The sequence below is a fragment of the Callorhinchus milii genome, unplaced genomic scaffold (genome assembly GCF_018977255.1).
Source record: "Callorhinchus milii isolate IMCB2004 unplaced genomic scaffold, IMCB_Cmil_1.0 Scaffold11, whole genome shotgun sequence".
Taxonomy (NCBI): domain Eukaryota; kingdom Metazoa; phylum Chordata; class Chondrichthyes; order Chimaeriformes; family Callorhinchidae; genus Callorhinchus; species Callorhinchus milii.
Window position 1 is genome coordinate 16,464,379 of NW_024704752.1, and position 266,183 is coordinate 16,730,561.

Here is a 266,183-nt window from a genome sequence, read left to right on the forward strand (position 1 = left end):
GCATGGCAGGTAGGCCAATCCATCTGGTCCTAAATTGGACCATCCAAAAATTGCCTTCGGAAAACAATGCCATTTGATTTCTTTTTTAAAACCTCCAAATAAAATGTCAAACAATTGGGGGAGGAATTGCACCTGTGTCTAAATCAATTCCATTTACATCGAAAGTTTGACAAACTGCTGAACTCAGTCTCAACTGTGACGCCATTATTTTAGAGTTTTTAACGGAACTTAAAGAAAACAGGCTTCAAAGTTAATGTTGTGATTTAAAAATGCTTCATAAATAAACTAATGGTAGACAAAGTGGAATTCCTCCACAATTGTTTCATACATTTTATGAATGCTCTGCCACAAAGGGTGCTATATAATGCAAGTTATCGTTGTATATTTTCCAAGTTTTATTTTACAGTCAGAACTGCATAGTTTAGTTATGTAATATAAAATGTGTGCAATTTGAAACTTAGAAATCTGAGATGGTGTTTTCTTTAATAAATATATTGGCCAGTAACGCAGAGATATAGAAACAATCTGTCATACATTTTAAAGTTTATTTCATCGGTAGCTCTTTATTGCACACTTAAAAGTAAAATCAGATGCCAGCCTAGTGAAAAAGCGGAAATAGATTTCGCAGCTCACAACCCACATCTGGCAGCGTAATTCTCTGCACCACTTTTGTATGGTGAGAAAAATCAGCAGATAAATATTGTGACTGCTCTAACTGCATTCTGATTAGATCAACAACAACAAGTACAACTTGCATTATATTACACCCTGAACAAAAGACATTCTCCTGGATTTTGACTGTTTAACATATTATACATTGTTGTGTCTGTAACCAAATCTTCTGGGGATGAAACTTAAGTTCAGGACTAGATACGTAATAGGAGCACAATTGAAGCATTACTAAATCTTACTTTAATCGTTTCACTCACCTGATACAGTGTGAAATATACTGGGCCAGTACTGACCACTATCTCGTTTTAGCCACACCCGTATTGTTCTGTAAAGAGAAATGAGTGAGACAATAAATGGGAGATTCTTGACTTTCTACACATTCCCATTGGAAAGGTTTTACAGGAGGACAATGTAAGGATAATCCAAGATGACACTTTAGTGTGGTAAGGGTGGAGGGGAACTGCATTGTCAGAGGTGCCACCCTTCAGATGAAACATTAAAACGGGGTCCCATCTACCTGTACAGGTACACAACATTAAAGATCCCTTAGCACTATAGAGTAGCAAGTTACTCCTGCCGTCCTAACCAGCTATTGGTTATTCAGAAGGCATTTTTGTGCACAAACCGACTAATGTTTGGATGCAAGTGCACAGTCACTTCGGTTAACAGTAATTATCTATGGAGCACTTTCCAAGCTTCAACATTTCTGGGCAATGAATCGAATTCAAATATTGTGATAAATGAAACACTTCTCCACAAAATCTCGCTTTATTTACTTCAATGATTGCATTTTTCTTTCTTTCTATCTAAGAAACTTCAAAGAAATTACAAGCAAGTTGTTTGAGGAAGGAAAGTAGGGTCAGACAGTGAGATGAGATATTCACACTCACAATTTACAGGGGAAGTTATTCAAACAGTATTGTGGAAGGAATAAAGGCCGCAATTTCTGCAGTAATTTTCAACCATACCAAATGCGTTCAATTTGATCCCACAAAAGCTTTCCTTAATGCAACACTAAAACACGAAATATACAGCAGCACAGAGCCAGCTGACCTGCCTAATTCATCCTAACAAGTATGTGTGGTAAACACGAAGGCTGAAATGAAATAACCAAATCCAGCGTCAAGGAAATTGCTGGCAATATCCAGATACAATATAAAGGTCATGTTTATAATTATTCCTAAACTGCTTTGCTCCTTTTTTAAAAAAAAAGTCCAATTGAAAAAAATCAAACACTACCGAACCAACTGTCCTATTAAATCACAGCAGTCCTCATTTCGATGAACCCCAGGCCAATTTTTTGTACCTCCATCATCCCCAAAACAGTCAATATCTGTAGAATTGACTCGAAGTAACTACACAGCATGTNAAAAACCTCTGGTTCTTGTTGATTAAAGAAAACTTTTGACAAAATTTGGTTCGCACACATACTTCCTCAACACCCACACTCAGAGTTTAAATGATCACCCAATGACAAAATAATTGACGACTTTACCAAAGAGTAATTTTAGATGGAAACTATTTTCACAACCCTATAATCCTATTACACAGTAGCATGAAATCCTACATTAATAACATTTTTCAAAGCACTTTGGGCAAATCTACAGATGTGATAAACACTTTACTTGTTTTTCACAAACCTTTGATTCCAATACAGTGAGACTTTTTCAGAAACCTTATTTGAAAAGGTGCACCCAAGTTATTTAAAAAAACTACAAATACAGTCAACTCCTGATCACTCAATCTTGGCTTAACCTATCATTACCACTTAAGTCATCATTCTGACAATATCCTGGACACATTTATTTATGTATTTATACACTGAGCCCTTGCAGACAAGTGACGAGTTATCAATTTACCGGATTACATTTAAAAATATTATTTCAACACGCTTCAAGACATATCCTTTAAAACAATTACTTGTTTATATTTAAAAACTCACTTTGCTTTTTCTAGGACTGCTTTTTGTTTTTAATGAATATTTTTCACTTAAAGGGATATTTTCCTCATGTAAAAGTGTGGGCAGATTGCTTGCGAAACAAGTCGCAATAAGACAAATATATCACTGCATCACTCACAATGGAAATGTAGCTCAATTTATTTGAAAAAAGATTGTTCATGTAGTCAATATCACTTTAAATAAAACACACCCAAGAATCGCAACGTATTAGAGGAGAAAGTATTATTGATATACACTGTCTAGTTTCATGAACAATAATAATAATAATCATTACAATATACACAAATACAGGCACCTAAATCCAAGTTGACATTGCACCCAACAAACCTGCCTATGTGGTGATTTGTTTTTTTTAAAAACGTACATAATGTATCTATATATATTTTTTAAAAAACTGTAAATTAAAGATTTTCAGCCATTGCAATGCGGACCTGACCCATGTAAACAGTCACAGGAACTCACTGAGCTCTAAGATCTAATCCCAGCAACAAAGCCAAAAGATGCTCGTTTACAAAGAAACCTGCAGATATACATATTTAGAGAGGGGGAGACATCCTCGCGACGTGAAGGGCCCTATACAAATGTAATTCTGTTGTCGTCGTTGTAGATATATATAAAAAAACAAGCAAAGTGGGAAGTGTGGGTGAGTGTGTTACACGGTTATCGCTTGCAGGCTGGATCACTGCTTCCCTGGTTGTTCTTAACATTATGAGACAGGCAGCTGTTCGTGTCAGTGATGGCTCACCTGTCCTCGCTGATCGTGACCACCCCGTCCTCCCTGAGGATGATCACTGCGGCGTTCACTGTGTCCTGATGGCCCTCGATCTTGTTCAAGAGGATGGGGCGGCTTGACTGAGGCCTGGAATGGATTTCTGCCGCCATCTTCCTGTCCTTTGGAAACCGATCAGCTGACAGTGGCTCATTTAAACTTTCTGCTACCGTATTGTCTCCAATAGAAGAGGCTGCCTATTGTCTGGGATTTGGGGAAAAAAAGGTTGGCAATTGGGATGGGCCAGTGGCCTTTCAAAGTGATTGGCAGCTGTTTTTTTTTCTCCACCCAGCAACTTAGTGGCTCTCTAAATATTCTGACACTTTGTTCACCCACAAGCTGTGCGCAGTCACTACACTTTGCAGTTTTCGAGACCTCGCTCCCGCTTTGCCCAAGGCCTTCTGTCGAATTTGCCAGGAATGTTTTATTTTATTTATTTTTTGTCTTCATAAAAAGAGCGATAGCCGTGTTTTCAAGTGGACACTTCAACGATCGCGCAGTACCATTCGAAGAGAAAAGGGAGTTTCTCCCATTGTCCTGGACTTCAATCCTCCAGATAAAATGGTTCCTTTGCTTCACATCTGTTGTGTGAAAATTGGTTGTCACGTTTGCCTACAGACCACAGTCACTACGTTTCATAGCAATTTTCTGTGAAGTACTCAGAGGCCTTTTTTGGCACTATAGTTGCTGTCTCAAATGCAAGGATCATTTATATTCTGCGAACACATTTTCCTATCCATTATTTAATACCCATTATACATTTTGTTTTCCTCTACATACAATTGATTCACCCTAGCCTAATATCACTTGAACTTTGAAACATTGATTTTGTTTCAAATTAATGCACCATGTATAATTTGATAGCCTCATTACAGTACAGTATACCCAAATGTGTATAATACAAATGTTATATCACACAGTGTGATAGCAAAAACAGTCTTTTTAAGTAAAAAGAAACCCAAAGGGACAGACAGCTGACAAAGAAGTACATTTTATGGTAAGTTCAATTGTCATCTTAGAACAAAATTAAAAAACGGAATTATAGGTTGGAAATTGAGATTTGAATGTTGAAGTTGCACCATGCAAACTACAGTATATAATTCTTTCATAAGAAAAACTTTGAAAAGGAGTGACGCAAACCCAAGTAACAGTCAATACAGTGCAAAATGAATAGACTGATAGAAACTTTATCAAGGATATATATTAAGCGAATATTGGAATGAACAGGCAATAACCATCTCACGGGTCCCAAAATGAGTAACATCCATCCATACATTGCTCTTGCTCTCAATCGATTTATTTGCCAAATGATGAACTAATTCCCTCTTGCATTTGCTGACATAATCTGCCTCCACTGTCTCCCTGGGTGATCCATTCCACATACAGTATTCTTCCATCTGTGTTTAATGCAGTGGATTTAAGCGTGGAGTTATCCAATCATTTGCAGTACTGTATTACACAGAAATTACACAGAAAGCCTCTTACATGGTTGATTAGAAAATTGTGAGGCAACTGCAGACAGTTGTCTCACAATGTCTTCAAAAGAAATCTTTTTCTGTGCTTGGAATCTTCCTTTGTTTGTGCAATAATATTGTGAATACTGCAGTCTGTTATAATATATATCAATCTATATCGGATTTTCTTTAGATGTATCATCCATACTAAAAGTTTATCCTAATTTGAGCTGGTAAGTTAGTTAGCTCGGCAATCAATTTGATAGCAATACAACTTCAAAACTGATGAAGCACGATCACTTTCCATGAGCTTAAAGTGTACCAAGCAAGCTTACATTAGCTGAGTGGATAAATGCAATAGCTGATGTGATATTATTGCCAGTTGACCGACCGGTCACCTAAAAATGGGCAAATTAACAGCTATACTTCCCTTGTAGCCATTGTTGCAGTTGTAGACAGATTTGCATTGCAATTTGGAAGCAAAATTCGAACAAGTCCTCTTCCAAATGAGCCATTCATGTAGGTTTTGGCAACTGAACAATCCGACAAACGTCCACTCGGTATTATATACTAAATCCACATTTTTTATTAAAACAAGTACAAATGACCGGTTGAAATTTCACTTGACTTTGATAAGTAAAAATTAAACAAAAATTACCTACACCTTATACAAAGACTATTGTTAGGAATCAAGTCACTTTTCTTTCTACAATTTAATCCTAGCATTTAGTTGTTTAAGTAGTAAATTATAGCACAGTACCTTTTGGTAATTTAAGCCATTTTAATTCAGGAAATATTGATTCATGAGAACTGTATTTTATTAGGACTTAATGGAACATTATATTGGTTTAGTATAAAGCAGTATTTCACCTCAGAAGGTTACAAAATCTTCACATTTTAGATATTTTAGCGAACAATATTAAATTCTCTATTGAACTTCAAAACACTGCAGAGAATACGAAACATCCCTTACAGCAGTTCGCTTCTGGAAATGGAATGGATTTGTTTTAAGTTAGATATTCTTGTTACTGGAAATAATATTTCTACATGTGAAAGTTGTAATCCAATTTACAGTAGCAAGGTACTTTTATTCTCTATTATAATATCTCATTCTTTTTGTTATTGCTAATTTGAGTCAAATGTTATTTAGTTCTCAGGATACTTTGATAAATTTCGAACCACCCATAATAAGGGCATGTATTTGGATTGTGGATATTTTGAAATTCCATCTTCTCCTCGACTTAGGATGGTTATTTTCAATGTCAAGCATTCTACTTAAAACAAAATTGAAGCATGAATGGGTATTTCAGTGACACTTATAGTACTTTGTCAATTCCACTCGAATGCCGGGCACAATTCAATCAACACATTTGTATATCAATTGCTAGTAGGTGTTGCAGTTAGTGAACATTTGTGTAGAAGCCAGAAAAGTAAAGTAAATATCGTAAGCAATATTGGGTTTTCATCCACGAGTTTGCATGCATTGACACTGCTCTTTCTTGGCCAGCTATTTTGACAATTTGTTACTGGATTTTCAGGCGTTGGCAGCTTCAGGGTTTGCAACTCGTCCAGCGAAAAGGATTGCACCTGTATGATCAAAGAGAGCAACACATCAATTATAAATAAAGTACACATAAGTTACAATTTAAGTATGGATCTTAAATACAATTGAGGAGTTTCATGCAAACTCAGAAACCCAATAGAATAGCTTCCCAACTTTTTGTGAAACTCCTGCCTACCTAGCTTTCAAGACTTATTCTAGTATTTAGTGATTGACTATTGATGCATCTCAATTTCACAATCAAGTACAATGAATACTGACATCATTGAGAAAATATTGTTCATAAAATCTATTATACGATATCCATGGCAAGCTGAATAAGACAGTATCCAATAAACTTATTCAAGTTTTTCTTATCTATGTTCTTGATTACAAAACCAAATTAGTCATTCCTTTTCTGTTATTCCAATCAAAATTAATTTAAAATCGATCAAGTTTGTGCAATAAGCATTTCATGCCACTAGATGTCCTTGTGTTCTTTCTGGTGCAATACAAGTACATGTATCTTCGGTGGATTGACAGTACAGCAACATTTGGGGAAATAATAAAAGTTGGTTTGGTGACTAACTTCATATTTGAATAAATCCATCAATTCGGGTTGTAAAATAGATTGCTATCAGTCAGATACTCCAAATAGAAATCAATTCTTTTGGGAAGTGCGAAGTATAAGTCAGATGGGTTTTCAATGGGTATTAAAACAAAATATCAATGAATACAACCACAAAATGACATTTGTATAGCGCCTTTCACTACACAATATAATCAAGGTAAAATATTTGAAGGTTAGTTGCTTACTTATCCAATTTAAGAACACTTCGATAGTTCGATAGTGTACAGAGACTCAATTTCTCAACCTACGCAGAGCAGATACAATTAAGACCATCATGACTGGACAATTTATTCCCATATCAAGGTCTGGAGATTCTTCAGGTTTAGCCAATGAATAGCGTTACAATAAAGACATTGTATAAAATAGAGAATATTATACAAAATGTGATTTACCTGTAGGATTGTGCCGTATAAAATAGAGGAACGGTCGGTTTAGAATGAATGGGGTAGTTATCCCTATTGACTTCAGCATTATGATAGAAACTGTAACGAGAGGGAAGTCATTAGCAGGAAATGAAAGAACTTTTCCGAAGTTAAGAGAAAAATGTTTCATACAGAATTGTCTTCCAACCACATTACTACAGATAAAAAGTTCTACAAATGTCTTTTAAGGGTCTGGGGGAGTTTAATGAGAAAAATTTAAAAAAATCTGTTTGAATGAAAGACATCTTCATTAGTTCTGTAAGGCTTCTCAACGACCAGTTTATAACTGTTCAGAAGATGGTCACATTTGCATTATGCTGACCTCAACAATAAATTACACTTGTATAGCGCCTTTCACGTCGGAAAGATGTCCCAGGGCGCTGGACAATCAGGGATTTTGGACCCGAGCTGGGGTCAGGAGGGGTGGAGGTCAGGCGGGTGGGGGTCGGAGGGTTGACCGAAGGCACGGTCAAAGAGGAAGATCTTTAAACAGGACTTGAAGGAGGCAAGAGAGGGGGTGAAGCGGAGGGATTGCAGCATAGAGTTCCAGGTATGGGGTGGGGCAGAGATGTTGAATGCCCATTGACTTCGATTAAGCTCTGGAGCCTTTTCATATGAAGCACTGAACAGCGTCAAGACTTGCCTGTTGCTGCAGCGGCTTTAGTTCCTTCTTCATTCACTTCAATTTTAGCCTTTTGAAACATCTTTGAAACGTAGATGGGAGCACTCGCTGCAAACAGAACAAAGGCAATGGAATTGTGTACCTCAAAGAGCTATCGAAAAAGTTTTCCAAACAAATATTTTAACAAACTTGCCAGAAATCCTTGGAAAATTTGCTCTGGCTGAATTAAACATGTCAGTAATTCCAAGAGCAGAAAGAGGTTCTTTCAAGTCAGTCTCCAACTCAGCAGTGAACCTATAACAGAAAAGGGAATTTTCAAAGGACTAAGCAAACACAGCTACTAGTAAATAAACCAGCCAACGCATTTACAAAAACTATGCAGAATAGAAATAAATTAATAGGAATTTGGCTCAGTTGGTAGCAGCCTTGCCACCAATTTAGAAGATTGTGAATCTGTGCCCCAGGTTAGGACTCAAGGTCATAATCTCCCCATACATGTACGTTGAGTGGATGCTCCACTGTTGTTGCTGCTTAACTTCAGATCAACATTAAAACAATGCTCTTTTCTCACCCCACTTTTGTTTCAGATGAACACCAAAGAACCACTCCACCATTTTTGAAGAGCAGGAAATTCTGTGTTCTAAGTGCCAATCCTTCCACATCCAAGTACCCAAAAAGTAGACCAATTGATCATTATCCTCATTAGTGTTTGTGGGATGTTCATGTTGGAGACTAGCTCTCACATTTGGCTACACAATACTTCTATTTCAAACTGAACTTCGGGAGGAATCTAATATTGTAGAATTAACTCTAAAACAAAGCTACATAAATTCAAGAATCTATGAAAATCTATACAGCAGAAAGAAAATGCTCCAGACATACTTTGGCATGATAAGGTTAAGTTCTCTCTGACGTAGTGTGTTTTGCCAGTTTTGGATGGTTTGTACATTGATGTGAGTCATTATTTTCCAAAGTTCGGTGTCAGATTCTACTGGAAGAGCAATAAACATGCTGATCGGCCCTTGATACGGCAGTTCAAGGACATAATATCTCACATCATTTGGTGTTACAGATAAACCTGTGAAATCAAAGCAGAATTTCAGACGAGGTACATATATACTTACACACACAGTTAAATTCTTGACTGTGGTTTATTCAGATTCTATCTTCTGCTAGCAACCCAAACAGCAGTTTATTATCCAAGTATATTGCCATTCACAGTGAATAGACATTCAATAAAGTTGAAGTGATAACAATACAATTATTTGTAACATGCCATGTGAAGCTCTTGACCAGTATCAATTTATCGCCGATGAGCAAAATCTCACTTTAGTCCTTGTGCAGAATACACGTTCACTCTGAATTTTATTCACTGTGTACATCGTTTTTAAATTAGCTTTGATGTAATGAATAGCAAGCAAATCTAGGAATTGCTCGGCAACTACTCATGCAGTCACGTTAAAAACCTTCTACAACCAGATTCCAAACTGAAACCAGAAGTTTAACATAATGGGTAGAGGAGTAACAGAACCTGTCTCCCATCACTCTATTGTACATCCCCACCATCACCTGGAGGATATTTCTCAGTCATTTGCACACTCCAAATAAGGGGTAATACAATTAAAAGTAACTCTAGTCTAGGCTAACAGAGAGAAGCCACTTTATTGAGTTTTAGACTTACCAAACTTGAAATGTGATCTTTGAGCCATCATGGGCACTTGATAAACATTCCCATCCGCTGTGTAGAAATCCTCATCGTGGGTATTTTCTGGTACAAATTTGGTTTTCCATAAACCTTTGAAAAATATGGCATTGACCACTACAAGCGCGGTCAATTCACTGAGATCATCAGAGGAAACCAGATTTTCAATCATACCTGAAGCAGAAACCAAATCTGAATATTTAAGTGAACTTGGAATCAAACATTAAATCTGCTCTTTGGGAGGTTAAAAGCAGTCTGAAAACCAGAGATCAATACCAAACATTAAACACACATGTGCACACAGAGGAGGGGGGAAGAAGTAAAGTTCACATGCACCAGAGTGCAAAACACTAAGGTGTTTGTATTTAAAAGTGGTTTACATCAAAAAAAGTTCCAAAATTAGTGGTTTAACTGAAACAAATAATTCAGCTAGATACGTCAATGAATGTTAAGTAGATGGTCTGTGGACAAACAAACATACAAACATAAGATTAATCTTATTCTTGGCTACTTGAAGATTTATGGAATGTGTACCTCCAGTTTGTTTCATAGCCCACTTGTTGATTAAGGAAGCAGCTTGATCAGAGGAGCCATAATCTACACTCGTCACTTCAGCTTGGAATATGTTTTTATTCTTGGTAACAAATGGTCGTTCCAAGCTAAACTTTTTGTGTGGAAAGAGACCATTGGCAATAGTAACTGTATCTCTGTTCTTCTTCTCAGTTAGAGACTCCCGCATAATTTTCAAGCTTTGGTGAACACCTATTAAAGAATGAATAAGTACAGAAAATGTATCGCATCCTTAAATACCAGAAAACAGCAGTTGCATACAACTCATTTTATCGTTTGGAACTTATGATTCATATTTATAGCGCGTCACAGAGGGTAAGTAATAATAATAATCCTTGCATTTGATAGAGCGCCTTATCACGTTTTCGAGACATCTCAATGCGCTTCTAAGGATATACGGTAAAGTGGTTTGACTGTTTATTTTGCAGCAGGACATCATTAGTCCCACTAAAATAGAAAAGTATCAGTGCATTTTACAACAATAATTTAAAAAGTCAAACAAACCATTTGAGTTGTACTTCAGAGCTTTAATCAACTGACTCTTTGTTTTCCTACTTGCTCCTAGTTGGAGCATCCCAAGTACGGTTGCAATCCCATGTGGGGAGATGATAATGTTTTTGATTTCGCTGGAGTTAGCAATGTATTTGAATACACTCAATCCCAGGTCCGACCCCAGTTCTGCTACTTGTTCGGTCATTAAGCAGTGGTCAGACTGCAAAACCACACCAATGATGATGAGGATACTAAATCTTCCCATTTTTCCCATCTTGGACAGATTCAGCCTAAAAGATAAAATCAAATATGTAGACTATGTAACCTAGAAAAGTTAAAATAATATCAAACACAAACAAGCAGGAAATTAACTAAGCTTTTGTTGGCGAGGAATGGTACTATTACATAAATCATAACACACCTCTGCCAATTCCTTTACACCGTACCTGTACGATCAATCGTTACTGGTTACTAAAATTCACCAATCAATGTACCAAAAGGCTTTGATTGAAAGCAAGTTCTTTTCCAGGAAGCAAGTGAATGGTGCTCTTCGGAAACTGGGCAGAAGCTTTCTACGTTAAAATAAATCCAGTACTTTGGAATGTAAGCAAACGACCTTGAAACTGGGATAATACTCTTTGGAGAGCCACCCTTGAATATCAATGACTAACCATGGTAACAGAGAAAAGCAAACAGCATTTACATACATTTGCATTTTCAGCACAAAAACATGCATGAATGGCTGTTAACATTTCAAGGGCAACAATACATGGATAAAATGTTACATCTTCCACATTTAGCAATTTAACTGACTCTTATTGAACTAATTCCTTAATCAACAGCTGAATAAAAGTTGTTTCAACCACTGAAATATTGCCTCAAAGTCCCATCACTCTTGGTCAAGATGCTGGAAATGAACATGTAAGTATTTTTTATGAAAAAAACGATACCACTCGATTATTGCATATTAATAGAAGGGGCACTTAATATTGTTTAGCAAAGTAGATTTTTTTCCAAGTGTAAATTGCTAGATTATCAGGTATTTTGCTTTCAAGAGAGAAAGCTTGTTTTCTAATTAATTGCACCAACATGAATGATCACTGTCACATTAAATACCGATGTCATTAACACCGCCAGAACTGCAATAGCATCTTTTCACAACATTAACGATAAGTTTTCAATTACAATTCAAAGCAACCGCAGTCAGGAAGCAACCAGCTTTCTAAATTATTTATACCACACAAGGATTACCTAACAAGAATTCTCTCCCCCAAAAATTAATAGTAGTAAAAATTGCAAAGAAAGCAATACTATTGCTGATGCACATTTAACTCGCTTTAAGTCGAAGTGAACTGTCATATAAAATGTCTGTCTAGCACAAGCATGCCCTTAACCAGTCAAAAGTCCACTGAGAGCAAACAGATCGCCGTCTGTACCACAATCCTCCCTTGACGCAAGAAACTAAAGGAAAGACAAAACTTGTTCCGTTGTGGTTAGTCACTGAACGCTGCAAATGTTTCGCTTCCAACCCAATCTTCTTGAGAACTTGTTTTCGTACAAACTCTACCTTACACTGTGACACTGTACTCACCTTACCAACTCTACCTTACACCCCCTTCCCTGCGCAAATGTACCTTTCAAGTGTCGCTTCAGCTCCACTTTTATACACTGGCTGTTTGACTGCTCCTCCTCTCCTGGGGGAGGCGATTTCACCAAAACCTAAACGTCAGTCGACTGTCTTGTCCTGAATCCCGGAACCTTGTTCAAACCCACCACTCCCCCCCACCCCCCCCCCAACTCCAGTCCACGTTTTGCTCTTTGTACAAAACAGACCCGAACGTGGTAACAGTACGAAGTAGCTGTTTGGCTGTTGGCTTGAACGGCAGCAAGTTATTTAAAGGGACAATCCAACCACACACAGCCAGTGCAATAATAATAATCCTTGCATTTGATATAACGCCTTACCAAGGCTGTTGAGACATCTCAAAGCGAGAATGCACTGGGCGGGGGGGGGGGGGGGGGGGGTGTCTGAGCACAAGGAAACCATTATAGGGAGCATCCAAACCAAGGGGGAAATGTCTCTAGAATGACAACATTGCTGGAATGATTGTTCATCTTGTGATTCATGAATTCTGAGTCTAACTCCCTTGTGGTTACTCACATAAAATACATTTTTGTAGGGTATCACCAGCCAAATAAAGTGATTTCATCAGGCCCTTTCCTTCGTGAAACATATCTGTATCAAACTGCAACCAAATGCGTCCAGATCTATGGATTCCCAAAACGTAGCTCTCTTGTGGAGGGATCTCCTTGGAGCTGAGTTGGTGCCAAGTTAACATGCTTGGTAACAAAATACTGGAATCATGTCGACCCATGATGGTCTCAGTAGTCCAGTTCAGAGCCAGGCAGATCCACAATACTACAACAAAAACAACAACAACAAGATTTCATTTATAGAGCGCCTTTCACGTCGGGAGGACGTCCCAAAGGCGCTGGACAGTTGGGTCAGGACCCGAGCATTGGGGGGAAATGGTCAGGGTGAGGGGAGGGAAGGAGCGAGGAGGGGTAGAGAGTCGAGAGGGGAGCTGAAGGCACGGTCAAAGAGAAAGGTCTTGAGACCGGCCTTGAAGGAGGAAAGGGAGGAAGCGGCGAAGGCACTGGGGGATGGAGTTCCAGAGCCTAGGGCATTGCTGATGACAGTCTAGAAAGTCTGGCCCTTTGGTACATTCTGAATAGGCGGATCAGTCACTGGGAGCAAGAGTTCTCCTCACTTATTCCTGCAAACTAAATGATGGGATAGTCCTTGTTGGATAAGCAGTAGGAAGCTTCCTCTCAGTGGCAAGCTAAAGTGTTTTTAGCTGGTTAAACTTTAGATCAGCAATAGCCCAACGCAAAAAACTATGGGACCGAAGTCGTGTTGCTTTTTGACAACCGATGCCGAATACTCTCCAGAGTTAGGTAAGCAGGGAGCATCTCGAACAAGGAGAGAGAGCGAGTGCGCATTCTGTTTCGGGACACAAGGAAATTTCTGTGTAAGTGGCCTACCTTGTGGAACTCTCAATGTGGAGATGCAGTTCCATATGGCGGACACCTGGCTGACCCCAAAATTTCAGCATCATTGCAGATCACCTGGAGAACGACACATTAGTTTCTAATTTTGCTGGTTGAAGTAGCAGAACATTTTGTTTTTTTTAAATAAAAATAGAATAGTATCGGACACTCAGTACTTTCATAAAATGCATTGGCCTGCCTGAAAATTTATATCTATAATAAACTGCCCTGTACTGTTTTGGGCTGTGTATTAAAAGTCTAGTTTTTTTCTCAAAATGTTATGTCCTCCCAACATGAAAGGTGCCACACAATTGTAATTTGTTGTTGTTGTGATATTGCTGAGTCAACGACTTAACAGTGTTGGCTATTCTGCCCATGCAGTTTATCAGGTTTAACACTAAGAGGGGTTTAGTTTTAAACTGGTATTGTGCTATGAAACTGTATAACTGACAATGCTGATAGTGGAGTGGATGGAGCAGCAGTTTATCGACCAGCAACTTCTTAGATCGAATCGCGGTCCATGCTATTTGCTGGTCTCAGTCTGGGCTGTAAGGTAAGGTTACATTGGCTTTGGCCTTCTCGGGGTTAGGCAGAGAAAAAATATCCAAAGGGTCCATGAACCTGACCCCTCTACAGACTCAAACCACTTATCCTCAGCCCTTCTGCTGCCGAAACCCTTGTACATCACCTCTGGATTTTATTTCTCAAATGTCCTCCTTGCTGATCCCTCTGCAACCCATAACGTCTCCTGCATAAGGCTCCATAAGACCATCGCCCATATTTAGTCTCCGACTGGTTCAAGTTAATATTCTTCAAACTGACCTCCGTACCTCAACCATCTCCTCTAGCCCTCCCCTTCTCTACTTACTCCTTTTGCTACAAACAGTTCTAATGGCTGTCCCTCTTCCACCTCCCCCAACCCATTGCCAGCTGTATTGCAATACAACACAATAGTTAATATTGGTCTCAGACTAAATTGCAAGAATAATTTCAAGAATGTAATGGGTTAACTGTAAAATTGAACATTTTTGAATATTTGCAATTTTCATGTTGATTTAATAGCCACCCCCTGGGGTCCTGCTGGGAATTAGTGTTGGCTGTCTCACATTCACATTCTTTGCCATTTTAAACATTGAAATAGTGTAACTGACCATGTAAGAGGAAGGAAAATAACCACAAGGAGTTAGCACAACTCTTGGGGGAAATTATAGAAAGCTCTGACTATATAAACTGAAGTGAAAGCTGTAACAGCCTGAATGTGAACAGACATATACATAGAAAGAGAGAGAGAGAAAGAAAGAGGTAGCTATACGCACATATATATAGAAATGTGCAATTTCAAAGGAACTGAGAAAACAGAGAGCAGGCAAGCTGAGAGTGAAAGGAAAGAGTGGAGGAGGCAGCTTCTGATCAGTAGCCAGTAGCTACAATGACAACGCTCTCTTGGTATTTAGCAGTGGGCTGGGAGGACAGTGCAATCTGAAAATAAACCAAACTGCATTTGCAATGGTTTCACTTTTCAATTAATGCAAGTGCGTGGACAAGAAGGCCTTCCTGTCTCCTTCTCTCAGAACGAGCAAAGCTACCGAACAGGCATTTAGGCTTCGCCAGTGGCTGAATCCTGCCCAGTTTGATTTCAGGCTGCCAGGTTATCTGCAATTGGACTTGTCTCTTTATTTTTCATGTTGTTGTTGTTGTGCAATTCTGGTTCTATTTTGTTTTTGCATGTTTCGCTTCTAAATGCTTTGTGTTTTTGTAATTTACTTGTGGCGTCTTTATCTCTGTGTATTGGTCCATCTCTCCCTCTCTCTGTCTCCGGTTCTCAATCCATATAAATAATAATCGCTACATTTGATATAGTGCCTTTCATTTTGGGAGGACTTCTCAAAGCTTGTCTCGTTATATATCTCCTTAGCTTGCCAATTAGATTACAAAAACAATTAGATAAACAAAAACAATAATAAATTGGTCATTTTCAATCCACGACTGTTTGTGAGACACTGCTGTGCACAATTGGCTGCCGCGTTCACCCACAAATATAGAGTCAATTCACTTTACAGTATATTCTGTGAAGCGCTTTGGGACGCCTAGAAGACGTGAAAAGCGCTATATCAAATGTAAGGATTATTATTATTACAAATAAACAATGTATAACAACAGGTAAACCCATTTTACTCCTACACAGTTTAAACATTTTTCTTTTAACTTTGTGGATGAGTTCTCACCACCATGACTTTCTTCCTCAACAAAACCACAATCTATATTTATATATATTATTGGCTAGGACATATATATAGAACATGGGACATATATAATAATTCTTGCATTTGATATAATGTCTTATTATGTCTTCGAGACATGTCAAAGTGCTTCACAAAATATAATGTAAAGTGAATTGACTGTATATTTTGTGGGCGAGATATAAATATATAATATATATATATCCTATGTTTTATATATATATGTAAATATATATGTCCTAGCCAATAATCCCGAAGATAAAATTGGTCAATCACTTCATGACTATTTGTGGGACTTGCTTGTGGGCAAATCTGACTTATGAGCAGATCAAATGGTTTTGACATATTGCAAAAAAAAAGGTGGATTGGGTATTCTACCTGAATGAGCAGGAACGTAAAAGAACCTGAGCTCTAGGGTCCGGAAATTGCCCAAACCAATTTGCCAACGCACTTCCTAAAATCACACTGTTACGATGCGTCTTTTACTAACCAGCATCATTGGATTCCTGGTTGTGGAAAGTGCATTAATAGGCACACTGTGTGAGTGTATGTTTGTGACCAAGTTCTACTGACCACACACAAACTCATAGCATCACTGTGCACATACAGAAACATACACAGCACACTGCAACGTATGGGGTATATCAATGGAGCCTCACAGGAGGTAGAACATCCTGTACACGTGGTCAGTATTATATTGCTATGGCGATTGTGATGGCATTATTTAATTGCCTCAATATTCACCGATATTATTATTATTATCCTCTAGAAAACATTGTTTTAGCTTCTATCAGCTTATCACGACTCAGAACTGTCCTGTTGTGTCTAGACTGTAAATCAGATAAAATCCTCATGGAAAACAAACGTAATTTCATCGTAAAGTGCAGGAATCAGGTTGTTTAGTGTATGCTGCATGCCATCTGTGGGAATCTGATGCTTTGTAACGGTATTAAGATTCTGTCCACAAATTCCACGGCACGTTCAAAACTTGAAAATCTCATATCATTTAACTAAATATGGGTTAAAGCATGAAGCTCAATGGGTCGCGTGATCTTTTTTTGCCATCATTAATGATCGTTACGTTATCTTACCAGCCTCCTTCGCCCCCCCATTTCAAAATAACCAAAGGCAGTTTCGAAATTGTCACACAATTGAGCTCGGAAGGCAGAGTGTAACCTTGTTCCATAATACCTTTGCATTCGGCGTCTTTCCTAAAAATATAACTTGGCAAGTTACCGTGTAAGTGGGAGCGTTTCAGGATTCTGGTGGTATTTTGATTGGGAAGTGGGTGGCAGAGAAAGTGTCTAAATATATACATTTAGGATGTGGTGGAGTCAAGTGGTGGGTGTTAGCATTCAGTACTCACTGCTGTACTGATGGGAGTTTATTTGACTTACCTAGAGTGATTTTCAAAGTTGAAATGGTTGCTGTGATTTATAAAGATATCAATTATTATCAGAAACGTCAATGAGGTTAAGCAGTAGATGCTGACACAAGTGGATGTTGGGCACATAAGAAAGTTATGATCTGCTTAATTATCTCCTCAAAATCTTTCACTGCTCTTGATGCAAAATAAGAACCCATGAACCACCAGTGCACATTGTAGTTTATACCAGCTATGCCCTAAATTAGTATTTTTAATATCCAACTGGAATTTCAGAGACTCAGTAAATCCACCATTGGGCAGAAAGAAAAGGGAGTGAGGGGATTACAGTCAATGCAAATTCCCTTAAAATACATTGTGTCCTCACCTGCTTTCATTTCAGATCTGCCCTGACAAGAAAATGAATGATTCCCCAACCCGGAATGTGCCTTTGGCATGATTCGAACATTTCTTTATTAACAAGAAGAAACCAAAACAGTCCCACCTCCTGATAACTTTGAAAATAATTAAAGGTGAGATAAAATAGGAATAGCAGGAAATTGCTTCACACAACACAAGATAGAAAATAACTAATCCTTCTCTTCATTGCATCTCAATCGTCTGAGGGGTATAGAAGGGTATAGGTGAGGGTAATGGAGGGTTGTAGGTTTGTGTGGAGGAAACACTGTCATGGACAAGTTTGGGCTGTGTGGCCTGTTGTCGTGCTGTATCATTCTATGTAATTCAACCTTTTCACTCCCTTCTACCCACACCCACATGTACAGCAGGATAAACGCCCAAAGAAACAAACAGGTCAATTTCTTAAAGTTGGAAGGAAGACAAAAGATGTTCGCTCCCTCTGTCCACATAGTGCCATATCTATCTAGCAAAACATCCTTGTCAATTGAAATCCAGGTTCCAGAGATGCATCTCCGCATACTCACCCATTGATCCAAGCAGCCCCTCAATACACTCAGATCGAATTATATGATCCTAAGATGGGCTTGAAATTCTTAACTGCTTCTTGTAAAATTTCTGCTGATTAAATCACCATTCCATATTGTTCGATCAAATGCAGTGAAAATTTTTAACTGGTTACACCGTTACTACAGAGTATACATACATTTATTTATTGCACAAGAACTTTGATCAGGAAAAGAGGAAGAGGAAAAACGACAACAAAATTCTGAAGTTGGTTTGTTTTTTTTAAAAAAATACAATCTTTTGCTGATTTAAATGAACCGACTATTTAAGCCAGTTTTGAAGCAGCTGCAAAATCTCTTCTCTTGCCCTTGTAAGCTGTGGTAGGTCCTCTGATCGTGCTGGATACATGTTAGCACAATGCGCTGTACCTGTTAAGGTAAGGAATACATGTAAAATATATCCCTGAGCATGTCGTCTAAGAACCTGTATTTCCACAATATTAACCTCTACATTAACATATCGACGGGATTGTAAAACATTCTCAATTCATTCTCCCCAGATTCTCTGCAGATGTACAAGCAAGATTAACCAAGTCACCCATTGCCAAGTTCCCACATAGAACATTATTATTATTTATTACATGATCATTATTATAGAACATCAATCCATCCAATAGACCCCACCCCACACACCCGTTCTGACCCAACCAGTCAAAGAATGCTGACGGGTTGCCTATAAGTATTAACACCCAATGGTTTCAAAGTAAGCACTGTTCCTCTGTATACTGCGTACGCACGTCAACAACAAGACCTGAAAAGGTCTAGAATGTTTGTAAAGTTCAAGTTTTAATAGTTAAAAGTCTTTTAGAAAAAATACAAGCAGAACCTGCACACAGATCCGGATACACTTCTTGACTCTCTGGTGACATTTTGTCAAATAACTCTGCCAAAGAATACACGTAAGGCTCACTTCTAATGAAATCTTTTTGCTCTGGTACATTTATTTACATATCAGCACCTGTGTGTGATGACGCTTATCATGGTGAGGAAAGTCAGTTGGGGGAATGGAATACTTTTCTATACCTGACACCTTATCACTATGTGTTAAGCATTACTACTCATTAAAAATAGAGCTAGATAATGTGGCAATGATTAGTAGGAACTGTGCGTTAAGCCATCAACATTAGTCCTCATAAAAAAAGGAAACACAAGCAAATTTATATATGTACTAAAATAAATCCTCAGTCCGCCCTTTTCTTGTTCTGATTATGTTTGTTGGGAATATTGTGTCTTTATTCTGCCAATGCTTGGATGTACATTGTTGAATTCAAGGTTGAAGCTTGAATCTCCTTTCTGATTATTATTTTTCATGGAGGTTGGATGGGGAAGGATGGGAGTATTGGAATCTGAATAAGTCACTATAACAATCATATAAGTAACATTACACTTAGCAGGGTATCAATCTTACTGTATTACTGAACTAACATTTGTACTGAGCACATGTCTGGCTCATGAGCAATAGTTTCAGCCACACCAGTCGAAAAATCTCTCTCACATGAGAGTTCACAACTGATGAACCTTTGACGTGCATGAAAGCAACACAACGGCCAATAACATAAAATAATCCCTTGTCTGCAGTTGTGTGTTCTTTGGAACACAAAATCTTTCAAACTGATCAGGTAGAAGAACAATTAAAAAGGTAATTCAATGCTTTCTTTTCAAACACACTATTTGAGCTGCAAAACTATAATATACCATTTTACACTTGATGGAAATGAACAGGGAGGCACACACATATCCTAACACTTAAATGAAGCAGGATGTGCCAGTGGCCACTGAACAAAATCTATTGCAGTAAACTGGACCAGAATACTTTCATACCAATCAATCACCAGTGTGGTTCAAGCATTTAAAACTTTCTGGTGCTCAATAGAAACAAAACTAATGTTGAGTAATGTCGGTTGCATCTGTGATTGATTTATTCTTAAGGAATAGATAGCCTCTGGCGACAGGTGAAACGTTAAAACCATCAGCTGGTTATGAATGTTGTTACTGTTCAGTACTTGCTGTCTATATTTGCCTTACTTGATAATTATGCAGAATCAGTCATCAATGAAATGATTATGATTCCATTTAGGAAAGAATAAGAACAATTTATGTCACAAAGTCTAGGATTTAATGGTAATGTGAAGAATCAGTGGCTTATAAATACTTTCAATAATTTAACATGGGCTAAATTTTTAATGAAAGGCTAAATAAATAATAGAGTAATGGAGGGGTGCCAATTACAATTCTTAATACTTGCTTAACTTTATTAAAATAAACATCTAATGCAATAGCATTGATGTGGATTTTTAATGTATGCTCTATAATTACTCTCTACAAAAAAAAAAGAACCACAAATGCAACTCCAAATGTATGATGTAATATTTGGATTAGAGAAACCAATTAGTTGCGGTCTTCCAGATACTATACTTTTAGTTTTGTGCTAAATATACCACTTCTAACAGCTTGGCCTTTCATTCAGACTTGGTCTTACAGTTGACTGGAGTAACCACAGGCCATTGCTCACTTGGAGCAACTGAAATATCATCAGTGACTACTTTACAGAGCTTTGAGATATCTCGAAGACGCGATAAGGCCTTATATCAAATGCTAGGATTGTTATTTATTATTATCCACACTACTGCATACAGTGCAACATTTCCGGGATCAAGATTGAAACAGGTATTGCCCAAATTCCTAGGATTTTGGTTGTCACCAGAGTGCTCGTGTCGTGCAGAGTCTTTCACCTACCAAAAACACTCCTGATTTTGTATACTCTCCAAGTTACTTTATAGAGGCTATCACGGACAGTTGTATTACCTTGAATGTAAATAGCTGGAACATCCACACTAAGATTCTTTGTGATGCTTAATATATGCCAAGGATCCATTGAGCCCGTGGGGAAGACAATCCGACTGCTTTTAATGTTAAGGCCTCCATAGCATTCGTTGGTCTGCTGTATCGCATTGGCAACTGCACTCGCATTAAACTTTGGACCAAATATATCCACACACTGCTGAAGTTTGTAACTACAACGTAAGAAATGGGAAAAAAGATTAAATCTAACGTCTGCTAAAGCATTTGTCTTGCGTATCCAGTGAACCATTGCTACTATTTATCCAGAGTGTTACTGTCCTGTATACAATAGTGACTGTTATATATTTGTAAAGATACAAATAGCTGCTAGCTGGAAATTTCCCACCTAAGACAAATCTACACTGTGTCTATTTTATGTGGTTTTTTTTAAAGAAAGCTTGATACAATTTGCTCTACTCTCAGTTAGTTCCCATTGTTGCTCATTGCCTTCATTAACGTTCGCTGTTTTAACACTTTCGTAAACATGTGGGGGTTTTTCTTTCTTTTGTTGCCGTCTAATACCTTTCAACTGATCATAAATGACCTCTGCATGACAAGTTCTTGGAAAGGTTCTTAAACTGGCTGATCAAGGATACAACACATTTCGGAAACGTAACGCATTATTATAAGCTGAGAGCAGCCTCGTGATAATTAGAAAAGGGAAGAAATGTACAGCATTTCATGCAGGCTCTGGCCCAAATTTCAAGTGCTGTGTTGCGTGCCAATCTGCAGTAAATTACACCCGATGCCCACCGCATGAGTTCCAGTTGCCCAAGAACATTGCGCAACAATGTGGTCCTGCTATTTCTCAGAATCATCCAGAACCCAACTCACCGGCGAGAAAAGCCAGAGAAAGGCTGAAGTATTGAATCCGCTGACTGAAAAAAGCCAAATTCAGCACACGACTGATACTCCCACTGTCTATCTGTGGGGAGGAATAATAAAAGAAGGGAAAATATCTGTTTGCTAGGTGTTTTCAAAATATGCTGCTTCATTTAGTATGATCGATTGCCTTGGCTGGTTTTCACAAAATCTACTTCCACATATTTACACTAGAAATGTCAACATCTACCACTTTTTAACATGGTGACCCGTTGCTCACATGTTCCTGAGCACATGTGATTCTCCAATAGGCTGGAAAATATGTTGCAACAACAGTGTATGGAAAACGTGAAGTATGTGAACCCATTGCACTATCCTTTCATTCCTGGCACTTGAGCTTTAATCCGGCCGAAGTGGAAGAAATGAAAATCTCCTCTTTTTGCTTGCTGTAGGCACTCAAAATGAAACGGTTGCTCAATTCAGTTTCCTTTGGGGAAGACCAAAGGGATACCTTGTGTCAGAATGAACCAACCTCAATAAATCCACATTGCTGTTGGTTCAGTGATACATTTGACATTTATCTCATTGAATGTTTTCTGGGGCGTACCTTAAGATCTCTCACAATGATAACACTCGTAAAGCCTCATCAATGGCACTGGACTTCTAGCATTAGATCGTAGAGTTCAACCGACATTTAGTGGGATTGCAGCGTTTTGATCGAAGGTATTTTGCTATCCCAGTAGTCCAGTAGTTCAGTGCCATGATCCATGAAATGCAATGGACCCAGCTTCATGAATGTCGTAATTGAGAACAGAATGGGGTGGGGTTGGGGATTAACACCTCCAGCACGTCTATTAAGTGCTCAATCTGATAATTTGTGTATAGCTCTAAATTGACCACAATCCTGCAGTTAAAATGAACTTTTTTGAGTCTGGGATTAAGGTGTACATTTGGGATAAAGCAGAGGCATTTTTACGCTGCACCTTGTAAAACTGTGTGCAACCGAATTGTTCCTTTCCTCAGGTTATTCATCTCTTGATGAGGCCATTTGCTAAATAGAAAAATAACCCTCAGAGAAGCTCCTCGCCTGGAACTGGCAGTTGGATGCCACAAAGCAGAAGTCAAACAAGTAATCTTGCAGCTTCACTTAGGCACAGATAAGTGTTGTCGAGGGAGGAGGATGTGCTTCTAAGCCACATTTGGACATTTACAAATTTAAACTGCGCATTTCTTAGTATGCAATTCTTCTCAGTTTTGGCTGGGACTTTAACCCTTCTTAGCAATTGATCCGATGTCATCAGCCACAGCTGAGTATTTAATGCAGCAGATTTTTGCTGGTTGACAATTGCTTTTCAGAGCAATTTTCAGAATGTCGTCTTTTCGGAGACTTTCTGGAGAAAGGAGCTTGAGACATAAAGCATAAAGCAGGCTTTGTGAGAACATGTCTCAACTGCAGTCCATCATTGCCCGCACAATGCAGCAATTCTAACACAACAACATGAGTCACATCACCTCATGTAAATACTCGCACAGTTGGCATTTTCAGCCTCCGACACTCCCACTGAACACAGACTTAAAGTGATTTTAGAAGGCAATACTCTTGAGGCGTAAAATACTTGACTCAGGATTGTGGGTACTTTGAAAGTAGAACATAAAATTCATTATGAAAATCTGTTGAATAACGGTGGCATTTCTCAGAGCTTCATTACTTAAAGGGATTCTAGTTGTGCGGAAGGAAGCCAAATGAAGACATCTTAACTGGACTATAAACACGAGAAAAGACTGATCTGCAGACCTCAACGTGTTTAAGAGCCCCCCCCCCCAATATCACCATATTACATACAACTTCATTCTTGGCTCGAAGTGGGAAACTTTAAAGCTGTTTCCTCCCTCAAAGCACAAACAAAATTGTTCCAGCTGCATATAAATATTCCACAACAATGACATGTTATTTCAGAGTCAATCTGAAATAATATGTTTCTCTCACTTTTACCCACCAGCTTCTTTCTCTTGATCACAAATCTTTATTGCTACCAATTCTATTGATTCTCATCGGAATAACTCCCCAAACAAATTTGCCACTACATCAACCTAGTAAACATAAGATAAAAGTGCTCATTACAAATGATGTTGCTTGTGCGTTAGGAAGTGTGCAAAAACATTTTAATCCCTTTACTTGTTTTTGAGCACTGATCCTCAATAAGATACAATCTAAACTAATATGCATGTTAAAATAAAAGTTTGATTTCCTACTTCCATCTGCTGCTAATCCTGTCCAAGTGATATTAGACATATCCTGTAAAAACTTGCTGTAACTAGTATCCAGACATTTCTCGTCATATATTTGCAACATCATTTGTACAATTGCAGCATATCTCTTGTAGGGTACACCCAACGATGAATTTGCCATGATATCACAGAGTACCTGAATAGTGATGTTGGTACCTTTTGGATCCTATTCACAAAATATGAAGGTAAATTATGAAATATTAGTGCAAAAATGCAAGAAAATGTATTTCTTTTTCTTAATTAAAATTTCACTCTTGCTACCAATGCTGTTCTTTATTTGACCCTTAAGAAGTGCGATACTACAGCTGAAAATGTACCTTTCCAGACACTTTTTTCAGAGATACTCCAGCACTTTGTTTAAACATTTTTAATTATTACAAGTTTTGATCTTGGTCCTTTGAACTCAAACAGAAACATGACACAAAAAAAGAGAAATCTATATCATCCTGAACACTGTTGATTACATTTGGATTCAGGATAGAATTTGATTTTAAACAAATTGTCATAGACATTTACATTTTTTTTCTTGACGAATGAGCATTTTGAAAACACGCACAGCAGCGAGAGAGAAGGGATGAAGTATTTTACGCATTGAAAAGATTTTGTAAATTTGGAAGAAGTTTTGTAAAGACGGAAAGAAAAAAGCACCAAGGCCTATGAAATTCCAGTTGTTTCTCCACATACTATAATCATCCCACAATAAATATTTAGAAATGTGCAAAGAAGTAATTCAATACATTGTTGCTTAATCATGTCATATTGACCTCTACAATATTAAATTACATTCTAGACATAACAGAGGGAATGTTGAAGTGACATAATACAGTGTTCTCTGAATAGTAAGTCAGCCGCAGGGAGTTTGCGCAATTATTGGATGGTTTTAATGAAATCACGAAGGTTTGTATTTGAATAAAAATCAAAAACTGCTTGACGCAAACGTCAAAGATGCAATTTTTTATACAGTTTGCCTGTTTATTTTAGTAATGGCAATGGTTGATAATGTGCTAGAGAGAGAATTCTGTAAGACAAAGCTGATTCTTCAAGCTATCACTGTATAGATTCAAATACCTGCTGCACTTACCTCAAAAATTCGATTGTCCTCATTATACTGGACCACATCCATGAAATTACCAGCCAACGCCTCCAAGAAATAAGAAGAATCCATGTAGGACCTTATTTTAAGTCTTTCACACAACCTGCGAGTGATACAAAAAAGTACTTCACGATTCTTAGATGGAATGGGCACAGACAAACATTCATTATAAACCGTTTAAGATCAGTGTCATATCTTGTCCATTTGCTAATTAAAATAACATAACTCCTTAACCAATTGCATTTTGCTTTTTTCTAATGTTAAAAGCATTAAACTTCCCCACACACCAGGACCACCACCCCACCTCCTTCGTTTCCCTTTTACGGATTAGTACAAAGACACCAAGTCAAAATATACCTTCAATACATTGTGTGTGTATTGTTGTATATGCAAAGCTGGGTTTAGGACAATTTCAATGCCAAATAAATAGAAGAATAGCAAAACGATTTCACAGTGACCTTGTATAATAAGGTAACCTCGCAATAAATGTGCAGCACATCAGGATTAGTAATCAATTACAACACACAACACGGATGAATGAAAGAACATTGTACGATGGACTTGTGATGCACATAGATATTATCCTTTAAACTAACCTAGCAATATGAGTCCAGTTTCATAGGTGACACACCTGAAAGTATACGGTCTGCCTGACAGATTCAATATCTATATATCGAGCCCAATTGCTAGATGACCTTTTACAGAAACAAAACACTGAACAAACTTTACTTTTGCAGATAATTGGTTAATATAAAAAAAGGAGAAACCACAATGAAGTAACAGTTTGCATTGTGTATGTAGAGCCAGTTAAAGTCCAGCTTGTGACTCACAAAATAAAGTGGAAAAAGTTATCCGGCATCTTTTGCAGCTTTGTAACCACATTCCCGTAAAACAAGCATGCTATAAATTATAATGCATTGGTTTGGTGGGAGAGAATCTCAGCAAAATGGAAAATAATTTATCTCCCACCCTGTTAATCGTACAGGCGTGGATAAACGTTCTCTACCCACAGCCTGCAATGTACTTTCCATGTGCAGGAAACGGAGGTGGTGCTGAAGTATATCTGTGACATTGCGAATGCATAATTGCACGGAATTACATTCCTGCTTTGGTTAGCCACACTCCGCATTTTATTTTCCTGCTGACATACTAAGACTGGATGTTGAGAACCTGGGGCTGCAGGTACACTGTAAACAGCAGATTTGAAACAAATTTAAGCTAAGCTGTTGTTGCCATTATCCTTCAGATCATTCAAATGTAAGTTGAAAGGACTGTGGGACTTGTGGGGGGGAAAAGCTTCTAGTTATTCTTACCAAGCAACATGAGACTGCTTGAAGCCCATCTCAACTGGATGGGCTTCACACCACTTCATGTTGCTTGGTAAAAGTCTTTGGCCCAAATCAAACTGCTTTCTTCTCCATCCTGGAGAAGGCTGTGCTTTCTCAAGTTTTGCTTGGAAACAAGCCAAACAACTCGCTTCTGCTACATGGGAGGCATATTGCAGTGTCGTTCTCCTACCGATGGATTATTTTCCTCTTTTCCTTCTTTGACCACAGGTCCTCTTAATAGTGAAATGAGGTCAGCTAAACATCTTGAAAGTTATGAGCAGTGGGAAATCAAAGACACAAACAATGATGATCAGCTGGCGGAAACTGTTACAACAGACCACGGGGAAGGAGGCAAGGAAGTAAGGTAGAACTGGAACAGTGTTTTATAAAAAATTCTTAAATATAATACTTTGGAAAAAGCAACAAAAATAGCTGATAGCCAGAACGGACAGAAATGCTAAGGAAAAAAGCGAGACCATCTTTTCCTACTGCGGAAGAGAGAAGAGCTGGCAACACTGACAAATAGAGGGTTGATTTGTAACCATGTCACTTACACCGTGCAGAGAAAGGTTATGTGGTTCTTGAAAGGCAAACTCACATTTGGACAATGAATGTTAAGCGAAAAAAAGTACCTGGCGGAATGAAGAATATCCTGATACCCGAGTGATGTGATCACAATTGCATAAATTGTGCCATTCAGTAAAAGACGTTCCTGTAATTGTTGTTTTCGAAACAGGTTCATTTAGTTGTTTGAGTTCTCATTTATCTGTAAGGATGGCTGGCTTTACCATCCCATTTGCACGCCCCAAATCCTGTTACGTTCTATTCTCAGTATGCATAAAATTCTATTCCCACTGGACATATACTGTCTATAAAATAACTATTTGATCTCGTAGTCTGGACTGGGGGAACTCTGCATTGTCAGAGGTGACTTCCTTTGGATGAGACTTTAAGGAATTAGACTGGTAACAGATTACTCTTACTGCACACTTGCGTTCCTTGCCTTTGTAAGTTATGGCAGAATTGTTTTTGATAAACCATGCTTTAAGGATATTACAGCTTTGTGACATTGTACTTACTTGAAATCTTTCGATATCTTTTTGATGGAGGAATGTTTTTTCAACATCTTTACCAGAGAATCCGAGGCATTCTTCACCAGTAAAGGGCACTGGGGACTATAGGCTGCCAAAGCATTCGAAACCACCTCGAGATACTCTGAAAAATAATGGAACAGAAACCCTGACATTGCTTTCGAGGACATTTCTGTACCTTACAGTGAACTACAAATCCTCATTTTGGGGAAACCAAAGATTAACTTCAATTGAATCTATCAGAAAGATATGTGGAGAACATAGATAGATAGATTATATCTACATAGATTATTTGAAAACGGAGAACATAGATAGAGATAGATTGAAATCAAATATACAAATGAACCACTTGTTAGAAAGCCACATACTTTCATTATCTACCTTCGTTTAGACAGTGTGTTACATGGATTCAATTAGTAACAAATGAGTTTCAGAATTAATCTCACAACATAGAACCATAGAAATTTTTAGCACAGAGGCTATTTGGCCCATTGCTCTTTCAAAGAGCAATCACTTGAGTCCCATTTCCCTGCTTTTTCTCCATATCCTTGTAATTTCTTCCTTTTAGATATCCATCTCATTCCATTTTGTAAGCCAGTATGGCCCAAAATATCCTTCATAATGAACCCTACGTATACAGTGAAGAACAGATCCATTACAACAGCAAATTGAAATGTTTGGACAGTAAAATATACTTTGCCCCATAAACCATATATTCAGGTTGCAATCCATCAGGCATACGACCAACATAGAGCAGTTTGAAATCAATTCCATTTCTTGCGCAGGTAGCCTCAACCTAATATAATTGGCAGTTCAGTACCAAATTATGGGTAGTTTTGTGTGGATTCATGAAAAAACAAAAAATGCCAATGCTCCTCTCTCAGGGGCTCTAAAAGCCAACAGAGGAGAACTTGATTTCCATCTTTGATGTAAAAAAAATCCCGCCAGTACTATCCCGCTACATTTAATAATGACTTAGATAATATGAGCTAAATCGTTCCCATTATTGTGTTCACCTGTAAAGTTGATCACTGCGCGCATGGGAGCACTGGTTGCAACTGCACCGTAGACCAGGTGAGGGTACTTCAGTCTGAACCAGGCTGCAAGGGTCCCTGGATAAGAACCTCCAAAAGCAATCCATTTATTTAGTGTCAGGTTCATTTTGACTCCCATCATATTTCGAAAGTGGGCGAGATCAGCCAGAGCCTGGCTGCTGCGAAGGTAATGGAGGTTTGCTGTGCTCAAGTCCCTTAAAACAAAAAGACGCCGTGTTAAGAGAGCAGAGGTTCCATTTGAGACGAAATTCAATCAAAACACAGAAATCTAAAAGAAAAATACATTAAAAAGTATTTGAAAACATATTAGGTCACCAGACATCCCTTGTGCTGAGAATGTTGTGATTGTCGGAATATGAATTTCTAGCACATATTTCTAAACGTAGTTTCCCAAAAGTCCTGATGCGTGGCTTGAGCCCACAGGCTTCTGACACTGAAGTGAGCGAGAGTGCTACCAAACTGAGACAATTTTGGCCTTATTGCGCCCATGGGTTACTCAAATATCTTGTTTTATTAACCACAGATATTAATCCCCAAATTGTGCAGGTACATTACAAAAAAGGATCATATTTATATCTTGCTAAGAAACAAATTTACAATAAAAAAAAAGCTGGCGGGATTTATTCTTTCATTTTGACAGACGTATAGAAAGAAGAAAGGACAAAAAGAAATCCAGTTTTAAAAGAAACTGGAAGATTTTAAACTTACTGTGTTGGCCAACTTTTTCCATAAAACCGATGTTCCAGAAATATGCAAAGGGCATTCAACTTTTTAGCATATGTTAGCCAAGTACCATGCTCCATCCATGTTGGGTTTAAAGCCCCCTCTCCTCCGATCATCAGAAAGACAGGACTCCCAGGTTTATAATACGTGTCGTTGATATAAAATCTCTGGGGGAAAAATGCATATTTAATAAAAGAAAAACAAACAAATGACTGGTTTTGTTGCTCCAAGTACGCGTAACATTAACATTTTCCTCCCAGTTTTATGCACCCATTGATTGTCAATATTTATTAACAAAAATCTCAAAACACACATAAAAAGAGCAACAAATGATATCCTCCAAAATGATCGCAAACATCTAACTTGTGACAGTGTTTCATTTAGAATCACAGCAAGTGTGATGATGTTCCTGTCTTTGCTCTGGCACCTCCGAGCTGCAAAAGGACCTTGTGAATTAGGATGATAATGGATGTAAAGAACATTCCCTTTCCAGGGAGACTGATCACTGCGGTTTGTCTTCTTCCTTCAACAGTGCAAAGATGGTCATTTATGTACATACCCCTCTTTGGCCAGCAGTTTATAACAATAACTCTCATGGGGGGCGGGGGTGGGGGGGTCTGATTATTTTTTTTAAATAAACGATTACGATTTACGCCACTCGATGTGTTTGCAAACAAAGTTGGTGCCTATTTTTCCCGCATTGGAAACGCACCTGGTTCCACACTCGGCCATCAGCTACATTGAAATGATTCACTTTCTGGACGAACCAGTGCTCAATTGGCTCATGGAAACTCTCCAGTCGAAAGCGTCTCACATACCTGGAATGGTAAAACCCTGAAACGTACCATTCAGAAGAAATCAACAGGACAATTGAAAATACCACTAGAGCCATTCTCACTGTCAGCACAAACCCAATCTATACTAAAGGCTCCGGCCATATTGTGAAGTGTATCGTGTGCTGAAATGTGACGGAAAGCGATCAGCGACTTTCAAAACAGCGACGCCTAGCAACTGCATTGTGTACGTTCATTTCCTGGCGGTTACTCGCAGCTAATTCTATTCCTAAAGCTCCTGTTGGACGGAGAAATCGCCTCGAGAATAACAATCACTCTTGGACTGACCGGACATCACAATGACAGGGTGACATCACAAAGCTCTTCGAAGAAAATGCAGCGATAAGTAATGAAGATGTTAAGGACTTTACCGCCCAGATATGCACTGTGTCAGTTACAACTCCCTCCAAACAAGTGTTTGTGTTAAAACAGTTGCATCGTTAACGCCTCCTCGGAAGACTCGTGTTTGGCATCCATTTGTTCAACCAGACAGTGAAAATGACCCTTGAAGTCCATATGTACTTCTTTGTCGTGGTTTCCTTTTAGATTTATTGTTAACTTCCTCTCTCATTCTCTCTTCTTAACATTCACTTAATGTATGTCCTATGTTTCACCCACCTACCTTCCCTTCCGTTCACTGATTGAATTACAAAAATGTTTTCAATTCGGTTGAAAAACACGTAACAGATGTTACAATTAGAATACATTGTGCCCACTAGTACCATGGTAAATAATTCTATATGGTTAATGATAATCCATTCAGGATTAATCCAAAATGTGGAATATTGTAAAAAGTAGTGGATGTTTGTTTCTTTAAGAAACTGTACACTACTAATAACCATACTTAAAGAAAACAAACATCCACTACTTTTTACAATATTCCACTTTTGGATTAATCCTGAATGGATTATCATTAACCATACAGAGATTAATAATGATGGTCAGTTGGTTTAGATTTAAGTCTAGTTGTCTGAAAGGATAGAACAGGCATACAAACCTAGGTCACGTAAACCTAGGTGTTAATGTAGTTAAAATCAGTGTGATCAAAAGGCTGCAGAGTCTGGCTAGGTCAGCGAAATGGGAAGATGGACAGGCTGGCACCAGTTGCTTGAAATACATTAGCGTGGGTAGACAATAAAGAGAAGACACACTCAGTTAAATACATCAACTGAGACATTTCTTGACTCCTCAAGTTCCAATGGGTCACGAGACAGAAGGGAGATCAGGGCTGAATGGAGGAGGTGTTTTACATCAGATGCTTTAAGAAAGAATGGGATGTTTGAGAACCACTATTTTAGTTGAGAAAAGGAAAACAATGACACCCGAAAGGGTATTGTTTAGAATACATAGATTAACTAGAGTAGGAATACTGAGCAAAAAAAAGGTTTCACACAGATAGCAGGATCAAGAGGGGAATATCTGGTCAATGTCCAAAGGTGGTAAAGGGGTATAAAGATAGGGGAAAAAGATTGGCTCGACACAACAGTTTGGGAGGATCTCTCGTGGTGGAAATCGCTGTTGTCCAGACTACAAAAATGGGTAGTATGTTTTCGGTTGTTCTGTTTTACAGGCTGGGAAGTGTTGGTTACAAAAATGAGCAATCCACAAACAGTCGTGGATTGAAGTGACCAAATTATGATTGTTTTTAGGATCAGCTGTCAAAGGATTCAGTTGCGCTCGGTTCCAAAACTGTGGTGTCGGTCCACTGTGACCGACTGGGAGGTGAGACTGTTGATATTGTGTTGTGGCACCAGGTCAAGGTGCTGGACGTCGGGGTGTGAGTTCAGAATTAATCGTGCATACGTTGAATGTATTAGTGTTAAAAGGCTTGCAGTAACATTAAGAATAAACAATCCAGTAAAATATCCGTACTCTCCTTATTGTCTGGCAACTTTGTTTACAGTATGGAAAATATTAAAAAGGAAAACGATTTCGTTGATATGGTTATAATTGTTACACAACACCAGGTCTTGTAGAGCCCCTGTATCATCACAATCACATTACAGTGGTCAGTGGAGTGTAAATGTGAGCTATGCAGTTGCTGTAAAGTTGCCTGAGGCCTGTATAATAAATCTGGAACCAATACGCAATAAGGTAGAGGAACTTCATTTGCTCTCAGTATTATCTTGAGACATCAGGAATAGGGTATTGCTATAGCTTTGACTGAGCAAATGCCTTGAAAAATTAGTTTCTCTCTCTTTTCCAGAAATTATATTAGACGTATATATAATTTATATATACTGGATATGCAAAATATAATTCAAATACGACATCAATGTAATGCAGTACACAGTACTAATTTTCAAAAGAACCTTAATTATACAATTTGCTGTTTATTCTTTATGTATCTCATGCACTCCACACAGTCCGTTTAAATCACTGCAGATTATTTTGGGTAATGATTACATTGGCACAAGCTTGATCAGGACAGGTAAGTCTGCAGCACCGTTGTGTACAGCATCATTTCTTCACCTGTTATGAAGTGATTATGGACCATTATGTGTTTGGCAAAGTACTGATTTCGTTCAACTTTGGATGCAGTGGTAAAATCCTGGGGAAGTCAGGCAACACGATGCAATAGTTCAACAGACTGACACTCTCAGCAAATAACCACAAGTTCACATTCCACTGATGCATATACATCACTCAAACCAACCTACTATGGCTGACAGTTCTAGGTCCCAGACAGCCATATGAACAACATTGTATGACAAACTGCTCTATCATGAAGGAGACAAAAATGAGATCTTATCAATGATCCAAATCCCTGACTGTCCAGCACCTTGGGACATCGCCCTGACACGAAACGCGTTCAACAAATGTAATTTTGTATTTTATACCAATCCACCTTATGTAAGCCAACCACAAAGAAGCCATGACTATCTATGTAGAGAATTCCACATTCTGCATTGTATTAGCTTCCGAGAAGACACAGATCAAATTTATGGGGGTGGGGGGAAGAGATTTAAAAGAAAGGTTTTTGTAAGTTATATTATTTTCTGATATCCAATAGATTCAGCCAGTATCAGTTTGTCTTTCTTCTGTCTAAATTCTTCAGACAAACTTGGAAAATTCCGACTTAGTTGCATTAATCTTCTAAAGAGTTCTTGCTGCTTCTGCGGATGGTAACTTTAACTCCTTTCAGTGAAGCAGAGTCTTCTGTGTCCGGATCACATTGCTCTGTGCCGCCCACAGTCACAATCTGTAAAACAAATACCAACATCGGTAAATCCTGCTCCAAAGTATCATTGCCTTTACTATAAAGGCAATGCCCTTGTGTCTAAATAAGAAAATGTCATCACAATTATGACAAAACAAACAAAAACAGTTTAAATACTTAAATAATAATAATTGCATGGCGTGCGCAGGAATTGGATAAAACTTATAGTAGCTGAACAGAAAATGGACAGGTTTGGTGAGAAGGTCTTTTACTAACTTTGTTAGCCCCACCCCGCCCAACACACCAAAATAAAGGTTAGCCCTAGGACTTTGTAAACGTAATGTACCTTATAAGGTTGACTCCACTCTCCTTTTCCAGCTGCATTCACCGCACGAACCCGAAACAAATACTCTGAGTTGGAGTTCAGATTGGTGGCTGTGAAGTTATTGTGTCTGATTCCTGAGAAAACTCCAGCTTGATCTTGGGGTATAGCCATCTCTCTGTCAATCGAAACGATCTCTTGGAACTGTAGCTCAAAAAAGTTTACACTTTGTTCTTCCATGGGAAATGTCCATCTTACCTATTTTAAACAAGCGGAAGTTTTAATGCTTAAAATTGGGTTTATAGAAAAACATGTCAATGAACAAGTTGCAATGATGGGGGTGGATAATAATAATATTAGTGCTTGCATTTGATACAGCTATCTCAAATACACTGTATATCAAATATACTTAATATGTTCTAAAATGAATTGACTGTATATTTTGTGGGCAAAACATGATGAAAGGTGGACACAATAATAGTGGAAACAATAATGGTAACCATGAGCATAAGTATTATAATGGTGAACACTGGTGAGTATCTTTCACCTACAATCATAGTCCATAGATTCTACAAAACCTGTGCAGTACTTTGAAAGATTTCAACAAGGTCATAAGGCATGAGTGTTTGTATAAGTTTAAACACTGTAATATTGTCAACAGCTACTTGGATGAAGCAGATCCTACCTTTGCAGAGGTTCCATCCACAGTGTGCTTGAATATGAAAGGAGCTTCAGGTAGTTCATGCTCAAAAGTACTTGTAGATTCAGTAGATATTGTTTGTGAGGATATCTGTGCTGGATCAATGTCTTCATCAAAGTGTATGTGACTATCAAACAGCTGAAGTTTTCCAATACTGCAGGTCAACTTAAGGTTGCGTAATTCAGATAGCGAAGGAAAGCTTCTCGAACCTCGGTTCTTTTTTGATGTGAACACACTGGGTTTGTGACCAGCACGAATTCGAATCCCACTGCGTGGCTTCAAACTAGATATTTTGTGGCCAGTCCTAAAAGGCCATTTTTGGGGGAAAACAATATTGTCAAAGCGAGTGGAAGAATTGCTTTTTACGCTGTCGGAAGAGGGAGTCTTGGTCAACTGATAATTTTTATTTTTAATGGAGTCTGAGCTTGATGTATCCGAATTGACTTTTGATTGATCGACGGGCTGCACTTGAGGTGGATTCGAATGGGCAAACTTTGGCATAAAAGCAGTCGGAGGTTTAGGGTTACATTGATGTTTACTTTTAGGGAACAGCCTGGGCTTTCGCAAGCAAGATCCCTCCATAGTTTTATGTTTTGCATTTGTGTCACAAAAGCCATCAGGTGCATTTCTCAAGGACCAGGGCTTGGCGTTCCCAGCACTGTCGAAATACGCAAAAGAAGCATCAGTAGCGGTGGAAAAGGTTTTCTTGGGCAAGCAACTGGTTTCTTTCTTATTGGGATCTATGCAGGGTTCGTCTGAGCTACATTTTTGGTGACACTGGCCACTGACTGCAGTGTTTCCACAACAGTCCCTTTCAGGCAGCAAACTAGGACTCTCACAACAAGGGTTATTAGCAGCAGTACAGTGTGGCCTCAGGTTAGTGCTGCTTGCATTATTGGATGTTGGATTGTTGAGGAAATTAGCAGTGTGAAAACAGCTGGAAGAAATATTTTTAACAGTGTTTAGGCAAGTCAAATTGGAAAATTGACATGGTTTATCTTTAACAGAGTCTATATGACATGCCCCTGAGTTACTAGAAGCACACTGTGGATGATCACCATGCTGGTAACAACATGGGTCATGTAGACCACAGGGAATACTGTGCTTATTGTTGCTTTGTATGGAATCTGGGCAGTGTAGCGGATATGGTCCTGGAATGCGTTCACCGTATTCTCCTACAGATGCCAAGCTGGAACTCTTGCTGTCAAGGATAATTCCAGTGTCACTATCCTGCCTCGTATGAGAAAGAGTGCAAGCCTTGTTCGTGAATAGGTCAACAGTGTCATGACATTCAGAAGCACATTTTTCAGTCTTAGAAGAAGGTATATTACTTGAAGACTGTGGTCTTTTTGGACTGAAATCCACACCTGATGCACCTGAGCTGGTATTACCCTTGGAGTGACATTGACTGTGATACTGAGAAGTAGGTACAAGTTGTGGAATTCCAGGAACCTGCCTAGATTTAGTTGCTTTACTTGTGCCTCGACAGGCATTTGATTCTTGGACATTACCATTACAGCCACATTCAGATGGTGTACTCGGAGCTTGGTGGCAAGGCACAGTTTCAGATGCAGTCCGTAACTTTGTATTCCAATTATGTGAGTTCTTCGGTTTATGGGTCTGGAAACATATACATTCAGAGCAGTTCAAAGAAATGTGTTTCTCAGGTTTAGAAGAACACATTTTAGGAATATTGCATTTTTGATATGGGTGGGAGTGCTTTTTACAGTCACTTGAGACTGTTTGAATCTCAAAGTTATAATGTGGGTTGCACAGTTTAGAATTAAGTGCAGATCCACAAGAGCTCATGTAGGGTGTATTTGAAGCAGCATCCATCTTCGATGTACATTGCCCTATATACTGGTTAGAGTTTATCACAGATCCCAAAGTGTTTACATTTGATGTATTCGAAGCAGGTTCAACCTTAGATATACACAGTAGGTTGTACTGGCTAGATTGTGAAACACACAAGCATGAGTCCAAGTTGGATGTATTTGAAGCAGCATTTATCTTAGATAAACTTGCTGGTGGGTTATCCTGGTCAGAATTTATCACAGATCCAAACGTGTTCACATTGGTTGTGTTTGACGCAACATCAACCAACATACACTGTGGGCTGTATTGGCTGGAGCGTGTAACGTAAGTATACGGGTAAACATTAGATGGATCTGAAGCTACATCAACCTCAGTTACACATGGTGGGTTATATTGGCTGGAACGTGTCATGTGAGAACAGCCTCCCACATCAACATTCGCTGTAGATACACGCAATGGACTACATTGCCGTTCATGTGTGATATATTCACTTGGCTCTCCGTTGGATGAATCTCTAGTCACATTCTTATATGCAGATTGAGGGCTAGACCAGGCAGCAGGTGTAATATAAACACAAGAATCCATATTGAATGTCTTTGAATTCAATTTATAATGTGGCTTGCACTGGCAAGAATGATCCACATATGAACATATATTCATATTGGGTAAGTTGATGGTGGCCTTAGCTTTAGAGGTGGCAGAGAGTGGGCAGCCTTCACCATAAAATAGCTCTTCCCGATCATTAGAAGTTTTCATTTGGGGAATCTTGTGTACACTGTTCAACGGTTGAACTTTTTGGAAATCTCCATGACATAACGGGTTGGACTCTCTCGCACACATTTGGAGTGGAAGGGCATTGATTGCATCTTTTAGCGAATCCACATTCAATTCGAAGTCTTTGAAAGGAATGGCGGGAAATGATTCATTGGGAGTCACACAGAGCATAGCTTCACTCAGACGAGTGTTTAACTGTGCAGAGGTTTGGAGGAGTGCAGTCGGGTTGGTTTCTTTGAAAGCTTCGGTGGTGTACAAGATGAGACCCTCCAGCTTCAACATTAACTGCGACGCAGATTCGACGCAATCGTCCACTTCATTTTGTTTCTTCAGCTTCTCGCTTCTTATCATATGTTTGATTGCCTCCTCTTGTGCATGAAGTGCTTCTTGTAATAGAACAAACTCGTCGGTCACGTCTGCATTTAGTTGCAGCTCGTTTAGCTCCGTCTCTGATTTCACTGCAGTCAGTCGCTGGATGCATTTTTCATAATTCTCTTTGACTAAAAAGAAGAAAACATTTAAATTGGGGAATAAAAATGCTCATTCCAACTCACAATGTAATAATAGAATCTTATCACGTGTGCTTCCAATATAGTCCTCCATTTACAGCTAGTTTTTGACAATATAATCCATATATTTATAATATCAGGATATTTTGACAAAACATGTTTACATTCCCCTGATCTTATCCAAGACTGTATTTTCATACTAAATATATATATCTTTTGCAATACTACAGTTATTGTTTGAACTATTAAAAATCAGATCCAGACTACTATATTGATAAGCATTAATCTATTTTGAAAGGGGTTAAAACATACAAATCTTGACGGATTAATTTTGATCAATGGCAAACACACACAACTAATCAATACAATTAGGTAGGTGCCAGTCAGGGAAGTGGGTGATGAAGATAGGTGTGTACTGTAAAAATACCTTGCTTGAACTCGGACACTTTGTTTCGTAGCTCTTCTGTTTCATACTGGAAAGCTCGTTCGAGTGAATATAAGGGATGATCTTTGTGGGTACTCAGCATGCATTCCTCGCAGATTGGCACCCTATCCTGTATGCAGTAATGCTTCAGGTTCATAAAAGGGTGGAAGAAACATTTTATTTGGTCCTTGCTGAAACCCAATGGGTCGATCAAAATATGTGACTGAAACGCCTTATTTTTGTGGATTTTCCGAAGGCATTTTTCACAGAAATTCAGATTGCAGTTAACACACTTTTTGACAGCCGCACGGTTCTCCTTTTGGTCGCAGAGCTGGCAGAGGACTTGAACTTGCTGGGTTTCTGCCTTTCCTTTTACTTTTCCCTTCTTTTTCTTCAACATTTCTGGCGTTGCATTTTGTGTTTCTTGCCTGTGCCTTAATACGGTGTTGTTCAGTAAATAGTTCTCTGGGAACTTAATTTCATCTTCGCGGCTAAAGCTGAACTTTTCGTTGCACACAGGGCAGTTAATACTTATTAGACCATTTGTCTCACTTTTTATTTCTTTGCTGAGGCAGCTTTTGCACAAGCTATGTTCACATGGCAGAAGGCACGGACTGGTGTAAAGTTTCCCACAATCTGGGCAAGTGAGTTCTTGATACAAAGTACCTGCAAAGTCTTTCTTCTTTTTCGTTTTTGAGTCTTGATTTCTTTGCATATCAGTGACTGAATTTGATCTAGAAGGACAAAAGCTAGATTAAAACCGTCCAAATTACAACATTGCCCACCAAAGCACATGAGAAACATTAAACTACTGATGACATAGCATTTTGGGGAATTTTTACCACTGACGTAAAATATTTTATATCATAAAAATATTTACCACTGACTGAACATTGTCATGAGAGGATAATCACGCCTCGTCCTTTTCTCTCTCCACTTGTGCTAATGAACACCCTTTAATTTTTTAATGTCTCCTGTTCCAATATGGATTATCTTACATTTATGCCCATTACGCAACCCATTTGCTCGTCAGAACTGCTAAATTGGTCCACATTCTCTCGAGTGCTACTTTTCTTCCTTGTATCAGTCACCTGCTTAAATTGCTTGGTATCATCGGCAAATTTTATAACATTATTCTGTTTTGGTTTAAAAATGGAAAGTTTAAACAGTACTGAATAATGTTAGAAAACGTGAAGTGTACTTACAATGATTTGTATAGACATCCAGTGATACTCAGTCCATTCATAGTTGAACGTGTGTTGAATATTTAGGATTAGAGATACGAAAGAGATGCAAGAGTTTCACATCTTTTGTCCCTGTGACATTATTGATGCAGGACAGTAATTTTTCGGTGGAAGAATATTCAAATTTTAATAGTCACATTCTTTTTAAGAATAGTTACATAATGCATATTCATTAATAAACAGGTAACAGCCAAGTTACTTTCTTTACAGAAGCAGAGATGAGCTTTTTATCTAGACACTGAACAATCATGAGTAAGTCTGATTATCTGTAACTGAATGAAGCCAATTGTTACCTCTGCTCTTCATTTAATTGTGCCACAAAATTTCCTTTAAATGCTATTCTGTGCATTCAACGTTGCTCTTATATTTTTCTTTTTAAAAAAAGCCTTTATTATTTAATTTCCTATTTTTAATATTTATAGTTCACCCTTTCTTTCTTTGGCAACTCAATACTATACATTTACATTGATCTGCTCATCTTCATTATAAACACCCATGTTTATAAATTAAAAAGTGAGTAAATAACATCAGCTTAATAAATTCTGAGCTGTCGTAAAACACAATCCATTGCATAATTACCTGTAATGTAACTTGTCAAAAATCTGTAGAGATTTTGATTTCATGACCTTTCTTTGGTGGATGCTAATAGCAGAGAAGGTTCTTCTCACTGTTTTCATAAAGCACTCCTCTACAGCTCTAGCCTGGGGGCCAATATGGTACAATTTAACTTTGAATATCTGAAACCCAAGAAATAAACACAATTTTTGACATGTCCATTGATAGAGGAACCTGCGCCATGTACACGCTCACTCTAGTTATTCAAAGTAATGAACACATTTTTCGTCTCGATGGGAACTTACTGACTGCATTTGTCGACACAGACTTGCAAGGATTATTGTTGATTACACATTTCATAGATTATATAATTCTCTCCAAGGTATTCGAGGTATCCATTAATTACAACTCGGTGAAAACAATGAGGTACCGCTGTCAGCAATTGATGCATGATAATGGTCAGTAAGAAGCATAAATATATGTGCATTAAATGAATGTTGTGGCTTGTTTGGTTAACGTTGCCTTCTATCTATCCATAGTACTTGTGCTTTGTATTCTGATGCTTGGCAACTTTGGTGACAGGTTGCCCTGCAGTGCCCTCCAGCGGTTCAGAACAGCAACATCTTGTGAACCAGGTTTCTGCATAATTGCATGGAAATCTCAGCTCGTCTTGGATGCTCTTAAGGATGGTGATGGGCTTCAGCACGTGTGAGACACACGGCTGACCCCCCCGACCGACCCCAAAAAAATTAGCACTGGCAAGTCAAGACTGCAAATTATTTCCTTTTACAATTTTAATATTATTCGTAGTTGCTATTTTCTGCTCTTTGGTAAGGCTTCACATTTACAGGCCGCTGTTACAAACACAGGCAGAACCTTAGTGCAATGCAATAGTCCCAATGGAATTCTAATTCAGTAACCATATCTCACGGGAAGCAAATTTACGAAAAAAAATAATTCTGGCCCATTGATAAATTTATCTAAAAATACACAGTTCAATTATACTTCAGAATTACATTGACCTTCTGCATTTCACAGATATGGTTTAGTTACAGTAAAGCATAAAATCTGTTTGTACATATTTGCAGTGATATATAAGCACTTTTCTATCCAGAATGATGTAGACATTCTACAATATTTATTTTCCTTACAATGCTGCAGTCACTTCACTTTTCGCCTCTATATTTTGATGGAGCACAGCAGGAGAATTGACAATGGTACATCCATCTTTCAAGCTTGAGCAAGCCTTTAATGTTCCTTCATATCATTCCCTCCAGTCTTCCACTGACACATCAAAAGCCACCTCAACTTGAACCCTTCATTCTGACAGTTCTTTCTGCACTGACTTTAACGTTTAAATGTTATATAATAGCAAGAATTAAAATCATTTTTTTACCTTCACCAAACTCCCCTCCAACGTGTATCTGAGACATTTTTGCAATGTACTATTATATCATCGGTGGGTTAAATGGCATATTACACTGAAAAGTCAGGAGGGGGGGAGGGAATAACATTCGTGGCAAAACAATTTTTAAACAAATTGTAAATTGTAGGGCTGTTGAAACTGAAATAGAATGCAGAGCTGCTTCTCAATTACGAAAGCAAACAGGACTATTGTTTTGTGGGTTTGATATGTTGACGTTTGCAAACTAACGTTTCCTGGGATACCCCTTTTTGGAAAAAGTAATTGAATGGTCCTGTCTGACAGCATGCTCATTGCTTACCTCATGAGCTCAGGTGTGAGGTAATCAGCACATGTAGCTCTGCTGGAGCTGGTTGCAGATAATGGCCAGCAGCAAACGTGTACACGGTTTAAAAAGGTTCAAAAGTCACTACTACATAAAGGGTTAATCATCAGCAGATGGACCCCTTCAACACTATTGCGATGTCCGCCCACAACAACAGTACCGTGTTACACAGTCCGGGGATGCTTCTGCGGGGAGAAAAAAAAATGCAAAAAAACATACCAAAAAAATTGTTGGAATCTTTCAGATGTGATGTAAAAATTGAAGTTCTGTCCAACTTCTTCAGAACATTCTGTGATGTCAGACGGAAGGGAACTGTTTCTTTTTGATGTCCCTGTAAATAAACGAACGTCATGCGGTTTCCCTGAACAAAACTCCAAAACTTTGGTCAATATTTGCTTCAGTACTGGTTACGTGAAAGGGCAGTGGGAATAGTTCTGGGAGAATAGCTTGGTCTGGCTAATGATTTTCTCCATCTGTGACACAACGTCTGTTCTCCTCGGTGAACGATCGATTACTGAACATTGTATACATGAACTATCCGTGTCCTCTGTGTGGCAGAGCATGAAAAACACTCCCAACAACTCAACTCTTAAAGGAAGAGAGATGGCAATAGATTTTAACTGTTAAGGGCTAAAATTCCCCCATTTCTAAAAGAACTTTTCTCCCCTTTCAATACGAGTTACTTTCAAGCCTTCACTAGAAACGATCAATAAGTCACAAGAGACCTGCCTGGAGGACTTCTCTCTCCTTTCAACAATATCTTGCATTTATATAGCGTTCTTCGCACAGGATAGCAACTTGGGAGCGCTTTCCTTCAGGGCATGAGCTGGATTACCTGACCAACCGCCCACAAAGTACACAATCACTCCACTTTACAGTATATTCTATGCAGCACTTTGAGGCGCCTCAAAGACTATAAGGGTTATTATTAATCGTACCGCTGATCTGTCAAGAAAAAGTTCTTCAATGTTAATTTTCTTCCTTTTTTTCTTACAAAGAAATAACATCTTTCAGTTTTGATTCCTAATTCTGAAACTGGCAATTTAGGAATAGAACCATCGCCAGCTTTACTTTGATTTATTTGAACGTCATATTAAAGTATCTGAATAATTACAGTAATCATATGTGGAGTTCCAGTAATAAAGGGCTGGCAAAGTAGTGTCGATATAAATATAACTCAGTTATTATACAGTACTCCAAGGACACTTATTTTAATTGGTTATACTTCCCACATTGGTCCAATAGAACTTTTAAATTAAATTTAACAATTAAAGAATTTCAAGTTTGCCTCAGCTGATTTTAAAGTGTCCTTATGACCGGGAAATGGAATAATTTAATTTTTACTTATCACTTTGGGAATTTGAATCTAGATCCATAAAGTGGTTGTAAAGAGAATAGAGTTGGTGCGATTTCTTCTGGGGTCTTTTGTGTGTGAAATTTACAATTTACGGAAAAAATAATTCTGGCCCATTAGATAAATTTACCTAAAAATACACAGTTCAACTATAATTGTAAAGGGGCATTATTTTTATTTTCGGTTGTATTTGATTCAGCGTTTGACCCATAAAAAGGGAGCGAGGGCAGGAACAAAGGGAATGGATGCCAACTTGGTAGGTTCTCATTCTCGATCGCGTTCTGGTGAATCATTCCACCCTTTGTGTTCTCATATACTCAGATGAAGTCTCAAGAAATTGGTTTCCATTTTCGGATAATCAGAATTTTTTATTTGTGATGTACAGATCAAATGAGGTTCAAGATTTCATTCATCATACAACAGTTTTCACTTTGCCACAGTGTAAATGCCTGTATATTGAGGACACTGGCCTGTTGGATTCAATGCTTGTGATGCCTTTGAAAGACATTGAAAAAGTAGATTGAACCATTCAGTCCTCTCCACTTGTACAGTATCATTCAATAATTTCACATACATTGGTCTTATACATTGTGTACGTGGTGTGATGGAATTAAATACATGTCTAAAACTTACCTGTTCACAAAATCATGAGAGGGACTCAGACGCAGAAGGCCTTTTGGCTCATTTGATCTGTTGAAACATGGTTTGATAGCATAGTCATTAGCAGTGCAGCGTAGTGGGCAGTTATACCCCAGATTGCTTAATGCACTTGTCAGTGGTGATGATATAATCAGTTGGCATTTAGTTGAAGAGGATCTGCATGTAATAATAATCCTTACATTTGATATAGCGCCTTATCACATCTTCGAGACGACTCACAGAGCTTCGCAGAATATACTGTGAGCGAAACATGGCAGCCAGTTGCACACAGCAGTGTCCCACAAAACAGTCGTGGATTGAGTGATCAAATTATTACGATGCACTTAGAATATGCCTTGTGGGAAAATTTTATTTAGGTACTATTTTTATGCTTGTTTTGGGACCTTTATGCTCTGAGGCAATTGTTGCCATGATGTTGCTATGGTTTGTAGACAGTGTTTCATGACGGTAACAGTTAGCACACAGAAGGTCCATTGATACAACTGTGCATCACATGTTGTTCTGGATTATAGATCAATCTATTAAATAGAATACAATCAATAAATGAAGAAGTTGCTTCCATATGTATTCTCAATTGTAAAAAGATTTCTGGTGTACCACTTGGTAACTAATTTGTTGATATAGCAATGGAATTAGAAATGTAAAAAAACAAAGCATTTACAAATTGTGCAACTCCAGGATAGGACACATTGAACATAAACAACCCAATAAAATCTATATTACCCAACTTGTAGGACTAATTTATAATTTTAAATACAGTACTTCAAGAATCCTACATATCAACAAGCCACCAGACTACCTATTTCTTCAGGAAAGCCCTTTCAGTCAGTGCAAGTGAAAAACTATCGCAAAAGCAATTGATATTGCATGAGTCAGATCAACTTCCTTCGTAACAGCTGCATTTTGTTAAAAGTGTTCCAAAATATCCAAATATTGCAAAACAAAAAATAGTCTATTCTTTCCAGATCCGATCTAGGCGTTACTAGATGAAAAACTCTTCCTCCTCTTCTTCTACTATGCTGCCACTTTCATAGACGTGTTGAGCATTACGTGACTTCTGACAAGAATCTATATCCTTTGCCCCAACAGTGGCAGTCTGATGCACTCTGCCCGAAATAATACTATTCTCAGAAGACTTTGCACATTTCAGTCCAGTACTTATGATTGGTTTCAAAGCCCGGTTGTTTTCCCTTAAATTAGGAAGGCTGTTCTTTAATTCTGGTGAAAATGTACCCAAACAGCAACTACTGTGGCAGGTAATCGAGTCCGGCTTTGAAATGACAAACCCTGTGTCAACATCGGTCTCTGCGATTTCTATTCCAGGGGTGGTGTCTTGATCCGAGTCTCGGAGTTTAGCAGACGCGGTGAAATTGTGAGCTGGATCACAACGAGGCAAAGTTGCCGGACTGCTGCGCTGTGAGGAGTAACAGGAGCTGCTTCTGGGCGTACTGCATAAACTCTCTGAGGTACTGCTTTCATTTTTATCCCCCATTCCCGGCAAATCAATCCTCCTCTTATTTCCTTTCACCTGCCTCCTCTCCCGCTTGTCTCCTGCCAAAGTGGGGAGCGTTTTATTCTTGTCGTGTGGCAATTGACACTTATCCGACAATGAGTTTTGATTGCACGGCACTGAACTACACAAGCGATCCCTCGAGCTAGCGGGCTGTGCACTTGAGAAGCGGAGTAATTCCTGTGCAAGTATCTCAAGTTCTCTCTGACCTGTTGACGGAAGATTGGAGTCAATAAAGTCAAATACAAGGATTATCATCAATTAATATTCCATGACAATAGATTATCGTGCAGGTCACTCCATCAATTCTCAGGCTCTTTCGAGCCGTTACCATGGGCAGGGCAAAAAGAGGTGGCCATTTACTAATCTGGAACAATGCAAAATACGCCCCAAAAAGGAAGGAAAAGAATATTTTTCTATTCATATCTAAAATATCTGAATAAATTTTGAAACACTCAGATCCAATCTTTTGTGCCTTTGTTATCTTTCTTACAGCAGGGAAAATCAGTATGAATTAGAGGGTATTTTCAATCAAAAGTTTTGACCCTTTCATCTCACACATGAACGGTTTGAGAAATCATGATGCACAGCTTGTGGAGATTCATCATAAGATACAGCAATTTAATGTACAGTACTGATTAAGTCCTAAGCTATGCAATGGCAGCCTAACATTGCCTTAGAATGAAATGAATAACAAATTAAGTATTTGCTTCTGCAAGCTAAATACGAACCAATCCCTGAACCTAACAAATGGGATCAATTGTGGGACAGTTTCTAACAGAATTTCTTAAAAAAAACAACTCACACAGACACTGTAGAAATCTGCTCCGATGTCCTGGGAATGTTGTAATTAAATGACATTCCATAGACTCAGAGTGCACGTTCTTTTTTCATTAGTTAAAGAAAATTGGAAGTTATTTTTAGATCGCCTTAAGTGTGATCTTTTCTATCCCACTTGTATTTGTAGGCATTAAAACAATTCTATTAGAGAATGTAGGCCACAGCTGCTATGGCAGGTTTAGACCAACATTTCACTCTAAAATCAAACTGCAAATATAAGCAGAACTTTAAAAGATTATTTACTGAGTGGTATGATAATTGTGGATGTTTCAGCCTTTTGGCTACATTACTTATATTCCTGCCACTAACATAGATTAAAACCATAGATTTGGTCCTGGAATTAGAACATCAACACAACCAGCAGTATTACTTATCAGGACTATTTTATTAGCAACATTGGGTTACGGACTTTAACTCCTTCTGACCTTGTAAATTCCTCACTGAGTATACGAGCAAAGAAACACATATTAGTTTGTACAGTGGTCATCTACTGGTGTGGAGATGTACATCAACTCAAGGTCATGTTCATTCCCATTGCTTTCCCTACAAAATTATAATATTATAGCTGCCAACATTTATTTCACCATCACCAAATAATACTGTCCAGCTTCAGTAAGGAGGCCTTTGTAGCTAATTGTCTATACAACAGCAACAATGACCTTTGTGGAAAATCCATCACCCGACAAAATGGTTGAGCCACACTTAATACGCAATACCTACTTGGAAAAGGATCTTGTTTCCATCATAGTCTTCAGTTTGCCACCTTGTATTGCTGATGGGGACACACGGATTAGGTAGAAGTGGCACCAGTTCCCCAATTGCCTGCACCCTGAACTGCAGAACAGCAGATTCTTTGAGATTAACAGAGACTCCAAGTGGCAGCTGCTTCAAGGAAAGCTGGATACAGAAACTCTGGTTTGAGTACACTGTGAAACAGCAGAAGTCACTTTTCTGCACGGTGGCTTTGCTTTGTAAAATTAATTCGTAGAGTTTGACTGCATCTTCGAAGTTCTCGTAGCTGCAGCACAGAGTGACGCGCAGGATCTCACTGCCATAGTGCACTTGTCTCACGGCCCAGATGGGCATGTTGGCGTCTAAAGAATAGAAGTCCTGACAACAGATCATGTAAGGAAGGATTTTGCCCCCAACGCTTTCGCTGTGATGGTAACGCCACGGTGGGCCTTGGAAGAAGTCATGGACTTGTAATATCCGCTCTTCGCCAAAGTCCTCGTGGAAAAATAGAATGACGGAGAGAGACGGGTAGCTGGGCCTTTTTGACGGGGACATGGGACATTTCACGGGAGCTGCCCGCTCAGAGACGTGGAACAGTTGGATGTCGGGGCTTAACCACTGCAACAAGCAGTCCAGGATCTGCTGCAATGGTTGGGATTCTCCGGGATTGGCGAGAAGATGCACAGTCATCTGAAAAGGGTCCTGACTTTCTTCCGGCAAAAAATCACCTTTTTAAAAAAAAAGAAATGACATTACTGCCATTAACATAGATCGCGTGCATTTGATCACAGAAACGTTTGACATATTGACTCAACTGAATGTGCAGTGTTATTCATATAGAAACAGCTATTTAAAAACCTCAACATATGTATGCATTTACAAGAGCTATGATCTAAAACTAGCACAAGTAAAGTATCTGAAGTCTACAGGAGCTCACTGAAAACACATTTAATTTCAAAGAAGTCTTGCATACATCACAGCATAGCCAAAGTTGCTTCAAAAACACAGCACGGTTTAGGTTAATATGATCATGCCAAACCTCTTGTTTCTCTTGCGGTTTATGCCATCAGCTGAAAACTTTAACTCTTACAGTCAACCCTCTCTAATATATATAGCCAACCCTTCTCTCTCACACACTCACGCATACATATCAACACATACAGATCCAACATGTCAATTTGCTAGTGATAGGTAGCATTTGGTTAAAACCTACGGAAACACTTTATCTAGCCATCCACCTCTAAATATTTTATAAATGTGTTTATTATTGGCAATCCATTGGCAGTCACTGTGCCAGCTATCCTAATGTGTTTATACATACAAATTGAAGACTTACAAATTATTTTTATTGATGCATCCTCATTAATAAAACTGTAGCATAAATAATCAAAGTGGGAGGGAGAGGAAAGACAGAAAAGGTGAGACTTTTAAGGTTTATTTAACTTAACGTTCAACAGGAGGCTATCATTTCTAACTGTGCTCAGAAGGTGATTATCTTCATTTTAGACATTCCTACCTGATGCAGGCAGAGCAGAGAAATAATTCGGTACATGACTAACCTGGAGCCAATTATATTTTAGAACTAAATGGGACATTGTTCATGAAGCAAGCCTACTTTAAATTTATCAGCCAGCAGTAATTAGATATTAAACTTAATCCTTTTGACAGATGATTATTGTGCATGTACAATGGATTTCAGGAACCTAGTTTCCTTGAATACAATACAGATGAATGACTGACCAAACCAAGTCTATCGTAATGAAATCAGATTGAGAATAAGACTTTGGCACACGGTTGCATGCGGGCAGGGCGTAAGAGGGAGAAAAAATAGCTCTTACAAAGTTGCTTTTCGCCACCATCTCCCTCTATATAAAAAGATTCCACTGTTCCTTTTGAATTTAGCACATTTTTTCTGACATCCCACTGTTCATTTCATTGACTTCAGCCTGGTAACACACATGAGAGGTTCTGTGAGGGTGCCAAGGCAAACGTTAGAACTATAGTGATAAATGATCCATACAACAGCATTTTAATTTATTGCACAGATTCAACCACTAGAGCTGCTAACAATGGGCGACTGATTGAGAATGGGGTTGTGTCTATTTTATTTCCAAGTGGAAGATTTTTTAGATACATGCAGCAAATATATCATTTTCATAACCCATGCATGTGGCACAATGGAAAAATGGATTGTGGTTTGTGAGCTCTGCAAATCATAGGGAAAACTCCATTTTTACAGGGAAGAAATTAAGGGATAAGTAAGTCCTTTGAGACGTCTCAAAGACGCTATATCAAATGCAAGGATTATTATTATTATGGCTGTGCTGCCCAGTTGGCCTCAGTACAGGTAACACAAAGACTGTATACCACAGTCATGAGATTTTGTAGTAAAATAAACGCATTTTTAAAAATTACATGCGGGCATGTTTTTTCAGATGAATGAGGAAGGACAATGAATTGACGTTAAATGCAGCCCTATCCGGGAATTTTTCCATTGACAGAAGTTGTATGGAAATTTACCCACACCCTCAAATGAAACGTCCACAAGTTGTGAAAATTTTTTACAGCAAAATCTGCAATTCCTTAACAATTCTCTCCAAGGGCATGGCATTATGTGAAGTTAATCATTTGTGAAGTTGGACCAATGCCTCCTCTACTGCTACAAGCTGATAAGAAGTTTGGAAACGGCAACAGTATTACAGCAGAACCAACCAGGAAATCCTGGTTGATTGTGAGCTGCTGAAATAATTCAATAAGGGTCTGTTTTTGAGGGGGGGAAAAAAATCCTACTTTATTGAAACTCAAAAGCAGGGGCAACAAGAGCAATTTGCTCCTTTTTTGTTTGAACTTGTCAATTTAGATTGTAGAATTGCACTTAAGGCTATTAATTAGATATTTTGCAAATATTATCAACATGTAAACTGATATTCCAACTGGCAATCTGACTAATTAGCATGAATACAAACCTTTTAAAAATTGACAATGTAAATCTAGCAAATGGATTACAAAAAAATATTCAACATATGTAGAAATGTTTCTATGGTATTGCTGTCGTTTAGGCTTGCCTATTTGTAAGACATTAATTTATTCATAAAGTTTGGTGAAAACCTTGACCACTCTAACCAAACTTGATAAAAATCTCTCCCCTCCTGTACTAAACAATCACTCAAACGTACCTGATGGAGAGGTAGATTGGAGATCAGATAAGTTTGCTTATTTGGGGGATATAAAGTAACTTTTTGTTAAAATACACAACAAGCTACTGAATCTTAAAATCTCTGCTTTATTAAAGGAATGAGGAGTTTTGCTTTTCCAGTCATCTAATTTGCAACACAGAGAGAACAGCCTTTTCCTTGATTACAAAACAAAAACTTCTTGTTCCATAATTACGTTATTTAGCCAGATGGAGCGACAAGGATTATAACTTGATGCATGATGGAAAGGATATTATGCATCAACCATCTGTGAAGGTCTTTGTGTCGCCGCATATAAATTGTATGCTATTGGTTCAAAGTGTTTACACAAATACGTTACGTGGTTTTGAAAGATTTCTGGGATTTCTGCCAGTCTATTTTTTCAGTCTGATGTTCCCAATATTACTTTGTCTCTGCCTGGTGTAGATGATTTTGTTTTCCTAAATTGTTTTTTTTAGTGGTTTTAGATTGTGTAAAGGAAGGGAGATAAAGTCAGACATGAGAAGTGAAATGAGGCATTGGTATTTTGGCAACCAGGCTATTCTGCCAACACCACCTCTGATTGAGAGGTTCAAACATCTTAGCATTTCGTAACCTGAAGTCCTGGAAGATAAATACAAGGATGTTGACAAATGTGTTCAGAGGGCTCAGGTATACTTGTCCCATCTAGTGTGTGGTGGATGAGCAAATGGTGATTAACTTGATGGCTGCTTCAATTCATTTTCCAGCTGTGAAAAACACTTCTGGGCATCGCTATTACAAGAGGCAAGGATTGGTTTCACTGCAGAACATTTTCTTGTTTTGTTAAGGGAAAGTTAAGTTCAGTTAAGAAGAAGGTTTTAACTGAAATATACTGTACAACAATAACTTGCATTTATATAGTGCCCTTCATGCATGTTAGTGTCTCCGAGCACTTGACAATGGTGGAGCTGAGTAGAAAGGGGAGGTGACCTTAGGAACGGTTGAAGAGGGAATCCTTTTGAAGACAGGGAAACAGGGGGCAAGGTGGAGAGAGTGAGACAGGAAAGCTTTGTTTTCAACAGGAATTGCTTGACATTGTAGTGGGCATTTTTGTTGATTCTTGTAAATTCATACAGATTCCCAGAGGAATGTGCCCAAAACATACATCTTACTCACTGCTAACTGTGTAGCCACAACTTCTGATAAAAGAACTGCACATCCCACATGTTCATGCTGATCATAGGAATGGTGGTTGACCTACAAGGACCCAAGAGCAGCATGTGATTCAGGAGTCTCCCAGATATGAACAACTTCTACGTTCATAGAGCCCTTCACATAAGAAAAAACATCTCAAAGACAGTGTAATCACCATCACAATGTAAGCTTGATTAACTTTAATCACAAAGTCTCAGAAGTTTTGTTTTTATCTCTAGATTTGAGATTTTGGGGATGCTAATGTTTTGTACAAAGTCCAAGATGTTGTGTCTTTGAATCCAATCCAAGATTAATAGAGGGATCCAGAATAACACATCAAGCAGGTTTTGGTATGTAAGCAAGATACTACAAGGATGCACATGCAAAAACAGGTTCTCCTGTTTGTTGCATCCAGTGGCTATAGATGTCCATCAAACCCGATTTGACTCCTCCCATTCCCTCCCCATTCCTCCGAACCCCCCCACACCCCACCTCTCACCCTTCACTAATTGGCAGCCCAACTCCAACCCTTGCGAAGGCCTGGAGTCTGCTACCAATCAATCGCAATTTGATTCCACCCTCCTCCATCCTGGAGCCACTCAAGACACAGAAGACATCTGTGTGAGTAGAGTACATTCAGCAGTGACCATCGCGCCATTTTGTCCGGATTAACTGGATCGTTGTCCGAATTAACCGGCATGTTTAAAAACAGGCAAGAATACAAAGGAATGGGGGCTTTATTCAATTTACCCGATGTCCAGGGTTAACCGGCGTCCGTTTAAAACAAATTCCACTGTATCACTGGTAATTTCATTGGTAAGGAAGGTCCACACAGCCATCGTCAGCAAATCATCCTGTTGCCTCTACAGAGGTAGCTGTGAGTTCATCAGTTGTTCAGCTACCGATGCTGGGTTTTCTGAGTGGCTTTGATGTCATGCCACACTGCATTTGGATTGATATCTGGAGATCGCTGCTGTAAAAGTGCTTAGTTGTTTGAAAATTACTTTGCTTCCATGAGATGTGGATAATTCAATCCACATCTAACAGCAGCAAAGCCGGTGTATTCACATTTGAAATTTGACACTCTTGGCAGCAATGGCAAACTCCTGGTGTGAATAATGTTTAAAGATACAGGGAATAATTTGCACGTATCATGTGTGACAAAACCTACAACTCACATCAAGCAGTTCGCCTTCAGTTTCCTTCATAGGCACCTGACAGTTCTGTATTAGCATAACAAAGCTCACATCAGCTACTGTCAGAGAACCATCTGGTTATTGAAATAAAGAAAGACTGCTTCGTACCTGGAGACGACTCAAAAAGGTGGAATGGAACAAAGCTAATAATGCAAAAGCAGTCCTTACTGGGATGGCTAGAATTCTTAAGCAGCTTTAGGCAAGTTTCCTTACTCCACATACCTGTATTCACCTAGCAGTAAATAGGAACCAGGTTATTAGGCAATTGGCAGATCACTTTCCGGGGGTAATAATCTCACCAAAAATATATATATATAAGAATAATAATAATAAATTGCTCACTCAATCCCAAACTGTTTGTGGAACACTGCTGTGCACAATTGGCTGCTGCGTTTCACCAACAAAATACACAGTCATTCACTTTACAGTATAATTTGTGAAGCGCTTTGAGGCGTCTCAATGCTGTGACAAGGCGCTATATCAAATGCAAGTATTATTATTAATTCAACTCCAGGTTATATTGAATTCAAATTAACTGCTTGGCCAACCCAGTATGTTGAGTGCCTATTTAATTAGATTATTTTTCTTCTTTTGAGAACTGGAATCGATTTGAACTGAGTTGAAATCCAGCTCCAAAAAGTCAACATTCTTCTAATACATGTATAATTCTTCTATTGGATAAAGCACCAAAAACATCAAAACATCTCAATCAAAAAGTAATCGTTAAATGTAGATTTTAGGCAAATATTGTAGTTAATATGCACAGAAGGTCCCACAAAGAGTCACAAAATGAAGGACCAATTACTCTGGAGAATTGTTGACTAGGACACTGGGAGAAATTCCCTTCTCACAAATAGGATCACAGAAACTTTAATGTCCACGTGAATAATTTAGATGGGATTTCTCCTCATAACAATGGCATGTCTAACAATGTAGCATCCATTGGAGGATCAGCATGGACCAGGAGCTCAAATCTTAAAGTGGGGTTCGAACCCACAGATTTCCAACGCAAAGACAAAGGTTTTAACAACCAAGAGAAGTTGACATTTTAGTGCAATACCTGAACTGACACTAGACAAATGGAGCTAAGAAAACATGAGTGTTTTGCTCTATAATTGGACGCAATGATATCATTTGACTGCACAGCGTTTTGAATAAGCCACAACATTGTTTTAATTAAAAGAAACATTGGGAGGGGTGGTGGGGGATGTAATGTAACTTGCCTTGAAGGGCATACAGTGCTTCTGGAATGACTGGAACTATTTGAATTTCCAGACACCAGAATCACTGAAATAGAATAACATAATTCTGAGCAAAACAGCAAACTGCAGTGGTCGACAGTACTTTGCAACTAAAGCTTACTTTACAAAAGTATTAAGAGATTTATTTCTCTTGCTTTGTGCTTTTGGTTTTGTAAAAAAAAATGTAATTTCAGTGTTCTAGATTTCAAGGCATTTACTGGGTGCAACACAAGCTACGGATGCTCTGTGTGGATTAGGCCTGGAACGTTTCAAACCATTTACAACCAAATAGAACCACCATAGAGAACTGTCTGGCAGAGGAGCCGTGTTCTACACATTATGTCAATGCCATTTACACTCTTGGACAGTCAGTACTGTTTGCTGTCTGACCTGTAGCATTTGGGATTCTGGATCTAAAACTTCTACACTTATTACTGACCACCTTCCTATCCTCCCTCTTGACATTGCACATCTTCTCTCTTTGGCTCCTTCCCAGGGTTATGGACAGATTGTAGGCATTGCTATAAACTATTTGCCTGGATAAATTACAGTTTCTACCACTGAAATGGTATGTTCAATTTGCTCGAAATAACCCAATTTTCTGAAAAATCGTGTCTCAAACATAGGTTCCTTATTATGTCTCCAATACTCTTTCCAATAACAGGAAGAGCATCACTCCATCCCACAGGATCTTTGCTCCAACCTGATCACATTCCCATAGATTGTCATGATATACTTCCAGAAGCAATCCCAATTTGCAATGCAAAATGGGTGTAAAGCAAACACGTTATCCATGGAGCTCTAAAACCTGCCCATTTTTGGTGAATACATGCTTTGTGCTAATGTCCTCATTCAATGATTTTTTTGGTTAAGTCCTTACACAGTATTAATTATTCTCAAATGGATCCATGCTGGTTGATTTATTTTCAATAGGCGGTGCAGTATTCCCTTGCTTGCTCATTAAGAGTACAGGTTCTGATATTGGTGTGCAGTTTCACACACAAACTTAACAATGCTGCTTTTGAGCTCTTTCAGCAAAGATATTTCAGTATATCATACTCTCCAACCTCCTCCCAATTGTCTCAGCTGAAATTTCAGAGCGTTATTAACGCTTAAACAAGCTCAGGAAGAAGGAGAATCAAATGAAACCACTGTGTTCTCAGCATTTCTATGAATATGTATTTTTTCTCTCACTATATTTTGATGGGAGAGCAGTTTTACTTCACTTATTAAAGCAAGATTGAAGATGAACAACTACAGCATTACCCTTTCCCTTTCATTTTTAATGCCCCAACATTCACAAATGTAGTTAGTACTTACTGCTTGCTGAAGACATCCTGCTGCAGTCAGACCTGTAAAGACATGATGATAATGGTACAAATTAAGTATCGTCTCTTGATGTAAGAACACAACAGAAATCACATAACAGTGAAAAATAAACCAATCCAATAAATAAATCCAAGATTCTGGGTTTCAAAGCATTTTGCCACATCTAATGCCGAATCCCCAAATCACTGAACACCATTGAGTGGTCTGTGGGGAGTCCGAGGAATGTGGCTTGAAAGAGCTCTAGCTGTTGATGTGGAATAGTTGCTGGTGTTTTTTTTTACTCTTTCATGTACCACATTATGATTTGGATTGATAGTTGCAGTGAAATTGGTAAACTGACTCAACTGTAAAAATAACAGTGGCTGAATTTACCATACGCAAGTGATAATTGTTTGGATTTCCTCTTGTTATTGATATGCAGACATCGTGAGTAAACACTTTGAAATTCAAAGGCGGATAAGGTTTCCCTTTTAGACTTGTGGGTAAAGTCACCATACTGTAAACAACTAGGCTACAGACACAGTATGTGCTGAAACATACAATCACAGCTGGGCAGCAGTTATTGGGATGCCACAATCCAACTTATACCCCAGATAAGAGAAGGGGGGAAATCAGGCAGGGTTCTTATTCCCGTCTTAACTCTACACAGTAATGTATGTATAAAAATGTTTGACATGGATGATGCCATTAAAAAAAACTTTTGCTTTGTCGCGAATAAGGATAACCTCACAAATTTGTTTGGTAAATTTTCTACAAACTGAGCATTCACAGCTAAATTCAGTTTGTCAAAAAGTACCCAAACTAGGCCATGAGAACGGACAAGCTTTCCACATGCCTAGCTTCACTCGACTGAGGCTTTGGTTCGCTCAGTTATAGACATGTCTACACTCCAACTTTCATTGATGAACCAGATTGTCTTATTAACCATCAAATCAAACCCAAAACAATAATAAATTGGTCATTTTCAATCTACGACTGTTTGTGGGACATTGCTGTGCGCAATTGGCTGCCGCGTTCGCCTACAAATATACAGTCAATTCACTTTACAGTGTGTTCTGTGAAGTGCTTTGGGACATCCTCCCGACGTGAAAAGCGCTATATTAAAAATGCAAGGATTATTATTATTATTATTATTATATAAATTGTCTTATTGACTTAGATGCCTCCTTTGCTGATTTCAACCTCTGCTTACTATGGCACCTCCATACACATCTATGAGTGAATAATTATTTTACCGAAAGGACAATTGGTTTTATTGAACCCATCAGGACTCGACCCAACACTTTCTAGTTGTCTTAAATCCGCTGATTTATTTGGTTGCTATACTATACCCAATCACAGAGAATATTGTTTGTTTGGAACAATGTTGTTTGTTTGGAGAATACTGTTTGGTGAATATTATTTGTTTGACACCTTGTTTGTTTGGAAAGCGAGTCAACCTTTCGGGTCCACGACCCTTCATTAGAACGATCGTGGACCCGAAATGTTGACTCGCTTTCCTTTCTCCATAGATGCTGCCTGACCCGCTGAGTGTTCCCGGCGACTTCTGTTTTTGTTTCAGATTTCCAGCATCTGCGGTATTTTGCTTTTTGCTTATACCTTTGTTTGTTTGTTTGTTTTTAAAAAAAGCATCTTTAAATATTTTCGGGTCCGATTCGATTCATGGGGCTAAAATTTTCCTGCGCGGAGATGGGTATTGTTGGAAAATGGGCATAAAGGAAGCCGTTTCGGTGGGGTGAGTGGTGGTGGGGGGGATGTTATCCCTTGAGAGGCAGAGAGAAGCAAGACAGTCAAGTCAGCCCATTGAAACAATCTGTGTGTGTGTGTCGCATGTTTACAACCCAGGGGTTCACATGATTGTACACTTATATCCTGGCATCAAACAATAAAACCCATTGAAGAAATATAACTGCTCATTGTTTGGCTGCAAAGTGAAACATTGTGTGTTTTTTCCTTCCCCCCCAAACACACACACACACACACACACACACGTTTGAGATTACTGTACACACAGCACAAAGGAAGTTCATCTCGTTTTCCCCTCCAGGTTCCTGCAAACGGGAAGGAGTTGGTTGAATGCTTGAGGTTACCAGAGCAACACTTGTTTACTCCCTTACACAGAGAGGCTTTTGCAGATTCTCTCCAAGCTCCAGCAATCACCACCCAAACAAACACAACCATATATATATATATACATACATACATATCTTTGGGTTTGCAAGGCATGACCTTAAAACTCACTCAAGAGATATTAATCTGTTTAACCTGTGAACCCACTGCGATCAAAGATGTTCAGAACATTAAAAACAAAAAATCCTTTTGTAACTTGTCCAATATAATTTTTTTTTTTGGGGGGGGAGGTGGGTTGGTTGGTTGGTTGGATGGTTGGTTGGAGGAGGAAAAAAAAACCCCCACAAGAATCATTTGTTTTGCATTAGAAAACTTGACCTCTCCCAATGTGATCGCAATGTGGTTTAAATGCCCTCTCGATAAGGAATTATCCTCTCGTTCATTTGCATTGTGGCTCAGACCTTCTCTCTCTCTCTAACCACAGGGAGAGAGAGAGAGAGAGAGCTGAGGTTGGGGTGAAATAATGTGGACCCTGAACACAAAAACAAGGAGGTGGTGGGGTGGGAATCATGCAGGTCTGCAAACAGAATAAAAAATATAAGTCCAGGTAGAAGTTTTATTAATTTTCTTGTCGGATATCCGTTTCCTCCCAACACTGCTTCAGGAAAGCTCTCTCTCTCTCTCTCTGTCTGTCTCCAGAGAGCAGCCCCAACACTCACTGGAACTCACTCCACACACACACACACACACACACACTGTGTTACAGGTTTCTCTGTAAACTCGAAACGTTTTTAAAACAAGGAACTCGTTTTGCAATTCTGTCTCATCCGAAGGGAAAAAAAGGGAGATTTCCCTTCGTAAGAGTAGATCAATGGATTTAACTATATATAAGTATACACACACACACACACACACACAAAGGGTGAGCAAAAAGTCATGATAACTACCTTATTATCTTAAAAAAACACAAATATAATTCCTGGAAGACTTTATTAGACATTGTAATGGTACCACAATGTATATATATATACACACACACAGTATATATATATATATATAGATAGTCTCAGGCTTTAAGATGTATATTCCTGAATCCTGTCCACCCATTGATGGTGATGGCTCTCCATTTGTTGGAAACATCTTTATTTATTTCTCGATGGGGTTAAAGTCGCAGCAGCAGAATTAGGTTTCCACTGTCATTCCCCCCACCACCAGCACTACACACAAAGGAGATTCACCAACAAATACACCCTTTTCCTCCCCAATATTGCAGACTGTTTTGAAAAAAAGAGAGTGCCTTTACTGTGTGTCTCTCTCTGAGTCTCTCTCTCTCTCTCCCCCTTTCCCTCTGGGCTGAGCCTCGCCTGGAAACCAAGAGAAACAAAACAACACACACACACACACATTCCTCAGTTAAAACTTTTTAAACCAATATTTTTTTATTGGTGGTGGGGGGGAATAAAAAAAAAGCACAAAGGCACTTACCCTGCGGTTTCTGCTCCAGAATCCCCACACTCTTCCACCACAGCTCTGCATCCACCTCTCATCATCATCATCATCATCATGTCCTTCCTTCCAGCAGCATTGAGGAGGGAGGGGGAGAGGAGGGGGAGAGGAGGCTCCACAGCTTTGTTAGTAACAGAGAGACACAGAGCTCAGCTCAGATGGTTTCCCTACTTGTTAGCAACACTTAACACCACCTTCTCCATCACGTCACTCGCCCCTGACAGGCTGGAGCCTCGACTTTCATATGCAATCCTAATTAAATCCAGATGCTAACACAGAGAGAGAGAGAGAGAGTGTGTGTGTGTGTGTGTGTGTTTAACCTGATATTTAACCTACAATCCCTCGACTCTTTTTTTTTGTTTTCAAAAAAAACCCTCTCCCCACCAAATAATAGGTACATTTCGGGTTAAAATTAAATTCAGCAGTTGTAACTCGATATACTGTATTCCCCAAAGAAGGGGGTAAAATGGTCTCAGCCACAAGGGAGACCACAAATAGGAGTGCCACAGAATTAAATTGGCATCAGTGTGTGTGTGTGTGTGTGTGTAGTGAGAGGGGGAAGGGAGAGAAGATAACTCGTGAGGGTGTGCATTTCACACTCCACACTGTAGTTTATGTGCTTTGAGATGTCCTCCTGACCTGAAAGGCGCTATACAAATGTAAAGTGCATTGGACTGTACGATACGGTAATCCGAACTGCACCCAAACTCTTACAGACTAATCAACCCGCCCTCGATAACGGGGAAGCTAATGGAAACAATCATTGGAAGTAAAATACAACATCGACTGGAGAAGACAACTGTAAGCTTCAGAAAGGGGTTGAAGTTCTTTTCTCATCATATTGCATATTCAAGGGCTCAGGGTCGCTACCCTGGGTGAGGGGCGCTATACAAATGCAAGTTGTTGTGATCAAACTCAAGTCTTTTTGAAGTGGCTAATATGACATTTGACAGTGGGAAGTCGTGTGATTGTAGAGTAACTGTACTTCCAAAAGGGCGCAAAGAATCACGCAAGACTCCTTCACCAACAGATGCTACTGGTATAGATGCACGGATGGATGTGCATTACTAACTGGTCATGGGCAGATAAGAGAGAGTAGCTGTTGAGAACTAACCCGACATGGGAAGGGATGGTTGGGTGGGAGAGAAAGGAAAATATTGAGTGGAGTGACTCAGGGCTTTATGATGAGGATACCAAGCTAATGGAAACTTGAAATTTCCATTTGAAGGTGGCAGTGCATATGTGGAGTTTTGTTTGATTTGGATACTCATGATGACAGGTCCCCGCATGTTACACCCCTGGCTGACCCAAGTAACTGATGGAATCAGCCAAGATCTGACAAAAAAAAGTCAACAAATATGCACCCAGTAGGATATTAAGTTCAACAGATTAATGTATCTAGGAAGTAAAAATAGGAGGCACATGTACTCCATGGGCAGGTTACAACCTTCCAAGGAGAGATGGTGAAAGATCTAGGCGCTGGCCGACTCCTCATTCGCCGTGACAAAATAATGTGAGGCAGCAATGAAAATAGGATGTTGTGCTATATTGCCACATTAACTTAATTCAGATCCCAGCAGTCACGCTGAAGCCACACACCTAGTCAGGCCATTTCAAGAAAACTGCAGTTCTGGTTGCTGGGACAAAATAGCAAACAGTAGGATAAGGCAACTCTAGGTTGGCTTTTTTTTACACTAAATAATAAACAAGCTCAAGTAGGGTGTTGGGAGTGCAGGACATAACTCATTCAAGAATTAGCTTTATGTTGGAAGGAGATCAAATGAGTCAATTATTCTTCTGTTCTCCTGTGAATCTTCCTGCAAGAGATCAGTGAGGGTAGGTTTAATAAACTACTGTCCATCACATTTTTTTCCCCAGGCAGAAGATGGTGACCAACCAAGATTTAGGGCAAAAGAATAACTGGTGTCAGAAACTTTCCCCCTTGAATTTAGGAGATTGTAAAAATCGACTGTTACATTTGATATGTGGCAAGTGCCATAACTATTTTTGTACAAGAGTTTACATGATACCTAACAGACATTCTATGCACATGATAAATAATATATTTAATCTTTATTAAGGAAAAGTCAGCAATAGGAAGTACAAAATATGAAGTCTTAGTTTGAACTGTTTTCACTTCATTTGTATAGAAATAATAGTCTACTGCAGACATTTAATGATAGAATCCTGAGAAGAAATAGCAGTCATTAAGTCATTGGAAAAAAGTAAATGAACTTTGAGCAGGAATATAATTAAGTATAGGAGTGAGTCAAATTGCAAGTCAAGTTTAAGTGAGTCTCACTAATTCATCTTAAGGGGTATTAAAAAAGTCAATACAAAATTGTTTGTAGAAAACTTTACTCAGTCCAAACTTTTTTTTACCCACAGGATGCAGAGGGTGAAAGGAATTAATTTAAAATAAATTGGAGTTTCTGATGCATCAAGTATTTTTCCATAATTTTATGCAAGGGGAATTTTTTTTTAAAAAATGAAATGCAAAAAAAGCTTGGGTTCCAATTACAGAAAACATTTTTTTCTCTAACAATATATAAAAATTAAGTGACAAAGTCAGGTCTCCAATTTTTTGCTTGGTCTGCTGTTATTTTACAATCTACAGTACCCAACAGAACAAAAACTTTCACAATCAGCTTTTTGTCTCCAGTAATACAACAAATCATTTTTAGGCAGCACACCAACTTCAGTCTATTCTACTGGCTTCATGAGAAGTTCGAGGTCACACATATCTTTTGTGTTCTAGCTGTCAGTAATACAAAGATTACAGCAGTTCCCCAGGCTACTTGCCACAAAAGCAAGAGTGGTTTTATGCACAAGCTTTTTATTGATCACCAAATTAAATGTATTTTCATGAGCAATGCTTCGGAGATAATACAGGAAGTTTATTCTCCATGGATATGCAAACCCTAGTCGTGTTTGTCTAATCATTTGCAGTTCATCACACCTAAGCACTGGGTGGACCAGAAGTGAAAAATAATTATTTGCCAATGCATTGTCCGTTTGTGAACACTGACGTCAGAATCCAGAGCGACAGTGAAAACAACTGCAGAACATTAGTTAACATACTGGTAAACAGGATATCATAGATTTCTGAGGGCTGTTACACATTAAAAAGCAAGTTACATTAGGAAGCACAGTATATGGATTCTTTTATGCTGTTCATAACCTAAACTCCAGAGATGAATTATAAATATTAAATTACAGTGGAGTTACGTTGTTACCAGGGACGAGTGGTTACAGCGATCAAAGAAATATTAGATGCTGAGTTTTTCTCCCTGGAGTTGAAACACAGGGAAATGTTCATGTGCAGGTGAAGTCACAGAACCCTGTCTGGTTTGGATACTTTTAAGCATGGTCAGACATTGAGCTATCCAAAACAAAAAATTGAGATGAAGGAATGATAGAGATGTTTAAGACTATTAAAAGGATTCAATAATGTACATGTTAATGCCCTGTTTTCATTTGTTGGCGAATGAGAGAGCATCAGTATAAAATAGCAAGTAGTAGATCAGAAAGGGAGTTTCGGAGGAATTTGACCCAAACGGTGGTGAGATTTGGAAATCACTGGCAGAAGCTGTGGTTGAAGCAAAAAGCATCAATGTATTTAAGGGAAAACTTGAAGCATACATGATGGAGAAGGGAATAGAGAGGTATAGGTAAATGGAATAAGAGGAATGGGATTCATGTGGAGTAAACACTAGCAAGGACCAGTTGGGTTGACTGGCCTGATTGCATGCTGCATTATTCTATGTAACAGATAATATGGCTTGAAAACTTACGACAGCTTTGGAGAAAACACAGTGTACCTCAAACTACAAAATCCAGCAATTTTCTTTCTGATGCTGACATTTAATATGAAACTAATTCAAATGGGCTTGTGGCTATATTATCAACAGTAACATCTCGATATTTACTTACCTGGCCTTATGTTCATAAGAAAGTCCCCCTAAATCTTTGCTTTGGCTAGATGACAGTTAGTGTACATATTAATTCTTTTTGGTAACCTTAGTTAACGTTTTAAAAATAACACACAAGTTCTTGCACATTAAGATAAGATACATAGCACATAGCAAAAAAAAAATCTATATAAGCTCCAGCATGGTTATCACAAAGCAAATATAAACTCCTTTACAAACGTGCAACATTTTTCTCCTTGGTGCTTTTAAAATATTTGTTTTAAAAGCTACACACACAGAAAGGCTACACAGAAAGTACAGCCAGAACGCCTGGCAGCCAAAAACGTCAGTTTGAAACTTTAGCCAAGTTTTTCTATAATTTACACCAAAAGTACTGAGATATAGAATACAGACTTTTGAGTCCAAATTGAATGTACTGTTTTTCACCCATTATTCTGCATATTTAAACCATGTGTGAATTCTTCAAGGGCTTTAGCATTCCCTTCAATAACATGGGATTGAATTAGAACTCTCAGCATGAAGGAAGCAATGCCAGCATACTACTTTTTCCTCAAAAGATAATTTAGCAGGCGAATTCAACAGTTTATTTGTAAGAATCTGCACACAATTTTTGAATTCTTTAAAATGAACCAGGTACGAAAAGACAAAACATGGTTATTTAGACTTCATTAGAATTATTCTAAATGGGAACTGCATTGTTAATTTCTGTAATGAAGGAGAACTTCACTTTTAACTGTGAAACCTTTGAAAAAATTATAAATTATTTTAAACAGATAGCAAGCTGATATCTAAGGATGTGAAGTTTGTACAAACAATTTCTTCCTGTCAAAGGCTTATTTTAATGGACTTAATTTCCTTTTTTTATATTTTTCTTAAAGTTACATCAAAACATTCAACTTCATACTTTGTGTAGAACCTTTAATGTGTATTCCATTGGGTGTCACCATAACAAAGACCTTGGCTGAACTGGATTTATCGTAATATGCCCTTAAAATGTAGTACAGCAAACAATGACATTTATCTATAATAACAAACCTCATAACTTAAAAATCAATAGCCTACTGAAGATTAACCTTTTAAACATAAATTACTGTAGGTATACATATATTAAGTGTTCCCAAAATTTTACTAAACGTTGTTTTATTAAACTTTCAATCCCACTTGTACCCATGCTCACTCCACATACAGCACTGGATGGGGCTTNAAAAAAAGCCGACTCCAATATAATTGTGGATATGCTCAAAAGTCACTTGAAGCGCCATTTTTGAAATGTGGTACAATAGAGCCCTTGGTACAGCATGAAGAACTAGGATGGCTCTCTCAAGACTTTTGGCCATAACACACACAGAATTCACTTTGAAAGAGCATTAAAATCGATGTGATTACAACTATCATGTGGGAATGGTTCAACATTCATTATGAAATTCAGGAAGAATACGTTACACACCACAAGTTTCTACCAATTTAGGAAGTGAACACATTTCCCGGGTAAAGCTATAAAAATACAGTTTGCATAAGTTGGCAGCCTAAGTGTTTGATTAGGGTGCATGGCTAATAGCCTCAATAGAATGGAGTGAAAACTCCTCAACCTTAAACTTCTTAATGCTGATATTAGTGGTAAGCCAGATGAGAAATACCTCCCCATTTCTTATGGCTAATGAGCAAACAACTTTGCTTAGTTTGACATAAATATACCCCCCCCAAAAAAAAAAAACTGCAAGTGAACCTTCAATTTATCCACAATTCTCTAACTAGACAGGAGTAATTTTTTTTTAAAAAAAGGTCCCATCATAAAAAATGGATCTATGCCATGCATTTGTCTCAACTATTTTAATGATCTGTTCTAGCTAATCATCCCAAAAGATATTACGATTGTATACATCTTGTGTACAATGTCGGTTTTCACTAGTTTTACTCATTTTTATTTCGAATTCCTGTGGCTACAAGTAATGTAATGAAAACAGTGCGCTGTGCAAGCTACTATCAGCAGTGAGTACAACAGCNAAAAAATTATACATTTTATACACACTAAAAATAAAACAAGTTTATTCACTTCATAAGTAACTGGGAACGGACTGCAAATGCCAATGAAAAAAAGTGTTAATGGTGTAATGCCTTGTTTTTCAGGGCCCCACCCAAAGATTTCTGCTGACTTAACACATACAGTTACTTTGTCCAACGGTAAAATAAAGTGTGCTTTAAAAAATAGCATATTCCTGCCGTTTGCAGCAGTAGATTTTGTTTGGTTCAAATATAGGTTTCTGATTACTGGAACGTCTCAAAAGTAGGCAATACAAATGAGGCAGTTGCAGTTCATTTAACCAGCTGAATATATTTTTATATATAATATATTATATATATATATAAATAATATACCCAATCCTTACAAGATGCCAAACATTTAGGAAAAAAACACCTTTACATCAATGTTGAGAAGCAGGGAAAAATAAATTCAAACAATTATTTTTATTTGTATTGATGGTATTTCACGTTTTCTAGATTTTATTTCCTTTTTTTACAGTACTGAAAACGAAATGGAAACAACATTCACATTTTCCCGAGGAACTGTTAAAGATGATCTCTACATGGGTAAAACGGTGAGCAACCAGAAGTTGGGTCCATTCGTGTTCAAAATTATCACAGGGAATGAGGGCTTGATCTGAATAATCTAGTACACTTACTGCAATTTATTTGGAGAAGGTCTTCTTAATATTTTTAAAACGAACCTCCCAGTTCATGCGATTATACAGTCCAGAACAGATCAACCTGCCGAATGCACCTTATGCTACATAAGTGTATACTTTGCGATCCTCAGGTGTTCGTGCCAAATATTCTCTCTCAATAAGTCCCTCGATTCTCTTTTTAATAACCACTGGGCTTGGTAAGAAACGAGCCTTCAGCTGCTGAGTCACCTAGAGATGGAAGAAGGGAGAGACAATTTACAGAAATTCATGCGTATGGTTTTTTTTTAAAAAATCTGTCTAAACAAGAACAAGAAACTGGAGTGGACATTTTTAAGTAGCACATGAGAATTCAACGAAAGTAGAAAACAAGCTAAATGATTATTTACCAACAAGGGGAAAGCAACCTGACATCTGTAGGCACAGCTGTTTATAAAGCCAGGAAAGGGTCAGGAGGAAAATGGCATTACATTTGCACTCTCAAATCAAATGTCCAAAAAGGAGATCTATGAATTCACCCCCTTCCTCCCTGTGATTCCCTGTTCCCCTATCTCAGTAGAAACACTTTGTTCTAGGCCCGCTCTTGCTCCATGGAAGATATCAATAAATACAAATATTGATGTAAAACTTACAGTAACTGTACACTGAACATACATTTAAATGAAATCATCTCACCTCTGCTACCAGAACATTGTGTTGCATCTTCTTCCTTGATTTCATGATGCGGACAATGGCAGCTTCAATTTCATGCTTTCGGTCATCGTCAACTTTCTGCCGGGTTTCTTTTCGTTCTGGGTCTGACTCTCCTTGTTTGGCAGCAACTGCCAAAGTAGAATAATGGATAAAGTCATCAAATGCTAAATTATGTTGACTTGACAATTCTTATATGTCTATTAAAAAAACTGCATTGAGTGCTACTTTAATGCTTCATAAAGCTAAAGTTCCAGAAATAAGACCATCACAAATAAGACACCCTCGAGGTAGAACTTCAGTTCTACTAAATAAAAGAAAACCAGGTGAGTTATTGAGATAATTCTCACAATTATATAGTTTTCTCCCTCATCCCCCAACTGAAAATGTTGAATGTGATTGGCATTAAAATGGTAATAAGATATTTGTCCTGGGATTTTCTGGTGATGCCACAATGACCATAGTGTTTTGAAATGAAACTTGATGCTTTAGTTTGCTATTGAAGTATTTATTGGCCACGGATGACCAGAGTTTTAGGTTGATGACGCAAAATAGTTTAGACTTATCAGCCTGTCCAATCAACTTAGAAAAAAAAGTTTAAGAGTTGAGGTTGAACTTGTGCCTGGAGACACTTTGAAAGCTCAACTTCCACAAATGACGAGGATAATTTCCCTTAAGACGAAGGAGGTCAACAATTTTTTTTAAGAAATCTGCACAATTGCACTGCCAGTTTGGTCAGGTGAACTCCTCAGTTTGTTGAAAGATCTCTTTGTCAAATGCACCCATAAGCACTTTGACCAGGGGAACCAATACTGAGCAAAGTTACACCAAACAAAGTTTNAAAAGTACAAAGTAAGAAAAAGAGGGGGCAAGTAGGCATCTTAGTATGTGGAAGTTAAACATAAAGAATGAGAACAATCATGCATTAGGGAAAGTTAACTAACAGCATTTTGTTCAATCACTACGTGGGCATGAGCATACTAGTAATGCTGCAACTGGCAGTGACAACCTAAATATCTGTGTGTTAATAAAACATAAGAATTTTTTTTATATTGAAAACACCATTTGACAGCCTAAAATGATTGACAACCGTTGCCATATTTGAACAAAGTTCCATTGTTAAACAAATTTTGAATTTAAGCCATAAGTCTACCTCCCAATAGCTATTAAAGGGCCAAACTCAAACAAGTCTGGGCAGTTTTAATGACTTACCCATTATCAACGTCACTAACCTATCCTTGTTTTTTTTTATATGCTGTGATTGTGCAACAAGCTTCAACTATAGTTTCAAATCAGTTATTTAAATCTCTTTTTAACAAACCTGTTTGAATCTTGACTCTGTGTAACTTTGATGTAAACTGATCATTCACTACAAAAACATGACCAGGCTCAATTTCCTTTGACTTGGGCTCTTTGCTCAGGACCCGTTGTGTTGGCTTGCCACACGCCAATGACTGAAGAGCTCGGATCAGCTCTCGTTCAGGAATATCTGTCTCTTGCTGAATTTCCTGAAATTAAAATTAGAATCATTTAAAACTAAGATCCACTCAACCCATGGCTGTTTGTGGGACTCTGCTTTGTGCAGTTGGCTGCTGCGCTTCACCCACAAAACATAGTCTCTACACTTTACAGTATATTCTACAAAGTGATGAGGCGCTATAGCAAATGCAAGGATTATTATTAGTATTAACTTTTCTTTACAACTGTGCTTTCGGTGACTTGTAAGTGCAAACATTTTGCTGAAACATTTTTTAGCATCTTTCGGCTGCATAAATCTGTTGTTGCCAGGCATAAATATGGGAACCACATTTGCTTGTTCCCAATCTGTCAGACCTTTCCCAGTGTTGACTGGTCAATTTCAGGTTGTGTCAGTGCATTACAAATCTCCTTCCTTGTTTCTTCAGCACTTAGGGTACAGTTAATCTTTTATAGGGATTTATTGATCATATTCCACTTATGAATCATGTTTGCACCAAATCAATCTCACCTCAAATGTATATTTTTCTCTGTTGTTAAACAGCATTAATATAGTCATCTGGAAAGTAGACACTTGTAATATGTGCTTTCTGGTATTAGAACCAGTTACTTGAGCTCCACCTACGCCAACCTCAGATCCGTCTTCCTATTAAGCAAAATGTAAAAGATACATCAGAGCTGATACAACAAACATAGCATTGGAACAGATCATACAACAAATGTTAGTACACATCTTAGAACGGGAGAATGAGAGAAATAATGCATTTTGGGATTAGTATAAAGGGCTTTTATACTCCAACATACAAAATATCCAACTGATTTGAAAATTTACATTGGGATCAAAGCTAACAATTCTCATTTCCATTTTCCATCAAGGCATCATGTATAACAAATGTAGTTAAAAAGATAGTTTGGAGATTAGTTGCCTTTTTTTTAAAAAACAAAAAAGTTAAGTTAAACCGACATTCAAAATCACAGTTAACTATACAGCATCTCAACAGTTGAGAAAAGGCTATTAAACAGTTGTATCACTGAATACATTTACTACATATCAGCTTTCATTGAGGTGAAATACAGAGGTGAACATTACCATCAACAGGACAACATCTCCCTTCTCCATCTATATTTAACAATGAACTCCTTCCCTCTCCTACAAAGATCAGTCGGTAACCGGACGATAAATAGGCGGTGAATGTTTCCTTATCAATAACTATTTCTTTACCTTTTTCACTGGGCCATAGAAAGTGGCATTTAGATCTGCTGAACCCATGTGGTGTTGGAGTGTGAGCTGTCGTCCACTGTGCTTTGCCAAGTAGAATCTACAGAGAAAGTGAACGGTTGCCAAAAGTCATTTCAATAGAATAAAGAAGTTATTTAAACAGCGAGATGAATATAACAGCATTTAAATGGCTTTGGGTTTGTTGCAGCCCACTTAAATACAAAGCTATCATGATGAGGAATTCAGCATGCTCTCGTCTTGGTCAGTCCACTCAGGTAACCCCACCCCCACCAGTACAGCATATCCTGCGTTTATCTTTTTACGTTAAAATGTATTGAAGGGATCCACAATATATAATAGACTAGGATTAAAGTGAATGTTAAAAATGGAGAAATCAAGAGAAATCAAAGTTTCAATACTCAAGCCTTGTTATTTCCATTATAGAATTACAAGCACACAAAAAACTTCACATTAAATCATAATCAGCTTATATAATTTAAGTATTAAAATGTTAAATTTTTCAAGGAGGAAGGATCCTTTAAAAAACACATTATTTATTATTTTACCTTCTAAAGACTTCAAAGGCATGTCGTGGTGCTGGAGGGATGTTACATTTTGGTGTGGCTGATTGAGTAGGCCAATAACCCGTGGTTAAGACTCTTACTGTCAAATCAACACCTCCTAGAGAAACCTGAAGAAGAAAAAAGCCATTTTGATTTGATACACAGCAACAAACAAATCTATAATTTAAAATACTTCACTTTGTATCATAGAATGTTAAATTGAGATTAAAATTAGTAGTTTAAATACATTTGTTTTAAAACGTCAACAATAACTTGCAATTATATAGCACTTAAAAATGGCAGCCAGAATGAATCATATTAAAATTCTGCAATGTAAAGCACTAGGATAAATTAAGGCATTCTATATTTAACACCATTAAATTATTCTCAAAAATATTTTAGTTGGGTCAATTTAGCTAAACATGATATGTCCCCTATGTTAGGAAAATGCCCTTAATCCAGGTACTAGAATTAATGCAGCTGCATTGGGAATTGTGATTGAATGTGTTCTCACCCCTGTAGATTGTAAGTGCTGTCGGAACTCATCCATCGTTGTGTTTGAGATACTCATGTCCCTGAACATTCCCTCCAGTTTGGATGTAAACTGGCAGCCGCATTCAGTCTTGAGGGAAGAAAAGAAACATTTCAACTAATTTTGGAAACAGTTGAAACATTAAGTACAATCTTGATAGATACAAGCATTTCTAAAGAAATGTTTTAATATTTAGAGGAGTAATAATGCCAGCCCAGTTGTATAGTTTTGTTCCATTGTAACCTGATGAAAGTAAGAGGATTCCGTCAGGCTAAATTGACAAACTTATGAAAACATATTGGCTCAGTATTCTACCATGATGGGCTGAAGTCCTTTTGCCCAAGAAGATGCAAAAAGGAAGGCGACTATTCAAAATAAAACTGCATCAAAGAAGAAACCTGGGACATTTAAATGGTTTTAAGATGAAAATCTTAGATATTATCTGAGAGAATAAGTGCAATTTAAAAGGCTTTGCCCACTGTGCCACTAAGTCACACAGACCCAAATGCCACAGGTATGATTTAATTATGCACTTAGTGTATTGTATCTAAGTCTTGCAGCACTAATGAATAAATTTCCATTTAAAGTTAAGAGTAGTGCTTTTGATGCAGAACTATAATGGAAAATCCTCAAGTGATGTTATAGGCCATGGAGGCATTTAAAGGCAAAGATCTTAAAATCAACCCTTAATAGTTAGGGAGCCAGTTGAACTGGACGAGGATGGGAGCCTATTGTGGGAGAGGATGAGGCTTTAGAGTTCTGGAAAGTGGTGAGTGGAGCTGGGGAAGTGGGCAGCAGAACATTGGAGAAGTTTGGGTGACAATGGCATGGATTAGGGTTTCAACTGCACTAGGTGAGTTAGTAGCAGAGGTGAGCCATGTCGGGGTATTGTAGGAAAATTAGATTTGGTCAGAGCCAGGATGAAAAGTTTAAAGGAGGACTGAGGATCGAACAAAATACTGAGGTTTTGTGCATGCTTTGTGAGTTGGAACAAGCGACAGAGAGGTCAGCGCCTGAGGTCAGGAACACTGGCAGGATAATTTTAGTTTTGTTGACATTGTTGGGAGATAGTTAAGGCTCATCCAAGACATGATGGCAATCTGACAGAACAGTAATAATCCTGAAGTCAAGGGTGGAGTCAGAGAGGTAGACATAGAGACCCCAACACCTGCATATGCATCAGCAAAGGGAGCATGTAGATCAAGAATAGGGCAGTGCTGAGGAACACTACACGTGACCATACAGAGATAACCTGCTGTTTACTTGGGGCTTCTGCCAAATTGCCCTAAATAGATCACATACCATTTTCACAAGTAGAACATATACTTCATCAGAATGATTCTCACATTGTATCCTATATTCATATCACTGAAAGATTATTGCACATAAATAAGTAGGATAAATTTGTTCCAAGGATTCTGTATTGGAAAAATTGGTTAGCACAAATTCAAATAATATGATCTTATTAAACAAAGTTGCATTTTCACCTTAAGTTTTGAAATCATATTTTTCTCGGAGTCATCAGACACACTTTTGTTGGTGAGAAGTCTTCTGGCCAAATGTTGCTTGTAATATCGCTCAAACACATCCTTCTCCTGCATAAACCGGAAAAGAACCATGGCCTTGTCTAAGATGGTCTCCACTTCTTGTTCTGTCAGCTTTAAAAAAAAATTGTGATCTGTTGCCTTTGCACTTAGCCACATTTTTCACATTTCATCATCATTAAAAGCAGCGAGTTTCAAAGATTTAGTTCAACCAAAAGATGTGATACCAACACTTATTAAATTACTATAGTCTACATTTGGAAAAATCCTGACCTTAGCTCAGCAGATGCCTTCACAAAAGAAATACATCCTCCCTAAATCTTAGCATAGCTTATTTCTGCAGAAATTGTGTAGATGGAATTTCTTCCTGGAAATGACATTAATCCCTGGAATATGAGGTGGTTGCTGTTCTCTGGAAAGAAACATGTTAAGCAGCCTTCTGATATTCTATTTGGAGGAGCGAGTTGGGTAAATGCAACCGAGTGCAGTCATTTATATTTAAAACTACCACTGGGACTCTTCCGGAACATCGTCATTCAACAACAACGACTACCTGGATTTATATAGCGCCCTCCACGCCGGATGGCATCTCAGAGCGCTTTACAGTAACGGATCCCGGGACCGAGCCAGGGGGAGGGGGAGGAAGGTGACCAAAGGCGCGGTTGAAAAGAAAGGTCTTCAGCAGAGCCCAGAAAATGGGAAGGGAGGGAGCGAGGGGAAGAATGTTTTATTAATTAAAATTAAATTAAAAAATTAGATTCAGAAATATTTTTAACCTCATTGGGAGCTGGTGATCAATTTGCTTTGATATGAAGTTTTAGGGGGTTACTTTTTAAAACTTAATGTTTTAATATTTCAGTGTACATTTAGGAGTATTACTTTACAGAAGGCTAGCTATTGTTCTAGCAGAAAGCAATCTGTATTTCCCTTTAGAAAAGAGGGGCTTTGATAAGAATGACTCCCCTCTCCTTTGTTGCGTGTGCAACAAAACAAATCTAGGTACAGGTAACGAGGACTGGATTACACTCTACAAACTCACCCCAGTCTCCATAGTACTAATGGACAGAAAGAAAACTATACTCCAGTTAAAAAGTTAAACTACTTACTCCTTTCACTCCCTTCTTCAGCTTGTCATCAATAAATAGTGACAAATACTCAGGAGATCTTGAGTTGAGATTGAGGAAGTATTCAAAGTCACCAGCAATGGTTTGTTTGAAGAGACGGTCATTGTTGAACGAATCCTGAAGGAAACGATCAAACCTGCCCTTCAGATCCAGAAGGCCCTGTTCAAACAGAAATTTGTGCATTTAGACATCAGATACATTGTACATATTAGCATTTACATGAAACAAATCTGAAACATGAAACCTGTGCAGTCTCCTCCATATTTATAACTGAAATTTGCTCCAAAATGTTAGTATATTTATTCAGTTAACCGAAACAACTTTTAGCCTCGACTGAGTCTTAAACTTACATCAAAACATTTCAAATGCTTTAATTTATTTTGTACATTAACACAAGCTAATGTTATTCACATTATGCATGACAGAATGTTGCTTATTAATGCATTTGAATTTCTAAAATTCTGTCGTATGCCTACAGATTATACCACTTCACGATACATCTTGTGAAACACTGAGATGTCTCAACAACGTGATGAGGCGCTATATTAAATATAAGCATTATTAGATAACATTTATTAAACATTGAATACATCAATAAAAGGTAGATTTTAAGATCCTTTTAACTTTTATTGACCATCACCTTTTCTGTTCTTTAAACGTATCAGCAATAGCAACAGTGCAAAAGTGTTTCATACTGACCTGAATGTAGTCAACTGGGTTCTTGCCTTCTCCTTCCTCAGATACCAGAGCTTTACCCTGCTCTCTCAAGTAGGAACTCATGCATTCACACATCGTTTTCAGACCGTTTGGTACACGGCTGAACAGTTTGTACATACAAGCTAGATCTGAAACAAGAATTTTTTTTGCTCATGTTACATTGATTTTTCCCTTTGTCACATTGTCCCCATTGCATTAAAAAAAGATACACCTTCATATTTTTCTTTCAGCAAAATAGCAATGTTAAATATTGCTGTTGAACATCGCCTGCCCTTTTGGCCTTGCTGAAAAGTACAATGAACAAAGAAATGAAAGCAGCAGTTATGCAGATTCAAATACCAGCTAGGTATGTATGTCATTAAACCAAATTCTTGGCAGCAGAGTGTTACTGTTGGAATATTTTCAGTCAAGCTGCACAAGTTAAAATCGTAAAATAAAAACCGTTTGCCCCAGGGAGCAAAGAATTCCCTAGAATGGCTGGTAGTCTAAGAGTTAACACACAAATTAGTATTTTTTTGTTGAGATCACAAGAGTTTGTTTTCCCAGTACTAACGTTTGTGCCCACTGAGTTTTTTTTCTCATGCAGTTCCACATAGAATCACGTAGATTATTCCTTTATAATTTCAAGCCCATGTCCTTGTCCATCTGTCTACTTCTCTCTTGAAACCCACATCATCCAAAGGAAGAGTTATTTCAACAATAGTTAAATATTTATGATCTTACCAAAATGCATATACTTTGATAGAAAAATGTGTAATTTTCTTTGAGTGTTCGTAGAATGAAAATCAATTTATGAAAGTCCATAAGTAACAATTTTTTTAAAAAATTCTTTACCACCTCTTTGAATTTACCTTCTGTCTTTCCATTTTTTAGCATATGGACTAGGCCTGAGTTTTCCATTTCTACTATAGTCTTCATATGTTTGGAGATGAGTTCTCTCTCCACCACCTTAACAATTGGCTCTTCTGTAGACTTATCAAGGCAGTGCATCACTCGCTCAATTTCTTCATTAATCCTCGCCTCCACCTTCTTTATGTACACAGATGCACTGTTCTCTGCCAAAAACTTCTGGCTTTCCATCTGTGCAAAAGGACACATTACCATTTTTTAGGACAGGATCCATAAAGACAGAAGAAGTTTCAAAATTCCTTCAATTTAATTTGTGTTAAAAATGTAAAATTATCTTGTGCGACAAAAGCATAATCAAAGAAGATTAAAGGGCAACCTTAAACATTTTCATTTACCACTTCACTTATCTTCCCTTAACCAGCAAACAGTAAAATTACAAATACCTGAAAGAATTCAGCAGACATCTCTAAAAATGGAGCCTCAAAATCTTCCTCATAAACTGATCGTCCTTCTAGACCTAAAATCATTAGCATCTGGCATGCGTTTCGAATTGCACCTCTAGGAATGAAAAAATGTAAAATGCATTAGATAATTATCTACTCAACTTCAGTTTTGTGTTTCATGATCATAATTATGAGATAATTCTTCATCTGATCTTTAAATCACAAAAAGTTAAGTTAATGCAATAAAAAAAAGTATAATAACTTTACAAACAACTAGTGCCAGCGATTTATAAAGGAATATTTTGACTGGCATACACACCTATCCACCACCTCTCCCTTCCTCTCCCGAGCAATCATATCCAGAAGTGTTTGCCGTAGGTGGTCTCGAATACAACCGTAGCGTACAACCTGATCTCTGAAAATGATCAACCCCAGGTTGTAAACATTCTCTACATTATTCTGTTGTACATACACACGATCCTGAAAATGAAAAAGAAAAATATTAATACTGATTTGGCTGATATTTTTTCCACTATTTACATCAAAACTGTAGTATATGGAGCCTTTCAACAACAACAAATTACATTTGTATAGCACTTTTTATATCAGTAGGATGTCCTAAGGTGCTGGACACTCAAGGGTTTGGACCCAAGCTAGGGGTTGGGAACAGGAGGGGTGGAGGGCAGGGAGGGTATGAGTAGGAGGGTCTTGAGATGGACCCTCGAGGGAGGCAATTATTTTTCTTTCAGTTGCAATCTGTTGACAAAATAACTATGAATACAATCTCTGTCCTGTCACTAGCAATAATGAACCAACCACCACAAAGCAACTATAGCTTGCTGCTGTGAAGAGAAATAAGTGATGGAAACATTTTCACTGGGTGCTCACAATTCAATTAATTTTTCATTGCTATTGGTAACTGAATTAAAGAAGGCCCTTCAGAAGGGTGAGGGCTATAAAGTGAGCCAAGCCAGGCTGACACAACCAGCAGAAACCTTGCAGCAAAGAGCAGCATCAGTAATACATAACCTGCAGCTTTCTGAAGTGGAGCCAAAAAAACAGGTACCTCCAAGTACATAGCCTTCCTTAGCTCCTAACCAAGTTAAACAAAAACTCTGAAATTGCAGAACATTTTAACATTTTAATTGGCAGCCTGCAATAAGAAATTATAGCAACATGAGCATTTGTATAATGTTCAAAAGTTAATCATTTATTTTGGCTGGAAGCATTTGTTTCAACCAAACAGAACACAAACTGAATCTCGTTTAGGAGTATATAAGCAGTATGGTGCAGACACATTGCTCTAAACTTGAGATATAATGGAGTCCAATGGCAATGCAGTATTTAGAAAACAGAGAAATGGGAAAACAGGTAAGATTAGTTTCGGATATGGTTTAGATTTTGATGCTCCGTAAGCCTCTAGATTGTTTATTTAAAAAAATGAAATGATTAATTTTCCTGTTGTTGCCCAGGCCTTAAATACAAAACAGTTTTGTCTATTTTCGGAGGGGGTGGGGGGGGGGTGGGGGGGGCAGAAAAAGGGTAGAAGATGAAAGAGAAAAAAAAATCCATTCATATTAAGGGGCAAAGGTGCCCAATTGAGCTGATTTATGATGTTATCCAATTCTCCCAGCCAAAATAAATATTAACTTTAAAAAGTGTACGTAAAATCAGGTCCATAATACACCAGAAAAAGAGCAGTTTAACATAATAGTAATAATCCTTGCACTTGATATAGCGCCTTTCACATGAAGTGAATTGACTGTATATTTTGTGGACAAAAAAGCTACAGAATTGTAAAACTAAGATGGCCAACTTGCATCTGGCCCATGTGACTATTTACACATATGTAATGCGGCCTACAGGCTGCAAGTTAGCCTTCCTTTACTACCTAACCTTGTGTGGCAAATGAGAAAACCCAATCGGATACTATTTACATTCAACGACACATCAAGTTAAACCCTAAACAGATTTAAAAAAACATTCTCCCATCTCTGCTCACACATTAAAAAGGAAAGAATGTGAACAACAACTTGCATTTATTTAGTGCCCCTCACACAGGATAGTTTCTCAAAACAGTAACAGCAAAATTACCATTTTAACTTGAACCTCATGCAAATAAACCAGTGAATGACCTTCATGGAAATAACGATCACTTATGGACCCGTACTCTGATAGCAACTTTACTTGTGAATCAAAGTGCCCAACAAAGTTTAAAATAAATCACCATTTTCTTAATTTGTATTCTACTACCACTCATCAATCCTCTTAAAGATTTCCTTTCACAACCAAAGTTCTTGCTCCACTCTATTAGGATAGGCCATCTCAGTGGTGCTATTCACAGCTCAATGACAAGAGTGTCAATGACCCTCTGTATCTTAGAAGAGATGTGGTTTTGTTTTGATGCAAGTTTGGTGTGGTCAGTTTTTCTTCATGAGAAGTGGACTAACCACAAAGTACAACAACAACTTGCACTTACATAGTGCCCTCCACGCAGGGTAGGGTCTCAGAATGCTTAACAGTGGCAAAGACTGGCTCTGAGCCGGGGTGGGGGGGGCAGGTGGCCATAAGCATGGTCAAAGAGGAAGGTTTTCAGGCGAGTCTTGGAAAAGAGGAGGGGGCAAGGTGGAGGGATTGAGGGAGAGTGTTCCAGAGTTTCAGGGTGTAGTGGCTGAAAGCATGTCCCGCAGTTGTGGGGCAGAGGGTGTGAGAGACAGGCAGGAGGCCTGTGCCAGTCGAACGGAGGTGCCGGGTGGTGGATTGGGGAGTGAGGAGGTCGGAGAGGTACCAGAGAATGAAGGGATTTGAACACAAGTGTGAGGATCTTGAAGTCGATCCGTTCAGTGATGGGGAGCCAGTGGAGCCTGGTCAAAACTGTTGAGATGTGGGTACGGAGTTTGGTCCAAGTCAGTATGCGGGCGGCAAAGTTCTAAATGAGATGAATCTTTTGAATAGTGGAGACAAGGAGACCAGCAAGGAGTATGTTTGATTAATCCAAGCAGGAGGTGACAAACAAGGGTTTCAGCTGCATTTGGGGTAAGGTATCGTTGGAGATGGGCAATGTGGCGCAGGTGGAGGAGGAAGGACAGCCAGGGGGTCGAACTGGACGCCTAGATTACACACTGGCTTGGTGAGTCTGAGGAAGAGCCCTGGGAGATTGAGGAGTTCAGATCCGCAGGAGTGTAGATGTTGACGGGAGCCAAGGAGTAAGTGCTCCAAATAGCCAACATGACAAAGAAATGCAAATTGATACTAATACTATAATCAGACAGTTAAGTACAGTGGAAGGTAGTTAATACAAAGATAAACTACTAGCTCACCATGTACATGAGGATGTCTCTGATCATCACCATTGCGGTTTGGTGGTCATTCCAGGCTTGATTTAAAGTTTGGAGGAAGTTGTTATTCAATGAATTTAGCACATCTTCCCGTACCTATAAAATCAACATATAGTTTTGTAATCATCCATTTTATATCAATATTTAAAAATATCTGTTTTTAAAGCTGCAAAAATCACCATGCACATAAATTCAAATGAATAATTTTTGTAGACAAATTGAGGCAATACCATTTTTTTAAAAAATTCAATGTTTAAGTGAAATAAGAGAATACTGAACTACATGAATTCACAACACTCCAAAGTTTGCTTTAGATTGAACAGTTTTGTACAATAAAAAAGTATAATAAAATATGCACAAGAATGTTAGTAGACATCCATTGTGGAAAACATGATTATTACATTTTATTTTTTTTCAATACTATATATTTTATTGTGAATAAGTGAATCTCAACCCTCTTCCAAATACCCACTCAATTACTTTCCATTAGAAACAGCAGATACACCTACCTTATTGATCAGATGCTCAGTAACCACTTCTCTCAATCCAGTATATAGTTTCTCACCATGCTTATGTAATACCATTGTGTAAGCATTTCGGTAGAGCTCCTCAAAGCTGAGTCCACTATTATTTTTGCGCTGAATCTCTTGGATTGCATTCTTCAATAGATCCCAGATGCTATTTACATACTTTTCATCCATTGTCATCTGAAAAACCAAATGTAACAATCATCAAATTACTGCTCGTCCGGAATTTATCACAAAACAAACTAGACATCTTCCATCATGGAATAACTTATAAATGTGCAATAAATCATTTTGAAAGACCAAATTGCTGCAGTTCTTTAAAAAAGACACATTAACAGTTTCCATTTACTTCCATTTCCAAGTTCTGAATTCTATCTGAAGATAAGTAGGTGTCCAAATAATTCTTAGAAAGTAGTTTATAATTAGATGGTTGAACTTGCCAAAATAATTATTTAATTAATATTTGAGGACAGTATTGATCAACTATACAGTACAGCTGAAAACAAATCTCTAATATTTTATAAACGGTTCTTGTGAAATCTCATACTCAAATTAAGCTGAAAGGAGATCAGTACTACTTCCTTCTAATTTAGTTTCAACATTAAACACTCCAAAAATAATGCTAACACAAAAAACCCCTCTGCTCCACAATAAGACACATTTACAATCCCACTGCATTTTTTGTGTAATTTATTTCTATCCCGTCCCCCCTCCCCTCCACTATTTTTCAGATAAACCATCCTTTTGACTTTACCTCACTGCCAATTTATGGGGAGCTTTGGGCTGTGGTCCAAGTTGAGTCTCCCAAACTCATTTTATATGGTACCCGTACAACCAACAAAGAAGCAAATCTTTCATTCCAAATTTAAAGTCAGGTTTCAGAAGCACAAGGCCAAATGTTTGGCCTCATCCCATCATCAGCCACTATTTAAAATGTTTGAGATATCAGGTAGTTAACAATGCCTTGACATTATGTGAAGCGTCAAGAGACACCCAATAAAGAACAACATGCCATAACTATCCTTGGTTCAAAGAACAGTTTAAATCAAAAATTAAAGTAGAAAAACAGTAGAAAATTGTTCACGTGTATTAGAATGATCTCTCAAAATTCCAAATTTAAAAAAAAATAATGGAACCGACATCAAACTAGGAATCATGACACTGTAAAACAGCTGACATTTTGGCTAACATGTTTAGGTTTTACACCTACACAATCAAAACAATTTTGTCCACCGTTGGCAGAAAACATCTGAAACATACTCTTATTTGAAAGTCACTCAGGTACGAAGAGAGAATTCTGATTTTTTAAAGAGCAATTGATTTTTATTCGCATTGCCAAAAACAGGGTATGAAATCTGAGATCAATGTAGAAGCAGTCTACGTTGCTTTTATTAAATTTGCACATTCAGCATTTTTTTAAAAATATGCAACTGCCTTGAATTTTTACTGTTGCAGCAACAATTGTGACACCTTAAAATCTGCTGCTGCCACTACTACAACAGGAATATTTTACAGAAGTGTTAAATATCACGAATTATGCCCACAAAATATATAGTTAACTTTGCAGTATATTCTGTGAAGCCTTTGAGATACCTCAACAATGTGATATGATGCTATATCAAATGCAAGAATTATTATTATTATAATACAACAAGATTACATTTGTATAGCATTTAATAATAACATTTGTATTATTGTAAATATTGTAAATAATAACATTTACATTATTATTGTAATAATACACAACTTAACAAGGATAATCAAACACCCTGCTACAAAAGAATCATTCAGTGCTAAAGTGGTGATGCACGAGGTCAATCTTCAATATTGCCAAGTGTTTGATCTCAGCTACAATCGTATATAGGTAGGTATAAAGCAGAGACCAGGCATCTCCAATCAGAGTATTTAATCCTTACATTTCCTTATACTTGAGCACAGATAATACTTGGAAGTAAATAAGTCAGCCCCATCCTTCTGGGACATGAGAGGAAAAGGTGGAAGAAAATTAGGAGGTGATATGCATTTTGCAGAAACAAAAGAATCATTTCAAAATACATACATTTGATCCAAAAGTTTAAAAGATCCACGAGAAATCTATAAGCCTGTAAAATCTTATTCCAAGAGCACATGTTGTTGACTGGTATGATCTAAACATTAAAATGTGGTTAATTGTAGAATTTGAACATTAACAAACAAAACTACTCTATTTGGCACAGGCTTGCCGGGTCCTGAAGCTCCATTGCATAGCAGTGGCATATTCCATTTTGGGAAAAACTTTGGCAGGACACAGAAGGACATCACCAGTCAGCTGACCATGGAACATCATCTGTGCAAATATCCATGGCCCAGATTCACTTTCCTACCTGGAGAAAATCCAGAAGCAGGATTGAAATAAGATCTATAAACTAACAGCATCTGTTATGATTAAATTTCCCTTAATTTCTCTGGCAAAGAATAAATGTTAAAGGGGAATGTATGCAGCGGAACTGCAAATGATCAAATATTACAACAGGAGATACCTGTATACGAAACAGGCAGCAGTGCTCCTGATCTTATTCCCGTATTTTATGCTATTGTTTACTTTAACACACAAATCAGAGTTACTCGATTTCAGATAAAACAAAACAATTAGAATGTTATATTCTTTTACAAATTCATTATTGCTATAATTTTTCAATATTGAACTTTGTAAATAAGTGTTAAGTATGTTTGCCTACATAAAGTCACTATACTTGACAGTACTTAATACCACAGTAAAGGTATCCCTTTTTTATAGTTTAGTATGTATTCTAAAGCCTAACTCTAAATAATCTAGAAAGTTTCAATAATGCCTCTACAAATTAATTTCCTTTGAGGTCCTAATGAATAGAAATTGTCATCATATTCAAAGGTCCAAGCTGCATAAACATTAGGTGAGCAACTACAACTTGAATATCAACCTAGGCTCCCAATCGATGACATGGAAGAGTCCTAAAGGAATCGAACCGTGGTTCAAGACATTACTCCTCTAGGCTTGTTCCTGTGATGCTGTTTTAAAAGGTGGTGACCAGAAACCGTGCTTCCTGCCGTCCCGAAAATAAAAAACTTCCTGCACACGCTTGGGGAAGTACCTATGAGACGACATATCCACATTTCAACATTAACTTCCTCAGATATCTGATAGTGAATTAACTCGACTGAAACTTATACTCTGCACCCCTTTAGCTTGCAAAACAGAACCAAATGAAGGCTTCTAAATGTAAACTGAACCTCCCAAAAATCTGTTTATAATAGAAGCCAAAATCATCATAGTTAGAACAACTTGTTTACCAGAAATAATCCAATGAAACACTAAGGACTCCACAAGTCCCCAAAGCGTCCCTCAGAAGGGATAGATAATAAATGCCATAGATCATCAAGAGAATGACTCATGTTGCAGAGAGCCATTTCATCCATAAAGCCAAAAGGCTGCGTCTAATCTTCCAAAGGACCACAGGAGATGAAAACTTCAACAACCTGTATAAATAACTACAATGTCATACTGCCAACAAAATAGAAGCATGAATTAGGTAGAAGTGGTAGGGATGTTGATCCTTATATGTGGTAATCATCAAATCAACCTGTATTTGCTGAAACCATGAATTGAACTTATTTTACCTTCAATGAAATATGTCAGTAGACCCTCTGGATCATTTACATTCTGAGAAGCTGCGTATCAGACTAAATATGTTCAATGAAATACTTGCTGCAGTTTTGCTTTATAGCTTTAACTGGGGAGGGAATGGAAAAAATTAACAAACTAAACTGGAGATAATCAGCACCCCCTTATAACTAACAGACACAAAGATGTTTGCTAGATAATGTACCCAATTGGTAGTTATATATTTTCAGAGTCATACATTTGCGTTGTTGCAGTCTAACAGATAAGAGTTTAATCTTTTGATGAGAATTCCCTTTGGTTAACTTTGAAAGTTAAAGATAGTATCAATTCTCTAAAATATAATTTTACCAAATTTTAAACAGTTCCTACACAAATACCAGCCATCAATAAAAAACAGATGATACTCCTAATTGTTCGGTCTAATTCCAGGAATCCTAGAAAAGTCCTTTAAATCAGTTTAAGCCATACATATCAATCTCCTAGGTAACATTAATTTAATCAAAAAAGTAAATGAAGATTTAACCATGTGGAATTACTGTAATACAGTACGACCCCAGAAATCGTTGCATGGTAAACTGCCATGTACTTGGGATTATACCTAGAAGACAAATGTTTGCAGAATACACTTAAAATTGAATTAACGCTTCATAAATGTACTAGTTAGCATCATTTCTTTGTTTATGCTTGGTCCCAGTCTCTAAGACAAGAAAAAAAAATTGGCTTGGTTCAGAAGAATATAAATTACCAAACGGAAGAGCCTTCACTCCGAGGAATGATCCTCAAAAAGTTTGCCTATGGGCGTTCAACCAATGATTGGCCAATCTTTCTTCAAAACATCTAACATATATTGACAAACTAAGTTTTAATTTCCTTGTCCAACCACATAAACTTCACCAACAGTTTCTTAAAGAACCACCTCAATTGTAAAGCAGGAAACCAAACAAATTTCTCCAGTCCCTTAGCCACTTATGCTGAGAATAGTTATAGTGCCCATGTTTACGGAAGCCATACCCTTTGGCTCTCGTCAATGTCTAAAATCTCACGGCTCTCACCTCCCCCACCTACCCGACCTCCCCCTAAAACTCTCCGAACCCGTACGCAACCTCGGCGTCAGGTTAGACCCCCAATTATCCTTCCTCCCCACATCCGGTCCCTCACCAGCACTGCTTTCTTCCACCTCCAACACATCGCCCGTCTCTGCCAATATCTCTCCCCAAAAGCCGCTGAAACCCTGGTCCATGCCTTTTTCACTTCTCGGCTGGACTACTCTAACGCGCTCCTCCCCGTTCTCCCCTCCACTACCATCCATAAAATCCAAATCATTCAAAACTCTGCCGCTCGCATTCTTACCCGCACCAAACTCCGCTCCCCGATCACCCCAGTCCTGGCCAGACTGCCTATCCCAGAGAGGATCGATTTCAAGATTCTCATCCTTGTATACAAGTCCCTGCACTCCTCTGCACCCCCCGACCTCTCTGACCTCCTCTCTCCTCAAAACAGTACCTGTTGCCTTCTTTCCTCCGTGTCTGGCCTCCTCCTCCGCTCTACCCTTGGCAGCCGTGCCTTCAGCCACTATGTCCCGAGGTTCTGGAACTCCCTTCCTCACTCCCTTCCCCTCGCCCCCTCTCTTCCTATTTTCAGGTCTCTGCTGAAGACCTTTCTTTTCAACCGTGCCTTTGGTCACCTTCGTCCCCCTCCTCCTGGCTCGGCTCCGGGATCCATTATTGTAAAGCGCTCTGAGACGCCGTCCGGCGTGGAGGGTGCTATATAAATACAAGTTGTTGTTGTTTCTCCTCTTTTCATTTGTGACATATCCTTGACTGAAACAGCTTGCCAAAGTTAAACACCCTTTTCTCTCATGAAACACAATAACTAAATTCTACCTTTGCAGATCTTGCTGGATGCAGGGAGGACTCTGTCTAGATTATGCTTTATTTATTCGTCTTTGGGGATAGACATTTATAAAATTGTTGAAATATTTCGCAAGGAACATATTCAATTTACAATCTGAAGATATATGCATGTTATATAACCGCATATGATCTGTGAATAATCGGAAATAAAAGGTTAACTCTAGTAAACATCTATCTCTATTTCCCTATGCAAATCTTTGTTCTCTCTAAAAGAAAAATCTGAATACCGCCCCAGCAATAGTGTATACGCTGCAATTCAACAGGAAACCAAAATGGTTCGCAAGTAAATAAGAACATCAGCAGAGTAGAAGAGAGGACATGTACTTTCAGCTCCCCATTTCAACAAAAAAGTAAAGAGATTGTAGGAGGTAGTCCATTTTCTTTGTGGTGAGCAGATAGAGATTCACCAATCGCATATAGGTCATAGCTATTTCAGGAAACAGCTCCTGAAAATCAATGCTTCAGACTGCTTAGTTACAATCCGAAGGCATCAGAATCTTATAATAGTTAGCCTTGGTAACTTTTGAAATCAGTTTGAAATATTTGTAACCTGTATCAGTGAAGCAACCTCATAAATCATCCTTGATAAGAGGCAAACACAAAATAACCTGCTTCACAAAACTGTATATACTTATTTCTCTTTTTTTAAGAGTTCCACTCTTCTGGATCCTGCGAGTTTCTGGAATAATTGTCAACTTTAGATCATGGTCTGAAATTCCTGCTTTAAGATACAAAAGTGCCAAGATTGACAGTCACTTTCTGATACAGCCCTTCGATCATCCATCTTTTCACTTTTATTATCCGTAACTCAGGCTGTAAGGCAACAAAAACTTACGTTTACACAGCCCCCCTTACGCAGGGGAGCGTTCAGAACGCTTGACCGGGGCAGAGCACGCCAAGCCGGGGGGAGTTGATCGTAGGCACGATCGAATAGGAAGGTCTTCAGATGCGATCTGAAGTTGGGGAAGGAAGGGGCAAGACGGAGGGATAGAGGAAGGGTGTTCCAGAGATTCGGGGCATTGTGGCTAAAAGCGCAGCCACCAAAGTAATCCAAAAGGATAATCCTAAACCTCAATATCAATGCATCTGTAAAACATTCATTTGAACTTCTTGCTAATCTGGGATTGTTAGCACAGGGTACTCCTAAATTTCACTTTGGCCACCTGAAACTAACAAATATGTCTCAAGGGCACACTTGCATCTGCCAATGCCCAATGGTAAACCTACTGTGCAATGAGCTCAGAGTTGACAGCTGTAGCAATCTGCAACCCCTTTATTCAGCAATAGACAATAGATTACAATTTTCTCGTGCTAGAAATAATTCATAACCTCAAGATTCATTAGGAAAGAGAGGCGATAACCTGATCAATTGCTTCAACGGAAGAATAACAAATGGACAAGATAATGAACAATGTAAATAAATTGCACAGACCAAAGAAAAATAAATCCCAAAAAGATTGAATGAATAGGACAATTAGAACATAAACAAGGAATGAGAAGTAAAAAATCCTACACATTCATAGTTGGACTCCTCCTCAACTGTTGCAGACAATATAATTTATTAGTTTGTATAATTTGACTGCAACTTCAGTAAAATTATCATATTACAGTTACCTATAAAACAGTATCCTCAATTTGCCAGCTCAAAAGCATCCTCTAAAGTAAACTTTAAAGAGACATAAATTTAAACAGTACATCTTAATATCCAAAATGAGATTTTTCACATTAATGAAATTGTAATTCCTCTCAACAGGACCAGAAATTTGTGACAACCTGGGTTTGTTAATATTCAAGCACAGGTTCTAATATCACAGGGAAGAGAGTTACGGTTGGCCTCTGGGCTCAAAGTTGAACAGAAAATTAAGTAAGGTTCACACTCCTGATCTCCACTCAGTTACCCAAGCTGAAGATGTATGTGGATGGCAGATTGCACAGGACTACAATTCCTCCCCCACCCACACCATGGTTGACTAGCCAGCCTGCTGACGCTCACAGAGATGGTTCACGCAAGAATAATGAACAGTCGAACAAGCTGCTGAAGGGCACTCAGAAAGTTGTGAAAAAAAACATACACCAGAAGAACAAGGAGTCCAAATACCTTCAACAGAGAGAGAAAATTGCTGAGAATTTTTATATTTATAGCATTTATAAATTATAGTAAAATTTGAAAATTCAACCCTTTACACCTACAGAGTACAAATAAAGTAAAAGTTACATGTTTTTATCCACTGAATTCCAATTTCACCAAGCCAATTTTACTGCTGGTTATACAAGACAGCAGTATGTTTAGTACATTTCTAGAACACTGAAGTACAAAGATGAACACACACTCCCAGCTGTCAAATGTTTTTGGAAGAGGCCCAGAATATGAGAATTCAGCAGTTGACTCCTGCTCTCTGCATGCACACACTCATCTTAAAGAGGCAATGTTCTTTTGCTCACAATCTAGGTTCAATTTCAATTCACTTTTACAGGGTCAAAAAAAATCTCTCACGAACAAGTAATTTCCACCTCTACATGCTGTGGAATTGAAATGAATGACCTGGAAGCAAAAGTGGGTGCTCCCTATGGCCACCATTGTAAACATTTCTATTCTAAACGGATGAAATGTCAGGAAGCAAAGAGAGAGGAGAATCGAGTATTTGTTCACAGCTTTCTCACAAAGCAGATGTTTTATAGATTCCCATAAAGCATTTTAACAACACTACTGAGCTCTTGGCAGTCGTGGAATGCTTTAGAAGAAAAAATATTTATTCCACAGTATATAAAGAATTTTTGGGTGTTTTTTTTAAAAAAATGGTTATAGTGAAGGGTGCACTAATTCACCATGAAAATTACTGTTTGTAACTAAATTGGAAAAATATTGCCAAGTAGTCCTAAACTAAACATGAAACATGGGGCCTTCTGCAAATCCAAAATGATTTTGACTTGTTGTGAAATTTCACCTTGTCTACTGATCAAAAATGTAATACCCTCATAGATTAAAATAATACAAATGCATTAGAATAATGCAATGATAAGACTTTTTAACAAGATGCTTCCCATGTGTACACCTTATAAAATAATATTGGTTCTTTTATTGTGTTAGTGAACAATCTCAGGAGGATTCAACAATTCTCACAGACAATTTACACATCCAAAACAAGAAAATACTTTGATAAGAGTTATAGCAGAAAATGCTTTATATGTCTGTGAAAAATGTACAACATGAAAATATTCACCAAAGCAAATGGGCACTATTTCTTTTAAAAAATCTAAATCTGCAGCACAGACATTGAACAGTTGGTCCTCCCGGGTTCCATGTCATGGAGTGTTAGTATTTGGGTTCACAGATATGATTTCACACTTGGTGAGTTCCCAATCTCTGCCATATTGTCACAGAAAGATATCAAACCGAGATCAGATATTTCTTAAACGAAGGAAATAATAAATAAGGGGACATGTCTCATGTCACCACTGTGAACCTTCAAGTTCCTATCTCAAGAGCAAAGTCATTGGATGAGAGGGGATGGAAGAGAAATTCAGGTTGTGAATTTGAGCACCACAGAAATCATTATCCAGGCCAACAATTAAGCGTTGTATTGGAGTAGGATCACATTGTTAGAAATGCGGACATGTTAAATCAAGGTCCCATTTTCCTGTTCGAGGCTCAGGTGGAAGTATTAAGATCCAATGGCATTATTTTGAAAAGCAGAGTTCATCCAGCGTCTTGGTCATTTGTCTTCCCTCATCTAAATTCACTATAAAGTTATTTTTATTGCATGACTGAGATTCTGTGGGTAAAATTAGCCTGCATAATAACAATCATTACAGCCAGCGTTAACTTTAGAAAATTATACAAAAGTGTGCAAATTTATAAGTGGAAAGTTATACTAGAAGTTTGACACTTGTTCGGAGAAAATAAAACTCAAAAAGTCCCAATATTAAGCATATTTGCACAAGTCAAAGACAAGTTTTGCCCACTGTCAATTCATTTTACAATTCATATTCTGTGAAGCGCTTTGAAATGTCTTGAAGATGTGATAGCACTATATCAAATGCAAGGATTATTATAACTCACTTTTGTCTGTGTACTTTAGCTCTGCTATTGACCACTTAAAGTTAGTCTCAAAATCCTCTGCATTTCCTTTGCAACAGCAGAGTTGATTTGAACAGTTCACTTTAACCTATCTTCATAGATAGATGAAGGTAACAATGGCAAGTAAACACAAAAAGCAATTTCAAGGGAAAGTCAGAAAATTAAGTCATCAATAATCCAGAATCTAAAATAGTGAATTTGCAGCAAGTTTCACTCTGGAATATGTCAGACGTATACATGACAACAGCTGATAGTTTTTTTTAAGCAAAAAGAGGTGGTGTTTTCTGCACTCAAACTTATAATTAAAATAAGCATGGTGCAGAACACAAAATATCAAGAAAGACAATGGGTTGATTTTCTTTACACATTAACCACAATTGGTTCTTTCAAAGAAGCTCCCAATTTAGGTTATTGCCATTTCAAATAAAATTTACCAATCCTCCCAAAGTCAACACAGTCCTAAATAGAGTAAATTAACATATATAGTAATTTTGAAAATAAATACAGTAAAGATCCGAAACTTGACTTACCAAGCCCCATTTAGGACTAGATTTCAATCCTTGCTCATATCACTTTAAAAATACACTTGCCAATCTCGAACTAGTGATGTTTTTGATTGCGTAAAGAACTAGTCTGCAGACCTTAAGTAGCTTGCTATCACTCACACCAGTTATTTTGACATTAATAAAATGATCGCAACACTACAAATAGGAAATAAAATTTCTTCTGATGGACTATTTTAAATTTTCCACCATTTTATAAAGAGTAAGCGATGATCATACTGTAAAAAAATCAATCTTTTTACTGTGTTAACTCAGGTTACAGAATATCAAGTAGCTGAACCTTCTGCAATTTCAACTTTTTGATATCTGTTTAAAAGCAAAATTTACTGAGTATACTCAACAAAGTATTCATCGGAGTCAGATAGCATTTCTAAAGTGAACAAAAGTGCAACCAAAGGAAGTTGTGTCTTTACTTTGCATATTAAAGCATATGTTGTACAGTGGACAGGAATGAACAAATATTGCACACAGCACAACATTTTTGTGTTATTGGGCCAAAGTAAGAGTGGAAAGGGCTTAGGGAATATGAACAATTTCATCCCAGGAGGCAAAATGCATGAAAGGATTTTTAAGAGAAGAACAGATCTGATGTGCCAAATAATCTTTTCCCATTCCGTGCCTTTATGTAGGGTCAAATGAAAATTCACAAATTGGTCAACAACTTTCATAGCAATATAAAAGCATTTAAAAAAATTAAAACAGTTCATAACTTCTTTAATTCCACTTACCTAGATATTGTAATATGTGAAGGTTTTGGTTATTATTTTAATGCAATATTTAGCCAAGATCAAGATAAGTCTATGCTGTGAAATTTCTAATTCCTAAATCAAGAAGATTAAATGCTCTTTAAAGGTAACCACAACTGCATGGAATCACATTTTTAATGTAATTAAGTATTTTGTCAATACGAGAGAAGCTGCACAATATTCAACTCCTAACAAAAAAAAGTTAAATCTCATAGGAAAACTTCTTCAGTTCATGTAACTTCTATGCAATTCGGATGCAACTTTCCTATTTTTCCAGATACAACCTTCCTATATAAAAAGGTGCAACTCCCACCCCTATGAATTGCATTTGGAGATAACACACACTTGGAGATCATGGGGAAACATAAGGGAAGCTCTACAAAATTCAACTGTTAGCAAAGAGACTTCTTGAAAATTCCTTCCAGTGTCAGCAGAACTCACATTCACCAAATGTCATTTGGGGCCTCCCAAAAATGCTTTATAAGTACATTACTGTATTCCACAGAAGTATTTTCTTGGAAACAAAGTACATTAGCATGTTCCAGTGAAAATACTTCAAGATAATCCTCCATTCAACAATAAAAATGATTAAAGTAACTGTAAAATTCTACACAATTTAAGATACAGTATTCCCTGGCATCATTTTTGCTGGCTTAAATAAAATCTTGAGTACATGATATGAATATTTGATTGCTGAGATTTATTTCTAATCACCCAATTCCTTTAAAATAAGAATAACAAAATCTTCACTGAGCATACAATCCACTACCTCAAATACAACCATCGTGTCACATTAACTCTAAGGGTAATGTAAACAGCACTAACTCGCCCAATTTAAAAACATCTTGTGGCAACAAATTGTATGTTTCCATATAACAATTTAAATAGTGAGTTTTATTTGGTACAAATGAGAGAAAACATAAAGCTTATTTTCATTTAAAGCTCATTTAAAAATCTAAATAAAACGTTTTTCCTACTTAAATGTTGACTTCAGTACACATGAAACTACCAGTTTCAGCTTGGAACAGAATATCAACAGACATACTCAATCACAGTTCATCTTTAAAAAGTTAAAAAGCTACCCATTACTGTGGGCCATTTTGCCAAACCTAAAATATTTTCAATTAGTGCCATACCAGCACATGACAAAACTATTTTGCCTCCTAAGTATAACACATTTTTGCTTGTTAGAGTAAGGTCAATGCTCACTCAATATTCAAGCACAACCACAAATAAGGTTTCCGGTGTATTGTCAAGTCTTATAGGAAGCGCCTGTCATTTCCTTCAAAGGTGAATGAAAAATATTTGTTTTAAATAAATGTTATTCTAGCATCTTTCAACTCGCTTACAGCGCAGTCTGGAGCGAAAACAAAGTATTCATCGACAGAAAGCGTTTCCGGTCAGTGTCAAAGAGAATATTACTAAGATATTCTTAAGAATAGCCCCAACATTATAAATACAGCAAAGTGGATTACAGAGGAATTCAGCAGTCAGGCTATCCATAATAATATAATCGCCAGCTATTCATTATGTTGGCATTTCGATCAATGTGGGGGGGGGGGGGGGGGGAATGGGATGAATTGGGACAGCACTTCCCTCTACTTCCTGTGCCTCAACCCGACAGATCAATTCTAACGCGTCCATTTCAAAGAAAACAACCCAGAGAGAGAGAGAGAGGAGAGAGGAGAGATGTAAAATAAAAGAAGTTTTTTTTTGACGACAAAATAATAATAATAAAATAAATATTACAACCTTCTCTTTATTGACTTGCTCCCTTGCGCTTGGGGTGTGTGTGTGGGGGGGGGGGGTGTGTGTAGTGGGGGTGTGTGTGTGTGGGGTGTGTGTGTATGGGGTGGGGGGTGTGTGTGTGTGAGGTGTGTGTGGGTGTAGTGGGGGGGGGTGTGTGGGGGGTGGGGGTGTGTGTGGGGTGGGGTAGTGGGGTGTGCGTGTGTGTGTGGGGGGGTGTGTGTGTGGGGTGTGTGTGTATGGGGTGGGGGGTGTGTGTGTGAGGTGTGTGTGGGTGTGGGGGGGGGGTGTGGGGGGGGGGGTGTGTGTGGGGGGGGTAGTGGGGTGTGCGTGTGTGTGTGGGGGGGGTGTGTGTGTGGGTTGTGTGTGGGGTGGGGTGTGTGGGGGGTGGTGTGTGGGGGGTGGGGGTGTGTGTGTGTGTGTCCTGTCACAGCGGGGAAGAGCTCCCATTGTCCCAGGAAACTGTCACGATCAAGGCCGAAAGGATCTTTTTTTTGAAAAAAACAGGACCGAAACAGTTTGGCGATTAAAAAAAACGCACAGCACACAAAAAAAAATGGGGTGAAATATGAAACATCAACCCCTGTTTTTTCGAAAAAAAAGCAGGCAAGGCGAATAAATAATGCAGAGCGCAATCCCTGAGAGTTTATATTGTGTATATTACATATATATATATATATATATATAGATAAATATGTGTGTATATATAAGTATGTGTGGTGTGTGGGTGTCCACACATATATGTGTGCGTGTGTATATATATATATATGTATATATATATATGTGTATGTGCGTGTGTGTGTATATATATCTATACGTATGTGTGTGTGTATACATGTGTGTGTGTATACATGTGTGTGTGTGTGTATACATGTGTGTGTGTGTATACATGTGTGTGTGTGTGTATATATATATCTATGTGTGTGTGTGAGAGAGATTGGAGACCGACACAAGGCCCGGAGTTGTTTTTTCTCTCCCCCTCCCTCCTGGTCTCATGGTTTGTACGGAACCCGATGAATATTAATCAAAGCGGTGGAGGGAGGGAGGGAGGGAGAGGCCTGGTCCCGGGTTGACATCCGCAGAAGCCTGGGCCCTCGATTTGAACCGATGCCTCTCTCTCTCCTATTGTGTTGTTGGCGTTGGGTGTCGCGGCGGTGGTTTTGCTGACGGCCCGGGGTTTGTGAGAGGGGGGGGGAGAGAGTGTGGGGGGGGAGAGAGAGGGGAGAGAGGGGGGGAGGGGGAGAGAGAGAGGGGGAGAGAGAGAGGGGAGAGAGGGGGGGAGGAGAGGGGGGAGGGTAAAGGAGTGGGGGGGAGAGAGGGGGGAGGGGGAGAGAGGGGGGGAGGGGAGAGGGGGGGAGGGGGAGAGAGAGGAGGGGGGAGAGGGAGGGAGAGAGGAGGGGAGAGTGGGGGGGAGAGAGAGGAGGGGGCGAGAGGGAGAGAGAGAGGAGGGGAGAGAGGGGGAGGGGAGGGGAGAGGGGGAGAGAGGAGGAGGGAGAGGGGGGGGGGAGAGGAAGAGGGGAGAGAGTGAGGGGGAGAGAGAGAGGGGAGGGGGAGAGAGAGAGGCCTTGTACTCACGGGAAAGGCTCGTATCCTCATCTTGGTGTCTTTCTTGGTCCCGGCCTTGCCCAGGTTTGACATGGTTCGTGTCTTGGACCGTCTCCCAACCCCCTCACATTAGATAGACAGAGAGGAGTCACTTTTTTTAACGGAGAGATGGTTGGGGGGGGGGAGGAAGGAAGGAAGGAGAAGAGAGGAGAGAGAGAGGGGGGGGGGAAGAAGGAAGGAAAGAGAGAGAGAGAGAGAGAGAAAAGTGGAGGGGGGGGGGGGAGTAAATGAGAGAGAAAAAAAGTAATTAAAAAAAAGCGCGGTGGGGAAGGGGGGACAGAGAGGGAGAGGGGGGGAGGGAGGGAGGAGGAGGAGGGGGAAAAGGTTCTGGTTAAAGATAAAGAGATATATATCTATATATATATATATATTTTTTTAAAAATCTACAATTGGTTTTAATTAAGAGACACACACACACTCCCCCCACCCCACACACACACACCCCCACACACACACGAGCCCGAGCCCCCTACCCCACACGGCCGACGGTTCAGGTCGACCCCCCCCCACCCGACCCCCGACCCTCCTCCTCCCCCACTCACCAACCAACCAACCAACCAATTCCCCCCCCGCCAACCCCTCTCTTTTTCAGCACAAACCCCGCAGCGACTCCTCCTCCTCCACCATCAAACTGCGGGTTAATATATATATATATATATCTCGTGAGAGAGAGAGAGTGAGAGAGAGTGAGTGAGAGAGGTGTGTGTGTGTGTGTATTTACAAAAAAAAATCTGTTGTTGAGGAGGAGGAGGAGGGAAGGAGGAGGAAGGGAAGGAGAGAGAGAGGGAAGGAGACGCAGAGAGAGGGGGAGAAAAAACAACCCCAGAGAGGGAGGGAGAGAGGGAGAGAGGGAGCGCGACAGGAAAGTGAGAGGAGTGAGAGAGAGAGAGAGAGGGAGAGAGGCGCTGTTCGGCTTCAATGGCGGCCGAGGCCCTCTCAGTGCGCAGCCGACACTCTCGCGATAACTCGGCTCGACTCGACCCCCCCCCCCCACCCCCTCCTCCTCCCGACTCCGCCCCCTTCCCCTCCTCCCCCCTCTCACTCACTCCCACCCCTCTCTCTCACTCACTCACTCCCACCCCTCTCACTCACTCACTCCCACCCACTCACTCACTCCCACTCACTCACTCCCACCCCTCTCACTCACTCACTCCCACTCACTCACTCCCACCCCTCTCACTCACTCACTCCCACTCACTCACTCCCACCCCTCTCACTCACTCACTCACTCCCACTCACTCACTCCCACTCACTCACTCCCACCCCTCTCACTCACTCACTCCCACTCACTCCCACCCCTCTCACTCACTCACTCCCACTCACTCACTCCCACTCACTCACTCCCACCCCACTCACTCACTCCCACTCACTCACTCCCTCTCACTCACTCACTCACTCCCACTCACTCACTCCCACCCCTCTCACTCACTCACTCACTCTCACTCACTCACTCCCACTCACTCACTCACACCCCTCTCACTCACTCACTCCCACTCACTCCCACCCCTCTCACTCACTCACTCCCACTCACTCACTCCCACTCACTCACTCACACCCCTCTCACTCACTCACTCCCACTCACTCACTCCCACCCCTCTCACTCACTCACTCCCACTCACTCACTCCCACTCACTCACTCACTCACTCACTCCCACCCCTCTCACTCACTCCCACTCACTCACTCCCACTCACTCACTCCCACCCCTCTCACTCACTCACTCACTCCCACCCCTCTCACTCACTCACTCCCACTCACTCACTCACTCCCACTCACTCACTCACTCCCACCCCTCTCACTCACTCACTCCCACTCACTCACTCCCACCCCTCTCACTCACTCACTCTCACTCACTCACTCACTCACTCACTCCCACTCACTCACTCACTCCCACCCCTCTCACTCACTCACTCCCACTCACTCCCACCCCTCTCACTCACTCACTCCCACTCACTCACTCCCACTCACTCACTCACACCCCTCTCACTCACTCACTCACTCCCACTCACTCACTCCCACCCCTCTCACTCGCTCACTCATTCCCCGCCTCACTCCTTCCTCCTCCCCTCACTCACTCACTCCTCCCCTCCCACTCACTCACTCCCACTCACTCACTCCCCCCCACTCACTCACTCACTCACTCACTCCCACCCCTCTCACTCACCCACTCCCACTCACTCACTCCCACCCCTCTCACTCACTCACTCCCACTCACTCCCACCCCTCTCACTCACTCCCACTCACTCACTCCCACCCCTCTCACTCGCTCACTCATTCCCCGCCTTCCTCCTCCCCTCACTCACTCACTCACTCCTCCCCTCCCACTCACTCACTACCACTCACTCACTCACTCCCCCCCCACTCACTCTCACTCACTCACTCCTCCCCTCCCACTCACTCACTCACTCACTCCCACTCACTCACTCCCACTCACTCACTCCTCCCCTCCCACTCACTCCCCCCCCCACTCACTCACTCCTCCGCTCCCACTCACTCACTCACTCCCACTCACTCACTCCCACTCACTCACTCCTCCCCTCCCACTCACTCACTCCCCCCCCACTCACTCACTCCTCCCCTCCCACTCACTCTCTCACTCCCACTCACTCTCACTCATTCCCCCCCACTCACTCACTCACTCCCCACTCACTCACTCACCCCCCCCACCCCAACTCACTCACTCCCTCCTCAACGCCCCCCTCAACAACCACAACACACACATCCACACAGTCGATTCACTTTACAGTGTATTCCTGCGAAGGCGTCTCGCAGACGGCCGTAAGACGCTGTGTTATTATTATTTGTTACAACTAATATTAATATTTATTATCAACAACAATAACCACAACAACCGACCGACTTGCATTTACACAGCGCCTTTCACGTCGGAAGGACGTCCCAAAAAACGCCAGACAATTAGTAGCCTTTACCCAGAAAGGGGATGGGTGGGGGAGAAGGATTTTCCCGGAGCGCTTGACAGTAGCGGAGTCCGACCCCGAGCTAGGGAGGGAGGGAGGGGATCATAAATAATAATAGTAATGATAATCCTTGCATTTGATAAAGCGTTTATCACGTCTTCACATAAAAGACAATGAGGTTTTTTATTTGCATGACTTTGTTGAACAAAGTCTTTGGTTCACTATTTGTGTTTTGTTCAAATGCACAAAAAAAAACGTTTCAACTATTTGGAAGTGGCTTAAAAAATATGGAGGATTACTGTATTGCCGTATCTTTTTGCACTGTTTAACGAGGTACTTATAAATCAAAAGTATTAATTTGTTTATTGACAGAAAATGCTCCTCATGCTTTGACGCAGTATGAAACTTACGATTTCTCACCTTGTCATCAGGTGCGTGTCTTTAAAATAAAATGACCGACAAGACAGAAGAACAGAGAAAAGAAGGGTGTGGGAAAGATGATTCAGAGGGGTGAAGGTTTCTGTGTATCATAAACACCTGCATGGACAAGTCAGGTCGATCAACCTGTTTCCATGCAGTAACATCCTTTTGAAATAATCCTTGCTTTTGGTATCGTGCCGTTCACATTGGGAGCTTGTCCCAAAGTGTATCACAGGAAAGTGTAGTGACTGTGTATTTTGTGGGTAAACACGGCAGCCATTTTACATACAGTAATAAATTAAGAATCCTTGCGATTGACATAGGCCTTATCCCGTCTTCGAGACGTTTCAGAGCGTTTCACAGAAAATACTGTGAAGTGAATCGACTGTATATTTTGTGGGCAAAACGTAATGTCCCAAAAATAGCCATGAAGCACCCAATTGGCCAAGACACGGGGAAAGTATTCCTTCACAGGAAAATAGCAAAACGTCTAAAGCAAAACCAGAGAAATATTAACTGAAGAAATAAAATCTTTAAAATATAGGCCATTAAATCCTTTGAGGCTCTTTGTCATAAATCGCATCAACTATGTGCTTCTATGTCACACATCAAAGAAATCAACTGATGCAATATCCTTACTGTTGAAAAAGACTGACTGCCAAAGAAGACCGAACATATTTTTGAGGAACTACACAAAGAAACATTACCACTGAAAACTGTAACTGACAGTGTATGAATTGGAGTTGATCTTCAAAAGAATATTTTATGTGAAGCAATAAATAATGCAATTATAAGAAGGAAACTCGGAGAAACAGAAAATAGGGAAACAATTTTGTTAAAATTCATTGATTAGTACATATTGCAATTAATACTAGATAGTACATGTGATTGAGAACGTTCAATACTCAAATTTAAATATCTATAATTCAAAATACATGCACAACAGTCCTGAAGGGAAGAGCATTTTTATTGCTGTACAGTACTTCAACATTCCTGTGCTCTACAGATTGGTATTCATATTTAAGTTGATTATTTTCGAGTGCTTGAACAATTCATCTGAGTAAAAGCACATTTAAAAATAGTACAAACAGTGGTTAAGCATTTCACGTGCATGATCCTATCAAACCTGTCTATGAGCTAATATTTGCTGCTAAATTTAAATGTTTTGGAATGCTATCTTGCCTTTGACCCTCCTTTCAGAAAACAGGACAATCAAAAGTCTGAGGTACATTCATGTTTGAATTTGCAACCCTACCAAAACCTTTACAATTTTCTCTCTTTCACCAAAGGGTGAAAGGAGGCCATTTGTCACCTCTGTTTCTACCCCCGGCTGAAGTCAGCGCACAACTGATTGTTGATGCTGAGGCTTTCTGCTTTGTTTGGTTTAGTGTACCATCAGGTGATGCCTTCCCTCATTAAGCCATTGGGGATAATTATTCTGTTAAGGGTGAATACATTAAAGCGTGAGTCACGTGGGAGGAGAAAGACTCAGAGTCAGAAGGTAAACAGATACTGCGAGAAACCTATGGTATAATTAGAAAGACGCATACAGAGATTTGAAATAATTGTTAATTTATTTCTGTTGCATAGGTACATGTGAAGTTAACCGGACATCTGTAATTAAAATAATGTGTTTAATTTTTTCTTTTGTCTGTCTGACTATTAGATTTCGAAGCAACAACAATAAGATTACATTTGTATAGCGCCTTTCACGTCGGGAGGATGTCCCAAGGCGCTGGAAACCTGAAACCCTGCAAGCCAAACCTCTAACGGGTATCATGGTCCAAGCTGGACAAGCGTACCAGATAGTGCTTTGAACGCAAAGCCATGTTGTTTTAGCTGTTTAGACTTAGAAAGCACATACTAGGTTTCCCAAGCGTTGGCTCTTGCCAACCTGTGCCTATTACTCTCCGGATTCAGAGTACTGGCAGAATGATTCCCTCCAAGAGAGTACACCTCCTTTTCAATAAATATCTTGGGGAATTTCCATATATAGGTGGGATGCAATGAACTCTCAGTTTGGTTTGGACTCCCGTAAGCATAGTGATGGTTTTCTGCATGTTTTCAGACACTGATGGAAACGTCACCTGTTCTGAAAATATTTATCCTAAGGAGAACAGTAAACCTGTCTAGGTGCTTTCTGGCAAAAAAATAAACAAAGCAATATTTAAGTTTCTTTTAGGTTTACACTTAGCTCGTCGCAGTCACAAATGACATCCTCTCTATCTGGGACCAGGGCACCTTCTGCCTCCTCGTCCTCCTGGAACTCTCTGCCACGTTTGACACAATCAACCATGCCATCCTCCTCCACCGCCTCGCCTTCCTCATCCACCTTCGTGGGACCGCACCCGCATGGTTCAACTCCTACTTAGCCAACCACCTCCGTTTCATTTCGGCAAATGGTTTCTCCTCCCTCCCCCATCCAGTCACCTGCAGGGTACCACAGGATACACCCTTGGCCCTCTTCTTTTTCTTATCTATATGCTCCCACTGGGCTATGTCATCCGGGGGTAAACTTTCACATGTATGCGGATGACACACAAATCTACTTTGCCTCCTCCAGTACCGCTTGAGGTCCACTGATTTTCTAACAGCTTGTCTGGCAGACATCAGGGCTTGGATGAGTGTAAACTTCCTGCAGTTTAATGTGGACAAGACGGAAGCCATACTCCTTGGTTCCCATCAACGTCTTCACTCCTGCGGATCTGAACTCCTCAACCTCTCACGGCTCTCCCTCAGACGCACTGAACCAATGCACAAACTAGGCATCCGGGCCTAGGACCCAGCTGTCCTTCCTCCTCCATATCTGGTCCCTGACCAGGACCGCCTTCTTCCACCTCTGCTACATTGCCAGCCTCCGACTGTACCTTACCCCAAATGCAGTCGAAACCCTCGTACATGTATTTGTCACCTCCTGCCGGCACTCCTCGCCAATCTCCCCACCGCCACTATTCAAAAGATCCAACTCATTCAGAAACCTCCCGCCCTCCTACTTGCCTGGACCAAACTCTGAACCCACATCTCACCAGTTCTGGCCCTGCTCCACTGGCTCCCCATCACCGAACGGATCGACTTTAAGATCCTCACACTCGTGTTCAAATCCCTTCACTCCCTGGCACCTCCCTCCGTCCCCAACCTCCTCACTCCCCAATCCATCACCTGGCGCCACTGCTCGACTGGCACCGGCCTCCTGCTTGTCCCTCGCACCCTCCACCTCACCATCGAAGGACGCCCTTCCAGCCACTATGCCCCAAAACTCTGGAACACTCTTCCTCAATCCTTCCACCTTGCCACCTCTCTCCTCCTTTTCAAGTTCCGCCTGAAAACCTTTCTCTTCGACCGTGCTTACAGCCACCTGCACCCCGCACCCCCTCCACTCTTGGCTCAGAGTCAGGCTCCGCTACTGTGAAGCGCTCTGAGACGCTACCGTGGGTGGAGGGCGCTATACAAGTACAAGTTGTTGTTGTTGTTGTACGCTTCCCATCATTATAGGAATAATATTCTTTCCATTTTATATCGCACCTTTCACATCGGGAGGACATCTCAAGGCACTTCACGTGATTTATTATAAAGTGTAGTGATTGTTTATTTATTTTAAAATGGTGCCTGCTGAACTACATGTTTGAGCACCAGCAAGAATTGCACAATAAGGCTTTTGGCCCACAATCCTTACATTGCTGAGTTCTCAATCTCACCTCCCACAACAAAACATTACACCTACATGACTGAAGGACGTGTTGATCAGAGGTCACGTGCTTCCCCATGGGTGGGTAGGTCGAGAAGGGGGCATCAAATCAGCGATGGCCATCAGTGAACTATGCTTCTCAGAATACATCACTCATCCTTTCACGTTCGCCCACAAATATACAGTCAATTCACTTTACAGTCTATTCTGTGAAGCGCTTTGGGACGTCCTCCCGACGTGAAAAGCGCTATATCAAATGCAAGGATTATTATTATTATTATTATTATTATTATCCACACCTGTTCCGCTGTCCCAAACAGAAAGAAAATGAAGCAAAATAGATTTGTACTCAGAAAATAAATTAAGCAAAGCAATGTTCTTTCATAAAATGTACGCACTTTGTTTTACAAATTAGTAGAACTGTTGTACCTTGAATGTACTGTTATATACTGTTTAGTTTCCAATAGAACCAACGAGAATATATGAAAAATGTATAAGTTGTCAAAACTTGCAATTATTATAAGGCTCTCATTTATAATATAATCTTGGATAATTCCAAACCTTATCATCTTGGCTCAATTTGCACGTCTGTACTCCGTGTCAGAATATTGTGAGTTCAAACTTTGAAGTGGCACTCCAGTGCTGTACTGGGGGAGTGCTGCATTGTCAGATGTAGTTAAAGGTACCATGACACTAGTTGAAAAGTGAATGGAGTTTCTCTCAGTTATCAAGCCTGGCTTCAACCCTCCAGATTAGTTGGTCATTCACTTCATGGCACTTTGTAGAAACTTACTGTATGCCAATTCGCCACCACATTTGCCTACAGGGCGTATTATAATTGCCAGGAGTTGTGCATAAAGTGCTTTCATACATTTTGAATTTCTAGAAGCTGTAGCAAATGCGTGATTATAACTTTACATTTAATACTAAATAATAAATATAATCCGCACTGATTATACAGTACATGCAAAATAATTTGTTTTGCAGATGATGTTCTGATGAAGTTCTATTTATTTTTTAAATGATAAACATTTTAGTTAATTTGTCACTGTTTTCTAAACATTTTTTATGTTCATATATAGCACATATATATGAAGCACATACAAGATAATATGGCATGTTACAGGAAAGTAATGGTTTGATGGGTGAAGTGACCATAAAATAGGAGTGCAAAATGAAGGGTTTATTACTGTGATTCTAATCATGAAATCCATTACTGGAATTACAACAGTAAAATGAAGAAAGAAATTATTTGCTTTAAGGACTGTTAATGCTCCCACGAGGTGGCAGCATAAACGTTTACAAAGAGTTCAGTAAAACACCTTCATACTTTTATCAGAGAGCAATGGGAAAACTGACATTCCCAAACCGGACCACAAGGAGTCTTCTTTGAACAAGAAACGGATCCGGGCGTTATGCTATTACATGATAAGGCGCTGTATCAAATGCAAGGATTATTACGCAAAAAGGAATCGTATATAAAATATGTGGCATTGAACTGATCAGCCTGTCATGTCTTGATCAGATTAGAAATTCAACCACAACAATTTGCATTTATATAGAACCTTTCACTCTGTGTGCTGCTCTCTGGGTGTGGAGGGGGGGATAATAAGACTAATTTAGAGATTGTTATGGCGAACGTTTAAAGTATTGCAATTGAACTGTCTTTACTCAACGCAGGAAATTGTGAAAACATATCTGAAATTCCTAAAAGTTTGTTATTGGCTGGAGCACTAGCAAAATACCAGCAAAAGTAAAATATCTGTGGAGTTCCTTAAAACAAATGCAGAAGACAGGCTTTCACATCAAGGATATATTTAAGAATTTGCCAAATGCTGCCATACACTGAAATGTTACGTTGATGGAGTAAATACATTGCACCCCTTTATGCATTGCTAAATCCTTTATGCATATGAACGAAAGCTCAGAATAAACCATGTGGAGGTTATTGATCATTCCTGGAGGAGGCAATCTCTCAGAGTTCAGCGTTTGCACTAATTGCCTTGGAATTTCTTCTGGTGCATTGTAATATGAACACTTCTAACCTTTACTGAAGAGCCTACGCATGTGATATGGTCATCCCTGAAAGTGAGCACCTTATGTGTGGCATTTAGGAGGCGGTGAGCAAAGTTCTGACCACACTTTCAAGTGTCAGCTCAGTTCAGGGATGTTCGATCACACCAGGTTTGCACAGGCAGCGCAGGGTTCGGGTTGACGCTCGAACAGTTTGTTCCCCCCTCGCATTCTTTAAGGCGCTATTTGAACTGTTCCTGTACACAGCGCAGTGGGGAAATCATTCCATTGTACATCGCAGTGATGTGCAGAGTGTGGGTTGACTTGTTCTTCGCTTTAGAAATAACTGCAAACTCCCGTTTTAACAGAGGAAAGTGGCTTTACAATGAAGTGAAATGGACATACATTCAATTGGAACAAGCTGTGTGTGTGTGTGTGTGTATGTATGTGTGTATGTATATGTAAGCATGTGTGTGTATATGTATGTATGCATGTGTATGTATGTGTGTATATATGTATGTGTGTATGTGTGTATGTATGTATGTATGCATGCATGTATGTGTGTGTATATGTAAGCATGTGTGTGTATGTGTGTTGTGTGTGTAAGCATGTGTGTATATGTATGTATGTGTGTGTGTGTATGCATGTGTATGTATGTATGTGTGTATATATGTATGTATGTGTGTGTATGTGTGTATGTATGTATGTATGTATGTGTGTGTGTGTGTGTGTATGCCAATGTGCTGGAAACTTGCCGACTATCATAAGGTTTGCCCACCCACCCACCCACCTCCCTCCCTCCCTCCCTCCCTCCCTCCCTGTGTGTGTGTGTGTGTGTGTGTGGACAGCGACTGCAACAAGTGGACCTAATTCGTTTTGCAGGAGAACCATCGTCACTAACACCTTCCAGCACCAGACAGACAGACAGACAGACAGACACATCTCCCCTGTGTTTGCCAACCCAACCCAACCAAACCCTCAGCAGCCACCCGGGAGGCTTGTGATGGACGGTGTGTGATGTGATGCCTTGGGACGTGTGGTCCGGGTGTGTGTGGGGAGCAATCGGAGCATCTTCCTGAACGCTTTGAGTCGTGGAAGCAGCGCAGCATCACCACCATCGCCGGAGCCTCTCTGCGTTGTGTCCCCTGTCTCTCCCACCAGGAAAAATTCATCCAAGAGGAAGGACACAGCATGTTGCCTCTTTGCAATCGTTGGGTCAACTGCCTCCCAATGGAAAGCTGCGGGAAACTGCTGTGTGTTTTAACCCAAATTGCAGGTGGGGTGTGACTGTCAGAGGTACCCACCGACCTCCCCCTCCTCCTGGTCCTGGTCCTGCTCTCTCCTCCCCACGGGCTGACACCTCAGCGACTGACTGAGGATGGTAAGTGTTCCTGCTCAGAGGCAAGTCGATGTCGTGCAATTTTCAGGACCACGTTCTCGTCTCGTTTTCAGGGGATGTCAAAAAAAAAAAAAAATTCGGATCTATCTCAAAAAAAAATATGACTCTTTGCACCCCGTTGTTGTAGCAGATTGTGGCAACTCAGAGGTTCGTTATATATTATATATATATATCTATATATTCTATATTATATGTTATATATACATATATATCTCTTGGTTGGGATTGCAAACGTGGATTGCTTGCAAATGTCCCACTGTGACCTTGATGAGACAAGCAGGGGGTGGAAGAGGCAATAGTTATTACCCCCTCTCCCCCCCCCCCCCCCTCCCACCAAAAAAAAAGCTTTGCAAACATGTGGTGTATTACCCATTACCTGCTGGGTGGGTTCATTTACTTGATCTGTCATTTTAGAGGACATTTGCAGTGTTCAGTGGCAGGATTTGTGCAGAGCCACTGCAGTTGCACGAGATGAGATGAAATGACTGCGAATGATTCGCTCTGGGGATTGTGTTGTGTGCCCCTGAAACACAAGCAAACAAAACTGCAAGGACAATGCTATTATTATTATTATATTATTATTATAATGCTATCTGAATCGCAGTGAAATGGCACCCAGGACAGTAATTAAGAGGAATATTGTAAGATAGCATTGAAGTTGAAGCTCGCCTTGTGCTTGAATCCTATCTTGCAATAGAATTCTAACACAGCGACAGATTTGAATGCCTAAATCTGCTTACAATGCTGCTCTCGGGTCCCAAGAGACCTGCACGATTGTACCTGAAGGAGATGGAGATGGGATGCTTTGTGTAAAAAGTCTGTGGTTGCAAATTTGCATCCTCCACAAGCCTTAGGCAGCCAGTTCGAAAAGAGAAGAGAGTTCTTCCCGGTGTCCTGGCCAGCTATTCCCCAAATAAAATGGGTCAGTCACTTCATGGATGTTTGCGGGACATGGGTGTGTGTCACCTACAAAGCCCACAATCACTGCGCTTTGCAACGTACCCGGTGACACGCTTTGAGATGTGCTCCAGCCGTGAAAGGCATTGCATCAAATGTAAGGATTCTCGTTCATCATTATTAGTTCCTGTGGGGGAGCTGGCAACAACACGTCCAAAATAATAGAAAAGGCTTTCTACGATTGATGATCGATAAGTGCTGCGGGACGCTACCCCACGTGAAGGGCACTATGTAAATGCAAGTGGTTGTTGTTGTGGTTGATGATGATGATGGGCTAGAATGTTGGCTAATAAAATAATACTTTTCTATGGAAGAAGGATAATAGACACGAGTAAAACAAATTGAAGCCACCTCAAGAAATATATTCCTTTGGATAAGACTGTTAATTAAGTGTTACCACCAGCAGCACAGTGAACCATTTTAAAATAACCTAACCTGACCTGCATTTCCTTTTTGTAGTATGGCTTTATTAACACATGCTTGAAGTCTATGGTCATAGAACATTTTGGAGAAGAAGCATGGGAGAATCTGAGGTAATTTTCCACATACTGTACTTTTTACTGAATAACTAGTGATACAAGTGGCTCTGGTAAGAATAATGCAAAAGCTGCATTTCTGAACCACGTGAAGAGCAACGTAAAGCAACAACTGTTCAGGTCTCTCGGCAGATACCTGCAAGGATTATTATTATACCTGATAACATTATCTATTCCAAGGCCAGGCCAAATATTGTGGCAGTTTACATCCACAAATCCCCAGCAGGCGGCGCTATTAAGTGACATTGTAGATGAGTGTTTCAGATTGAGATGCAATTCACATCGCTGCAGACCAATTCCACAATGACAAAACTATGGGATAACTACACTTACTGCTTGTCAAAAGAAAGTCAGTTGTTATCAGGTTTAAAGGGAGACACGGTGGCATTAAATCGTCACGGTTATAATTCAAAGCGTTCAATTTATCTTTGAACAGAACAGAAGTTGGAGCCCCAGACAATTTTATGACATTTGGAGTGTATTCAGATGACATTACAATGCAACTGGTAGAGGCAGCTTGCAAATTGTTAGGTAGGTTGTATGCTAGTCTGATAACAATTCATGATACATGTATGATTAATTAAATGCCTTGTATATAAAGTAACAGTCAAATTGTGCTGTGAAAAAACAAACTATTAAATTATTGTTCATTTGAATCGAATGTATAAGTAACTACATTGCACAAAATGTAATGTAGTAAATATTTTGCAAATGTCTCTTGAAATGAAGAATAATTTAAGAAAGTGAACTTCTTAACAAAATATATATTAGTATACTCTGTGAATAATATACAGGATGAGGCTGCTTTTCTTGTGATATTGGGTTTATCCCTAAAAATATTTTCAATATAATTGCATTGTTAGATGCATATTAAATCTGCTCAGTACAATACTTTAATGTGCCCTCCAGATGTGGCGTCAGATGTTTTGTTGAAGCAGTTTGGAGAGTACTTCTTTGAGTTTTGCAAGGTATCCGGATATGATCACATGCTCCGTACTCTGGGAGGTAACCTGATGGAGTTCATTGGGAATATTGATGCTTTGCACAGTTTTCTTTCATTGTCTTACGAGGTATGTTTGAACTTTAGAAATTAATTCTCTTAAATGTCATCAAAACATATTTTATGATTTAGTCTGCCATTTCAGAATGCAGTCCAGGGTACCAGAACTGCAAGTAACGGCTCAGTTGTAAACTGAGGCAGATTATTTTAACATTAATTAACATTTGCAAATTCTATTTGTGCATTAATATTTATGAATTGTGTAGAAATATAGCATACAAAGGACATCTGATGGCTCTGTGAATTACAGTACTCTGTACTGTGTTGTTTGATGTCCAAAGAGCCAAGCTTCCATGAATAATATTTCTTGCCATTGGCAAAGTACTCATTTGAGAAACCAGACCCAAACTGGACAAGTACAATGCTATGACGAATTGTATTTATGTCTTGTGGGTATCAGATAGTCTTTGCACCAATGCCACATCGTTGAGTATAGAATTGTCAGTGTCATTTATGTTATGTAAAAAGAACATGCTCACCTTTTGCAGGAGATGAATGCACCGTCTTTCAGACTAGAAAAAAGACAAGATGGCTCAATGCTATTGCACTATTACTCTGACAGGATAGGACTATGTCACATTGTTCCGGGTAAGAATGGCCAGATAAGATTACCCTCATAATTGTATCCTGCATTATTATGAAGCACAAGGTCACAGTCTGTGAAAGAGATGTAACAATCTAATTCATATCAGTTTCCCTTTCTATCTATCTACTGCCACAGAAATACAACAGAAATACAATGATCACCATGTTCACATTTGAGTAACAAGGTGAATAATCTGGTTGTTGACGTTTCAGAGAAGATAACTTATTTAATTTAATTGAATTCCCATTTCCATGATAAATCACCTGGGTCTTGTAAATAAAACTTCAAATCGACAGAAAAACAAAAAGCCCAAGATAATTTCACTTTAAAAAGTTGCTTCAAAGCATGAGCTTGATAGAGGGTAACTGAACTGAATAGTTATGTGTGTGTACCTAGCTTTCACATACGTCTTTAGACCATAAGTACTTATTTATTATGATTAAGGAGGATTTTGTCTCAACAGAGTGATACGTGTTGTATTCATGCAATTAAATTTAATTTAACATAATACCCATAATGTTTATTTTAATTTCCTGTCGAGCCATGAGTTCTAATGTATTGGTTTGTTTCGCCAAGGCGTGTTGATTCAGAAATGTATCCGTTTTCTTTTTCAATGCATTACCTAGGGCAGAATTCAAGATTTCCTTAATTTAGAGATTTGCTGCTATTAATGAAGCTGAGAATACTGATATTAAATATGACTTGGTTTCTCTTCGACAGGCATAATTGGAGCAGCAGCTTTCGATTTTTTTAATATTGACATCACGATGGAGATTTTAACCTGTATGGAAAACGAAAAAGAAACAGGGAAAAGGGAGCACGTCACTTTTTTGGTAACTCAGAAAGAAGCATATTCACATGAACAATGTACGTCACCAGATCTGTTCGATAATCAGACGCGTGACAAAGAACAGTTAGCTAAACAGGTATGCTGCATTGTTTGTGTTTGGTCACTCAGCTTCTTATACACGTAGAAATCCATCCCCATGCTTCTAAGATTTCATGTCAAATTACTTGAGAGTTCCACATATATATGTTCTCTGTTTCTCTGTTGTGGAGTGCTCACTCTTTTCGCCTCAGAGGGATGCACGCTACTCATCTAATCCATGGAGAGTTTAGGTACAGTTAGGCAAAAAGTAAGGGGTCACCAAAGGATGCATCAGGGTATTTTTGGTACTTAAGCAGCGCAAACCTCGCAGCCTATTATTACAGAGGACTGGTAAGCTTCTCGGTCCTGTCCAGCTCGGTGCACCTTGCCTGTTAGAGCTTTGGATTGTGAGGTTAACAGGGGTTGAGTAGAACGACTGGTCTCGCTTATGAGCCAGGCTGGCAAGACTGTTACTAACACTGCGCAACTGCCTAGCTCGGATATTGGACTGAACAGATAGACCATCACATTAGGATTGACTTGATTCTATTTTCCATTGCCAGACAACTTGTCATTTTGCCGTCAACTCAACTGTAATCATTATATTTGCATGTTAGTGCAGGAACTATCAAAGTAACCACCAAAATACTCATCAATATTAATAATTTACCATTTATTTTGTAAACACAGATGCATGTATTTGTGTATTATACGTCTCATGTGCATAAACAGATTGAAAACACAACTAAACTGAACAATGCATATATAATAAATTCCTGTGTTTGAGGATGTGGACAAAGCAATGAACAACGGAGAACAGAGCGTCATGAAAACCCACGGGGAAACAGTTTGCGAGAGTATAGGACAAGGTAATTTATGAACCACTTGCAAAATCAATACAGATATTTAGAATATCAAAATAACTCCAAGTTTAACACCACTAGACTTACCTTCATTAGTTTTGATTTCATTTCTCTAAAATATATTAATAATATAATAATAATTCTTGCATTTGATATAGTGTCTTTTCACATCTTAGATACGTCTGAAAGTGCTTCATAGAATATACTGTAGAGTGAATTGACTGCATATTTTGTGGGTGAAATGCAGGGTAAAAAATTATTGTTGCAAAATAGCACATAGAATCAATAGCCTTTTCTTTATGAGGGGAATATCCATCAATACCATGTTCACAAAGTAACATCAAGCGATCTACACACACAGTTGCAAGTTAAAACAAGATTCAAGCAGAATTTCTTAATATGTTTCACATCAGGATAAAGCTATGGAATAAAAACATGATATTTTGAATTGTCTTCACAGTCACTGCATCAATGGAGTTTGAACCTGTGTACCCTGACACATTGTGGATAGATGCAAAATCATTTTGTGATGCATTTCCTTTTCATATTGTGTTTGACAAAGAGGCAAGTCTTAATATATTTTTCTTTGCATTTTGTGATATACTAGAACATAATTAAGGTCAGGTCATATAAGACTAATCTCCTTATCCTATTCTCCTTATCCTGTGTCTTTCTCTGGGTATGAATCAATTGGAAATATTGCTATCATTACAATTCTCTGGGAATGTATAAAGACGTCAACCAAATCTGTACTAAATTCTCTGGAGTGAAATGCATTTATTGCATCAGAGTTGTTCTTTAAATGAGTCCAATGTCCCGGTTTGAAGCACCATTCCGGATAATGTATTTCAGGTGTTGATTACCCTGAATGTGTAGAAATACTTTGTGGTGTCTACTGAAATTGCTCTTCACAACTTTGAACCTGTTCCCTCTTGTCCTGCTGTCTTACCATATCTAATTCCATGTTCCCGAGCATCCAGATATACTGTAACATTTTGCATTGTAAACTGTTGATTAATATTATTTGAGTGCATTTAAGTATTAATGATTTAAATGTTTTGCATTGTGTCTTGGCATTTTAAGCTTAGGGTGAAACAAGCAGGAACAAACATACAGAAAATTGTCCCAGGTCTTCAGATAAAGGACATTGAACTTGATAAATGCTTCACCATCATTCGACCAAAAATACCATTCAAAATATCAACTGTCCTGAAATTCATCAATAGCCAATTTGTCTTCAGAACAAATAGGGAAATGATGCCAGACATGTGGAGTGATCGCCCATCTTTGGAATTAAGAGGCGAGTTGGAGTTGAAAACAGTTTCTGCCAAAACAGTACACGTTGCTACAATAATTGTATTTGCTAACATTGGCCTTCCATTCCATCATCTTATAACAATGTCTTTCTCTGGGTATGAATCACAATTCAGTGGGGCTATGTAACAAAATCTATCAAACTTGTACTGGATCTCTACATGAAATGTATTTATTATGCGCCCAATGCAATGTTTCCATCAGTGCTGCTGTTTTACACATTACGTTTTCATCTTCAGCACTTTTACAACAGAGAACTGAAATTCTCATGTTTAAAGTACACTGTAAATATGTAAGATAAGTATGCTCTTTAGTATCATCGAGGTCAACTATTCCTCATTTTCACACTTATTAGTATCACATATGCCACACTCCTCAATCCTTTTTTTTGGTCTTATCTTTCTAGACATTTACATTAAATTCCACAACCACATTTTTTGTGGGGGGTGTGGGGAAGAAGGAACTTATGTTAATAAACATGTGTAGAAAAGGGTATATTATTCAAGAATATCTTTGTGATCATCCATTTTTTCCATATATTCCAATGTACAAGGGGAATCTAGGAAATGCTTCTCATACTCTGCTTATTGCTAATCTTTCTGCAGGTCAAATGGTGTGGATGGAATCTTTAGAATGTATGGCTTACCTGTGCTCTCCTCTGCTACGCAGTTTGGACGAGCTCCAGGAAAGGCACATGTACATTTCAGATATCGCTTCTCACGATGCAACCAGAGACCTGATTCTTCTGAATCATCAGAGACTTGCTGAGATGGAATTATCGAACCAGCTTGAAAGGAAGAAAGAAGAATTGAGAATCCTGTCAAAGAATTTAGAGGAGGAAAAGAAGAAGACAGAAACATTGCTCTATGCCATGTTACCAAGGCATGTGGCTCACCAGCTGAAGGAAGGAAAAAAAGTAGAAGCAGGTAAATGAATTCAAGGTAGTTTTGTAGTTATATGATTAGAATACAGCTTGTTTTACCCTCAAATTTTGAAACTTATTAGATGAATTTCAAGAATGAAAGCAGAACTTAGAATCGTAGAGTCATTGAATCTTACAGCACAGGAGGTCATTCAGCCCATTGTGCCTGTGCTGCCTCTCTGAAAGAGCTATCCAATTAGTCCCACTCACCCGCTCTTTTCTCCATAGCTTTGCAAATTTTTCCTTTTCAACATCTGAAAAAATATGCATAATTGTCATTCAATAGAAATAATCCAATTAGTTGAACATATTACTGCGTGTAGCCACTCTAATCACTCACTGGGTAACGCACCACTAGGTGATGCAAACAGCCCATACAGGTTCCAATTCCTTAATTAGCAGATTGCAGTTGAAGGAACGTTTTGCTAAGGTTCCCTCTCCCACTGATCATAATCCATAAACCTTTGCTGGAAAAGTTACATATGTGGCTGTCAGCTGCGATACCCACATGATCCAATAACCTGCCAAAATTCATGATCGATGCTCCCTTAACAAATAATAAGTTGGAGAGGACATTAGATGAGGACTTAAAATTGCCAAATTGCACCTTAAAATGAGTCAAATGCCTTTATGAAAGGATAGAAGAATAAATTAGAGGAAAAATTGGTGGAAAACATTGAGTACCTTAAATTACATGACACATCATGCAGAAGCTGTTTAGTCAGATCGAACAACCTTAAAATTTGAATTATTTTTGTATTTGTTACTGGTGACTTCAATGTTATTTTCCTCAAATCATTCTTTATTCTTATTACACAAAGCTTTTCTTCCAAAGCTGTTGTTTTCAGAGTCAGGTCAATGCATTGGAGATGATGTTCAGATGTTATTGAGACAGTTACCAGTGTGTTGTGCTTCATTTTCTGCTTCAGGTGAATTTAAGGAATGCACCATATTGTTCAGCGATATTGTCAACTTTACTGTGATCTGCAGTCAGTGTGAACCAATGCAGATTGTGGTTATGCTGAATGCCATGTTCCTGATGTTTGACAGACTAACCACAGTCCATGATGTTTTTAAGGTATCTGTTCTGCCGTATGTTGGGGATACTGTGCGACATTAGCAGATAGTACTTTTTCTTTAAAAAAAGTGGTGGTTATTTGCCTCAAGACAAAATTGCGCAAGAAACCGAAATTGCAAAGAAGATTCCCTTGCCATACTTTGTGTCGGTTTAAATTGAAAAGTAAGATTGCTTGGCAACTTGGTAGTGAATTTAGTTGCACTCATATTTCTCTAACTTTCTTGCTGATGTATCTGAGTGAGCCTTTGCTGTGAATTGTAAAGGTGGAGACAATCGGTGATGGCTACATGGTGGTCGGAGGTGTCCCCATTCCAATATCATCACATGCCGAGAGGATAGCCAACTTTGCCCTGGGAATGATCATAGCCTCCAAAAGTGTGATCGACCCAGTCAGCAAAGAGCCAACTCAGGTACTTTTTTTGTAGATGGAAGGTACAGATTAATACCAATTTTGCCAAAGTAAATACAATGTAATTATACATTACAACATTACATTTGTATAGCGGCTTTCACATCGAGAGGTCATTCCAAGGCGTTGGACAATCATGGATTTGGACCCAAGTAGGGAGGGGAGGGATGGGGGGGGAAGAGGTTGGGATCATCGAGGGTGGAGGGTGGGGGGAGGGTAGCCAAAGAGCAGGTTGAATATAATATACAAATAAAAGCAGAATCCTGAATTGGTGCTGTTGTTCATCTGTCTTTATAAAGATCCGAGTTGGGATCACCACTGGTCCAGTCCTCGCTGGTGTGGTAGGTGAGAAAATGCCACGTTATTGCCTCTTTGGGGATACGGTCAACACAGCTGCAAGAATGGAATCTCATGGGATACCCAACAAGATCCAACTCAGTTACAGTACTTTTAAGTAAAGCCTTTCACTTGAATATTTTCACAGCACATCACTTTGTGTTAGACATGATTTTATTTATCAAAGAAATACAGCAAATTACTAAAACTGAGAATGGTAACTGACTGAAAAGCTACTACAGAAGTGATGTGTATTGATGCAACAAGAACAGCTTTTAAAGTTTGTTTCTACTTTGCCTCGATAACTAAATTTAACTGCTTCAGGGACATAATAATAATAATGATGATGAAACATGTTTTTTCTGTTTTTCTGCAGTATGCTTAAAGGTAAGAATTTTGAAATACAAGAAAGAGGTGAAATCAAAGTTAAAGGGAAAGGGATAATGCGCACTTATTTCCTAATTAGAAATCTGAGAGCCACAGAAGATGAAATCATGGGCAGACAAGAAAGAGAATCAGATTCTGGTCGAGATTCTGTGCAGTCCTCAGTTGATTCAAAGGAGTACGTTGCAGATTACGAAGGTACGATTTAAATACAACATTCGCAGATATCAAATCTAAAATATCTGTTTGAAGATTACAGTGGAAGCCAGATCACATTTCACTTTTCTAGAAAAAAAACTAGATTGCTATTATATTTATAATTATAAATTATTGAATTAATTGAATCAATTGTTACTTACATATGGACAGTATAGTACCTATGGGGTGAATGAACATTGTCAACATGTGCAGGTGAAATGAACAATTGTAGACATTATTGCAGGATATTTAAAGTCACTGTATGGATTTCACTTCAATTTCATTGTCTTATCCGGGGCCAGTGTCATTAGCCCAAACATTTTAACAGTAATCGTCTCAAGCAATTTTCCAATTGTCTATATTGCGTTCATATCACAAATTGTATTTTTTGCAAAGTTGTGTGTATGGCTCTCCTCACGTCACTACTTCCCCCCCACCCCCACCACACCCCCATGCCAGAAGGAAGTGTGCATTCTATCGTACTCTTTAAGTAGTGTGATGGATGTCTACATGCGTCTGACACTGTCCATCACTATCAAGCTACCTTTCTGTGAATACTTAAGAGTTGCTGCTGCTACCTCCGATTCTATCATTTGATTTTGAATGCCACTGGGATTTAGTATATGCTTACACAAACGTCAGATGGCTCATCTCTAGATTACAGACACCCATGTTATGATGGCTAATGAATAAAATGCAACTTTCAGCTGTTCAAACAAAATACATTTTCCCTGCTTAACATGAGAAATTGATTTATGTCCACAAAATACACACAGCCAAAGATCACTTCATAGTGTATCCTGTAAAGTGTTTTGAGATGTGTTGGCGACGGGGTAAGGTGCTATATCAAATGCAAGGATTATTTATATTGATTTGTATTATTTCTGCTGTTTGGACAGACCTCAGAAGCAGCTCATTTGATCTTTGGCAATACACAGTGCCAATGAAATACACCGATAGACCTCTGAGCACTCGATCTGACAGTGACCTGGAAAAGAGACATCCAAACAAAAAGATCAAAGGTTGGTTTAATTTTTGATCAAAGAAGCTTTTCTACGGCTTAGTGGGTCGAGGTACTGCCATATAGTTAAAAAGTCACAGGTTTGAATCGCAGTGTGTGCTGAGTTGACTGATCTTAGTTGAGGAAATAGTTGAGGTGCTACAATTGCCTCAGTATGTCCGCATTAAGAAAGGGAAAATTAGCCATTCCAGTTCTCGTCAGAACTGTCATAGACAAAAGGTCATAGACCTGAAATGTTAATTAATTTCCCTCTCTCCATGAATACAGCGTAACCTGCTATGTGTTCCCAGTGACTTCTGTGTTAATCCCGATAGAAGTAATATTGCTTTCAGTCAAGGAGACAAAATATAAGAGAGGGGAAAATTGCAACGGAGCCAAATGGAAGATTGAAATAATATGAAGAAATTATATTTTCACAGGAAATCCATACAATTCAAAACTCTATGGGAGTTTCCACAACGTTCAGCAACCAGAAGATGAATCCAAGCAGCTTACAAAGAAAAGAGCGGAGCAAACAAACAGCGAACGAAGCCAAGCAAATGTCAAATCAAATCTTTGCATCTTATTATAAAGCGTATGGTCTAAATACAAAACTGAAGATAGTCAGTCAGAATTCACAGTTATGCTGAACAAATAACCCAGTGAAATATACCAACTTAATTGTTTGACTTATATTGAAAATAGAAAGAGTGATTTGGACATTTTTTCAATAATGGATTTATTGTATAGTTTGACAAAATGTGCTACAGCTCAATAAATTCACTAATTTACAGTTCAAACATCAGATTCCTTCAAACGCATCATTCAGTCATTTTAAAATGTCCTGCACAAAATGTGTGCTCATGGATTCTGCAGACCAAGTATCAATTATGACAAGAATCACATTGTGAAAAATTAACATGATTTTATACTAACTCCACTCTTATTTTCTTTCACTCATGTACCAAACTGAAGTGGTTGTATCAATTCCCAAGGATTTGCTCATGAATTCCATATAGTCAGCGGCATCTACCTTCACCCAACAACAACAACAAATTACATTTGTTTATCACCTTTCACGTCAGGAACAGGATCTAACCCACCGAGATTAATGGAATCGTGGGGCCTTTAATAAATACTAATTACATCAAAGCAATTACAGGTAATATAAAAATATACACTTTGTGCTCAATTGGCTGCTGTGATTCGCCCACATAAATATGCAGTTAATTCACTTTACAGTATATTCTGCGAAATGCTTTACGACGTCTGAAAGACATGGTAAAGCGCTATATCAAATGCAAGTATAATTTATTATTACATTTGCCAAAATAACCAATATTTTAATGCCTTTCTTATTTTGGTCTCAATACTAAACGATGAAAGCAAAACATTTTACTTATTCAAATGTTCCTTTGTGGTAGTATTCAAAAACAAAATTGCATGTTAATATTTAGAACACAATTTTTTTGGGGGAAAAATACAAAATGGATTTAAAAGCCAAATCAGTTTGTACTACATTATATCCATGTGGTTTCATGTGAAGCATTTTCCCTCTTATGACTCTTTATAGACACCAAATATACCATTGCACCTAAACAAGTTCTTGCTCCTCTCACCATTTCAAAGTAATAATAATACCCAGTTTCAGAAGATGTAAATCTTGCATAACCACGTGCAATCTTGCAGAAGGTTTCTTCAAAGTGGAAACGAGTCAATGAGAACCTACTGAATTTCTTCAAGTCATTGTTTATTATGGATACGGTGTTGGAGCCACAGTACCATGAATGAAATGACTGACCTCACATGGTCTGGAAACCACCTCTCTGAAATTCCAATGAGTTTCTCGAATGATTATGGCCAATTGCACTGAATTTTCCCTCTTATGACTCTTTATGTTTTTTTGGGTAGTGACTAAAAGGCAGGTCACCTACGAATCGTTCTCTTGAATCGTAGCCAGCTGATCTGAATTCCGAGTTTCTGGGAGCTTGGAGGAAGGACCCTGTTTTCCAGACTCGGCTGCAACATCCACAGGCAAAAGGAAAGTTACAGATTTCACTTTGAACCTGTTGAGACAATGAATAGAAACATCATATCCTCTCCTGCTGGGGAGACATTTATGAAGAATATGGTCTACCAACTATCACCTAGCACTTCCACTTAATGCCTTAACATGAAATTCACAAGATCACAAAAAGGATAAGTTGAAGAATGCCCTTTGGCACATTTGATCTCATGCTTCTAGACTACACACCTTATTACACCAGTAAGCTTAAAATGTGTCCAGCATTCTGACCTCAACCACCCTTTCAGTTAATAATTATCCCGTTTAAGTGCTTCACATTCAAGAACAACTGGAAATATTCACTTAAATCCAATCAAAAATACTTTCATTACATTTGAGCAAACAAAGGCAGAATGTCTTAAATTAACACAAATGTAAATGAAAAGTTGCATTTGCATATGGTTGGATATCTTCCCTGTTCCACCAGCACTGAGCATTCAATAATAATCTAACTTTCCTGCATTTCACAGTACACTGATCTAAATTCATATTGGCTTTCACCTTCCTACCTCAAATGTGTGGGCAAGTCAAGTCGCCCTCGACTATATGAATGACATTTTGATTATTATTAAGTCACTCACTGGTACAAGTAAATTTTAATATTATGATACAGAATGAAGCCACATTTACTATACAGAGGGGTAAATCAGCACATTGGGACATCCTCCCTACGTGAAAGGCGCTCTACAAGTGTAATTTTGTTGTTGTTGTAATGCTACCAGTTTAAATACTCTGCTTGCTTGATATAGTAGTCATTGTAATGGAGAAATTAGAACTAACACATTCATGAAAATATTCTCTCACTTACTTAAATGCCATAAATATCCCTAAGAAACTAGAAACTGATATACTATTTGTTGTGTCACGTTGGCTCTCGTACCTCAAACATATATTCAATATTTTTTCAAGGCAGGATCCCTAATCATTTATAAACAGACTTATGGATTAATGAAGTCACTTTATCAGTTGGATTCTGATAAACTCAGGTGTAGTTATGTACACAATTAAACTTTGGCCAGAAAAAGCTTTCATTATTTTGCCCACAAAATATAGTCAATTCACTTTACAGTGTATTCTGTGAAGCGTTTTGAGACATCTCAAAGACGTGATAAGGCACGATATCATATGCAAGGATTATTATTATTGTAATACTGTACCGACTAGCTTATCTTGCTTACTTGCACTTATGAATGTATTCCTGGAAGGTTCTTGCTTGATTATGTGTGTCTCTAGATCTGACTGGCAAACGTGTGAGAATTTCTTGATCTTTAGAAAGCTTCATGATGGTGCAAGGCTGTGCTGCCGTTTCAAAGCTTGGCTCCGCTCGCTCATTCATTTGGTCAGTCCGCTTTTGATTCGGAGATTTCGATGGTTTACTGCCGACAGTGACGGTTTGCAAGGATGAGATGGAATACCGCCTCACGGTCATTGTGTTATCTGCACGGCACAGTATATGTCTGAGCATTTTTAATTCAAAATATGGTCCCTGCATAGCCAATAGGCACTTAGCAAACAAATTGACCGGCACTTATTTTTTGAGTAGAAATTTTATGCATAAAGTGTTATAACTATTTTCCTATTCAAATTACACTAACTTGGAGCACTTAATTTAGATCCATAATTGTACACTGTATTATCTTACAGCACAGAAGCAGGGCATTCAGCACACAAAATATACAATTCACTTTACAGTATACTCTGTCAAGCGCTTTGAGACGTCTCGAAGACGTGATAAGGCACTATATGAAATGCAAGGATTATTATTATCATTATTATTGTGTTTATACTCCACATGAGCCTCTGCCCCTCCTAATCCCCTCTTCTCATCCCCTCTATTCTCTTCTCCCTTATATATTCTTCTTAAGCATTCCCCCTTTTAGATCCACTGCTGCTTAAATCAATCTCACAGCAATCAATCTCAGGTAGTTGAGCATTTCAAAGGAAGGCAAACAACTGAAGATGTGTTTTTTTTTGGGGGGGGGGGTCAGCCAGGTGTCGTGCTTAAGAGTATCCAAAGCAAACTGAGAATTCCATGCATCCCACCTATACATGGGAATTCCAGAGATAGATTGTCGGGATGGAACGCGCACTCTCTCTCTCTCTCCCTAGAGGGAGAAGCTCCCACATATCTTTAACAACACTGCTGCTCTCTTGACCAGTTTACCTTTGGTTTGCTGTTCCAGCTCAGGAGCAGAGATATTCCTACGTAGGCTGGCGTGAGTTACAGCCTCCTCGTCATTTACGTCCTGATGAAGTGGAGAACTTTTGGTTCTCTCCAGCATTTCTGCTTTCCTTCCAGTCTGGCTCAGCTTCACACGCAGAGCCTTGTTTTCTGACTCCAGTTTCTTGATGTCAGACCTCATTTCTTTGATGATCTGCATCAGGCGCTTGTTACTTTCCATGATGCCGGAAACTGCAGAGCCACAACAGCCAACTAACTGCACCCAGACCAGGTTTGCTCACACAGTAACAGCTTTTCAATGTTTAGCGTCTGTCAGTCCTTTTCCTGGATCAAACAGCCACACGCACAGGAAGGTTGAGTTTATCACTTCTATCAATTGGTTCAGGTGACTAGACACACGACCTTTTAAATCATTTATTTATCAGTTCGGATGGTTTCAACTTTCGGTCTAACACTGGTTTGCACGTTTAAACCAAATGGCGCTGTGGAAAAAGATAGGCATTAATTTACCATTGGGGTTTGATGGAGTTATTTCATTCTTGAAGAATTGATACATTTTCCATCATAAATGCTATTAAATCAATTAAGCAAAAGTATATTCTAAAAACAGGTGCCAGCGTTAGCACATATGTACACGGTAATGTACATGGTAATGGACACTTCATTCAGTTCCAAGTAAGAGGTAAAAATTGATGGGAGGACACAAAAATCCTGCAAACTCTTAACAATTGTCTTTATTCCACATCTGAATTATTTATACTTTGCGTTGGCCAAGGCTCCAATTGTATGGTACCAGATTTCTCTTGTACAATGCACTTAGTGTAGAAAACGGCTTGTTTCCATATGATTTGTTACTTGTGTAAACACCTTTAAACATTTATATTGCTGTAGCGGGTCTATTTTTTACTGTTTCACTCCCCTCTCACCATCACAACACTTTGTTTCAATAACACGTGGAGCTCAGCCACAGTTGCCAGAGTAATCGGAGATACACTCCTGTGTGTTAAATATTGCATGGTCTGTTTGTTTACAACGCAGACGTCAGGGGAATATCATTCGTGTTTCATGCCATGTACCAACATCATACTTAAAGTCAAGATACTGAGCGTGCATCAAAGTGAATCTTGAAATCACTTTTCACTCATTTAATATAAGTGAGTAAAATGCTGTAGGGAAGACACATGAATTTAAAAATGACAAAGAAATCTAATTAAGTCTGAGATGTTACCGGTTACCTGCAGATAATTATTTGGGGAGGACAAGTTTACAGGGCTATGGGGAGAGAGATGGGGGAGTGGGATTGAATTGGATAGATCTTTTCAAAGAGCCGGCACAGACACTATGGACCGAATAGCTTCCTTCTGTGCTGTATAATTCTATGATTCTATGATAACACATTATGCAAAGAAAGATTGAAAACTGTGAGACCTGTAGTTTTCTTTAAACCTTAGTAAGTGGACAAAGTTGATAAGGTCCAGCTGCTTGATTCCTGAGACTGACCGAAAATACATTCCAATTTCAACAGGAAGATCCACAGATTTATTTTTATTTGAGAGACCTGGACTAAGCGATTGATTATTGAGGTTATTCAGATTTCTTACAAGATCACAAAGAAAGCCTTTCAGCACATTCGATCTCATCCTTACAGACTAATGATCTGCATCCAACAAAGCCAGCATTCTCTCACGACTGCACTGGAAGTCTGCCTGGAGGATAAGAGCTAAAGTCTTGTTATGGGACTTGAACCCACAACATTCTGACCTCAGCAAGTTTGCTATAAACCGAACCATGCTGATACTCCTGCCTTCATAAGTATCAAATTCATTGAATAATAACTTTTATTTGCGGTACTTAACTTTGTAACATGGTACTATGGAATATCATCAAGACACATGTCTTGACATGCATGTTTCACCCCAGACGTACTTATTTATACTGGTCAGGTGTGAATTGTACTGTTCCTGAAATTACCTTCATTTGGAAAATAAAAAAGGAAATAATCCAGCACCTTTGTAACCTTGGCCCAACATTAGAATTTTCAAATTCATCTCTGCCTGATACTGACACATCTATTAGGATTCTACTCCATGTCTGTTGAAATGGTCAACGTTTATGCATTTGGCATAGAAAATAATTAAATTGTTAAGAAATCGGTAAATCGCTGAACTATTTATATTGCTGATGGGGATTTTTGATACATTATGAAAAATCACACTGTTAAACTTTGAACTTTAATTAAAAAAAGATTGGTAAGAAAACGAGACATCAAATGTAATTCCTAACCCTAATGTTTTAGCCTTTAAGCACTATGACAAAACTCAATGTAAACAAATGTGAAGCATGGTAGAAGCAAGAATCTTTGCAATCAATCCTTGATACAAAAACTCCATGAACTTGGAAGGTATGATTCAATGCAGTTGATAATCACTACGTTTGAGCTTCTATTCCAAGTATAATGGTGCTTGCCAGAACTAGATAATGAGATTTGCGTATGATTGCCAACTCGATAATAAAGCACAGTGTGTTGAAATCTGGTTCAGATAACATTGATGAACCAACTGCTGAATTCTTTCCGTATGTGATTAATGATGGTATCCATACTCAGTGTTGAGTACAGGGTTGTAAGATGCCTTTAGTGATCTACTATTCTGCATGATTAACGATTAAAGTCAGAAGAAAGCTGTAACCTAGTCTTGGGTTCAGATGACAATTCTAAACCTTTCAATTCTTTGTTACTCATGATGCAAACTGAACCGATTAGATTACAACCTTGTAACTCAAACGTGAGAATCTATTACTCTCTGTGTACCTATATTTATATAAGGTGGACCGTTTATTAGGTCACAATGACAGCAAGAGAACTTAGTCACTCAATAAGCACTTTTTCTTTACTTGAGCTCATCAGAAATTTTACCAATATGATAATAATAATAATCCTTGCATTTGATATAGCGCTTTTCACGTCTTCTCGACGTCTCAACGTGCTTCACAGAATATGTACCAATGTTCTGTTAATGAAAGGTAGAGAAGCTAATTGAATAACATCCACACGTCATCCCATTGCTATGTTAACTGCTAGTATTTCACTCAATACCCACTGGCAGCAATCACTGTAGGCTCTATCTACGTGAAATGGTAATAAAGACACATTTTTATGTGAGAAAATTAAGGAAAATATTTGAGGGACCAAATTGCTTGTATTTAATTAAAATCAAGTACTTGGTTTTAATTTATGACAAGCAACTTGGGATTTTCCTTTAATTGCATCAGTTAACCCTCATGCATCACTGATTTGTTTTCTCAGTGCAAGTCAGTGACAGTTACCATTGAGAATTGTGAATCAAAAGGGAAATATGAAACAGTGAAAGAACAAGCAACCATAGAAAAAGTTTTCTAGTGATGGTTCTGACTCTCGTTCCCGAAAACATTAGAGTTGCAGTAGAAAATAGGGCAAATACCAAAATAGTTCACAGAAGAGCAACATGCAAATGATAAGGAGGCAGAATTCTAGACATATAAATGTGAAATTGTTGCATGAATCCACTGCCTTATATTATGCTTTCATAAAAATCAGGAATAGTGTTTCACAGAAAAGATAGAAATCGCAAATATGGCCCCAATATGTGTCTGATTGGCTTTTGCCTTTAGAGAAAGAAAAATTATACTTTTAAAAATGATGTGTGATTTCTTGCATTGAATTCGTAAGTTTGGATTTTTTTAAAACTTGAAGTATCAATTACAGTGTCCATTAATAATAATAATCATCCGTGCGTTTAATGTAGCACTTTATCACATTGCTGAGACATCTCATAACACTTCACAGAATATACCGTAAAGTGAATTGACTGTATATTTTGTGGGCGAAACAACAGTTTGCAGTAAGCTTCCAACCCAAATAAAGTGGAGGTAATGTTCTTGTGCCTCCATACAGAAAACCCCAGCGGCTATTCCTGTAGCAGATTTATTTTTTTGCTCAGTTGGAAAAAAATGTTTTGTGAACAGAATGTTGGCAGCTTTTTTGTCAGAGCAGCAAAGAGGAAATAAGCCAGGAGTAAGAGGCCTTCAACAACATGGAAGAGGGGAATAGGGAAAGGTAGGGGTTTATGTGGAGTATAAACATTGGCATGGACAGCTTGGGCTGGATAGCCTGTCCACACCCTGCATCAATCTATTCAATGCCATGCAAGTCAGAAGAATAATCCTTGCATTTGATACAGCGCCTTTTCACATCTTCGAGAGGTCTCAAAGCGCTTCACAGAATATACTGTCAAGTGAATTGACCGTATATTTTGTGGGCAAAATAATAATCATAATTAAAAAATGACCCGAGGTTAGAAGACTAATTTGGACACAAGGAGTCTGGTTTGTCGTTCAGTGTAGCAGACATCACAAACTAATGCCTTTTCAAATCAAACTGTGCCACTGTTGATCCAAAGCACACATCTATTGTCACTTATTTTCAGATAGAATAGTTTTGGGCTCACAAATACAATGTTGTAACTTAATATTCCCTTCAAAGTGAGGCTATTGTTTTGTGCGTGCGCTGGCTAAGCTTCTGGCAAAGTCAAGGAACATCTATTACAACTCGGCCTAACATCAATGTAGACATCCAAGGAAAGTTTGCACTGGTTCAGTCAGCACATCTGCTACGGTCCAGATGTTCCTGCTTTGCTTTCTCACTTTTGCGAGTTATTTTCTTGATTTTTTACCTCTGGTTTTGTTTCATTTATTCCATTACAGCTGGAAAATGTGTGGGCTTAACCAATACCGCATTAAATTGCTTAAAACATCCTCCTGATCAGAAAAATGCTATGTAATTTATTGTTGTTGTTGTAGTAGTCACATACAATTCAGGGAGGTCCTTTAGGATCAGAGAAGTCAAGAATGCCTCTTTGCCTAAGGTAGGTGAAAGAAGTTCTCAATATCACAGCAAGCACTTGACACAACATTTTCTTGTGTTTATGAATCTTATAAGTGTTTCATTTATAGCGACTATTCAGCCACTTATAGAAACATTCAGAGAAAATGATCTGACAAGATGCAAAGATACCAGTCACGCACAAAACATTTGCTCTAAATGAAACACTCTATGCTTAGGGTTATGCTTCACTGCAGTGGAACATTTGATTTCAGAACGAGGAATGTGAATGACATTACATGTCGAAAAGACTGTGAAATACCCTTAAAATTAAATTATTTCACATTAAATACATTTAAAACCTTAAAATAAATGTAAACTAATGACTTTCCTCATGTGGGCTCCACCACCAAATGATTAGAACTTAAATATTTATAAGATTCACAGACCAAGTTCCTATAAACCATTTGAGAGTACATAAACTAGATGAGATATGTACTTTCAAAAGTGCTACCCCAAGTCAAAATCGAAGATACTTGCCAATTCAAGGCATTTGTAAGCTGAAAAATGCAGAATACAAGATTATTATTATTATTATAAAATATTGCACAAGAAATTCTTGTGTCAAGGGTTTGAAAGCTTGGCACAGCTGAGTAGAACATCTGTTACTGATCAGTTATGATGCACTAGATACGTTAATGCTTTTGTCAAGCATGGAAGCATTTGTAGATTGTGTTAAAATCTAGAATCATTTCCCACAGTTCTGTGTAGAGGTGTAAAATAGTAGAGTATCTCAAAGCAGACACCATTAAAATGTAGCACAAACACATTTTTTTCCTTCAGGTTTAAAGCTCTTTTCAAGAGCTATCATCACTTCTAGCTTTGATCTCAAGCAACGTTAAACCAAGCCACGTTTGCCTATAAAAACACAGCCACTACGCTTTACAATCATTCCTGTGAAAGGTTTTGAGACATCTCAATGGTGTGATAAACCACTTTATCAAATGTGAGGATGATTATTTTTTATAATCATCATACCCATAAACAAACGATTCCTTTTGTACAATCACTGCTTAGGCAATGGGAGACTGGATGTTCTTAACTCACAGTTAAAAAAACAGACATAGAACATCAGCACAGAACATTGTCCATACAAATAGTAACAGCAGTAGCTCATCAAACTCTTGAATGACTGTTCTCAGCTTACACACGTCAAGGCTTTTGTTCCCGGACTACAGATCAATATTAGACTTCAATAACTTTCCTTCATTATGAATTCAATGCATTACAAACCAAGAAAACAGACACAAGTTTAAGCTATTCTGAAATATAATTCACTTTTATCAGACTTGTTTCTAAATGATCATTTTCATACTGGGTCGCTAACGTTAACTAGGATTTGACGATGTGTCCACGTTCAAAGCTAAATGTGTTTTAGAGGCAGAGACTCAATTCAGTAACATTCCTGAAACCATCGTGAAAAGATCATTTTAGAATGGATTCAATGGGCCATGTGTTTTCCAATGAACTTTTGAACTTAAAAATGTAAGTTCTTGGGCAGGCTTTGAGCCTCCGAATGTTAATAATTAAACAGCAGTTGCACTCTCAGCTCGTTAGCATTAAACAATGAACTGACAACAGGCAGACATTCCCTTCCAGTCTAAAATAAAACAGACCACAAAGATGACACACTCCAGTCTGACCTAAATGTTTGGTTTGGTTTAACTATCTATCCAGTAGTCTATTTTCAAAGCAGAAAAATCTTCCAACACGTACATTACAACCACTTAGATTTTGATTGGCACAACAACTTCCGGATAAAACAATTTCATTTACGTCTTTTGCTGTTTGTGGGTCACTTCTGTGCACAAATTGACTGCCACAGTTGCGTAAAAATACAGTCACTCCACTTCATAGAAAACTGTGAGGAGCTTTGTGGCATAGACGTGAGGAGAGTTATTTTAGTTCTGGCGTGTTCATTATGTGTCGACCACAAATCATTTATTCTCATGTGTCCAATTACATTCTCAGAGTTAACATGAAGCAAAAATATTCCTTGAAAGATACGTGCACCAGACCACGACAGTGGAGAGGATATTTTAATAGCGTCAGTTTGAAATTGAGTATCCAAATCCTTTGCTGGTTTGCAAATATCAGAAGCAGTCTGAAATACCATTAAAAATAAATTATGCTCAATGAATGTTTGTCAATTTTGACAGTTATGAAATCAGTTTATAATGCACATTAAAAATGACTGCAGCTTTGACTTCTGAAGACAGTAATGAGGAATTTTGATAAATTATTCAATAATCGAAACCATGCTCCAATTATGTGGAAAAATTAAACTGCAGTTACGAGATAAATATTGAAATGTAATTAGAGAGTAAATATTGACATTTTTGCCCAATCTCAATTTGAAAGCCTCAAAAATGGCAACTTGCTTGGCTGTACGGAGCATAGATTTTGTCTCAGTGCCGTTTAATTATTGGGTTGAGATTTGAATCCATTCTTCAGCAAAAGGTCTGATCTTTTGAATGGCTTTTCAAATGCGAGAGGTTCAAGCTGCAATTGCAGCTTATCAAGGTTTCATCCCTTTCATTTGCTTGAGATAGATCTTGTTGACAAGCATTATTGGAGGTGGATTTGTTCCTTTGCTGGAGCTCAGGTGCCTGGTATCTTCTGTCAGTATCCATTATCAGAGATTCCATTCCATCCAGATTATCAGCACTGCATGTCAATCTTGGCAACGAGAGAAACAGAGATAAGCTTTCATTTTTCTTTTGAAAACTGAACTGCGTCTCTTCTTCTACTCGTCATTATTTTAAAAGCATTCCCGATAGAAGTTTCCCAAATACACACAAAGTACATTATCAGAGCAGGTAGGTAAAAGCAATATTTTATTGACGGAAGTTCGACAATAACTATGGTTTTTACCCTGCTGTCGTCCGTCCGGAAGAAGAAAAAAGTATTTGTATTTCTATAGTGCCTCATCATGTCCAAAACAGCTCAAAGCATTTTAAAACTAACTACCATTTGTGATGGCAAACACGGCAGATGTTTACACCAATAACATCCCACAAACAGCCATGAAGCAAATTATGAATTAATCTGGGGAATGATTTGTCAAGGCACTGAGGAAACTCTCCTCTCCTGTTGAACACCAAAGTGTTGAGTCATGTCTTTCCCAGTTTATTTCCCTGGATTCCACAGCCTCAAGCCAAGTGACACCTTGCAAGAAATTAAACACAGCTGTCTGTAGCAACCCGAAAAAACTCCAAAAAACACTGGATATTTTACATGCACGATAGGAAACGTTTGCATCAGTAAAAGAACGTAAGAACATAAGAAATGCTAGACAAAAAAAGAGTGTGTGTACTTGAGATCTAATTTAATAATGTTCTAATTTAGGAAAAATCAAAATAGCTGAATTATCTTGTCTTTCAGTAAAGCAATGATACAAATCCATCCATTGGACATTTTCTTAAACAAGTTGAAAACATAATATTTTTGTGCAGTGTTTATGAATCACATTCACACCGGAGTAATTTTTTTTCCCATTTGCTCCAAGTAGTTTCATTTTCATCTTGCTCCGTGACCAGTCTCGAGAAGCAACTGTTCAATACGTCTCGACTTCAGAGAGGATCATCTCTTTGTTTCGACAAACCAAGGACGATGACAGAAAGGAGCTCTTGTAACAGTTAGTATTGATGAGCCTCTCCACTTCAACTCCATTGTAGAGTGCACAGTAATCTGATAGCAATAATGTTACTTACGATATCCATTCCAGATTGTGGATGAAATATATAGCATGACTGGACCTCAATAGTAATATTTACTCGAGAATGTTTAATATGGGAACTGTTGCAAGGATCACAGATTGATAAGACGGATAGTTAGGAGAGAGAAAAGGCCATTCAGTCTGTCTCAAGTTTATCCACAGGACCCACTCATGACCCTTTTATACTACAACAACAACAAAATTACATTTATAGAGCGCCTTTCATGTCAGGAGGATGTCTCAAAGTGCTGAACAGTCAGATGTCAGGGCCCGAGCATGGGGTAACTGGTGAGGTAGGGGTGAGGGAAGGCAGAGAGGTGGGAGGGCGACCAAAGCCATGGTCGAAGAGAAGGGTCTTGAGACCGGCCTTGAAGGAGGCAAGGGAGGAAGCGAGGCAAAGGGACCGTGGGCTGGAGTTACAGAGTAGAGCAAGTGGATAGAGTGCATATACATCCCCAACTCACATCATTTAATTTGGAATCTGCTAAAGGCTTCCTACCTACACTCACACCCAGGCATTAATGCTGTGTGTTTGGATACTCTTAAGCAACGGTGATGGGTTTCTGCATGTGTCAGACTGATCAAAACATGTTTTTTTTAAATGCTGTGACAAGTTTGGATGAATGTGCACAATATTGACACCTGTTTGTCTCAAATTCTTCAAGACCCTCCCCATATCTACAGTGGAGAGAACAGCTTTACCGAGGAATGGATTAAAATCTCAATATCATAATTAAACAGGCAAAATCTACACTTTACTCTTGTGTCACTTATATATTTAACCAGCAACAACCTCTTGCTTTCATACCTTGGCTAATCAGTTATGCATTACTACCTTTCCAGTTTTCTTTATCGTCTATTTTGAAATAAATTATTGCTTAAATGTGTTTTGATACAACAGGTAGCCTAGCACGATGTTTGTGATTAACTGTTTTAATTTCCTCTCAATACTAATAATAGGCTGTGCAAATATATTAAGGGGTTGAAAACCCATTTTCTGTGCTGGCTAGTCATACACATTAACGTCCCTATAGGGTGTAAAGTCTGACTGATGTGTGCAATTATGCTTTCTCCAACAGACTCGAACCTGTGATATTGGATCGTTCAAGAAAGAGCTATCAACTTCATTTCCCAGAATTTTCTGTTTATTCTCCAGAACCAAAGGAAGACCCAACAGCAGTGCTCATTAATTATAAGAGTTTTTGATAAGGTAAATAAGGAGCTGTTACTTCCACTGGTCAGTGAATGGGTAACTAGAGGGCAAATGTTTAAGATCATTACCAAAGAAACAAAGGGATTTTTTTTTCTTTGAAAAACAGAGCTTGATTAAGACATGGAATGCACTGCCAGAAATGATGGTTGAAGCAGAATCATAATGATAATGGGAATTAGATGAACATCGGTAAAGGAAAAATAGACAGATAGCTTTTACAGAACCGACACAGGCTGAAAAGTTCCATGTATCTGTTGCTCCGCATCAACACATGTACCCTACAAAACACACAGTCGCCACACTTTATAGTAAATCCTGTCAAGCACTTTGAGACTTTTGTCCACCATGAAAGGCGCTATATCAAATGCAAGCATTTTATGTACCTTATGTTTCTGCCTTAGTTCTGGTTTGCTTTCTAACACCGGAATATATTACTCATATCAAAAATGCATTGGGACTTAACATCACGAACTGCAAGCTGTTTGTAGTAAAATAACTGCAGTAATACTGTGGCTTAATCGCCAAAGCAAATCTGTCAATTAAAACAATTTAATTACAAGCAGATAATAGGTAAAGCAGCTTCATTGTGGAATTGTATCTCAAAGTTTTATATGTGCCTTCACATCTCTTTTGAGATACAAAACACAGCAAGAGTCAACAAGCACCTCAGTGTAACCACAAACCATCATAGCATTTTGATGGCACTTCAACTTAGAGAGAGTGATATACACAGTCTTTGGGGAAAGGAATTGTCATCAGATTCTCTCAGATTGCAGTGTCATTCTCAATTTATTTTTCATTTCTTCACATCTATCTGCCTGACTGACAATCAGAATAGTGGACAAACAACAATTCAGAAGTCAAGGGTTGAAAGTCTGGTAGATTATATTATTTTCTTGAATGACGGTTACCATTAAATATCAAATATTCAACAACAATTATCAATTAGTGAAAAAATAGTCCATACATTTTTATAGGTCTAAAATGATTTTTTATATCTTCCCACTATTAAATCAATTGGAAAAGATTTACAGTTCTTCAATTTTGATAACATCAAAAGAGAACATTTAAATACAGCTGATAATATTTCATCCAAGAACAATTGTAAAAACTAGAATAACAATATGTTTTTTTAAAAAAACTATAAAATGTAATGGAAACCAATATAGGCCCAATTCATACTGCACAGTTAATATTCACGTTGATACAGGCTTCACATCAAATCAATACTAAAATTGTAGCATAAATTTAATGTTTAATGTGTGTTGATTTGATACTCCACGGAGAGGATTTAGAATTTTTAATAGTGTAGTTATTTCCTTACTGCATACATAAGAGGATTCAAGTGATTAACTACATAATTAATAGCGTAAACTGGACTCACAAAGCAATCATTGTTGTTTCCATCACATTGTTTTGGCATCACAGACTGCGCTTAATCTTCGTTCAGAAAAAGTAGATCAAGTCAGGTTTGTTTTCAGATGTTGACATGGATACCATCAGATTTTAATATCTATACTTCTAAAGTGCAGCACATCACTAGATTTCAAATAATAATCCTTGGATTTGATATAATGCCTTATCACATCCTCGAGACGTCTCAAAGAGCTTCACAGAATATATTGTAAAAATGAGTGAATGAAACATCATACATGACCATGAGGTCAATGTGGCTCTTCAGTGAAAGTCGCGCTTATTTTGGAAAGTTAATTTGTAAAAACAAAACTCAATCTGTTTTGGTAAGAAATGCCACCAATTCTCTACTGCTTTATGGTGATGACTTTAAACTTAATTCCAAGAAAAATAGAGGAAGCATGCTTTACACCATGGGATCCATTGTGCAATAAAGCCTTTTCATTGTAAGCGACACAAAATCAATAATCCTAATCTGTTTGTAAAACGGTTGATATTTTATACTGCTAGACTCTTCAGTGGAAATGCTGACTAAACAGAAAGATTGAGGTTTTTGATACACACTGATAGTTTGGAAGTTTTGCCAAGAAGCATAGGTTTTGTGTACATTGAGAGAGTCAAATAACCTCCAAGGGACTTTTCTTCATTAAACATAAATGTAGTTGATCTTCCTTCTGATTATAAATGTATCTTCTGTGACTTGTCTGATAATAGACCCAGGAATTGAGTTTAAATATGGGAAGTTGAAACCATACCAACAGTGGGCTGGATTTAAATGTTGGTTTAAATATATTTTCCAAGTGCAATCATCCCACAAGAAACAGCAAACATTATTAAATCCAGATGCAAGACACAAGCGAAGCCCTGTTGTCAATCACAGTGATAATGGTAAGTATACAACTTAAGCAGCTAATTGTTTTAATCAGCTCTGTTCATATAATCTTTTGTAGTCTTCAGCAGCAGTTTTCACATAAATAAAACTAACATTAAAACTTTTTTTTACCCTGTTTAATCCACAGTTCAGAGTTTACACTGAGCTACATTTGCTAATTGCCCACCATATAATGACAACAGTATTTCTACGCCTTTCCAGGACACATCTAAATGCAAACTTGCCATCATAATAAATGTTAACAATACTCCACAAATATTGCTTTATTGTTTATCCCCCCATTCAGTTATACAGTGTTGCTGTTAATATAGATTTTCTGCTCTGGTTCTCAAATCCACTGAAACATATGCCATTTCCCCAGCAAAATGGCCTCAAACAATCACTCACCTCCTAATTCAATAAAAACAATTTTTAAAGGGCCTTTCACGTTGGGAGGATGTCCCAAGGCAATGGGCAATCAGGGATTTGGACCCGAGCTCGGGGTCAGGATCGGGGAGGGCAGGAAGGGTGGCCGAAGGCTCGGTCGAAGTGGAGGGTTTTGAGACACACCTTGAAGCAGGCAAGGGAGGGAGGGAGGGAGCAAGGCAAAGGGAATGTGGGATGGAGTTCCAAAAGGTGGGGACAGAAAGGCTGAAGGCCCATACTGTTTGGCTTGGAGAAACAGTTACAATGCTTCCTTGTCCACCATTGCTTCCTTAAATAAACCATGAGACCCAATCACAATAATGGGTGGTTTCCATGATATTTTTGATACTTCAGGCATTTAACAGTGAGATATACAGATTATGGTTTACGATTACAAACAAATAATTAATTTTGTTTCCTTTTAAGCCTCAAAGTTAAATTGCACATTTAATTAATTTCATTGAACTTTCAGTCAGAACTAGTCACTTCTTATCTGAAACAATTAATCAACCTTCAGATGTTTGTTGTGTTTTTGGCACTAGCATGGCCTTCAAATAATTTTATTAGATTCTGGTGAGGAGCATTCAATCTCAGGCTGTCTGTGGAGACAAGAGTAAAATTCATGTAATAAAACCAAGTGAACGGGATATGAGGGATGGCGTTGTAAGAGGGCAACCAGAATAGTTTGTAAATCACTACTAACCAAATGTGAGAATTATTCTACCTTGTTACAAATCTCCATGTTGAATGGTAGAAATCAGATGGTAGTCTTTGAATGTACTTGTAAAGTTACTTACAAATATACCCCGAACGGTTCATCCATTCAAAGAGACATTACCCTTTCTACAAGCTCAGAATGTTCTGGAATATTTCATCCCTCATGGCCACATTGGAAGCACTATATGCTTTGTGATTGCTTGTAACTTGGGACAACTGAAATTCACAGAAGCAAAGTGATGTGACACAGGTGATTTAATTCAGTGCCTTTCAGTTGTCAGGGTAATAGATTCCTAATTATGTCAATTATGTGAATCCAATTTTATTCTTTATTCAACTGGGTACAACCTGAACATGGAAATCAGTTGAATTAAGTATTTGTATATTCTGAACTCACTGGTTTTGTCAAACAGAAGAATTTCTTCCACTGGGGGAATGCGATGAAATTACACTAAATAGTGTCTTCTCATGGCTTCTCAAAATCTGGTAAAAGAATGTTAAAACTAAAGACATTGTTAAGCAATCCATCTTCTGGAGCCTCGATGTAATGAAAAGATGTAATGCTGTAATCGCAATATAATTGCTGTAAGATAGCTGCTCAAAATTGATTGACAGGATTTCGGGTGGAGGAAAAATTTGATTTTTACAGATCTGCAAATCAAAGTGTTTTCAGTGGATGTTACTTAAACGTAGCAATACAAATCAGCGTATCAATGAAATGAGAATTAGAAATATTACTTTGCTTATTAATATACATGATGCAAATAGGAGTCGATCAAGAATGTGGGTAATGCTTAAGGCAAGGCAGTGAAAACTGTTAAGTTTGCAAGTTGGCACATGTCCCCTCCGCCCCTTTATAGCTGTCGTTATGCTTTATGTAGCCAACTGCAGGACAATGCAGACAGTAATAGATTCTGTGTGTGACTGGAGTGCTGCTGCTAAATGCTCAGTGCCAAAAATTCCAAGCAACTTAAAGGGAGAAAATGATATGGGTTTATTTGAGTTCGCACAGCAACTGAAATTTAAACTGAAGCATAACATCTGTTTGCCTTAATTCCACAGTTCCATCTTCGAATCCAAAGTTGAGTTACACCCCATGTACCAAGAAGAGTTTACGCCATATACTTACACTCTCAGCGACTGCACTTCTTTTTTTTGCAATTCCACCCAGGCAAATATCGCCATATAATCAATCATAAATCCGTGAATTGTAATAACAAGAATTTGGCATCAAAATTTGAGATAGCAATAGGAACTTTTACATAAAGACTATATGGTCTGCAATCTGAATGTCAATACTGGGTGCGGGGCAGTCTGCAATACAACTATCTTTCCCAGCACATTGCCTCCTCGAAACACGATTAAACCGTGAACATAGAACGCGAGTGTTGAAACGTTTTGTTACAAGAGAGCAACAATATACTTAAAGCTTTCTTGGCCGTAACTGTGGAGCGCACTCTTAAATGACAAAATAGCTTTCATTGTTAAGTTATGAGCTAGGGTTCGGAAAGCTGGACTTGATTTCTCTGGAAGATAGGAGGCTATCAAATGACACCATGGAAATTCTCCAGATTAGGAAGAGAATTGACAAGGCTGATCTGGACAAATTATTCAATGTGCAGAAGGCTTCAAACAACAGAGAATATAAATTAGAATGGAAAGAGGAATTTAGGAAGAACAAGGGAAAAGATTTCTTTCTTACCTAAATCCTTATAGTTTTCTGAGTCTGTGTCCAATTCCAATTTCCGATCCTTCAGAAACCTGTGTTGATTTTATTATTTATTAATGACCACTTTATTGCGCAGGCCATTTACACGGATGTAGAAAAAATGATTATTCTTTCGACAACAGATTTAAAAAAAAATATTTTTCATTATTCATCTTGAGTTCCAAGAGTCAAACTAAGGCTGTTATTAAGAAATAAATGCCCCTATAATTGTGCTCACGGTCTCTGCTAGTTAATATTACAGTACTATGGAAATTAAATCCATATCCCACAAAATAGTTGCACTGTGCAACCATATTTGAAACATTATCACTAGTTCATTATATATGGTGTATCAATAAAACATTTATTGATGTGTTGATATGAATCCTGCCAGAAAGTCCCAGGTTACTGTGAGGTAAAGATTGCTGGATTAAGTCGTGCCTGAATGGTAGTAAATGTTTTACTTAGATCAGTAAATGAAACACCTTTTTCCTAGTGCAGGTGTAGCAAAATTCTCTATAATTGAATGTGATGGTAAAACCAGTGCCTCTGAGTGAAAGCTGGAATTGATAAATAAATTATGGGAGATTGTTTTTCATCTAAAACAGATTTCACTGTTTTTTAGGACAACGTAATATGACCAGCTGACTCGACCACTGCCAAATAAGATGATGGAGCATCTTATAATGTTTTCTGGATCCCCACCTGTTGAGCAAATGTGACGCAGTTTGGAAAATGTCATTTAAATGAAATTTTGATGTTGCCATCAGCTCAGTGAAACATGAAAGATTTATAGTTTCTACTTTGGTCATATGATGTACTGGTTTGAAGCGGAGCATGAATATAAAACAGTACGTGATTTGCACTGAACAACCAGGGCTTTCTGAAAATATTTAAGTGCCAAGGATATATATCATCATATTAATCCTATTCGATTCCCTAATCCCCAATTACTTTAAATATATATTTTGGAGTCGCCTCTAATTTTCTCGCCGTCCCAGCTCCATTGATTAAAATGACAAATCTGCCCTTAGTTTCTGATGTCGATTGAAAAGTTCACTAAGTCCAGGTATCAAACATTTCAACAACGTGTATTTATATAGCATTTTTCACAAAGGAAGCGTCCCGGAGTGCTTGGCAGTGGCGGAGTCTGACCCTGAGCCAGGGGGAGAGGGAGGGAGGGGGGAAGTGAACATAAGTATGATTAAAAAGGAAGGTCTTTGTTGTTGTTGTTGTGTAATTAAATAGCACCAAGATTTTGGATTCACCAAAGCCACTAAACATTAAATCTATCACAATTGTTGCTCTGAATGCAAATAGAAATGCTTATAATATATATATGTATATAGAATATATATTGTTTATTGTCATTCTTTACATCAAATTAAACATTGTATGTTATGTAGAGAAAAAGCTACCCTAGTAATTACCACCTCTCTCACCAAACATGGGTCAACTATATTGAGATGTCATTTCCCAATAGACAACTTCTTTCTCGATAATCCTACGTAAATAACCCAATAAATGCTCAACTTTTAAGACCATTTTGTCAATGTCACACTATGCTCTGACGTTAGCTGTCAGTTTCTCAAAGAAATCTGCAAGTGATTGAAAATGAGAGATCTCAAAAACACTTCTTTCGTGATTTTTGTTTATTTTTGAAAATCACGTTTGCTACCAGCGAGAAGGCATATTTATACAATGACATGTGAACCACAACACATTTTAAAAAAAAACAAAAAAAAGCTGCCAATTATCATCATGGAAAAAAAAAGAATGTCACTGTCTTTCCTCACAAATTCAGGCACAGGACCACAGGTGAAAACACAGGAATAAGAGTATTCAACTAAACTAAAACATCTGGCATTGTCTGACATATTTAATAAATAACAACAGGTTAAAAGGACATGATATTTAAGCACATCATCCCACTGTGGTGTTCGCATCCCAATCATAAACTACCTGGGCTTTGCTCTTGTGATTTACGGTGTTGGAGGATCTAATTCAAAGCAATTTCTAATGGGTTTCCTTAATAAGGTTTCCTTAATACTCCCTCCAGTATCCACAAAACACCCTGCAGAAAGCCACTATGAAGGTCGCTTTTGCTGGAGAGGAGTGATTGATAGTCATCATCCTTATTTGGGAAGCCCATTAGAAATCGACGTATACTGTATTAGTCTGAATCTGAATTCTGCCACTAAATTACAGCCTTGTAATCATTCTCTCTTATCCGTTGCTTATGCATACATTCCCCCCCCCAAAAAAGATCTATGGATCATGGTGTTCCACTGCTGTCATACAATACACATCCTTCTTCTGCCTAATGGTTCTCCTATTCTATTTTGTCAGTATGCATTGTGCTTCCAGCAACATTTGTAAAAATAAAGTTTAAAAAAATTCCGAATGTATATACACAAATATTTTACAGATTTTATTTCAAAAAGTTACCCCTTTTTTTTTAGTGACTTTGCTGTTAACTTCATCTTTACCAGTATATCCATTTAAAGTCATTGTAAAAGATCTATTTTACATGGTAAAGTCAAATATTTACAATTAAAAGCAAATAAAAGCATCTCAAAATATTTAAAGGTTATAAAATATCAATATTTCCAACAATATACTAGCAAAGAACAGGTTAGGTACCATACAGCTTAACGGCAAGCACTGTACATTCATATTGTATCAATTACACATATCCAGCGTGGTGTAATAAAGGTCACATCACAATATAAATCCCAGTAAATAGTGATCACACTCCAGGTACATTGCAGAGATGAATGTTAAGCCAGAGTTATAACACTGTTTTCAAATTGTAACAGTTCAGTAAAATAGAATACTTTCTTTTTCTTAAAACACAACGCAATTAATCTTCAGGATCGGAGTTAACACTTATAATTTATGGCAATGCGAGTACCCACGCATTTAGAGAACGAACGGTCACTCTGCATTCGATGTGACCGTCACATTCGGCAGGTTGGTCGAAGAGTTGGGTTTACTGATTGCTCTGAAGACGTGTTGACGTTCCATTCCTTGCTGCCTTGTCACGTCCTCCCCGCACAAAACCTAAGGTGTTGAAAGAAAAATAAGGGACGCATTTTTGATCAGTAAGATATACTCTTCTTGAAACGATCGATCCTTCAAACTTGTAGAGGTACTGAGTAGTTACAGCAAACTCACCCGACACCACAAAGGTTTTTTGGGGGTCTGATACATGCAGAATCCCGTCATCATATTGCGGCTGCCTCATGCAACCCTAGTTTATATGCAGGTAACGATAACCTTTTACAGAAGAACTGAAGTTGCAATCTTTCTCAGGCATGTTGTGCACAACGGAGTGGTTGAATAAATGAAACATCAGGTAATTTTATACCCCAGAAAAAAATGCAACAACTTATATTACCAAACAGCCAGAACTGGCAGCGAACATGCATAAGTACTGACATGCATGAGTATGTTGGTTAAAAATAATGTATGAGATGATCTTTACTTACAATGAGAACTATTAGTGTAATGGGGACTTAAGTTAATGCTTCATATCCCAGGAGGAAAATTCAGCAAATATTTAATCAGCAAATGGCTTCATTACTCCTTGACATGAAGTAATATGAGTTCTATAGATAGTTCACGATTAAATGTTTGGAGCACTGTGACGATAAACTGGGGGTGGAGGGAGGGGGGGGGAGGAGCAGAGGAGTGCGAAACTGGGGAATCCAGTGAATAGGACGTTAGAATAATTAATCCCAGACATGATGAAAGCGTGGAAGATCTCAGCAGTAATCTGAAGACCTTGATTTCTGGATTATTGAGCGAAACACTTCCATCGATGGAAACAGTATGTTAACCTGAATGAAATACTGGTTGTTCACAGAGAATGTATACAATCAGTCTTATGAGCCACAGAAAGCTCCTTAGTAGTGTACTGTGTATGTGGTGCTTGACCTCACAGCTATAGCTCTTCTGTCCAGTGCCTTTTCTTCTTTTTCTCTGCTGGTTATTCTATTGCTTTAACTATTGTTGGGGCAATGCCATACGTGCAGACTGGAAGTAGTATTGTATTAAGTCGAAGGCAAATGAAGGTTGTACATAGTAGTGGGTTTTGTCGATACTGTTTAAAGTAGTGCTGGCCTGAGGGTGTAAATTCATTGTGTGATTTAACTTTAACTCTGACCACAGACGTGTAGTGTAGACGCAGACATTTATAAATTGCCTGCAAGGTTCAAATGGACGAATGTTAATGCAATTAGCCAAGGCAACAAGATGAAAAACAAACACAATGACCTGCTAACACAGCTGGGCAAGTTTCCTCTCATGCAAAAAAATAACATTTGAAGCAATCAGATTACCAGATTAATGTGTCGCTTGTTTTGCTGCCGGACATAAAAAAAATTGCATAATTCGTAAAAAAAAGGAAGAATTAGTAAAGAAATAAGAAACAAAGATGGACTACAGTTCCATTTTAACAGCTGGTGACAATCCAATGTTAAACACACATCCAGAATATTAATATTTAACTCATCAGTTACTGTTCCTCATGATCGTCAATCTTTAAGACACTGTTATAGCAAGATAATTGTTATAGCAAGATAGATTGATTCAATTTGATCCAAAGTACCCTAATGTAATTTCCATAAAAATATATATTATTCTATGCTCTAAACTGATAGAATGGACATTTTACATTTCTATTACCAGTTGGATAGTACCATTAACATGATTCATTAGATTATTTTAATTCTTAACCATCATTTCTATTATCTTTTATAACTATAATTTCCATCATACTTTATGCATTTCCAACTTTGAAAGAGAATAGTCCATTTAGATCAATGATCCAAACTGCAGAAGCGTATCATATTTATTTAAATTTACAGGGTTCAGATCACTGGTTTCTGAATTTGATTCTCATCTTAGAGTGCAGATCTTTTCAACTAGATTGTGCAGATTTCCTTTAGGGTGTTTTATAAATTCAATTTAAAATGAGTAATTCTGGGGAAATGAGCCCAGTTTTGTATTTCTCACAGTATCCATCACATTACCAGTTGTCCTTTTCTTCTTGTTTTAATGCATATAAAATTGATGTCTTTATCAAAACACTGATGTTTATACCGCAGTGTTTACAAATAATACAACTTGTCTGAACAGCGGCTGTGATTCACAGAGACACCAGAGTCTAAAGTTACAGCAGACAAGATGAGAGTGAAAGTTCATAAAAGTAGCAGGAGGTGTAGAACGTACCATTTTTAGTAACAGTAGTGAAGGAGATAATAGATTGAGTAGAACAGAAGTTGGAAGAAGTGAAGCTACAGTTCAGCTGCCAGATAAGGAGGAAAACACATCAAGTGAGTACATTCGAACTGCAGTGATCAGTGAAAAGATTTTAAAGAACCAGTAGCTGTCTTTGAAAATATTTTAGCATCTTTGCAAAACAAACAAACAGCTGGATGACTATCTGGTAAATCACTGTGAAAGTGCAATAGAAACACAGCACTAGGCACCCCACCCACCACCCAGGTGATTAATGGTTTTCATCTTTGAAGCACGTTATATTGTCACACCATATACACCATTTAAAACAGGTATAACTTACATTCACGTAAAACAACAACAACAAAATTACATTTATAGAGCGCTTTTCACGTCGGGAGGACGTCCCAATGCAGTAAACGGGTATAACTTGCATGCTTGGCAGTTAATTGCCACACATTTGGCAGCAATTCTACACTGAATATAGGATTTTAACAGGGCTCAGACCACACACCTCCTGTGTCCTGTGACCAGCTGTATGAGGTTGTATAAGAAGATATAACAATTCTCACCTATGCAGTGAAATTTAATGGGCTCGCTCCCTGCACAAAGCTGTCAAACCTGAATTTTATTCATGATATTGCATTCCCATTGTGTTTTACGATGATTAATTTTGAAGGCAATTGTTGGTTCTTATTCCACATAAAATCACAAGTGGTTTTTTTCTAGGCATTTTCACAGACTGCATTGTAGGTTCAGAGTAATTTCACTGAAAATTCCGGTGCTCAATCATAATCATTTATCATATTACTTAATGTGTTAGTATCATTAAGGAGAACCCTCTACTTATGGTGCCTCACTGTCCATCATCTTTGTGTGCTCCCTTCTCCTGTGCCATGAGGGTTAGGAGAGATGATGATCTCTGTGTTTAGAATAGAGCTAAATGATGAAGAATTCCAAGTGTTGAGTGTTTAAGTACTGAGAGTTCACAGTGCAGCTTTCAACCAATTAGTATAATTGAAGAATTAATAAACAGTTTGCGTTGTTAATCACATCTGCATCCGATCAAAACTCTTCATTTGTTTCATAGCTTTTTATATTGAAATTGCATTATTTAAAAAAAATATTTGGAACAATGTTTTTTTTAACCAAGTCAAACATTATACTGCTGCAAATGTCAAGCAAGCACATGAATCAGGATTCTTTCTGTTTTGGTCTTATAAGCAATAATACAATAATAATCATCCTCAGATTTGACATAGCACCTTTCACATCGAAAGGACATCTCAATGCGCTTCACAGGATTCACTGCAAAGTGCAGTGACTGATCATTTTTGTGGGCAAATGCAGCAGCCAATATTGTGCACAGTAGTGACCCCACTAACAGCCATGCAGTGAGTGATCGATTATATCTGAGGGATTGTCAGTGAGGACACACTCCCTTCTCTTTCCGAATAGTTAACGTCCACCCGATATAATGATCCCACTGCACTGTTCGATTTAATGTCTCATCCAAAGGACGCCACCTCTAACTATACAGTGTAACCCCAGCACTCGACTTGGATTGTCAACCTGCCTGATGTGTGTAAACAACGGACAAATGGAGAACATAAATTAGACTCTTGATTCTTCAAGAAAGGAAATGCATGTATCTGCTAATTATAGCCTATTCTCGAATGGTGCTGTAAAAATCTCTTTTTTTAAGCACAATCTGACGAGAGAACATGTAATGAGAGCCACACTAACCTGCTCATTCATTATTGCAGACAGTTCACTGAGCAGATCCCTGTAGTGAGACTTCATCTCATCCTGGTATTCTAATTGATCCTCTTTAATAAGTCGCTCGTTAACCTCGAGAGCATGTCCGCAAGCAGCTGCAAATTGTCTACGCAGGAGACAGAAAATAAATTAAGGGGTAGAGTTCATTATTGATTACTTTGCAATTATTTCTAGCACATTGCATCGCAAGAATAATTGGTAACATTTGGGCAGGAAGCGAAACTAGCAGAGCCAGAATAGTTTGTACAATGGGGAGGATGGATGCTTTTTCCTTGGGTAGATTGGTATTCATAAGTGGTGAAACAGTCTGGAAATGACATACAATGAGCAAAGAGGCCACCACTGATATTGCTGCAGTAGTTGTCTGAGATGGCACATTTGTTCCTTGATGTGGCAAAACTACAGTAATATGGCTCAACAGATCTGCACTTGTATATCTAGCACCGTGTGAAGTGAGCAGCATTTATTAAGGATAATACAACAATTCTTGTCATACATGGTGCAACCCTGCAGCCAACCTATAGGAGATATAATGGATGAAGATGAACTAGATGATGATTATTATTATTATGACCAAGGATAGAAATTCTAAAACCAAACTTTACCAACACAACAGTTATGCAGATTTAGCACTTTTTTATGTTTGGGAGAAAGCCACTTTATTTCTGTATGAACCTGCATAATATAAACATATTGCAATAAAATGCACAATAAAGGCACACAAAGTGTATTCAGTCCATTTAGCCTTTTAATTTCTCTCCTGTGTAAAGTGGAGATCACTTTCTCTATGAGTCATTCCCTGGTGTTGCACTTTATTTTTCCTGTATATTATAGTACAGTAAAACACAAAGAAAGAGGGCTACACCCTACAGAAATACTGACAAAACACATCTGTACTTTTGTAACCGAAGCCAAGGCAGGTTAATCTTAACAAAGCTGTTCAGAATATTTACCTGAAAATTTCTTTCAGGAGTTTTACTTGGTTGTCTGGATATTTCTTTGCATTCTTTTCCTCCAGAAATGCTCGAGCATAGGCCATGGGACCTGCATTTACCTGTGCAGAACATACAAGAGCGAATAAGCAATGGTACGTCAATGATATGAGCACAAACACAACAACAGCAACGAGGGTGAACGTGCGCTGAACACTTTCACCAGAGAAATAACCTGTAACCATTACTAGCCAAGATTAATGGTCGTCTATTCTACTTGGTTATTGCATCCCATTAAACGTAGCCCTGTCATTCATAGATGAAAGAGAAGAAATTCCCTCATACAGACTGAACCAAGTAAATGTGCAAACGAGAGCCAGATCCCTCGCTTCATTCCCAGTGATATAAACAAGCATTAATGATAATTAATGTTGGCACTTATGTCCGAGATAAATTGCCCACTTATATCTTACAATGCTTTTCAGACCACCATTACACAGAGATGTCACTCTGCATGTCACCACCTGTTCATCAGTGCAAGTACATGACTGGTCCAAGACTGTTTTGAATTTGTAACTTGGGCAAATTGATTTAGATTAGCCGAGAAGCAACTCGATTCATTGCAGACCACACGCTCTCTGATCCAATACAGATGATCAATAACAATCTAGTTGTTGAGGCATTACAGAATAAGAAGTGATTTGGAAAGTGATTAATAAGATGCGATTAGGAAAGGGGCAGACACAGTGTCACAGCTTCATAATACACTGATCACCATGATCACAGCTTAATGTGCATCATCTTCATGCAAGAGGAAACCTCTATTCTGTACAGACAGAATATCTGTAATACTGGTAAAAGATTTGTTCCACGTCACTTATAGGGCAAGTTTGACCTATTTGCTGTAGATTTTAAATCACATTAACCAAAGTGCAGTGGAGTCTCTTTTGCCATTTTGTGTTTGCAGTATGCAAAGCACTATGTGTGTATTATGTACATATATACACACACACACACACATACAACAAGGAGGATTCTTTACTAAATGGGTAATCAGTAATATACAATATGTGTTCTATTATATTGTAATAGAATAATTAATACAATCAAATTATGAAATAGGGTAATCCTATATAATTAACAAGTATCATAAATCACGACTAATATAGCAACATTTTCAAAAGAACTGGTGCTTCCAGTTGAAATGCCAAATTTGACAGATGCAGATTTGCAATTTATCTTAATTTAATTATGAAAAAGCACAGGTTTTGAAGATGAAAGGTAAGAATGACACTTGATGTTTGTGACGGTCCATTTGCACACATCCCTGCAAACTAAATGCATTACAAATGAAAGCTTGTTCAGATTAACTGCAGTGCTAAGTGTGTGGGCTGGTGGTTTGCGAGCAAATCTAAATTGAAACCTCACCCTCCCTTTTGCAGTTCAATGTTGCGTTTTATGCAGTTGAAATTAGATTCTAGCGATGCCATGCAAATCACTGACTTTTATGAGCAGAATGATGTATATATGCAATACTGCGGTAACACTCATGGTTGATGGAAATTCAATTTAGTCCAAGGCAAAATGATAACCTATTACTATGGAAATAAGAACTTGGTGAGCAAACGGAATTGGTTTCCTAGCACAGGTCAAAATTTATGTTGGAACAAAACTTTTTTTTCCTCTCTTGCATAAAAATAGGTTCAGTAGTGCAAATTAGATTTCTATAAAGTAGAAAAGTCTTGAAATTATAACATTTTGCTCCCTTTGTTAGTAATCACCAATTCAGACATTGCAATGATCAGATTTAAACCATATTAGAAATTGCATCTGGATATTTATTTTTCACAAAGTAGAGGTTCGCTTATTCTGACAACAAATATGAGCTCAACTTGGCTCTATTGCAGAATGCAATTACCGCAAAATATTTTCCGCCCATGTAAAACACGTACTGACTGTTAATGTGGAAGGAGGCGAGGATTCAATAATAAATAAAGATCTTCATGTTACTTTTTAAAAAAAAACTTAATGCACTGTTGGTTAGAAAATTACAAACTCTTTAAAAAGGACTGTCTTTTTTTATTTCTGCAAGACTGTTCATATCATGACCAAAAGGACATTAAAAGTGCCGGCATTATTAACACTTAAGATATTTTGCTTAATAAAAATGCTGTCACCTTGGCACTGACGCTTCCTTGCAGTTTGAGCTGCAGTCGAATCATGTCCACATCGTCCATATAGCAAAGGTGATTCAGTTCTGAAACCTTCTTTGACATCTCATCAATTGCCACCTCAATAGGATTGAGCTCTGTGCTTTGCTGGTCAATCACTTGAATTCTCTTCTTCACATAAGGGAACGTGTGGCTGGCTACATTCAGGAAATCATAAATAATTAAATTCCTCTCATTTTAAACGGATCACAACAAAACAATATTTTAGCTGCAGAATGACACAAAACTACAAAATAAAATTACTCTCTGATTTATTGAATAAATAATAATAATAATAATAATCCTTATATTTGATATAGCGCCTTTTCACATCAGGAGGATGTCTCAAAATGCTTCATGGGATATACTGCAAATTGCAGTGACTGTGTCATTTGTATGCAAAACCAGTAGCTAATTGCACTCAACAGTGTCCCACAAACAGCGATGAAAAGAAAGACCAATTCTATTTGGATCGGATTGTTTTGCCAGGGAACATGTGCACGAGGCTTTGGGCCATAAGTGCTGGAAAGATTCCAGGTTTTATCCAGAAATTGGGTTTGAGACACAAGATACGAGAAGGGAGCAAATTTTCATCCAATTGGCCTGATTGTCAATGATTGATAACATTGCAGGAATTGGCAAGCAACAAATTCAGTGCATTGGTGAAGTAATGAGCCTTTCCACCTTTTATCAGCAGACGGGCATTCAGTGCTTCTTTATTATTATTATTACATTAAAATAATCGCATACTTGTTAAGATTGTCCTTCTCTTGCACTGTTCTTCCACTCCACCATGTTTTTTGCCAGTGAGTGTAAAAGGAGTCTCAAACACAAAACGCCTGATATTGTGGTGACGTTCAAAATCTGTTCTCCTTTCAAGATGTTCTTTCTCATCAAAATACGGAGTGACGTAGGTGACTTGGATATAGGCGAACTTTGGATCCAAGTCTTTGGGATTGACCTGCAATGAAAAGAATAGCACATCTGAGAATCGAGATCGAGGTTTTAGACGTATATTGATATAAGTGGATTTGTATTAACATGTCTTTTTTTCAAACATTTCAGAATTGTTGGCCATTGAACGGTTATTCATTAACATACAATTTAAGATTCTTTAATGACTAGAACGTAGAGCAGCTGCATATATTTGCACCAATATTTAAAGAACTGAAGTGTTTCGGTCGCTCACTTTGTTAGAATCTTGGATCATCCTCACGTTATCTGCTCCGTATTTATCTGAATATAGTTTCAACAACCGCTGGGAGATTTCTGACAGTCCCGTGAGCTTGGGCTCTTTATAAATGTATTCCTTGCTGTCATCTTCTTCAAAAAATGCCTGTATTAAAAGAGTTGATGCATATTATACGTATGTATTATACGAATGTATAATGTGTGGCAAAGATTACTTGTTTGACCCTAGAAACTTACTCTAACTTTGAAGCCTTAAGAAGCGAGTTTAAGGTTTAAATGTTCCGTTTCGGAGCTGTTAAAATGCATCTGTAACATTCTTTCTGCACCACAATAAGGGTGGCTTTCTTACTCTCACATGCGCACACACGCACACAGATGTGTTTGTGATCAATGGTCCTACAATATTATACACAGGGCTTCTGATTTTTGGTTTGAACCGACAAAAAACGGTAAAACATCCTCAATCAAAACCGAAATGAAATCGGTGTTTATCCAATAAACACCAGAAGAAAAACCTGGTTACTCACCCCAAAAAGAACTACCACTTACATTTATATAGAGTGCAACCCCCCCAATAATAATAATAATAATATGGTCACTCAATCCATGACTGTGTGTGGGACACTGCTGTGCTCAATTGGCGACCGCGTTTCGCCCACAAAATACAGTCACTCCTCTTTATAGTATATCCTATGAAACGCTTTGAGACGTCTCGAAGACATGAGAAGGCGCTGTATGAAATGTAAGGATTATTGTTATTATTCATGTGTCTCGTAGTACTCAACTCCGAGGTGAGATTTTCCCACTCACTTCTTCTCATTATAGTAGCGAAAGCCCCACCAGGTCTCGATTTATGAACACTCTAAAATTGCTGAAAAAGAAACCCCCCCCAAAATCAAATAAATGAAGCCCCGAAAATCAGAAGTCCTAATTGTACAGCAACAATAAATGTATTTATTTATTTCTTGCTGAATGCTGCCCTCATGTGGCACAGCTTGGTATTTAACAAGAACTTTCATTGCAGCCCGTCGTTTGAACTGCAACAAGACTGTTCGGACCACTGTCAGACACCAGGCAGGAACTCATTGATAATAATAATAATAATAATAATAATAATAATAATAATCCTTGCATTTGGTATAGCGCTTTTCACGTCGGGAGGACGTCCCAAAGCGCTTCACAGAACACACTGTAAAGTGAATTGACTGTATATTTGTGGGCGAACGCGGCAGCCAATTGCGCACAGCAATGTCCCACAAACAGTCGTAGATTGAAAATGACCAATTTATTATTGTTTTTGGTTTTGGAGGGATTATTATTAGGCTCTGTGTGGAGTAAGGAAACTTGCCCAAGGTTTCGCCCTCTGCCTGGAATTGAACTCAGGTCTCTCACTTGCAAAGCGAGTGCTCTAACCACTGAGCTACACAAATTGATGGATTAAGTCTCTGAAATGAAACTTTGTGTTTTTTTTTAACACATTAAAGAGCCGAGCATTATATAGCCATTCGCCTTGGTAAAAATGGTCACTGACAAACAATTAATTTACACCCAAATGTGAAAGTTAATGAAGCAGATATGAATGTAGTGCAGCAAATATTACCTTTGGGTTTAGCTGCAAGGGGTGAGCAGGGTTAGAATGACCATATGCTGTGTGACGTATACATTACATATGATCAGGATTAACAAATCCATTAAAGGAGAATGTTATTATGGGAAGATAACAAGCCCACATCATGCCAACCATTGATTGATGGCATTTTCTTTCATGCAAGTGAAGAATAATTGTTCACAAAAATGCCTATTCAATTCAACAACGACTGGCAGACCTACGGACAGTTTGGAACATTTCCCTGACACTAGGCAATCAAAGGTGTTGCTTCCTAATATATCAACTATTGTGCAAGTGATAAGATTGCAATATATGACACCCACCACTGTGTAGCGCTCCAAGACGCTGTCCTGCATGAAGGGTGCTATATAAGTGCAAGTTGTTGTTGTTAAATAATTAGTGGGGTGGTTTATTAATTTGCTTCGATAACAAGAAATTCGCAAATTATACACGAATGAAGGCACTTTCAGAAGAATATCAGGAGGGAGAGAAAAAGCAAGAGAAAGATTAACTTACCACAGCCTTGAAGAAAGAGAGAAGAAAAGAGGAAAAAGTCTGCATTAAATATACTACAGCAAAGGAGAATAACATGTATACCGAACAGTGGACTGAATTCACTGACCAAGATAAAGCAAAGATGTTTCTGCAATGACAGCATTTACAGGAGGTACACACTGCAANTTTTTTTTAACCAATACAACCTGAAAAAACTTTGACAATTAAACAACCAAAGAAAAGGTAGGAAAGCATTAGCTTACTCTGGCTCTGAGTTCATAAGTAGAAAGTGCACAAGCAGAAAAATGTCACTGAAATACAGTGCACAGCAACACACGCAGAAGATACCCGTTGAAACGCAGTTGGAAAAGCAGCGAATACTTTTGCAAATTAAACGCTGCAGCAAAAGCAGCATGAATTTGGGATTCTTAGTACAAATGTACTTAATCGCACCGTTGGCTCTGGGATAGATTTTGAGCTTTCCCCTTACGTGAACTTCAACGAGGCAGCAAAAGTTGAAAGGAACAACAAGGAATCTGGCCACTCTCACCTGTCCATAAAACGCCACTCGGTAGTATCTTCCAAACAAGCGCTTTTCCGAATTTACAACCTCGGTGATCTTCAGGTACGATCGGTGAATGTCGTAGTATAATTCTGACAGCCTCTGTCATGAATGAAAGGTGAGTGAAATTACCATTTTTTTAAATTTTGCTTTGAAATAAGTCACGGTTCTGTTATTGACAAGAAACATTTCCGCGCTACAGAGCACTGGCGCTCGTCAGAGTCAATAGTGTCCAATGGCTGAAATGGAAGACGGATGAAATCAAGACGAAGGAAAATGAGTCATTTAAATGTATTTCATTTTTGCTTTCAATTTTCTATTAACCTCCTATTAAATACACACACACACACACAGCCTAGTTACCAAGTGATAGAGACAAAGAAGAAATGCTGGATGGATTTGAAGGTGAGAACGAGGATCTTGAACTCGACTTGTTGGGGGAAGGGAAACTTAGGGATTCTGGATGGAGGACATGATCAAGTGACTCGACACATAATTGGGGATATATATATACTCACACACACACACACACACACCAAGAAAAACAGTATTATCAGTGGGTTAAGTGGAAATTTCTCAGCTCTAAAGGAGCAAAGTTAATGCTGACGAGAGAAATTGGTATTGTTTTCATGACTTTTTTTTGAAGAATGGACGAGATTGAGGATTCAAACAATGTTATTCACTGCATTTTTGTTCAAGTCAAAGAGTTTTATGGATAGGGACAAGATCATGGTATTGGATACACTCAAATATGCAGATTTCTCCTATTTGTAAACAAAAAGAGCAACAAACATACCTTAAAATCTCTCTTTTTCTCATAAACAGTAATAACAGGCTTGTAGACATCTGCAATAAGTTCGTGCCGTTCAGATTTCCAGAGGTAGTCAACGCAAGCTTCCAGCTGCTCTACCAGGGTGTCCTATTCCCAAACATGAGATAAACATGTCAATCAGCCAGCCCAGGTATCCGGCGATGTCTGAATAGTCAACCTCAGACAACCACAACTTCGCATTTTGAAAACAACACCAAAATTACATTTATAGAGCGTGTTTCAAATCGTGAGGCTGTTCCAAGGCGCTGGACAGTCATTGGTCAGGACCTGAGCCTGGGGGAAGGGGTGGGGTAAGTGTGAAGGAAAGCAGAGAGGTGGGAGGGTGACCAAAGGCACGATCGATGAGGAGGGTCTTGAGAATGGCCTTGAAGGAGGCAAGGGAGGTAGCGAGGTGAAGGGACTGTGGGATGGAGGTCCAGAGTGAAAGGTAATACGCCCACTTAGGGGTTGTGTCTCCAACAACAACACTGTTCCATTCATATTGTGCCAAGCTTCCAATATATGGCTGTCAATGGCACATAAACCACCCAATGCTCTGCTCATGATACTGCAGATATAAGATGATTCCACACAATAAACCGTATTTTGATCGTACAGTGTTTTGTCGCACCATTTTTTACTGATATTTTTCACACCTCCGGGGCTAATCAAATTCACGGGTAAAATAGTTGCAATAAGTGAGGATGGAACTAATCTCATTAACAATCGAACGGCAACCATCACTGAACTGGGGTTTCAAAAAGTTGAAAGGATAAATCTTCAACCAGTTCCCAGTTTCAGCCACGCTTTGGAGTTGTTGGCCTGGTACAGAAATAAGAACAACTCAGACAGAGAGATACCACATGTTCACTCTTTCAGCCTGACTTGCCTTCGGGCAGGTAGATGAAGAGCAGCATTAGCACAGATTGTCCGGCTCACCCTCCACATTACAGATTAAGAAGGATCCACAGGCAACAAGATCCATAATTAAGGGTGTGACAAAGGCAAGGGCAGAATTGCCCCCTTTTCACGAGATACCAGCTACCTGCTACTATCAACTCGCAACCACAGTGACCGATATCTGCAAACAATCCGATATCTGGCCAGGAAAGTAAAGTAAAATCCACTTGACGTAATTCCTAAAACGGTAATGATTCTGACCTCGGTGTATGGGGTGTCCTGCATTCCGGAATCTTCCTTCATGGCGCCCTCTTCCTTCACGTTGGGGGTAATTGTCTCAAACGCTGGCCAGCCCATTGAGAATAACCCTGACACAAAAGTTTTTTTTGTTCAAGTGAATCGAGTTTCGCATCCACCGAGCCACGCGTATCAAAGAGTGACAATCGAACACAACGTCACAAAGAAAATTGAAGATTATTCTGTGCATTACAGATGAAACCTGCTGAGCTGTTAATGTTTCTGTGTTGGAAGGTTATATATGCGGTTAAGGAGAAAGTTTGCAGGAAAAACAAAGCACAGTTTACATCCCAGCATTGCATTCCCATTTTTTGCTGTTATGTTGGCAGTCACGAATTAGATTCTCAGCAGCACCAACAACAACTTGTCAGTGGCGGAGAATGACTCTGAGCCAGTGGGAGAGGGAGGTGACCGTAGGCACGGTCGAAGAGGAGAGTCTTCAGGGGCAAGCATTCAAAGGTGGCTCAAAATAGTTTCAAGTCTAAAAGAAACATGATAGCACATTTTCTATAAATGTGGGCATCAATGAAAGGGGGCTCTGCTAACATCTCATTAAGTTCATTGCTTTGAGCTCGTTAATAACAAATGATATTGATTGCGGGATCCATCTGCCCCTTGCAAATTCTGTTTGTTTTCTCCTCTTCTCTGATAGTAACGTAAATATTCGGGGGTGGGGGTGGGGGGGAAACAAATTAGCTTGCAATATTCCAACATGAGAACAAAATAAAAGGACTGGATTAATTTTTAATGAACGACATGAAGAGTCAGAAGAGAAAAGCAGTTGACATGAAGGTTGAGTGTACATTTGCTAAAGCCGTAATGTATAAATTAGTACTTGAATCTGTTTAAACATATTAGTAAGGAATAATCATCAAAGGCAATAAAGTACCACTGCGTTAATGAAATATGCATGGACCTGTCTTGCCACACATCACCAAGCATTGTTAGAGCACTCACTTCTTCCTTCACGTGATGTTAGTAATTGGTTACTGTCAGGGTTATGTGATTCCTCAGACAAGGTGGTGCAGAAACGAGTCACTTCTGTTTTCCAATAACCTAAAGTAGGGCAGTATGGCAATAATATCACTATTGCAGAAATACAGCAAGTACATATACATACAGAGGCTACTGTTACACACAATACATCATACAAGCTTTTACCAAAAACAAGTCAAATATCACACTGTTCCAACTGGTTAGTGTTAATGCCATTTCACTTCATGCCGATCACTAATCAGACCAAATCATTTAACACAAAACGTAAGCGACTAGTGATGGTGATCTATAACCGGATTGTGACATACTTGCTGAAGTTTGATTTATTCTCCTATTTCCTAGTTTATGCTCACCTCGTCTTCTGAGATACTCTGCTATCAGGGCAGCGATATGGATGTAGCACATTGCAGCCTGGAACACACAACAATGTCATCATCATTAATTCATAGTTCCTGCCCTCCCTTTAAACACTACAGTGACCAAGTTTAACATGTTTCAATCCAATGGTCATCATTCTGCACATTTGTGTTGCTTTCCAACAAAGGCTATAGAAATCTCCTTTTGGGAACATACACCAGACAGAGGACAAGCTACAGAATCAAGCAACATAAACTATTTCGAAGGATCATTTTATTTTACGATGAAGCTGTACTATCTACCATGCACCTTGGTACTAACACGCTTAATGTATTTTTGGCTAACGTAGCACAAAGTTATTCTCTGTCCTTCATTCTGCTGATAATTAAAACCAGTCCCTATGATATTGTCATGGCAATGAAGTCAGTGTATCCCCATGCGAGTGTTGCTGACTACAAAAGGAATCTAGGTAATATATACATCAAGCTTTGAATGAAGATTACACCTGTCCAGAAACAGGGGACAGATAAATAATTCTATTGATCAATGGGGAGTATCAATGCTAGTTAAATTAATATAAATTACCTCCGACAGGTCTCCGTTTCGGATGTGAATTTTCGCCATGCTCTCAAGCCATGTCATTCGCAGTTCAGGGGTGCTGGCGTATGAATTAGCCAGGCTGTACTGAAGGTCAATCAGCATTTCCGGATCCTTCTCATGCTCTTTCATCTGAGCTGTCGCCATTAGCACTGTTCTTATTCGCTTCGTCAAGTCTTTCACTTCCACAGGAAACAGAGTGTTCTACGGGACGCCGCCCAACGAAAATCGAGTATTTAGAAGCCGCAACATCCATTTGTCTAACTGCAAAAATCTTTTCAGATCTAAAATATTCTAATCAGCGCTGATCGTGTCAATTTATGTCAAGTACATGCCAACCCTGTTAGAACGGGTCCTAGTTCAGTGCAGGTCATCTACAAAAATGGATCATAATATTTGACCCCAAAGTTACTGAATGGGTAATAATCACTTTCCAGTGGGAAAAGAGATTGTCCCTGCTCAGGACTGATCCGCGCATTTTATACACTAATAATCCTTGCATACGTTATAGCGCCTTATCACGTCGCCAAGATGTCTAAAAGCGTTTCAAAGAATTTACTGTAAAGTGTACAGTTACTTCACAATTGTAGGTCAATGCAGCAACCCATTTGCACACAGCCATGAAATGGATGACCAATTTTATCAAGGACACCACGAGAAACTCCCTCTTCTCTTTTCAAATTGGGCCATGGCATCTTTAAAGTCCACTTGAACAGGCAGATGGAACCAAGGTTTAAATCTGATCCGAAGGACAGATTCTAAGCGCAGAATAGAGCAATAAGCATTTTAATATCTTCTTTTATTCTTAAACAAAATGGGACTTATTCACAATTGCTGCTTACTCTCATGGGTGTATCTCCGTTTGCAAAATTGTTGATAATTGCCAGTGACTGCTGGAATCGTGTGCCTCCCATTCCTACGTCTGCTATCAGTTGGCTCACAGCTTTGATAAGCTATAAAAGCAAAGAGATAAAATGAATGAATTGAAAGTCAGGTTGTACAAAGAGATTTGGAAAGCTACCAACACATTTACAATATAAAAACATCCGCATTTCTCTTCTGTTATTTTAATACTTTAAAATTCCATATATACTTTCAAGAGCGAAACATGAGTCTGAACAAAACACAGTAACACATCTGATTACATCTTCCCCCCAGTATATTAGACACACTATGTGGCATTCCTTATAATCTGCTGCTAAATACCACTGCGAGTAAGGTACAAATGATATAAAATCACTGACAAAACTAGAGTTGCTACTGATAGGTGCAAGTTGTTGTTGTTGGAGCCGCACACCATTTGCCTAAATCCTTCTCAATCTGAAGAAACTATTCTTACATTTCACTAATGCAAACTGTGTCACACTATGAGCCTTATCGTAAGTCCAGCTTCACCTAAAAAAAAAACCTACAATATTTTTGGCACTAACCTGAAGATGGGACCTGACTATTGACTTTCCTTTTGTAAACTCAAAGTTCCTCCTCATGAAGAGGTAGAGAAGAGCACAGGCTGCGGTTTGCGTAGAGCTTGATCTGTGGTTACAACACTTTAGGATTTCATAGCACAGCGTTCCACACAGCTCTGCTCGGCCTTGGAAAAACGCTGAAGGAAACTAGAGGGAAAGGAAATAAGGATGTAAAAACATGGTGCCATGAGAATAGCAAAATATACACCACATGAATGTTCATTAGCATTTTTAGTTGATGACTGTAAAATCTTAACAGTTCAGAAGACTGTTAATTGCCAGTGTCACTTTGGGAACGAGACAACTTTGAAACAAGTTGTAGCTTAAGCAAATAGCATAAGCACCACCTTGAGCTTGTAAAGTTGAGCAAAGGAAAGGAAGAAATTACTAATATTAATAAAACGCAGAAATAGTATTGTGGCTCGTAACATTACCTTGGAGACGTATAACCTGAGAGCTGCAAATACGTGTTTCAGAGCAGCTGATGACTGGTTGACTTGCAGAAACAGCAAGTAGGTGTCAAAGACTCTCTTCATCGTGGAATTATGACCATCATCCTGTTGCAGTTGTCTCTATGAAGTCAAATGACAATGAATGATTAATACCATACTGTGCAAAACACAAGCTTTACAGACTGTAACTTGACATATAATAATGGACAATAAGACATGATTTGTAGCTCCCACAATAACTCTGCTGGTAAAGTCACTCTTTGGAGTGAAACTGAATGGACAGACTTGGCTGATCTCAATGAGGGAATATAATTGCACGCATATTCAAAAAAACAAGATATGAGCCCACTCCTTTTATCACCTTCAAATACATACAATTGTGAATCATTATTTTTCCCAGAGTTTGCTGATGCCAAATACACAAGTTGGACTGTGTTATATAATAGCAACAGCATATTTGAAAATTAATTTTATATTCAACAGCATGTTTCAAGTTTCAGTGCAGTACGGTATTGAAAGTGACAATATTCACGCAAAGCAAATGCAATGTCTCAGGGTAACAAATATAAAGAACAGCACATATACCTGATGGTTCTGCATAAAGAGACAAATGATCTCAAGCACTGTTAGGCAGACCTCTGTTGCAGTGTTCGCTTCTATATCGATGAGGTTCAAGTTGTCCATTTCACTGGGAGCCCCATCTAAACAAACAGGAGACCACAGCGATTGATTAATTAGATTGCACAAAATCACTGGACATGAGCATTTTTAGATAAATGCTAAAGCACACTCCAAATGTAGAAAAAAGAGAAACTGGATCATTACAGGTCTGGTGTGCAGAATGCCAGACCACTCTGTTCCTGTTTCTGCATCGTCTACTTGCTCATCTATGCGTTAATGCGACACTGCAATATGCTTGAGTTTCGTTAGGTGGGAACCACATTGTCTACCCCGGCAACAAACTTTGGGATTGATTTATTTAAATGAGGTAACACAATATATTCTGCTCTTCCTGACATCGAAGCAGTATTTGCGTTGAGGGTCAAAATACATTGTTTACTTGTTTGAAATGGAAAGTGTACAGAGGTTCAAAATGGCCATAGAATTGGAAAGTTCAGGTTTTTTTCATTCCTCATTCCCCGCTCTTTACTGGAAACAAGTTTCAATGAGGGCTCAACACATGGTTCCTTCTTTACGTACTGATCATTATGCTGGAAACGTCCATCATTTGCAGCAGTTTGGGGTTGGACAGAGCATTCTTCCCACGTATTATAGGCATCGTCTGTGACCTGCCGTGCCGACTGTCATGTCCGGAGTGTATCCTGGTAAATAAAGAATTACGTACACACTGAATGAAACACAAAAAATAATGAAGGTTTATAGCGGTTACCATAACAAGGTCATTTGCATGAAATCCGAAGAGACAGGTGTCTGAATGCACTTCAGACTTCACATTTTTGAGCGTAACTCATGTTTTTGTTTAATTTCCAATCAAAGAAATTTACAGCACAGAAGAAGGGCATTTGGCCCATTGGCCTGTGGTGGCTCTTTGAAGAAACGATCCATTGAGTTCCATTTACCCGCCTTTTCTCCAAACCCATGCAAATGACTCCTTTTTAGATATCTGTCAAGTTCACTCTTGAAAGCTAATGTGGATTCTGCCTCAACCACAACACTTATCAGAGGATTCTACATACAAATACCCCTCACTTGGTGTAAAGTAAAATCCTCCTCATCTCCTCCTTCGCAAATTATCTTAAATTGATGCCCTCTAGTCGCTGACTCAAGACCAATGGAAATAATTTAGAAAAGCCTCTCATAATTTCTGTTAAAAATGTCAATTCATTTGAGGTTTCATCCAAATTCTGCGTTAAAAAGCTCTTTAAATGCAACGACAATAACTTGATTTACATAGTGCCTTCACACAGGATAGCATCTCGGAGCGCTGAAGACAAATATGCTGATGTTTGACACACATTGATGCTTGCTGTTTTGCCCAACAGATTGCTCATTTAATTCAATACATTTCTTAACATTAAAGTAACTGACGCCTTTAAAAAAAACGCTGAACACCCTTTTCTAAATAAATTGATTCCATTAGATAGTAAGGAAGCTTTACCAACCATTGTGAGAGGAGGCTAGAACTCTGATGAGTGGGGTTCGACCCTTTGAGAGTGCCATTACTCTGGCTGCTCTGTGCAAGTTTAGCTGCAGCAGCTAACTTCCTGTTTAAGAATAAATTCAACGCGATTAAAGTCATACAAAATGAATCAAGCAATGAGATACTTTGTGAAAATCGCAGTTAGTCAAAACAATTGCTCACTATTTATATTCTGGAAGTCATTCTTCCGTTATCATTATTAATGCAAAGTTAGAAAAGTTTATGTCAGCAGCAAAACGTTAGATAATAATTATTATTAATAATTATTAATATTATTATAATAGATAATCCTGAAGCAGTCTCCAGGCAAAGACAAAATACATATCTGATGGGTAATCTGTCAGACCTGACACAGAAATATTTAATTAGTGTTCCTTTTATACCAGAGCAAATGATGTGTGATCGCTTGCAGTGATACAGTGTGGTGAATGGTGAGATCAGAATTGTACTGCTTGTTCTCATCTTTAGAAAATTGATTGAATGATTCCCGTACATTTCCATGATTTAAATCTGATCTGCCTTCTTTCAGACAAACGCTTCTTCCCAGCATTGTGGCACCCATCGGGTATTTGTCCATCTTAGTCTGAACCTGTCCCTATAACTTCTAAGTAAAAACACATCTGGCCATACCTGCATTCAGTATTCTTTCCAAGCAAGTCATGTACCATTTATTTTCTCCTGTCTCAGTGAAATAATAATAATCCTTGCATTTGATATAGTGTTTATCACGTCTTCTAAAACCCAGGTCTCTCGCTTGCGAGACGAGCGATCTAACCACTGAGCTACAGGACTCCACACTAAAGTATAGTGACTGTACATTTTGTGGGCGAAATATCAAGCTTTATCTGCGGATACCCAAAAACATTTTGAACAGTGACAAGACAAAAAAAAACAAGCAGCAACTGACCTGTTTTGCTATTTCATAAAATTAAAATAATAATAATTCTTGCATTTGACATAGCACCTTATCACGTCTTCAAGACATTTCAAAGCGCTTCACAGAATATACTGTAAAGTTAAATCATCATTACCTTGCAATATGTCTCTTCCCTAGAAACCTGAAATGCTGAACGCAAACTCTGAAAGAATGAAAGAGGTTCAAGCATTAAATGTCGGCTCGCCATGATGTTGCAATAAAGCAAGTGTTTGTTTTTGAGGTGAGGTTCCAGGTGAAGTGTTTCCGAAAACATTCACAATAAAATGAGAGAGAGGAACAAAAGCACGGTCAAAGTGGCAGGTCTTGACAAACGGGCATATCTGCATTTAGTTAAATTTCTCTTGCGTTCTATTGTATTATTTTTCATTTTGTTATACAAAATGAAGCTTCAAAATAAAAATAAAAAGCCAAATGTAAGCTTAAAGCCATCACATCATCCCCAGTGCATGATATTTCTCAATACTTCTTACATTTGGTATATTTCATGTCAGGAGGACGTCCCAAAGCACTTCACAGGGTTTGCTGTAAAGGGCAGTGATTGTGTATTTGTAGGCGAAATACATTTTATTTTATAACTGCTCCGTGCACAGAATTGTTATTGTAGTCTGCATCAGGAAACTTTTTTTTTTACTTACTCTAAGATATTGAAGAAATCGGTTAGCTCACAGTATGGGGCTTTAGACCAGTAAGCCCTTAAAATCTCTGAAAAGAAGCAGACATATTATTTCTTTTACATTAGCCTGGCATTGTCTGACATTTTAATTATTGATAACTTCATCGTTTGAACCACAAAACACGTGCAGCGTTTTAATTATTTCACGACTTTTATAAGCTTTTATGCAAAACTACAAAATCTAAACGTATTGCATTATTTTGTTTGGTTGTAGAAAATATATCACCTAAATAATAATAATCCTTGCATAATAATAATAATACTTTCAAAAAGAAAAGACCAAATTTAAACAATGAAAAAAAGACATTTATTCGGTATTATAATGTTACAATTGTACCTCATGTTTGAAGGCAAATCACCAGTGTTTGGTTACCATTGGTGAAGCTAGATAGGGGCTCAGACAATAAGACCTGCACTGGAGTGGTGCCCGACATCATTAGAGAAGCTTACAGTAGGATTTAAACCAGGACGGTACAAACGCATCAGGATGCGAAGAGCACTGAGCTTACTCCCAGTGGTCCAAAACTCTGGATAATCCGGGAACAATGAATGGAGAGTTTAAACGTTATTAGTTTGTAAGGCTCCATAATAACATACTTATAACCATGCATCAATCAAAGAGCACATGGTCAGAATAAAGTGGGGCAGGGGGAAGTAAGTGGAATTTGCAGTGAAGGGTGGAAAGGACAAATTGTCTCACTGCTCCACATCTTTGCATTGGCCCAGCAGCATAAATACAGCAGCTAATGCCTCATTGACTATTACAATTATACAGAGCAACCAAATGTCTGGGCTTGGTAAGAGTACATCAGCAAAGAACAGTCTTACCCTCAGAAACTGTTTTCATAATATGGAGGAAGCATGTAAGTAAACTGCGTGTTTCTGCCTGGTCCAATTTGTCAAAGCGAATAGTTGATCCAATCAAAGACAATGGTCTGGAATAAGTCTGGAGAGTTAAAGACATAGCTATTAAACTAACGTGTGGCTGAGTGGAAGTTATTTTAGTGATTTGATAACCTAAATTCTCAAGTTTGCCTCAATCTGGTCTTTCCAGCTAGATATACATGTTCAATCAAGGGTATTAGTGGATTAAACGTATGTGTTTTAGTACTCCTCTATAGATCAGTTTATCCATCCTCTTTGAGAATGTTTCAGAGGCCGCACAGTGAGTGACTAGATGAGTAATGTCATGCGTTCACAATGAGCCTGCCTTGCAAAGTGTCCTGCCTCCTATCGACTAGAACTGAGACCTAATGATAGTCACAGAGAGTGCATGGCATCCAGGCTGGAGGATGGAAGTGTTGCATGGGGGTGAGAAGGCTCAAAGGGGAGATGCAGGGAGATACGATCAGAAAGGAAAAACGTGTGACATACAACACACATGACCAGCAAGGTCTAACCAAGACTGCTTTGGTGATGTTGCATAATGTATAGAAACATGCACTTGCACTTATATAGCACCCTCCACGCAGGGTAGAGTCTCAGAGCGCTTAACAGCGGGGGGAGTGGGGAGGTGGCCGTATGCATGGTCGAAGAGGAAAATTTTCAGGCGGGACTTGAAAGAGAGGAGAGAGTGGGGCAAGGCGGAGGGACTGAGGGAGAGTGTTCCAGATGTTTTAGGACGTAGTGGCTGAAAGCGCAAACTCCGTTGGTGGGGTTGAGGGTGCGAGGGATGAACAGAGTTTCACTTCTCCAATTATGTGCCAACTGCGATTCACTTCTTTAAAAATTATACCTTTTCACAGGAATCGTGTTTTTCACTCATTTTCTCACAAGCGCCTGAGGTAGAATCCAGACTGCCAAGTGAACCTCTGGAGTCCGCATGGGATACCGTTGACATAGCTACAGATGAAATAACTAAAAATAGTACCATAAATGTCACTCGGACGATAATACGACAATTTTAATCAAGGAAAAAAAACCCCCACCTTATTCAAGATTTGCAAAACTTTTTAAATGTATTTACGATTGGGGTAACTTGATAGATCACCATCTATTTAGTTTGCTGAAAATGTAATTTTTAAGTGATTCGGAAAGTACCTTGAGTATCAAACAAGCGAGGATAAATTAAGCTAAGCTTCAGTAAGAGTAAATATAAGAGATGTGTGCCTTTTATATAGAACATTTTATATAGAACGAGTTACAAAGAAAATCAATCAGACATACCTGCTATTGAATTCAACACGTCTTTTGAGACTGAAGCTTCCAGTGAATTGGTATTACGGGTTGGGGTGGTTGATTGATTCTGTGACCCAGCAGCAGCACTCAAGTCATCCCTGGAACCCTGTCATTTAAGCCAGAATATCAGCAATATTCTTACACCCAAAGCTTTAATTTTCACTTGCTATCAATCAATCAAGTGAATAAGAAAACAACTTTTTTTTTCCTATAATTCAGTTGTCAAAAACAAACGCCAATTTAGGCGGATTTCTATCATTGTATATTAATTAATATACCATTTACTGCGACTAAAGCAGAAATAAATAGAACTGCTTTTTTTTAAAAAATGCCATAAAAAAGCTGCCATCAATCATGAGTTCAATTTTACTCGTTCTTTATGTGACTCGGTCACACTAACCGGATTAGAGGAACTGAGGTTGAACGGAAACATGTCCTTCATAAATATCCTGGGAAGGTTGTCAAGAAGTATACCATACAGTGGCAGGTATAAAGTGGCGATTTTTTCCTGTTGACTCTGGAAAGAAAACAGACGGGTGAGCAGAGCCGAATCAACTTAAATAACATTAACCTTAAGTAATTTCGAGGTGCAGAAATCCAATGGATTTTATATTATTTATTAACCTTCCCCATTTATTTTGTGCACCTGATTTCTTACACTGTTCTCCAGACAAAAGGATGGGTGGCAAACCCATACGCAAGACTCTGCCAGTGACTCTCTACAGCGAACTATTAAGTCGTAAACGTGAACTGATTTGACCACCTCCCTTCATTCTGAATGCCTTCCCCCCACCAGAAACAAGGTGGTTACAATCATGGAATAGATATGAGCAAAGTTTAATCTGTAAAAACAAAACTTTAATCAAACCGTTTTAAATTTAATTCAAAAGTCGGAAAGTTGCAAAGCACCACAAGTTACTACACAGTGCCACACACTACAAACTGATGGTTTAGTTCCAGTACCTTTCCGGCATATCGGTTGTCAAAGGAATGCTTTGCCATGAGATTTTTCAGGACAGCAATTGCAAGGTGCCTGATATCCTGATCTTCCTGTAGTGCAAATCCAACTTCACGGAGCAATAGTCCAACGAGAAAATGATTATGGCAAAATTCGTTTGTCAAGGTATATTCCGGATGCACACCTATTCCAGAGGAAAATAAACACATACATGATCTTATAACCATGGAGACTACATGAGCACTTACTATTAAAATCACTGCTTTCTGGTATAAAAGGAAATAAATACCGAATTATGCATGAGATATCCATCTGAATAGGCACATATTTAACGTATCATAACGTATCAGCTGGACTGAGCTCAAATCCCTGGAGCTTGAATCTTTCTGACCTAGAGGCTAGGATGCTACCAACTGAGCCAAGCTGACACAAACATGGAGCATTACAGTTGACAGAGATACAGTTGAATAGAAAAAAAAATCTTTTTAAAAAAACGCATAAGCAGGACATATGATATTCAATGTAAAATGTAAATGAAACGCTGTTTCGTCTTTACTTTGTTTACCTGTCTTGCTCTTCAGAAACACTGTGGGCAGGTTGAGAGGAATAAAGTGCTCATGGTTGCAAACTTCTCGAAGAAAATCAAACTTAAATTCAAACAAGGTCTGAAATTGAAAGGGAAATTAAGCTATAAAATGCTTTAAAATGTATTCACAAATGTTTTGCATGCCTTGCTTCATTTTATGTCGATTAACAATCATCTGACTTACTTTATTATCTCCAGGATTGAATAAGTTCACATAATTGCCAATGAGTTTCAATACGAATCCTCTGTCCATAAGGGTCAGACTTCGCTGTAAAAAAAATATGAATCATGCTGGTATTTTATTGAATTATCAGCAAGCAAATATTCATAAAGATAAACAATTTACAGTATTTTAGAGGTAATATGCTGTTGAATATAACTTTAATAGATTTTCAAGTTGCCAAACACATAATTGATAAAAAGAGGGATTTCAGCACAAAAAGTCACTTGGCTAATCATGTCTATTACTCCATTTGAGGTATCTTATAAAGAGAAGTGGGGTTATCTCCTAGTGAGCTGACCAATAATCTCCCCAATAAAATATTGCTCATTCAACTACACGCTGTTTGTGGGTCATTGCTGTATGCAACTTGGCTGCAGTGTTTGCCTGCAAAACACACAGTCACTACACTTGACAGTGTATTCTGTGAAGCGCTTTGATATGTCTTGAAGATGTGATAAGGCGCTATATCAAATGCAAGGATTATTACTATTATTATATCAGATTTGCAGAATTTGGCAAAGGATTGAATTCCGTTTCAACTTTGAAGGTCGTTTTGTGTCGTTCTTAAAAGAAACTTACCGAAAACCAGCTTCAAAATTAAAGACAATTTAAGAAATTGACAAGATCTGCGCGCTTTGAAATGCTAAGTTGAATGAATACATCTCGACCCAAGTGGAATTTTTACCAGTAAATTTATTACAGGGCGGTGTTGTATTTCCGCCCACAAAATACGCAGTCAATTCACTTTACAGTATATCCTGTGAAGCGCTTTGAGAAGACTCAAAGATGCGATAAGGCACTATATCAAATGTAAGGATTATTATTAATTCCAGGGCAGTAATGCATTTTCTGATTGAGAAAATCTTACCTTTACAAACATGGCGAGGAAACGGTTTGCCTCCCTTGTTTCTTCTTCAGTTTCTCTGAACTTCTTGTAGATGATTTCTCCCAAGGTGGTCACCAGGACCTCCATCATTCTATGACAGGACGATGGAAACCTCTCAGTACGCTTCAGCTACGCATTTCAGAGAAAAACAATGAATGGAATGGAATGATTTCTCAAATTCAATGGAAAATACGTCACCACATCCNAAAAACTTAATCGTGACAACCTTTTGAACATTTCTCCTTATCGTAAAGTTAATCTGAGTGAAACCAAAATATCTGATATAAATAGGGAGGTTTATATCACAGTTACAGTCAAATCCCACTATTTTTAGTATATTTATTTGGTACTGCTTAATGTATCCCAACATGACTCTAATGTTACACATGTTTGCATCCGCATGCTTTGTGTTTTCCCACATTGTCCTACCTGCATCTTGTTGTTGTCGACTAAATACTGCGCCAGTGACTTTATGATGATTTCATAGAAGAACCAGGAATGCTGAAAAACAATGTGGACACTATCAGAATGTGACTCGATTTGGATCATTTCTATTCCAATGTCTTAGCAATACATGAACCATCAAGTCGTGAGAGCAACTGAGCACACAATGCAAAATTACATTTGTATAGCGCCTTCCCCATCGGGAGGATGTCCCAAGGCGCTGGACAGTCAGGGATTTGGACCTGAGCTGGGGTTTGGGATTGGGGAGGGTGGAGGCCAAGGGGAATGGCATAGTTGTTCAAACTTACCTTACGCTTAACAAACAGAACCACGATACTTCATCTGCAATAAAATCTCAGGCCCAGTGTGAGCTCTCAGGGTTCTGCCTACAATACAGCAGATTCCTTAGAAAAAATCCTGTTTACTTCATGGGTGATTTGCGCAGTGGTGACATAGCTAAGAGTAGTGCGTTTAGATGCTAATACTCCAAATGGTAAAAAAAAAAGGTCATTGAGATACATACTTAATTGGCTGGCTCATAACGGCTTCACATCGACCAGGTTCAAATTCATGATGCCTTAGTGAGCTAAGAGCTACTTATTGTTATTTGAATTTTTAAAACTATTTTGCTTAATTCCAATAAAAAAATACCTTTAGCAAATGCTTCATTTCAGCTGCCTCTGAAGATTTCAGGACTTCAGTCATGCCTTTCATAAGCTCTTCGTGAACTGTTTGCTGTTTCAACTCAGAGAATTCAGCCTTGAAAACAAACTGCAAGCAACAGAAATTGGAAATAAGATGGGTGATCAATTCATCACACTACATAATATGCAAAACTTAACAAGCATGTCAGTTATTAAATACTCTGGCACAACATAAGACAATCAGTAATCGTACAATATAATTAATTTCCTGTCACTAGGTGCTTGAAATCCCTCTCGCCAATTAGTTAGTTTTCTGAAATGCTCTTCGCGTGGAATACCGCTCCTACTTTCCCAAAAGGACGTAAATGTGGCATGCAAAAGTGTTTATTCCCCCTGGGAGTAGGTGTATGATTCTGCTCTTTATTTCCACACAACAGCAAAGCTGAGATCAAGAACTTAACAAAGGAGGGAACAGAATCAATGTCCTTATTCCAAAGTGTTGCATGTTGCTGTCCTAATTTGCATCATTAATATTGGGTCGCATTTCACTTTGTAATATTTCCGCAGAAACTAAATAACTAAACATACTAAATATGCAAACACACACAGGTCTGTGGGTATGCACGTTTCTTACGCAAGGATCTTAAAATGTGGCTTGTGAAACTATGTCCCATACCTTTACGTAAGAGCGGAGGTAGCTGTCCAAATTTTCCTCGTGGCATTTTGCAACAATATTAACGATAACCCTGAAAAACAGGAGAAACAATTTTTAAGACGTAATAATAAATAACAATCCTTGCATTTGAAATAGGGCCTTTCACAGCGGGAGGACGACTTAAAGACATTCACAGGATATACTGTGAAATGTATCGACTGGGTATTTAGTAGATGAATGTGGCAGCCAATTTGTGCAATTTATCAAACTACACAATCCAACTTGGAAACTGAAAGCATAAATATCGAAGATCATACATAGTCAAAAACCCAAATAAATATTTTTGTATTCAGGAGAAAGCCCTTTGTATTAAAACAATAATGGGCACGTAACAAGGGTAATAGTGGATCAGTAGCATTCCATTACTTGCTTTAATCCTGTTACAAAACAATACGAGTTACACATAAATCCTGCAGCTTCCACACAGTGAAATGCAACAAACAAATTAATGCCACCCAACTGGTGCAATATCCTCTACGTGTAATTTATGCTGTTGTAAAGGGGGAGAGCTAAAATAAAGGAGTCATATCCAATCTGTGCTGATTTTCTGATTCAAAAGTGCTTTGAGACAGCAGAAAACCCCTAAGGCAGATGTTACATTTACAAGTACTGCGATTCTACTCCAACATCTGGGGACAATTTATCCTGAATGTGAAAGTTTTATTTGCAATAAATCTTTCGCTTTGATCCTCGATCTGAATTTTAAATTCTGAAACTATGAAGTGCCGTCAAAGTGACCTTTGCACCAGAGCCTAAAGTGGAACAAAATACCAGATGTACAGACAGATAATGTCAGAGGACAGTGGTGTATCGAGTATTCAGTCATTTATTAAATAACATAGCAGTAAAAAGAAATCCTATTCAGACCCCACGTGCTTGTGATCAAATTTATTTTCCTCTGCACCCGTGAAGAGCATTTTTATCCATCTAACCTGGTGGTGGCAGTAGTGACTTCACTTTGATCATTCTCTGTCAAGATGCAAAACAGCTGATCTAGAAGAACAGGAAGGAACCTCACAATCACATGGATCCTTTCAATGCCAAGTAGACCCTGGAACAAACAGAAGCAGCTTGAGAAGCAAATCGAAAAGCTCGGACAAAGTGTTGCGATGAATTAAGCATGATATCACTTAGGAGTACTGCTCCTGCTGTATTCTAATGTCTTTCCTTATATCTAGTATCTAGTTTGTAGTTAAGCACTAAATAGTCACACTGCTTATTCATACATAATGTGATTGATGGACAGACAGATCCTACTTAGGATCATCGACCCTTAACAATAATAGAGGACATCGCTCATCTGGGCCACGTTTACTTTTTCACATCATTTCTACATAGTAAATTGCCAGTCAAAGATTGGCCAGAGCTTCAGTAGCTATGAAAACGGTTTTACGTCAAGGGGGGAAAAGTAGGCTGGTCCCACCACCCAAAACACACAGTGGGAGCAGAAAGAAAACAATGGCAATATAAGAAAGAGAAGGTATAATGACATTTTAAAATGATTTGAAGAAGAGCAAGGGGGAAATGTGTCTGAAAAAAGGGAAGGAACGAGAATAGGCAACAAGAGTGAACAGAAAGGAAAAAAGGGAATATTTAAAATGTTTATTCTGACCTTAAATTGTGGTTTTAGTATTGCTTTTAGTATCACTGATATGGTATTAAGCTATTGTTCAGTGCCAGTTGGCAACTGGATCAGAAGATCGAGTCCCACACCAGGATTTGAGCTAATAATCTACCTTGACATTTCAAAGCAGAACTAGCGATGCTGTCCTTCAGCTGAAATGTTAAACCAAGTTCCTGTCTGGTGGTTTGGTTGCATGTTAAAGTCCAATAAGCATGATTTAAAAGAGAACAGAGGGATCTGCAGATGACCTGGCCAACGTTTTTCCCTCAGCAAAGTAAGAAAGTAAAACAAAACAGGTGAATTAATCTCAAACCTGAATGTGGAATGTTAATGGCATGGATTAGCTGTCAAGGTTGGGCCCACTCGAACAGTTAATGCAAAACAAATCACTGTGTGAAGTTACAAGGTGATTAGTTGTAATGGTTGTTATTCAGTTGTGTAATATCAGTGTTTATTCAGTCACCGTACATGAACTGGAAGTGTTTTGAGTAGCTCAGTGTACAGCAAAAAGATTTTAGTACATTCAACCTATTATCTAAGGGTCCAAATTTATGGTCCAAATATTCACAGAGCCACAAACACATGACTGTAATCCTTTAAAAGTAGTGCGTGCGCGACGGTTTTGCTTAAGTTACGACCCGAAGTTTTTGCCCTTAAAATGTTCAAACCTTGATAGAGTTGACAAAATCTGAAGAGGGAGCCTGAGACACTTCCTGTTTCCTTCGTTGACATTGCTGAAAAAAGTTGTTCAATTTCTCCTCCTGGAAAAGATAGGTGTGAACTTGAATTCTCACGTCTGGTTTGACACGTGTATTAAATGGAAGTCAGACAGTTCTGTATATTATTACAAAATGATTTTCCAAACCTGAGTGTAAATTGTAGACACCATATTCACAGAAACTTTGAAGAGTGACTTCCCTCCATCAACCCATTTTACATCAGATCCACATGACTGCGAAAAAAAGCATTGATTTTAAGATTAACCAATTTCTTTCCAAACCAGAGTACACGCACAACTGCTGCTGACTTACAGTAGAGCCCTGTTACACCGTGGTAATGTGTGTATGTGTGTGGGCATCAAGCCAGGGTTATACAGGCCTTGATCATGGTCAATGCTTCTTCATTCTACATGCATGTGAGAAGCAGCCAGCGCTATGCAGAAAGAACAGGATTTGAAAGGACCAAGCCAGCAAATTTGGGATACTTTACAGGGCAAATATCGTGGTCCACACCCCAATCCCGCTATAAGCAAACCCGCGTTATAACGGAGCATGTTATGACAGAGTTCTGCTGTATAAACTACCTCTTCAGACACATTTCCCCTTTGCCTGCACGTTAGAAAAAATGAACAAAACACTAAACGTGTTGGTATTTAATACAGAGAGCATAATTAATTATCTCCATTACTTTTGTCATCTCGCACAAAAAAAAAGCATGACAATGTAAATCTTTGAAATGCAGAAAAAGCCAAGTACTGTATGAGACGTGTAACTAACTGGCTTTGAATTGTTCATCGACTTTGCTTCCCCCTTTACTGCTCCTCTCTTGATTCAGGCTAGTCATTCATGATAAGGTACAATTTCACAGCTGCCAGCAGCCCTCAGCATCTCAGCCAAGAGCCCGTTCTTAGTACATGAGCCTAATAGAGAGTAGCAATGGGTCATTCAACCGTGGGAAGGTGGTGGGAGGGAGGGAGGGAGGAAACACAGCCAAATCTGATATTATCCTAACCCACTGTCTATGTCTATGTCTATGAGCTTTCCAGCAGCTCCCCCCCTCCCCCCCCCACCGGCTGGGATAATGAAGCCAAATCTAGTGCATTTTTACTGTCACAGCCAAGTTTGTAAATCTAACTTCGATTTCCATGGTGTGCATGATTTCTTGGACCTTGTTGGTGAATTAAATAGAAGCATAATGCACATGAGTTACTGCTTTCCCCCCACCCGCACCCACACAATCCTGCAAAAAAATACTTCGGAATTCATCCTGCATCTCCGGTGTCTAATAACGAAAGAGACAATAATGTGTAGTGCTCCCAAGATACCACCTCTTCACCATATTGCTCTTACTTTTCCTGCTGTTTGGTCCTGATGACTGAGGTACCCAGGAGGAAGGTTGGCTGCTACAGCAATTGAATGGTCATGGGACACAAGTCCACCACCTTTCATGAGGGGAAGCCAAGCATATCCAACTGTATGGAAATAGAATAAAAGAATCATTGCACTGCTCTATGTTACAGTAGAGGGGGGGCAGAAATCATGGATAACAGGTACAGTAATCCTAATTTTAAAAAAATGAATAAACCTTTTCGGCTGCACTGCTATGTTTTAAGCTAAAAGGTGAGAGGCAGCAGTTTGATATTCACGGCTGACTACAAATAATACTCAAATTCCTTGTAAAGACAGGCCACTGATTAATTGACTTTAGGATTTCATGCCATTTTTAAATTCACCTGTTATCTTTTAGGTGTTTATAGGTGTAAGGTTTCTACAATTTCTGGCAAGAATTTAAAAATGAAATTGTGGATTTAGTTTAGCAGTGGCCTTTCGTTGATTACTGTAAAGTTAGGAAATATCCCGCCCCTCTCCCCCCACCTCAAAAAAAAGTCTGGCGGATGTTAACTAATGTACCTTGCGTTTCCAATGCCTCTTTCTTTTTGGAACCACTTTTTGCAGCAATTTCACAGCTGATGTGACAGAACGAGAAGAGAATGTGGTGCTTTTCGTGCAGCTGAGTGGGAAGTTCAATTTTCACCTGAAAAATAACATTACATTACAAGTAAAGATGAATATGTTGATGGCCATACTTGGAGCTTATGGAAGCTTCCATTTAACAGTCTTGTTTTTCTTAACCCAAAAAATCATTTCGTAATGTTTGGTCAAATTGACTTCAGTGTTCAAAGGCGCTGCTAGATCTATGGCCTGATGGAACATGATTTACCACAAACTACCATGAAATAGAAAGTTAAAATATTCAAAAGAACATGGAGAGTGATGGCACGTTTAAAAGAGATTTAGACAAACACGTAGAGGGGTATATTTCACCCACAAAATATACAATCAATTCAATTTAGAGTATATTCTGCGAAGCACTTTGAGACGTCTCAATGACATGATAAGGTGCTATATAAAATACAAAGATTATTATTATTATTATTATTAAGAGTATCAGAGAATATGAGGGATTAGGATGGATCACTTTTTGGTGGAGCAAACACCAGCACAAAACATAGGCCAAATAACCTCCAACCGGGTCGAATATTTCTTTGGATCTATGGTTCTAAGTGTCCTCTTAGCCATCCCCCTGGGACTACATAGCCCAAAACAGACTAAAGGGAACTACTATAAAGGATTTTTCAACCTTCTAAAGAATAGATATACACTGTAGAATGTACCACATTATGGAATTTTAGTAGCAAATATTGAAATTCGAATGATTGCACACAATCAGAGTGAGAAAATAATTTGGATGCTGTACCATATGTTAATCGGAACCCAATTCTTTACATGAATATACAAAATATAGGGTAGATTTTACACTCGGGAGTTTAGCCACGAGCTGCAAAAGGCATCTCAGTTCAGCTGAATCGGCTGCAGTCAGTCGGTCGGTCAGTGCATTCGATTGAGCCTCGACTGAGCAGATGCATTTCAGTTCTTTCGCCTGCACGTGAGGTGATTTGCATGTTAATCACAGACTTTTGCGGGTGCTTGTGAAATGAAAATACCTCATCGTAAAAATCCGGGTTATGTGAATGATGTAGAACTGCTGTGTGCGCTGCAGTGGTGAACAGTGGCACTCCTGCTTTGCCATAAATGCACTGTTAGGGAAAGAAAAGAAAAGAGCAATAAAGAACAGCTTGGGCGAAAACACGGACACAAAGGAACAAATGCTCGACGGACAATCATCCCGGTCTCATCTGCCTCAGCGCATCACTGCATCTGATTTTCTACTGTCTCTGTTGACATCAAAGTTCCCTACGGTGCAAGAGGCTTTTAGACATAAAATGCCCCCCAATAAATTATAACTCAGGAACATTCAAAGGCAAATGAGAAATATTGTGATTTACTGCTTAACTGACCCTGTACTGTGAAGATACAAATTTGATCTTTGAGAGGATATAAATTCTCCTGTTTCATTCCCAGGCTACCCAACATCCTGAGCCGGTGGAGTGAGTGAGTGTGTGAGTGTGTTTGCGTGTGTGTGCGTGTGTTTGTGCGTGTGCATGTGTATGTGTTGTGCGGGTGACAATTTCCAAAGCTCAACCACTGCACTGTGATCCAACCACGAGTGATTTTGAAACAGCTGCAAGTTCGACAAATTTCTCTCCTTTTCTTTAAAACAACAAATGCGTGGGGTCTTGGCTGGTCTTTAGTCAGTGCCTCTCAACAGCAGTGTTGCTGGGATCAGCAGGTCGTTAATTTCAGCAGTGGGAACATTAAAAAAGTGCTTTTCACTGTCAAGGCATTTTGGGACACACTTACTTTCAATGGTTTCGCTCCTTCGTCGTCTGAGCTCCTGAATTCAATGCACACAGCTATATTTCTTGCCTGGGGGGAGAAGAACTGTGCGTAAATATCTTGTATGCATCGTAAATTACAAAAGTGGGATCGGAATGGGAATAGCACCTCTCCACAATTCACACTGACCTCCTCTCAACCCTCAGGAAGGTGACATCTTTATTATAACGTTAAAGTGTTTAGATCATATATAAAGCGATAATTACATCAGCCAACGTGTAAAGTTGCTTCTGGGTCAGGAGTACCCCGGTAGGACGGGAATCACATTTCGACTGGTGGAATTTGTGAAGACAGATTGTGCAGTGAGACAGAACGATATGGACTCGGCACAATTTTCCACAGAAAAGCTTCGAAGCAGTAACTTTCTTTAATAGTATTCAGTGTCGGTAGATCCCAATGGAAAATTGTTACACAAATAAATTGGAAAGTCAACAGAGACATTCAACACACAATTGCCCATCTGTCGAGCTGGTGACAGCAGCATTGGGCAGCTGATGGAGGTTTCCCACTTCTAATGCGTATCACACACAGCGAGAAGAACTGTTCTTCTCGAAAATAGCAACGAATTATTGGTGCAGATTACCAATACAAATGATATCTAGGCTGTGAAGTCAATAATAGCTTTCCTTGTTCTAGGCTAGCTATTATATTTTGAGGGCGACTTATACACCAATGATGAACAACACTGGGCTATACATGCAATGACAAGCAATGTCACAGTAAGCCAGAAACAACCGTTATTGTGCTAAAGGGCAATCTTTTATACCTCATCTCCTGGTATTAGGAGCCTGTAGAAGTCTTGTTAAGAAGACTCATTTAAAATTGTTCAGTAGCTTCTTATTAGCGCACCAAAGGAAAAATAGGAAAGAAATGGACATCTTTTCAAACAAATGTGATGGAACCGTATAATGCAGTATGCATGTAATGTTCTACATTTATTTCCAATTTCTGCTGATAAATATTCCAATACCATCACAGATGTAAAACTAATTGTTGATAAAAAATAAACATAGTTTTGGGATCAACTAAGGAGATTACTGAAGAAAAAAAGTGCATGTTCTGCTAATATTTTATCGTGTAGCTTACCTTGGCAAAACACTTTTGGCTATCATATTTCAAATGTTTGGGGTAAATATAAACTTGGTTTTTGTAGACGGTGTAAGGTTGGGAATATTTTGCAGACTCTTGTACAAACTCTTCGACCTCGATGGTTGGGTCATTTTTGCTTGGGTCCTTGAATGGCTTAACAGATACGTATGAAGATGTCACACAATCTGAAAGAATTAAAGAACATGTCGTTTTTCAACCTTTTGTCATTTCTAACTAAATCTGACCTGACATTTAGAGTACAGCAGCTGCTGCATTCTTCATCCAGATAAAGCCAAACTAGACAAAATCTTGTCCAGCCTGAAGCATAACCTTAAAAGGAGGTATTTGCAGGTGAAATACAGTCATTAAACGTTTTTTTCTTCCAATTCATTGAAACTTTATATATTGCACATTGTCTGTGATAAGACTAACTTTACTAACAATCTACTTATATTGCCAAGAAGTGAATAAATGTGGTCCAGATTTTGATCATAAGTCAGATTTACAGAAGGAAATGATTAAGTAAATTTGAGTTTGTATTAATGATTCACGTATTTGTGATCTCAGAAAGATTGTGATGGAGAGATACTGTCACTTCAGATAAAGGGAATATATATCTTATTTATGTCATGTTACCTGTGGCATTAAGGAATATCCTCAAACACGGTTTATTTGACACAATTTCAGGAAACGTGGAAATCCATACATTATTCCTATATTCTCTGAACTCTGCATATTGAATTTCAAACCTTCTTTCTTTCAAATAAGTTTCACAGAAATGCTTTTTTGTAAATTCATGGAAAAATTGGAGTAAAACAAATAAATTGGGCACAGAAAATGTTTAACCCACAATTTTCTTCACGTCTGCAATATTTTTTTCCAAATTAACTGGTTCAGAAGTGGTTGATGTTGCACTTTCCTGAGGGATGGATGCTAATCTCTGCTGTAGCATTTTATATATGAACAAGTACACTCAAACGTAACTCCAGAAAAATATTACATATGTATATATACAGAAATATTTCATACTTAAATGTTCAATAGGCACATAATCCACCACTATGTCCAGATTGCCAGGAATAGTCTGTATTTTGGTTATTTTCTCAGCTCTACAACGAAAAAGAAACACAATTGAGTCAATGATGAGAATTAAACCAGTCTTTCAAGTACCTTCACGTTAGAATATCGGATTGAATATCCTTATACCTTTTGAACTCGGTTATTAGTTTTAGCAAATCCTCCGTAGAAACCTTGTTACTTTCTTGCCTGAAGAGAGGAGAGAAGCGAGAATCTCGATCTATTGTTCCTAGGTTGTCTTTGAACACTGACCTGAAAAATAAAGTGCAAAAAGATAACAATAAACCACTTAACCAAATATGACCAGGTACAAGGATTATTATTATCACGTGGAATAAAACAATGGTTTTGTGCCACTGAACGAATCATTTATTCACATTATTGTAAATTCTATTTATTTCCAAAGGAGTAGAGGATATTACTTTGGTGCCTGTAATAATAATACTTGCATTTGATATAGCAGCTTATCACGTTTCCGAGACACCTCAAAGCACTTCACAAAATATACCGTAAAGTGAATTGACTGTATATTTTGCGGGCGAAATGGTGGTATATAGAGATAAATACGTACCTTACTGACCAGGCAAACGGCATGCGGTATTTGCCCAATTTATTACAGAACTGCTTGTTATTCTTCAAAACTTTCTGTGCAGTCTGTGAAAAAGCACGAGAAAATATACCAGCTGAATATTGAGCGTATTATCATAACTTTAGCATGCACTTTAGCATGACCTCTGTTAAATTACCATCATTAAAATGAAACTAAAGTTTAAATATTTAACTATTCCTCCATGGAACCAAATTACAGAACAATTAGTTTGCAGCGGAGGCATGATCCGCTGAATGGAAACTGTTCTCAGGTCATATAAAAGTTTAACTATTATGCAGAAACAATTAACAACAGGTTTCCGTCTTGCTGCCATGCATCAATAAACAATGTGAGTACAATATACGATACGGATAAAGAGGTTACCTTGCTGGAATCTGAGCTCTTGATGTAGGGTTCAGCACAGCCAGGAATATTCCCCATTAGTACCTTCTCTATTTTCGCCACCAGCACAATATCCGGATGTGTGTTTGATACAGAGAAAATGGCCTGTTTGTCAGATTAGTATCAGACATTAATGTAATGCATTTCAGCAGAGGCATTTCTAAGCAAAATCCTTATAAATTCTACATTTTTGTCAATAAAAAAGACAAATTCAATCTATCAAACCAGGATACATTCTTTAGATCAAAAGAGGAGCCAACTGAGAGGGCATCATATTTTCTAAAGCATTAATATGAAGATTGTTAATGGACTTGAGTCTCCACCACATCTCATCACGTGGAGCCATTATAAATGCTTCCATTTATAATCATGCTCAAGTCATGTTCCTGTCTTGCCAGCACCCTGTCAACTCTAGGCACTGACTTGGGAAAAGCAACCAAATCCCCCCAAAAACTTCAAAATCAAGCTACTTTGAGATATTTTAGAAATATTTTCTAATTCGTAGATTCGAAAGAAATAGTTTTTATTTAAAAACAACTATTTGACAAAGGAAATCCATCAAAAGGATGAGTGGTTAATTTGTGAAGTTAATCAATAAATCTACAATGTTAACAAGTACAAGAAAAGGAAAACAAACTCTAAAATGATTGGAAATATATCCTCAAAGTAAATTTCACTGATGTTGCACAAAAGGAACACGCTGTCGATCTGAATGCTGAAAAAGTCAGCTGGTTGAAGTTTGAAAGTAATAAGTTATCCAAACTCTGAGTTTATATCTTTTCACAGACCTACTGTCTCATGTGGCCCTGTTTTAGCCATGAAAGCAAGTACTTTCTGACTGTGTCTATCCACATCAGATAACAAGGGGTTCATCATTGAGAGTTGTGATCTTTTTCTTGTATCCTAATTCTGTGCTGAGCTCCACAGCCAGTCAATGCCAAGATTTAAACCCGTGTCCCTGAATGGAATCCGAATGATCCGACACTAATTATTCAGATCACCTTAGTTTCCAAGGGATTTAACACATGAATTTAGTCCAACTGCAGATATCAATACTTTCCTAAAAGCAAAATAGTTGGTGTCTTCTTCCAAGGCACGTTAAACCATGTAGTTATGACAGAGAGATATAAGAATAGTTCAGCCCCCTGTCTGACCCCACAGCAAGTCCAAGCGACTAGACTCTTGAAACAACAATGCCACATTTTTGTCGGTTTCCATGAGCAACTAAAATTTGCGAAACATCTTAACAGATGCAGCATGCAAAGGGGATAGTGTGATCTGCCAAGGTTTGTTGAATTATTTCACACATGTTACGAAGATCAATCAGTTCCATTCTGTCCCATCTGACATGCCAATAAATTGGAACAAATCACTCGGTTGCGTTTGGATTTCTGTAAGAGTTTTTTTTTCTCCCAGAATTTATGACAAAGCTTCATATCACGGCCAAACGAACATCGCCGGTGTACAAAAAAAAGTTCCACCACCGCTAGAACTTCCAACTCTTGAGTGAAAATCAAACTCCTTCATCGTAAGCCACAAAACTCTGCAGAGAAATTAGCTGCCTATTTACATGCATGTCGTAAACATTACGACAGAGAAATCCACCTTGATTGGCTTGATTAGTTTGCAGAGAGGTAGACAGCCGTTGCTTAAGGTCCACACCTCCAACTGGTGGAACCATTGCTCAACGGGAAGGGACATGTGCTTGTGAGTACTCCGCGATTGTCAGATTTCAAATGGCCAACGTCTGACTCTCCTTCTTAGAGGGGGAGGTAAGCGGGGTCTGCATGCAGTTGACCTAGCTCGAAGATAATCTTATGCATGACTTAAAACAAAGCAGTCCTCCTGACATATAATGAGCTTTATAAATCAATGCCTGTTGTTGTGCTAATTTAATATATAAATACATAAAGAACAAATATGGTGTTGAGAATAAATGGGTGTCGCAACTTTCCACAAAGAATCACTTGTGGACTGGTAACCAGAGTATTGGGCTCTTAGATGTTTCCACTTGCACTGCTGATCCTTTTCCATGCAGTTCTTCAAAATTGGTCTCTCTCTCGCTCTCTCTCTCTCTCGACAGAGTATCTGTCAGATCACTCCACTAGTGTACCATGATATTTGCAATATCTATAGTCTCTATTTTTCAGCCACATAGACCTGAGAGCATGAAACTGTACTTTGAAAGATGTTTTGTGTCGTGGATTGATTTTAGAAATGGCAAAAATTCTTTTCACGTTTGACTTTCATAGAACATGACAGAAATAGACCTTTATCGCCTGTGTCTGGGCTAAATTTGAGCAAGTCCCAGGGATGAAAGAATACTACTTCAGAATGAAGTTTAAATGAGTTATGGAGGTCCACTGTTATGATCCACATAGTGTGCTTCCAGTCATTGATTATATAGCTAGATATCAAATGTATCAGAATTTATTACATTTACGCTCTCAGTTTTTCAATTTAGTTTACAGCAAATTGGAAATAAGACAATTGAACTGTCTTCAATTTAGAAGACAGTGATTATTTTCACTGTGCAAACTGTTTATCACAAGTCCACAAGGGAATGGCAAAACAATTTCTCTGATCAGTGGTTCATTTTATTGATGCTTTAGCTCCTCTCAGTCTGGAATTGGAGCTGAAGCTCGGAACACATCAGGTATATACGTTCGCAATAAGAGATATATAATCCTTGCATTTGTTCGTAACCTCGCGATCGCATTGCACTTAAGCCACAAGAGGTTTTGTCAAGGCTACTCAAACAGAGCAGCCTTTAATCCNTTTTTTAAACAACAAAACATCCACAAAACAAGATTCTCAGTTGCAAATTCATTGCATTGTTTTTTTTACATAAGTGGAGAGTTGTATGATTGGTGCAAATGAGTTTTTTACCAATCAGCAGTGACATAAAGGCCCAATTGTGATTTGAACATCAACGTAACATACTTAGAAGCAACTGCTCTGTTTTTCTTTCCATCCAAAAAAAACAATTTGCTCCCATTTCACTGGCATCCAATAAAAAGAGAAACGGGCATGTTTTAATTACCTGTTTCGGGTACTCTAACCATCCTTCGTGGAAACCTTGTATCTGAGGCTCCACGTTTTTTTGCTCCACAACTGTTTTGACAGGAGAATGTTGTCCTCCGTTTTCTGTCACTGACGCTGAGCTTGGAATCATCTGTCGAACGTTGTCATGATTTAAATCCACGTGAAAGTCTGCTGATATCTTTCGGTTCTCCCGAATGTCAAACAGGGCGAGGCTGATAAAGAATGGCTCAATCTACAACAAAAGAATTGTGCTTCCAGATTTAGATTGTGACAAAATAGGCACGTTATTTAAATATTTAACAATTCAGCATTATAGCTTGGATTTCTGGTACTTAAGACAACAAGTACATTTCATTACTTGTTTTAAACAAATCTTAAATGATGTACATTTAATTGGTATCGATTATAGTGTATTATATTTGTGTTGCATATTTCAATTCAGATTTTTTTTATTCTCCCGCTTTTCTCCCCTTTCTGTAGAGGTCACTGCTATTTGCTGGGTACAATTTTACGAGCATCGGCAGCCAATCTGTACCCAAGTGCCCATTATTCACGTGTGAGACAGATAGTCCTCGCAGGGCCATCAATTATGGAGGCCATCACATCTGGGCATAGATGAAAAAAACTCAAGCAAGTGTTCATCAGAATGGGATTAGGTCAGTTACACCCATTGATAATTTGGCATCAAACATAACGCCTTCTCTGTGGATTGGCACCACAATAGGTAGTCTCGGAGTGGGACGGCTTCTCGGCGAGCTTAATTCAATAGTAAGACAGCAATTGCTTACATTGGTTATCTGACCGCTCTCATGATCAGTGACACAGGCCTGAAGGTTCAACGTGAGAGACTTGCACATGACCCTGATCCGCTTGCCCAGCCTCTCCTCGTAAGGCTTCACTGATAAGTCGTTTAAGGAATAGTCGGACTTCTGTGTCTTGAGGGCCTGAAAAGGTACAAGGTGTTCACAGGTTCTACAGATTTTACATCGCCTTATCACAAGGGGCAAAAAACGATTTGCATAATTTTAAAAACAGATCTTGACGTCTTTCTTTGATTAAAGTCTGTTTGCATCGCAAAATTAGTACAAAAATAGCAAGAATGGAAGTTCAACAGACATTAGTCTCATGTTGGGTAAGGCTGTCATGCAAGCATATTAAACATCCGGCCTCAGTTTCCTGTTGGCAATTGGTGCAAGAGATTGAGAGGAAGTGGATGAGACCTTTTTTTAAAAGCCATAAATACAAAGAACGTACGAGAATAAGAAAACATGGCAAGCCATTACGTATAGCAGAAATGATTGTATCATGTGGCACGAAGCAATGACAGATGATGGTATTGTTGTATTTTGGATCATTAACACGCCCGGGGCCAGTTAAAAGCAGCCCTGACAGTGACCTGGGAGCAGGTCTTTCCTCTCGGGATTGTGGAAGAGGATGGGTTAAAGCTGGTGCACACCTGAAAATATGCAGTAGTAATAATACAATACAAAATGACATTTGTAAAGCCCCTTTCATGTCGGGAGGACGTCCCGAGGCGCTGAACAGTCAGGGATTAGGGCCCAAGCAGGGATGGTGGGGGTGGGGGGAGCGGGGGGGTAAAGGTTTGGGATCAGGGAGGGTCGAGGGTGGTGAGGGTGGGGGTAGTAGGGTGATCGAAGGCACTGTCGAAGAGGAGGATCTTGAAGCTAGCCTTGAAGCAGGGAAGGGAAGGAGCGAGGCAAAGGGAATTTGGGATGGAGTTCCAGAGGGTGGGGGCAGAGGGACTGAAGCCCCGACCAATAATCCTTGCCTTTGATATAGTGCCTTATAGCATTGTTGAGACGTCTCAAAGTGCTGACAGAATACATTGCATAGTGGATTGACTATATTGAAAACATTATATAGTGTATTTTGTAGTTCCTTACAGGAATATCAGGGTCAAGTGAAAAGAGATTCAATCTGTCTTCGTTCCTGGACAACCTTATCGTCTCTTCTGTTTCTTCAATATACTGTATAGAAAAGAACATGTTTTTTTTAATCTAGTTTTCATGCAAAATAAGGATTTTTTTTAGTTAATATATTTATTTATTATTTCTCTCTTTTTCCTTCCAAGGTGTTAACCTGGACTCACTTCCTCATTCTTTCCTGCCTTCTCACTGGGATCTATTTGTCACTCATTGCTATAAAGAACTTAATATACTATTGGGCCCAACCCTTCACTTGGGCTTTCAATAAAAGGGTATCAACATCAATATGGTTCAAAAAGACCATTAGGGTCCCAGAAAAGTTTCCCTACATAACAGTTGTACAGATTTATAACAGTGTGGCTCAGAAAGCAGTATAATACAGTACGCTTAACTTCATAGAAGTCGTATAGGTTGGGACCGTACATTTAATATGCAGATCAGAATTAAAAGAGCTGAGGAACTGCAGACAGGTTTACCTTTGCCAGCTCTGAATTGATGGCATCCTCAGCTGAGTCCATTACATCACTATCAATATCTGCTGCTTCTCGCTCTGTAGAATATTGAAATAAGAATCAAAACGTTTGAAATTTAACAATGCTACTGAACTAATCACTTTTTATTAAAACTTTTAACTTATCCTTGCCAAGCCGGATTGAAATGAAATAACAATTTGGAGGCGAGATCACCTCTTCAAATGGATCTTATACGAAAACAAGAACATAAGAAATAGGGGCAGGAGTAGGCCATTCGGCCCCTCGAGCCTGCCCCGCCATTTAATAAGATCATGGCTGATCTTCTAACCTAGTTCCATTTACCCGCCCTATCCCCATATCCCTTAATCCCTTTAGTTTTTAAAAATCTTAGCAGGTGTCTGTGACAAAAATCACCAAACTTGATTTACACTGTGTTTCTCCTGGTAGTTCAGCAGCATAAGATTAGATTTCAACAACAACTTGGATTTACACAGCGCACCTCATGCAGGATAGCATCCCAGCGCGTTTGACAGTGGCGGAGTATGATACCCCAGCCGGGCAGAGGGTGGAGGTGACTGTAGGCACGTTTCAAGAGGAAGGTCTGCAGCTGCAACCCGAAGATGGGGAGGGTGGGGGGCGGGAGGGGCTGGGGGGAACAAGGCGGAGGGATAGAGGAAGAGTGTTCCAGATTTTTATGGCTGAAAGCACGACCACCCATAGCAGAACTCATAATAATAACATTCATGAAAACCAAAATATGCTTAAATCATGACAACTTACCTAACGCCTCACCGTGTTTGACGTCAGTGAGGTCCACACTTTTTCTTTCCTGATTCGATCCTTCTGGATTAATCTGAAGGATTCTGTTTAAGGTGGAAATCCAATCATCCATATCCTGCTCACTGTCTGCTGCCAGCACAAAGTACGTCATGCTGTTCATCTTTAACTCAAAGGCATGCCGCCGAAGCTTACTGTTCTGGAAGGGTTAAGATATGTGGCAGAGAGGTAGTGTTTTTTCCAAGAGATAAAATAGCAAAACAATCTTCGCATTTTTTAAATAAATGACCATAAAGGCATATATGTAGAACCCACTATAATATTATTAATCGTCTTTGCATTGGAAGAACTGGATTTAATTGTTGCAGAAGGTATTTGAGTTTAATCCTTTTATAGTGTTGAGCATAATCCTTACTAAGTAACATTCTGAGCCAGAGATTCAAATGCATAATTGACTGGGATTTAATCAATATTGATGAGTCATATTTATTTTCATCTTTGTCCCTGAAATCAAACTTTGAAAGGTAGGTCATATCTCCAGTAATAACTACCATTTGTTAGGAGTATTATTCCTATCTACCTCAGCCACAAATGGCAGTTTTGCACCCAAAAACAATATCAGTTTCCATACGTCTCAAATGAATTTCCACAAAGTTCCACCATGAAGTAATTTGTACTGGAAACTGGATCAAGCTTCCCTGACTTCATTTCTCTTGGTAGCTCCACAGCTATCAGATATATTCCATTTACACTGGGACATTGCATCCAATTCAGATCAAGCTTATCCAAACTCTTTCTCCATCTTAACCCTCATTTTCTTTCCAGGACTCTGTTCATATGCCAGAAGGTATCAAATTATAAGTGTGACGTAGACTATTGGGTATTAATTTTAGACAGTGATGGGGGTAGATTTGAATTACACCATTCTCACCGGCTTGATTTTAATCACAGTGCTTCACAGACATCTTTAAGCCTCTGTCAGAAAGCAGGAGATTTATTCTGCAATAGACTGTTTTTTAATGACAGTGTTCATTTTGCTGTGAACTAGCTAGTTGTTCAAAACTGTGAATTGTTCGGTTGTAGTTCAGACAAGGCTACTGAGAGAGACAATGCAATGCCATCTGTCTCGAGTTGGATTGCAGGATCTGCAGACGAAAAGCATTGTTCCAGCCCAGTGCACCACCTCGTCCCTTTGCTATCACTTATCTTGGCAACAGCTGATTTGACTAGACCACAGCTTTACACTGGTCCCAACAAACAAGATTCCCGTTCTCTCAGTTAACCCTTGAGGACCTCCCAAATTACAGAAAAAAATGCATCCGAGGACAATGTACAGAGTAGTTCCTTATGTTTCTTTAGGCTTGCTTTAGATATTCAAAGTAAGAAAATAATTACTGAAGCTGTGATAACGAGTTTAAACAGTGACAGATTACATTTGACACTGTGGAGAATCCAATGATATGATACTTAGGGGATATAATCCCCATTCAGTAATAATATACTACAAACTAACCTTTTATTTTAGAATTGTATTTTCTTTTAATAGTTTGTCAACTTACCTGCAGAACTCCAGTGCAAGAGTCCAAGAAGATACAACCCTTTGGTTCCTTTGAGATTTTTTCATCTTTGTAAAAATTCATAATGTAAGAGTTATCTGATAACTGCGTTAACTGGAAATACCGCCTTTTAAAAGACTGTGGAATGAAAGCGAGTGTCAGTAAGTGTTGTGGGGACACAACCAATTATACATCTGAGAATAACACATAAAGGGCACAATCCTGGAGCGTTAATCATCTTTGCCAGAACGTTTATAAAAAAAATTATTTAAGTGTTCTGATTATCTTACATCCGAATACCTTTATACACACTGTATTGGTGCTTTTGCACTATCTTTAGGTTACAATCTATGATTTATTTTCGATTCCGCTGCTTACTACAGCAGAATTGTGGTTCTTTATTTTAATTGGCACATTTCGCACAATGCCATTGAACTGGATACTTTTGTAGTTTTTTTTTAAATAATTTTTTTTTGTGTGTCCAATTATTTTCTCACGTTCTCCCCAATTGGCATATTGGGGCAAACACGAGGAAATAATCTGCTCCCAATCCCTGGGCTCCTCTTGGCTGTAGTGTAGATCCAAGGGCATTGGGTTGTCCTCTAGCTCCCCACACAAGTGACTATTGTTCATATGTGAGCCTTGGCAGTAAGTATTGGCAGGCCTGTCACTGTAGAGGGCGTCACAGCCAAATAATAATAATAATAATCCTTGCATCTGATATAGCGCTTTTCACGATGGGAGGACGTCCCAAAGCGCTTCACAGAACACACTGTAAAGTGAATTGACTGTATATTTGTGGGCGAACGCGGCAGCCAATTGTGCACAGCAATGTCCCACAAACAGTCGTAGATTGAAAATGACCAATTTATTATTGTTTCTGGTTTTGGAGGGATTATTATTAGGCTGTGTGTGGAGTAAGGAAACTTGCCCAAGGTTTCGCCCTGCCTGGAATTGAACTCGGGTCTCTCGCTTGCAAAGCGAGTGCTCTAACCACTGAGCTACAGGACTCCACCTGAAATCTCCTTCTCCTCACCATCAGTAGACGATGCTCAATATGAACTAGAAACAGGTAACCTGGTTGATTCGAACCTCCCTTGCTTGGGGAAGCCAAGTGCCAATTCAGTCTCCCCATGCTGCCCTGGCTCAGACCAGCAAACTCTGCATGGACTTCAATTTAACCCATCCAGCACGTCATCTGTAAGCTGGAACAATGTCCACTTTACCATCAGTTCTTTAGATAAACAAAAACTCCTTGAGCTCACAATAATTGAACTGCATTATCTCAAGGCTTTCAACCACTGTATTTCATTCAATACCCGAAACCCATTTTCTTACAAAGGTTAAATTAAGTTGAAATACTGTTGCTTCCGTGAATTCAAAAGGAAAAAAGAATCATAAAGATTCATTAAAATATTACTGAAACATACCAAACCTTGAATCTATTATTTTGTTCACCAAGCCTATGTTAATCAATGAGAAGCTTTGTTCATGCTTTTTACTGCTTTCGGCTCATGATATTTATAAGAGTTTTACATTGTAACATTTGAAACAAGTTATCCAATGTTAATAACGCATGGACTTACACGGACAGTGATGCTGTTATTCACAGTGCTATTAAAATTCCCTTTATGAAGCCAGCCAGATTTATAAACTCCTATTCCTCCTCCACCTCCGCCCCCTCCTTTTGAAGATGATAGAGATGTTGTATCCTATAAATTATAAAAGCAGAAATATGTTAGCATTTTGCTTCATTTTTCATTAATTCATATTTAAAACCATTCCTTCCTCCTACCGATTTTTCACATTAGCCATCACTGATTGCTGAAAGAAAAGCCATCTTTTTGTATGGTTTTTTGTTAAAATGGATTGAAAAGAAATTCACAATCCATATAAAAAGGAGTTTGCTATTTTTAACCTATGGACGTAATATGAAACCCATAGGTTTTAGCACCACATTGTGCAATGACTTGTACATGGAAACACACATAATAGAAACACTATAGGGACAAGTCCTTAATATGAACAGTGGGGGGGGGGGTGTGTGTGGAGAAGAAACAACTAATAATCGCATGCAACCGATTACACAAACAAGATTTTAGATCAGATCTCAGAGCACGGATTTACCTCATCTTTTTCGTCATCGTGATGATCAATCTCGAATGTGTGCGAAGGCAGTTTTTCCGGTCGAAACTCTTTTCTACAAAAATAAACAATTTTTTTTTCTGATTAATGCCCCACATCTGTTTACAAGCATCAGCAAACCTGATGTTACTTTTCTCAAATGACAGTCTCCTGTTCCTGGCCTTGAGTCTTTTCACATATATCCCTTTCTCATTACAAATAAATAGTATCCAGATAATAAATATTCAGATAAGCGTAATATTTCTGTACAATAATTTGATTTGTAGGATTGAACCATTTTGTCTGTGATGAGAGGAAACTCAATTCCCCCTGGTCTAACAGTAGTTTATGTTGCTCACTTTCATTCCCCTGCCACTAAGTCAGTGCCAGTTCACAGCAGAAGTCTTTCCGCTGACTATGCCATGAGAAATAAATAATGGAAAATGAAAACCTTCATATCATGTACAGACACTTTATCCACTTAAGATTTACACGATGATAATCAAGTGGCATAGGATTGGCACACAATCAACTTTGCGCTAGTTTTAGCTGATACCACAGTCGTTCGTATTGCCATTCCCCAATTCGTACCTATATTTTGTGCAACAAATCAAAGTATTCCAAAGTGCAGAACTCAAGATCAGCCTCTTACTTTTTCAGATTCACAAGGTTCAATATGCCAACCCAGTTTGATTAGGACAGGTTAAGGTATTCATAGATGGAAGACCATATATATATATATATATAAAAAAATGGTCTTTCAAAGCTTACCGAGGCAACTGTTTAAAATCTCCTGAATACTGTTCGTATTTGTAGTCCACAACGTTCCAGTTAGAATTGTAATACTTGCAAGCCTGAAGAACAAGCAAATGACAGATAATACAGTGAGGAGTCAAAGTGAGATCACAGGACCACTACCAAATTTTATAACGCATTCAGTAAAGTTAAAGCTGTAGGAATAAATGTTTATTTTGCTTTGAACTTTCTTTGTAGCTTTCCTGTTTCTGTTTTTTTTCCCTACAATAAAATGCTCGTGGTTCCAATATTGACTCACAATAAATAATACAGTATTTTATTCACATCATTAAGTCTATGATGGGCGAAAGAAATGTATTCATGTTAGCAAAAGTTGTTTAGATATAATCATTCATTAAAAATCCATTGGACCCAAAGGCTCAGTTGCACAGTTGCTAATCGATGGTCACTATCTCCAGATTTGACATCATTAATGTGATTGTTCAAGAAAGATTTATGATAAGATTAATAATAGGGCAAAACAGCTCCATTGAAAAATAAAGTATTGAATCAGCAATGAATGTGTTATCATTCAATGAAAATAATTCAGCTGTCAACAAAATAAAAATCATTGACAGATTTTAGTATCAGTTTTGCAGACATTTGTCAACAACAACAACTTGCATTTATATAGCCCCCCTCACTCAGGGTAGCGTCTCAGAGGGCTTAAATCGCTCCATATTTCATAAGAAGCGTATTTATATTTATTTATATTTATATGATCATGTAGTAATGACAAAACACAAAGTGAAAAAGGAAACTGGTGGAGAGTACAAATGAATAGTACTAAGAAATATTTGTTTTCTAAAATGTAATTCGATCAGCATCATTATGTGGCTTGAATACAACTTTCCCTATTCCAGATACAAAGCCAATAAAAACACTCCACTACAGCTGCAAAAGCAGTACATTTAAATGGAACAGCTTTATGGCAGATTAATTCAGAAACATCCTAACATGACTAACCAGAATAAATGAGCACTTAACAATGGTCATTAAAGCTTCATTCATTTGCACCCTGTTCCTTAAAGTCAACACATTAAATAATGCATCATTACTACTGTTCTCTATGAATGGTCATGCCTTCGTTACACCATCAGGTTACTATTATTTTCATTAAGAATCTCTTTATTTCAGGAAGTTGCCAATTCCCAAATAATGTCATCAATCATTATCATGTTTGATGAATTCTACATACGTCTCAAGTGATATAGACATAAATCTATAATGTTCCACTGCGATTCTTACCGCCCAAACAACACCTGAAGATCACACACGTAATGTGTGTGTGTGTATCTCTTTGTGTAGGTATGTAGATACGGAAAGGCGAAAGAAAAATATAGATTCTCAACCATGACCTACTCTATTGTATCAGTAAACCCATAATTATTGTTCAAGTCATTGTAGTAATACGTCGTATCATTCTCTTATGGGAATTTGTACGTGGCTGAAAGACTTCACCCTCCCTTAAGTATATTCTCGTGCTCATCAAGATGAGATATCTGAGGGCAACAACAACAACTTAGCATCCCTCACGCAGGGTAGTGTCCCAGAGCGCTTGAAAGATAGCTCAAGAGGTTAAGAATAGCCCAAGCCAGATACAGCATTCACTACAAGTGTTAACACATGCTAACTTCAGCTTCAAAACAATACCGTCTACTCCCATCAGTATGACAGTTCCATTATTCGCACCATTCATCTTTCTGCCTTTGGAAACAAAATGTTTATTTAATGGACTGGCACCCAGCAGGAACTGCTTGAAATCATGCAAACTCACTTCACTAAGGAACCTGATGGCCAAGGGAAAGAGGTAATGTTTATTCCATGGATCTGGGCTGGATTCAACCCTGCATCCTAGAGCTGAAAGCACGATATATCATCGAGGATGGCCACATTTTTCTGTACCATAAATTTCTATGATTCTATGGTTCTATTTTTGAAGGTTGATTCATGGTGCTATTTTGTGGAATTTACTGTACTTTCGCACAGGCATTAACTGCTGACTAATAGAGAAATGTGAAATATATTGACTTCCCTCTCCAGATCACATGATTTCATAGTTGCAAGACCAACTTTTTCAATAACATTGAACCACCCAAAAATGTTCAAGGGACCATTTCTATGAAGGTGGGTGGGCGGGGTGGGGGTGGGGGGATGGTGATTATTGTATCTACAGAGGTACAGAGGTAAGGGGATATGGCAGATAAAAGGGACTGAAAGGATTGCTCTTAATGGAGCTGGCACAGACTCTGTGGCCGAATGGTCTTCTTCTGTGGTGTAATTGTCTACGGTTCTATCAATTCGTTATTTAATAAAATAAAGCAATTATTCAACCGCAATAAAAATCCACAAAAGCAATATTGAATACTAATAATGATGAGCAAACCATTCACCTCTGATTGTTTTCCTTAAGAGGCAAATTCAACCACCTAATCTTTGCCTTTTATGTTTATTTTCTATTAAACAAAAAATCTGCACTAGTAGAGGAAAAGTGGCATTTCCTCAACAGAATCTGGGTGTGTTAGATTTTTCACAGTAATAGAAATCACAGCCATGCTTCAGTCAACACATCATTTTAACAACTCATAATTTATCTCTCATAATTAGGAATGCGCAACAGTTGCATTAACCATTTTGAGTTCTAAATTCAACACAAGGTTTAATATCAACATAATTACAGTATTTCTGTTTCACACAAATAATGCATTCTAAAGTTCTCAATATCCTAAACTAGCAATTTATCTCTAATTCTTTTCCTCTCAAAGTCTGAGCCGAATTTGTAACTGAAAATATCTGCCCCATTGGACAGCCTTTATTCCCTCCTGCTTGGCTGAACTCCTGTTTGAATTTGCAGTGTATTCTTGGCTGTCACGTTTCACCCGCAAAATATAAAATCACCTTACAGTACTTCTGTGAAGCGCTTTGAGGCATCTTGAAGACGTAATAAGGCACTATATCAAATGCAAGGATTATTATTATTACAGTATATTTCAATTGAACGGCATTTAAATCAACACTGCACATTTAGTAACCCTTTTGGTGTAAAGGAAGAACAGTGATCATAGATTGCCTGGTTCCACGAAACCAGTGAGGGAACTAGTTCAATGACCTTGAGATCATTTTCTGCAACTTGGTTTCTGACTAAAATATGATCTGCAAAGTAACTGCAGAGTTGCCAAATTGGATTTTGTTACTAACCACAGTCCAAAAAACTTGGCTCACTGAATGCTCCTTTTTTCATTTTCTCTTGGCGTAGAGGGATTTATGAGTCCTATGTTGCTTTATTTTTATTTGCACCTTATTAGATTTTATCTCTCGTTCTGGTATTGCAAATACTGGATTTCTGAAATCAGATCTATGGCCCCCAGTTGAGAATTCAAAAACATATAAATATTTTCAAAACATTTCTTTTATGGTTTGAACGGTGTCAACGTTTTCAAATTTGAGCTCAAAAGCAAAAAAAAAAACTTGAACTAAAAAGTTTTTGGATGTAAATGCACAAAAAAGAGGGTGTAAACCAGAGAGCATTGGAACATGTTCACACATCATTGGGATCTAAATATACAGTAGAGGAGGCAAGACAATGAAACTTTTCAAAACACCAAAATTGGCATCCAGTGACATGTCTACCCCTCTGATTGATTGATTGATTGATTGATTGATTGATTGATTGATTGATGAGGGCTCTGCACAACCTATTGTATTGCAGATCTCCCTGGCTCAGGCCTCAGAGGTTTATCGCAGAGGTTTGACAGCTAGAATTATTGCTGTAGTTTTATCATTTGGTCAAAGATATTGGTGAAGGATTGGAATAGGAAAATAACAAAGTCACTTTAGTGGAAGCTATTGAAATGAAAGTTAATTACACGTTACATTCAGTGTGAAACCTTAAGAGGAACTGTTTGATGAATCATAGGGAAACACATGCATCCAATTTTGAATCTCAAATTAACTATAATTAACTGCTTCTCTTCCCACTGTGTGAACTGAGGAATATTGCTCAAGAGTCATGAATTATTTCAGGGAGCAAAAGAAAAGTGTACAGAATTCAGGCAATGCTGGTTGTTTTATTATATTTGAGAGCAATAACAGACTTGACTTGTATCTAATCATGATATTTTATGAGCGTACTGATGGAATACATACAGGATGCGTTATTGAGCTATAATTTGCAATGATATAGTAACTCGGAGTTCAGTTTGCCTGGTCCATAAACATTTCAGTTCAACTTACAGGACTCCATTATGGGAGCCTGCTGTTTATCAGTTTGGATCATAAAAACTATCTTACGATTGAATTAAGGCACCCCACAAACTCCACTTGGTTATCCTATCAAGAACATGGCCTAACTCACTCTGTAGGTTTCAGTAACCCTTACACGCATTTCATGCCATCTTCAGGAAATACCATTCAAACAAAAATCTTCAAAAGAAATTGACTGAAAGGGACAGAATAGAAGAATACTAATATGAATCGTAACCCTTTGGAACAATCTGCTTTTAAGTGCTCTGGGACTCTACCCTGCGTGAGGGGCACTATATAAATGCAAGTTGTCATGTTTTATTTTAAAGGGGCCCTTATCGGGAAATAATAGTCAACCTACTTCAGAGTTTAAATCTTGTTATTAACATACAAAATCAGTTGTGCAATCCCGCATCCATTTTTTGGGGGGCTAAGTGGACATATTCACTTCTGCATATGGTTCAAATGTACTTTCAACAAATCTGCAGTCTTTTAGACTACGTTCTTCTGTAACCTTTAGTGAAAAGCAATACACTGTACATTTCATACTTTACCTGTTTCGCGAGTAGATTCTCTGCTTCATTTTCCGCCCCTTCAGGTACCATGGAATATACAGTACGCCTTTCCCTTGATATTGTTGATGTCTAGGCATAAACAGAAAGCAAAATTGAATGATATGTTGGTTAAAGATTCTTGGTGAAATGTAAAGAAGTATAAATAGAAAGATATTCTGAGTAAGAAAATCTGCTATGTAACATGGCAAACTGGTTCAGTTTGACATTGTTTTGGCTCACATGACTTCAGTGCTACTGCTGTTGAACACTGAATACTGTACTTTCCTCGCACCAAAAAATGTTTCATCAACACAAAAAACTGCTGCCACGGTATGTCACATAGCCAGAACCACTTTAGCAAATATTCAAAACAACTAAACAATATTAAATACTGTTTCCTGGATCAGCCTGTATGCATCATTTTTAACTGCAAGTTTAGAAATGATTAGGGTAAGTTACCATTGACAATAAACAATTTACAGAAAGTGCAACTACTTCACATTACTATGCAATTTGGATCGAATAGCTCACACAGACTAAAGCGACATTAGTGTAATGATTGTAAAAGTTATCTTCTCTTTAAATGCCTCAGTCACAGCATCCTGCATTTTGGAGAATGTTAAACATATTAGGTCAAATTAAATGTTCCACTGTCTAAACTTATTTTATGCATAAGGTGCAATGATTTACATTTAATTTACATGGCCAATTTCTGTTTGTATCTTAAAAAATTCAGGACCCAAGAGATAAAGCACAAACTGTGCAGGAAGATACTACAAACTGACAATCCCAGAAATAACTTGTATTTACATAGCATCGTTAATACAGGGTAGCATCTTGGAGTGCTTATGATAGTAATGTAGCCTGATGCAGAACCAGAGAGAGCTGACTATTCGCACGGTCAAACAGGAAAGTATTCAGGCATGATCTGAAAATGGGGAAGGAGGGGGAAAGATGGAGAGATTGGGGGAGAGAATTCCAACGTTCCGGGACTTAGTGGCTAAAAGCATGGCTGCCGACGGTGGAACAAAGGGACAACAACAACAACATTACATTTGTATAGCGCCTTTCACGTCGGGAGGATGTCCCAAGGAGCTGGACAGTGACAGCATTTCAGACCCGAGCTGGGATTGGGGTGGAGAAGGGAGGGGAGGGGAAGGGGGTGGCCGATCGCATGGTCAAAGAGGAGGGTCTTGAGGTGGGACTTGAAGGAGGCTAAGGAGGGGATGAGGTGGACTGACTGGGGGGTGGAATTCCAGAGGTTGGGGCAGAGTGGCTGAAGGCTCTCCCGCCAATGGTGGGGCGGGTGGGTCGGGGGACGTGGAGCAAGCCAGAGCCGGCTGAGCGGAGGGAACGGGAGGGTTGGTAGGGGGTTAGGATGTCGCAGAAATAGGGTGGGGCGAGGCCATGGAGGGCTTTGTATGTGAGGACCAGGATCTTGAACTGGATTTTCTGAAGGATAGGGAGCCAGTGGAGTCGGGCGAGAATGGGGGAGATGGGGTCATGGAGTTTGGTGCGGGAGAGGACACGGGCTGCAGAGTTCTGAACTATCTGCAGGGACAAGCAGGAGACCGGAGCCAACTGAGCGGAGGCAACAGATAGTGGAGTGGGGAATAAGCAGGTATGGAGTTAAGAACGGAAGTGTATATGGTCGGCGGAAGCTTGAATTAATTGGATGAGGAAGATCCTTTGGCCCATGTTATCTAAATCTTCCTGAGGAGCTCCACCTTCTTTTTTATCTTCTGCTAGTTATATATCAGTTGAAATCGAGTGATTCAGTCACTAAACCTGTTTTGACACTGACTTTCAAAATGTAATACTAGACATCAAAATTGCTTTGTAAAATATTTTTTATCACCACACACATGTATTAATGTGTTTCACACTAGAGTATTAAACTAATCTATTGTACGTGAGATGGGCAGTGTATTGTAGAGGTAGTGAGAGAATCCATTGGATTTTCTGCAAACAGATTTCTTAATATCCTTTTTTCCCTCCTCAAAGTCGCTTATGGAATTTACCTTGTTTTGCTTTAGATGAATAGGAATTGCAGCCAAGGATATAAGATGGCTAGGAGTTTTGCAGCAAATAATTTACAACAGCCCTACTTCTTGGGGAATTCTACTGGCGTCTGCGTTCAATTTGTTTCCAGCATTAATGTTGGCTGATCTTTCGCTTGCAAAGTTATGGGCATCTTCAGAGACTGAGATCCAAAGTATACTCAAAGCAAATCTCTATTTATATTGCAGCTGCACATTCGCAATTGGCAGTTAATTCACACTACCGGTGCTGACATTCATGATATAACCAGTTCAAGTCAGCACCTCTGGATTTCTAATAACTTGGACACTCATCTGAGTTTGAGACAATAATAAATATCCTGTCATTTTCTGCCATAGAGAAAAACAGAGCAGATGTGTGGTCCTTGCAACAGATGTTTTTTGTCAAATTGTTCATCTCAGTGTAACATTGCCAATGTCGTCTGGATAAAGTGGCACTGAATACTGACATGTGACATATTATCCTTATCTGGCATTCCACTGTGCTCTGAAACTCGAGCCTACAGATGGAGAGTGAAGCTTGAAATGCACAATGACGTGAATATAAATCCAGCTTAAAAATGCAGGAATAACAGAAGCATAAATAACATCCGATGCAAGAACTGACATATGGCAACTGGACAAGACCTGTCTATGATTTAGTCCGGCTTAGGTTTGGATTTTCTCTGAAAATATTCAACCCAATTATTCAAGCATTTTCTTCAATCAGACCTCAGCTTGATCACCCTTTTAAATGCTGTGAATAATGAATTAATTCATGCTGCAGTTCGTAGGGCAAGGCATCAGGGGGATAATTCTTCGAATGCCAACCCTGGCGGTTGAGTGTGTTATTCCGTGCTGGTTGGTTACATTTACCATCTAGCAGCAACTCACACTGTGAAGTCTCTGTAATACCTAAAACTCAAATGCTTAAAGCACACACAGCTACCATAATCGTGCGCATTAACAATAACAATGATCTGTCATTTGATATTAATTACCACATCTATTCAAGTACCTAATAATATTGGTTGTAATATCACGCCACAAAAAATATTTGTAAAAAGTGGCAATGTGTTTTAAGTGCAATTCAAAAATGGTATTTCAACAAAATACAACACTTAAATGCCAACAGAATGTCTACAGCTTGTGACATGCTGAATCAACGTGGAATACAAAATGCAAACTGTTTTTTTTTACCCAATTCATGAGAATTCTATTTTGCTTTCAAAGCAGATTCCTGAAATGCTCGCATTTGCATGTGACAGAATTTAATGAAAATATGTGTTACAAGCATTAGATTGTGCTTTAGATTGCTCATCTGGGCCCTACTGACATGTTGGCAGGCACGGAAATGAAATACTCACAGAGAAATCATCATCTGGAAACAACAACATTTCTTTGAGAGGATCGTTTTGAATGTCTTCGTCATGTTCTTCAATGATTGCCTCGTAGTCCAGTGGTTCAATAACTTTAGGTTTCTCTTGCTGCGGAGAAAATAAAGAGTATCGATGAAGCTCCACTCAATTCATACCAAATGCTGGTATCCTTGATCCCCACCCCTTACATACACACTCGCACACACACATGCACACACACACGCACGCTCGCACACATGCTTGCACACACACACACACACACACGCACACACACGCTCGCACACATGCTTGCACACACACACGCACACACACACGCACAGCCAAAAACATAATTTTGAAAAGCTATTAGAGTATAATAATTTTCCCATGTTTTGTATTTGTATTGATATAATGATCCTCATATTTGATATAACGCCAACAACATCTGAACATCTTAAAGCACTTCAGGGGGAACTATTGCCAAGTGTAGTGGCTGGGATATTTGTAGGCAAATATTCAACATAACCAAACTGCACACATTTCTATTTTTTTCCAATTTAAGTGACATGACATTATCTAAAATAATAATTTTCTAGAATAACAAACTAGTTAGGTCCAGTAGTGTCTGAAATTAGATACTTCCTGATGCATTAAGTATTCTCATCATCTCTATGATCTAATACTGCACATTGTGCCGGGCAAGCAAAATAATTACCATTCATTTATTTATCAGTAAATTTTACTTCTGCTTTGTAGAAGCAATATACTACACCTTGATGGTGACTGGAACTCTAACATAGATTCAAGATAACAACTGTGTTATCAAAACATTGTGTTTGTCATTTTTTTTCAGTAAGAATTACAGATGCAGTGGAAGATTCTGAATTATTTATCCCCGTATCCACAAGTTTCTAAAATCTGGTCATTGTTTTGAGCAAACAAGTTCAGGGAATTTTTCATGATTAAGAAAAAATCCCATGAGTTTGCAGACTGCACATAAACTACAGTATCAGGTGCAAATTACATTTGATTTAAAACAGCATGTCCTCTAATTGACCAGATGCACAATGATTCCCATGCGTCAACTAAAACATAACTGAGGTCGGGCTTCAATAAATATGTTTTGCTTTAAAGCCTGAACATCTCTTTCTGCAAAGCTTCAAAACGTTGAGTTTTGAATGTGTCCACAGGCAGGGAAGGGGAAAGAGACAACAAGATTATAGGAGTGAAACCATGGTTACAGCCACAGGACTGGAAACTGGGGTTTGTGTGAAACTACCAATCTAACTTCTGAGGATTAAAAAACAGCTTCGAAGCAGAAGCGAGTCAATAGAGCTCCATTAAAAAGATTGCCGTGCTCACAATGCTGGCGGAACAAGCTTCCTCTAACACTAAAACTGCCGCAACCCTCAAAGTCGTTCAAACACATCATAGTTACTTGATTTAAAATGATCTATTTGCTGGTTTCCTAGATTTTCTTTCAGAAACAAAATCAACACTTCCATCTTCCCAAGTAAAGCTCTTTATTGTTGGCATGGAAACTACAGCACAAGTCAGCATGAAATAATGGACAATACTTTGTTCATGAGTGAATATGGAAGTTCTATAAACCTGTGACAACCACCATCTGAGTATACAGAAGTCACGGCAACAAAACAGTCCAAATGAGCACACAGGATGTGGGAGATGTGGGTTTTTCTTTTTTGCAAAATTTTATGAAACTAAGTGTTCTGTGCTGGTGTGGTTTGTAAGCTCATTACTCATTTTTAAACAGTATTTTGTTTCTTTCAAAAAAGTTTCTTTTCTTGGCATCATTTATCCTTGAAGGATTGTTTATTGGTGTAGGGCGTGCAACATTTCGCCCACAAATATACAGTCAATTCAGTTTACAGTATATTCTGTGAAGCACTTTAAGACAACTCGAAGAAGTGATAACGCGCTATATCAAATGCAAGGATTATTATTATTATTATTTCTGTCCCTTCTTATTTTTGAACACTTTTGTAGGATGACAGAGGGCTTTAAGATCTTTAAAAAATTGCCTGCTAACTATTACAGATGTTGCCATTCAATAGCTCCCACCATTGGCTCTTCTTCATCCAGAATGGCAACACCTTCAAGGCTGCAAACTCCTCCATATCTCCTCTTAATGTGACACTATGATTAGCTCGTAGGAGATGGATGAAATTTCTGTCCCTTATCCTCTCTCTTCCCCGGCAGATAAACAGTCTCAGAGCACTTAAAGTAACGGGCCAACAGGACATTGAGGTTAGTTCCAGAAACAATAACAAAATTACATGTGTAAAGCGCCTTTTGCATCGGGAGGAGGTCCCAAGGTGCTGGACAATTAGTGTTTCTGACCTGAGCTGGGGGTCAGGATCAGGGAGCGTGGAGGGCAGGGGAGGGAAGAAGGGTGGTTGAAGGCACGGTCGAAGAGGAGGGTCTTGAGACGGCACTTGAAGGAGGCAAGGGAGGGGCCGAGGCGGAAGGACTGCAGGATGGAGTTCCAGAGGATGGGGGTAGAGTGGCTGAAAGCCCCCCACCTGCCAATGGTGGGACCGGTGAGGCAGGGACGTGAAGCAGGCCAAAACAGGGGAGAGGCCTTGTAGGAATTTGTAGGCAAGAGTGAGGATCTTGAATTTGATATGCTGGGAGACGGGGAGAAGATGGGGTCAAGGGAGGATGTGCAAAGCTTAGTGCAGCTGAGGATGCAAATATACAAGCAGCAGAAATATGATTTATTAATAATAATAATGGATAACTTGCTCTTTCCCCTCCCTACATCCATATATGGCAGTGAATTAAAACTCAATGCAACATCCCGTACTTTAACTCATTCTTTCCAAGGACCTCATCCACTTATGAGATTTTAAACCAGATATCAAACTGAGAGCATAAGAAAATGAAGCACAACACCGCACTATTTAACAGGTACAAAACACACCTGAAATTCAGTCCTCTTATTGTCCATGTTTGAAGCACCTTTTTTTGAAAGCTACTGTAGATGTGACGCAAATGATTATTGCTACATGTGTCTTCATCAAGAACTCCATCGACAATGACTGACCACTTCTGTCAGAGCATTATTTATAAGCCTGCTTCCTGGAGATTCCCCTCAGAATCCTCTGGGATTTACCAAAATATTTCTGTGACGTTGTAATTTCCCTGCTCATGTTTCAAATAAAAATCACAACAGCTATACACTGCTGACTAACACAGAAAACAGGCAGGAATGAATCGGTCCACAAGTGATTTGCATTTCACATTGAACATGAAACATTCTGAAAATAAGATGATGCCAATAAGAATACCAATACCAAGAATATCACTGCTTCAATGTGTGAAACTTGCCCGGACAAAAGAGGGAGGGGAAACCCAGAAAACAGTTGCCAAATTAATTTTGAAACTACGATTTATACTCCTTGTCTCCCCCCTCCCCAACCACAGAACACTTTTCCCCTTTAAGATTGTCTAATTATGGTTCCCCAAAACCATACCTTTTCGCAAAAGAGTTAGCTGTTCTCCATTCCCACTGACAGTAGGACCATAGAAGCAGCCATTCAGTCTGTGTCTGCGTGCGTGTGCTGGCACTTTGAAAATGTAATCCATTCAGTCACATTTACCTGCCCTTCGCCCAATACCCCTGCAAATTATTCCTTTTAAAGATATCAATCTAAATTCCCATCTGTTTCCAGATAATGCCAATGAAAATCGAGTGAGTTGTTCTTTGAGTTTAACAACTCATAGAAAGTGTCCTGAGATTGTGATCAAGAACAAGAGCATTCCTCTCTAACTTGGGGGATTGTGCTCAATTGATGCTGCCCCATTGCTTGGCACCAGATCGATTCAGTTAACTCAAAAATCTGAACCTGTAATCTTCTGAGCTCATGGCCTTGTGTTTGTTGCACAGGCCGGTGCCTTTGTGCACAATACCAACCAGAGAGCCACGATATTCCCAACTTCTGCAAACATTCAGTCAATTAGGTGTCTAACATGTTGCCAACATTGAGAATCAACACCTCAAGCTTTTGGCACAGATAGTTGGGCACCTTTAGCTGAGGGATGGGGGAGTGCAGAGGCAAATCAGACAATTGTTAAGAATTTTCTACATTCACACAGTCAACCGTTCAATCTCTCCCCATGAAAACAAAAGATCATTCATTTTAGTTGGATATTTGTGTATTATTTTGCAACAGCTGTTAAAATGCCATTGATATTCCTGTCCCTTTGACAATTTCAATACCGGTAATTGCAGAACTAAGGGTCGAGCGGGATTGCAATACATTGCAGAGTGAATGAACAACATGATAATCTAAGCTGCACTTGACCGATATTGTGCACAATATCCAGCCACACATGTCCTTAATCCATTTCACTTCTATAGTTAATTTAGCAAAGCACTAAACTAAAGCACTAATGCCAGATATGCACACACATTTTTAAAAAAAATCATTTCAAAAAATCATTTCAACATCTCGTTCACTGATAGTTCACCTAAATCCAGAAAGTGTACATCACTTTCATTTGTTTAAATGCTTTTCCTATGTACGTCAATTGATCTCCCTTCNAAAAAAAATACTTCAGGACATTCTGCTCCAAAGCCAAGAGAGGACCTTAGGCTGCTTCCTAAGGCTACTTAAACACTATTATTGCTAATGCTGTTCCATGCTAACAAGGGAACCCTTAAAACAGATGTTCAAATCCATCAGTCATATGTGCTGTGATAGCTGGCGGGCCTATTGCTTGGGAATAGTGAAGTGAATCAAGAAGCTTCACCACTTACATTTTATTCCCAGGAATTGTTACAGTGATAGGTTACGCGTGTGAGAAAGTCCCTTTACAATTTGGAATTTTGAAAAAATCTTGTGCGCTAACATTTATCTGAGCCATTATGGAAAACATTTCCTTATGCATTACAAAAGATAAAATTAAAAAATCCTGGTGCTGTCACTTAACACTCATTTCTCTTCAATGGCATTAAGCTTATCCAGTTCAAACGGCAGATGCACAAATGGAAAGAATACTTAGATTGTTACTCAGTGCGGCCCAGAGGTTGGAAATTTCTCTGTGGTAATGTCTGAGTGTGTGTGTGTGGTCAGGAAGCAATTCTTACACCTGTGTGATCATCGTTGAGAATAGTTTACATCGTGAAACTGGAAATTTTGCTGTGCGAAAATACACCACTGTCAAGTCTCTTTCAACAAGAGACTGAAAGTTCTTACTCTGATACATTCATTCAGTAAACTATTAAGTATCAAAGTTAATAGCTTACTGGATGTACACCCCTAAAATATCATGCTTACACGAAATGACTTAATAAAGTCTCTCTGAATAAAGAAACCACATCCTCTTTTTCTGTAGCACGAACAGTACAAGCAGGAACGTCTTTTACTCTAAACCTACGAAAAACACATTGAAACCTACAAAAATCAATAGACATTCAGTGTTCTTCTAAATAGGAAGACACAAGTTAGGTCTAAAATACCCTTTTAAAATTCTATGCGTTACAAATACGTAGAAGCTCTCCAATGCCATACGATGAGATTAAGCACTTGATCACCGCAAGGCAACTGTAAACCAATGCAATCTATCACTTCTAACTATTAGATCTATACCTGCATCGATGGGTACAAGATAACATGCAAAACAAGGATGTATATCTATATATATATATATTCAACAGCCTCCAAAACACAATTTTCAACACAGATATGGTGCAGAAATGCTGTTGTGTATAAACAGGCATAAACAAAATCTAGCATTAGATGTGCAGAATGTCTTCATACAATTTCGAAATAGAACTGTGGTGGCTGTCAACGTAAAATAACCTCAAAGCTATGTGAGAATAAGAAGTCACACATTTCTCCATACTTAATTTGAATGGTTTAAACCTCTGAAATTAAAAAAATCTGAGAAATCATTCATTCTCACATGGGTCACTGCTTCATCGCACTTTGTAAGTCCTCTGTAAAGCATTATTTTTACAGGTGTTTAATATTATTGCTTCCAAGTACACCTGGGAACTCCCGACATAATATAGCTTGTGCTAATATGAAGTCCTCAAAGATACAAATAAAGGCAAAAATCATTTCTCAAATTAAAAATGATTCTCTGCACAGATGGAAAGCAATTGTCCCAATGACACAATTTGAGAAACACTTAGTTCTATTTAAACTAAACCATAACTAATACAGTGGAGACAATAGGACTACAATTTGATTTGTAGCAACGAATGGCTAAATGCAAACCAAGAATTGTACATACAGAACTGAACCTTTGTTCTTCAACATGGTTTGTTCGTTTTCGTGTTCGACGTTTCCTCCGAAAATCAATGCTGTGATCTCTCTTAAAGACTTTAACTCTGAAGCTCATGTTTACGTTATCTCCTGGTGTTCACAGGAAAGCTGGGCAGAGCAGTTCAATATGACACAGTTGGAATAACCTCAGTCGAAAGACATACCAAGGAACTTGGTTTAAAGTTGAAGCCTGTTGAAGCTGTGGGTGGGGAAGTACGCGCAGGTCACAATGCAAATGAATAGAGGAAAGAAAACCAAAACCCAGACCATTATCCTATCGCTCATAGCAAATAGAAACTTACGTTTTTATTTTCTGTCCCTTTTTTTTACAAAACACTACAAGATGCCATCTGCACCTACTAGTAAACGTCAATTAAATATTTGTTCTCTGTCTATTTATACAAACAAGTACGGAAGAACCTAACTAAAATACCATTTGGCCCCTCTAACCCATACCTTGCACAGTCCAGAAAGTATTTATGCACGTCTTGAGAGAGGTAGTTAACCACGGCTAACATACAAGCAGATAAAGCTTTGTGAATTTTATTTCCTGGTTCCCACGGCAAAAGGCAATCTACCAAAATTCCAGGATAACAATTTCACCATCACATTATACAGTGTTACAGTATTCAGTTCCAGCAGTTTACACTCCACAAATCATAGCTCCAACAACACAGCAACCATAATTTCCTATAGAATGTTTCCTTCAGGTGTCAGTCTGTCTTAGTTGGTAGCACTCTCTCCTTCTAAACCAACCTTCTATCTGATTGCTCAGATGTTAAAGATTCTTTGGCTTAGGGAAGCCCACTGTGACAAGGTTTGAGAACCCCTTGCTGTATTTAACGTAGCTGCTCGATAGAATAATGCTGCACATTTCTTCCTCTGATTGTAAATAATGTACAAGGAATTGAGAGTATATGCAAGAGTAATTTTACATATTTCAAAGCATTGTCGGAAGGAAGTTGTTTGAACACAAGGCCTATGAACAACTGGAAGCGAACCCTATAGGAAATTTCTAATTTTGGCATTTCCTGCATCTCCATTTCTGAGAAATCATGTGCAACAGCGCTACCTTCTTTATAGCTTATCACAGGTGGTAGCCTATCGTACATTAGCAAGTGTGATTTTCATCCAGATAACAGGCACTTCCAGTGAGAAAAAAACACACTATTTAGAATGAAATGCACCATTCTCGAGTATATGGTTCAAGAGCTATATCAGGACTTGAAATCACATGGTCTAAGCTGACGCTCCAATGCAGTGCTGGAGGGTGGGACGGGGGTGCATTGTTGGTGTTGCTGTCCTTTGGATGAGATGTTAAGCCGAAGCTCCGTCTGCCTGTTCAGGAGGACGTTAATGATCCCATGGCGCTATTCGAAAAGAGAAAGGAGTTTCTCCTGGTGTCCTGGCCAACAATCCCCAGTGGAAAATTGGTCACACGCTCGCTGTTTGTAGGACACTGCCGTGCGCAAATTGGCTGCCGTGTTTCACCCACTAAACATGGTTTCAAATCACTTTACAAGGTATCCTGTGAAATACTTTGAGACATCTTGCTGATGTGATAAGGTATATGTCAAATGCAAGGATTATTATAAAATGAGAGGGCAACAAGGTGGATATTCTGAAAGGCTGAGATTGAATGGGCCGAAGGACGTTTCTCAAAACTGTTCTTACGGTCTTATGAAATTAAAACTCGTCTGAATCCTATAATGAGGTTATGCCCTTGTGTAAATGGTGCAGAAACCTGCTGTGTGACATTTTAAGACACTTTAATTTGAGGACAGAGACTATTATGCAGATGCTGACCAGCAGTGAATTCTTTAATGCAGTGAGTTCTTGAACTCTAATGCAGGATGTCTACGCTAAAAGCTCGAAAATTGCGGTATTATCACTGAACATTTCTCAAGCTCTAAACCAGAGTTGATTACCGGGAAATAATACAATCAGTGCATGTTATATAAAGAGTCATAGATACCCAAGAGTGATCACAGGCTAGTAATCTCATTGCATAGTCGAGATGAGATCATTCACTATGAGAGCGAAGCAGAAATTATAAACTCAGAGATAAAATGGTAGTTTTAAAAATCCCTCCCCTGTATTCGTTCTTTTTAACTCTATATAACGAGGTGAAGGCTTATTCTGTTTTGGGGACAGTAATCGTGATGAATACTGATGACAAGAGACCTCTGTACAGTTCATGATGACTAGCACTGAAAAGTTAGCAACTGATTATCTTGTTTATTACCATGGAAATGATGGTCAGTGCAACGTTATATAGATTTAATTTGACATAAGTTTAGAATTGCAGAGGACAATTTGAAGACAAATACCAGGAACTTTTTCTTTACACAAAGCGCAAACAACTGTAAAGATAATCAGGAAGGATGTTTGAGGCCAGGACACTGGACTCATTTCTAAAACAGCTTGATGCTGTGATGGGGGTCAGATGAGTATTCTGTAAGGATGAGATCAGATGGGTAATAGTGCCTTCTTCCTTCAAAATTAATCTTGAACAATCAGTTCAACTTGAGCCACTGTTTTATTGTCCAACTTATATTGAAGCTTTTGTAGATGGTGCTGAGGATATAAAATCACCAGATCTCAGGAAATAACCCTTGCACAAGATTTTACTTTAGTTTTCTAACACATTTGAATTCAAACAGAGCGAATCAAATTAATTGAGAATTAGTTGGCCGGTTGTTCACCATGTCTAAAGTCTGTTAGACTCCAATAAAACAAAGCAATCTTAATGATGGTTATTTTGTCTAATCAAATGTTGTGCAGGAGCATATAATCAAATCTTCCATTTGATATTACAACTTTCACATCAGGAGCACGGCTCAAAGTGCTTCACACGATTTACTGTAAAGTTTAGGAACTGTATTTTGTTGACTAAGGTAGCAGCCCATTTGCACAGTAATGTCCAACAAAAAATCTGAATTTTCTCGAGGGATGGTTGGCCAGGACCCTGGGAAAATTGTTATTCTCTTTTCAAGTAGTGGCTATGCAATCCTTAACATTCATCTGAATACTCCACTGGAGATTCAGGTCAAAATATGAATATGTAAGCATGTGAAGTGAGTGAATTCAAAGGCTTGACTTGCTGCTTGAACCCACAACCTTCTACCTCAGACGCACAAGTGCTACAAACTGAGCCAGGCTAACCTATGATCTTAGACATGTGGCTATAACCTCTATTACACTCAAGCAATCAGAGATAGCACGAGTGGCCAGTGCTGGTGAAGTCTGAGTCAGTGACTTGTGGAAACTGTGGGTGTAGTTTGTATATACTGACCTTCCTGTAATTGATCTCATTCTGGTGGTGTTGAGGCTTTGTCCTAAAGCTTTCCATCCAGCCCTTTGTTATCTAGAGGCTTAAGTTCAAGTACATCCGATTTGTATTTTTTTGTTAGCAAATCATTCACACAAGAGCTCAACTTTATGGTGTATGTGTCCATGTGACTTGTTCGTTTCACACAGTGGTGGACAGATATTGATTTGTAATCTCATGTGTGTTCTACCTCCTTTGCAGAAAGTATGAGTTTATTATTCCATTCAGCTTCATGGAAGTTTGCTACATAATAGTAAATTGTGGAGTCCTATAGCGCAGTGGTTCGAGCACTCGCCTCGCAAGTGAGAGACCTGGGTTTGATTCCCAGTAGGGTGAAACCTTGGGCAAATTTCTTTACTCCACACGCCGGATAATAATCCCTCAAGAGAAAAACACAATAATAAAATGATCACTTCAATCCACGACTGTTTGTGGGACACTGCTGTGAACAATTGGCTGCCGCATTTTGCCCACAAGTATACAGTCAATTTACTTTACAGCATATTCTGTGTAGTGCTTTGAAACATCTAGAAGACTTGAAAAGCGGGATATCAAATGCAAGGATTATTATTATTATAATTCTTACAACAGCTACAGTTTTATAGCAAAGTCGAGAGAAAATTTTGAGTGTTGGGAATTGGCCCACATTTGAAACCCTCATGGAAAGCGAAATAAAAGTTGATGGTTCTTGGAGCAGATTCACATAAAACTTTTCATATAGCGCTTTATAACGTCATCTGAATTTCTCGAAGCATTTCACAGCACTTTGTGATTATGTATTAATATTTGAAAATAGTTAACCAAAATAGAAACTACTGTACTACCATTACAGTAAAACAAATGTAGTTTAACTGTAGAGGTCATTGATTTTATTCTACTCAACCTTTTTAATTTAGCAGTTGCTGCAAATACACAACTGAAAAGTATATTGTGGTGGAGAGATCAATGTAGCCAAGGTTATCATACTGTCATGGAAGAATACTATATTTGGAATATAAAGGTATTTTTATCCATTTGCCAAATTTGGGAATTGGCAAGTGGAAACAACCTAATGCAGGTTTAATCCTGAATTGATATCTTTCTGTTGGAAGTTGTCATACAGACAGTTGCGCAAAAGTAGCCTTTAACCCAGATTGCACAGTACATGAGAAAACAGCACTTTATTTACACAAATCTAATAAGTACAGTAGTTTTGAAAGCAGAAACAGCTCTACTATGGACAAAGCTTTGGGTTACTTTACAGAAAGACTGAATAAAATTGTAATACATTTGGCACTGATGCTGAAATGCAGAGAAGTCAGCTGCCTGCTAATCAGTATAGATAGCATTGAAAATTTAATTCAAAGCCTTTAATTTAATGCAATGGCCATCACATTGCATCTAAATAAATCTAGTTGTTCATTTTTAAACATTATCTCATTTTTAAATCTATACCATTGGATCCCAATACATCAGTTTTTAAAGCATTTCACTAATGAAGATGGTTTCGCTTGTTACTTTTAACAAGTCACAAAGTAAGCACTTTCTCCATAAAGTGTCATCCATATGACTGAATCACTTTCCCTCTCACTTTATAACTGTTTGGTATAATAAAATTATTGTTCAAATATGTCAGGTGAACACTTTACTTCCATTGTTGGAAAGATTAATAACATCCTATCTAAATTAGTGATTATTAGCCAAACTTCATCAAGTTACAAAGAATTACATAAAATGCCATAGAATGGAAACAGGCCATCCAAGCAATCTTGTCTGGTGTTTATACTCCACCATCTAGGTCTAAGATTTTAATCAATGAAGTATGCAAGTATCAAAATATCTCTCTTCAGTGAATTATAGTTTCTACATTCTCATCCAAGGAGACATTTGTAAAACCAGAGAGATTATTGTCAACAAATCTGCAATAACCAATAGTCAGATGAATTACCTATTGCACTAATAATGCCATTTCCGATCCATGTACATTTGTTTATGACATCTCACTGGTAGCACGTTGCCATGCATACTAAGGCACTGGTAACTTCTCCTACAGGAGAATTGTGCAGGTAACTATTGTCAAAGGGAAAGTATATTATGGCAGAAGGGAAGAAAATGGATTTGACAATGATGTCAGGATTGGTCCTGAGAGAGTGGAGTGTGGCACGTTCAGAAGGAGAAAGGCTGCTGAGTGTTCCCAGCGACTTCTGTTTTTGTTAAAGTATATTATGATTCTTTTATAAAAATGGTTAGCGGGGGCAGCCCCAATGTTATGGCGGATTGAGCTGCATTTTATGAACTCGAGTGCAATGGTTCAAATTCTGTTCAATGATGGGTTTGCTGTTCTGTGCCAGGTAGCACAAAGTTGCCCCCAGCTTTCCCTATGGTTTGGGAGGGGAAAACCAACCAGGGTTCCTACCCCGGATCTCACTCTCTCTCTCTCTGCAGCACCCTCTATTGATTGTACACGTAAATGGCAACCGCATGGGGACAGGTCAGTCTCTGCAGTGACGCCCTCTACAGTCAAGTGACCTGCTAACACTCGCTGCCAAAGCTCACACGTCAAGAGGGTTCCTGGGGGCAACATGTACCTGTGGAACCTCAGCAAAAGTAAGCTAGGCAAGTCGCAGAGAGACATGTGCCAATTGGAAAAAATTAGAAATTATTCATCGATTGTCAGCCAACAAATCCACAGTTTACCACACTTTAGAGAAAAAATGCTGCGAAGCACTTGAAGACATTTGAACACAATAAGGCAATACATCATCTGAAAGGATTCCAATTGTGTTTGTATCTTTGTTGGGTACCCGCGTTGGAAAAAGAATCGTATTAATAAAGTATGTGTGGGACTAAATTGCATGTTAAAATGCAGAACATTGTTCTGTACTTTAAACAGCATATTCGTCAGAGTGAGTTCACTGCTGAAGGCGAATACCAATTCTGGAAAAAAGTTAAGTGCAAATAATAGCCACAGGAAGTGGACCTGCAAGTCATTGCAATTTAACAATGAATTTTTTTTGTGAACATGACAATGGAAGATGGTGTGTTTTGCATAGATTCTGAATAATTGATTTCATAAACTGTTCCCTACCCAGCTACTTCCAGTCATACTCCGATTATAGGTTTGTAAATAATTAATATCCTCACAATACGTAACTCCCATTTGGAAGTGGGATTAACTATTGAGATTTGTAGTCTGAGTTTAAAATTCCGCCTGGATAAGATCTACAAAAGCTCAGTCCCGGTTCCTTGTCTCAGACGTTTCCCCAAACCTGTCCTGGATCCCCAAGTGTTCAGTGTTTGGGAACCACATGGAGGTGAGAACCTATTGTGATATTGTAAAGTGCACTGATGACATGAAGCTATGTAGCCAGGTGCAGAGAAGTAAGGCTTATAGTAGTCAGAGGAACTTGGGCCAATTTGATAGTTTGGCTGAGCTGTGGCAGCTGGATTTTAATGCGAGTCAAACAAAGTACCTTGAAAATGAATTGCCAATCATATGTATATCATGGGCAGGTGCCCACTAGTACAGAGAAAGAAAAAGATGTGGCATGATCATTGATCATATTGCATTACTAACCTGTCAGCGCGAAGCAGCTGTGAACAAAGAAGATGAAGAATTGGGATGCATTTGTATAATGTGTTAAACTGACATTGTGTTGTGGAACAAATAGCAATTTGCATTTTTCGACTTGAGCTACTGCTGTATAATCAATTCCAAAAGTATAGTGGCCCACTCCTTACATCCTCTCAGTCTCATAGCAGCTGCAGGGGGAAATGTTGGGTTTTGTTCCTGGAGGGTAACAGCCAGATGGCAAAAATCATTTAGTAAAATATCTTGCAACCAACAAAAATGTATTTAATATGCAACAGTGATATTGTTACCTGTATGAAATGATTTACTTACATGAATACCAGCAGAGGAAAATTAAGTGACCCGATAATGATATCTATAATACACGCATGCATGGTTGTATCCAAAGGCACTGAATATCTAAGCTCTGTGAATAACACATTTTCTGATAGCAATGTGAACTGCCAGTTATAACTTGCTCAACATTTCAGCACTCCTCGTGAAAAATCGGTGCCCCAGGTCAACTTTACCAGTGTAAAAAACATGTTTTCAGGAAACAGCTCGAAAACATTTTACAGAATATCAGTACCAAGTGTAAAAGCACTAACTGGAAATAACAGGATTCAATCAAGATCCTTTCTACTCATCTCCTGCAGACACCGAATACCCTCCAAATAGGTCCTCTCCTTATGACCCGATAGACAGTAATAAAATATCCCAGTTAAAGCCCTTTGTGAATCAACTCCTGAACATGGATTCACTGCTTTGATATCAGAAGAGAGTAGACTGTTCAGTTGGTTCTTTTTGATCATTACAAATCAAGCATCTAGTGCTGTGCATCTTCTCCAGATATTACACCCAATATCTGTACCTCCCACCTCTAATAACACTGCGGGATTTGCCAGTGACACAAACTGTGCAGTAAAATTGAGCTGCTTATCAACAGCATTCAAGAGAATGCTGCCAATTTGGGATTTTATGAGCTTTTTCTCCTATTTAAAAAAAATCAAATAAAGTCGGATTTAATTTGAATGGTACGAGGCTTCCTTTAACGATTCAACGCATTTTTTCTCTTCCAAATCACATAACAAGGTAGGCAGCTGACATTTACAAGCTGGGACGCACATTACATATTAGGTAACCCTGGCAACAAAGCACTTGATAAGAATCACGCAGATTGGAGCGGCGAGTCTGAAGACTTGATAGCAACAGGATAACGCTCAATTTTATCAACAAGGGTGGGCCTGCACATTCAGGAAATGGAATCAAATTATAAACTTAAAAGAAAAATGATTTATGCCCACTCCCAGTGTCAAAGCGACGATCATTTGCGTGAATTAGTGGAGGATCAGCATCACTATAAAACTGTGCTCCAGCAATGATTGTTAGGGAGGAAAATCAGAGAGAAAAATCTGAAGGGAAACAAACGCTCCTCGAAGGAGTGGTTCTTTTGAGAACAAGAGGTTTCAGCTTGAAGTTCTTCTGTTCATACAATCCCCCAATCGACACTGTGGCAATGAGGGTTTGTTTGTCCCCAAAAGGAGGGCAGAGTTTTTTAATCTGTTGATCTCAGAAAATTAGCATGATGTTTACCAAGGTGTAAGCGAAAGCCTGATCAAATACAGATCTCTCTGTGGGGTGATATATTCAATGAGTGTCTGACTCTTCCTACATCCGTTACTGAACTGCACATCAAGCGAAAGCTTCAAATTTCCCCACCCATGTGATAAAATACTGTAAACAAAACAGTTTACTGGCAAATTGGTCACCTTGAGAGCACGTATGGTGTATTTACATTGCTGGCTTGCCACCAATAGCAGCTCTGGTGCCAGAGACCATGCAGATTACACACAGTGGCTGTTTCCATGGGCACTTCCAGCAGTGGCACTGACCCCCAGCAGCAACATAAACAAAACTTGCCGTCGGAGGCAGTTGTCTCTTTTAACTCTTACGTCTGCGGATGCGACGTTAAACCGTTCCCGTCTTCCTGTTCAGGTGGATGTTCAAAGATCCCGTGGCACTATTCAAGAAGAGGAGGGATTTTCTCCCGGTGTCCTGGCCAGCAATCCCCCAGGACAAAATTGGTCATTCCTTTCACGGCTGGGTTTGTTATACCTTCCTGTGCACAAATCGGCTGCTGTGTTTGCCTACAAACACACAGTCACTGCACTTCACAGTAAAAAAAAATCCTGTGAAGCACTTTGAAACTCCTCAAAGTTATTTGTTATTACTAACAACAGTGTAGGGCATTGTCCACCAAGGAAAGCCTAAACCATCATGTCTTTGGCTGGTAAGGTGGAAGGAGTGTCTGGACTCCCGATTCCCAGTGATGAGCCAGACGGGTTGCGGAATCAACTGCAGTCATTTCTCCTTGGAGCTAATTCCCTCCCTCTCTCCCTTCAAACCCCTGGCAGATATGTTTAGCTATTATACTAATCTTAATTTGAAATCTAATGAGGCCTACTTCATCTGAAGACCTAACCCTAACCCCATCAGGTTTCAAATTCCCAGGAACCAATTGAGCTGCCAAGAATGACAACAGCAACTTGGACTTACATAGCGCCTCTCACACAGGGTAGCATCTCAGAGCGCTTGACGATGGTGGAGCAGGACGCCGAGCTGGTGTGGGTGGTGAGAGGTGACCGTAGGTACGGTCAAAGAGGAAGGTCTTCAGGAGTGACCTGAAGATGTGGAAAGAATTCTGGCAACACGGAGGGATAGAGGGAGAGTGATCAGGAGTTTCGGGGAGTAATGGTTGAAAGCGCGGCCACCAATGGTAGAACAGAGGACACGAGAGACCAGTTTATGCCACGGTTTTAAAAATGTAACCAGCTCCTGTGGAAACCACAACATCACACAGGCAATGTGGCGGTTATTAGGTGCTGAAATAAAACGTTGCCCTCAAGATAAACTGTGTCGTCGTAAACCGCTGCCAGACCGGTCCACCATAGATCACACTTCTGATTTGTTAGTTGGTTTTCTGGCTTAAGTGCAAAACTAAATCATGGGATGTATCCCATAGACACGGGATTCTGAGCAAAACAACAAGACAACTTTGAAGGGGNAAAAAAACCTTCTGAAATAATGATCTCCTTGGCGTATAGTAGCACAATGCTTCCTTCACACTTCATTGGTGTACATGGCAGCAGATTCGGTTCTATGCGTCACGAGTTTATATAACTGCTCTCACACCCGGCATGCCTGTGAAACTCACAGTCTGAATCTGCAAGATCATGAGACCGGGAGTGAGATTTTCAGACTGTTTAAAGAAAGCAAGAAATTCTGGAACAAGAATAAGGCCATTTGGCCCACTGAGCCCACTCCTTCAATAGGATAGACTGTTGGCCAGGACACCAGGAGAAAATCACTTCTCTTCTTGAACAGTACCATGGGATCTTTAACGCCCACGTAAACTGGGGGATGGGACCTTGGTTTAATATCTCAGCCAGAGGATGGCACCTCTGACAACGCACCCCCTCCCCACACACACACACACACACACACCCATGATGCAGACTGTGAAACTTGAACCCAAGACCTTTTGACTCAGAGGGAATAGAAACTCAATGGCCTGACATTTGTTGTGGACATTCCTGAGTGAGGGGATGTATACAAATTAACACATCCTGTATCACATCCGATGAGCTTATCATGAGATGTGGCCACAAGATAAAGCAACTATGTTTATTTCCAACCCCACTCTTTAAGTCAGCTTTCGTAATGTAAAATGGGTTGAAATGAACTATAGGTGTTCCTATATTCTTATGGGTGTTGGGTACCACAGATAAAAGGCATAACGCCTAGGGCTGAAGGGCCACATGAAGCATATGAATAGCTTCCTGCTTTATTGAAAATTATGCAGATGTTTTACAGTCTCTCAATGTTCAAAGTTTACATTTTCAAATAAATGGGTAGATGGTGAAATTCCTGAAAATGTGATTATACAGTTGTTACAGAAGGATTCGCTAAGCATTTGGAATGCAACAGTTTTATTATAATGTAACAGAGAATGCAAACAATGAAACATATATGATGTTGAATTAAATAATTTACTACCACCTTAACAAAATCGTATTATGAATTTGAAACACCTGGAAGTAAACAAGAGCATAACATTCAATGGATATTTAACAACATCTAAAACACTGCACAGTACAACAGACCTTCCTTCGCCCAGTTTAATATCATTTGAGAGCGAGAGTAGGGAGAAATGAATTGCTACTTAGCAACGATGCAATATCACATCACTGTAACTCTGATGCCCATTTCAAAAGCGACAGCATTTCAGTGGCTGTTCCTTTACTCATTTCAGTATAGAGGCTCCAGTGACAATTCTGACACTTATTACGAAAACCGAAAGAGGTTTCTCAGCCAAAGTATTTTCAGATTAGGATGAATTTATAATAATTTACTGTACCATAATTATCAGAGTCCTGGGTCTGCTCATTCCATCCGATTCATCCAGTGGCAAGAATTCGAGTGACAATTGCTCCTGGTGCCGGGTGCAGATACGTGCACAGTTCCTCTGCACCACGGAACGAAAGGCTTCAAGCAGAACAATGCTGGCAGTACAACCCATATCTGCATCCTGAAGCCTACAGAATAACTTCTTCTATGCTTATGCTATATCTGAGACACAGTGGATCCTTGTCCCTGAAATCAGCCTACATTGCAGCTGCAAGCAACCGGCTCTCCAATCAGAAGCCGAATCCGCACTCAGCTGACTCCAGACAACTACGCTCCTCTGATGCAGTTTAAAGTAATGCCAGGACACTGCTGTAATGCGCTCCAGTACAGTAACCCGACAATGTCATCTGGGTGTAGATGTGAAGTGTCCTAGAACACAGTTCTGCTGTTCGTTTTAAATAATAATAATAATAATGATCCTTGCATTTGATACAGCGCCTTATCAAGTCTTCGAGACGTCTCAAAGCGCTTCACAGAATATACTGTAAAGTTAATTCACTGTATATTTGTGGGCGAAATGCGGCAGCCAAATTGCGCACAGCAGTGTCCCACAAACAGTCGGGGATTGAAGTGACCAATTTATTACTGTTTAATATACTGTAAAGTGAATTGACTGTATATTTTGTGGTATATATATATATATAATGTCACTAAATAACAAGTGACCTGAGACGCACATTAAACAAATAAGGTCTTACTGATTTACAACCATTTTTTGATGATTTGCCACGTGAAAATTATCCATTTAATCTCAATCATTAAAATATCCATTGAAGTGGGCTGTTGCTCACACTGCTGTTAGGACATGCTTCCAACACTGACCAAGTGCTTTGGGTTCTCTCATTTTAAACCCCTTTGCATCAGGTCAAAGTCAGAAATCTATTGTTCCTTAAACAGCCTTGGTGTTTGCTCCTGCAGATTTCCCTTCAATGGCTCAGTTGTTTCGAGCCCACACATGCAGATGCTTTGCAGAGCAATCAATTTTATGTAAACGCAGGCGGCTTTTCCTCCATCAAAAGTGGGCCAATTAAATTCGACAGCTAACTGCTACTGTGTTCACGCTTTTGCAAACAAGCAGAAATGGAATAGTTTGATAGGCTAATGCCAAGAGATGCATTATAGTGGAAAGATGCTGCCGGCAGTTAACAGCTTATGGACCGGGAAGCGGGCAGGAACAAAGGCCATTAACAAGATGCTAAAAAGTCGTATGCTGTTGAAGATGTCAAGCAGCGTAGACGAACAGATTTATGTGCCTTTGTCTGGGAAATGTGAATCCTCCAGCGCCATGTTTGTTCGTTCGATGGGGGAAAAATACAAGGAAATCACAAAATCCAAAGTTGCCCAAAAAAGTCAAATAAATAATGTAATTCTGCCGTAACACTTGAGTTTTTTTTACTAGTTATGTCAGAAATCCAGTGAAGCACTCAAAGTCAGACAGCAGAGAAGCCTATAGCCATACATTTGTCAAATTCAATCTGATTCTTAAATTTGAAACCAAAAAGATTGAGTTCTCCAGGGCAAACAGGCAAAAGGAAGTAAGCCACATAAATGTCATGTTTCACAAGTAGGCATTCATGCTTCCTGACCTATATACTTTCACTAAATCTATAGCCTGTGCAGCTTTATGTATACAATGACGGAATAGAACTGGTGTGTACAAGCCATTAACATAGTTAAAAGATTATCCCTTAATAAAACGAAAGGATAACATGGGTGAATTTAGTGAAGGTCTCCTTACAATCCATCGCAAAAATAATAATCTCCAATCTTGTGCTTTCCTGAACTCTACAGCCTTGTTACACGACCTGTATATTGCATGCCATAGGTCTGAGAATTAACTGTTCCTTGAGTTGGAATACTCAGTTTAATATCCAAGAGGAATTGGCGGCTCCCGAAAATCACTTATTGATAAATCTGAACATGTTTTCAACAAGAAAGGTTTTCAATGAAGTACTGTGATTAGAACATAGTCACATAGCTACAAGATCAAGCTATCGTGTTACTGAGTCCTGTAGCTCAGTGGTTAGAGCACTCGCTTTGGAAGCGAGAGACCTGAGTTCAATTCCAGGCAGAGGGCGAAACCTTGGGCAAGTTTCCTTACTCCACACAGAGCCTAATAATAATCCCTCCAAAACCAAAAACAATAATAAAATTGGTCATTTTCAATCTACGACTGTTTGTGGGACATTGCTGTGCGCAATTGGCTGCCGCGTTCGCCCACAAGTATACAGTCAATTCACTTTACAGTGTGTTCTGTGAAGCGCTTTGGGACGTCCTCCCGATGTGAAAAGCGCTATATCAAATGCAAGGATTATTATTATTATTATTATTTCACACTGCCTGCCACTCAACTTGCTTCACCTGAATTAAGCAGTTTTCATCAGTTCTTAGGTCATTTAGTGAGCAGAGTAAAATGTTTGACTAAGGCATTCTGTTTCCAATGGCAATGTGTGTGTGTGTGTGTACAAGTGGGGGGGGGGGGGGCTTTATTTATGACAGTTGTAGAAAAAGTCTCAGCCCAAATATTCCACTCTAGAGGTTTATCCTTCTTGGCTACAGAGGGCTAGCCTGTAGCAAGCAAAATGGACAATAAATAAACAAATGACTGGAGCAATAAGCTGCACAGCATGAGTGGATTCCAAATGGGTTGCATTCATCTATTCATCAGTGTCTTGGAGCACAAGGCAAAATATTAGGATTTTTATTTTTTCCTCATTAATAGCACAGACTCCTTATGCACCACCAGCACTTGCTCTGAGACGCTACCCTGTGTGGAGGACGCGATACAAGTGCAAGATGGTGGTGCTGGTGGTATTCTTCAGTCGTGGTGTTCTCTGAAGCTCAAGGGCTAAACCACTGCTAGATTGCTGCAGATCAGCAAAACTATCAACCATACTGACTGAATGCATTGACACAATACATTCACAGAAGGCCTCTGTTTGCATACTTTAAGTTCCAAACTCCCTTCATCTGGAATGTAAAAGCAGTTTCATAAAAGCGCAGCAAATTGAGCCAAGAATGAAATTAAAGCTTTTATCCTGGAACAGCCTCAACAAAAACATGTTTGGTAATGCAATACACAGCAGTTAATGGGCACCCTGTCAAAAGAACAGGCACTTAAAAAGACTTCCTCAGACACCAATTATGCCACCAACACAGTACAGGTTAATATAAATGATTGGATAAGATGTTTTCTGTTCTCTTGATTGTCTCCATTAATAGGTTTTTTCTTCAATCTATAATTTAACACCCAACTATTTTCTTTCGTAGATCTTAGCTGAAATATAAAACTGACGCTGAGAAGATCCTATGCAAAAGCACAGGTCAAATCTTTATTACGAGTGTGGTGTGACTAAATATCACGTACAACACAGTGTGTTGCCCGTGTAAGCCTTTAGCAGTGTGAAGCAGCATATTTGAATCACCACAGCACATTAGTGCTCCCCAGGAGTTCATTCCATGAATCAGGTTGTTTGGACTCCTGTGAGGAAGTGCAAGGAGTTCACAAATGAAAACTTTGTTGTACGTAAGTACCAATTTCTCAAAAAAATACAGAAAAAGGTTTTACCACGTAAGTACCAATTGCTCTCAATAGGTCCATCGGTAAAGCAATTACAGAAAGATAGTGCATCTGCAATTTAGTACATGTGTAAAGCACTATTAACGGGTTCTTTATTGAGACTAATGTACTTAGTCAATCCAAGAGTTTTCAAGTAATCTTTTCTGAGATGAAGCTGAATTTGTTTGCATTGCCTGGATTTATGTTGAATTGACATCCCAGTGAGACCACTACCTCACAAGAATTGGTTTTCATATAAAGCATTGAGTGGAAAAAACTATGAAAGCACATCAACTCATACTTACCGTTTACATAACAATTAAAACATGATTTCTTCTCAGAACATTTACCTGGTTTTGGAGTCAACTGCATTCAACAAGCCACACAACCAGGATAACTCTTTGATGCTTTAAAGCTTTTGTTTCACCCTCTGGGACTCCATCCCGCAGTCCTTCACCTCGCCCCCTCCCTTGACTCCTTCAAGACCCGTCTCAAGACCCTCCTCTTTGACCGCGCCTTTGATCACCCTCCTACCCCCACCTTCCCTGCCCTCCTGATCCCATCCCCCAGATCAGATGCAAATGATTGACTGTCCAGAGCCTTGGCACATCCTCCCAATGTGAAAAGCGCTATATAAATGCAATTTGCGGTTGTCGTTTTGTTTCAAACAGGAGCTATTACCTCACATTAATAACTGATTTAAAATAGCTACAGGCATGATATGTAACAGGCAAAACAAACAATGCAGAACTGAGTCACAACAACTAACGGCACAGCATCATAATTCTCTGCTGAATAAGAAGCAAAGTATAATCCCTCACTCTTAACACTGTAATAATGACAAATGTAATGTTACCTTTTATGTCTGCAGCATTTATTGTTCAAAGCAAAACATGGTTTTGTATGATGTTGTCCATATATTTTTTGTGTTTAGAGTTGTCCATATATTGTTTGTGGTTAGAATGTTTATTATCAGCTGAATTTGTAATATAGATTATTGTGTAGTTGTCTGCTCACTTTGAAACACTTGCATTTCTTACTATTTTGACCTAAAGTCTTTTATTTATATGAATTGTAAAAACAGAAAATATTTGGTATCCATCTGACTACTATCATGTATGCTTTCTGTATAGAAACAAATAGTTTTCAATAGTATATTTCTTTTAGAATGTAACTATGCAGGAACTTATTTTATTTCAAACAGCTGAATGATAATGCATCTATCTGAAATGGTTGCACTCACATGCCATTGCAGATCTCATTAAAGCAGATAATTACTAGATCATGAACAAAAATGTTCACTAAATTGTTTTCCACGATAACTAAATCAACTTTTCAACTGCTTAATCCTTACAGGAATTCATATGAATAACAATTATTATTATCATCATAAAAGACGGATCCAGCTGAGCAAGTGGGAGTAGTATTGCACAGTGCAAACCAGTTGTTTTGAATGTAGCCTCTAGACTTGTCACAATTCCACTTTACCTATCCAGCAGTGATCACTCGACCGCAGGAGCAAATTATTTGAAAAATTAGATTACCTCAGAGTGACTGAAGGAATGAAGCTTATCCTTCAAACCCACCCCCTGAACAGCATGAAACGTTGGAACATTCCACCAGCCAGTACAATCCTGTCTATTCATCTCGCATTCCAATATTGTGAGTGGGATGAGAAAGGAGATTTCAATGTACTTTAAAGCCATGTCTTATATATTAATTGAGGCATATTCTGCTAATCCAAATATAGTTCAGACATAAAGTTTAATATGAAAACAAATGTTGTGTCACTTAACTGAAGTGTGCACCGCCACACATCCATTATCGTAAAGAACTATTACTCTGTTAAACCAATTATTAAAATTATCACTATTTACTCACTCGGTACATATAACAATTACATCTGAAGGCACATTTGAAAATGCTCGAATGCAAAGTAATGTTTCGGTAATAGGGAAAGCCCAGCCCAAAAGTACCCTTTGGGAAAACTATGTCAAAGGTTAACTTTCTGCGACGCAAGAAAGGAATGAAAATGCTAAGATTAACGTGAAGCTATTCGCTGCTTCTCCACACAAGCCACAATTACAGGAAATGAATAAAATAAACGGTACTTCAGATGATATTTTCTGTCTGTAAACAAATAAGCTAAGGAATCACACATGATCGCGCAAGACACGATCACAGAATTTTTTTTAAACAAAATATTTTTGAAAATATTAAAATTCTGAAATACAATGCTACTTCGCTTCATATTCATAAGGTAAAATAAACGTCCAACTGTTTTCAGCAGAGATATATAATTCCTGCCCCCTAGTGTTCACTCTGAGCTTGAATTTATAGTGCTTGAGCCAATCATTCACACAGATCATTAATACATTGAGCAAAATAATATTCCACCACCCATTCTTTAAGATTTTATTGCATTGAACTTTATGACTGAATTAATATCTTCTGTTGCAGAGTGCTGTACCCACCTGTGGGCAGGCAAATAAGTTTGAAGTCTATACCAGAAGTTGATTTTATTTGGTTAATGAAAAGTCATTCAGTCCCATAACTTTTTTTTCCATTAAGTGACTCTTGTAACAACGATGATAAAATATTTTTAAAAATTTCTCTCTTCTGTTGATCACATTATACGTATCAAACAATACAAACTAATAGTACAAAACAGGTCCTCTCATCTAATGGGGGTCCCAGTGCTTCTACCATCAATGGGTGTCTCCATTACCTCAAACAAGAGGGCATCACACTCGAGCTTAATTCTCTTCTCACTTGATGTCTATATACATTCCAGCAGGAGTCTCTGCCAAACAATCAATAGGAAGAAAGGTTGCTTGACTTTTCTCTCTCTTTAAGTTCAGGGTGTTGAGGCAATTTTTAATGTTCCAACTGCTGCCTCGGCTGAGATCAGTAAACTCAGTTCAGTTAGGGAATGGAACCTGTAAAGTCCCAGTGTGTCTGGCGTAGTGCGGTTAGCAGGGAGCCAAGACTTCTAAGAAACGTAAGAAAATGAGTGGGAGGAAAACATTGTCAATGGAGCTGAGCAAGGAAGCAAAACTGAAACACAAGTACCTGCCGGTAAAAATCCTTATTCTTTTGAAGTAAAGTGTGAGAACAGAGCTACAAATATTGATTGCTTAACCAAATGACTTAGCTCTTTTTCTAACAGTATCCATTATACATGTTAATAATCCCCAGTTCCATTTCTAAGACAGATCTGATTAGTTTCCCGAAGACATCAACAGCAAGGAAGTGAGAACTCAGAGCTGATAGCCAGGGTAGGTAAGAAAGAAATAAAATTATAGTTTCACTATACTTCAACTACACATTAACCTGATTCTTCGTCGAGCCTCAGGAGAGAGAGAGAAAAAAAATTGTGAGGCATTTCAATATCCAAGTTCTGCCTTCTTTATGCATTGGATAATTGGATGGCTCGGTTGTTACATAATCAAGATTCACAGTTAACTTAAAAAATATTCAGCTTTTTAGCTACAGCTGCACAAATTTCAGTTTTGTTTCCTCGCTCAACTCTGCTGTTAATGTTTTCCTCCCAGCCCAAATCTTGACAAATACAACATGTGGTGCAGTCCTTGTACTGATACATCACAAATTATAACCCCAGCCAGAGGGTGAAGGGGGTGTTCTGCAATTACCACTATTATAGGAGTTGGAGAGAATGGGAAATCGATTAGGGCTCTCACTCCGTGGTATATCCACTGATACTCCTTTAAAAGCATACAGCATCTTTCCGTAAGGCAAGATTAAGCTGGGCTTTGATGGTCCTGTGCTTCATTTATTTTAGCTGAAAGTCAATAGGGTGGTTTATGGGTTTTTCCTTCAATATGTGCGCAAATTGCTCAACCAACACCAAGTGTTATTCAGAAAGAATCAGGAGAACAACAAAGGTCAGAATTATTCCCGCAATTGCAGATTTCTTCACCTTGAGGGAAAGGAGGATCGAAGAATACTGCAGCGTAATTTTACAAGAGTTACCTGGAAAAGGAGAGAATTTACTCCTTGGGAAGTACCGTACTTTCAATCTCCCTTTTGTCCGTTGCCAATTATTTGTGAAATGCACATGAATATTAGGATAATCTTCTTTCCAGTATCATTCTGCACCTTGGGGAAATAGCTTTCATTTAAATACATTAGTGCCTTTCACATGAAATAATAATGGTTTGAAGCAGTTAGTGATTAAATATTCAAGTGCTGATGGAGAATGCCACTTTCTTTTTAAACTGGCCTTATTACATTATACGTAAATTGTTCATAGATTCATGACCTACATTAACTTCCTTTGAAGAGAAAGAACCTTGTGCTCTTGTGGTAGTTTTGCTGAAGAAACACATCAAGGATTCACTGGCATGATACACAAAAGTTAAGACACACAGTTATTGTGGTATACAATTTTGGACATTAAGACAGTTGTTAATGAGACACTTCAAAGAGTGATGGTGTGAAACTTGATTAAGGTTGGCTTTCTATCTTTAGGTGGAATACGAGTTTGGAAAGGCTGGTAAAGCTCCTCTGTAGCAAAGTGGCATGATGCCTGATTATATGGCTGGCAAATTGCCTTGCTGAGGGACACAGGTAAGTCAGGCTGTTACTTCATGTTTTTTCAGGTTTTTGTAGCCAAGTGACCGCCTTGGGGACCTGAATGGAAATTCTTGCAGTGAGTCTCCCATGGAGTTTCACAAATAGTTAAGTGAACCACATGCTGCTGGCACACCATGTAATAGTCCTGCTTTCCATACATAGGCTGCCAACAACATCCGCTAATAAGAATCTGTTTGTACTGAATAGCCTACCACAGTCTCAGTAAAATAACCCTCACCTGAATATAACCCTAGCAGCCAATGTTTCTAGCCTTGGCACAATACCACCCATCAATTTAGATTTGAGGTTACAATGAGAATTTAAATTTGCTGCCTGCCCGAGAAGCAATACTTACAAGGAGAGCTGTGTGTGTAGAAAGGAGAAAGAACTTGCATTTTTATAGTGCCTGATCACGTTGAACCATCTTCGAGGGTTTGCAATGTTCAATGAGACGACAAAAATGGAAGTTCTATTTTCCCTCAGATACACAGGGTATCTTCTGCTTTTGCATTTGATAAAATAAAAGCCACTGAAATAAAATCATACACAGCCAGTATAAATTGTTATTGCAATTCACATCTCATATTGACTTACATACTGGAGTAAATTGGAACTGGTCAACTTCCTAAATAAGGTCACAAATAACCTCGCTTATAATCTTGAATTTCATTTGACTTTTCTATTTATTTGATATACAGAAGCTATTTAATAACTGAGCTAACAGTACTTAAGATATTTGAATGGCATGGCAATTCTCAGTGCATGTATCAAACTGACAGCTGACAATCAAAGCTCAACCATCAAAGAACTAAATTAAGCTTTACACATCTTGAGGTGTAAGTCACTGTAAAAAAACTGGAGAGAGTGTTATCCAATTCATCAAGAGCTATTCTGGAAACAAGTCGCCAATAATGCTAGGTAAACTGCCATGTAGATTAAACGGCAGTGAATGATCTGAGGGCTCAGCCAAATGACAGTAAAGAGTCAAATGTTGTTGACTGAAGGCTTCAAGAGATGGTAGCACTTCTCTCACACATCGCTCAATTAAAAGTACACAAGGCTGTCACCCACACAACAAATACCACATGGTGGAGTCAGCTTAATGAGAATTGACATCGGAGGTGCCAAACCTGAAATCCTGGTGGTTCAGGAGCAGCAGATGGAACAAGAAAAAGACATTGTTAATAACCTCTGACCTGATCCCCAAGTGGAACTAAACCCCATAATATACAGCATGTGAGCACTAGCACCTCTCCAGTCCTCTTTTGATGAGATTGAGTCATGCTAAACTATGGCTCCCATCGTCACAGCCTCTTATCGTTTAACATGTGACCCTTTTCCCCATATAATTGAAGCAACAGAGAGGGAAAAAAGCGGTTAGAAGTTATTGCAATTCCTTGTTTGTTTGCACATTCTCTAACCCAGGGACATTGAAGCCAAATACAGTTTTTCCCACTGCCTTGCTGACTGAGATCAAATAACTTGGCAAGGACTTGGAATCAAACCTGGAAGCACCCTGCGTTCTACAATCCTGAATCTCACCACATGGTGCATTTACATCCAGACCCACAAGGGAAGTTGACAAAATGCTTCATAAAATTCTGCACTTTAGCCAAATTCAGATGAAGATTGCAACCAGGAAGTAGATTTACTCTTTTGGGGTGAAAAAAAAGTGTTTGTTAACAATGTTTAAAAGTACTGTTCAAGTGTTACAGTGAGCATTTTTTTTAAATCATCGTTACTTTTCCAGTTCACTCACAATGTGAGGTGAGCGAACATTAAATTCAACTCTCACCACTCATTACTCTCCAAGGCTGCAATCACAATCTTCAACACTGCTGAACTGCTTTACTTAATAATAATAATTTCATTTCATATAGCTCCGTATTACATCTTCGAGATTCTGATCGTGTTTCATGGAATATACTGTGGAATGCAGTGACCGTTTCACTGCTTGATCATAAATGCTCTCATACTATAAATCGTTGATTAAAATTAAGAAAGGTGTTATGGAAGGTTCATGAAAGGTGTCGAGCATATCCTGTGTCTCTGAAACAGCTCTAAAACAGGGGCATTCCATCAACAAGGTTACTCACTGCTATGACATTTTCTTACAGCATTGAACCAAAACCATTCTACAAGCCAATTGTTCTTGCATTCCTACTGCAAATAACCACCTTCAATACTTCACATTATGCCAGTGCAACCAACATTAATAAACATGCAAAGTATCAGCTCACTTATACCTTACAGAGAAAAAGGCACATTCCTAGCAGAAGACTGCTCAATGGGGAAAATCAACACCATTTTACATCCTGTCAAAGAACACGTTCTTTTCTGGAACTTCATTTATTTTTATACCCATTTCACATAGTCACTGTTTAGTCTGATTGTCACTTTTACAAACTGAAAATGCTGAAAAATTACGCTTATTCAACCACATTTCAGGCTTGATCGGATTGCACCATCCATCTAAAAATTCAACTCACATAACACTGACAGCCATGGGAAAGTAAAAGCACCTACAATGTGTTTATTACAGCCAATAGCTGGAATGGCCCTTCCAGTTCAATGAGTCAAAACGCATGCCCCCTCGTACTCTTAAATACATGAATGGAAGAAACTAGGCCACTTCGGGAATCAAGAGCTTCTGCCAAATAGAACAGCCTCTCAGTTTTCTTCATCAAAGCCTGGATATGAGAAGCAAAACCTGACATGGAAGCAAAATGCATAGCCCCAAACCGATTTTCAGAAGTCACAATTTTGTTGTAATGCTCAGTTTTCTAATTGCTAGAATTCAAAATCCTTAATCCCCAAAATTCTGCATTTTAATAACCTTGTTTGTTGGACAAGCATTTCTCAGTCAATAAATAATTTTTTGTGCTTTGATCAAATGCTGCAGTTGAATAAATGATACAAGAATCACTTTCTGCCAAACATTTCTTAGTAAATAGCTATAAATAATATGCAGTAAATAAACTGTGAAACAAAGTTCAATGTATCAAAAGGAGAACATGTTCTTTTCAAATTCTTAAAACTAATTTTCATTATGCAATAAACCTTTCTGGATGTTCTGAATAAACTAAATTTCTACAGAAGATGGCAGCATAAGCAAACATTTAATCAGAATCTTTAAAAAGAAGTCAACACAATTAATTGTCATGAATTAATGCTACATTAACTGAAGTGTCCAAGATGCATTGATACTTGGATGTGGAAGGTCATCTCCAGTAGTTAGTTTTATCTGATAGTTAATGAAAGTGTGGAGTCACATCTCCAACAAAGGAAGGAAACCCAAATCTCAGATTTGACTGGCGTTCAAACTCAATTTGACCTTTTGGGTGAATTACACTAAACCTTGACATTATGACCAGTCAGGGCACATTATTCACTCAACCGGGATCCGTTACTGTAAAGCCGTCTGAGACGCCGCCTGGCGTGGAGGGCGTTATATAAATCCAAGTTGTAGTTGTTGTCAACCGCCACACGTGTAAATTTCGAGCAATAAGGATAGCAACCCACACTGCCCCCCCAAAATGGAAATTATCCAAATACTGTAAGCAGAGCCAAACAAGCTGCGATTAGCTGCAGGTTTGGTAACCTGCAAATTTTTAACTGTTCACACACTAGCCAGTTCCAAACGGAATCAATGCATTTGGCGGTGTTCTTATCTCAGATTTGCTCATACTGTTGAGATCTAAAACTACATTTCTGGCCCAATTATTGCTGTCAATAATGATCTGGAACAGTACCCGCAGTAGAGCAGTTGTTGCTGCCAGTACCTTGTTATGCTATTGACTCCACATAACTCTAGCCTGGTTCAAAACAAGGCACTGTGAATGCACCTCGTCACATAGTGCTCGGTGAACTCATGCACAAAAAACATTGGCTAGATTCTTAATGGGAGGTAAGATGCCAATGAACATTTCAGAGATTAACATTACTTTGCAGATCAATTCATTCAAAACTCAGATCAAATCTTCAAAATTTCGTATAACGACCAAATTAACGCTAAAGCTGTAGTGTAAATGGCCTATAATGTAACTGCCCATCAAGTACTGCTTTGTAGCAAGAAATAAAATCCGAAACAAAATATAAAGGGTATATGAATTTACATTGTAAAGTTACAGAGAAACGGAATTGCCTTTAACAAACTCTAGATGTACACAAGAACCATCTCTTAGCATCCTTAGTTTCCTTATTTAGGCAGGCATACTATGTAATATTATTTCATTCAAGGTAGGTTAACAGGTAAATGAATAAAGATTATTATTCAAAGAGAAAATCTGATACATCCTATCAACAGAACTTTAGGACCAAGTACATCTGACCATGTTAATGTTTTTGAACTGCCTCTTCTTTCTTCATCATTTCAATTGCTACTGAAGTACTGACCCAGCCCCATATACCCTGGGATAAGAGCTTCATTGATGTAAAATATTAATGAATTCTAACATTGCCTTAAAGCCTCTTGTGCATTAGTGATAAACAAATTAACATTCATAAGCAAATTAAAAACATCAAACAAATTTGAGCATGCAGTTACTTTGTGGATAGAGTTCATAGGATTGGTGCGCATATTCACATGTCAGTTCCTCAGTTCGCCATTCAGTTCGCCATTCCTCGCTTCTGAGTATCTACCCCACAGTATTCACATCTTAGCAAAACATTGAGAAAAAGGTTGACACTCGAAACTGACTGGAAATACATTCTCGGTTTCCTGTTACAACAATTCACAAGAAAATACTGTAGATGATCAAATGTTTTGTTATTTAATCTATACCAAAACTATTGTCTTGTCAATCTTGAGCAAATGGATATTAATCTGATACACCAAGATGTTCATACAAAATAAGCATTGCACAAACTTTATTTAAATCTAAATCATTGAAGGTGTTAATAGGACACAATTTTAATACACAAATTAGCGCTCGTACAAATTATGAACAACTGCATCATTATTTTTAAATAATAATTTATTTTTTGTTAATGTATTGCATTGTAAACTAGGTACTTAGATGTCTGTAGCTATTATTCAGGGGGTGAGATACATTAACTGGAATATAATTCCTCTGGAAATTCTTGACTAGATTATAAGTCAAAGGTTGAAAGTCATTTAGAGACCACTTTTTGGTCAAAAGCCAAGAGCTGTTCACAATGGATCCTTTGCAAAGCAGCATGGCTGAACTTATAAGTTTTAATTCACTAAGTGCTTTTAAAACATCATGGGTTAGAGTCATCCTGTTTCAGATAATGTGAAGCAAGGTCAAAGTAATGATCACTTCAGTGATAATGTCCAATGTAGTTACAGTCTCAACTTCGCCTGGAAAGAAAATCTGATCTGGACTCATTCACTTCCCTTTAATTTAATCACTCTTAGTCTAATGCAAAGTTATGTTCTTAGAAGTCTGGAAAATAATCTATCCCCAGTCATCTCACATTCTGTGATTCTAATCTACGAAATACCACTAATTTTATTATCAAAACCATCAACACTTGTCTGCAAAAGGACATCCTCAAATGACTGTGGTTGGATTTGTCCTTCATTTCAGATGTGAAACATTTGGTTAAAAAAAAACATTCCAGTGAACAAAATCCAACTGGCTTTTGTTTGTGGTTCTCAACCTTGGAATGAAACCGGATGATATTACAGTGTTGCAAACTGCAAAGGCTAACACAAGAATTCAAAGATATTCATGATATTGTTTTATGAACTGGGCAAAATCTTATGCTTTGTCATCAAACATTATGGCAGGACGGAATAGATTTCCATATCTCTGTCAATTGTTCAGTCAGAGAAGACAATTACAATTAGAAGTCATTGAAGACATAAAAGACAAGTCTTTCTCTCTGAATGGTGCCAACATAAGTCGCTTCTAAATCCATTTCCATCTAGAAGCATAGAACTCAATCATGTCCGAAATTCAAAAAAAGTTTTTAAATTTAATGTCAGACTAAGTCAATTTTGCAAAACTCATCTGATCTCTACCATCCAAAATACCAATCCTCCTTGTCTTCCCATCAGAGCATCAAACGGTTTCCAAACTGTCTTCAGTGACTTGATCTACAGTATCATTTCTGGTAACTATTTGCGACTGTTGTTCTCCCTCTATGTAAAGAAACACTTCCTGGTGTATTTCCTGAAATTGCCCTTCATAACTATTAACCTGTGCAACTTGCCCTACTGCCCTATTGTCCCTAAAATCATTGTTCTGGGTTTACTTTCTCTCGTATTTAGCATAAATATAGCATGCTGATTTCTGAATTAGGAGGTTATAGATTCAAGCTCCACATTGCTACTTTCGTAGTCTAGATTGACACTACAGTGCAATGTCAGGGAGGGAGCATCTTAGTGTCAAAGGTGCCTTCAAATGAGATATCAAACCAAGGCCCTGTTTGCCTGTGCAAGTAGACGCTACAGATCCTATGGCACTATTCAAAAAGAGAAAGGATTTTTCCCCGTTGTTTGGTCATTCACTCATGACTGGACAACACTAGCCTGCTTCCCTCACAAACGTTCTTTCTGCCTCCTCTCCCTCCCCCAACCATCATATCCCTTGAATATTTGGTAACTTCTGATTGTATCTTTACCAAGAAATGATGTTTCCATCATCTGATATGTGAAAGTATGACTTTGACCACAAAGCTAATCCCTACCTTCTCAGAGGTAATTATCCAGGTTTGCTAATTTATTGCAACACTATGCTGTCAATCTGAATCTTGCCATTTAAATGGATATGTTCAGAGAATGTAGGTTTGACACAAAAATAAAGTACTTTTTAAGTTTTACCCCAAAAGAAAATTTGCTTCACCCAACTGTGAGATGAAAAGGAAATGAAGCAAAAGCCACTTCCTGTTTGCAAATTCAGATTATATTTGCATTTAGATAGTATCTTTCACGTCGGAAGAAAGTGCCAAAGTGTTCAAAGTCAGTCAAATTTCCAATAGCATAGGACAGATCCAGAAGAAAGGACAATTACAAACAATAATAATCCTTGTATTTTGATATTGTGCCTCTCGTTTCAGAAGGTCGTCTGAGTGCCTCCTAGAACTTACTGTGAAGTGCAGTGACCATGTATTTTGTAGGTGAATGCAGCATCAGGGAAATGCGGATGGGATTAATTTAGGCAATCAGGGAATATCGATGCAGAATCTTTCCACCATGAAATTGACTGGGCAAATGGGGTCCACTATAAGGTACCTTTTCTTATTCAACATGTTCATATGATGTTGGTTATGATTCATTGTAGCCCAGCCAAGCAGCAAGCAGAAAAACAATATTGGCTCAAAACATATAATAGGATATGGGAATGACCTGACAGTAAAATGGAAATGAAAGGATACAAGATCACAAGAGAAATGAAAGGATACAAAAAAGAAGATGCTACAGGCGATCCTTACCTAGGTTTGGAGACGAGCAGAATTAATCGAAATGAATTGCATCCAGCAGTTGTTCTTGGAAAATCACTTGATATAATTTTTATTCCATGCCTACATTTTTACCCATTGTTTTCCAAATCTAGCTTTTTTTAAAAAAAAACAGTATTTATAAGCACAGTATTATTTTGTAATTAGTTTTACAGTCATCCCTGCCGGAAAGATGGTCACTAGTTGGTCATTGATCATCTGACAAATGTAGCTTTAAGACCTTAATAGGCGGATAATTTTTGGGTGGTGCATTGCTTGCTTCAGAAATAAATTAAGTCTGAATCCAATTCTTCAGAAATAAATTACGTCTGAATCCAATTTGTAAATTTATAAGATTACGAAACTCACAAAATTAGCTATATTTTTATTAAAACAAATGGGAACTGATGTAGGGTGTGTTTATTTTGCAAGAGCTTTTGCACTTCGTTATCTAAAGCTCTCCGAGATGCTCTCCGAGACGCTACCCCAGGTGAAGGGCACTTGTTGTTGTTTTATAGCTATTTCTACAATTGAAGGTGGTTGAGATTACCCACAAAATCTAACATAAAATATTCCAGAATTTGAGACAATTACAAAACCAAATAAGAGACTGACAGAAACCCAAACAGTATAACTCTAAATGCCTTGTACATTTCCCCAATTTTTGTGCTAGCAATAATGTCTTTCAAGCCTCACATTAACCCACAATGTCATCAACTTCACAGCTTCACAGATGTGCTGAGCTGACCTACTTCTTCCAACTGGTACAAGTACAAGCTGCAGATTCTCAACCACTGAAGTTAGCCCCCACTCCCCCTCCCCCCCACCTTGCAAATGTTGACAGTCACAGTCTTGTACTGACTGCAGCTGGAACCAAGCACGAGAATAATCATCTCCCTCGCAGATCAGTTCATATCATGTCCTATTTAGTATTCAAATAAGCAACAGGATCATATGCAAATCTGACGTCTGTATTCCTGTTAGCTCTGAAAATCATTCTGTTTACTCAGAATGAATTTCAGAACCAGTAAGGGAAAGGGGGGAGGTATTATTAAAGTTACTATTTAATGTCAGCAGCCTATTAAGACCTACTGCTGTGTCTGGGACTCAGTATTTCTGAAGGCGATAGGGTGAAATGAATGGAGCCACCACAGTTATTTTCAGAGCAAGGCAGCATCTTGGGAAGCTAACGTGAGGAAGGATTACATGATGCACACCCCATGCGGGGCAAAGAGTTGCAAAAACTTAAAGAGAAATGACAGCAAAGTTCATGAAAGATAGAAAGGGGCGGAAACAAAATGAAACCAATTCAACTGAAACAAGATGTAATCTCAAATCCACAACCGTCTTAAACTGTCTTGCATCTGAACTTCCATTTGAATTATAGCACGCACTTGTGGGCATCTCATTTACCCCAGTGCAAAGAACTCCAGAACACACAAGATCCTACATTTGAGAATTGCATTTAGATCTAATTGGCGTTCCAAAAATGCAGAATAAAAAGCTATCATGCACACATTCTATTTTGTGTGCTCTGGTATAATTTGTAGGCTTGGAATTCAAGCGGTATCTCTCACAGTGTTAGTTTTAAAGCTAATTAACAAGCGAATTGTTTATTTTAGTACTTATTCCACATTAGCTATTCAAGAAGCTAAAAAAAATACACAACATTTATAGGGAATTATGACTTGTGGTAAATATTGTGGTAAAGGGAAGCGTTATCACTACTAACAACTTAATGAATTTTAGTTTAGCAACTTTATTTTATACTGCAATGCATGAGGATTGCCCTGTTTTCAAGGTTAGGTGGAGTAAAAAAGTAAATAAATAACAACAACAACTTGGATTTATATAGTGCCCTCCACGCCGGATGGCGTCTCATGACACTAAAAGTTATTTTACTCAGAAAAATGTGAGTTTTACTCAAATAACTGTTTAGGACTAAGAAACATAATAATCACGAGTAGTTTACCATTTGAAAGTAAACAACAACGACAATATCAAGCTCTCCGGGACGCTACCCCACATGAAGGGTGCCATAAAAATGCAGGTTGTTGTTGTCGTAATAAATTTAATGAGAGCATTGAGGTGGATCGTCAGCATTCACAAGGGCTTTGAAGTCAATTTCAATTGCTGTTGTGGCAATTATCAGCGGAAACTGGGGGGTGGGGTGTGTGTGTGTGTGTGTGTGTGTGTGTAGATGGCTAAACTCCTTAGACTTAATTATTTTGTCCTCACCAAAAACCTTAGCCATCTTTACACAGCACCTCTTTACAAATTATCCATCACCAATCGATTTTTTCCCTTCTTGCAATTTCATGACTCACAACATACGAAGCCGGCAATGCAGTTGATTGGACCGTTGTTGCGTTTGATAGAAAGAGTTTGTTGACCTTCCTCTTCAACTCTGTTAATCATGCAGTGCGTGCATCCCTAGTGCTGCCCTTATGGTTAGTAAACAGTGACAACTAACATTACACTCCTTTTGTACTCTAGTACCTTGTAAACACACAAGACATTGTGGTTAGTTATCCCTATTATGAGTAAACAGGAAGTCCATCCATTTCCCAATGATTTTGGATTGTGCAATGTTTTTTCACTCATTTGACGCCTCTGACTTAAACTAATTTCGGGGCCACAACACAAAAACACTTGATATTGCAGCTTTCACTTTGCTAGCCTAATTTTCAAACTAACAGACAAAAAGCCCCCGACTGTCACCCACGGTGGAAAACCCAAGAGTAGTGTAGGGGAAGCCCCTGAAAAACTGAAGTGCAGAACAACATTAGGATTCTAAGAACTTACATTTTGTATTCCATTTTTAATTCTTGTAGATTTATTGCTTCTGAGCATTTGTTTATATACGTCTTAGGTGGATGAACTGCCACATAAAATGATCATGCCGGCAAAGCCATCCCTGTTTATACAGTCACTATTATTTTATTGGACCTACCATACGGATGCAGTGCTACATACATGATATGGATAAATTCACAAAATCCTACAATGCTTTAACTGGAGAAAATCTCTATAATCTGCAATTACACTTACGCGGTAAAATGATATACTTTTGCTGCAAAGATGAAACAATTTAACCTTTGAACATAAAGGATAATAAATTAAATTCACTCTGGGTCCTTTATAATTTATTGGGCACCAGCAAGTTTCAGATGCAGCAGTAAAGCTGAAATGTTGCATTATACGCATGTTTGTTCACAAGGCTAAAGGAAAATTCAATTGAAATGCCATTAATATTTCGGTCTTGGTGTTCAGTTACTAGAGCAAATGCTCGTCATTTAACAAGTTAATAATCGAGGAGTTTCCCACAGATATGACTGATCTGGCAGTGATAAGATACCCATTGCACTGTTGGAATTCCCAGAAAATATCCCACGACTAATGCAGAGGCTCAGAGCACATCATTTTATTCACAACTTTAACATTTAACCCAGCGCTTCTGAAACATAATTAAACGAGTTTATGTTGGCAACGATCTATCCGCCTGATCTCACAGATCTTCACTTTGAAGTGAACGCCCTGAGTAACGGCTGCAACTGTTTGTGGGACAGTTTGTCAATTCGCTTGACGATCTATTCTGTGAAGCGCTTTGACACGTCTCGAAGACGTGATGAGGCGCGATATCAAATGCAATCATTATATTATTATTATTATTATCATAATTAACAACATTCTCCCAAGTGTGTGACTTATTCCCCGCCGTCCTTTCTGTCTCAGTCAGTTTTGACAACAGCCACCCAACTTCTCCCAACAACTTCTCTTCCCCCCCCCGAGAAAAAACAACCAACAAAAAAAAGCTTTTTTTTTTGTTTTACTCACCACAATCAAAGACGTTCTCACAGCCGCAGAAGCGTTGTGACGGATTTCTGCAGCTGTCCCGGGTTTAAAGAGCCCTTTAGTGAAGCGACGGCTGGATTCTCCCATGTCGAGATGGTAAGGCTCATTGACAAGGTTGTGTGTGTGTGTCCCACGCCTGGTCTCTTTGACTTGGTCTGATGGCTTGTTCAACCAGGAAACGGAACTTACCCTACACAATGATAGTTTCAAGAGGCTCTGTTTCCCCCCCCTCCAATAAACGTCAATTCATAAAGGGATTTTTATTTTCTTCTCCTTTTTCTCCTTCTTTTTCTTCTTCTTGTGTGCTGTTTCAACAGAGAGAGAGAGAGAGAGAGAGCAAACTGGTCCCTCTCTGGTCCAGGAAAGTGAAATCTATCAGATCACCCAGGACGTGATGTGCCTGAGCTAATTATCCATCCATCTACCCTTTCTCCCCTCCCACCCCCTCTCTCTGCTTTAGCTGTCAAGTTTTTTTAAAAAAAAGTTTGAAGAGAAAGTCCACATCCACTCCTGACTTGTGACATGATTTTTATTGCTGGGAAGACACTGCCAATTTTGGCCTCTATTCGTAACGCAGTGCAAAAATACCACTAGTTGTTTCGTTCGACTTTGGTTGGGTAAAAAAGTTAGATCAGCAAATCATTTGTTAAAGGCACATTTCCATTTTTGTCTCAACTTTGCTGGTTTGCCAATTGTCAGCACCACCTAGTGATAGCTTGCATGTTGGCAACTCACAAAATCATCACTGTTCCACTACTTGTCTCTGAAATTTAAGATTAGTTTATTGTTTATCGTCTCATTCATCAAACAAAAATAATAATAATAATAATGATTTGGTCTCTCCATCCACGACTGCCCCGTTTCCTTTTTGAAATGATTATTAGTTATTTAAAAAAATGTTACAAATATGCTGCTCTAAAATCCGTAAATTTCATCTGGTGAGGTTATTTTTTCTGTCCAAAGATAAACTGCATTGTCCCCCGGGAGCAGTTTTACTTAATTCGAGTATTTATAATAATAATAATCCTTGCTTTTGATATAGTGCCTTATCACGTCTTTGATACATCTCAAAGCGCTTCACAGAACATACTGCAAAGTGAATTGACTGTATATTTTGTGGGCGAAACGTGGCAGGCAATTCCGCACAGCAGCGTCCCACAAACGGTCGTGGATTGAAGTGAACAATTTATTTTTTTAAGGGATTATCACTTAAAGGTAAAAATAAATGCATAGTTGCTGTTTTGGAAACGGCTGCTCATCTGTTTCGTAGTTATTTGTTTAGACCAGGTGACTGCTTACTTGAATCTGCGGGAAAAGTTCAATTTGTGTGGAAATAAACTAGTTTAAGAGGTGAAGTTAGTATTATTATTATTATTATTAAGTGCCTTCAAAAATACGAGTGGCCTGAAAGTAGCCACTTTCTCCTTGTATTACTTTTAATCAACCAGTGGCAGCCCAGATTTTTTTGCCTTTTGCTTTCAATAGATCAAATATGTATGAGGTATTAAGTAACCTCACCCATGTCAACTTTTATCTCCTCTCTAACTTTAACACAGTGGACTCAGGAGCTGTGCTCAGCAGCCAAAGATGAACTCTCACAGGGACATGTATTACAATGTCAGAGTCAGTAACGTGCAATGTTTATGCATTAGAAGGGCTCTTAAGGCACTTGTAGATGGCGTGAACTGAAAGTCCATCACATGTCTCCTCTGTTGCTGATAGATGCCTTAGTAGCACTTCCAAATTATTATGTTTATAATTCATTTGAGATTTAAAAAATATTCATTTTTATTTGTTCTGGTTGTATTTTCAGTTCTCTACATCTCTGGCCATACGGTCAAAAGTTCCATGAGGTGATACACTAATACACCCACAATTTAATTTGCTTAAAATAATTTTTCCAGTTTTTCAGTATACAGTCTCCTACTTTATGGTCTATTAATCTTATACTGTATAATTGTGGAGTCCTGTAGCTCAGTGGTTAGAGCACTCGCTTTGCAAGTGAGAGACCTGAGTTCAATTCCAGGCAGAGGGCGAAACCTTGGGCAAGTTTCCTTACTCCACACAGAGCCTAATAATAATCCCTCCAAAAAACAAAAAAAAACAATAATTAAATTGGTCATTTTCAATCTATGACTGTTTGTGGGACATTGCTGTGCGTAATTGGCTGCCGCGTTCGCCCACAAATATACAGTCAATTCACTTTACAGTGTGTTCTTTGAAGCGCTTTGGGACGTCCTCCCGACGTGAAAAGCGCTATATCAAATGCAAGGATTATTATTATTATTATTAATTGTATAATTTGCTACAAAGTGGGGAATTAAGATAACCTAGTTTTGCTTTGGTTACCCATCTTTATGGCTTGTTAGTAACATGGACTCATATAAGACCAGTCAATTGATAAACTTGAAAACATTAGTCTCCCTACTATAGCCCTAAGTTGTCTCTTTGTTTTGTTCATAGCTCATTCCTCTAATATTGGGAATGTTCCTTGTTGCTCTACTCTGCACTGCCTCTTATGTTGCAGCTACCAAAATTGTATCAGTACCCCAGGTGCTGCAACAACAACAACTTGCATTTATATAGCACCTTTCACATGGGGTAACGTCTCCGAGAACTCAATCTGACCAAATTCAGCATGACTTGTGGGGATCTGAACTCTACTGATTTGACAATCTAGCCCAACACCCTGTTTGTCTTGTTCTACATTTCTAGACCCATACCAGCCGTCCTTTATTAGAATATTTTTAGACAAGTGTTTTTTTTCTGATGTTCGACCTCATCAGTTTTTCAATGATTGAGGTCAGGCTGATGGATCTTACCCAATGGTAAAACATGATACACAATAAGACAGAAGGTTCATAAACTCAGCCGTGTGAGGATGTCAACATGCTTTACTGTGTGTAACTATTCATTCATTAACCACAGAGATAACCTTTTTGCCACTACAGAGGATGCTATTATTGCAGAATAAATATGTTCTGCAATTGTCTTTCTAATTAATTTGTACAGTAGATTATTGTATGAATAAATTAATTCTGATTTACACACAAAGTAAACAAAGGCCTCCCAGTTGAATGTATCTTCAGATATTTGTATTTTAATTAACCCTTTTTTTCATTATAGGAAGAATTTTATTTCAAATAAAAAGCAACTCAAATATCATCTAAAATAATTGAGGAAGCAAATAGTCAATGAAATTCCACAAGTCCTAAATATTCACTTTAGTGCTCTCAATAAGTAAATATCTTGTATTATGCTTAATCAGGAGGTATGAGAATTACATCACATCGGAGACCTTTTATGGAAGCAAATACGCTAACAGCAAACGTTGAAATTTCTCATCAGGGAACAGATATCAAAGCAGCTAAAACGGACAAAACAAATGTTTGCTTGATCAGATAGAGTCAGACATAACTCACAGTAATGATGGACATAGAGAAGTGAATAAATGCAATGAAAGGAATTCAGACTTCCTCTGAAGTCCATTACATATTAGCATTAATTACATTTATAAACACAGTTATTCAGTTGGCTTTCTCAGACCTCACTTATACGTAGGCAATTACTGTCAAGAAAACTCCACTTTTTCAGGAAACAAATTGATTAGGTCAGCAACTGCACTTACAAAGTCTGAGTATCAGGCACTTCATTTAATTTGTTTTAATACTACACCGTTAGCTGAATATGAAGCAGTCATACTCCGATGGCTTACATTTAGATTAGATCGTAATTGAGCAGAAATCAAAGGTTCAATTGAACAATCACAAAATTTGAAAGAAATATTACAACTATTGTCTGTAATGTACTTACACATGGTCCATAACTTGGGAAGCATTTAATTTATAGTTACTTGCACTGTATTTTGTTAAAGGAGCTTACATTTGTGGCAACCAGCATACAAATGAGAGCAGTTATAACCACATTACTGTTTCTGTACAAGATTCCAGTTTGCATTCTGTTGTCTGATAGTCAGAGAAGAAGGAACCTGAGAGGCAACCGAGCTATCAGCCGCCAGCCAGTGGCCAAGAAAAGCTATAATATTCATAACAAATTACTGTCAGCATTTTATTGGTAAAAATCGTTTTTGCCCCATAGTCATGCAATTTTTACTCTTATTTGTTTACTTATTGAACAGAAACACAATTTCAGTGACACATAGAGATGCAAATGTAGCCATCAATTGGACCACAAACTATAATTGCTGCACATTTATTTAAGCATTAACAGCTAATCATCTAAACTGCGCAAGTGAATTGATGATAAGCTGTTCAAAGATGTGACTGCAACTTACCAATCCTCTATTTCCTGTACAATGCAGATAGAATATATTTAGGGGTTTTGACCAGAGTCTAATTTTTGAAGGAAATGTTTTGTAAGGTTTTCTTATCCTTTTTCTTTTTCTGTTTGTTTTCAGAACTGCCTTTTCTTTGTGTTATCCTTTAGGAAAAACTGAGAATGAACACATAGGGCAAAGGACACACAACATTAAATATTTTCCACAAAGAATAGTTTTGAAGCATCCAATCATTTGTATTAATTTCTGTTTTACACAGAAGCTCAGATGCCCTTTGTCAAGCTGTTTGTGACAGAATCATTCTGCATAAGTCGAATGTTAAATAATACCTCTAATGCGATTTGAAAATACCAAATGTGAATGGTGAAACTCTCCAGAATTAAAGTATTATCAAATTCAATTTGAATTAGAACATTTATTTATTAAGCTACAATATTGAACAGTTTGAGTGCCGATCCTCGTTTAGATTTCGTAGCAGCAAATATAGTAATCCTGCAAATTAATTTAGTATTTGATCTGTACTGTCAACGTTTTCTGAATGACTAGGTCCAATCGCTATGATGTGCAATAAATTACAAAGGTCCCAAGGGCTGGCATTCACATGTGTAAAATGTGAGCAGAGATGAAACCAGAGAGTCTAAAACTGATTATGGAATTCCTGTGGTATGGAAACCTTTGTTTCTTGCCACAAATACATCATATCCCATAACTATGTCATCCAGAAGGATGTGGGCTAACAGAAAATCAGACCCAAACTACTCAGTGTTTCACCAGATAATTAAATGCAGGGGCACAACGAATTGAATGGACTCACTATACTGGAAGCTCTTTTTGTACTATTGATCTGTTCTCAAAAGAACATTTCTCACTGTAGCTTTCATCTGTTGTTCAGTCACATTTCCACATTGCCAGAGATCTGTGCACTAGGAAAGGAGAAAGTGCATGTGCACAGGTGCAATTTCAACGATGGACCAAAACATGTAAAGTAGGAACATTAAACAACAATGTGTATTTTTGAAGCACCCTTCACGTAGGATAACATCTGTGTGCTTCACGAGCATGGCTTTGGATGCTGAGTGAGGGAGAAGGGAGAGGCAGAGGGCTGGGAGGGCAAGGGGAAGGTGACAATAAGTGTGGTCCAAGAGGTAGGTTTTTACCAGTTCGTTTTTTTCTTCCTTCCGACATAGAAATATTTTGCAAATCCTAAGCAAAAGGGAGATATAGCAATTACAATGTCTAACGTCCTTGTCAAAATAGTTTGATTTGCTTACGAATTCCATCTGACACTTAAGTGACACACCTGAGCGATATCTTGCGAAACTGAGCTGTTCTTGATTCTAATTGTCGCCTAGTTGTCAATAGTGGCAGAACATCCAAAATACCTACGTGCTGGAAATACAGCATCCTGCATCCTGACTAACATGGGTCAAAATAGCTTGTCTGATAGTTTCATATATATTGTCTATGTATTCTTTGCACAGGGATTATTTACTTTAGTGTTGAACAGTATTCTGTCTGTCAAGATGAACAGGTTTTGAGACCTTTAGTAACAGGGATGGAGGCACAGAAACCAAGATACTTTATTCTTTTCAAGCATATCTCCAGGCAAGAGACACTGCAAAGAGATGTGTCCTTTTCATCCTTTAACAGATAGAAAACTGCAGTTATGTGTTCATTATACGGCTTGCTAAACTATTGCATGGCCTCCAGCTATTTTCATCATTCATATGCCAACCATTCTGACTAGGATAGATTTGGAAAAATGCTGTACCCCTGGAGGAGATTTTTTAAAAAATAAAAAAAATCTTTTGTAATACTTAGTTGGAGTTTAGGTACGTGGTTGGAGAACAATTCTGCATTTGCAGGAGAAATGTATTGTGGATCAAATAAGAAATCTATCTGGATAGGTAAACACCATCTATAAGTTACAATTGAGATGCAGATGGTAATTTCACAATAACCTGCGAGTATGTATTTATAGGACTTTTTTTTTAAAAAAGCTAAAAAATACTTTTCTGTTAAATGTTAGGGGACACTGCTAGTGAACTGCTAAAGCCAAGATTCATCGAAGCTCATTTTTTCCTATCTTTTCATCCACCAAATCAAAAATACTCACTGGAATCTAGATTAAAATAGCTTCTTCAAGCCATCAAATAGACACTTATATTTAGAACAAAGCTGACTTTACTTTGCCTGTGTAGTTTTCCTCTTTTACTGACGTATACAGTCTTGTGCTATTTTGCGTTCCTTATTGAGTGGCAAACGCACAATAAAGAAAACCCTGTTGAGAAGGTTGACTCTTTTTAAACTGTTGAAGCTCAACAGGTGATGGAGATTTAATATACAGTTACAAGATCCTGAGGTCTCAATCCTTGTTAGTCTCCTTTCCCTCATATTCATGTTTCCCATTTGTTGACCATCAGCAGCAGTATGTAAGTAAATGACACTCAACTCTAACTTTCTGTCTGCATCCTTGACTCCAGGACTACAGTTGGTCTGACAAACATCTTGTCTGACATTAAGCCCTCAATGAGCCTTAGAGGTGTCTCTAAGTCAACGTCGACAAACTTGAGGCTATCCTGCAGCACTCCTTACACAACCGCTGTCTGCATCTGCCTCCCTCGTTGCCCCCTCAAATTCAAGGAGCTTTGCTTGACCCTCAGCTCTGCTTTGAATTATTTATCCAGGCTTTGATCAAGTCTACTTTCCTCTATCTCTGCAAAATTGCTTATTGTTTACCTCCTTATGGAGCCAAAACCCTCATCGGAAAAAAAAACTCCTAAACCCATTGCTAATTACCTTAAATCCTAAAGTTTTGTGCCTCGGGACCCTCTCCCGACGTGAAAGGCGCGATACAAATGTAATCCTGTTGTATATAGGTGCTAATTCATGTTAAAGTTTCAATTAAATAGGTACAATCAAGCTTTTGGTACTGAAATTTTAGATGAAGAAAAAAGCAGATCAGCAAATATTTCTGATCCAGACTTGTCTGGACTATTGCTCATTCTTCAGACCATATCTGTACAAGCAAATTTCTAATGAAAAGTATTGTGGAAGCTGTACCATAAAGAGAAAACTAGAGAAGAAACTGCTTCTGAAATGTATTACCTGTTGAAATCAGAATCGGTATTTTACTTACAATTTTCCTGCCTATCATATGTCTTACTATGTAGCACTACATTAAACATTTCAGTGACCTAGTCACTAAAACACCAAAACACACGTAAACCTGTTACCAACAAACTTATAGCCGTTCAATAAATTAAGATAAATAACATCAAGGATTCTTTGTTAAATGATTGCTCAGTGTCATCAATTGGAAACGACCAGCTGATCACTCTTGATTCATAATCAATCTATTCTTCATTGATAATCAGGATTGAGCGTTTGATCCTGAATTATGAGCCAATCATTATTCACAACCTCAATGAAATGGCTTGGTTCCTGCTTCAGCAGGGAGTAGAAACCTTCAGCCACAACATCAGATGGAATGAAACAGTCAGATCAGATCAGCAAAATGGAGTTTAAATCAATAATCCAAAAAACAGCCTTTTTTTTTCATTTCTACTCTCCTCCAGTTCACGAGATTGCTCAATAGCCATTAATCGTGTTTTTTTTACCAAAAAAATCCTTCGGGAGATGATTCTTAATAATCACTCATTATTCTACCATATTTACTTATAATTAAATCATCATCATTTCAGCTGAGCATCCCCATCCCACTAGGGACTTGTCTGCCTCATCCATCAAAAGAAAAAAAAACAAACAAATTAAGTCTTGTGAGAGCAGTGAAAGCAATAATAAAAAATTACATTTCCTATAACACTAGATGACGAAAGTAGCTCAACATGGTAGGGAGGCTAATGGTAACATCACAGCCTAACCAAAATCTCTTTACTTTGTTAAAAAAAAAGGTCACTTTGATTGCTTGGGTTGCCGATACCTTCTGTTTTTCGAGTTCTCACAGTGAAATCGCATTAGTTGTTTCACACCAAATTTAGACTGAGCTCACAGTCTATTGTTTTCTGGATTTATACTCAGCCCCTTGGCTTCTGTTTCTGTATTTGTCATATATACCTCCCTTGCCTCCTTCAAGACCTGTCTCAAGACCCTCCTTTTCGACCGTACCAACCAGGTTTCATCCAAATGGGATTTTAATCTGCAATGATTCCTGTTGAAAGAAAACACATTCCATTGTTGTAAATCCCTATAATCATTGTGAGAAATGAAGCCTTTTGAGTGAAGTCCTGAATTTAATTTTTTTTTTAATCTAAGGTTATAAACCATTGGGATTTTGGGACTTCAAACTAGAATACTTTTGGAGGATAGCTTACTGACTTATATTCCCGGCTTCTTTATTTCAATAGTTTAATAATAATGTTCTTGATGTGTATGTGCATGGATAAGACATGTTTTAAATACATATTTGTAATTATTATTATATTGTAAATTATTGTTCAATTAAAGATGCATGACTTTAATTCCCAAGTATTGGCATGGTAGGCAGAGGGAGAAGAAGGAAGTAATAATAATAATATTGTGTGTTATTACATTGTCAAAATGTCTCAAAGCTTTTTTTGTAAAATGTAATGTTTGTGTATATGTTGGCAAACTTGACACCCATTTTGCAGACAGCAATGTCCCACAAAAATGAAGTGAAGGACCAATTTTATCTGAGAGATTGTTGGCCATGAGACTGGGGAAAACTCCCCGCCCTTTGAAATAGCGTCAAGGGGTTATTAACATCCACGTGAACAAATAGATGGGACATCGGTTTAATATCTCATCCAAAGGTACAACACTCCTCAACCATTGCACTGGAGAGTCAACCTAGACTGTGATCTCAAATGCCCGATGGGGAGCTTGAACCCACAGCCTTCTGATTCAGAGAATGCCAGCAACTGAGCCAGGTTGAATGCTATTAGTTTGGTCTTCAATCTTCAGTGGTTTCAGACAGACAACACAAGGTTCTTATTCAGTCGTTCACAGCCGATTTAGTAAAAAAAAGACTGAACACTGTTACCTTCTTCCTGTAAATCACGATGTTCTAGTGCAAAAGAGCAGCAGTCACTGACACTAACTGGTAAATTATTCTTTTTCACACTCCCATGCAGAGAAATAATGACAAGAAAACCTTTGTCTCCCTCACATGCAAATTAACAACAAAACAAAAGGTTCAAACTCTTACCAGACTGCAGAAACAGGATATCAGTCAACTGAATTTCTGCAAACTTTTGGGGAACTTTTTATAATATATTGTGTTTGTGTATATCTATATATACACACACACACATGCAACACTTATCAATATACTTGGGAACAAATATAATTTAACTTCTTCGTACAGTTTTCATTAATCTTTGTAAATAACGAAATGGTTATGTACGAGAAAGGCTTTGCTTCAGTCCAGTGGTCCGTTCATGTTTGAGGCTGCACAGAGAGAAAATTGAGCATTGAGTATTTAAAAAGGAAAGATCTGAACAAACATAATATTCAGTGTTGCTGTTCTGAAAACAATTTACCTGGATGTTTGTCATGCTGACAAGTGCCAATCAGTCTCCATTCCAATAATAACATCCTTAGGCTTTGAATTTAGTTTGTTAGATTCAGCTCAACCTTTGCCTTGTATCATAATCCTTGGTTTGATATAGCACTTTATACATCTCAAAGTTCTTCACTGGATTTATTGTGAGTGACTCTGTATTTTATAGACAAATGCGGCAGCCCACAAACAACTATGAAGCGAATGACCAATTTGTTTTGGAGGATTGTTGGCCAGGATACCAGGAGAAATGTCAGGAGAATATTCGAAGGTGACAATTATTACTGTGAAGTGGTGTATTTCAGATATTTTGGTGTGACAGGCACTTTAAAAACACAAGTCTTTCCTTTAGTTCTTTTTTGGTGTGCGTGACTATGTATTATTTTCTGCACTCCAAAAAAATAAATACACGCCTCGGCATTTCACTGCGCTTATCGATTCAGAACATTAGACACCCAAATTGTGCAGTATTTAAACATTTACAAATGAAATTTTCAAATTTGTGTCTTGCTGCGAGACGTCCTTTGTATTAATACCAGTGCAGCTCAGCATCACATCGACTTCTGACTGTTCACGCATTCCTGCCAACTGCTCCCAGACAGAGGTGTCAAAAGTAACAACCCTCTGAGGCAATCTTCCATGTAGAACCCTTCCACCTGTCCCTTGAAACACTGCTCTGCTCTGTGTTGCTTAGTAACTAACTGCTGCAAATATGAAGGGACTTACAAGAAAATATAATGCAATACCAGTTCCTGCCATGTAAGAGGTCCATTTTATTTCCTTCCGCTCAAAATGCAACTCTCTGAGACCCGGCACACTCTGGTCACTTAAATAATAATCTGTTCATGACAAGTTTGTATTGGAAATTCCACTACAGCCTCATATTTTTGACTATTGACTGCTACTGTGAGAGGCACCTTCCTCCTCCCAGGCCCATTGAGTCTAGCTCAGATTAATGGCTTGGAAGTTCTCTCTCTCTCTCTCTTTCATTGCCAGCTGCTCCCAAGAAGTATATTTTCACCCACAAAACACAATATAATAATGATCCTTGCATTTCATATAGCGCCTTATCAAGTCTTCTAGACGTCTCAAAGCGCTTCACAGAATATACTGTAAAGTGAACAAGGCAGCCAATTGCGCACAGCAGTGTCCCACAAACAGTCGTGGTTTGAAGTGACCAATTTATTATTGTTTTATTTTCTTGAAGGGATTATTATTAGGCTGTGGAGTAAGGAAACTTGCCCAAGGATTTGGCCATCTGGGAATCAAACCCAGGTTTCTAGCTTGTGAGGCGAGTGCTCTATCCACTGAGCTACAGGATTCCACAGTCAATTCACTTTACAGTATATTCTGTGAAGCGCTTTGAAACGTCTTAAAGATGTGATAAGGCGCTATATCAAATGGAAGGATTATTATTTTTTTAAGGGAGACGGACACAGATGAGGGAGTGTTGATTGCTGGCAATATGTCCATCCACTGGAGAAATGTTCATTTTCTTAGAGCTAACTGCACTAAACACAAGCTAAGAGTTAAACATCAAACTCCTTAAGTGACATATCAGTATTAACATGTTTTCCTGTCTTTTTCTGTTCTCGTCTTAATAATAGTCTGAATGTGGGGGTCTGAAGACATCATTTGGGATACTTGCTTGGAAGATTTACCAAGTTCAACATTGTAATGCACCTAAACATCAATTGAGACCATAATCATTCAGCTTGTGTGTGCATTAACATTCATTTTCTCTAATAATAATAATAATCCTTGTATTTTTTATACTAATACCACATGTCTCACAACATCTAAGACATTCCCACCCCCGCTGATGACATCAACACTCACCATTTTTGTGAAAAGAAATTAAAAATCAAACGAAATGACAGAAATAAAATCAAAGAGATGTTAAATTTCACCCAAATTATTTTTAACTTGCGGAATTTTTAATAAAGGGACAAGAGACCCTTTTACAGAAAAGGGATGTCTCACCCTCAGGGCAAACCAAAATCAATTAAACTCGCTGTATAATCATTCATGTACTTGTATATTTTTTGTGTACAATGTATTCACAACAAGGTGGATGTCGAACACTTTAATCTTACGGTACAATAGTTGGCTGTTAAGGATCTTAAGTAAAACATGTTGGGACAGTCTCAGTGAGCTCCCACTGGGTATTCATTCATTCAGCAAACGTGTTCTGAAAGCCCAAAAGGAAAGACAGTGGGGAGAGTCATGTAGTAAGGAATGTCCTTCTGAAGCTGTGATTCTGGCACAGTGTCAGGCTGATAATAAGAATAACAATAAACCTTGCATTTGATATAGCGCCTTCTCACATCTTCGAGATGTCTCAAAGTACTTTACAGGATATACTGTAAAGTGTAGTGACTGTGTATTTTGCAGGTGAAACGCAGCACCAATTGCGCACAGCAGCTCCCCACAAGCAGTCGTGGATTGATTGACCAAATTAATATTATCGTTATTTGAAGGGATTATTACCCCTGGAAAAGCAATTTGCCCATCGACTAACAAGCGGGTTCCTACTAACTGCTGGTAAACAGAAGCGAATGGGGACATTGAATGTGTTAGAATGTATCTGATCCGCAGCTGTTTGCTTCTGTCAGTGTTTGACAAAGCAAACGCTGCATTCCTCAGTCCCTCACGAACATCACTGCAAGAAAAGTGAAAAACATTCATATTATATTCTGTACATATATATATATATAATATATACATGCATAATTGTGTTTCTGTGAATTAACCCATAGTATTCTGGTAAATATTTCAACTTGTGATTCTGCTTGCTGAAGGTTCAGATAAGGAACTAAATCGTTTGAAACTGTTGAGACGTCTCGTAGATTAGATAAGGTGCTATATCAACTGCAAGGATTATTATTATTATTATTATTACTTACGTTATTGTGTTTCCACATATACAGAGAGAGAAATGGAGACTGAATACACTACACATGGAGAGTTGCCATGAGCAACGTAAAAGAGGTTCATTGCTTGCCTAAGAATATACCACTGGTGCCACACACATCACTTTGCTCCATATGTGTATGGCTCACTGCCAACAGTTCAACATAATCTCTTTATAATGTCAGTGTCACACCACCACCACTGAACACAGGCTTTTGATCCATTATAATCACGAAACTGCACAGAACATGCTTCGAGTTGTCTTTTTTTTTAAACAAACCCAAATCTGGTATAAAATACCTATTTTGTGCTTGAGAAGCAAATCTGAAATCATTTTCATATACTATTTATTAGATGTCCTTGCAATAGCAGTTTGGATTATGTTAATTGGATACACGATCAGAAAGTCTTGCTCTCAATCCAATGCCTGAATCAGTCACTTGTAGATTTTAATTTGCTCATTATTTGCATTCAAGACAGGTAATGATGAATATTTAACAGCAAGCAAGAGAGAAAATGTTGCTGGGGGGTGGGGTTGTGGGTCAAGACAGCTGATTTTGAGGCATATGAAAATGTGTGTAGGTGTGCTACTTAGAAGCAAGGAACACTAAAAATAAATGCTCCCTTCATCTGTGAGGAATATTTGAGAGAAAAGAAAACTGCAGATGGCAACCCGAATAAATTGTGTTTTACTTCCACATATTTGTTCAGGCCTTGATAAAAATGTAAAACAAATATTGTTTTTATTTGATGTGGTATTTTCTGCAATTCTAGTTTGATTCCAAATTGTAGGAGGGCCATTCACCCCCAAGCTATTTTGATTCTTTTCCGCTCAAAGAAAAATAATTAAGAACATGAGTGATAAACAGATTAATGAGCACGGTTTTAATTCTACACTTGCAATATTTATAGTTTCACATCTTTTTCCTGGTTCTGTGGAGGTGTGTGGGTGCAGAACAAGGCTAGAAAACACAGGTAGCTAACAATAAATTAACCAGATCTTCTGATCTGATGTTGCACTCAGTTTTGCAGGTAATGCATTTTTGTGTAAATATCAATCCAACCAGCTCAACCGAACATCCTACTCAGGAAGTTTGCATCCAAGAAATGTGCCCGAAGAGATCATGTCTCGTGCAGCAATCATCAAACCTGCTAAGGAAAATTTGTCAAAATGTTTGTGAAAAATTGTGAAAAGTTCTGTTATACAATATACCAAGATTTGGAACAAGTTCCATAAATCTCCACCCATTAAACTTGAGAAGGCGGTCAAGAGGTGCTGGAATTTCACTGGGTGAAATTCTACTAGCTGCTAAAATTACAGTCCGTACTTGTGTGCACAGACAAGAGGGAAATCCCATTACAAGTGGGCACTGCAAAGGTCAGTAACCAACAACCAGCAGAAATCTGCACCAAAGATACTTAACCACAGGAGGGCAGGAACAGTGGAAGGGACCGATCAACCTGGGCCGATCATGCCTTCTGGTAAATGAAACTAGTCATGTTGCTCCTTCTCAGCTGGAGAATGACAAGAGGCAGTGCTGGAGGTGGAAATAAAACAAGGGATGAAAATAATTGATCACCCTAAAACATCATAATCACATTTGAGTTTTAATGGTAACAGGCAATGCTTATTCCCTCTTCACAATGAGTTACGTATACACTGTGCTCCGCCACTGTCAGGCACTCTGGGACGCCAGCCTGCGCGAGGGGCACTATCTAAATGCAATTTGTTGTTGTATACAGTCCAACATCAAAGCCAATGTTAAGTTGAAAACTGTTCAGATGTGAAAGTTTAATATCTAGCAGAAACTTTTAAACTTTTAAACTTTTAAAAAAAAACAGTTGATTGGTTCTAGAATTTGGTAAATGGTTGTTAAATTTCTGTGCTTTCCTGGAAAAATATACTACTGTACAATTATTGTTACTTCCTGCATTTTGGATTAAGGAAATGTTCCCATTTACAACCACATTTTGAAACAAAACTTAAATCCAACAGTGAATTTAAATCATAAGATCTTACAACAATTTTCTCTCCTGTAAAAACTGATAAGAAGAATTCTATTTTGGACTGTGCAATTTATTCCCTGTGACTGATAATGTAGCTTTTTGTGAAATAAAGTGATATAAATTAATAAACTGTAGATAGAAAGTGAAATATTAAAATTAGTGATGCGACATAGAAGGATTTGGTGATCCAGTCAAGATTTCCTAACAGCATTACTCCAGATCTTGTCAACTAATGTGAACTGACTTAAAACTACAAGATTAATGTTGCAAACAAAATGGGTAACAACTAATTTTTATTAATGGTGTTTTCCGTGTGGGCTATAGATTAAAGTGAACTTAATCAAACTTCCATAAGTCATTGCAACATTCAAGTTAAAAATGCACTTTGCAGGTCGATTATTCAGAGCATATCATTTCTTTTTCATGCAGCTACTTAAAAATAGATCAAACGTGATCTTAACCAGATTTCTGTCAAAGATGTGATGGACTATATTCCCATCCCCTATCACAGTTGCTCATGTGGAATGAATATCTCTATATTAATACAAAAAGGATTTCATTCAGCAAATGCACAGATGGCAATGCTAAGCTGAGGGGAACATTTTGAATGTGGTTGTTTGTTAGCCAAGGACCACACATGATTCTTTTATATTGCATGGCTGTATATTAAAAGCCAAAGCCAAGTTGGAATCTGAATTGGAAGGGAATGGTTGGATACTGTCAGATCAGGTTTGTACCCATGGTAACATTTTTGCTGACCCTGGCTTAACAAAAAATAAGGTTACGACTCAACAAAATAAAGTTCAGCGGTACTGATTCTACTGTTAGATCTATAATTAACCGTACCTTGGGATTCTGCACATGCGTTTTAGATGTTTGCATCAGACAAATCTTTTTAGTACACTTCCAGGGAAGTCTACGGTTATGAGGTCTCTCTCTCTCTCTTTCTCTCTGAAACACTGGTGAACTTGTCAAAGTGTTTGTACCAGAGAATAAACCCAGTGATGAATGCAGCACAATGAAGACTAAACTCAAGACATGCCAAACCCAAGTCTGAAATATCATTACCCAACAGAAGCAAAAAAAAATGTTGCTTTTCTGATGCAAAGGATTTTTCTGAAATGTACAAATTTCACAGTAAATGTAAAATGATCTGAAGGCCCTAATATAAGTTGGGACTTACTCCGGTTTGAATCCAAATATCAAAAATAATGTTTTTTTCAATAAAAAATAGCTAATATTCAGCTTGTACTGTAACACGCTGCGTTGTATTATTATCTAAAGCATCATCTGCTGAGACTTAATTTGTCAACAGTTTGATTTATAAACAGAGATAATGTTGTTTAGGCTGATAGATATTACAAAACCTATTTTGATAGGTATAATTTTCATTTTTTCATCACTCACACTACTGAGATGATTGAGTGTGTAAGTAATAATAATAAACCTAACCTTATCATATCTTATCTTATCACATCTTCGAGACGTCTCAAAGCGCTTCACAGGATATACTGTAAAGTGAATTGACTGTGTATTTTGTGGGCAAACGTATCGGGGGTGGCGGTGGGGGGTAGAGTTTGAAGGTGCATAAATGTGGGATGGTGGGAGGAGTGGGGGAGGCAACGAGGGGGTTTGCGATTGGTTTCCTTTCTCTGAAAAATCCTCCAATTTTATGTGTCTGGTGTTTTTGATTTTAACTCAGCAAATCGTTCTCTGAACCTGATGAAATGCTGAAAATATTCTGTCAAGATATGCATGAACAGATGCTGTTGCAGTAAATTCTTTTTGGTAATATAATTATTCTGCTTACATCAGATGAAACCAGCCCGGACACTAACAGCTGACTGTTTTTTTGGGGTGGTGAGAATATTGAGCAGAGCCAGCCCCTCTCCCATTCTCGCACACACAGTATCAGTTTCCATTTTGGGAGCTTTACGAAAGTATTTGTAACTGTGTGGGTATGAATTGATAATTGCACACACTTTGGCAGCTTCTATCCAGCAACTTTAATTGGGAATTTGACTGTGATTTTAGCAAAGAGGCCATCGGAAGGTAAGAGGGATAGAATAAAATACCAAATAACCTTTTGATTTATTTTATTGTGGGAGCTGCCACGTCCAGTATCGAATAAAATAAATGGCCTTTTCTGGTTCTATAACCTCTTTTGGGATTCATGTTTTACACTTTTAATGATGAGCAACAGCGGCAGCACCTGGTGATTCAAATCGAGCTAATAAACCGAGAAATTAAACAGTATTTATTTCCTTCACCGAAGACATAATTTAAAGATGCTTTTACTCGTGCAGTGGTTTGTTCCCAACTACTACTCACCTGCAATTAGTTTCTTTCACGCTCGTAAAGAATTGTTCAAATTCATCATCTTGACTGAGAAATTCTCCCTCCCTAAAACTTAAGAGTGTAATAGGAAACTCAGGTTAAGGATATTTTATTTCAAACAGGAATACAAGTTACCATGACTTGTGGAAGCACCATTAATGGGAGAAACAGGAGCTTTTAGCTAAACAAATCATGTTTCGTTTTGAGAGATCTCTTCCTGTAAAGCTTTGCAAATCATCATTAGATCTTGATATGACTGTTTGTTTAGATATGACTGTTTGTGGGACGCTGCTGTGCGCAATTGGCTGCCGCATTTCGCCCACAAAACACACAGTCAATTCACTTTACAGTATATTCTGTGAAGCGCTTTGAGACGTCTCGAAGACGTGATGAGGGTCTATATCAAATGCAAGAATTAATATTATTATTATTAGGTCCTGATCATTGGATTCTGTGGATTATCTATGTGCCAGTGATGATAACCAACGGTGATAATGACAGCGCTTGTTGAGCTTTTTGTGGATTTCACACTTTTGATTGAGTGGAATGTGACAATTTAAAAACAGTCAATAAAAGAATTCAAAAAAGGAACCTTCCATTTAGTATTCGAAAATACTCATTGAGAGAAAGTTGATGTGACCTGGTGTAAACGATACAAATATCACTCATAACTGAGGAGTAACTTCTATCTCATGCATAATTCTGTTTGTGGAGACATTTTTACCGTTTGCTACCAATAGGTGGAGATACAGCATTACAAAAAGCATCTTTCATTTATAAGGCAACCCAAACACAAGCGACTGAGCACGCTAAGTCCAATTACTTTCCTTTACAGTGGACTCTTATTAAATTTGCATTGTAGAAAACATGGTGAGAGTTACACGTCTACAACCACTGCCGAAACTGCTCTGTGACCCTACCGCAACCACACAACTTGCCCGCACTTGAGAGCTACCCATTCTCTTTCCTTGCTGCTTGCCTTGTTTCTCTGCTGCACATTTTTCTCTTCGTTTAGGTTGGCTCCTCTCTCTCATTCTCAACCCTCTGCTCATCATTCTAATTATTCCTTCTCCCCACTGATCTCCATTCCTATTTTCCTTAACACGCTCCCAGATCCGAGCATCTTTGTAATCAAGGATTACCTCTAGCAAAATACATCAATAATATGTTTAGTCAATATCACCAAACTCTACCTCCCATTCCCTCTCCTCCCCCTCCCCCCCCCCCCACCCCCGGCCTCCTACCACACCGGCTGAGTGATCCCCATGATCTTTGCAAAGCACTTGGAGACATTCATCCGACATCAAAAGTGTTACATCAGTGCAAATTGTTCAAGAAGATACACGGGGGGCATGTGGTATAAACAAAGCTTACATTAAATTATCTCTTTTTAAATAAAAGCGAGACACCTGGGTTCAATTCCCGGCAGGGTGAAATCTTGGGCAAGTTTCCTTACTCCACACGCCTAATAATAATCCAAAAACAACAACAATAATAAATTGGTCATTTTCAATCCTCGACTGTTTGTGGGACACTGCTGTGCGCAATTGATTGCCACGTTTTGCCCACAAATATACAGTCAATTCACTTTACAGCATATTCTGTGAAGCGCTTTGAGACGTTCAGAAGATCTGATAAACACTATATCAAATGCAAGGATTATTGTTATTATTATTAGGACAGTGGTTTATTTATGGTTTGTATTGTAGTGTCATTTATTTAAAGGTGTAAATGCACTTTGTAAATGGCAGTTTTGGACACTGATGTGGGTGATTTGTAAAGGTGACCAAAGGATACCTTGAAAAGCACGGCAATGCAATTAGAAAAAATATAACTCATAACATTACGGTTCGATCTTTCAGGGTGAATTGGTTGGAGCAGCATTGAGTATGTCAGAATGTGTCACAGCTCCTTGGGTTAAAGATGGAGAAAATCAGCCATTAAATGTATCCTGGTTGCTGCCTCATTTCACCCACAAAATATAGTCAATTCATTTCACAGTATAATGTGTGAAGCGCTTTGAGACATCTAGAAACATAATACAGCACTATATCAAATGTAATGATTATTATTATTATTATTCTAAAATTCCTTCTTTAGGTATTTCTTGTGCAGGCACTGGTTAGAGGATTGGGAGAGGGTGGTTTCAAACCCCAACAGTTGAATAAATTCCCAACTCTCACTGCCAAGGCTCTTCTCTTGCATAAGGGATGGCCACTATTCAGTGAGTAACTGGCAATCATGGAGCTAAACTCTAATAGAAGTAAAAGTAAAACAACTTCAGCAGAGAAAACGAGAGAAGGAAATTGGTCATTTCCTTCTCTCGNAAAAAAACCCAACAAAAAACATAACTTGATCAAAATGCTGAAAGATGGACATGATTTGTAGTGTAACACAATATTTTTCATGCGCAGTGAATCATGAAAAAATAGCTATTTATAATTCAAGTTGGATAAATACTGAGGGACGGAAACTTATTTCCACAGAGATGGTATAATGAATTGAATTATAATAAATATTAATTAAAATGCATCATTTTATATTATATATATACATATATATATGGTTCAACACCCAGCACAAGTTTTATGAATTGCTTGTCATAATTATACCCAGTTATTCACACACAAAGTGTGCCAAGCTGTGGACATAAATATTACGCTCATCAGATGTTTTTGTCATGTTCTTCTGTTTATTTCAGGTCATCTGTCAGAGTGAAAAATAAATAGATGTTACACATTTGCGCATTGCACATCCCTGACGCATTGCGTGGTGAAACGATGTTGCCGTCATCAAATGCTAAGTCAAGTCCTCATTTGATAATAAGTTTACTTTTGAAACTAACACATGATCAAAAAAACCTACCACAAAAGCAGTGGAGCTTGGCCGAGTAGTTAAGCTAAGCTGCATAGGGTGTGACTGTATTCTGTACGTAAAAAAAATAATCTTTTATTAACAGGGAGTAAAGTTATGGATGGAGACTCTTGAGGAGTATAAGCACCGACACAGACTGTTTGGGTCGAGTGGCCTGTTTCCATGCTGTAGAATCTTTATAAATCTTTGTAAACCTTTAGAAACAAATGTGAGCCGTTATGTCTTTGGGAGCCTGGGAAAATAATGTACACATGTAGTACGCACTTACAGCATGTGTGCCGCACAGGAAGCAGTATTGAGAGGCTGATTTTGTGTTACCTGCCCCAGCTCCAGGAGGCTGTAAAAATAAGTAATGGTATAGTTTGGGTGATTTAAACAGCGACAGTATGCCTAACAGCTCCAATCCAGGTGTCAGTGAAAACCTCTTTAAAGACTACAGTAGATTCATAACTTAATAAAGTGAAATATATATACACACTTCAAAACACAATATATCAACAATTATTGAACATACACATTTTTGAAAGGAAAACACTCATTTAGCATCACCACAGCAAGCCGAAATGCTTTTGTCATCCGACCACACCAAAGTCTGATCTTGAATTCGTTTACACAAATACACGTTTTACTGAAATTCCAGCATTTTCAAATTGACTTAATGCTGGGCTCGCAATAGAAATCCGATCACTCCAAAAGTCCTGTGAAACTTATTTTTATGCTGACATCTTTTAAGGTCAGACGTTAAATCAATCGTTTAACACCCATTAAAAATACTATACTTGAAGTCAGGCGATGTTTATATACCGTGGTTTAAATGGACTGATTTACACAGGTAAGTGAAAACACCACATTTACAATGGTGCAAACAAATACAGCTCACAGCGTGATTTATATCATGAAAGTGGAAAATACAAAGCTTTAACAATTAACATGAATCACCCCAATATCAAAAACAAATCTCGAAGTGCTTGCTGCCCTATGGAATATTCAAGTAAATTCAAAAACAGAAATGTAGCTTAATATTTGTTTTGCTGATTTTATTACACTCTTATTTATAATAATTCATAACCTTTGGTATAGTGCTTTTCGCATCTCAAAGCACTTCACGGGATAAAACTGTAAAGTGTAATGATTGTGTATTTTATGCTACAGAGTAAATATTATATATTCTTATAAGAAACATAGAATATCATTCTTTTTGGAAAATTCCGAGGATTGTTTTCATTAAAGATAAACTTTTGCAATGATTATTTAGTATCCGTGTCTTCTGTACTTCTGCTATCATATATGATAGCTTAAATATGATTTTACTCTGCTCCAGTTTTCTTTTCATTTTCTCTCTCTCTCTCTCTCTTCCCTCTCATTTACTCTCCTATACAACACATCTTGCTCCCATTTACACTGACTTTACATTCACTGACAGACTTATAGCTTCACTCTACCACTAAATGTGGAAACCCAGTTAAAAGTATCAGTTTAAGGTGGGAGTGAGAAGAGTCGTGAATTCTATTTTTATGGTATTTCGTACAACACCAAATAAATGGGTGCTGTTACCTTGTGTGAATGCAAGTGAGTCAGAGGAAATTACAGGAACCCTTAAATAATGAAATTATCAACCAACAAAAAAGGTTCAGTTGCTAATTTTGTAATCAATGAATTAATCGGTTTCATTAGTTAGTTACATAGCTAACGGCACCTGTAATTTCCTCTGTACAGATGTTCACACAAGGGTTACATATTGCATCTCTTATTAATACTTTCACACATGGTTTACATGTGGTGCATGTAGAACCCGAATAAAATTAAACATCAAAGTCTACCCTCTCAGGGCATGCAATATCAGTTATAAACAGACAGAAATAACTTACTGTAAAAGACACAAGTATAACGGCAGACACAGTATCATTACCCTTCCCATTGTTTTCATCCAAAGTCCGACCAACAGCCAATAGTTGTGGAAAACACCCGATTTGAATTTTCATCTCCCTATGTAGACACACAACAAAAGGAAAAACATCAGAACACGAGGTCTGTATGCAAAAACAGTTTATATATCAGTCCCCAGGGGGTGGCCAAAAGTATAACTTGTCCTGCGGTGAAATGCATGTACATTGGATCACACACAGAACCCAGCATTAGCAGTGCAAATAATAGGATGAATCAACGTAGGCTGACTTTATCTTCCCTGGAACCATTCTTGTATTTTCTGCCTTGTGAAACAATTGCACAGCCTGCACTCTGCTATTAGCAGTTGGCTTCGCACATGTTTTTGGGCCAACAATTTGAACACATGGCAGCTCCACTCAAATAAAAATCCTATTGATTCCTATGTACTGATTCTGTTCTCTTGGCCCAATGAATTACCATTTGCTTAAGGTACAATGGGTTAGGAAACAACCAGTAGGATTTTAAAATAAAGCATTTAAGTAAAATTCTCAGTGAAAACCACCTCAGTGACTCAGGTTGGCATAAGGATTTGGCTTTCAAGGCTTGTTTTGTGCAAGTCCATGAATACAAAGAGAGCGAAAAATGGGAGAGTTGCACTTGCTGCCACATCAATCAGAAACGAACAGAAAAAAGTGCTGCTGTCTACGTAGAGGACAAAGTTATTTGGTCTGCAAACACACCTGTCATATTCCTTTTCATTTATGATCTCAATTCACTTGTGAGGATGCTAAAGAAAGACAGATTGAGTGAATCGGTGAGTTGTCAATTTGGATGCTGGGAAATGCCCAAATAAACCAGCTTATTGATGGGAGTTGAAGAGTCAAACTGAGGTGCACACACGTGACCTTAAAGTACAAACCAGCATTCATTCATCTCCTCTAACTCTTTCCAAACTTGAAACAGCCTCAAGAGAGGTGACGTCTCAGGCATCAGCGGCTCAGGATTTACAATATTTTATACTATATATTTTATGGTAGCTTTCAGAGATTTTTTTTATCTTTTCACGTGCATATTTTGGGCTTTGCGCGTTACAATTGCTGAGCTGCTTCTGATGTTTTCCACTGAAGAAATGGGACTGCGTTTGCTGATCATTTCCCCCTTAAGCTTCTGTGCCATCGTGGATTTAGCAGTTTCTTTTGAGTGACTGCTCACTTTCGAATCCACCTCCTTCTCTGGTAATCGGGAGTCTTTCCCTTTGTAATCTATATCAAAAAAGCAACATCCCCTCGTGGGCCCTCAGTATTGTGCATATTTATAGCATCTGAAACCTTATTTGCATATCATTAAGTGGTTATTTGCATCTGAAAGCTGATTGGCGTCTGTAAGCTCGTGGCAGACTTTACGAGGAAAATACCAGGCTTCTGCCCCTGTGCAAACTGCACACAACTTCAGGTCCGCAACCACAGCTGTTGACCTGCAAGAGGAAAATCAGCTCCAAACGTTTCTTATAGGCTTTCGTTCGTAAAACCGGTCTAACATTAAATGCACAAAAGATATTCACCCTTTTAAGTGATCTTATGTCACACTATTGCACAACACAGGAACAACTCGGTTCAATACAATTTACATTTATAATAGTAAGAATGATAATAATCCTTGCATTTCATACAGCGCCTTATCACGTCGTTGGAGAAAGATGACCAAAAGCACATGCTCAAAGAGGTACTTTTTGAGACGGGGCTACATTGAAACTCACTCTTATAATAAACGCTTTGTCCCTGTGAAACAATGTGAGACGTCTCGATAATGTGATAAAGCTCTCTATCGGATGCAAGGATTATTATTACGTGGGTTTGCACTTTTGTGAAGGATCACATCGAAAAGTTAAATTGTCTTTCTTTCCTGTACAGTTCCCAGCAGACCTGTTTACATTCCTAGCACTTTCTGATTTTATTGGAGATTTTCAGCACTATCTGTTTTATCTAAGTTCACTTATTACTGCATATTTTGTTGGGTATTTGCACATTGTGCTGTTTTAGACATCTTTGTGTCATTCTGTTATCTTTATGTAAGCTTGATGATGTGAATGCCATAATTATCTGCCATTGTTATTGTTTCCATCTCACAGTAGCAGAGGATGAAGTTTGTGCTGATGACACAAAGTGGTCAACAGAATTAATTTGGTACGAAAGCATCTCCTCTTTACCCTCAGGATTTACTCAGAAAACGCACTTACAAAGGTACAAACATTTTTTAAAAAATGATATAAATTATGAAAAAGAGAATCAATCCATCCAATGAGAAACTACCATAAATTATAATTAGGGCTGTAAGTATCTTTTAAAGAGTCTAATTTAGTGGATATTTACTGAGCCACTTCCTTAGCTAGGGATCAGCACATTTGTTCTTCAGTCGCCAGAGCTTAAACATCTGAAAATAGTCAGAAAGTCAAATAACTTCTGCCAAAAATAAACTCTTGGAGGGAGGCAGAAAGACACATCTGCAGTTACAATAATTTCAACAAAATGCACTATCACAGTGATGTTAAAGTGGTGTTTGAACGTTGCTTTTGTTGTTTTCATAACTGAAATCAGTTCTTAAAATTCCTGATGAATGTATGCGTCTGCTTAACATGTATTTTGTTCACACAGTGCATTATAGAAAATTGGCTAAAATGTACAAAGGCAAAGAGAAACATAGGTTTCGCACAGATTTTATTAAAACTTAAATATAGGTCCGTGTCAGTGAAAATTAATCTCATAATATTATATATTTAAATATGTTCCACAACATAGCGATGTGGGCAGGGCACTGTCTATTTCCATTACCATCTCTCTTCTTCTCCAGGGCAGCCACAGAATTATTTTTCCACACAACTTACTGCACCATTCACATCAGTGTCCACTCACTCTTCACACACGTTATAAGGAGAGAAATTCCACTTGGATCTAGATTCACTCTATTTATGCAGCATTTCAAAGCACCAAGTATTTGGCAAATTCCTGAATTCACTCTCAACTTGGAAGCCGGTGTTCCCCAGCTCTTAAAACAACTCACAGAAAAATGTTGTGTTTCAGTGTTTGCCTAATTCTGGACACACTGAAATACTATATAAATAGAGTATACTTAGACCCAGGTAAAATCTCTCCCAGATTCTGTTTCATTTTCCTTTTCTTCCCCCCTCACTTGCTCCCACAGGACTACAATTTGCTTACGTTCTCTGATTGTCATTTACTTTCCATTCAGTGACTGACTCATTGCTTTCCTTAACTATCATCCTATTTATATCAGACTTCCGTTTATCATAACTAATAAACTGCTAAGTTTAATTGTGTTCAGTATTATGGCAGCCAGCAATCCCTTGTGGCAGATGCAGTGCTAGACAGTTCGGTCATCAGTCCTTTTAATTCTCCCCAAAATAGCACAGAAATGCTTTGTTTTATCGTCATTAAAACAAAGCAGCGAGCTGTAGTTGGGTGTGCTAAATGTAAACATGAAATCAAACAATGACATAACATATGGTAATGAAGTAATAATAATTAGCAGATATTAATCAGTTGTAGAAACCCAACCATGATTATACTTTAAAACAGTCTTGAAGTCCATCTTCGCGGTATTTCGCAAAACACTAAATAAATGTTTTTTCATGACATACTGTTCCGTAGTTCCTGGTATCAACAATTTGGATAGTATATGATGCAACATAGAATCAAATAGGCTATTTCTTTTTGTCTGTAGAACCCTATACTTTGCTATAGGTTGATATAAAGAAAGTCGAAGGTGAATTTTGTTCAATATCCATGACCCAAGGTCTTCAGAAATCTCCATATCAAAGCAACAAAATCTACAGAGACAAAAATACTAAACTGCATTAGTTTCACTGCAGGCTATTGCTTTTTTGATATTTCAAACACTGTTAACATTGCTAAACAGAAGAAAATCTTTCAAAGATATTCAATCATTTGGTTAAATAGTTCAATGAGTATTAGCTGTCTTTTTCTGCATCTATTTTAAACATAACTGAGCATGTATTTCCCTAAGGTTCAGGTCTGCCTTTTATTTAGAGCAACATTTTAGAAGAGTCAAAAGTATGTTTGTTAAATGTACATTCATTTGACAGAATCTACACGTTTATTATTTCAAAATGTTGCAATGTTTTCAAGCTAAGAATATGCCCAGCATTGCTTACCACCAGGTACAAACCGGTTTTGAAATTTCTACCTAAAACAGCTCGGACTATTACAGATACACAGATTCACCACAATATAGATCTCTCATACTGTGAATGGAAATAGATAATGCATATTGAATGTCATGGTCTTCAGATTACCAAATTAGCAAAACCTCAGTAAAAGGGCCATGTGCTTGTAAATCAATGTGACATATCACTTTCACTGTAAGATGGATTGATAAACATGCGCTGCTTAATAGTGGTTAACTATTAAAAGTATTAACATAAAGCTATTTGTTTTAAAAATTCCTCAGTGAGCAGACACTTTGATATATGTAATTAACTCTTACCTTGCTGAATAAACAGAAATTACAGCTTTCTATCTTTGTAAAATGCTGGTGTGCTGAAGTCTCATCTGGGTCAGTATTTCCCTTGTGTGGTTACCCAGAGTAGAATTGACACCAGATTCATGAGCACTTTCAGTTGTTGGCCTATTTTTTGACAATCAAAATGCACCTCAACATACGGTTACACCACAGGATGTGCCTGGAAAGGTATTTTCCCTAAAGAGAAAGTATTCTCCATAACTTGACTAAGTGACATCCATTCATATCTTTCTATTTACGCATTAAAACCCTGACTCTTGTCCTGTGACAAAATTCTACAACTGCTGCCATTGTGGAAATTGTATGGCGTCGGATAGGTCAGTAATAAGTGGCAGGATTTATTTGTTAAAGATAAAAGGTTAAAGGTTTATTTAAACCGAATTAAACTGGTACAGGTCAATTTTAGTGTGACTGCACTGTAGACCTGACGTTCACTGAAAGGGAAGTCTACTACCTCTGGTCTCTACACACAGCAGAGAGACACAGGAGACATCCTGAAATCTCAGTCACACTCACAAGAGGTGCTGACCACTCTATAATGCAAGGTCTGATTTTATAGACCCAAACCACAGTTATAATGCCATCCAATTGAGTCTCCTGTTAGTAGATATTGGGGCTTGTTATTCAAAATAGCAGAGTTCGCACCAACAATGCAATGAAAGCTCTATTTTCAACGTCTAGCATAAACCAGATGTTGTTTTTAATATGGTATTTTTAGCCTCCTTTTATCTCCTTTTCTCTCTTTATCCACTCCAATGACCCCGGTTACTGTGGAGTCCTGTAGCTCAGTGATTAGATCACAAGCGAGTGACCTGGGTTCGATTCCCAGCAGGGTGAAAGCTTGGGTAACTTTCCTTACTCCACACGCCTGATAATAATGCCTCAAGAAAAAAAATAAAGTAGGTCACTTCAATCCGCGATTGTTTGTGGGACGTTGCTGTGCGCAATTGGCTGCTGCGTTTCGCCCACAAATATACAGTCAATTCACTTTACAGTACATTCTGTGAAGCACTTTGAGACGTCTAGAAGATGTGATAAGGCACTATGTCAAATGCAGGGATTATTATTATTATTATTATTACTACTGCTACTTGGGCACCCTCCAAGACCATTGAATTTAGCAACTGCTGGTGCTTTGGAGCAGCTTACATAATACCAGAGCTGCCTGACTCAGGGAAGAAATCATCATTAGATAGGTACTGTGCCAGCTTCAGGGGCTCGGATTTCCACACACAATTAATAAGCTGTTTGGCTCAGGATCATGTGAACCCCTCTTTGCCAACCATTTCATTCATTGATCTATGGTAATTAACTTAGCAGTGTCTATTGGAGACTAGATTAAAATGATTGTTCTCTGTCAATACAACAAATGTTGTGCTAAAAGAGAAGCACTGTTATATTGAATTAACCGGGCAGGGAAAAAGAAAGACTTTTTTTTTATAATGGGATCGGGAAGGTGAGTCGATGCTCCTTCACCCAGGTTACAACACCAAGAACAACAACTTGCATTTATGAAGCACTTCATAAAGGATAATGTCTCAGAGCGCTTTACAGTGATGGGGTTGGATGCTGAGAAAGGGGAGGGGTAACCATTGACATAGCCAAACTCGTAGGCTTTAAGGCTGGACTTAAAAACCGATAGTGAGGGGTGAGGCAGAGGGATAGCCGGGGAGGGGAGACACCAGGCCTGAGTTAAGCCAAGCAGACAAGCTTGATTTACAGCTAAATTATAAATTGGGATGATATTAACAACAACAACTGGCATTTATATAGCACTCCTCATGTCAGAGTGCTTAGTATCCTGCCTCATCAATTCATTTCCATAGTCAGAGAATTGGCAACATCATTTTGTTTCACATATAACTAAAACTTAGCTATGTGACAGATACAGACTATTTTAGCACCAAGTGGGTAGTTAAAAACGCACACACACACATACTTTCAAACTGTCTTTCCTGACCTGTTGTATTGTGCAGCGATCAGACAGGAGTGGACATTCTCTCCAGCAGAGTTCATCCTGGTTGGAGCCTGGGGTAAAAGAGAAAGATGAAAGGAGAAGTTGAGATTTGGATTTGCCTGTGCAATGACAGCTGCATATTAATCTAAAGAATTTCTGACGAATCAAAAAGACTTTTTTTTGCACAAAATACACCCCTGGAGCCCTAATCGTATAGCAGGGGAATCAACTTGAAACTGTCTGATTTCTTTGAAACAGTGGCAACTGTAGATGCCTTTTGGTTTTTAAATACTGCTAGAGAAATTGTTCATGTTGTATAAAATGAACCAAAAATCTTATAACAGCTTCAATCTCATTATGAAAATGCGATGATCAGTCAAACATAAATGAGGCAAATTCTGGGATCAATTCACGTGAGTGGATATTAAAGTGTACCTAATGAAAGCAATTAATTGCTACATATTAGCTTCCAACAAAAATAGAGTTATTTTTTGCAATTAAAAGCATGTTCGTGTCAAGATTGTTTTGGTTGGAACAATGAAATATTGATGCTCTGCAAGTGATAATTGCTTTGTATCTACGAGCAAGTAGAGCAACTCGTAGCTAAACGGATACCTCAAGTAGGATGTTAAACAAAGATGCACATGAAGAGAGACATTCGCAACAGTGAGTGGAAGGTAGAATTGTAGCTTCACGTCTTTAAATTTTAAAGGCGACAATAAAAGTTGCACGTGGGATATAATGCGACTTTCTTGTACCATAAAATAGTTTGTAATAAATCAATGTATGTTATGCGGTTTTATTAATAATGGCCCTTGCCATTATAAAAGGTGAGTATGGCACCTTTCATGTATTAGCGCCTGGGTATTTTGTACATAACCAATTTGCGCAGAGCTAATGCTCCACAAACAGCTGTGAAGTGAATGATCAATTTTAGTTGGAGGGTGGTTGGCCAGTGCGCCGGGTAAATTCGGTTGTAATCAAATTCCCAGCATATTTTAAAGTGCTATAATGAGATGATTATATCTATAGGTACTTCAATGAGCTAAATATTATGCCATGAGTTAGAGGGAAACCATTAAAATTTCTTAGAATTAGCTATTTAGAAATATCAGAAATGTGTGTGTTGCTTTTGATTGACTTTTTAAAAAAAAAGAATGCAGACTTTTGCAATAGTAATGCATGTTCTCTCAGATTGAATTCATAGTCTAGGGGGACAGTCAGGTATTGTCTACAGTTGAGGGGAGTGTTGGATTGTTGGATGTGCTGCCCTTCAGATGAGATGTAAATCCAAGATGTCTTCTGGTTCAGGTTCATAACACTATGCAATTATTGTATTTCCACATCTGATCATAAGCAAGTCTTGTCCTTTGATCAATGCCGCATCCTGTTGCCTGGATTCATATTTCATCAGGAAAGAAGGCATTTATTGCCCAATGCACTCTTGACAAAACAGACGGATATCAGTAATTGGAAAACAGTAAATAATGTAATAACACATTTACCAGTAAGAAAATGAAATAAGCTTGTACATGGAGACATCCATTCTCTTAAGACTGACAACAGCATTGGTATTCAATAATTATTGAATATTTTGTAATAGCATTCTCCATTGAGATCTTGAAAGCTTTTCTTGAACACTAGAATTGAAACCAAATATTGAGCTGGATTCTGCTACAGACTTGGGTATGTACTTATTTTATCATAAGTTATGAAATATAAAAATTGGGCTTTTATGCTCTTGAATCTAAATTAAATTATAAATATAAAGGAATCGCTAGTAACTAAACCTTCAGGATGTAAGAGAAGTTGGTTGGAGAGATTCACAGAAGTCAGACAGGTTTGATGATGGACCAAAAGGAATGCCTGATGAAGTGGTGGAAAGATTACATACAGTTAGTGTTTCATTTAAATAAAGTTCATTTTCTCTCATATGAGTTTATTTTTTTTTTAAAAAAAGCAGGTGTAAAGGGAGTTAGAGTTTATCAGTGGGTCGATTTGAGACACTTCGAACTCAATAAAAGTACTTTGCCAAACAATGAAACAACATCTACCACCTAAACTTTGTTGGCACAATCATACCATCATTAATGAACCATAGAATCATAGAATATTACAGCACAGGAGGCCATTCGACCCATTGTGCCTGTGCCAGCTCTTGGGAAGAGCCACCCAATCAGTCCCACTCTCCCACTCTTCCTCAACTTGAAAGACAAATTGAGAAATGAAACTCCTTTCAATTGTTTGTTGTGTTAGAAATAAGTTACTCCCAGCATGAGTTCACTGTAAAACATCTGAATATACAAAGAGCAATATCTGCCATCGGGTTCTTTTATAAATCAAAATAGTAATCAGCATCTTCTCTTCACATAGCAGCCACTCACATAAGGAGGCAGTCTGTACATCATGTAATTTGGTTAATTCTCAATTAGGCCACAGCGATCTCTTTCATTTATTACTGTAAACAGAGAAATAATCCAAAGATTTACAATGAAATACTTATCTCAGTAATTTTCTGACACACTTCCTCAAATTAGCTATTACAATCATGTTCACAAACCTACCACAATAGGGTTACAGCAATGATGGTTCAGATAAACATTCCCAGGCACGCACAGCCCATTCCTTGCTGCACGGCTAAACCGCTGTAAGCATGTAGGACCAACCACAGTCATCTGAGACTGTGTACAAAATTAATTGGCAAGAGTGCCAAGAAAAACATTCTAATCAGTTGATTTCCTCTCATTAAAAGTTAATTAGTTTGACATAAGCTTCCTGCATAGGAAAGTATTGGGCACTTAGTGGTCATTAGGACAGACACAAATATCACACAGGGTAAGTCCATCAGAAATAAAAGGTATAAACAGAGAATTATTTGCTTTGTCAATAGAACAAAATGCTTTCTTTCACATCCTCGTAGCATCTGATTGCAGAGAAGTCTCATGATCCTATCAAGCATAATTGTTTGAATCTTGTGTTCTGTTGCATAACCATTTTGCTTTTTTTTATTTTTTATGATCTGGTTTCTTTATCAGATTTTTAAATTTGAAAACTCAAAAATATTTGTCTTGAACCAGATCACATAGACACATTATTAAAGTATTTCCAACATTCGAGTTTATTGCACAATACAATTTGCATTTTGGAGCACTTTCAGGTCAGGACGATGTCTCAAAGCGTTCATTTATTGGATCAGTTGTGTGTGTGCGTGTGTGATGTTCACATCTTTGGAAGAGGGAGGGGAATTTATATAGTACTGTACATTTTACAAGCTATAACCCGCACCACATACAAAAGACTCTTGATCTGAAGAAGTCAGGCAACTCGCTCACCACGTATTTTATCAATTGCAGTCTTTGCTGTTATGTTTGGGAGCTTCTCGGTCTCCAACAACTTCTTCCCCTGAAACCAAAGGGCCATGAAAGTGACTCTTATCACCAAGTTTCTACTATCAGTATCTGCAGTAGCTTGTACAGTCACTGTCTTTCCTCCAGCATTGATGTCTGAGACAATACCACCAAACATACAAGCTCCTGGACCAAATATAGAAACGGTGATGCTGATTTCTTTCCAGTACAACAAGAACATGTCCTCCATAGAAATTCTTAAACTCCTCAAGTAGCCCCAGACATTTAATAATCTAAAATAGCCTTCAATTACCATGTACATTGGCTGCATTTCTCCCATCCGTACTGATCCCTAACAGTTGTTGATGTGATTGGACAAAAGTTGCTATTTTGATGGAAATTTTCATGTGCAATGAAACTCTGCCTTCTTTAAGTCAAATCACGAGATGGACTGAGAGCCAGAAATGCGATGGTGTTTTACTCCCCAAAATATCTACAGAATTTAGTTTGTATTTTAAACAAATCTTAATTTTTCCCTAAATTCCATTACTTTAGCAACATAGCGACGATAGTAATAATCCTTGCATTTGATATAGCGCCTTATCATGTCTTGGAGACGTCTCAAAGCGCTTCACAGAATATACTGTAAAGTGAGTTTGCTGTGGGTGAAACGATAGAGTACAGAATTTCGACCCTGTAATGTTTTCTAACCAACGTCATTTCTTTGTTTATACTTTCCCCCATCTGTCTCACTTTATTGAATTTCCTTTTCTAAATGAATCATGAAGTTTTAACTTGCGCACTAATAACCATGTTTATGGAAGGAAAATATTAGTTTATTTTTCTTCAATTAAGGGAGAAATTTGTGACCTTCATCCCAGAAACACTGTTACATTAAGTATTGCAACTTAAGGAATAGCTTAGAGAAAGCAAAAAAAAACATTAATTAGTATAGGGTGTAAGACAAATAAGAAACAGACACAAAAGTGAACGGCCCAGGAAATGTAAGCGCCCAAAGTGAAATTGAATACAATGATAGGAAATGGTTATGGAGGAATAGAACATCTGACTTAATGTGTGCTTTGCTGTTCACAAAACTGTCGGTGGGTGAGAGTTATGAGTTACTGTGCTTTAAAATGAATCCTGTTACCGAACATGCACAAGGTGGTTCAGCAGACAAACATAAGAACATAAGAAATGCTGGATGAAAGATGACTGAGGCCCTTCCATTTCACATTCCACCATTTGGGCAGTCTCTTGCACGTGACATGTCCCAAATTAAATTCCAATATCTGATATAAACATGTAATATGTAACAAGTGGATCTTTATTTTTTTCAATAAAATGGAGAATCTTACTCCTGATTTTAATCTGAGAAACAGCACACAGTATAGTAAATTCCAATATTCAAGTAAGGTGATAATATTCACTTTAAATGGAAATGGGTGACAAACAGGCTTAAAGCGAATAAGGGCTCCTCATAACTCAAATATTCCTCCAATTACAATTATGTTTCAGAGTAAAAGGTGAAAAGTGTGACATCAACTGCAAGGATTAATAATTAACAATGTTCATAAATTTTGTCCACAAAAAGGATAAAGAAGACTACTACCAACAACCCTGTTTATCACCCCTCAACACAAATCTATCTCAAGCCCCAACACCTTCTTGAACGAAAACATACTCAGGTAGGATAACAACCCAAGTAGTTGCTCAACAACTACAGATGGTCAGCCAACCTGATTTAATATCATTCAGGATTCATTTCCAAATGAATAATGTGACTATTGGAAGTTTTTGTAAAATATACTGTTCTTTAAAAATATTTCCCCCATCGCCCCTCCTAAGCAATCCCTCCTCCCTCTTGGCAATCATTGCGGCCCAGATTGAAAACTCAGCAGAATAGGGATCAAACCTACACTTGGGCCTCAGTCAGTGGCTCTGGTTGTAACTGCTCTAATGCTCAAAACTACCTAGAACATGCGTTGATAAAACTGATCGGCCACTGAATTAGTTCTGTGAGTTGAACCAATTAGACCATCATTGTTTTGATTTTTTAAAGGATTGTCTTGTAAAAATACCTGAGAAAACAGAAAGGCCACAAAATCAGTTCGGGTTTGTTCAACATGGAGTCAGTCATGTGCGAGTTACGAGATCACAGACCAGTTCAGATCAAGATGGTCCTGCAGCCCATCTGATCTCATCCTTGCAGAATACCCATCCCACCATCCTCCCACCACAGCATCAAGATTTTTTAAAAAAATAAATTCATCATTATTGTCATATTATTTGTTTTTTTTAAAAAATGTTTTTAATTGACCAGCCAGCCTAAAGCTTATTACCGAAATACAGTTTATTTTCATTTATGTTTAACAGAGCTGTTGATAATTTCAAACTTAATTTCTCAACGCTGGCTTTGGAGGTATATGTTGTACTTTCCAACCTAAACAAATCATTGATATGGTTTACTTTACACATCAAACAGAGTGTGTATATCTGTTAGCGAAGTCACAGCAAGATGTTATTCATTCATTTTTTCCACTGACATAACGCACACAATCAGGCCAGTATCTTACATAGTAATGAGCAAGGCTTGAATTAAACACTATAAACGATGAATTGAAAAGTTACTGGGGAATCACAAAAATGCAAAAAAGAAAGTCTTTTGGCCAGATTCTGATGGGTACCTACCATTGGAGAAACCAAATTATGGTGTTCTCTTTGGACACAAATATTAACAGACATTATCCAGTCTACTCAGTTGCCATCACTTCATAAATACAATAACTTTAAATGTGACTCTGTACTAGAGACAAGATTATGAGGTCAATAAACAGGATTCCTGAATGGGCCTTGGATAAGGGGACCCATTCCAGTAACTGCAAGTGTTTCTCATCAACTTAAGCCTCCATTCCGATACGATATACTTGCGGAGTTGTGTTCCTGAGAGCCAGCAAGGTATATTTCCTGGTCACTGGAGAAGTTGCCATTTATAATATGGAATCAGTATTAAGGAATCCCATTTGTAGCCATCAGAACTTAGACACTTGATTCAATCATAATGTCTTTTTAAGGATGCTTTATAACATAACTCCACTTTAATGATCTACTGCCTTAAAACTTCAAGATTATTGCAGTTATGTAGTGATATTCTTTAACTCTGGTATATTCAGGGGTGGTTTTAGATTGTTTTTATCCACAAATAGTATAATTTGGTCATGACTCTTTGATATCAGAAGGGGTGGCCCTGCTGTGTGATTACCTACCTTCACTGCGTGGATTTGCGTGTTCATTTAGATTGGGTTTAGAGATTCACAAAAGGAATTGAATCCCGAAATAGATGCATAGACAAAAAGAAAAACAGTTGTGCTCTTGAAATGAAGTAGCCAGCAATCCTACGCAATCTCCATGTGGTAATCTCCAGTTATTCCTTCAGCTGGGTCACTCTGCTTTCTGTTCATTAGCAGTAATACTACCTAGGCAGAAAATCAGTAGTCCATAAACTAAAAGCTTCTTTGGACGCCAAATTACCCTCGCTAATAGTGTAAAATCAATTAACGCCTCCTGGGACATCATTATTGTCACATTATGGCACCTGATATCCACAAGGACCAATAAGTGATTTGTGAAAATTCAAATGATATGCCTTAGAAAAAAAAATAAACAATGAAGGTTGTGGAGGTTTTCCTAAAGAAACGTAAGAAATTCATAGTGCTATAGAAATACCCCTGAGCATCCTGATTAATTTCAGTTTGCCAGATGTTGTGATGTGCTCACTTACATTGTGTCTGATAATAGCAGTCTGCTTATGCCAACTCCCTGTCAAAACATTACCTGCATACGTTACCCCTTGTGTTTTTTTTAAGGCACATCAGGGTGCTTTTAATTACTACAATGCTGTCTGACATGATCTGATGTCATTGTACAAGGATACATTCTTTGTTAGGAATGATCTTAGCTTCAGACTCCTTAGTGTATTTGCAACCATGGCAACAGACCAGTAAGCTAAAGCCAATGAAATAAGAAGAAAGTCTCATTGCAATTGTATTTCATAAGGATACAAGTCCCCTATGGGTTGATGAAACCCACTGTTAGGCCAGCTATTAGAATCTTCCACAAACAGCCCTTATCAGAATCGTGAGCCCTTTGCATAGTCATGCTGTAAATGCTGCCATGATCTGCACAGGACAAATGGCTTACGATGACTGCAGGATTGCTTTTTTTTTAAAAAAAGGTAATTAGTTTATTGGATCCCTGTGCAATCCTGGGTCTAGCTGAGCCCAAGCAAGTACCGATGGATTGAAGGGAACTTAGGGACTCGTAACTCTCTCATTTACATGTAGTAGCTAAATAAATGTCTTGTATTTGTTAGGTGTTATTGCAAGCCTCTCCTCCCGTGTAATGGACAGGTAGGCAGTGTGGAATTATTGGAAAATCAAGAGCATTGCTGTTGCGAAAAAGAAAAAAACAAATAGTGTATTAGATTCCCTCATTAGGCATAAAATGCTAATTAAGTCATTATAATGGGTAGAAATCAAGCCACAAATTCATAAATGCATACATATCAATGCAAAGTAATCCAGACTGAGGACATAAAACGACCTGCCTGTTTCAGCTGCAAACTAAATTCTGCATTAAATTTACTAACAGCCGCACAATGGAAATGTGAACCCCAAAACCTTGCAAAAGAGGAACAAAACAGGTTGCATTGCCCTCTGATCTCACACTCACCAGCTGGTGGGGCTGCAGTGCTATTATACAAGGATTACACACCAAGTCTTTATTCTTTTCATCAGCAGAATTTTTTAAAAAGAACTTTCAAGGGCCAGTAAAAGCTGGAAAGTCAGAAAACTCGGGTAATGGTACATAAGCACACCTTGTGCAGAAAATGTATTTGTTTTTTATGGATGCAAAAAACATTTGAAATGAACAGGAAGGAATTCAAGCCATGGAGCTTGTTCTGATTAGAACCATGTACACAACACATCTAGATATGAATTACAAGGATTATTAGGTAACCTGCCCCCCATCTGTGCCTTCTCTACAGATAAATGTTCATTTGTTAGATTTGATATTGTGTTTAGAGTTAAACAAAACAAACAAAAAAAAATTTTCTATTCCCCTTTCAGCCAGGAGTAGTTAAGCATTTCAATGACATTTGCTTCTTACATCTGACGGATTTTGTCATGCAAAAAAAAAACAACAGCTCAAATTCCAAGTGAAAAGTGGAGTGAAAATTTACTTGTTCTTTTGCTCATAGCGGTATTTTACATTGTGGTTTCTAATGGTAAAGGTACATTTGATATTATTCAACCACTAACTGCAATTGAGGTTTACAACCTATGACACAAGAGTTGCAGAATTGACTGATGCCCCATTTATACTGCTGGAAGCAATGTGATATCGTTTCCAATTTGAGATCGATGCAAGCGGACAGACAAAATTAATACTGTCCGCCAGCACCAAACGATGTGAAATTGTTTCAGAGGTTCCCATGTATCCTCAGATGTGTGTAACAAAGGTAAGTCAGGTCTGGGAGTCTGCACAGGCACAGAAAGCTTGTGATATTATTTAAAATGTAATCTGTTTTTTTTAAAACTTTGGAATATAGGATTTATGACTACTTTTACTTTAAATTTATAAAATATTTTCAGCCACGAGTGGAAGAACGGTGATTTGTACTGTCTGCATTTACTTTGTAGCAGTTCAAACTTCTGTTCCCCCCAGAAGTTACCTTCAGAAGTGGTGGTGGGGGGCAGTTGCAGGAACCCTCATGCACCAAAAATCATCAACATATCTTCTCCTGCAGAATTCAATGCAGAAAATGCAATAAAATATGTCTGTGCCGGGCACTGTTTTCCATTGCTCTGCCAGCACATTGCACCAGTCTTTGTGGGCTAATAATGGGAAATCAGCACGTTTCACTAAAACTACAGTATTTTCACTAAAAGGACATCTTCCTTTAAATTCCACCCAAGGACGTTGCAACTGTTTGCCTCAATATTCTCAAACCAAGTTTGCCACAAGTGGATCCCACACCAACTGAATATCCTTTATAAATATATGTTTCAAATCAAGCATTATTAAAAGGATCTTTATGTAATATTCAATTTAAGCTCATGATTAAACCACGCTTCTCAAAATATTGACTGCACAGATTTCTATAACCTCTTCACTGGGATTGCTTGCACTTTTCTAACCCCTTAACC

The 266,183-nt window shown here is 38.4% G+C and overlaps 8 protein-coding genes across 11 annotated transcripts in view; 1 reads left to right on the top strand and 7 right to left on the bottom strand.

Annotated features, from left to right (window-relative positions):
* The window catches only part of wdfy1 (WD repeat and FYVE domain containing 1), a 16,583-nt gene extending 13,061 nt beyond the window's left edge, over positions 1-3,522 (bottom strand). The window contains exons 1-2 of the mRNA XM_007888366.2: positions 3,378-3,522; positions 930-997 (exon numbers count right to left, since the gene is read on the bottom strand). Of these exons, the coding sequence (XP_007886557.1) occupies positions 930-997; positions 3,378-3,514 (205 nt within the window). The 5' untranslated portion in view covers positions 3,515-3,522. The remainder of the gene's footprint in view (positions 1-929; positions 998-3,377) is intronic.
* A 1,896-nt stretch (positions 3,523-5,418) lies between these two features.
* Positions 5,419-12,622, bottom strand: serpine2 (serpin peptidase inhibitor, clade E (nexin, plasminogen activator inhibitor type 1), member 2). 2 transcript variants are annotated; one of them, XM_007888386.2, is made up of 9 exons: positions 12,469-12,622; positions 10,847-11,124; positions 10,307-10,534; positions 9,752-9,946; positions 8,953-9,148; positions 8,264-8,364; positions 8,092-8,178; positions 7,419-7,508; positions 5,419-6,442 (listed from the first exon to the last, which is right to left on the bottom strand). In XM_007888386.2, the coding sequence occupies exons 2-9, from the start codon at positions 11,106-11,108 to the stop codon at positions 6,390-6,392; spliced, it is 1,212 nt and encodes a 403-aa protein (XP_007886577.1). In that variant the 5' UTR covers positions 11,109-11,124; positions 12,469-12,622; the 3' UTR covers positions 5,419-6,389. The 2 variants fall into 2 exon arrangements, with proteins under 2 accessions (XP_007886577.1, XP_007886566.1); XM_007888375.2 differs by having other exon boundaries at positions 12,426-12,622.
* A 6,092-nt stretch (positions 12,623-18,714) lies between these two features.
* Positions 18,715-31,253, bottom strand: prss16 (serine protease 16). Its single transcript, XM_007889803.1, has 10 exons — positions 31,169-31,253; positions 30,426-30,547; positions 29,699-29,880; positions 28,952-29,184; positions 27,924-28,059; positions 25,505-25,619; positions 24,388-24,589; positions 22,147-22,237; positions 21,277-21,485; positions 18,715-18,840 (listed from the first exon to the last, which is right to left on the bottom strand). The coding sequence occupies exons 1-10, from the start codon at positions 31,251-31,253 to the stop codon at positions 18,734-18,736; spliced, it is 1,482 nt and encodes a 493-aa protein (XP_007887994.1). The 3' UTR covers positions 18,715-18,733.
* A 14,005-nt stretch (positions 31,254-45,258) lies between these two features.
* LOC103175386 (protein FAM124B) lies at positions 45,259-58,655 on the bottom strand. The gene is made up of 4 exons (XM_007888395.2): positions 58,564-58,655; positions 55,000-55,031; positions 46,882-47,621; positions 45,259-45,530 (listed from the first exon to the last, which is right to left on the bottom strand). Exons 1-4 carry the CDS (start codon positions 58,641-58,643, stop codon positions 45,336-45,338), a joined length of 1,047 nt encoding a protein of 348 aa, XP_007886586.2. The 5' UTR covers positions 58,644-58,655; the 3' UTR covers positions 45,259-45,335.
* Positions 58,656-63,417: 4,762 nt separating this feature from the next.
* cul3b (cullin 3b) lies at positions 63,418-92,631 on the bottom strand. The gene is made up of 16 exons (XM_042339052.1): positions 92,481-92,631; positions 78,202-78,399; positions 77,675-77,788; positions 74,674-74,834; positions 74,355-74,469; positions 73,914-74,142; positions 73,045-73,190; positions 72,328-72,504; positions 71,165-71,335; positions 69,660-69,767; positions 69,149-69,273; positions 68,586-68,682; positions 67,875-68,009; positions 67,209-67,395; positions 65,873-66,018; positions 63,418-65,428 (listed from the first exon to the last, which is right to left on the bottom strand). The coding sequence occupies exons 1-16, from the start codon at positions 92,541-92,543 to the stop codon at positions 65,297-65,299; spliced, it is 2,304 nt and encodes a 767-aa protein (XP_042194986.1). The 5' UTR covers positions 92,544-92,631; the 3' UTR covers positions 63,418-65,296.
* Positions 92,632-102,860: 10,229 nt separating this feature from the next.
* LOC103175389 (guanylate cyclase soluble subunit beta-2-like) lies at positions 102,861-114,114 on the top strand. Its single transcript, XM_042339321.1, is given in 15 exon segments — positions 102,861-102,925; positions 104,360-104,433; positions 104,873-104,967; positions 105,346-105,506; positions 105,985-106,084; positions 106,803-107,008; positions 108,192-108,377; positions 108,897-109,113; positions 109,733-110,053; positions 110,979-111,127; positions 111,391-111,537; positions 111,836-111,990; positions 112,249-112,454; positions 113,354-113,476; positions 113,895-114,114. Coding segments are annotated over 15 exon segments (2,295 nt in total). The 5' UTR covers positions 102,861-102,922; the 3' UTR covers positions 114,047-114,114.
* A 1,270-nt stretch (positions 114,115-115,384) lies between these two features.
* Positions 115,385-117,921, bottom strand: LOC103176347 (putative coiled-coil domain-containing protein 195). The gene is made up of 3 exons (XM_007889805.1): positions 117,684-117,921; positions 116,698-116,956; positions 115,385-115,520 (listed from the first exon to the last, which is right to left on the bottom strand). Exons 1-3 carry the CDS (start codon positions 117,919-117,921, stop codon positions 115,385-115,387), a joined length of 633 nt encoding a protein of 210 aa, XP_007887996.1.
* A 16,394-nt stretch (positions 117,922-134,315) lies between these two features.
* On the bottom strand, positions 134,316-228,699 carry dock10 (dedicator of cytokinesis 10). 3 transcript variants are annotated; one of them, XM_042339034.1, is made up of 56 exons: positions 208,790-208,951; positions 191,205-191,324; positions 187,799-187,888; positions 182,979-183,061; positions 182,211-182,283; positions 181,670-181,795; positions 180,087-180,221; positions 178,531-178,726; positions 177,754-177,827; positions 177,236-177,319; positions 176,120-176,275; positions 175,330-175,563; positions 172,269-172,391; positions 171,867-171,949; positions 171,425-171,547; positions 171,248-171,327; positions 170,216-170,403; positions 169,094-169,159; positions 168,337-168,429; positions 167,243-167,366; positions 166,682-166,803; positions 165,478-165,564; positions 165,281-165,373; positions 163,921-164,039; positions 162,950-163,019; positions 162,281-162,400; positions 161,615-161,686; positions 161,168-161,314; positions 160,261-160,344; positions 160,056-160,155; positions 159,496-159,674; positions 158,933-159,049; positions 158,521-158,638; positions 158,090-158,196; positions 157,183-157,300; positions 156,317-156,383; positions 155,776-155,823; positions 154,707-154,808; positions 153,784-153,905; positions 153,169-153,284; positions 152,566-152,703; positions 152,096-152,278; positions 151,508-151,618; positions 150,654-150,869; positions 150,065-150,122; positions 149,673-149,771; positions 148,680-148,786; positions 147,504-147,626; positions 146,696-146,809; positions 146,167-146,172; positions 144,040-144,186; positions 143,601-143,811; positions 142,818-143,008; positions 140,662-140,762; positions 139,676-139,814; positions 134,316-135,748 (listed from the first exon to the last, which is right to left on the bottom strand). In XM_042339034.1, exons 1-56 carry the CDS (start codon positions 208,949-208,951, stop codon positions 135,623-135,625), a joined length of 6,591 nt encoding a protein of 2,196 aa, XP_042194968.1. In that variant the 3' UTR covers positions 134,316-135,622. The 3 variants fall into 3 exon arrangements, with proteins under 3 accessions (XP_042194968.1, XP_042194971.1, XP_042194969.1); XM_042339037.1 differs by lacking the exon at positions 208,790-208,951 and adding an exon at positions 228,239-228,699 and having other exon boundaries at positions 134,317-135,748; positions 158,090-158,211; XM_042339035.1 differs by lacking the exon at positions 208,790-208,951 and adding an exon at positions 197,460-197,639 and having other exon boundaries at positions 134,317-135,748; positions 158,090-158,211.
* Between the last annotated feature and the right edge of the window lie 37,484 nt (positions 228,700-266,183).

Bases quoted from the DNA above. Each gene is read 5' to 3' on its own strand.
- LOC103176347 (XM_007889805.1), bottom strand. From the start codon at position 117,921: ATGGAAAGTAACAAGCGCCTGATGCAGATCATCAAAGAAATGAGGTCT. The intron at 116,957-117,683 runs GTAAACTGGTCA...TGTGCCGTGCAG, and splicing joins GCTGGAACAGCAAACCAAAG to ATAACACAATGACCGTGAGG. The intron at 115,521-116,697 runs GTAAGCAAGATA...TTGTCTCAACAG, and splicing joins GAATACATTCATAAGTGCAA to GTTCAAAGTGAAATCTGTAA.
- serpine2 (XM_007888386.2), bottom strand. From the start codon at position 11,108: ATGGGAAAAATGGGAAGATTTAGTATCCTCATCATCATTGGTGTGGTT. The intron at 8,365-8,952 runs GTATGTCTGGAG...TTTCTGTTATAG, and splicing joins CTTAACCTTATCATGCCAAA to GTTCACTGCTGAGTTGGAGA. The intron at 8,179-8,263 runs GCAAGTTTGTTA...TTCTGTTTGCAG, and splicing joins AAATTTTCCAAGGATTTCTG to CGAGTGCTCCCATCTACGTT.
- dock10 (XM_042339034.1), bottom strand. From the start codon at position 208,951: ATGGGTTGTACTGCCAGCATTGTTCTGCTTGAAGCCTTTCGTTCCGTG. The intron at 187,889-191,204 runs GTGAGTATTTCA...GTTTATGCCTAG, and splicing joins TTCCAGATGATGATTTCTCT to ACATCAACAATATCAAGGGA. The intron at 150,870-151,507 runs GTAAGCAGCAAT...GGCGTCCCGTAG, and splicing joins ACGGAGATACACCCATGAGA to AACACTCTGTTTCCTGTGGA.
- LOC103175386 (XM_007888395.2), bottom strand. From the start codon at position 58,643: ATGATGATGATGATGATGATGAGAGGTGGATGCAGAGCTGTGGTGGAA. The intron at 47,622-54,999 runs GTAAGTACTAAC...TTTTTTAAAAAG, and splicing joins CAGGATGTCTTCAGCAAGCA to GTGATTTTTTGCCGGAAGAA. The intron at 45,531-46,881 runs GTAGGTATTGCG...TTCCGTCAACAG, and splicing joins GAAACAAGATCCTTTTCCAA to GTCAGAGAGAACTTGAGATA.
- prss16 (XM_007889803.1), bottom strand. From the start codon at position 31,253: ATGTATTCTAATTGTAACATCTGTTACGTGTTTTTCAACCGAATTGAA. The intron at 25,620-27,923 runs GTAAGTACAATG...TATCACTCGCAG, and splicing joins AAGATATCGAAAGATTTCAA to GTTGTGTGAAAGACTTAAAA. The intron at 24,590-25,504 runs GTAAGTGCAGCA...TTTTGTGAATAG, and splicing joins AGGACAATCGAATTTTTGAG to GATCCAAAAGGTACCAACAT.
- cul3b (XM_042339052.1), bottom strand. From the start codon at position 92,543: ATGTCAAACCTGGGCAAGGCCGGGACCAAGAAAGACACCAAGATGAGG. The intron at 74,143-74,354 runs GTATTTGTAATT...CCTTTTGCACAG, and splicing joins TGTCTGCTGAATTCTTTCAG to ATGGAAAGCCAGAAGTTTTT. The intron at 73,191-73,913 runs GTAAATTCAAAG...TTCTTGTTTCAG, and splicing joins AAAAAATGGAAAGACAGAAG to ATCTAGCTTGTATGTACAAA.